Source organism: Sylvia atricapilla, chromosome 11 (genome assembly GCF_009819655.1).
Source record: "Sylvia atricapilla isolate bSylAtr1 chromosome 11, bSylAtr1.pri, whole genome shotgun sequence".
Taxonomy (NCBI): Eukaryota; Metazoa; Chordata; class Aves; order Passeriformes; family Sylviidae; genus Sylvia; species Sylvia atricapilla.
Genome location: NC_089150.1, coordinates 7,478,930 through 7,722,722, shown reverse-complemented (window position 1 = coordinate 7,722,722; position 243,793 = coordinate 7,478,930). Strand labels below are relative to the sequence as shown.

General features: G+C 44.4%; 1 protein-coding gene across 1 annotated transcript; it reads right to left on the bottom strand.

Annotated features, from left to right (window-relative positions):
- Positions 1 to 883: 883 nt before the first annotated feature.
- On the bottom strand, positions 884 to 208,376 carry CADPS (calcium dependent secretion activator). Its single transcript, XM_066327272.1, has 29 exons — positions 207,996 to 208,376; positions 167,572 to 167,685; positions 163,133 to 163,465; positions 136,671 to 136,751; positions 131,554 to 131,790; positions 129,177 to 129,298; positions 113,139 to 113,250; positions 109,083 to 109,222; positions 107,032 to 107,098; positions 98,902 to 99,010; positions 97,644 to 97,856; positions 86,560 to 86,696; positions 81,272 to 81,459; positions 71,194 to 71,295; positions 70,300 to 70,363; positions 69,431 to 69,554; positions 66,078 to 66,095; positions 56,847 to 56,962; positions 51,137 to 51,293; positions 50,023 to 50,164; positions 43,295 to 43,441; positions 40,060 to 40,215; positions 37,126 to 37,273; positions 31,428 to 31,502; positions 30,280 to 30,363; positions 25,154 to 25,186; positions 22,448 to 22,555; positions 3,943 to 4,047; positions 884 to 2,211 (listed from the first exon to the last, which is right to left on the bottom strand). Exons 1-29 carry the CDS (start codon positions 208,374 to 208,376, stop codon positions 2,032 to 2,034), a joined length of 3,993 nt encoding a protein of 1,330 aa, XP_066183369.1. The 3' UTR covers positions 884 to 2,031.
- Between the last annotated feature and the right edge of the window lie 35,417 nt (positions 208,377 to 243,793).

Genomic DNA, 243,793 nt, shown 5'->3' with positions numbered 1-243,793 from the left:
GCCTAGTCTGGGACTCAACACCTCCTCCACAGGCAGTTCCAGAAGTCCCAGTCTCCTCCCGTATGTCCAGGGAGGGTCTCATGTCTTTTGGGCTCTGGAAGATGGTTTAATCGTTCATGATGTCAGGAAGGCTCATCCAGGTAGGATGTTTTTCCATTTGCCCATCTTTTATTTGTGAGGGATGAACATTTGTCCTGGTTCCCCAGGCTGGCAACAGGGTTTGTGTTTGGGGCTCAAATGACTGAGACCTGGGCTAGCAGGAACCAGTTCTGATGTGAACTGGCTGATGGGAGGGCGGGACTGCAAACCTCTCAGAAAACTCTCAGCCTAAAAGAGAATCACAGAATGGACTGGGTTAGAAAGATTATCTAGTTCCAGCCCCCTGCCATGGGCAGGGACACTTTCCACTAAGACCAGGTTGCTCAGAGCCCCTGACCTTGAACATTTTCAGGGATGAGGTATCCATGACCTCTCTGGGCAGCCAGTTCAAGTGGGCTTCCATTAAACATATTTCCCATCAAACCAGATTTCTATTTAATTTCAACTCAGGTTTGTCTCTGCCCCGTGTGTGTAAGTGCTGCTGCAGTTGGCTGCTTTGGGAGAAGTTAAAATACGAAGTTAAAATACAAGCTGAGGCCTTTTGAAGGAAGGTAAGTGTTGGGTAAGGGTGATGGCCATATAATAATGGGCTGAACCTGAGCAGACATCAATTATGTCAAGGGACAAATCATAGGACATGGAGTGCAAATAGTGGTGGAAACAGCTGTGGTGGTCATAGCAGAAATGCCCTTGTGCTTGGGGAACAGACAGTGTGCTCCCAATCCTGACCTTGGGGAGCAAATCAGGAAACCATCTTCTTAATTAATAAACTAAAGAACACCCATGAGAAAAGAAAATGCCTTTATTCTGTGAGGTTGGGGCTCTTACATCTCAGCTTGGTTTGGTTTTTTTCTAAGGCAGACATAAAAAGACTCCATAATTTATTATTAGGACATCTGAATAGTTATTTATTGAGAAGCCACAGTTCTCACACTTTTACAACTGTCGGCTTGTATAAGGCAAAAAAAGCAAGATGGATCACTATTTTACACAGAAAGTAAAAGCTCTGGAGAAGGAACTGATGGACATGCAGTTACTGGTCAAAATGCAATGTACATGACATATATAAAAACCATTGTGAAACAGAGGAATTGTAAATTATGGTTACAATCTACCGAAATAAATATTCAGTATATTATTATAAACACATTTGTAGAGTCTAAGATTGTAATTAAAGTTGTCTTTGTACATACACGGTTATTTGAAATTTAAACAAAAATGTAACATTTAGAGGAGCAAACGTCAACATAAAACAACTGCTTTGGACTTGTAATGTGGCATGATATATCCATAATGATAGGATTAATCTGGTGTGGCAATTAGAATGACTAATCCTTTGGGATGTAGTCTCTATGGAGTTAACTGCATATTGAAGGGAAGAGCCTGGTACATTAACAAGGATGCAGAATGATTCAAACGGCTGTCTGGGTTTGTTTGTTTTCTGGTTTTTAAATGAACAGAGAGAACAAAAAAATCATTTGTAATTGCCTGGTTTTTCTTTTAAAAACAAAGCTGGTTTTTTTTAATTAATTTTAAGCAGTTGGCATCCACAGAAGAGAAAAAAATGAAAGGACTCAAGTCACTCATCTTCACAACAATTTACCATCAATGTATATACAGTACATTAATGAAGCATTGTTTAAACTTTAATAACAGGGACACACCTAGGATGTTTTCTATGTAGTTTTTCCATTAACAGTATTAAACAATGGTGCTCCATATTGCTTATGAACATATAGATATGAAATTAGGAAACTGATGAATCAAAGAGAGGTGCTAATCTTATTACCACACAGCTAACATGGCATTTGTATTGGTAAACTTCTCATGGGCATTTAGAGCTGACATAAAAACTCCTAATGTGGCTAACTGAGTTAAAGACGAGGTACATGCACGGACACCAGGCGACCCCCAGCCGGTGCTGCAGCTTCCCTAGTCATCCTCTTCATCCTCCTCATCGCTGTCCTTCATGGTGATGCCCTGGAGCCCCCCGCCCTCGCTGACCGACGCCGTGGCCTCCTCCACCGTCAGCCGGTTCCGGATGGTCTCGTAGGTTTTGCTGTTCAGAGTGGAGTCCAGCACGCCTTGCAATCGGAAATCTCGGTACGTTTTCTAAAGCAGAGACGGGCAGAGGTCAGGCCAACGCCAGCTGCCCTGCTTTACTGCAGGAGTCAACCTGTGCCCCTGGGCTGGGGGTTTGGGCCCACTAATGGGAGAGGATGGGACACCAGGGAACAGCCCTGGGGACATTTTGCATCAGCTGGGAAGTGCAGAGGCCACCGGAGCATCTCTGCTGGCCACCCCACTCTGGCATGGCAGAGGTCCCTTTAGGGTGCCTTGGGCAACAAATTAAAGCCCTGTGAGTCCAGCCCTGCCTTTGTGGGCCAGCTGCATGGGCAGCTTCAAAGCAGCTCAGGGGAGCTTTGCATAGGGTGGGCTGGTGTCTAAAAAGACATCAAAGCAATATAAGGGCTGTGCTCCAACTAACTTCCCTTGCTCCTGGATGTGTTCATCCTGCCTCTAATGTCAGTTATTTCTTTTCAAGCAGCAGGATGCTTATCCCCTGTATCCACAGACATGATTACACATTCCTAGAATGCTCCATATTAAACAATCCTACCTACAGTACAGGGATTAAACAAACTAAGTCCAGGATACTGGACAAAATTATTGACGTATAAATATAAGCACGGGCCTTGTGTTTCTTCAATCTCCCTTTCTTTACCTCAATCTGGAATTGTATTTCCATGATTCCCACATTTCCCTTGTTATTACAATTAACATCTCTTATTTGAATTTATGTTTAAAAACTTCTCAACTCTGTGAGATAAAACTCTGGTCTCGTTGTTCATTTAATTCTGCTCTGTGCTCTGCATAGAAACTATTTACTGTTCTGCTATTTCAGAAAGTCCTTGGGTTTGTTATAGCTGCTTCTGAATGTAATATTGGTATAAATAAAGCACAAGGAAAAAAGCTTTCCTCAGCTAGCTGACAAGTAGGAATAATCTGTCTGTGCCTGTTGTTTTCAGTTATGAAAAGCACATTTAATACATTTCAGTTTTAATTTATTCATGCTTTCAATGTGTTCACTGCACACAAGACCATAAACATTATGAAATACTAGACCAAAAAGCATTAGATAGAACCTAAAATGATCAAAAATATATTTACCCCCTTCTGTGATCTTATTATTTCATGTAAACCACTGTGATTTCACACTGAAATAATTATCATTAGTCCAAGGCATGCACACACACACATATACACATACACGTGCACTTAAGGAAAAAAAAGCCACTTTCAGGGTATGTTATCTCACCTTTGTGATCTCTTAGAGTTGATTATATACACCCATTGTAAAAGAAACAACTTCAATTAACTATGAGAACAATCTCATTTGTATTCTGACAATAATCACAAGCCATAGCTGGGCTTAAACGTTTCTAGCAAAACAGCGTTAAAAACTTTTGGGTTGATTTAACCCATTTTAACACCAGAGCTCACTGGTGTGATCAGTGAATTTGTCCACAAAAAGACTAATTTTGGTGCACTTACTGTACAGGTAAGGTCACATAGCAAGAGAATTTCGTTTTTGTTTTTAATGCAAGGAGTTACTTTGTTCTTACTCGCACACCTGTATTTTACATCTCTCTGCATTTAAAGTTCCTGTTTATCCAGTGCTACCTTTAGACATAGCAATCTTAATTCTTTTAAAGAATTTTAACGAATCTTTAATTTACCTGCCAGTGACAGTTTGCCTAAGAGCACGTGCCACACACATGCAGGCACACACACAGGCTCCTCAGGACAGGAGGGGTACTGGGAACACCTTGGGGTGCTTACCTTGACTATCCTAATGAGAGTTTTCAGTTGGTAGATGTGGAGCTGCAGGTCCATGCGGTCTGTCAGCCAAGTGCACACGACACTCATGGAGCTGGTGTACCATTGCTGCAAGAGAGACACGACTTCTCCAGCACCCGGGGCTGTGTGCCATGCCCTGGCTGACACCTGTGCCCCCAGCATCCCCTCACACCCACCTTTGCCACCTGCCAGCCTGCTCAGAGACTGAGAGGGGAGACAGGCATCTGCTCAGCTGCTCTTACACAGAATTTCCATGCATGAGCTTTTAAATTTTAATAACAACAACAACGATAAACTTATTAGGAAGGTAACGGCCACCAGTAGTGCCACAAGGTTTTGTAATGTGATTTTGCCATGGATGGCACTTGCCAGCAGTGATGTGTGTTTGGCTCGAGCCATGTTTTAACCTGTTTCCCCCACAGTTTGAGCACAGTCCTGCCTTTAAGGGCATCGGTTACTTACCATCTTCAAATTCAATGATAGACAGCCACAGGATGAGTCTGGGTCCCCGAGGGTGAGCAGAGGGGAGGCTCATGGGGGGCAACCTTTGGCTGGGGGGAAGGATGCCGGCGTAAGCACCTACGGGTGCCTGCCCAGCTGTGAGGGAAATGCTCTGGTTTCACCCTCACAGTTATAGAAGATGGAAAAGCAGCAAAGAAATCAGCTTGTTTCAAGCTGCTGAACTCACAGGGCCCCTCCAGGGGCTGAAATTGTGCTGTTGTCTGTGAAAAAGGCTCACAGCAGTTGGCAGCAGCCTGCCGTTCCCGCGGTGCAGGAAGGCTCTGGTGGGCTGTGGATCAGAGCCCTGCTCATGCAGGGCTGACACGGTACCTCTGATGCCACACAGATGAGCAGTGAGCCCTCCAGAGGAGGAAAACCAGGGGCTGGGGGGCGGATGGGGAACCACAAAACCTCCCCATGATGCTCAGAACAAGGAGTGGTTACAAAGCAGGTAAAAACCCACCACACCTCTGTACACACACTCTCACCCTTCTCGTGATCTCTCTTACATGCAGAGATCAAATCCCAAACTGCAGACCAGATGCAAATGACCTAGAACCAGTTAAAATACTAAAGAAACCCCACCAGACCAGTTGATGGAAATCCTGATAGAGCACCAAGTTGGTCTGGGGTGCAGCTGCCTCCCAACAAGCAGTGTCAGGTCTTGCTGCCCCCCTCAATGCCCCCTCAGCTGGGGGGTCTCTGCCCTTTTCCTGCTGGCTGCGGAAATTGCTGGAGCTGCAAGGGAATGGGGAAAACTGAACATTCTGTAATTGCTGAACTGAGTGATTTGTTACTCTCCATCCTTTGACACTGGCACCCACAAGGTGGCATGAGGCTCACCAAAGTAAACAAGTCTAAGCTAAACCAGCCCTGCACCACAAAAATGTGTGCTCAACACACATCTCTGAACTGTGTGGCAGCACACCCAGGAGCTGCACGGGAAAGTTTTCCCCCCAAATGCAATGATGTTCCTCTACTTTAATTTCTACACCACCTCTTTAAAAAATGGAGGAAATAAGGAGATGAAAGAGTCACCGAAGAAATGGCATGTGGTGACCTCATGCACAGTGCTTACACCTTGTGCAACTTGTGGCAGAGATTCTGCTGACCCTTCATCTCCAGGACAGAAAGCTGGCAAGAGCTTGGATGAGACTAATTGAGACTGGCAAGCAGGAGCTCTCAGCTGTCACCTGAGGTCCTGGCATGAGGCTGGGGCTGAACAGCGAGTGAAGCAACCTGGGTAGCTGCTGTGGACCTGATGAGCACAGGAGATGTGAAGCTCTGGTGGGGCTTCATATCCTCCAATCCCTCAGACTAGTGTGAGAGGTCAGAGTGTCCCTGGATATCCCCTGAGGATCCCAGGTGCGTTGACCCAGGGCAGCCAGCAGCCAGCTGGTGCTTGGGTGGCACAGAGCGACTGCTGTCACTGGGGGATCTGCCTGGGTTCCCATGAAATGCTGCACACCCACATGGGCCAAACAGAGAAATCGTTAATGTTCATAAAGCTGCCTTTCTGCAATCAGTGCTTAACTGAGTCATGCTCTTGGGTGACATTAGCTGTGATCCAGGGCCGCGCTGGCACATGGATGCCCAGGTCAGCCAAACACCTCCTTCCCCTTCTGCCACCTCTTTAAGTGGGAACCCCCAGAGGAAGGGCACAGCTGTGTTACCCACACACGCCCTCTCCTTTCCCCTGCCACCTCCCATCTTCCACAGAATGAACTGCTGGGTGTTTGTGTCAACTCTACATGAGATGAGAAGTCCTTGGCAGGGGCAGGTCCTGCCCTTTCTGCCTGTCCCACGTCACAGTGCCCACACAGCTAAGTGATCCCGAACAGAAATTATAACCTATGCCTGGAGGTTATTGGCAAGGTGACTTCACTGCTGTGAGAACCATCAGAGTAAGCAAAATGAAATGTTTTTCTGTGTTTCTGGAGGGCACTTCAACACTCTGGGCTCTGGGGAGATGCAAACTCCCTGGAACCAAATGTGAATTGCACCCCTCTCCTCTGGAGCACTGGCTGACAAGGGCTCAGCCAGGCGTAGCGCTCGGCTGCATGAAAGGAGCTCTCTTTCTCAAAGCCAACTTACTCCTAAGACTTTCTGCTTTACGAGAAAAAGACAAAGTCTAATTCATTGATCTTGATACACAAAACCGTCACGTCACTTCATAGAGCACACACCAACTGCTGAATTTAAGCCCTGCATATTCATAAAAATAAGTTAGCCCATAAATTAAATGTTCCCTTTAGCTATCGCTAGTGTTGATGTGCTATAAGACGCATAAGCCCTCTGATTCATGACTAACCTACCAAAGAAGATAACATTTGCATATGACTATATTATTAAAAAAAAACAACAAAAAAGCCAAATGCTCCTAAACAGAAACGTATTCACCTCAGACAAAAGAGCACAGAGTGGTCCTGTGGGGACATGGGCCACCTTGCTTTCCCCAAGGGGGTCTGCCATTCCCTCAGGGGCAGTGGGGTTCATGTTGGGGACACAGAGTCCCCCTGGGGATCCAGTTCAAGCCTTGTGGCTCATCCCCAAAGACAAGGTGTGGAGGCCACAGCCCAAACTGAACTCTGGGGCCCTGCCAAAGGGGTTTGCAACACATTTCAGGCACATTCTGGAGGGACAGTACAGCCGTGGCATGGGCACACCAAAGTAAATACCACAAATATATTTCTTGCAAAAGACTCTTTATGCCTGGTTGTAAAGAACAAATAGACCTCACTGATGGTCCAGGCCCATGGAAAAACCCCACAAGTAACTCACTGTAGCACACACACATTACTGGTACTGCTAGCATCCCTGCCCCTCACCTAGGGGCCAATTTACACTCACTCTGGGGGCACAGGGTGAGGACAGGCTGTGGAACCTGCATCTCATAGATGCATGGTGGGTACAACTCCTTCAGCAAGATGTCAGCAGGGAAGGGAGCAGGGCTCTGGCAGAGGCACACCACAGCCCCATGGCTGCACACCACGACCCAGCCTCGGCAGAGGAAATGCAGATACTATCAGAGCCCAGAGCCTGTCACTGCAAGCAGGTACTGTATTTGTACAGACAGGAATTCCTGTTTCAGGTTTGTTTTCGTGCTCTCCTGTCTTTCACAGCAACCCTCATTGCTGGGTGCTAGGCTGGGCAGATGAGGTGGGCCATGGGCTAGCTGGGATGTGCCAGGATGGGCACTGCAGGAGCTGGAGCATTACATGAGGTGCACTTCTATGGCTGCCCATCCAACACCCCAACCAGCCTGAGCAATAAACTTCCTTGTTCCCCAGACCTCTGCTTTCCTTTTCTTTTTTCTTTTTTTTTTTTTTTTTTTTCCTGAATGCAAAAACATGATCAATAAGTTCCTGAAATAGCATTTTTCTCTCTGAATACATAAATCGTAGAAATTGGTATGAATAAATCTGCAAGTAGCACACTGAATGTGGCACATTTTATCAAAACCCAGCCCTGTGCTGGGTTCCTGTGCTTTCTGGGAGGTGGTGTCATTACACACACCCAGGAACATCTGCAAACCCCCGTTCTCTTTGGTGTGAGCTGAATGGAAGCATGACCTCCTGTTCCTTGCCATGAACCTTGAGTTCACACTCATATTTTACATGTTACAGGAAGCCACAGCTCACCCCAGGAGTGCTGCAAACAGAATCTCGTAAGCCAGATGCAACACTGCTTCTTAAGGCACCTGAAGGAGCTGTATTCTTCATTCAAAAGCTTACATACTAGTAGCTTAAGGTCACTTCAGCTTTTGTAAAGAGTGGGACAAAACCAGGAATGCTTATAGGGCTGGGTTGTCAGCAGGGTAGCAGAGGGATTACAAGGAACCTGTGACTCTGCCTCTTTCTGCCTTTACTGGTAGTTTTTTTGTGTGTGAACAAGTGCCATACAACAGATTGAGGCTGGTATAAAGGCCTGGGACTGTGCAAGAGCACCCTGCTGAGCCTCAGCTGTGCTTGCAATTAGCAATAGGCATGAAATGATTATTGTTGTGGTGGCTGATGGCAATCTGAAGTGACAAGTTTTATGGGGGAAGTTGTAGTAGGGATGTTCAGCAAGTTTCTGCAAACCATTAATCGAAGGCTGCAGCACAGTTTAGTCAAAGCTATTTTATGTCATTCCAAAGGTCTCACAAGGATGCTGAAAGAATATTTTTCAGCTCTCAGTGCCTTGGAACAGAGTTTTTCTAGGTCAGGGATTCTTTACTGCCCTATTTAGTGTCAAAAATACCCATTTGCCTCAAATTAGCAGAAAGCTTGTAGTTAAGGGCTAGAGATTAGGCATACAAAATTACTCAGCAGGTGACTGCTGGGTGGATTTGGGGTTGAGAAGTCTTTAAAACTGACTACAAGACATTATATACTTCTGACAAAAGAACATAGTAATCCTACCTGCTTGCTTTAACCACTGTTGTTTGTCTATTATTATGTGCTTTAATGCTCATAAGAGCAAAACTACTGGTGATACTACTCAATTACCATAGTAACTCTCCCCTATGACCTCTCATTTCAGTACTCGCTTTCCAACCAGAACCAATCCAAGCAGGGCAAATCTATTTAAAACTGTGACACACATTGCACAAAGAGGCTCCGAATGCTGGCTGGCTCCCTCTCTTTGTCCGGGACATAGGCTTGTTTTGAAATGCTGAAAGGCAGCTTTGAAATGAACCCTTGAATTCAAGGTGTTTCAAAGATGAGGAACTGGATGCTGGGCGGACGTCACCACAGCATCCCCGAGCTGGCCAGCACGAAGTGAGGGGACCACAGAGGTGGGAAGGCAGAGAGGAAGGGGCTGACCATGAGTCTTATTTCCCAGGAATAAGAAAGGAAAACTGAACCTGCTCTCAGGCAACAGCTCAAAATGATTTGATCAGCCAGGAAGAAAAAAAAAATAAAATTACCAACTCTTTGTTTCTGGCGTTTGCATCCCTGTCCCATGGGCCAGAAGCTCAGCTGGTGGAGGGCTGTGGGGCTGCGATGATTTACAGCTGCTGACAGTAGGTGACAGCTGACAGAGCCATGCCCACCCCAGTCCTGGGTGGCCCTGAGATCAAATTGGGCATTAGGCGTTGTCACATGTATTCATGGCAGCCACCTCCCCTGAGCAGGTGTCATCTCCACAGGGAAGGTAGGGATGCAGCCACAGCAGCACAGAACATGCTGTCTGGGGATCAGCCCCGTGCACACAGCTGCCAGTGTTGGAGGAGGACTTGTGTGGAAAGTGGGAGCAGGAACTCTTTAGGAGCAGCCTGCCAGCCCCAGGCACCACGTTCCTTCCTTCACTCTCAGTGTGCCCAGTAGCACAGGTTTGTACACCAAAACTGTCTCCAGCCCTCAACTCAAATCCCAGACTGCCCTATGGCGGCCATGGAAGGATCATTCTTGTCCATTCAATCTTCCGTGGCCACCAAATTGTTCCTCTCTACCCTCCCTCAATGTTTCATTCACTGTTGATTCCAGGCAGTCATTGCTGCTCCAAAAACTTGGTAAAGGTGGCAAGCCCAAGGGCCTCACAGCCAGTGCAGTTCCTACTCTTGTCTAGCACAAATAGAGATGTTTCCAGCACGAACATACCCAGCACCTTAAGCAATCCCTTTTCCAAAGGCCAGCTCTGCTGGGATACTGGATGTGGATGAGGGCAGAGATGGGATGGAGTGTGACTCTTGCCCTGCTCCCAAGCACTGCTAGCAAGGTCTTGGCCAGGCTGGCAGAGCTGAGGCCAGCTGTTGTTCAGGCTGCTCTGGAAACCTGAGTTTTGTGTTGCTGCAGAAGATGTGCTGTGCCCCAGGCTGGGAGAGTGGGGACAGAACAGGGACAAAGCCTTGGTGACACAAGTGTGTCTGAAATGCTTGAGTTCAGTTCTATGGCAGTGGCCCTGGAGGAGGAGGTGGCAGAGCTGAGGGGGGTGAAGAGCCACAGGCACTCAACCTCAAACATCATTCTGGTCCCCAGTGTCCATGAGACTGAGATGGACCTTCTGCCACACAATGAAGGAAGAGGCACATCTCTCCCCTGCAAGCACATGTTTTCTGGATGGCAAGCGGAGACCTGTCCATGCAGCAAACCCCATCCCATCTGTTCATCAGCTTTCTTTGCCACTACTCAACAAAATCCATACTGTGCTCTGGGTATTACTCCACAGAGCCCTGATGATGGGCTCCCCTGCCCTGCCCTTCACTGGGGACCAAAGAACCACCCAAAGGCAGCTCAGCATTTGGAGCTATAAAGCCTCCTCCAGCACCGAGGGCCAAACCTGCAGTGGGCTCAGGGCTGAACCCCCAGGCAAAGAGCATCTGGCTCAGTCACATCCTGGCCACAGCCATGGGTGGCACCAATAATGACCCGGTGACTCTTTGGATTTACACCTGCCAAGGATTTGGACCATTCCCCCAAGCTGGGCAGGGCACAAGGCTCAGGGCACTGAGCACAACACTGTTGTGAGTGCCTGGCTTTTCCAGAGGCACAGAAATTGGTGTGACATTGCCCACGTAACAGAAATAAGTTTAGTGGCTGCGACTCTCGGAGCACACAGCTAACCATAAAATAAGCAATGAGTTAATATTGCAGGCATTGATCAGCTAGTCTTACAATTAATGCTTCCAATAAAAAAAAAAAAAAAAAAAGCTCCCCTTTTATTCAACAGAATAAGAAATTAAACACTTGAGGGCTCATTCTAAAGAATGAATGAAATTGAATAAGCTACCTAGCACTTGAGATTCCCAGCGAGTGCTTGAATAGAGCAAACCTCCTGAGTTGAATGGATTGCCTTTTGGGACCAATTTGTCTCTTTTCACTCTTTATTCCTCCTTTTTTGCTGACAGATGTACAAAGGCGGAACTGCGCTGTGCAGCTTAGCTACATGCACCCACAGCAGCTGTCACTTTTGTCGAGCAAGTTAATCAAGCAAATGCCACCATATCCCACTTTCTATAAGGAACAACATGTTATAGACAGTAGTCTTGGGAGACGGGGAGGGAGGGAGAGAGACTTTATTTTAACTTTGAGTAGCTGGTATTTTTTTTTTCCCCTCTGTGTGTAAAAAAAAAAAAAAAAAAAAAAAAAAAAAAAATGGAAAAAGGAGAAAAAAAGAAACAGCCAAACCTGGTAGCACAAGCTGACACTTTTGTTTTCCCGTGGAACAAATATTTAATATGATTTTAACTCTAATTTGTACTAGAAGGAGAGCTGTCTGGTTTTAATTAAATTTAAGGGACTTAGGGGAACACAGTTAAAAAAAGAAATAGAAGCTTTTTGTTTGCATTAACGCTTGTTGATAATAATATATTGATTGTCAATTGCTAAGCCCAAAAGATTAGTGTAGTAAATACTATTATCTGAATGCCACAAGTGAAGTGCTAGCTTCCCGTCCCTGCTTTTTCCTTTGTGAGGCACTTTGAATCACTGGTTGTTATTTATACATTTTCTTTGATAAAACCAACTTGTGTGGCTGATTTTTTTTTAAACCCTGCCTCATTAAGTGTATAATAGCATTTACGTGTGGGGCTTTCTGCTTTTTAGCCTTTCAAGCTTAAGCTTATATTCCTCTCTCACAAGCATGTTTCAAAACTTGGGATGTTCACAAACAATTGGATACACACCAATATTGTATATATCAGATGCTCTCTTGCTATTGCCAAAGACTAGAAAATAACAGAATATTATCCACAAAGAGTAAATAAATAGTTATCATCGTGCTATGCTGCTGCATGCCAGATAACAATGCTGTCCGGTCATTAGGCAGCTTTTTGTGGCACATAATTCTTTAAGTTAGGTATGAAAAGCCAACATCAAAAGTAGGTCTGTCGGTGTAGCTCCACGGAGTACACAGCAGAGGACTGGGAGGGCTTCAGGCAGCCCTTGGGGTGCTGGTAGAAAGGTTGGGGGTTGCTGATTCACCCCCAAATTCAGACCCTTTGGAAAGTATCTTTCAGAAAATAAATCCAAGCTTTGGTGACAGTTTGCACCGTGCTAATTTAACCTCTCTGCAGGGTCTTTGCCATGGTATGTTCAGGCACCGTGCACACAAACCGTCAGTGTTTGGGACTCATGACCCCCTTGCCAAACTGGGGACCCCACATCTGCACCTCTCCCCTGTGAGGAAAGCCTCTGTTAGCCGTGCTCAGCAGGGCTCTGGGTGAGTGGTCCTTACAGCAAGCAATGTGACCCTCATTTTCAGAGCTAAACCTCTCTATAAAATTCTGCATTAAATTCTAGAGATCTGGCAAAGTGCTAGCAGTTTGCTAAAAATCCCCTGAAACCCCAGGGTCTTTTTTTCTTCTTAAATAAAATTTTGACCTTGTTCTACCAAAGCCATGTGAATAAGTCTGGAGTCTCCCAGGTCACACTCACACTGAGCTATTACTGAAGTAAAAGTACTTTTTTTCCTGGTATTTTATGTACCGCTATAATGCTATCACTGCAAGTACACACAGCGTGTTCCTCAACATCCACCCCAGAGCTGTGAATTCTGGATGCCTTTTACTCTATTTTATATTCCTTAACTAAGAAATTTCATTCTTGTTGACAACGTACCAATATGAGGAAGTTACAAAGTCAAAGGGTCTTGATATGAAAATAATTTGTATTATTATTTAATAAAGTCACAGTCCTTAACGTTGCCTAATAGGGTTAAGCTGCTAGCCAGAGCAACTCATCATCTGTCTAGGATGCAAATGGCATCACCGAATTACATTATTTTTTTCTCCCCCCTTTCCCAAAAATAAACCACAAAACAACTTTGAATCGCGCAAGAGCTCTGCCTCCCGACAGGGAAGAGCATTCAGAAGGAACACAGAGCGCAGAGCCCAGCGCGTGGAAGTGCCGCACGCTCTTTGCAGTACATATGGCACCTGAGAGCACCCACTGCTCGGGGATGTCGGCTCCTCACCCTTAATTGGCTGCAGGCTGGAGCCGGGCAGTGCCACAGGTGTTAATGGGACAGAGCCCGGGGCTCCCGGGGCTGCTGCCTGTGCTGGTGCCATCGCACAAACTCCCTGCTCTCCAAAGGGGCACGGCCCCACCTGCATGCTCCTTGCATTTCTCCCTGCTCTTAACCCCAAATTTTATTCCTTTTCAGAGAGGACAGGGAGAGTCGGTATCTTTTGTGTTGGTGGGGCCAAAGTCCCCAACAAACAGATGTGCCCAAGAAGCTCACCCCTGATCTCGGTGCTGCCCAAACCAGTAACATCTACACGTGTCCTGTGCAGCTGTGACTCCACAGGCCACGGTGGGTACAGGTTTGTTTGTGCCGACCCTCAGTGGCTTTGCAGACCATCTCTGCACTCTCAGCACACAGGCAAAGGCTTCCCACAGCAGGGACACAGCCAGAAAGGGATCTGCAGCACTCCTGCTCCTTCAGTGGGGAGGAACAACTCTGATGCTGAGGATAAGATGCCTTGTACTCATTCAGGTGGTCCCGAGCTATATGTCAGGGTGGTCAGCTCTGCCAGCCAAACACCAAAGTCACTGCCTAGCAAAGAGCCATATACTCACATCCCCGACAGAAAAATGTGCCAGCGACTCCCTTTCTGCCCTGGGGACAATCTTGTGGAAAAAACAACTGCGGTGCTGTCTCCTCTTTTCCTACAGCCAGGGATATCCTGGTCCCAATCTGCTGGGGTTTGCTGTGAGCAAATACCAATGCCAGCCCAGGAATAGATCATCTCTGAATCCATCCCAGCCACGTGCTACTGCACTGGCTCTGAGGACATGTGCTGGTCAGGGCTGGATGGAGGGCAGCAGGCAGAGAAAACTGCAGGGGAGACCCCTGTGCAAACAACTACTGGTCCATGACAGGGGGTGCAGGAGTTTATGCTCATGGTGATCTGGGAAGGAAGCAGGCTGTCACCCCAAACTCCTCTCCCATCCACAATGTCCTCAAACCAGGGACACCTCATGCTTAATGGTTTGCAGGCTGAGCGCCTCAGCAGGTGCCTCATTTCCTCTCTGAGACCGGACTGTCCTAATCCTGTTTGTACACTGAATTACACCCTGCAGAAAATGCTTCCTTTAGGTAACAGGGAAAGCCTGTCCTGGCTACAGAACCCCTGAACTGGAAGACCCTGCCTTTCCAGGCTGTGCTGGCATGGAGCATCTCATATCCCTGCACACAGAGTGGGGGCCTGGGCACACCACCAGGTGGGCTCTGGGTGCTGAGCTCTCTCTCCTTCACTGCAGATACAGCTCTGCAAAGTGCACAGCATTCACTAGGAACTGCCAAATTAAATCCCCAAAAACCTGCTGCTTTGCAGGAATTTGCAGACCTCCCTTTTCCAAAATGAAAAAGCTTCTGCAGAAAAATCTATAAAGGCGCACAAACAGAAAACCACTTCTGTATGGATGCTTGTTCTCAAATACATTTTTAACCTATAAAATATTCTCTGCTTATTTCCATTTTTCAAAAAAGAAATGAAGTTGACATGTTAAAATCTGAGTTTCTATATAAAGCAGCCTAGTAAAACACAATATCCACACAACTGCTATTTTTCTGTCCTGATTCCAGAGCCCTGTTAGTGTGAGGCAGCGATGATAAAACTGGCTGCACACTTGCTCAGTAAGACACACAGCAGTGCATGCTTTAGAATGCTTTCATTATACTTGTTATCAGTTTAAATTGGAAGCTGTCATGAAGTGGGACTTGATAAACTTTATCTGCTTCTTTTATAGCCTTCAGATTCCAAAAAAGTAGCTAGAGGCTGCCTGGACATCTCGGGCCCGATGGCAGCAGCTCCTCTGGTCTCCTTCCTGGGGTTAAACACTGGACGCAGCGTGCTCCCTGGCCGAGTCCCACCGGGCATTTTTGAATGCTGATATCATACATCCAGGGCCAGGCTTAAGGGAGCACCGGGAAAGGAAAGAGCCGCAGATGAAGAGAAACAAAATGACCTGGGACGGCTAATCTGGCACGCACCGCTGGCTGGCGCGGGCTGAGCAGCGATTGTGTAAGGCTGGGATGCAGGAGGAGAAAAGGAAAAGATGGATTGAAGGCGCTGCTGGAAATCAGACAACTCGTCATTGTCAGCGCAGGGGCTCTCCCCTGCGTGCACCGGGAGTTCCTTTGGGCAAAGGCTCTTTGCACCTGCGGGCACCGGCCCTTCCCACGCCCCTCGCTCCCTGGACGCAGCCGGGACCCGCAGGACCCGCAGGCTCACCAGCCACCTCCAGCCTCTCCTCCCTGATGGCCCACAGGACTGGAGCTTCAATTAGCTACAGCCTCTGAAACTTAGCTGGAAGGCAGAGTGCACCGCGTAACTCATCCGCAGTCAGAAATGTGCAGAGAGCTCCCGGTCAGAGGCTGCTCAGAAAAAGGCTCTGGATGGAGATTTCCAGGCTCCTGCTTCCCCAAAACCGTGGCTACCAAGAAATAAATGATCTTTCACTCAGTGTCAGCCCCAAAACACAAATCTCTGACGCTCAAAAGCACGGTGCAGATGATGTTAGCAAGCCTATGCTGACCTTAACGTAACGGAGCAATCAGTCTGCCTTCTTAGAATGATTAATGGAAAATCTCCTCTGGAAAAGAAATCAAATTAACTGTCTTCAACCAAATGTCTACTGGAACACGAAAAGCTGTTCTGATAAAGACATTTAGGAGGGGAAAAAACCCCTTTCAAGCATGTAAAATCCAGTGACAGATCTAGGATTTATTTTATTAAGACTCTCCCTAAAATAAATTAAATGGAGCCTACTTAAATGAGCACTTCAGGAAAGAAGCCTTGCTGAGGCCATGTGCCCAGTGCATGCCTGGGCCGTGTGAAGCTAACAGAGGGGAATATCAGAGGACAAGGGCTGGCTCTGAGGAGTGGTGTCAGTGCTAAGCTCCTCTCCCCACTTGTGTCACTCCAAGAGGGCACACAGGGAGAAAAAAGAGGCTGCAGAAGGACAGTGCACTCTATGCCCACTCTGGACAAAGAGAATTTGTCCCCTAGAAGATATACTGACAACTGCCACCACAATTTTATGGGTTTTTTTCAGCAGAAGTCCTGCAGTGAGATCAACTCCAGGTCCAGGTCTGAGCCTTGCCAGGCCAGCAAAGGCTCTGGCTCCTCCAAAGATATACAGAGAGGGAAAAGTAAGCTGAGCTCCTTTGAGATCAATGTGCCTAATTGTCTTCATTTCACAACTCACTCTGGAAGGGGAGAGAGGGGGGAAAAAAAAAAAGCAAAAAACAAGGCAGAAGAAATAGCTCCGTGGAGGCCATATCAGGATGGGAGTGGGAGAGAGTTAGTGCCCTAATGAGCAGTCTAGCTGCGTGGGAGGGAAACAGGTTGTTGTCTGTCTAAGAGAAAGCGGTGAGTGTGGCTACAAGCAGATACGAGATGGGAGCCCAGCGCGCAGCCTGATATCCGTTCTTCCCCTGATCCTGCAACCCGGCCTCCTGTGAGTAATTCTAACTCACAGTGCAGCTCCACTGACTCACAACCAGGCTCTTGAGATCGAAGAGGGGAAGGAGAAGGGAGGATGGGAAGGGCTCTGTTTTGGCATTTGATCGTGCCATGCAAGGCTTACGGTCTAGCAAGAAATGCCATGATCCTGCAAGCACGCCTTGAAGGAGCTGCCAAAATTCAAGTGAGTAACCCTGCTGAGGGCAAAAGCTTTGATTTTAAGAATAAGCTAATGCCTCAGTGTTTGCAGAGGACTTGCTGAATTAACTGATCTAGCCGTGTTTGTATCTTTTCAATAGACTCAGGTGTGCTATCAGGCTCTAATGTGTAGATACCGAAACATATGCTGAGCTGCCTGTGGATCCTCCAGTGATAAATGCTTACGCAGGCTCCTGGAAATGTGTATAAGGATTTTGCTGGTCTTGAGACTCACATAGCATCTTGAATTCTTATTATTTCTGATATTTAGACATGAGATACCAGCAAGGGCAGCCTGCTTTGGAAACATGAGGACAGTCCTGCACCATGTCCCCAGCACTCCTGCTGGGCTCCTGGCTGAGGGAAGAAATGCCAAATCCATCAAAATCTACCAGATTCACCAGTCAACATCTGCCTTGAGATATCACTGGGGCTTCCTAAAAGGACAACTCAGCTGAGCCTGAGGGACAGGATTTGATGCTGGAGCCTCAGCCAGGGGCTTTTGCCTCCCTGAAGGTGATGGGACAGAGATGCTGGCTCCCCTAGCTGGTCAGAGGACCTGGAGTGACTGATCCTCTGCACTGAGGACGGCGGAGGGCAGAGCAAACTCTGATCTCCCCAGTGCCCTCTCTGCTACACCTGCCAGACCCTGCTAATCCCACCCTGCCATCAAGACTAAGAGCCGTTTCTGCCTTGCAGAGAAGAATGGGCTCATTTCTCATTTCCGAAGTAAACTCTCCGTCTGCTATCCCGGCTGTGACACAGACCGAGGGAGCTGAGCACTCACAGTGACAGTGAAGTGGTAAAACTGCCTTCTGCAAAAAGCACGGTGGCTGCTGCTGCCACCTCGGCGGGCGGTATCACTGCGTGATTAAGTTCTTACCAGACTTTCTGGTAAAGGCAACCTTCCTGATCTGATAACTGCCAAGGACAAGCCAAATACACAGGGTCAATCCATGCACACTTAATCTCCAGAAGGCAGATTAAGTGTATAATTGACCCATATAATCCATGTATCATCTCCAGTGAAATGTTTTCTATGTCCGGTTTAGGCAGACATGAGGCCCGTAAGACAGCGATCAGAGACACAGAATTACCATTGCAGTGGATTTCATCAAAGTTAGAGATGGCTTTTTAATCATTGATCTCAGAGACTGCTAGATTTAAGCAGATGAACTAGCACTAAGCACATCTGTTTTAATCCTTATCTTCTACTCAGGCTGGTGTCTTCAAGAAGTACAAGGAGGAAAAAAATAAATTAATTTTTTTTTTAGGTCCTCGCAATCTTAGGAGCTTCTCTTGGTGTTTTGATCCCTCATATCAAAAGCATGTTTTTGTTTTTTTCGGTAAGATATTGAATTAATCATCAGAGAGAAAAATGCCATCTGCGCTATTCAGGGACTGCATCAGGATGCTGGAATTCGCAGGATCTCGGGGAGCTCACCCGACGTTCAGTAGCCTTTTGTGTACGTGCTACTCACTTTGGCTGGGGAGAAATAGTCACCCTATGTTTTACATTAGTGTTTACCAATCTATGTGGAAGAAAGGTTGGCATTCACACTATCTACTAGTCAATCATAGACTTTCTGGATCACATATGTTGTGACGGGTTGAAACCTATACTGTGAGTATCTAAGGGTGTTTGTAAAGATATACACACATACATGGATCTAGAAATAACTTCTGCCAAAGGGCACAACCCTCACAAGTAAAACTCCCACTGCCTTCAGACAAAGTGATGGATGTATAAACTCTGATCCTATGAAATTCTGAGTGACCTAAGACAAAGAGGACCTGATTTTTGCAGGATTGGTCTGAAGACTCAAGATCACTCTAAAGATAATTTCCCATGTTTAAGATACACCCACCTGCTTCTGCCTCATTGTTCCTATAAAAAGTTCCATTCTGCATGTCAACTCTGCTCCCCTCTCTGGGCAAAAAGTGATAAAATTTTACTTCCTGTCAGGCACTACACAGAGTTTGTGATCCTTCTGCATTGTGTACAAAGTACCATAGGGTTTAAATCCCAAAGCATCCAGCCAGGCACAGGAGCGCAGGGAGCGGATGCTACGATGCTATTCTGAAACTCCTCTGTTACCACTGCTCTCTACCAATGGGCCTTATTACAGTGTTTTAGCTTTAAATGTTATCAAATTAGTGAGCCAGGCCAAGTAAATAAGTCATGTTACTCTGCAGTAAACAGCACTGCCAAAAAGCTAGTTAGGTTTTGATTACCAGCAGAACTCCACGATCAATCTGTTCATTCAATGATCCCAAGAATACAGATTTTTAAAATTAAGATGACTCTATTTCAGGGAGGGGGGAAAACCCATCCTGACTAATTTGCAGAATTAAGAGGATTAACACAGAGACCACACAGAAATATAACAATAATCTTCCGCAAACACCAATCTCTCCCAAAGAGCAAAGCCCTGTTCTGCAGGCATGAGCAAGTCAGGCGATGCAGGGGAAGAGAGAGGGTTTCTGAGCTAGGAAATCATGGCAAATGGCAAGAAAAGACATATTAACCCAAATTCTATGGGGACATGGCCTAACACACTCTGCAGCCTCTGTTTCTAAGCGGAAACAAATGGGGAATAAATGGAAACACAGGGCAGAATCGCAGAGAAGTGCTGGGATTAAGGATATCCCAGCAGTTCAAACTCCACAGAACATGTGACAGACAAGCTTGCACTGTGCACCTCTGATCCTGCACTGCTCAGTGCAGAAAAGGGATGCAGCCCCACACTGTGAGTGTTTTTACTGGGATCCCACTGGGTGCACAGGAACTGCCTGCAGGCAGGTTTAAGCTGTTTGCTGCCATTGCTGCCCCTATGGTCATACAACAGCCTGAACTGGACTGAGACTTGGCCGGGGCAAGCCAGCACTGCTGCACTAAACCAGCTGAGGACCTGGCTGTGAAAGTGTTAATAATCTCATTGCCTGGGGAAACTGCAGCTAAGAGGATTGCTCCCCTGCCATGCTGGGGGAAGAGGGAACAAAATCAGGTCCAACTCTAACTCAGCATCATAAATACCATGTTTGATTATTCCTCTTCTCTTTCTTATTAAAGAGGTAGTACCTAAAATGTCCTTGGCAGATAAGACCAAAGGAGCTTAAAGACCCCATGACCATGCTGCTTTGCTGGGTTAGGTGAGAGGGGCAAAAGGCTGCAGGGCTCTGTCTGAGCTCAATAATGGAGTTAAGCACTTGCTCCTGCCTTTACCCAAACATGGGTGAACACAGCACCAACTTAAATGGGTCTGGTGACCCCCATGTAAACCCTGTGCTGGTACTGATCCACCAGGAGCACCTGAGACATGATGGGAGCTGACCATAGGAGGCAGCTCCTTCAGCTGCAGCCTGACAAAGACAATACATGACTGCTCAAAACATAATTCCAAGTTTTGGGTGACAAGGGCTTGGCACAATCCATTCCCTCCTTGCAAAGCAACTGCCCCACAGCTCTCCCTGCTCAAGGGCACACACTCACGTACATGAGGCACATGCAAACATGCCAGTAGCATTAGATCCCAACTCTGTCCCACCAGGATGGGAACAGAATGGGAACATGAATGGGAACAGCTCCCACATGCTGCAATTCCTGCCTGCAGCCAGTGTAGGTCAAAACAGGCAGAGCAATGTAAAAAACCCCATCATTATTTAATTCCACATGGATCAGGGAGGCTTGAGAAAGGCAGGGAGGGAAAGAAGGGTTTTGCATTTTTTGCTTCCCACCAAGGTAGCTGCTCTTTCATTTTTCTGTTCATGTAAACTGTTAATTTGTTTAAAATACGGCTTGGTAAAACCAAGTATGAATGGATCAAGCTGAAATCAATATTTGTGTTAATTACAGCCTTTTGAAAATTGGAAATAATGGCCCAAATCGGTACAAACACACCAACTGTGAATCATAGGGAAAGGATGAGGGAAAAGGCAGTGTGGGCATTGAAAAGAACAGTCCAGATGAGCTCTGGAAATTTAACTGCTCGTGGAATAAATTTCAACACAAACGAGCAATGCACTCGCAGGCCCGCTGCAGATGGAAGCGACAGTCTTTTGTTTTATGTTTTGTTTTTTCTCCCCATGCCTGCTTGATGGGTGATTTGCGTCTGGTGCTCACGCTGCAAACTCTCCCCGGAGCGAGCACGAGCCGAGCCCGGAGGAGGCACTGCTGTGCTCTGTGCATGAATGAGGCATTCTCAGTGGATATGGGTCATGCTAGTAGATGTACACAGTAAGATTATTTGACTCTTAATTCATGCCACTTGATATAATGTGATAAAACATTTGACATGAGAGATAAGTTCCATTTTAATCTGGTAAGTTATGGGGGAAAGAAAGAGTGGGAATTGTAAAGGAAGAAGAGGTTTCTGAGGGACAGGTAATGTGCAGAAAGAGAAGTATCGAGTGAAGGAAAAGGTTGGTTGGGGAAAAAGCAGCTTTCCCTGCAAACAGGGAAACAAAAGACTGAGTAAAGAAAGCACAGAAGGCTGTTAGAGTTCCAGAGCTAGGAGATTGAGACATGGCACTGCTGAGAGATGGAAGGAAGGAAAGTAGGGAAAGAAGCTGCTTCAAACAGAAATTGAGATATGGACAAATACCCTAGGAGAGACTGAAACACTAATGCTGCAGGCTGGTCATCAACAGAAAACCTTTACTACAGAACAGCTACAAGGACAGAAAGGCTGTAACAAAACAAGAGCAACGGAAACAGAGATACTTTTAACATGCATTCAAACATAAAAAAACCAGGCATCACAGGTCACTGTTCTCTCACAGTCCAAAAAACTGATCTTGTGCAACTGAAAATTAACTGTGAATATCTGGAACAGTTCCTATGGGCCATCTTCATCAAGGACACCATGTCTCAAATTTACCTTTGGTGGCAGACACCACAACATTGTCCTACTTTATACCAATGGCCATTCATAACCAGTTCTGTTTTGATTAGCTTTAAAAATAATAGTCTGTTAAATTTGCTGTCAGATTTGGAGTGCTTGTCAATGAAACAATGCAATATGTACAGAAGATCTGGCCCTTAGCAAACACATCTGCCAAAAACCTGGCTCAAATTTGAACAGTGAGAACAATGACTGAGATGTTCTGATACAGAGAAATTTACACAAGCTTAAACATATTGAAGAATTCTCTTAGAAGATACTGTTTCTTTAAAATTCACACAAGACCAGGACACAGTAGACTAGAGTAGAGATTCAAAGCAGCCAGAGAGCAGATACGAGCCTTAGTCAGAAAGAAAGGAAAGATTTATTTTTTTTTTTTTAAGCTATAACCAATAAATTTTCTCAAAATGTGACTTATCCTCCTGTCTTATTTTGTCACATTTTGGGTCTCTCCTGCTTGGTATCCAAGGAGGAGAGGGCATTTACTTACATCAAATAACCTTTCTATATACATCTCCTCATTGACCTTATCACGCAGGACATCCTGAGAGTGGCGGACAAATGTCACATAGGCATCAGCAACATCCATTCCTGGCTTCTGCATGGAGGAGAGAAGAGAGAGAGAGAGAAAAACATGAATAGTGACGCAGGGGGCAGCTTCTCTGTGCAGCCTCATCACTGCTTTTCCTTCTCTTCCATCTCCTGCTGTCCTCCTGCAGTTTGCCCTTTCCTTACCTGATGGACACTTACCTGACGTCACATTTCTACAGCTCTCTGCAGAATTTAACTGATTTTTGAAGGGTAACCTACAAGCATGCAAGATTTAGGGATAACAGCATTGCTTTAAAGCACATGGGAACTGAAGCAGCTGGATGGGAAAATACTTTAAAAATAAAAAAATCTTGTTTGAGTTCACATTGTTTGATATATTGGATTCAAACTTACCTCAAAGGAAACCCATTAAAATATGGTAACATGAGTCATTACAAGAGCTGCCACAAAACCTTAAATTTGTGTGGCACATTGTAAGTTTGTTAATAACTAGTGTCATTAGTTTCCATTACTGTGATTTACCTCAGATCACAGAGTATCATTTCTCTGCAAGATACGATTGTCAGCCGCTGTAAATTGAAGTTAGTTAACACATCCGTGTAATTTCCAGGGTGAAAATGAGGACAGTTTGGAAAGCAGTAGGAAGGGAGTTTTTTAATACAAAGCAAACAATTATCAAGCAAAGGGCCAGTGCTTGGCCCTTCGGAAGGCAGTGACATTTCTTAACACCTACTGCAACAATGACAAGGTATTAATTTGAAAAACAATGAGGACAACACAAATGTGGCAGTAGTCAAGTGTTACACTTTCAAGCAATTTTCAGTCTGCTGATCGTGCCCATTCCAAGGCAGGATTAGACAGATTGGTTTGTACCAAGACAATTGCAACAGAATTACAGAACTAGTTTTAACTAACATTTGCAGAATTAAATTTAAGTGGTGGGTGTCTGTTCAACATCAGGATTTCCCCTCTGTCCTCTAGTCAAACAGGTTTTTCTTTCTCCTTCCCCTGGAAAGACTCAAGGACCATGGGGTGGCCTCTGCACAGGTCTGGGAGCTGTGTGAGGCTGCTGGTTGAGTTCATTAAAAATGTTGAGGTTGTCAAGGAAGCCACTGTAATCTGGTTTTGTCTCTAGGGGCAGGTGGGGAAACAACTGAAAACTAACCCAGGTGAATGATTTCTGCTCTGATTTACACAAAGAACTGGAGCATCTGTCTGGCTTTGAGGAGAGGAGCAGACCCTGCTGCAGACCTCCCAAGCGTGTCCAAGGTACAAAGCTTTTGGAAAAGCTTGAAAGGGTTACACAGCATTTTACTAAGACCACTTCCCTGGAGATGCTTTACTTTCCAGGAACACAGAGGCCTCAGAGAAGGCCATGCTTTGCCCTGGAAGTTACTTAAAATAATTGTTCTGTGTTCAAATTTCTGATGACAAAATATTTAAGATGCACAGAAACAACTAGGAATTTCATCTGAAGGATCTCCACAGTTTCAGGGCAAGAAATAAATGCTGAGTTTTTCTTCCCAAGGCTCTCAAAATTCTGCTTTTATTACTCCAAGAGAACAGGATGCCAAGATCTGCACTGGGGTATTTTAAACCAAGCAACACCTCTTACTGTTCAAGAGTTTGTCTTTTCCATGCTAGACTCCAGATATGATAATTTTGTAGGCAACATTTAGGCTGGGCTAAAAAAGGGCTGAAAACACCAAATGCAGATGATGTCGTCCAAGATGTCTAAATTTATCACATTGTCATATGAGAACATGCAGAACAATACACCTGCATTAAACACACACACATTTTACATACACATCATCAAACTCAACAGAGTTACTTGTGATTTCCACCACCCAGTCTAACGGTGCAGGAACTGGTGTGGTATATTAAAGATCGATTTTTCTGCATTTGCAGTTGCTCAGGATCTTTCTGCCTGTAAATGTTACAGTAACCCCTTATTCCAGCCAACATTCATATATTACACTTCAACTTAATTTAAATGTAAATTTCTGGCAAGTTAAGTGCTCTGTCTAAGAATATTAAGGGCTCTTTTCCTTATGAATCAAGGTCTAATTAGAGGAGACGATGTACAGTTTTCCTACAGCAATTACAGAAAAATGGAAAAAATTATTTTCATTAACAATTTCCCAAACACATGTTGGTAGCTCATCACCATTTCCCCAAAGTAATAAAAAAGTCATTTTCCAAAAGAGTAAAATAAACCAACAATTAGAAGAACAAAAATAAAATAGATTAGCTAATGTGTTAGATGTGTGTTGGCTCAGTTCTAACATGTCTGGACCTTTTGTTTGGAAATTATACTGTATGTGTACAAGTCCAAATGAAGAATTAACAGAATGCACTGCTCCCTATTTTTTTAAAAAATGTGATTCAAGCCAATTGCATAAATATGGTACCTTTTTGACACCATCTGCAAATTGTTGCCTAAACAGCCTCATAGGTCTCCTTAAGAGGGTAACTGCTCATTATTAACATAATGGAGATATCCTTTCCAGTTCAAATGTTAGAAGTATGAAGGCCCATGGTTCAATCTTGGCTGTTAATGCATAATGTGGGTTGCTACACATGCCATAAACCCAAGCACAATGCAAATTACTGTGACAGAAGTTGTTTAAATTGTGCTTACGGGTACATCCACGTATTTGGAAGCAGCCTTCACCTGTAAAAGGAACAAGAAAAGAGTTAACACAATCAGTACCTTTTCAGGTCTTTGTTTTTTCTTTAAACTCTGCAAGACCATCTTCAGCCAAGACTTGGGACAACATAATGCTGAGTAGGTTGAAAAGGGTGATGAAACTCACTTTCCTGTCTAAAAGGGTGGTATTTTTGTTGTTGTTGTTTTTTTTTCTTCGAGAGGTAACTTTACTGCTGCTAAAGCTCTAATAGCAGCAGATGATAGTGTGGGAGTTGTGCTTCTACTTCAGCGAGCGGGGGAAGACGGGGTTCGTAAGAAGACATCGTTATTTTCTTTGGAGGCCTCGCTCTCCACCTGATGCCACGTGTCTCCCAAGGCACTGCATGTCTCTCCTGCTGGGAGCTGTATCCCAGGAGCAATGGCAACTCCCCTGGGAGCGAGGGCACGATGGCGTGGTGAGCCTGGCAGGGGCCTGCACCAAGCTAGACACAAGAAAGCACCTGAAAGAGCCTAATATTGCTCCCTTCCCATTGTCCTGCCCACAGTGTGCTTCCCCCAGTTGTGCAGGCTGCAGCCTGGGACATTGTCAAGCCCAGGCTGGATGAGGCTTTGAGTAACCTGGATAGTGGAAGGGGTCCTTGCCTGTGTCAGGAGGGTTGGGATGAGATGATTTTTAAGGTCCCTTCCAACTCAAACCATTCTGTGATGCTTTGCTAAGCTAAGGGTCTTCTGAGAAGTGCTGCACGTGAATGCCTGTGGCTGGGCTGGTTGGAAAGTTGTGCTCAAGTTTCACAACCCAGCCCTGTTGCCTTCACATGCAGCCTCTCCTGCACTCACTTGTTCCTCTCTCACATCAGTGAATTCAAACCAAAAATTATTATTTCCCCCCTTTTTTGCTGGTCCTGATGCTGGCAAGAGCTTGCAGACCACATCGGGGCAGTGTGCTCATGTCATACCACGCAGAAGTGCCCTGAAGCTTTTCTGCTTCCCAGACTGAACAGCTACCTCGATTTCCGCTGATTTTCTTCCCTTTTTAGAAGATGCTATTGGAGGGAGAGTATCAGAGATGGACACTGTGCTCTGTGGTGTCATCACAAGCTGGTGTGATCTTGTGATCACCCAAATTGACTTTGTCTGTGGTTTTCCATGCAGCAGGGTGCACATTGCCTTGCGCAGGAGGCGGGGTGGCCCCTGACGTCAGGGCCAACTCTTCCAACTGAGCAGTGCCCAGCTGGCCATAGAGACCTTTTTCCCACTGTAGCATAAGGCACAGTGTCTAGAAAGAGTATGGCTGGGATTTTCCACAACGCTTCTGCTTTTAATTAGGGTAAGCGTTGCCGGCCATCTTTGTTTGGGTGTAAAAGCTCACCTGCTTTTAAATATTTCTAAAGCTACCATTAAAACAGCCTAAATATAACACGCACACAGTTGCATCTTGGGATGAATAAATTATGTGTCCCGAATGAGAGAATGAATGTATGTGTGAGACAGAATGTGAGAGTGGGTGGAAGCACTCATATGGTGTGTGTGGGGGGTGCATAATTAAGCACAATGAGGCGATACAAAAGACCAGACTGGTGGTAATTGCCGAGGTGAACGCGGCGAGTATTGGCAGCGCCCAGGCTGCCGAGCCGGGGGGCAGGAACAGAGGGAAGGGCAGGAGGAGGGCACCGAGCGCCTGCTGCTGCCATGCGACCCCGGCTCTGGCTGCCAGAGAGGCTGCAGGGGGACGGGGCACGTCCCAGAACATCAGTTCATGAAGGAGGCAGCAAAATCATCACCGGAGCAAACACTCGTCTCCAGGTATTCCTGTTTCCAGCCAGCTGTCTGGACACCTTGCCCTGTCTCTGCATTTATCCTCACAACTTTCTTGGGAGGTGGTGAAGTGCTATCTCTTGTTCCTGCAGAATGGGAGCGAAGGAGCCTCAGCCTCCGTGCGTGAAGGCAGCTGGAGCCCATCCAGCGGATGCAGCTCCAGGAGAGCAGGCAGTCATGGCACACCCACACAGGCAGGGTGCCCATGCGAGCACCAAACCAGCAGTTCTTCTGAGCAGCAAAGCCCAACAACCAGGAGGAAAGCCTGGAAAACAATGCGGCTCAACAGCGTGCAGAACTCAAGCTGGGGTCCTTGCTCAGGGCTACACCTGTACCTTCAAATATCACATGGAATATGAAGCCAGGCAGAGGCAAACCTGCCAGCTGAGTGTGGATTTAGAGCTCTTGGGTCCAGCTTAGCGCCACTTTCAAACTACCTTCTCCAAAGCCAAGAGGCGACAAGAATAACTCAGCTTCCTGCGATCTCCTCCCTCCACCCACAAAAAAACTGAGCTGCTTCTCCTGCCCACTCTCCTTTAATCAGAATAATTACTTGTTTTTCTTTAAAGTCAGATTTGGCTACATTTAGTGAAATTTCCAAACTGCCGGATGTTGTGTGATTTTTGCTAGGCTGCCGTTTTTCACAAAGTATGTGACTTTGCCATGAAACATCTCAGTTTACCATACAAATTTTGCACAGAACAAAAATAAGATCTTTTACTTCTGTCTCCCTTGGGTAACATGGAATCGTTGGTTATAATTACCACAGGTGTAATGCTCTGCCTACAGAGGCCATCCAGATTACAGGGAATTTTAGTGGCTGGCAATCCTGTGAGTTAGTGGATCTGCACATGCAGACATCCAGCCAGGGCCTGGGCTGCTGCCGCCAAGATGCACTCAAATGTAGCAACAAACAGAAAAAAAAAAAAAAAGTCTGGCCAAATTTAGAAGGGTGTTTTCCTCTCAAAGTGCTCTGCAAGGAGAAGTGGCTAGTGAGAATTTATTAGGACAACAGATGCATTAATTTTATCTTGAATTTCGAGGCAAGAATTGGAAATGAGGATATCCTACTAGGTGATAAAACTGTCTGTCACAAGACCCCCGAGTACATGTCACTTGCAGAGCGCCTGGAAAACACGCGATGAAAGAAGTTGGTGGAAGGGGGTGGGAGACTAATGCTTTCTGGAGCTTGGACCATCACACTTTGTTGTATTTGTTCAGACAGGGAAAACGTGGGAGGTGGTGCAAGCATGCTGTAACAAGAGAGAGAGATTCTGTATTTATCACTGCAAAGACTAAACACAGCAAGTCACATTACTACTGCAGGGAGAGGAGACTTGCTAAGCCCAGTGCCAAAGGGGTCAGGGCTGCTCCTCAGCCTCCCCTCCCAGTGGCTCCCAGCAAACATGGGGGCCAAAGCGAGAGACGTCCCTTTGTCAGGAAGGAGCAATCCTGCTCCTCTGTCGTGTGCCCAGCCCACTTGCTGTGGGCGAGGGACCAACACTTCCCTGGAGACATGCACACACCACGCACAGCAGCTATTTGGATACACATCCCTTCATGACTGAAATCTCATGAAATCCAGGCTTTGGGACCATCTTTGAAGGCTGTGGGGCTGTTGGAGCGGGACAGAGTGTTTTGCTGCTGCTGCTGAGGCAGTTAACTGTCAGTAAATGTCTGAGGAGCAGCAGAGAGGCTGCCTAAACCCCATGCACCCATGTGCTGGTCCTAACAGGTACCCAGAGTCCAGGTGCAGCCAGGGCTTTGCTCAGCAATCAAAGGGAGCAGCACTCGGCAGTGTAAACAGTAGGATGTGGTGGGAGCAGCGCAGCATCAACCGAGGAACAGCTTGGATTCATGGAGAAGGAAGGGCTGCACATTACAGTCTACACGGGCTGATGCTGGTACTTCCGATGCCTGGAAAGCTGCCGCCTCCACATCCTCTGCTGCTGGCACACAAGCATTTCCTAACCCTCCACCGGGTGGAGGGAAGGTATCCAGGTATCCATTCCCAAGCCATACCCTGCATCCCCTTGAGTATGGGTGAGCACAGCCCAGGGGCTGTAACCACACAGGGTTTATCCTGGGAGAAGAGCTGCGCTGCAGGGAAGTGAATAGAACACCCTCCCTCCTCTATTCTCCAAAGAACAAAGTGCCTCCAGCACACCTGAAAAGGCAGAATGCTTAATTTGAACCCCATGGTGGTTCAGATAAGCTGCCAGACTGTGTGCACAAAGCTGCCAAGAGCAGTTTCTTGCCTCTGCTGTTAAGCCTTCCTAAATCCATCTCCATTTCCAGATGGATCCTACAAACTGCCTCAAACTCAGCAAAAGGGCCCAAGAGTAGCAAACAGCAGACATTTGCAAGTAACTAAGACAACTCCAAAATGAGATTTTGGAAAGCCTTCCCAGTTTGCAGAGCAGTGCCTTCTGCCTCTTGCCCAGTCTCTGTGAACAAGTCAGTGCAGGAGAGGCTGCACATGAAGGCAACAGGGCCAGGGTGTGAAATGTGAACACAACTTTCCAAGCAGCCCAGTCACAGGCCTTCATGTGCACAACTGTCTATGAGCTGAGAGAAGTGAAGTCCTGCTTGCACAGAGACACTCTTGTAAACTTTCTGGCACATGCATTTTCAGAAGACCTTTGGAAATCAGCTGCCATGTGTTCATCTTAAGAAGCTGTCACAATAATTTTCTGGAATACAGCTCTGATTGTTAAACCATTGCTGGATACTGAGGCCAGTTTTGCACAGATATTGGTGTGGTCCTATACCTTGCTAGGAAATATGTGGTGAGCAGTAGATTGGTTCCTCAGTGTTAGGGAGAAATATGGCATTAGAGGCACCTTGTGCTTCATGACCTCATGGCATTTCCCCTATCTTGCTCTCTTTTAGAAACACAGAGTCACTCCCTAGACCTCTCTTATATTGCTGTTTACTATTTAAGGTGGTCACTGTTACAGCCAGAAGAGTGAGAGGAACACACCTGTCATGTGAAGCAACAATGAAGCTAATTGCATGTACACTGCAATGTTTTTTTTCATCTTCATATGTATCCTCTGAAGAATAAACTTCACCAAGCTGAACAACGGATGGAGATGGCTTTTCTCTGTGCATCCTGGATGTTTATGTACCATGTATCTGCATATAGGTTGTCTGTGTATTCATGTGGGGGTTACAGTGATCAAACGTCACAGAATGGAAGAATTATTAGGTAGCTGATCTAGTCCCAGGAGAGCAGGAGGTTACAACTCAGAAAAAACAAAAACAAGAAAAAGAAGAAGGAAATTATAGTCTGTACTTACAGTAAATGACAGGAATGAAGAAAACAAAGTTCCTTCGTCATATCTAGACAGTTTGGCCAAGACTCCTTCCAAAATGGTGACAAACTACAAAGACAAAAAGTACTGCAATTATTTTTAATAGTTGGACAAGGGTGTAAATACCTGCATTACCTTCAAAGGAGCCAGAGGACTTCTCAGCCTTGCCTAAGGAATGGCCCACCTGTCCCTGAGCACAGTGGGCGGGGAGTGGGGAGAAAGGAGTGCTTCCTTTTGGGCGCTGTGGCGCACCTCTTGCTGACTGGGGATCACCCCTCAGTGTCCTGGGTGGTGAGGGGACAGGAGGTGGGGGCAGTGTGCGGGGAATCCAGCAGAGCCTCTCTGGGTGGGGAAGGCTGTGCATACTGCTCCCAGTATGCAGTGGCAAGCACGCAGCTAGCTGGGTATTCTCGCAGAAGAGTTGAACTGGCATATGTTGGCGGATTATGTTTAAAGGTCTCCGCTGTATAATAGGGATGACTTGTTCTCAGAAAGTTTGAAACTAGAGGAAAACACACCCCACCATCTTTCTCCTTACATACCATTTCCCCTCCACGTTTGCACAGCACACCAGACCTACACAACCACCCAAGGGGAATGCTGGCAGCTGAGCTACAGAAGCTGACTCTGATGAAAAACAATTTCCAAACAATTAAACCTGACATTTTGGAGTGTATTTCCCACTACTGTCATCTCTAAATTAATTTCTTAGAAGAGCATATGGTGATCTCGCACAAGATGAGCTATTTTGTCCACACAACCTCATGCGTGGGAGTGGTGACCACCTCTGCATGCCACCCCAATGACTCTGCAGCAGCATTTAGCAGTGCCACCCCCTGACTGCAGCTACCCCAGTGCTGTGAGGTGATGCTGACCATGGGGTGTTACCCCATTAACAAACATTCCTTAAAGCCACTTCTGGCCCAGTATGGCAATCCTGCTAGCAGAGTATTAGGTCTCACGCAGTTCCTTATCAACAAAGAGTCACCATGAAAGGACTGGAAGATGCATGATCTTGTCTGTGAGAAACAAGAAGCCAATTCAACATCCTAATGTGTCACATTTTAATGGAAACGCACATAATAAAGATGCAACGTTAACAGTGAATCACTTCACCTGAAGCCGAGGGTTACCTTTGCCACTAGGAGTGTTATCATTTCTTTGACGGTTTCCTCAATTAGTTCATCTATTTTTGAATGGTACTGGTGCTAAAGAAAAATAAAAGGAGAGGGGGAGGAAAATATTAGCATTGATCACAGCCAACAGCTCTGCACTTGTCAGTCTCTTCTCTTGGTAAGCCACAATACATAGTATTAAACCAAAGAATTATGCAGCTTATTACCCTGGGCCCCACTGCAGTGGCCAGTGACTACTTACACTTGTAGCAGAGACCTTGAAGTCAGGAGAATCCTGCATCAGTTTTGAAGCATGGGCAAACCCTGCCCTGCTCTATGTGTCCACAGCTCATGTGTGGATGTCGGAGGGGAGGCTCTACTACCCCTGTGAGAACCAGCACCCAGTGCTCCTAGAGATTCTGAAGTCCCTTTGCTCCCCTTCCGTGGGCATTATCCTGTCCTGGCACATGGATTGCAGCAGACAGTGGGATACACCTGCTGCTGGAGGGGAACAGGCAGCCCTTTCCAAGGGCACCACAAACCAGCCAGCCCTTGGCATGGGAATGGGGAAGATGTGTTGCTCCAGGGGAGCTTGCAGTGGGCTCAACCACTAGGAATGGTTGTAATGGTTGCCACCTTTCCCCACCTACTGCAGCAAAGCAGCTGAGCCTGTGTTACCCTGGGTTCAGCAGGCACTTGGCTCAAGTTAAGCACTCATTCAAATGCTTTGCTGTTTTGTACTGTGAGATTTAAAGATCACCCCACTCAACAAACCACGAGGAGCCTCTTTGTCCCACTCAAAAGCCAGCAGGCAGTGCAGCCCTGAGCCCTGGGCAATGGCAGATCCCGTGGCAGTAGCTCTGCACAGGCTGACCAAGGCCTGTGCCTGCAGCACCAGCATTTCTGAGTCTTCAACCCAATTTCTGCACATGCCAAACCTTGCTTAGCTTGGGAGCTCTGATGCAATCAGCTGCAATATGGCTAGAATAGGTACTAAAATACAGTCTTCTACTAATTTAGAAAAGACCTGTTTCCAATACAAGATTTAATTAGTGAAAACATACAGTATATTCTTATTTTCAATGGACTGAGAAAATACTGATTATGACTGCTTTCCAACACAAAACATTTGATTTTTCAGTCAAACATTTCAAGCACTGGTGCTAGTCACTATATTCATTACCACTTGGCATTAATATTGTTTTAAAATGTTAACATCAAATCACATTGAAAGAGACAAATCTGCTTTAAATACTAATCAGACTTTGGGAAGGAAGACTGTGAGGGCTTTACAAATGCTAGCTGCTGGTCTCAGTGTCTGACTGGTACTCTGAACTGCTCTACAGTTTGGGGATTTTTTTTTCTACGGCAGTAACATTAATATAGGAATTTGGGAAAAAGAAAATAAAAGTAGGACACACTTACCCACTCTTTTGCAAACTTTTCAGATGATTGGGGACAGAAATAAAGAGGAAAGTGCAAAAGACAGGAAAAAGAACATATGAAGATAAACAATAAATAAACCAAAATCTTTTAAAAAAAGAGACGTATGAGAACAGCAGCATCATGCACAGAAACAATAAGCGATGGAAAATGAAATGGGGTCAAAACCTCCTTTCGCTGAAATACCAGAGATCGCTACCTGTAGGATTTGGTGGCAGTAAAACAGTGGGAAGGGACCGGATTGTAGCTGACACCTGGCACTCTCTTATGGTTTTATTTGGCTCCGAAGAGGAAGGGAACCGGCTGTCGACAGGCAGGGTTCAGCCTCAGGGCAGCCACACAGCCCTCACCGGGCGGCAGGGCCAGGGCAGGGGACGTGGCACAGCACATCCCAGCCCACGGCCTGGCTGGGGACACTCGGAGCCTCACCTGGACACGGGGACAAACCGGCACGGCCACGCCACAGGCTGCGATCTGCTGGGCCCACGCGGGGGAAAAACATACACGAACAAGCGGGTGATACTTGCATTGGCAGCTCCCATTCCATGTCCTGCTTTGCAGGTCAAGACATATACACAAATCCCTCATGGGATCATAGTTATGATTAATTGTTAATGCAGAGCTAGGCCTTATCAGCTCCCAGGATTGACCTGGCCTTTCCTAGCATAGCTGGAATGCAGCTGTGGGGCAACAGGGACCTGTAACAGCTTGGTACAGGTAGAAGCTGCTGATGTGCTTGGCAGACACAGCCAGGACTTCCTAAGGGAAATGGAGAAGGGGTTGTGCATATATTGGGGTGTCTCTCCCATCATGTTTTCCTTCTGCAACTGCATTTTCTGTGTGTGTAAAACTTTGCAAACAAGTATTCAGCTAACTGCTTTCATCAAGTCATGAGTTTGAATTCAAACATGACTAGCTATGTGCAAAGCAATTCATTGTGAAATGCACTGACTGATGCATGTTCAATTACAAGCTTGTTTCAAAAGCAAATAAGAGCCCCAATGGAATAAAACCACAGCTCTGAGAGCAGGAGAGGAGCCTGTGCATGCACCAAGGTGGTGTAGCAGTACCCTGAGCGCTCATTCCCATCGCAGCCGCAATCCCCAGGGCAGAGTGAGCCCGGGTGCCCCGGCAGTGACCATGCAGGACAGGGCCTGCCCCAGGCAGCCACAGCCATGTGCACCCTGTGCCACCAGCGCCACAGCCCCAGCTCCACCTCAGGAAGGGGAGCCTTGGCCAGGACAGGCTCAGAGACAGCGGCGGTTTGGAACGCAAGCGCCTGGTGCTGCTACAGATGCCTGGCTTGCAAAACCAGCAATTCCAACAGCTCCTTCCACATTCCTCATGGAAACACTCAAGGTTAAAGATCACAGAGTTGGTTTGCTTTACCCAGCACAGCCCCCACTCTCGATCAAGTTCAGCATAGCTTTCTATTAGCTCAATTATTACAATCCATAATCAGTGCACTACAATGATTCAACTTGACTTTATGTGATGAGTATCTTGCCTTGTCATGTAACAGATTGTGTGTATGTTGTATTTCTCTAAGGACCATCTGACCTTAGATATTAAATAGAAACATACTAGACCAACTGAGAAACATTTAATACATACATTTATCCCCTTAGATGTATTAAAAATTCAGAGGAAAAATAAATATTTAAGATGGTAAAGTATGTTTACCAAATGTTTTAACAGCTGCCTTTAGAGACAAGGAAATGGAATGAAATGATGGGTGTTTGTTTCACAAGGGTAATGCTCGCAAAACGCATTCAAGTATCTGCTGAAGTGAGTGTGGCTGAAGGTAGTGGGAAAGGGAAGGCCTTTGGGGTGGGAGGGAACCCACAGAGCAAGGTCAGGGAAGGTGTCGAGAGAGTCTCTGCCCACATACAGATTGAACTGTCAGAAAAATCAGTGGTTTGTTTCTAACAAAAACATCATCTCTGGTCAGGTCTGGGCCAAAGGCCCTGCCTGAACTCTGTGGTGGGCAGTGTGAGCCTTTTTTGCTGCCGTTGAACTCCCTGCACAGGGACACGGGCTGGAGCAGCCATGTGCTGGCTGTGGCACTGACGGGTGGTCCCATCAGCGAGCTTCTGTCCCTCCCTGTCTGTTCATTCCTCCCCTTGCTGACCTGTGCTGCTGCTACACACCAGAGATGGGGGACAGAGGGGCTCAGTGAGGCACAGACCCAACTCCCCATACTACTGAGAAGGACCCAGGCTGGAAACCCAGGTTCCCATGCCTCTGCTGTGTATCTGACTCATCATTTCCAGTGGGACTGGAAGAGATGGGGTAGCATTTTGTCCTCCCCTCCCAGGTTGTGATGACAGATCTATATGGGAACTTTTACTCCCCTCAGCCTGACCACCTTGGCACACATGTTTAGACAGCTTCAAGAAGAGGAGATGGAGACAGCTGAAACACAGAGTGGCACGAGTGAATGGAGGAGGAGGTAGTAACACTAATTAAAAGAAAAAAAAAAAAAAAAAAAGGAAAAAGGGAGGGTGTATAAAATACTCAGCCCTAGATGGTAACCTATGCACCAATAATTAATGTCTGCTTTACAGATCTATTAGCTTAGCTACCTGTTAAAAACTTCATGTCCCAGCAACTGCTGCTTGCCACAGGGGTTCAGCTGTCTCTGAGCTGCTGCACCAAACACTCCTGGAAGTGGCCCAGGCAGATTTGCAGCTGATCCCAACTGCAGCCCAGGAGCAACCATGCAGCTGCCTGCTCCCCTGTCTCCTGCAGTCTGAGTCAGGCCAAACCCACAGTGGGACTGATGCTCAGAATTTGGAGGAAACTGTGGCAATCACAAGTCAGCATGGAAAGATGCAGCGAGTGCCTGGTTACATGATACATTGGCACAGCACTGATGTCAGACTTGGGCCACCTGAATAAATAACCTGACAGTTTAATGAATGCAATGAGCCTCCTCTGTCTTCATGATCTCCAAAATCTGCCTGTCCCCAGGGACTGTGCCAGTATAAGGGTTTGATCCTGGTTTGCAGTGGGGAGCATTGCAAACATGGACCTTCGCAGCTGACGGGGCACGTCCAAGGTAGATGCTGCAGCAGCTGCAGACTGAGGGATTTGGGAAGACAAATGGTATGAATATGGAACAGAAAATGGTAGAGAAGTTCATATCCAGGACAACAAAAGCCCACTCAAGATCTGCTCCAGCTGACCTGGAGGACAAGGGAAGACCTGATGATGGGTAATATGAAATCTCTTACAAGGTGAGTGTCACAAATAAAACGTCAGAACTGAAATATGTATAAGAAAAATAAAAAGAACAGCTGAATCTGATCCAAACACCAATGACATCAGGGCAGAGAGCCCTGCTACACCCAATGGCCTTTGGAGCAAGTTCTTTCAGAGGAACAAATTGAAGTGAACAAGTGAAAAAACACAGGAACAACTAGCAATGATTCACTGCAAAATCTGACCATGGAAAGCTATAGTGAAAAGGCTTATCTAGGAAATGCTGACAAGCAGCAGACTAGGTGAGCCAAACAGTATTTGTGAATTTATTCTAGACTGGTATATGAATATTTAATTTGGCTTGAAGTCACTGGAGCAAAATGAGCATTCTGATGCATTTAATTCATTCCAATTTGCCATGTCTTTCTAATTCACAGATCAATTCACAGAAACTTCAACCTGCAACTACGGCTTCAGGAGAAAATAAAAATCAGCAATTAATTAAAACAGGTTTGTTTTTTGGGAACTTGAGTCATTATGAACCTGGAAATCCAGAATGATCAAGTGTGCTGATTATAGCCAGTACTCGAGGAAGGCAAAGCAGCCGGAATTTCAATCTACTTTTGGAAGTTATTTATTTTATGTGTTTTTTTTTTTTTTTTTTTTTTTTTTTTTTTTTTTCTTACATGCATCACAGCAACAACTTGGCAGTCCTGTTTTCCTTATGTTTGTCTACAGAAAATAGCCATACACAGAAAGTGTGTTGCTGACACCTGGCTCCAAGGTGCAGGTAATGACTCAATTTATATGGTCATCATGCAACAACCAAGCTTGAGAGATACCGTATGCATACCACAGTCCTTGCAAAAAGCCACTCCTAAGTGACAGGGATTCCGAATGTTTCTATTCATTAGATTTGAGAGCAACCCCCTGTACATTCATCTGCACACTCTCTATGGAAGGCTAAATCCACAAACGATACAACGTCTCTGAAACAAGCACAACAGGAGACAGGAAATTTCATGACATTGCCTTTAAAAGCTGTGAAAGGAAGAACCTGCATTTTTACCTCTTGGCCCATTTCCATACTGCAAAGCTTTGTAGACTGAGCTTTGGCATCCACCATGACATTAAACATGGTGCATATTGATTGAGGGACTCGGAAATCTGTTGATCGGCTGGTTTTCTGCAGTTTTACTTCAAACGCAATCCTTGTTCTGTGAAGGAAAGTAGAAAAAGATGTTTCAGTTGCTTTTAAATATACTGAAGCAAATAATAATAATTTGAAACAATATTGAGAGGAGTTTGAGAAACCAGAAAGCTGAATGCTGCTGGGAGTGTCGTAGTGCAATTGTTACAAACGTATTTTTTCTAAAAATGATTTTCCAGTTTAAAAAGAAACCCCCTTTTCCAGAATACACACTCTTTATAAAGTGTTCAACAGTTTCAGGGAAACTGTGACTCTCTTATGCTTGATAAACAGTGTGATGATGTTACAAACAGCAGTGTCAAAGCACACCTTTAATTTGGTTGCATTTGCTGATTGATAACCACAGCCTGCTGCACTAAAGCTAGCTCCCATTGCTCTCTGATAGCATCAACAAATAACAGAAACTCCTTCATTGCTTGACTGAAAGACCACTGCCAGATCATTGCATTTATAGTGATATTATAGTATTTGCTCGCTGGGAAGTTCTTAATTGTCTTGTAAAGTCACAGTACTGGTTTCCCTGCACCACACAAATTCACCAGAATGTATCTGCAAAATGTGCACGGCACAGTCATGTGCATATGAACACACTCACATCACACACCTCCCCGCTCTCCTGAGATCAAATCTAACATCCCTGGCAGTAATAAAGCATGATACACCAAAAGCTTTGCTAGGCTAAAATCTTCAAAATCTGATCCTGTGTCATATTTTAAATACCAAAGCATTTTTGAGTCTAACACAGGAATGCTTTCCAGTGTGGTGGGCATTGCCTTGCCTTTCTTCAGAGCCCCTCTTCATATTCCAGAGGTACTTCACTAATGTAACCTAACACAGAACAATTATCACATCACGCAGAATCTGCCAATAAATTAACATAGGAGCTTATATTTAGAAATAACAAATAATATCAGCTGCAGCTCAGGAATAATCCTGAACTTGAACGATCCCCCCAAGGGTTATGCAAATGAAAACTCATTTAGGAATGTGAAGCTCCTGTTCTGGGGATCAGATCTGAGCGGGTATATAGGTCCTTCTGCCTGGATTTATTAGTTAACAGGCCTTCCTTGCAAGGGCTGCTTTCCTGACAGCCCTGAAATACAACCCAGTGCGGAAGGCGGGGTGGCTCCTCCAGGGATTCAACAGTTCAGAGACAGACGCGAAGAAAAATGTTGTGTCAAACTGAAATTGCTAAAGAAACCTTAGCCAGGCCCTGTTTGCAGGTGATATAAATAGGGAAGGCAGCATATTGGTTTACATCAGCAGTGGCATTTGAACTGATTTAATTACCAGTGCCAGATTTAGCCTGGACTCGGGGACTAGAATCTTGATAATTACTGAAAGGACCCAAGGAGACTGGGATTTTCCATCTCCTCATGGAAAGGAGCATGTTCCTACTTACTTATGCTCACAACCATTATATATAGTTGTACCAATACAAGCTGGGCCAGGTTTTTACAGAGGGGCAACACATTTGTAGAAAGGTTGAGGCAAATCAAGGAAAAAAACCCACCTGGCTTCCAGGCACACAAGCCCTTCTTTAGATGTACCTGGAAATTTGCTTATTTTTTCCAGTTATCTCAGCTGAGATAACTTGGTCTGATTTTAACAGATCATTGCAGCTATAACTGTGCTGTAGGGACAGCAAAGGGGCCTTAGTTCCAAGTGAAAAAAAGAAAAAAGAGAAAATAAGTTTTGCTGGTGGTGCTGGGGCAGAGCAGAGAGCAGAGCTCCAGCACTGAGTTTTCTCCTAAAGGACATCCTGACAACTGGAGGACAACTAAAGCTCATTGTTTGTGCCAGACACAGGACCAAAGATGGGCTGCTGCAATATATTGCTTGACATCAAAGACATTAATTGCAATACATCTCATTGCACTTAAAATGCACTGGGGTTTATTCCAGAATGGTGAGAGAACAAGCCTTGAGCTGTCTGCCTTCCTGCCTGCATCTCAGGGACTGAATGTGCCCTCCCCTGTGCTGACACTGTACATCCAGGCTAGTGGGGATTGTACTGAAAAGAAATGCCACACTCACATTTGCAGAGTGGCCAGGAAATTGTGGTACAGAACAGCCACATCACACACTGCAGTTAATATTAGCATGTATCAGTTATATTTGGCATCCATTTCTTTTTTTCTGGTTCATCTCTTTATGAATTTTTGCACAAAGAAATACAAAGTTCATTTTTTCTTTTTGCCTCACTACCTCTGATGCAAATGGACACAAATTGCAGTGGAAAAGTTGGAAACTTAACTTCAATATTTTGTTTTCAAAATGACAGCTGCCAGTATGTCTAAAAGTTGCTTAAAGATATCTCTGTTTTGGAAGATCTGCAGGTAACTATGCTATAATGTGGCTGATGATACAACAGCTTTTCCCAATCAACGGCAGACGTGAAACCTGTGTGCCAAGCAACACACTATCTCACTTTTTAAGTAATTTTTTCTTGCTTTTTTTTTTTCTCATGTATCTGTGCTTTTTAGGTGGGTGCTGAGATCTTTCTTATGGCTATGCCTTCAGCAGTCAGCATCATCACACCAACCTGCATTTACAAAGGTCTGACCTCACGTGTGGCACTGAAAAGAGGTAATTACCTACAAAGCCCAAAAGAACAGGTGATTTATTGTCTTATTGTGAATAAGCACTCTCCTGAGTCTCAACAAAGAAGTGTCTGCTTGGGAGAGTCCACAGGTCTCAGCAATGGGGTGAATTCCAGTTTTATGGTGGAACAGGCTTCGTATCCTGTGAGCTCTTGTGAGAAATACGCCTTGCTCACTCGTGGGCACCTACCTTTTCACACAGGACTCGATCATGTCACTCGCCATGAGCTTCAAGCGCTGCTCTAAGTGTTTCCCAAACTCCTCCTCAGGCCAGTGCAAATCCCGAATGAAGGTCTGTAGGGCATCAAGTTTCCAGAACATATCTTCTGAGGTGCCTGATCCATTGCTGGCAGGGCAAAATGAGAACAAAAGTCAGAAGTGGCATCAGGGTCTTTGCAACCTGATGTGGAGACCATTCCTGCAACAAGTGTAAGGCAGACAGCAGTTTCATACACAGGACAACGCTGGCCATCTCCACCATCAGGATTTTGAGTTTTACCATACAGTTGCCTAATCTACCTTGCTGTCATCACCCACAAAACTTTCCAGACCAGATGAGGAAGACAACATCATGAGTTACACATATTAACGGGAAGAACGTGTGTATGGTAAAAATCAGCCTTAGTTAATAACCACATTAACGTATGTGATTATTAAGAATTAAGGCCAGAAATTGTGGGAGAAAATCCCTGATCAATAATAACTGCCATACTAGGCTGTATGCAGTTATTAAGATATAGGGTTTCATGCAATTCTCCACCCTCCAAATTATATCCTGAGTTTGCCTTGTCCCCCCAGTGTGGCCCCGTTTCCAGCTAAGGGACAGTGCTAACAAGTGGTGAGCGAGGACACACTTTATCTCTTGAACAGCTGAAAAAAAATTGGGGTAAGTCAATTGAGCTAAGGGTACATCTCATATCCAGGAGTTTCGGCAGGATTTACCGCTGCACCTTTTTCTTTGCAAAGGCAATTACAGGACAACAAATTTACATGTTTAAAAATTTATTTTGCAACAACTTTGGTCTGCCACAAAATTCTCAATTTCTTTCCCAAGCATATATTCTTGTACCCACACCCCTGCCCAGATGGAAGTCTTTAGTCCTGCAGTGTGTAGCTACACCAGCTCTTTTCACAGTATAATTATATCTCAAACCTCCACTTACAGAATAAAAATACAGGACTGGATTGCACTCTGTTTGTGCAGAGAAATTTATGCATCCATAACCCTTTTCTCTCCCTCTCTTCTTCTCCCTCACTTTTTTTTTTTCAGAACAATTACCAAGGGAGCTTCGAGAGTTTCAACCCCCTCCTCGCATACCACTAATGCTAACACAGTAATTGATAAGATATTTAACACACCATGCATTACCACTTGTGCTGACATCATCTATAGAAACAGATGAGGGAGGGTGTTTCTATTGTGACAGATGCCAGCTGCATTGAGTTAATGCTAGAGGAGCTCAGAACTAATGCAAACAGGGCTACTCCCAGGTGAGAACTGTAGTCCCAACATGCCAGAGGGGTCCTGCAGGATCCTGGGCTAGCAGAGTCAACAAGATAAAGAATGAATACTCTTGGTTGTAGGAGGAACGTATCTGACACTAAGCAACAGGTAACATGTCCTTGATGGAGGGGAAGGGTGAGTAAAAGGGAACCAGGGAGATGAAAAGATAAAGAATCAGGCATTTTCTTTAGCCAGGGGATCAGCTTGGACAACAGTCTCACATGTTCATCTACCAGCAGTTTTTAGTTCAAACCTGTGCTTGGGTGTAAGCAAGCTTTAACAGTCTAAACCCAGTTTTGGAGCTGCATGAATTTACATTTTAAGTGATTTAATGTGTACAAATACAATAATTGCTATTTACTACAGCAATATTATGACACCCATTTGGTTTCAAAATTTTTGAAGAATTACTCTCAGTCTTTTTTTCACTTTTGATTAGGGCTCCATCCAAGTAAACAATAAAGTACATTCATTTCCAAAACACACTGTTTGTGTTTTGCTTGTGAGCACCACAATTACTCTAATCACGCCGGCAGCTTGCAATATACCATTGATGCTCAAGCATTTTCAGAGGGATTATCCAATTTTCTGTCATTACATGATTCTTATCTTTTCCAGGGCAATACCACAAAGCATGCACAGAGCAAGATTAAAACTTTCAAGTACTCTTTACAGACAACTGCCTAAGCTAGCCTTTAAAATAACTATCTTAGCATGAATATGAGTTGTATGGCTTTGAAACATAAACAACCATGCTAGTATTTTAAAAGGTTTTAAAATCTATTTTAGAAGATCTCACATCAGTGTTTTCTTTACTTTCATTCATTACCAGTGCTCTGCAATCCTGCCTGTGCCAGACTAATGGCAGAGGCATTCTGGTGGACTCCAGGTGTAGATGTAATTGGGAGTGTTTCAGTAAAAGTGAACAGAGAATTCTTGGGTGAATTCTTCAGTTTTATATATTAAGTGAGAGGAGAGGAAAAGCATCACAGTGCTGACCAAGACCACCCTATGCCAACCCAAAATAAGTCTCCAGGATTTCAGAAGGAGAATGGACAAATAACAGTTCCCACGACAGGACATCTTGGGAGATGAGCTACCTCAAATGATGAGATTTGGGTTGAGCCCACTGTGTACCACCCTCCACACTGCTCACTGGGAAATCTCCTGTATGAGAACTTGCCTGATCTGTGCTGAGGATTTGTGGTATGTTCCTCCTGAGCTTCACACATGCACCCTGAGACAGACAGGAAGCTGGGAGCACAGAGTGCAAGGTTCCTACAGAGCGACTGCTTTGACACTATTTTCCCAGCCAGGATCTAAAACTCACATTGAAAATATCATTCTTTACTTGGACATGGCATTACTTGGGCAGTAATGAAGGCTATGGAGCTTTAATTGCTCTCTGGGGCATCCCCCAACACGAATAAAAACTGTTACAGAGTGCTCCTCTTTCTTAGATTGCTTCATCAAAGTCAAGACAAAAATTACCTGGGAAATGCAGAGCTTGCATTCAATAAAATTCATTTTTAGATCTACATCTGGTCCACAGAAATTGGTTGACTGGCATTGAAATTGGTTCATCTTCTCTTTTGGACAAAACTCTTTGCTGAGACACATAATGTCACGTTGTAAGTTCTGTCATTTGTATGTTATTCAGACCATGTCCCATTGTTGACAGCTATTTTGTAAAGCAAGATACTTGCTCAAACTGTCCGTGGGAGTTGAGACAAATTTTCAAGGTTTATACAAAAAAACTCAAAATACTCATGCCAGAAATTCACTAGTGTCTCATTCAGAAAACATCTAATTAACTGTATCACTCTTTAAAGTTTTATGTAATGCACAGAAACAAACAATACATATCCATGCCAAGATTACTTTAAATTTAAATGAGATCTAATTTGAACTGAATACACACTCAGAATCATAAATAGCAGCCATCCATGACGGTGCAGAAAAGCTAGGCATTTGTGGGATGCCTAGTGGGATGTTAACTGGTAGATTTGGTACTTTAGGGAGATTCACATTTGGTAGATTCACATTGGGCAGATTACTTGTTAAACTCCTGTGGAAGAAACAGACAGAAAGAAAAAATACCATAACAGTGACAATGCCGATGTAGCAGAAGCACATGACACTCAGAAACAAATCTGCAAAGTTCACAGCATGAGGACAGTTAAAAAACTAAAGCAAAACATTTCAGAAAGAAGCATGAGTATGGAAGCTTAAATGTACTGTGTTTGCAGTCTGCTATAAAATTCAAATTCCTTAAGGGATAGGAAAAAAAAAAGGCAAACCAGAATGAAAAGAAGAATCACAAAGTACAAATTAACAGAGAACTTAAACACCTGTGAAAATAATTGCACCTTCGAGTCCTGATACCATTTCATTCAAAGTGCAGAGAGCAGCTTTTCTTCCAAAAAATCTCCCTTTTGAGGAAGAGTCTCAGTTCTTACACACAGAGGCTTGATGAAAGTACTAAACTAAGAGATCTGCTAAGGGACTGGAATTTGAAATAATAAAGAGAGAGTCTGAAATTCCAGCTGTAAGAGTTTTTCTTGCCACCAAGCTCAAGGGAGTTGCAATTTTGCTACAAAACCTCTGTCTTAGACCCTCCACATTAAAGATGGGCTAATCTGGAGTGATGAAACAGTGAACTACAAGCTTCTTCCTTTGTGAAGAATGTGCCCTGATCCTCCCTTACATTCCTGGGTGGAAAAAAAAAAAAAAAAAAAAAAAAAAAGGATTGTCCAGCTCCACTATTTGTGCACTGTGAATGAACTGCTCAAAGATTAATATGAAACATGTCTACTTGGGCATTATTACTTCAATCAGTGTTTTCAGATGTGCAACTGTTATGAAACTAGAGATCTTTAAAAAGTGGACAGCTGTATTGTTTTAATGCAACATTCTCTCCTGGAACAGGGTGCGTGTAACAGCACTACATGCCCAAAGTTTGGAATCCACCCTGACATGTTTCACTGTACTAGGTCTCTAGATGTAACTGGTCTAATTCTGTTTAAATGAGTATCTCATCACAGTTATATTCTACATGCAAAATAAAAAACATTCAGGAGATCTGGTAATCAGCAAAATACAATTTGATTGCCCAACTCACATGTTACCTGGCTCTCAGAAGAGAGGCCAGGTTCAGAAAAATGCCTCATTTCTGCCCTCTCCCAGGAACACTGTCTGAGCCACTGGTACACAACCCACAGGTGGTTTTACAGTCCCATGGGAGGAACAAACCCAGATGCTTTGACACCATTTTCACCAGATTGTGACTTGGACTCAGTGAAAAAGAATCAGAAATTCAGGATTTCAGCTTCACTCTGCACTGTTGAAGATACTGAAAGCTTTTCTGTTGATGCACAGGGGCACTGCTTCAGCATCTGAACTTGCCTGCTCTCAGTGACTGCATCAAGATATGCCACCGTTGCAGATCTCTCCCATTTCCCTGGATTAAATGAGTTACTTTACAGACACTATTATCTGTGGTGATTCATAGATTCCTGTGAAACTATCAAACTATGCCTTTCAAGGTATATTAAAATCTTAGTAACTTCCCTGAGATGTATTTGGCACTTCATTTCTTACTGCAAGTTTTATGTATCAGCCCCCAAAGTAATGGAATTGAGCTGCCTGAATAAATGCTTCCTAATGCAACAGACGATGTGAACCACATCACTGCAAAAGCTCAGCTTGTTATTGGTGGTGGATGTCAGGGAATAGACATCATTCTTTGTGAATAAAATCCTTTGCTGGGGAGGAAATTCACAAATCCAAGTTTTTTCTAGTGAAAAAAACCCCACGTCTATGTTCTGATTTTTAATTATTTCTATGATTCTTAGTAGATTTAACTTCCTGCTGTGTGTTCTTTTTCAGGCAAATGGGAGAATTCACTACTGTCACAAAGCTATCCATTGTTTTCATTCATACTGTATCTGCTGCTAAGATGATATGACTGTTGAATGAGACATAGACTACATAGTGATTGAGAGAGTGTTAAATCTTCAGAAATGGCAGTGCATGTGGTTAGATACTGATATGGAATAAATAAAGAAATAGCAAGAGGTGGACAACATATAAATGTATAAGGAAAAGCAACTTAAATAACTTAGCCAGATGGTAAATACATAAATCAGAGGACCTTTGGTTTTAATATTAAAATTCAAGAAGTGACAGTGTTATATTAATAAAAACACTGTATTAATAAAATATGACTTCTAGAGTAAACAGTATACTATATTCACACGGAAACATATTTCTTTTATACAACACACTATTTTGCTGATGCAAGAATATGTTGCAAGAATAAGTTAGTACTCTTAAAACAAAACAGCAAAATAATGGAGTATATTATATTAACATACAGTAACTAATGAAAAAAAATATCCTCCTGAATTGACATGCACAGTTTTTCAGGTTCAACTGATCTAATTATCTGACTAACAGCTGCAGTGAGACCTCTAAAAAATGATTAATATTACCAACAAATGTTCCATGAAGCCTGCAATTGTTTAGACCAAAAATCTACAGGTCTAAGATGAGAAACTGTTTCTAGAAGCCAGCCATGCCCATTTAATATAGATGGCTAAATATAACCTCAGCCATCAGGCAGGGAATGTGGGCATTCGCATCAACAAGATGAGGGCTGTCTGATTGAAGACGACTCAGCTTCAGGACTGGATCCTGATACATTTGATGAGAGACACGCGCTCTGGAGCTGCACTGCTTGTCCTCCTGGCTTCTGCTTCAGCCCTGTGTGTGTGTGTGAGCTGTGGAAATGGCTTTCACCTGGACTGTCTCCTGGGAAATTCTCAGTGCAAACAGACTGGCAATGTACCCCTGCACGACCTCCCAGTGCTCACGCTGTACCGCAGCACCAGTCACATGGAACGTGTCCAGTTGCACCACGGCTGCTCCTTAGAGCTGCTCAAGCAGTGAAAGGAGGGCAGAAAAATCACAGCATTTTTACTGAGGTGTCTGCCGGGTTCAGAATAGAGCTGAACGAGACCCTTGGCCACACCTAAATGCTCAATTCCTACAGGATGCCTGAAATGATTTAGTGATGGAAGACGCAAATGCCTGTCTCTTCCATCACTATAAACACTTGCAACCTCACTGTCGAGGCTCAGCAAATGCTCAAGAGCAAATCTTTTCACAAAAGCCTTGATGTGAAGCAAAGAGCTTGATAGTGAAGTAGGCAGTCAAATCTGTGCTCTTCCTGTGACTGACACCCAGAATAGTAACAAAAATACTCACTTTCACTACAGCGGTGCTTCTTCTAAGGGGAAACATTTTTCACTATCATTCCGCAGTTGTACAACCTTATAAAATGATTAGTATAATCATATTGTTCAAGTTTTGACATTTATATTAATGATACATTTATGAATAGTTTGCAAAGGGTTAGTGAGTAACTAATAGATGCTAAAGCCAGGACTACAGAGCAGTAGAGAGAGCCCTGGGTCAATGAGTAATGCCCTAGTCAAGCCATTGAAACTGGCTGTCATTGCATGAGCTTTAGCATTTGCTCAAAAAGATCTTTCAACACAGACACACACATAGAGACACACACACATACGTGTCAGCTGGCTGCGAGATAAATCAGCACTCTCCGAGAAGCTAGCATGAAAAAAACCCATTGCAAACCCTACTTTTCCAAGACCTCTCAACTCACCAGAGAACAGACCTACTCTGTATCCTGCATACTTGGATGACTGTGCGAAGGACAAGTGTTCCACATTTCTCTGCGTGGATTCATACAAGCACACCAGCTGCTCTAGCTATAGGGCACGGACCCCCTGCAAATTCAGCAGCTCTGCAGAGGCACATTACAGAGCCCTCATGAGCACATAACATCCATGCTTTTTTCCCCCATTTTTTTTTTAATACTTAACAGTATCTCTCTCACTATGATTTCTATACCTAACTCCTCAGAGCATAAGGTGCAGCAATGAAAATAGAAGAAATACATGCTTGCAAACTGCCATCTGGTCAGGTTACGGAGGGCTACATATTTCAGCCTTGACTGCAAACACAAGTAGAGAGAAACCCTTTCAAAAGACTGTGTTGTGGAATAATTTCTTGGTTAACAGAAGATAATGAAATTTCCTTTTCATAATGCACTGTAGAGATCCAGGACAAGAACAAGCCTGGTGGAACGGTCAGCTTTGATGATCTGTCTTTGCTGGCCAATTTGAAGATCCATCTCCAAAGCAGAGGAAAGCTGTGGGAGAACATTCTGCAGTGTTCCTGATTTCCAAAAAAGCTTTGCTGGAGAAGTGTCAATAGAAGGTCACAATTTGGTTGGGAATTGGCTGCTCCAAACTATTTGAGAATCCATGGCCAAAAATTCAACTGCGCTACATGGTATGTGGGGTGGACATGTGGGGTGAGAAGTGAGTAGATACAGGACGGCAAATCAAACAAAGTAAGTCTCTAACCTGAATTTTTCTGCAAGTTCCCTGTCGATCAGACAAAGAGGAGCAGGTGGTCTGCCCAGGAGGCAAAGATGAAGATGCCTTAACATTTAGTTCTGAACAGCACATGAAAAATGTCATAAGATCCTAGGAATGACACTCCTCTTTTCCTTTGCACTGTATGTGCCACCCTCTGGCACTCACTGGTGCCTCCCTTCACTGGGCCACATCACGTTGAGCCAGCGTTTGCAACTCACAATTTTGTGTGCGAGACATAAGAACAAAATATCAACACGTGAAAAAAAACCTATGGTGCATCTTTTCACCAGATGGACAGAAGCTTCTTGTAGAAAGCACCCACTTTCCTGCTGGAAGAAATCTTTTAAATACCCAAGTCTGTAAGAGAAAGAGTCCATCCTGGGCTTTTGCTTAGAGATGCAATGTTCAAAGCACGCTGTAACTGGAACTCCAGAAGGGAATAACCATCACAGGAGAACTAAGAAAAGATCTTTTATAACTATCAGAGATAACTTGGAAGTGATAGATGCTGGCATACCCAGGGACAAAGCATTTTGACAGGCAAGTAGCACATCCAAGTACTTATGGACATCTATAGTTAACTCCCTGAAGTCATTAAAAAGCAAAAAGATGACAGCTTCTGATAAAAGAAAAAAAAAGCAGAATGACTTGTTTATTGAGTGCTTGACCCAGGTGGACAGGTACGCAGAGTTAACTGCCTCTGTTTCATAACAGACAAGGAAATACATATTTTTTACTAAAGCAAAGCTCTGAAACTGAAGTTAATGCTAACTTCGAAGTGCAATTCTGCTTGAAGGAGTGGCTGTAAAAATGGCATTCTCCTACTCGAAAGATCTATTTCTTGTATGTTTTCTGGGTCACATCTGCTTATTTGAAACAAGATTTTTTAGGATCTTTAATCCTGTTAGCCTGCAGACCAAAGACAGCAAATGGAAAGTGAGAGAGGCTCCTGAATGCCAGCCACTTAACCCCACTCAAAACAGAGGGGATGATCAGGTGTCAAGAAAAAGCCCGAGATTTGGCAGGCAGAATCCTTATGGATGCTGAGGATGCACAAGAAAGAAAGGAAAAAACCTGGGTACTCAGACTCCAGGTTGCATATGGGAGGCTGGCTGCTGAACAAAATCTCTTTTCCTTGTAAACGGAACATATTTGGTGTGAAAAGCCCTGAAAGACCACACGTTCTTTTATACAGCAACCCCTGAGAGTGCGGTGCCATTTCATTTTGCCTAGAGAATGACAAAAAAAAGCAAGGAAAAGAGTCTCTCTGGAGGTCACCTGGTCCCAGTTCCTGGTATGAGGCATTGCCAGACTCATGTTGCTTGCAAAGGGTCCATCTCTCTCTTTTAATATCTTTATTAGAAGGAAAAGCCAGCTATATCCCTTTGCAGGATCTGACTTGGCTTTATAGAGCAAGCATGAAAGGGTTCAGCAATGCTTCAAAACCTGTGAAATAACAACAGTAATCCAAAGCACATGTCACATTTTTATCATTCACCACCTCTAGAGTTCAATTTGGGTTTTTCTCAGGCTCCCAATTTCTTGCTGATAAACTCGTAGCTTTCTAAATGTAAGAAATGATTATGCTTGAATCATCTTGCCCGTGTTTCACTTCGGTTTCTGCACGTCTAATCCTACAGGCAGGGGAGCTGGGACTGGCAGAGCTGCCCTGGACACGGGGACATGTGCAGCCACCAGCCATGGGGCTGATGCCAGAGGCACACACTGCACTATTCCCCCCACAGGGTGGGTGGAAAAAATAAGTATTGAGAATAAATACAGCAATGACTCACAGGGGTTATAGGGCTGGAACTGAACACCGTGAAGCGAGATTTTTTTTGTTCTGAAAAGGAGCTATGCGAGTTCAAAAGCAGCATTGGAAAAGGCTTTTAGAACGGGTTCCAAAAAGCCATGGCAGTTAAGAAGGTTTTCCCATTTTCATGCTTCCCTGTTCAAAGGCACACGGTTCAAACTGAGGCAGCAATGCATTTCAAAAAGCCAATACCATTTCCCTCATTAACCTGAAAACCCTGAAGAGATCAGGCCTCCTAATTTATAGCATTAAACTAGAACGTTTAAAGCATTTTCTGCATGTCCAGTCTAATGTTAGCTAATTCACCTCTATATGAATCTCCATCCATTTGCACCCAAATTCCGATTGTATCAAAGGAGGTTTCCTTACTTTACTGGCTCCCATGACTCCCGCTCAAAGCCCCTGTGAATTGACTGTGCAATTGAGGACTCCATCAGATCGACATATCTAACAACAAGTGGAGCAAACAGGTCTTGGAGGTGTTTGTGGAATTTTCCATTGCACAAATTATCTAGAATAGATAAATAAAAGTATAGTAAGACACTACTGTTACTACAGCCTCTGTAACAAACCACAGCGTGGCACTTCATCAAACAATGAATTTGTCAGTGAACAGGAAAACTTCAAGAACATAACAGGAGCTGGAGCTCATGACACAGACAGCAGGAATGACTTTTTACTCCAAACAAATAAACAGACAATAAACTTCTTTTCCATTAATGTCAAACTTACAAATACATTATCACCTCCTGTGAATAAAACCAGTGTAAGAAACACAGCATGGCAAACATCATGGCTTCAGCAGGTGGGAGAGTAATTTCTTCTTTGGTTGTTTAGTACAATGATGCTGGAACTTGCTTTCTGAAGATGAGTCCCTGGCTTTTTTCACGTAGTCCTAGAAAGCTATCTGGGGTCCTGGTCTAGGATGTAGTTAAGGCAATGCCAATTTTGCCACCAGCTCCCCAGAGAGGATTGGACTACCCAGGAAAGTGCCAAATCCTCATACGAGTTTTGAAAGCATGGGCCCAAGTGCTTCAGAGAATTGTCTTGTTTCACAAAGCACTATTCTTCTGAACTACTCCTGCTTCCATTTACTTTCATATTTTCCTCCCTTCAATAAAATCTTAAAGCAGGGACTAGTTTACTCCATGTTAAATAAATGCAGTACATACATATAGAAGGATACACACATTTAATGACAGTAAGATATAGAGTACCTAATTCTCTGCTTATCAGGCAGCTATTATCAAGACACTTGAGAAGATGAAGCAAAATAAAAGTTCAACTTCCCACCTTTGACTGCGGTGATTTAAGGGGTGTGCTTTTTACTGGTAGCAACAGAACAAAATCAAGCTGATGCTAACAAAGTTTGTAAATCTGTAAATCTCTGCCCATCTCAGTTCTCTGTGTGTTCTCTGTGCAGTAAGGAGAGGCTGAAAGCATTATCACTGGAAAGGAAATGATCAGAATACAAAATACATACAGTCACTACGGAGGGAATCGTTTATGAGCTGAAAGAGCGGGAAGCTGTCCCAGGTGTCTGGGGGCTGCACCTCTAATGCTGCATCCATATCCACTGCAAACAGGGACAGGAAGGTCTCCGCGTGCTCAACCATTAGGTCTGACCACCAAGCAAAGGCCTTCAGAGTTGGTAGAAAAAGATAATAAAGACGTGTATTAGTTCTAATAAAGCACAGGAAAAGATGTTAGGCCACGTTTCATTAAAAAAAAAAAAAGTGCATTTCATTGAAATTATCTTTATTGTAAAGAGAACAGTGCTTTGGAGTGCTAGCCTGCATGGGCAGTGCTAATCACAGAATTAGGCACTGCTGTTCTAACACACAGGTTTCTTGCAGAGGATCTCTTCAGAGCTCCACTGTAAAGGCATGCAGCTGTAACATGGCAGAGGTTTCATCTGTTCAATTTACAATAAATGACTTCATTCATCATTAATGATAATAATTAGCAGGAAAAAAAATCTACTATTTCTTATTTCTAAAGTACAGAAATTTGGGAGTTTCTTCACTGTGCTTGTGGGTTTTCTGATAGGTTTTTTAACAGCCTAAATTCTACTTGAATTCAGTACTTGCATTTGTCTTGAGAAACTAGAAGCCTGACACATTAAAATCTGTCCTAAATCATTCACACTCAGTTTTAAAGATATTTCAAACATCACCAGTAGAAATTATTACAGCACTGTTCATTTTACATGGTTAGCTAACACACTACTACCTTCATGATGCTACTGAGTAGGAATCCATTACAAAGCTCTACTATCAACATGCCAAGGTAAAAAAAAAAAAAAAAAAAAAAAAAAAAAAAAAAAAAAAAAAGTCTATGGCAAGCCTGTATTTTCACAGAGGCAGGAAAAAACATATGTCTAAACTTGAAAACCAAAAAAATACCAGTGAGGTAACTCATTCTCATGCACATGGGTCCTTAAAATTTGCTGTGCGGGCTCTCTGAGGTGACATTCACATCGTACATGGCTCAGATGTGAATGCTGCAAATGCATGCATGCGTGTTCAGTAGTCGCTTCTGGCTGGGAACATGCAAGATGAGAAGAGCTGTCCATAGGACCATGTGCTGTCATTTTGAAGGGATAGGAAATTACTCAGTGACTTAAAGGAGCTAAGGAACAGCTTTGCGGCACTTGGCAAGAAAAAGAAACCTTTAGCTTAGGCACAAGAGTGGAGATGAAACGGAAGAGATTGGGAATGGAGGAATCAGTTTGAAGAAGAATTGCCAGCCAGGGAGGGGCATTTTTTGCAGGTTTTAGCAGACATGAATGAGCAGAATGGGCTTTCACTCTCTCAGGGTTCAGTTTTGATTTATTGATGAAGAACTGCAGAGATGTGCACAACTCCAGCTACTGGTTCACTTGGTCATGGAGAGGGAACAGCATCCCCAAAAGAAGTTACTGCCAGGACTTCTCAGCTGCCAGTGATACTGGCAGGGTGTCTTTGGAACTATTTCTACTCCTTAAATCCTTAAAAATACAAAGCAAGACTGACACTGCCCTGCTATTATTCCATGAGTTGACATAAAATTGATATGAAGGCATGGATAGATTGGGCATTGCACTTGGCATCCTCTTCCCAGAGCACATCCAAGATGTAAGACAGCCAAAATAACCACATGACCCCCAAACTAATCTTAGTATTGGGCCTGTCCTGTAATAGGGGTGAAGATGTGGACGAGGTGAGCTGTGCCATAAAGGCACAGCTTCAGTGTCTGCCCATGCCTGAAGCGGCAACACCAGCAGGTGAGTGTCCCAGTGGTCATGGCATGGGGACATGGCTGCAGCAGAGTCCTTTGTTTGCAAACTGTCCTCAGCTTCAGGCCCATGGAGGAAGCTGCCCAGCTCTGCTGCAGCATCTCCTGCTTAGGGCTGCTCAGGAGCACAGTGATAGTGGTGACAGTGGCCCTGAGTGTCCAGAGAGTCGTCACTCTGGAAAAGCCAAAACCAAGACGAGGGAGCCTGTGTGGGGCTCAGATGCAGGATAGTGCTCTTCAGCTCCTTTCCACATTTGGTGCTGGTGTCCAGCCAGGCACAGGGCTGAATGCTGGTGAGTACCACACTGGGAGGCACCAAACTGCTGAGAGACCACAGAGGAACCAAAACCACCAAGACACAGGTGTGCTCCTGAAGCCTGCTCCAACCTTGGGGTGGGTGGGGAAGCAGCACTGAGCAGCGGGGCTGTGCAGGTTCTCTTATGGCAGCAACTCCTGGCTGTGGTTTTCAGGGAGGCTGAGGGGTCTGCCCTTGCTCTGATGTGGTTTCTCTGGCTGTGCCTCTGCCTGCCCAGAGCCTGCCAGGCTGGCACCCACCCGACACTGCCCACAGGGCTGCGGGCATGGAGTGACCACTACAAATGACCGATGGCAACCGGCATTTGAGAGGAAGGGAAACCAGGGGAGGCCAAAGAATGTCTTCTGTAACAAACCCCAACATAAACACTTCAGAGTCCCGCAATAAGAACCTGCTTCCATGAAAAAGGAAAAAAAGAGCGATTTTAAATAAAGAAAAGCATGTGATCAATGGTGGGAAAAATATGCCCAAACCAGTAACAGTTTTCCTTTTGCTTGCAAAGTCAAATTTTACCTCTGTAATTCTCTAACTTACATCAGGATCCTCAACCTGCTCCCTAATTTCTGTAAGCAGGGTTGGTAACACCATACTTAGAAAACCTCCTTCAAGATGGTAACATTTCATTTATTTACCATCTACTTACCTGCTTTGCTTAAATAATAATGTAAAGGGGGAAAAAATGTGTACTTTCTAGCCAAACACACCTATTATTGTATATTTTACACATGGATACACATGTATATATGTATGATCTCAAGGAGTTAAGATACATATATACATATACACATATGTATACATAGAGAGAGAAAACACACATTTAAAAACAGGTGAATGGCATTGTCTCTGGCATTTGTCATCAGTCATCCCGAGGAAGGGAAGGGGAGCTGGGAGACATCTGATGGGAGAGCTGATACAATGACAGAGACCTCCTGCTCCCAGATTACAGACATAGGCACACAGATTCTGCTGTTTCTGCCTGTGCTGGGTTGTTTCTTATGGATAAGACAAACCTAACTGACTAGACACGATTCTCCTCCTGTAATGATTTTTTAAGATGATCTGAGTGTTATTTTCTACATTTTCATTAGGGAATCCGCCTGGATGTTAACAGGGGGGAAAAGGGGCATGTGTTAATTGCAAAAACTATTATTTTACAGTAAAGTAAGGCATTTATTCAGTAAGCAGTGCAACTTAATTTTCAGCTGAATAAGTGAAGTAGACCAAAGAGTCATACCTCACAGGACAAGTCTTCTCCAGGTGAGTGACAACATATAAAAAAAAGTCACCTGGAATTATATGTGGGGAGGGGGGGAAAGGGGAAAGAAAGTGTAATACCGCAGCACTGCTCACTGCACTGTAACAGCATTATGTGGCTACAACACAGAACAAAAATCAGTGATAAACAACCTTGCCTCTTCTCTCTTTTCCCTGAGTGCAATTCAAAGAGTGCAGAGAGCTGGCCAACTGCCTGTGCACTGCTGAAATGCCACAGCCACCCTCAGGACAGGGATTCAAAACTGCACCGACAGTGTGCTGGGCTTCTGGAGAGAGATGGATTTCATCCTTCCAAGCCACTGTTCAGAACAGGGGATGGGGATGCCTCCTATCTGTGTTGGCATTAACCTTCTGTCTCTAATCAAAACCTTGTGACACAAAAGATGCTGGAGAACAGTTCTGAGCCTTCCTCCTCATGTGAGGATCTTGGCAGTGTGGCTGGCTGAGTGTGACTGGTCCTGCAACTGCTTCCTCTTCTCAAAATAAGCTGTGTTTTAAAAAACAGCTCCTTCCCAGCTGGTTGTACATCCAGCCTGTGCTGGTGAGGAGTGGAATAAAACAGTTTTTGCACAAGCACAGTGCTCTCAAGCACCCCTTGCTTTAGCAAAAAATGAGGTTTATTTCACTCTTCACCCCATATATTCTCTCTCTACATATAAATACTGTATATCCAGTACAAGGCACATACAGACAAAACCAGAGGAAGACCACTACCATTCTAGGCACTCCTGTAGTACTTAGCCCATCTCCACCACAGTGTACTAGAGGTTGGGTGAATGCAAACGACAGGTAACAACAGGCTGAGGAGCGAGTCCAGGCAGGTAGGGTTGTGTTGGGATGTAACTGCAGCGCTCGTAAAATATACCCATTGCTGCATGCATGGACTGGACTGCTATGCCACATTTACCCTCCTGTGTCAGGCTACCAGCTCTGCAAGCAGCCGACCCAAAGTTGCTGTTACATTCCTCGGTCAAAGTTACAGAAGCGAGGGCAACCAGGGTAAAATCCCAGTAGGAAACATGGCACTGAGAGGGCATGCACGGAATATGACAGGAGTGACTCGTGTCATTCGGTTTAGTCACATACCTCTTTCCCCTGCCAGGATCATCCAAGATTGAATGAACAGTAGAAAAACAGGGAGGAAATTTAAATATGTAATCAGGCATTAGTTGGGTTTTGTGGATTGCTGTGTATTATCAATAAGTAAAACTGTACTGCATATTTAATACACACTGGAATGATTTTTAGGTGACTGTGAAATTATTTATCAAATGCTCTTAATGCAAAATATTGTGAGTATATCTATATATATATCAGCGGGAAGGAAAAGAGAAAATAGTGAAAGAGTGCAACAATACCTACAGTCATAAACAACAACTGTTCTCTCCAAATTTTAAAATTATTGATCTTCTCAATACGCATTCAAGAGCACCAGATTTACAGAGAACTCAGGGCTCAATCCTGCAAATACTTACATGGGTATGTAACATCACCTGCTCAGGCAGAAATGTCCTGATGTGCTGAGAGCAGGACTACAGCCAGCCATGCCAGCTGCCTGTGGGGATCAAGTGTTTCCAGGATCAAGCCTCACGATTTTCTGGTGTATATTTGACTATGACATGGTTTCAGTTGTTTTGAAACATGAATCTTTCTGTTAAGGTGCTTCAAAGAGTTAAGAGTGGTTGTATTAGGCCCTTAGATAACCCAGACAATGAGTAACAGAACATAGTCCATCCTAACCTCTGTGACTAGTAATAGAAGTATTCCCAATAAGCCAAGGCAGAAGAGACCAACAGGAAACCAAGTGAGTTAATCACGGTTAATATGGGGGCTCAGAGAGACCCCTGGAAACAACCTGAATTCTCAGAAAGGGGAAGGAAGGAGAAATGTTGTGTTTTGTTGCAGTTTTCCTTGCTCCCCTCTGGACAGCAGGAGCGGCAGCTGCGGCAGGGACCCCGCTCATGCTGGCTGGAGCACACACACACAGGTCATGATTTGGAAATATGACCTTTCTTGAAAGTGGACAGGCTTGCTCTTGCAGGTTGTTGGTGGTGAATATTTTGGCCAGATTCAGCTCCTGCTGGCACTGTCAGAAAGGCTGCAAACTGACATCGAGGAGAGCACAGCTCAATTAATTCATCTTTAGCCCTCCCTCCTCTCTGAAAACACATTCCTCCTGAAGTGTACTTTGCTTTCGTTGTACTTGAGCGTACTTTCAGCTTTTAAAAAAGATAACCCAGCACCAGCTGGCAAGACATCAAATAAATACACAAAGCTCCCACCGGATCCTGTGGAAGGCCTGGGGGGACATGACCTCGCCGGGGACGCTGCTCACCTCTGCATGGTGCTCTTCATTTTGCTGTAGGACTTCAATTACCAACTCTGCCAGACGTATTGTATCTTCTAACTTTTTAGCTGGTGTGACTAACCGGCCTACATTCTCTGTAGTACAAGAACTCAAGTTAAAAGGAAGGCAGGGTGAAAAGCTAGACGAAGAGTAAGTTATTTTAGAGGTTAAAAAAAAGAACCATAATATTCTGCAGCTTTAAAGATCTTTTCATGCATATGTTAAATGCTTATATAATTAGTACTGAGCAAACCAGAAAGCCACATTCGTTATTATACTATGGAAATACAGTGCTCCAGCTCCAAATTTCACAATACTGTCAGAGTTGGTTTGCTTTATGGTGGCACTTTATTAGCTCAAATAAGAACATCACATTCCCTAAAGACAGCATCTGGCCACTAATGTATGAACAATATGTATCATTCGATGTAGATGATGCTATTATAGGAATCATGTCTATATTATTTAAAAATTCTTTTAAGAAGATCAATTCAAACAAATCTGTCTGCACTTGTAATAAATTGTCAGACTCGAGCAATTTAAATGTCACCTGCTACTAAAAGCAAAGCTCGCAGGTCTGTCTTGCTCCAGGATTTAACTCCACAAGGGTCAGGAGTTATGCATGCTGGAGGGAGTGAAAAGTGGTAAATCCTACGCTCATAGGTAAGATTTGTATGGGAAAAGAGATGCAACTTTACAACAAAAACCCCGCAAAACAAACCAAAGAGTTTAAATCCTGGAGCTTGGAGTTTACCTGTGTTATTTTGCAGAGTTTTCTGAAGACTCTAAAAAATAGTTAAATTATATTCTTCCAGGTAATTTATATTATTAATAACACATTAAAAATATGAGGTGCTAACAATATAAAATATTTAGAGCATTTCACTAGAAATAATGTAGAGGAAAAGAAAATAATCACAATTTCCCTGAAAGACAGCTTCTGCAGAGCTGACCAGAGACATGTCTCTCTGGTTCACACCCAGGTCCCAGTCCCAGCTCTCCTGAGCAGCAAGGGCAAAGAGGGGCATTTCACTACACAGCCAGATCATACCTCAGCATCCATAGGTATTTTGGCCTCTCCATGGTATTTGCTCACTGTCCTGGGGTGTGCAAACTCTCCCTGTGATTGTTGTCTGGAGCAGGAGTGGAGTGGAAGACCTCTCCCCTTGGGATCCATATGCCAACAGGCCAGGTATGACTGGGCATCTCACTCCAGCCTTCCACACATCCTGTTTTTTTCCCTAGTGTTTTGGTCTTGTTTACTGGTGGGGACAGAAACTTGAGGTTGCACAAGGTGGCCTGTTCTGCCGGACTGGGTCACCCAGGGAGAAATCCCTGCCCTGCTGAAGGCTCAGGGAGCATCCAGGACTACATTCTCCCCCTCAAAGTCTTGCCAACCCCTAGCTCTCCCTGAATACCTGTTGGCAGCTTACACAATTCCCATGAAAAGGAAAGCTGTATGTTTCAGGACAGTCCCAAATGTGGCTGGTTTTTGGAGGAGCTCAGCAAGCTGGAGTCTGGCACTGTAGGGGCTCAGCTTGGCTGAGGGATGGTAAAGCACCATGCAAGTGAACTCTACAGTTTTATTGATTTATGGCACAGATAAGGGCCTTGGGTGTTTCTTCTCTGTTTTTTGCTGCTGTTTCTTATATCACTGGAAAAAAAATCAAGGTTCCCCTTAATATAATTTACTGAGAAAATACTGAAATTAGAGGGCTCCTGGTTAACTCCTCAATCTTTGTTCTATACTATCCAGCACCTCAATGGCTACAAGAAGCAGAAACCATTTCCTTTTGCAAAAGGAGCCCGAAGACGGGTCTCTCAGTAAGATCTGGTAGTTTCTGCACCTCCGAAGCCAAGGGGAAGCTTTTCCATTGATCAGTGCAGCATCAGGCCCATTCTCATTTGCAACATTGATCTGCTCTCAAATATAACTAAAAGACAAAAGTGTTAATAAGAACAACTGCTCAAAGATGCTGTCTTTAAAGAAAATATTGATGCTTATATAACTTTGGCAGCCAGCAGATGTCAATCTTAATTTTTTTCCTTCTTATTTTAAATATTTCCCTGGTTAAGTTACTATACATCAGAATATTCTGCTAAGATAGCTGGAGCACTGACAGTTACATGAAACGTATACGATATACTTATCAAACATTTCATCCAACATCATGTAAAGCTCATACATATTTATAGTTTCCATGCAAAATGTTATGCAACAACAATGTTATTTTGTGCTGACGTTGATATTTGAAAATGTTGCATATGTCAGACATTGCTAGACAAAAAAATGTGGACATTTTGAAATAAATGCTACCTCTAAATCTCTAAAAACCTACCACATCGCGCTAGGTGCTTTGTATAAAGCTGCATATGAGGACTAGCTTTCTACTGCTACATGAGCGGCTGCTAGACTAGAAAACCACTGAATAAAAGAAAGGAAGACTATTACAGTACTTGGCGGCTGTTTGGCCATGCCTTTGAGCATATGATCTATCATGTTAGTCTGCGTTTGAGGAGATGATGGTGGCCCAGCCGGCGGCTTAGGCTTGGGCGGACGGGCTGGTTGTGCATGACGGGAGAGAGAGAGACGCCAAAAGTAAAGAGACAAATGACTTCGTAAACAGTGACAAAAAAGATGGAAATTTCGAAAGGAACATAAGCAGAAATGATCAGATACGAATGGAATAAGCTGCTGGGTTTTTGCTTATTGGTATTTGGGGTATTACACGGTAATGACACCATTTGACAACACATATTCTAGAAGTCAGCAGATTCAAACATCCTACAGTACCGTGCAACCAGAAAGCTAAAAATTCAGTGCAAGCATGAAACCTCACTTTGCACAGTCACACGAGGAGACTGAGATGGGTTAATTCAGTTAAAACTCCGAAATTCAGAAAAGGTGAACTACAAACACGACTTGAAGTCAGCTCCCCAATGCTTAGGCACGTTTAGCAATAGAATAATGAGCCATAAGAATTAATTGCTTTGCAAATATCAATTACACATTTTAGAATTAAACGTCACTGTTGGTTAAAGGGAGCTATAAAATATTCTTGTGCAATTTAAACATGTAAAAAAATCTGTCACTTAAAAATGTGTGGTTCCTGATCGTTTCCAGCTCATTTAATTATTTTCAACTTGGAATTCTAGTGGCTTTTATATTCTGGGTTGAATCATATATAAAAACTTGCCAGCTCTATCAAATATGTTACTTGCTATTCCAAATGTTAGAATACTGCAATCAGGACTTGACCCATCTGTCATATAGTTTACAATATCAGCATAGGAAAAATTCAAAGAAAATAGCCTTTCCTTTTACATACACCCAGAGAATAAATTATATACTGTGAATATATTAACACAATAGTTTCAATTCCTTTTAATAACAGTTTTTAGCAGCATTGTGACTATTTTTAATCATGCCATTTGCAAGGAATCTGGCATATTTATCTGGACATTCTATTGCCAAAAGTCCTTGCCATTTCGCTTGCATTTTCCAGTGGGGGAAAAAAAAATCAGTTGGCTTGTGCAAAGGAGATTTCTGATTGCTTTTATTTCTCACAGAACTATAACACTTATCAAAGTATAATAAAGAATATTCAAGTAAACCATTAAGGAACGTGAGTTAGGTTGGTGCCCCTCTCCATACACAGGGATAGATATAGATATACATACATACATAAAAACACACACAGTGCACACGTGTGTGGACATGCACACACACATTTTTAGTCTTTTAAGCTGTGTAATGATTAATTCAGACCCTCAGATTCAAGCTACTGGCTTTCTTTCTTTTCCTTGTTTACTTACAACAGGAAAAGCAAATCTATTCATTCATCTCTGGAGCAATCCTGATCTTTGTTCAACACTTGCTAAGGGTGACTTTGTCCCCAGAAACAAACCTCTCAGCCTCAAGTGACATAAATAATGCATTTTGGGCATTGGCCTAATGACTTTCACTCTACTTTAAAACATAAGCAAGAATTCAATTTGGCTACTCACTGATTGCTCCTGAGCTTGACATGCAGATGTAGGAAGAATATTTTACTGCCCATCACTATGGAGAGCAGTTTGTGCCAAGGTCTCTGAATGGGAAGGGATGGCAGGGAGCAGGAATTGTACATCTCCTGCCACCCATGTCTGACAACCACAGGCTGGGAATCCCTTGCCACCCAGGGGAGCCTGTTGGGTGTCAAATTGGGGGTATCAAAGATAGAGCTTTTCCTAAGAGTGCCAAAGCCAAGGTGAAAGGAATCAGAGTTACACCCCATTGCACACCTCACTGCAGCCCTCAAGCATCCTTAAATGTGGAGTCTAGCTCCTGCACCCCTAACAGCTACCCATCCAAAAATAGCTCTTAGGCTTCACAGACATCCAGACCCCAGAGTGTTGAACGGGCCTGATTAGCACAAGTGTTTCCTGTCCTAGGGAAAAGTCATTAATAGAGAAGGAGGAGGAGGAGGAAAAGGCAAGAGATGCAGCAGCATCTTCACGAGTCGCTAGTGCAGCGCGTACAGAACAGCTTGGAGGAGGCTCCCGCTGTGCAGTTGTCAGCACAGTGCCCCGGGGTGGCTCTCACTTCTCTGGGGGGCCTGTGAGAGACCCCTCCAGCACCTTACCCTGCTCCTGGCATCCCCCCATCACCACTCGCTCTTGGAAACAAGCTCCCACAAGGCACTGGAGCAGGCTAAGCAACAAACTCTTGATATAATTCTGATCTGGCCCAATCTGCACAAATATTCAGCTCCTTTCTCACATTTCAGTTTTTCAGACCCAAATTCAAGGCTCTGGCATGATAGCTGTGGAACCACCTGGAGCTGAAGGAGGAGAAGAGTTCTCTCTGTTCCTGGGGGCACTGAACACCCATGAGCCCCAACTCATGCTTTTCTTTGTCATCTCTTTATGCAAGAAAATTGAAAAGATTAAGCTCTTGCTAAGGAAATGGATTCATTTCCTCTGTAAATTTAAATAGAAATGGGGTTGTGACAGCCATGCACTATGAGGCACTACAGTACACATAATTCTCTAGGTCCAGGTCTCAGAGATGACCCATGAAGTCCCTTTCAGGGCAGGCTCAGCTCCCACTCAGAGTGAGGGAGATGTGTGAGGCTGGATGGGTTTTATGGCACTTGCTAGTGATCAGCTGCAGCGTGTGGCAAGTTTTGTTTCACTTCGGCTTTTCTTTTTTCCCGGTCCTTTTCCTCTCTGGTCCCTCACTACAGCCAGTAGCTACTACACTTTAAGTATCACAAATGCTCTTGTACTTGCTGCTCATGTGTGTCAGATGAGTAAGATTTAAACACCTCCATCACTGAAATCAGAGCCAGGAGCAGCTTCTTACTGTCTGACAAAATGCGTTTCCTGGACAAACTTCTTCTAAAGGTTTTTATGCTTCTGCATGATACTGGCACATAAAATACTTGCAGAAGCTCAAATTACTTGGAAAATTCTGGGTTTGTGCTTGCAGTGAGCTTCAGCCTGCAATAAAAGGTATATTGATAAATCTGTGCTACTTTGAGTATAGATACTGCACACAATTCATTGTGTGTGACTTTACCGACTGGAAGATTTTTAAACCACGTATTTCTCCCTCGGCACTATGATTTCTGCTACATGGGTTACTAAGACATCAGCAACATTAAGAATTATACTTGCAATAGGAGAAGAATATTATTGACTTTTCCTATTTTTTAGAAGTGTAGCCACTGATTCAATGATTTCCTCGTAATAATTAAAATATATGACCCTTGCCAAAGGCTTTAGCATCCAAGTGTTATGTGTGCATTCATTTGTGAGCCAATCATCAAAACTATACAAAAAGCTGCTGTTCTCAAGACAACTATAAAGCATAATGGGCTTAGCTCAAGGACAAGGAAGGGCAGCCTTTTATTATACTCATGAAATTAATTTGCGTGGATCTGATAGCGATGTCAGTGATGGTATTATTTCTCCCAAAATAAAATGTTTTATTTTAAAGGAAGGAAAAAAATCATAGAATTTTTTTTTTAAATTCAGAAAGATACGCCAATTTACCTCAAAACCTCAACATACAGAAGAGAGAACTGCTCTCCTGATTTTCTGGTGGTTATTGAGCCTAGTGAAGAATTTGTGCCTATCTGAATTGTGTCTCATGCCCCAGGCAGCAAGTTGCTCCCGCAGTTGGTGGGAGACTTGTAGAAAGACAACATCAGAATGCAGATCTCTGGATTTCTGAAGCTCTTGCAATAACTTTGTACTGCTTCAGACACTGCCTTCGAAAGGGCAAGAGGAAATCTTGAAAGCTGCGTAACAATTCTTTGTTAAACACAGCCAAATGCCACTTCAAGGAATGAAACAAATAAAGCAGCATTTCAGCACGCATGGATACAGGTTATAGTCATGCCTGAGTGAAAGTACAGGATTTATTCATGACTTCAGCCTCCACTCCTGCACACAAAGATGGGTATTTTCATATATTTTACATTTTTATTTACTCAAAGAATGCAATTTTTTTTTAAAGCTTGGTGGTTTATCACAAATGCTGGAGAGATTGCTCAGCTGGGGCTGGGCTGATGGATCACACAGGACCTCTCCTTGCCTTAGACCTGGTCAGCTTACAAACAGTTCAGCTCCTCAGCTGAGTTATGGATACATGCACAGAGCTTCCCAGGCTGAGATCCAGAAATAGGGAGGGCGAGTGACGTAAAGTGAGCATGGGACTGTGACAAGGGCCAGTACGAATGCCTTGGAAAATGCCACTGCTTCTTAACAACCTGCTGTGCTGCTCTAGTCTAAAACCAACCTCTCCTGCACCCGTCTCCTCGGTGGAGGACGCCTTCCACGCCTGCTGGGGCGAGCGTACGATCAAGATGCTCCATGGCTGGTGCCAGCTCGGGCTGACGCAGCCCAAGCTGCCGTGCTCAGTCCCTCTCCTGTGGGTGCACCCGGGTCCCCAGCCTGACACAGGCACCTGAGAGATCTCTGCCTCTGTACAGGCACTGCAGCTGCCCCTGGCTGCTCTGTGGGCAGCACTGACCCCTGAGCTGACCGGCTTCACACCCACATGGCATCACCAGTGGGCATGTTTTCAAGTGAGGTAAAGCTTCCCCAGGAGTCTATCCAGGGATGACAATGTGTGCCAGCCATGCAGCAAGGTGAGATGTGGTGCGCTGGGAGGCTCCTTCCCTACACAGGGGATGGAGTGGCTGCTGGACAAGCAAAAACCTGGTATTTTTGGATAGCCCAAGAGCAGGTGATTTGCCGCGGGGACAGAGCAACAGGACTTCAGTGGGTCCTTCTGCTCTCCAGCTACTTTCTGCTGCTCTGCCACACACACCCTGGCACTAAACACTGAGGTGAGACCTCTTTCCATCCCCATGTCTCCTTCACTGCTCATCTCTGTGCACCAACTCAGCACTACCACAAGAAACGTCTCCTTACAGAGACCAAACCCACATTGCAATATGAGAATTACTCAGTCTGAAAACTGAACCCCCCTCCAGTCTTACATCAAACACAATCAGTTGTCAAACTGACAACTTCTGCCTTGGCTGGCATCACCTCTGAAGCTGCCAGTACCCAACTCCAGCAGTGCAAGGTGGCATTTGTGTTATGGGATCCTCGTCCATAAGAGATGGAGAAGTTACTCTTTTCTAAAATAATTATGTATCCCTGACTTACGTAAATAAACATTTATTAAAAGGTCACAATTATTTATCTGAGTGTTAGTAGCTTTGTCTGATTAATAATGAAAATAAGTAATTTATTTTAAATTATTTTAGCACACTTCCCTGTTTAATGTTCTATTTCAATATTTTAATGCAAGGCAAGAGACTACACACTTCTCAGGAGAAAGGAGAACCTTTCTCCTTAAACACACAAGGTAACACTTGTGTGTTTAAGAAGTTGTTTTCAGCATCTAATTTTTATTCTTGCTTCTGGCAAAATAAAAAAGTCAGGCCAAACCCCAGTCACTTTTGACTTCACTTAAGCTGAGGAACCAGTTTCAAGTGAGTCCTGCTGACCTTGCCTGAAAATTTTTTATTTAAAACAAAGGGAGATTTGTGGGCACAAAGCAGTGGAGTCACAACTCCCTGTGCCCTTTCACTTGCTCCAAGCATTGGGAAGAAGCAGGTTATTTTTACACAAGCTGGGCCATAGGAATGTTCTTCTGAATTTTTAAACTGCAGGCACGTGACAGGTTGTTGCAGCAAGCATGATGCTCCATGCAGTTATTGTGCTTAATGCACAACAGCCTGTGCTCACCCTAATTGTTACAGTTAATGGCAATAATTGGGGCTGTCCTATTTACTTTTATTTGCACCTTTCATAGATGTAAGGAAAAAGTATTCTCCATTTTCTAAATATTGATTGTTATTTACAATTCATTTTACTACAACGCAAAAGATTTTGGGCCAGATTTGAGCTGAGGAGGTCTGGTGAAGCCAAAACCTGGCCCAACCTCTTGTACTGCTCTTCTAGAGCAATTTCCCTGTGCAAACAGAGCTGAAATCAACTGGACCCTTTCTTTTCCCCCACAAAACAGAACAATCTACTCACAAAAAGAAATGAACAGTTCAGGTTTCAAGGACTTTGGAACTAGGACTCTGGGATACAACAGAAACAAGAAGAGGGGCTGCAGGGCTCCACCATCCCTTCTGCAGGGATGTGCACTTGAGCTGAGCCTTTGCCTTGTTACATGTCACCACAGGTTATAAACAAGAGACAAACACGACTTCTGTCCCACCAAATTGTTTGTTACACATTAACAAGTAAATAGAAATAAAGAAATAAAGAAAAACCCAGTCCTCCCATCAGGGCAGAAAACAGAAGGTATGAAAATCAAAGATGAAAGTTAGTTTACTTATAAATGTACTTGTTAGGTGTGGAAAATTAATGGCCAAATCACCAACATTTTTTTCACCCAAAATGAGCTGCAGTTCTTTTGAAAAACAAGAAACCTTCTCTTTACAAAGACTAGATTCTCCTCTGCAACTGTCTCCTAAGAAGGCACTACATCTCTACAGGGTATTTCTAATCTACGCTCTATTCTATGAAAGGAGGAAAAGGAGATTATGCAGACAGCACAAATTAACTCCTTAAGTATCAATGCATCTCCATTTTCAGCCTCAAGGAGTACATATCTTAAGGAGCTATGAAAATAGAAAACAAAATAAATATAACTCAACAGTCCTAACAATTTATAATGCATATACAATTGTTCACCTGCGTCCTTTTGATTCTCTATATGAAAGAGAGAAAGCAACAAGGAGAGAAAAGAGAGAAACAAGAACAGATATGCAGGATTAATGAGCAAGTGGACCGCACAGCCCCCCAGTTATGCATGATATATGACATTTGAAAAAAAGAAAAGTCGCCCCGTCTCGCCCCCCGCCCCCCCGAGCGTGGGGTTACCAAAGGAAGCTCCTTTCACGGAGGTGAGAGAAAACGCTGCACAAATAGAAAACCAGAGAGGGAGAGCTCTGAGGACACAGAGGGGGTCTCCGAGTGACAGCAGGGTCGGGGTGTCCCCTCCAGAGCTCGGTGCAAAGGAGTAAGTAAAAAAACTGAGGAGGAGAGCAAGTAGAGTGCATCCTTTCGCTGAGAGCTAACAGACAGGAGACATTAAGATCTGATGTACAGAGAAAGGACAGCCTCATACGATCTTATACACAGGATTGGGTAAAGATTTTATACGCAGGCAAAGGGATGGCTTTTTCCAAGTGTCCTTTATCTGACCTCTAGCTCACTTCTCCACAATGTAGCTGCTACCTTTTGATTGTGTACCAGTGACAAGCACTTTACAAACTGGGGTTACACAGAAGCAAAGTAAAAATGCATTCAGGTCACGGACATAAAGAAGAACTGAAAAAACTTACAGACAGTCTGAGTTTGTCACAAACAGATGGGTTAATTGTCTAACCTGGTTTAGGCTGATAGAAAGTGACTGGACTTCTCACACTGGGTTTCACAGACAGAAGCAACAGACAAGCCAATGCTAAAAGACTTGAAGCAAGGAGAGTGAGTTGGTTTGGATCTGGACTTTCTTGAGGTAATGAGAACAGAGAAAGTGAGGACAGCATGGAGAGGAGGGTGGTAGGTACTCACGAATGGTTAAATCCATCACTTGAGAGGCCAAGCAGAAGACAGGATGCTCATACATTTCTCTCTTTTTCCCTATAAAAGAGGATTTGGGCATGCAAGAGGCTTAGGTCAGAGGTAAAGAGGTTACAGGCTATAGGTCAGAGGAAAACTTCATATCAGGTTAAAAGGAAAGCCACAGAGTATTTTGGGATACACACAGGATAAAAAGAAGAAGAAGAAAAAAAAAGAACAAAAAGAAAAAGGAGGGTTAAAATTTGAGATCTACTGGATTAACCATTCAGCATGCCCATGAGTCACAAGAGAGGCTGTGACCATGACTCCAGAGGTTTGCTCTGAACTGTTTGCAAGAATATAATGATCAAAACATCATGAATAGGGGGAAATAGAATTTCATTGGTTTAAGGCTCCGAGATACTAAGGATTTCAGCCTTCAGTATCTAAGGCTTTCACAGGTATTTCTTCATAAGCATAGCCTCAAGCACTGCTGCCACTGATTTGGTTCTGCATTTCTGAGAAAAGTGCCTTAAACATGTGGCATTCAAATGTCATTCAAAAGTAAGATTTCAAAGCCATGTCCAGCGAACAGGAATGCATCTCACCAAGGTAAACTTGTCATTTGCTCTTCTAAGGAAGTATTTGAATAGACAGTGGACTATGCTCATGAGAGAAAACCTGATGCATGCAGCTGGCGGATGTTGGGTTGTTCAAATTAACAATCCCAGCATGCTTGGAAATTGGTGTTACAACCACTTTTGTAGAAATAGCATCAAAAAGTGGCTGTGGCCAATCACAGATAAAGGAGGAGAAAAGCAGAAGAGAGCAGATAGTGTGGAATGAACTATTTCCCTGAAAAGGCAGCTGGAAAAAAAAATAAGTTTGTTGCTTCAAAGTATTCCCAGACCTAAAAGTCGCAGTGCAAAAAGAGGGCAGATAATTAACACAACCAAGAAGAATTGAGGCACAAAAGGAAAAGTACACACTAACTGTTCTACTTTGGAAATGAATGCATTTTTACTTACAGATCATAAAGTTTGTTTTTGCATAGATTTATCTGAAAGAAGAGAGCAAATCTTACCAACGAGTTAGTGATATTTATACAGAGAACCTAAGGGAACCAGCCCTGGGTAGAAGCATCCATCAACAGAAAAGCTGTTTTTGATTCTCAGTCCTTCTCCATCCTTGTCAAGTATATTTAAATATTGCATTTTACAGAATACACCAATTAAAGTATCCTCTGAAGTTGAGTACTTCGATAAATTGCTTGATAATACTGTGCTTATGAAACCTTCGTTCCTCCTCTATTTTTGTCACTCATTACCAAGTCAAGAGTTGATAAACATCCTTTTAGTGCCCAATTCTTAAGTGTTTCTCACTGGATGCATAACAATGAATTCATTACCACTGGTACACAATTTGCATCATTAGACAGAAAAAAAATGGAAAAAGAGAGGACATGTCATGTACAGAACCTGGACAATTTGCCATATAATAACAACCCAATTTTTCATGTAAACAAGAACTAAGCACAAATCAGAGGGAGTTTTAGTTTGGGGTGTTTTTTTTTCTCCTCTCAATATTGTCCTATAGGCATACAACAATAATCTTGGCTGTGGGAAAGCTTCACATCACACATGACAGAAACCCAGAGTCTAGAGCAGAACATACCATTCATCTGGAACACACAGGTTTAAGTAACTGGGGAACTTGGAAAAAGTTGGGTGGGAGTTTCAAGTTGGGAAATAGCAGCCAACAAGGTACCAACATAAACTGATAACATATAAAGAACGACGAATCATAGAGCTTCAGTAACACACATCCTCCAGCAAACTTTAAAATGTCTTTTTGATGGCTACATGTGTCTCTGGTCACTGGTTATTACTCTCCCATAACTTAAAAAGGTCAAAAATATCAGCTTTGCCAGATTCAGAGTGACAAGAAAGAAATCCGATGCAAGTATGGGATCATTGATCAATGACTGCAATGCAAACTGCAAAGACAATGAAACACACCCAGAAAAAAAGACATTTTAAATTGGCTACAAATGATTAAACATAGATTAAACAGTTTTTCAGCTTTTTATTTGTCATTTTTCTCCTGAAGTGTCACAAGCAATTAGCTGCACTATACCTTCAGCTGTAAAGATGACATCTCAAGTATTTCTCAATTTGTTTTTTAAAACCACGACGTGAGTCTCAATACTACACCACTGGCCAAATGCACTAACGATCAAAGGAAAAAAAAGCTACAGTTCTTTTTAACTGTTTCCTCTCTCTTTTCCAGAAAAGGAAATGATTTGCATAGTTTCCATTCTTAACTGCTTCTGAAGCCAACACCACAAAAATTATTCTGAATCACAACAGTTTTATCGATAAGAGAGTAATTAGCAAATTAGCTTTTTAAAAGAGCTCCCAGCCACCTAAGTTGCCACCTAGAAACGTAAAAAAAATTGTAATTTCAGAAAGAAAGAGCCTTACCTTCAATTTTGGCATACTCTGATAGTCGAGTATAATTGACTAGAGCTGCTTGCTCCAAGCATTTACGGATGACTGTTTTTACCTCCTCTTGAGGGACCGGAGTAACTATGTCTTTCATCAGAACCTTGACACAAGAAAATCTGATTTGTTGTGGCACACAGAACTGCATTTCTCCAAGCCCAGCACAAACATCCATTCCTCTGCTAGTGCTGTGTGTCTCTCAGGGCATGTGTACAATAAACTACAAGGTCACCTTGGCCAGCCTAAGATGTAGGACCTACCCCTGCTGCATTATTCCCCATCTTTTTCTACACTGTATGGCGTGCCCTGAAGTCTGTGATGATTTTTTAGGGTATGACATTAAGATGTATCACAACTTGCCCAGCGCCAGGCAATGTTTTGCCCTTCCCAGGCTCTACTGACTGACTTGGGTTTGAGTCTGGACTTGGCCAAACTGCAGGTTAGCAGAGGTGAGAAGGATGTCGGAGCAGCAGGAATGCTGGAATGGGGATGGGGGGGGTCATGGTGAGAAGGTTTTATATATCCAGAGGGACACAAGTCTGCCTCAAGATGGGAATTTCGCCAGGCAGCAGCCAGGCATTGCTGACAAGGGTTTGTGATCTTTACCAGGCAGACCCTTCACCCTTACCTGACAACACAGACACAGGCCATGCTGCCTTTAGTGGTCAGGCTACACACGTGCTTCTCACCTGAGGCAGGAGACACCAACCTCACCTAAGCCCCACACTTCAGCACAAGATATCATTAACTACACCCTGTGCAAAGCCAGCAGCTCTTCAAGCTTTTTGAGATGGAAGGATACATGAAAGCAGGTAATTTTAATTACTCTCTGCTATTTCTGTGCTTACCCTTTCCAGCAGCGACAGAGTGGCTTTCAGTGCACCCTCTGGACGGCCAAATGGAAAGCAGTACCTAGAGAAAGCACATCATCTTAGCATTAGAACAAGTGCACATGAACAAGCCTTTCCTGAGCTATATGGATGCTTTCCTAAATATGCCCAAGCAATTCTCTAGTCTCTCTGCCTGCAATGAGCAGTCTTTCTATTGAGTAGCTCTCTGAAAGTGTTTTTTGGCGCAGAGTAGGGCAGCAAAAGAGAATATGGGTTAGTAATATATAGCAATATATGGGATAGTTTTAGCAGTTTCTTAAACCTGGGTGTTTCTAAATCTCATTGAAGAGATAATAGCATCTTCTCCTAAAAATGGGGGAAAAAGCTACTCTGGAAAGGGCATTTACTTCCAGCTGGAGACCTGGCAATGCACCAGGGTGTAGGTAATGCACATCACCTGCCTGTGTGTGAATGTGCACAGCCTGCCCAACCTCACCAGTGTGCTAGGGATCAGTCATGTCTTTTTTTGGGGGGTATCAAACCTTTTCATACTGTGACATCCCAGCAGAATGCCCTGCCTGCCAATACTAGGGAGAAGGTAAATGGGTAGTAACTGAGCAGAGAGGAACAGAGAAATAAGAGGATAAGGGATTTTTTTGTTGTTATATTTTAGAAAAAATCCACAGCTTTGCCATGCCTATGGGAGCAAGATGGTTTGAAATATCCTTTAAAGGATATATATTTAAAATCACACGCCAGCTATAAACATGCTTCACTGCCCTGTGTAGGTCTGTGTCACTTATGCAAAATTCCTCTGTGCATTCAAAACCTGCCTTTTGGCTTTGCTGCTTATAGGAGGGAGCTGTGAGGAAATCATTCCTGCCGCAGTCAGCCTGGGCTCTGTGCCTTTACCTGAAATGTGTGATCTGATTCTCCAGCAGCACACGAAGCCGCTCCTTGATCTCTTCAAAACGCTCTTTCTCATCCACGGTCACAGTCCCTATCCCGTCAGGCCTGCAGGAGAAATGCCACAATGACTCAGACCTCAGCCCATGGCACACTGCCCTCTTCCAAAGGACCCTCACCAACTGTGAGACCCAGGACAGAGGATGTGCCATGCTGAGACAGGGGTGGCTGCAGCAGCACCGCTGCCAAAGTATCAAAAATAAACAAATAAACAAATCTAGATTTTCTCACAGTGAAAATCTAGATGTGGACCCCCCCCCCCCCACCCCACCTCCTTATTTTCATTATTAAAGAAGTTGGGAAAAGCAGATTTCCCTCTAAATATAGGTATATGCAAGGAGTGCAATCTCACGTGAGGGTTGAGCTGGTTGCTGACAAAATAGGGACTGAATTTCTCCAGAAAAATTCAGCTACTAATCTAACACAATTCACAGTATTAAAGAATATCAACGACATATATATATAAACAGAATATAAAATTCTGCACTCCTTCCTAGCTGCTGAATCACTCCATTGTAGAGATTTCTTGAAGTGAACCATCTTCAATATATTCTGCCGAAATGTGCATAAAGAGTGACACACATTTTGCACTGAAAATGCAAGCCTCTTTGGTCCTTTAATTTTAATTTATAAAAATTAACACAGTCTGCAATTTATTGCAAATTTTCTCAGACTACATGATGATCCTCTATTTGAGGAGTGCACAGGAGTGTGTTGTGAGACACCGAGGTCCTGCTGCCTTGGGGTATTTCTCATCTTTCACAGAGCACAGAAAATCCCTGCTGAGGCTCTTCCTGGGGGCTGGATAATGCCATGATCCCTGTGCTCTTCCATCCCATACCTCTGCTGATGCCAACCCACCCAGGAGCTGAGAGCAGCAATCCTCTCCTTCTCCCCCACACCCACACGGCAAAATCCGCCGCGCAGAGAGGAGAGAGTGAGCCTCATCCATCCATCCACCAAAGGCAATCATTGGCACTCCTTCCATTGCTGGAGAGCAAACTCTGAAGATTTGTGTACTCCTGGGCAACTCTGCTGGCACAGGCAATCTTTAGGTAATGTAAGACATCTTAAAATTGAACAAATGTTCTTACTTAAAGGCCTCCCTCAGTGTTCAGCTTAAGCTGCATAAATCCGCAGTACTAGACTGGTTTGGCTTCACAAAAGACTTGGCAAGGGATTACAAAGCTTCTAATGAACCTCCTGTCAGGGGTTAATTGGTTGGCTTTATTTTCCTCTTAAAGAATCAAAGGCCCTAAACTTAAAAAAGAAAAAAAAAAAAAAAAATTTAAAATCGATAAAATCTGTGCAATCACTTCTCCTCGACCCTACATTTAGTATGCTCTTAATATCATAAATATGAACTCTGATATTCCAACACAGGTGAATAAACCATTAAAACATTTGGGAAGAGGAACTTGCAAACCGTACATGATATTTACTGCAAAATTTTAAAGCTAAATATACATTAAATAAAACTTGCAACACGGACACAGAAAAAGACTTGAATACCAGGGCATGTATTTAAAGTTAAACAGCATTTAATCAGAATCTTTATTTGATTATTTGCCAAATTCACTTGTGTATTAAGGAAAAAAACAGGAAAAAAAGATTTAGGCTGAAACTTGGATAAAATGTCTCAGCTGGGGAACACATTTCATAAACAATTTTGGAAGTATGGATCTGGTCTCATTAGTAACTAATTAGTACTAGTTATTTTGAAAAAATGAGCAAGCCACAAAAAAACCCAAATTAGATATTGAGCAAAAATTAATGTCTTAACATGCTTAATATAATTTATTCCAAAGTTCCATAAAATATTTAATATTCAGATAGAGATGTCCATGCCTTTTGTGATGCTGTGCACCTCACAGTGCCTTGTTTGCTCCCAGGCAGAGAGAGATAATTCAAGGCAGACCACAATAAATGCCATATATTAAGGTGTAGGGTTGAAACCCTCATTTGACTTTTGGTACTTGGTCCTTGCCCTGTACTCACAACAGCTCAGAGTGTCATTGGGTTAATTTTATCAGCACTGACAAACGAGAGAGTAAAAGCTGCCTGCCCTGGCAGTGATTTGCTGTGTGACTGGAAATGGTCAGAAAATTGTGTTACCCTTTACTGGGTCAATAACCTCAACTGGTGAGATTTAATGGCAGGATCTGACAGCTTGGGCTGGGTCACAGCCCTCGCACATGAATCTCAGCTTCTCACTGTACTCAAAGCACTCACCACGTAACGACTCATGGTGGACACCCAGTCCAGGCTGACCTGACAGCATCAGCTGTGTCCTGGCCAGGCAGCAGCAGCTCCGGAAGCATCACTAACCCACACAAAGACAAAGGGTGGGCTCTGGACAGAAAACCTCTGGCCAATATGGCTTTAGCCCAAGTCACAACACCTGAAGGGATGCCAACCAAATGTGTAAGTCACACACACACAGTGAAAGCTTAATCCTTTGGTGTTCCCTTTTCTGGGACCCGTGTGAGGCAGGACACAAACCCAGTGGCTCCGGCCTCCGGTCCCTCCATGCTGGGTGTAAGCAGAAGCCATCCTCATGTCTCATGCAAACTTGAGACAATCCACAGGTCAGCTGTAGCCATTTTTGGAGCAGTGTGGATGTCTGGAAGGGCCTGCCAAGCGAGAGCCATCACCACGGCAAGGACTCCCTTTCTCACCCAGCTGTGGACTATATTGCATCTGACATGATGAGCATCTCTTGAATCTACCTTTCAGATTTTCGGCAAACCATTTTCTCACTGTCCTTCACAAAGTTGACATTTTCGGCAGCATGATAGGAAAGATGTCATGTCGGCTGCTTTTCAAGTTGTTGTCACAGTGGTTAGCACCAGTTCTGTCATCTTTGCTTTCCTCACAATCCCCCATCTTGAGCCATGTCACAAATAATAATACTTCCAATGTTTTTGTCAAATTTCAAATACTATAACCCAGTTGCACATCTTTAGAATTACTAGTTATGTTAATCTTTGTTGCTCATCTTCCCAGAAGCTGAAGCATTAGAAACTCATTAATTAGTGACAAATGCAGGATATAGATAGAACTGGAAAAACACTACCCAAAGCCTTCCACTTAATTTATTAGCTCGATAATTTTGAAACCTAATTAAATATTCAAGTCAAATATACTTTGAAAATATAATCGTTCTGAGGGAACATATTTATTTTATCTTTTGCAAGAACACAAAGGATATATAGCTTAGCATCACTGTAATTTAAGATTCACTTCTGTGCTCTAGACAATTTCAGTACACGGCTGATGGGGCTGAAAAAAATCCCCAGGAGAAGCTCAAGCTGCACAGCTCAGTCTGATGCTTATTGACAATTTTGTTTTCAGCAAAAGTCTCCAGCTCAACTTTGATACTAGCTATTTGATCTCATGGACAGAAGCATCAATTTCTGCAGTGAGCAGCATCTCTCAGAGCTGCAGGAACTGATGTTCTCACATACAATCCACAACCACATCACTATCGCACTGACACAGTGATGAGAAGTGAGAGGAGAGCAAAAGGGTGGAACAGAAGTTTTAGATGTACATTATATATACAAATGCACAAGGGACAAAATGGGTTTGAGTCTATGAATTCAGTTGGACAAACAACATTGATGTCTCCATCTGTGTGGGGAGACAATTCCATCCAATTCTCCATAGCTCCTGCTCACGGGTACTTGAGGTGTACGGCAGAAGCTGTGGGCAGAGAGGAAAGCAGAAGGGCAAAAAAGGCAAGAAAAATAACTAACGAGATTTTTAATTATAAGTAAACAAGTTTCAGATCACTCCTTCTGCTGCAGATTCACTGTGTTGGCTCTAAACTAGTAAATTCCCACTGTAAATATTTCATATGAAAAGTTTTAAATGCCACTTTCCTAATCCCCCCATGTTTTTAAGTTTTAAGCCACAAAAACAACAACATCAACAAAGCAGGTGGTGAAATTAAAAAAAAGGGTTGCAATTTAAACAGCAAAAATGATAGTCCTTGTTTAGCTTAGATGGTTTGTGCAAAATCTGGGGTTAATTATAAATTATAATTAGGACCTGTGATCCTAAGGCCACTGCTTTATTCTACAAGTCCCGCCTCCCCCCATGCCCTTTTCTAATTATACCCGGTGCCCCCAGGGCTAGTTATGCTGCTAAAACAAATATATCAAAATGATTTTTTAACAAAGACTAATATATGAAGCAATAGCATGCATTTGTATGCAATTATAAATACACAGTATAGCTGCAGCGCGTTAATCTCTTTGACATAAGCCTCCATGAAATACCACGTCGGCTTCTAAATGAAAAGACATATCATCTTTTACACCTTTTATGTTTAACTTGTCTACACTTTTTTTTTTTACTGGGGAAAATATTGCTTACACGTAGCAAACAGATCTTTGCACGCACTGTGAGCCCTGGCATGCAGAGCCAAGGGAAAAAAAACAATGTCAAAAACTGATGCAAATAATTTGATTTTTTAAGTAACAACTCAAATATAAAACACGTGCTGCCTTCAGCTCCCTTGCTGGTTGCCAGGTGCAGCACATATGAGCTATACAGTAAACATCGATGATTAGTGCCTTGGACGGCATGTGTCAGGAGAGGCTTTCGCAGGATCCCTCGCAGGAGGAGTTGCCTGCGCAGTCCCACCGGTTGCACCAGGACGGGCTCTGGGGATGTGGGCAGGATCGTGGCTGCCTCTCACATCTCCCCCAGCAGACCAGACCTGAAAGAGTCCACCTGCCTACCCCCCTAGGAAAAAAGCGTATTCAGCAAACGTTGATTTTCCCCAACTCTCCTTTCTTCTGGGGACTCACACCGTGCGGGAAACATCAGTGAGAAGCCCTTTGTTCGCCTCAGCGCTCCTGGTGCTGCCCCGGCTGCCCGTGAGGTGCTGCTGAGCATGGGAACCATTTAATCTCCCAACTCCTGTCTTCCTTTGGTGCTGCTGAGCATGGGAACCATTTAATCTCCCAGCTCCTGCCTTCCCTTCGCTCGGGCTCTCCTCCACGCTGCAGCGCTGAGCCAAGTCACGGCTCATTGATTCCCGTGTGCGATCCGCACCCCTGATGGCACCGGATGGTTTCTGAGCCCTGCCATCCCACACCCATTGTGACGAATCCTGTCACAGCCTCTTGCACTGAGCAGGTGACCTGCTGGTGGCTGGCAACCCAGCCCTTCAGCACGGGCAGCGCATCCCATCCGACAGACAGCGGGAGCACCTGCTGTGTCACCGCGGGCTGATGGCGGGGCTGGATGGGACACGGAGCTGGCACCTCATGGCAGGGGACAGCATCACACCCTGCCAGATTGAACCTGCCCTACTGCAGCCAGGGCAGGGCGTCTGAATGACACCTGGAAACTCAACACAAAGCTCTAGGGGAGCACATGAAGATATCACGATAAAAGTGCATTTATTTTGCTTGAGGGACAAAAATAATTCTGTACTTCTTTTGTTTCAACTAGCTGTGTGGAAATCTTTATGTGAAACAGACCAAATCTGCAATTACAATACAACGGAAAAAATTGCAGGTATCTCATGAAGAGTTTTCAATTCCTGAAGGTGTATGACAATAGCATATTTCTGCTGGGTTTACAGTTGTAAAAACAGTAATGAAAGGTAATGGAAACATTAGCTAATGAAATAGCTTCTTCTTGAAAACAAGTTTGACACCATAAAATACAGTTTACAGAAGAAAGGGAACTCACTAATATACCAAAATAATAAACAGAGAGCCTTGTAGCTGCTTCGTCCCTGGGTAAATCATCATTGAACAACTTACAGAAAATGCTTTGTTGTTATTACACTGGAGGGAATGCAAGCTCAGTCTGCTAATATTTAGCATGCAAACGTATTTAAGTCTGATTTTTAAAAGTTTGGGATGAACAACCACAAAAAGAATTTTTCACGGTGCTAACTTCAAAATCTAAATATAATACTATTCTACACCTAAATAAAAATGGAAAAAAAAAAAGCACAAGTGAAACCAAGGCCATTCCTGACAGTCACTTCTTTGCAAGGGCCTGGAGCCACTGCTCAAGATTTAGGCACTAACTTTGGACCTAGAAAAACTGACCTCAACTTTCTGCTCCACAACGATTCTCGCATGTGCAGACAGGGAAGCAGTGAGGCTCCTCTAACACATCACATCACCTCTCTGTGTGTCAAACAACACTGGCAGTACTGTTACAGCCCTTCTACATGAAGACAGCTAAAACAAGGAGAGAGAAGGCAGGAAAAGATCTTAGTGACCCTGCCTTTCACAATTTTATCCCAAATCACATTGTCTTTTCAAAACTGTTCCTGCTCCTGCCTTTGCTAGTTCTCTGGAGGACTACTGATACAGAAAATACCTAATGGTGGCATCACAAGCAAAGAGACATGAATAAACATATGACATGTGTTGTCAGATGTCTGGCCTTTACTACCTGTCCCCTGTGTAAATACATCAGAAATCCCATTTTTTTCATAATGATAGGTCTTTACAAAAGGCAATTTGTGATATCAAATGGACAAAACTCCACTACTAACTGATGAGTGACCACAACAATTAAGACGCACTGAGTTCCTCAGTCTCAGTGAAGAGCAAGTATCTGAGGGCAGTAAACCGTGTGGATATTGCTCTTGCTGGTCCCTGTTTTCCTCACATCCTGAACTTGCATAGTCAAGTGTCTCAGGAGGTGAAACTTAGGGCAAGTAATTTACATTTAACTCCATGTCTACTTGTGAAAAAGATTAAATTAAAAGAAAAATTATGTGAACTGTCATGCACACAGCAGTGATTTAAAGCCTTGGTATGGAGAGATCATGTCAGGGGTCTGAATGAGCCCAAAGGATGGGGGAGACCAAACTCTGACATGTAAGGCAACGATCTGTCCACAAAATCCCATTTTGACCACTTCACCTGCTGCAGCCACGGGGCCAGCCCCAAGCTAGAGCTGCATTTCCACCAGCAGCCTTCCTGCTCCTGTCCTGGCTGCGGCGTGGCAGCACTGCCAAGGCGGGAGCTGGACGGGTGAGGAGTCATCATCCCCACACTGACACCTGTCATCCTGTCAGCCTTGACCTTCAGGCTGTCCTCAGCATCCACAGCCTGCCTGCACTTCCCGCTGACTGCGAGCGACTGTTGTCTCGCTGCCTGACCTTATGCAAACACGATACAAACAGACAGCCCACCTCAGCTCCATCACTGTCTGCTGCTAATACAGGAGATTGATAGCCACATGAAATTATCCCCCTGCTCGACCTTCATTACTGGGTGGCATATTCTGTCTGACAGCCAACTTCATCCTGGGGAAAGTTAAACCACCCATTCCGGGGTTTTTACTGTCTAAAAGTGAACGAACTCCTTTTTATGAAGAAAATCAACACTTTTTCAGATTTGTTGGAAAAAGAAGCCTTTGTTAAACATAAAAATGTCTTGCAATTCAGTCTTTCCCAGACCACTGTGCATCCCAACAACTATGCTATGCATGGCCGTTCCAAAATGTTCTGTTGGGTGCTGCCTGGGTCCTGGGGCAGGTGTGCCACCTTGACAACTTTTACATGGGAAGTTTTAGCTCTGCCACGAGCTGTAAGTTTCCTAGAGAGAGCAAGGCCAGTCATAAGGCAATGAGCAATGCATGGACACAGCAGGTGGGAGGGAGAGACAGAGCTAAAGTGAGTGTGGCTTTACACACATCACAATTGCCAGTGAGGACTGCATGGGTAAATACTGGTTTTCCATTGCTCTCTGCCAGCCAGCTCGCAAATGCACGATGCACGTGGCCTCAACAGCTCTCTGAAAAGAAATCGTGACTCTTCCACTCAGACATTCAGATTGCTTAGAGTAGATACGAAAGAAACGGAGTCGCGTTTTTCTCTGAGACCTCCTGTGGTCCCTTTCTGTGACCTTCTGGTAGCAAAAGCCAGACGCTGCACCCCGCAAACTCCATAGCAAACTGTTGGGTGTTAAGCAGAGCCTGCCCTTGGTGGGAATGCGCAATGCTGCAGCCTTGCAGCTCCCACACAGAGCCTCCCGCAGTCCCCAGGCAACAGAGAGACGGCACAGACCAAGAAGGAACATGAACCTTCAGCTTTCGGATGTGAAGTCAACTGTCAGCTAAAGACAGCTAAGTCACAGCAAGACACCTCATTCGTTTCTTGGAATATTTTAAGTGAGTGACTGGAATAGCCCATCCGTGGCCAAATTGCCCCTCTAGCAGTGCCTAGCATGTCCCCATACAGCACAGCAGCCACACACAGCCCTAGACAGCTGTACAGCATGGGACTGGTTAGAAAAAATGACATTGTCCAGAGCCCACAACTCTCCAGCCCCATAGAGAGGGAATGGAAGATTGTCACCTTGGCCCACACCATCAGATACCTCCTGCCACCAACCCTGATAAAAAGGAAGCTTCAGCCCTGACTGTGCTGGACCCTGTGGAGAGGTACTGGAGTAGCTGTGATGAGCATCCCATCTCCTTTGCGTTAAGGGCCAGATGGGCTTTGAGCCAAGTCCTGTTCCTACACCAGCTGTCTGCTGAGATGAGTCCGGCCTAGGACAAAGGGCAATGGGGCAGCCACTTCCACTGCCCAGTCCCATCCCCTAAACACCATCTTCTAAACACACACCTAAGAACCCAAGTCTCTGATCTCCTATGGGACTTGGGTGCCCAAATGCTATCCAGCCCCCAGGAGAGCATGTGACCTGAATGCTGGAGTCAGGTCTCCCTGAGCCATGGGGAACTGCCCAGTGTGCTCAGCGACTGAGGAGCCCTCTGCAACACACTCCTGTGCACTGCACACTTCTGCTTACCTTTTCGGCTCTGGATTCGGCTGGGTTTTGGCCTCCTTCTTTTTTTTGGACTCCTTTTTGGAATCCTTTTTTGTCTCCGTTTCAGCGGCAGAGGCTTTGCCCCCCTCACCGTCTGCACTTGGCTGTGACCCACCAAGTAATTCTGCCATGAGTTGGCTTGGGGGAGTGATTGAAATGCGGGGGGCAAGGCCGGCAGCAAAAGCGAAAGAAACAAGAAGAAAGCATGAAAAACCTCAAAATAAAACAAAAGGAAATTAAGCTGAAAGGAAACAACTGAAATCATTTAACAATTGGCAAAGAAAGAACGAATGAGCAACGGAAAGTCAGAACTAAAAAAGAAACTAAGGAAGCAAAACTTGGTTTCCATGACAAGATGTATGAAAGTAACTGCAAAAGCAAGCGACAGCCTTGCAATGTGAAACCTGGGCAATGTGTGTCGTAATTCAAGGTGGTATTTACCAGAGGGTATATGAAAACATCTAATTATTTTATAACATTCCGTTCTTCAGCAACACGTGTAGGATACAAAGTGATATCTCAAAGTATACAATATAAATTAACAGAAAAAAAAAAAACCCAGAAAAAGAAGCTGCAGTAGATGCTACAGCTGTCAACAAAATAAACAGAGAGGGGGGGAAAAGCACGGCTCCAGTTCCTCCCATCAAAGGTTTGTCACATTTGAGAGAAAGGAAAGTCTTCTTCTGAAACTGAAATTGCTTTGTAACAGAGCACGATAAAAGTTTCAGTTATGTCTAAGCAATTGCTGAACTAATGTCACGTGGGTTTTAAATGAGACATGGGTGCCCAAGGGCTTAAAGCCCTTCTGAGCACTGAAGTTCGATACTGCTGAAAATTTCACTGCTAGAACTTGTCAGGTCCTCTTGCACGGCAATTAAATCAGCACAGCGTATCATTTACCTCTATTTATTCAACCCGTAACAGTCACAGGGACTGCAACCCTACCTTGTTCAGAACTGCATCTTAGCAAGTGCCTGGGCAAGTAAGTTAAAAACCTTCATTTCTGGATCGTCTATGTGCATTTTTACTGCTTACATTAAACAAGCAATGAAACAAACAAACAAACCGACTATGCCACTAGAAGTGCTGCTGCCAAACATCCACTGTGAAAACAAATTGGGGACTGTTGTGCATTATCCAAGGAAACCTGTATTTGACAAAGTCATCCCTTGTTGGCAGGGCACTGCTAGCCACGAAGAATTCCTTACCTGTTGCCATGAACATGTGATGCACAAAAGGCAAAGCTGTAGTGAAGTAAGGTGGGGTCAATCATAGCTCCGTTTTCTGCGCGCTCTAGCAAATCTCTGAGGTAGCAGAGATGTCTGTGACAGCCTCTCACTCCATTACGTGCACAATACTCATCTAGCACAAAGACCTGGCCAGGACTAAACCAGCCCTGTTTAGAAATAAAGAGACTTGATTTTAAATATAAGTTATTAAATACAAAGGCTATCAGATTTGGAGGTGTAGTGGTCAACTGTTCTAATAAAAGACATACAAACCTAAGGCTACATTAAAGAAAAAGGAGAGAGGTCACTCAAACAATACAGTCTGTACATCATCACCCAAACACAGAATATACTCAGTGCAACCATTAACAAAAACATATTATGCTACCATTAAAGGGAAATGTCATTTAAAATGCTGAAAAGTTAGGCCAGTTCATGTCAGTGCCTAGCAGAAAAATACATAGGAAAAAAAAGACACCTTTATGAGATGACACGGTCTGGTTATTTAAACAGTGTGAAACAGTAGTCTCATTCTGGGGATGGGATTGTATATTTGGCTGGGAGCAGGAAGACTGATCTGGGGGAAGAGGACAGACAATTACACTGAAAAATGATTTCTCTTGCATCTGGCAGGTAGGAACGTCCTGCAGATGGAGAAAGGCAATTCTGCAGTATCAGAAAGGGACGTTTCCTACTGTCCTTACTGTGTGCTGCTGGCGACACGCTCTGACATCGCCCAGCTCCTTGGCACCGAAACAAGGGGAGCTCTGCTCAAGAGCAGGGCTCTTTTACACATCCAGGAACTTCAGATCATTTCTTTGTGTCAGTCCTGAGGGGCTGGTGACACACGGCTTGTGGTGCAACGTCCAGACTCCCAAGGAGGATGCCCTTCCCTGCAGGGGGATGGCTCCGGTGAAGGTCCTGGGATAGCCAAAGGGGAGTGAGCCTCTGCCTTCAGGAAAGGGGCTAACGAGAACAAGAATAATCTCGTAGATTGCTTTTCAAAACGCTGCAAAATCGTCAATATTTACATGGAAATTTGGATGCTAAACAATTGCTAAGACGCAGCTCTGGAATGCATCAAGCTGCAAAATCTTTCATCATTTAATTGAAAAGTTCCTGCAGCGGGCGGGAGAGTAGTTGAGGCAGAGCACTGCCCCTATAGGCAACTTCTTTGCCACCCCATCTGTTACCCCAAATGCTACATCTTAGAAACAACACTGCTGTGAAAGATTAAAATATATTTTCTACCACTCAGATGACACCAAATCTTTTCTAGATGCCAAAATAGCTGCTTTGAAAAGAGTTGAAGAAATATCAATTAAGAGCTCAAAGACATAGAGAAGGATTTGCTCATCCTTATTGGGCCAACTCCAAAACAGATTGAGAAAAGAATTAAAATAATGAGGGGAAAATGATAGATATAGGGAGTAGCTACAGTGCTGGGATCACTAGAAGTGCACATTTCAAAATGAAGCCACAGAACAATGCAGATGGGACGGCCCTCTGGAAGGCTATTTTTTGGGAGGGGTATATTCATCTTCACCACTTTTAACGGTATTTTTGCCTGCTTTTTGGTTGGTGGTATTACGCTTGATTCTGGAGTTCTTTATGTTGCCTGTTTGTTACATCCTTAGACCATCTCTTGTCTCTCTTCACGTACGTCTTTGGTGATCGGGCACGGTAAAAATATGGAAATGCTGTGATTGCTCTGCTTTTGGATAGAGGGGTAGCAGCGCAGCTGAAATTGTGATATCCACCTAGTACAAAGAAAGAACTCATTTCTCCCTATGGGGTGAAATCTTGGCTCTACTGACAGTGATGGGAAGGCTGGCACTGATTTCACTGGAGTCAAGTATCAGTCTGAGGCAAAGGAAGCAGAGGCTGAACCCAGCGATCTGGAGCATGCCACATTGCTCCCCTGAATTGGGGTCTGCGATGTGCTGCTTCTCAGGAGAACAGAAGGGATGATGGTAAACACCCAAAATCGCTGCCATGGTGCAATGAGGGGAAGAGTGAGCAGAGATCAGAGGTTCAGTGATGAGCCCCAGACCTCATGAGAGCAAAGGCAGCAGATCCAGAGCCCAGAAGGACCAGGAGGTCTTCCTTTGCATGGCAGAGATAGGAAATAGAACATTTGCTGCTGAATGGGGATCCAATGGTGCAGTAAACAATGCTGCTCCCCACAGCCCCAGAAAAAACCCCAAGGTTTGATGAAAAGCTGTATCCAGACAGATCCCCAATATCATCAGGGAGATCTTGCCTCTTGATGAAGATTTGCCTGGCCCAACAAGCTGACACCCGCCAGCCTGGCAAATGCAGCTGACAGCGATGACACATGGGGTGTCTGTCCCCAGTTCAGAAAGGCACAGCTCAGCGTGGCCTCACAGATTGTCTCCAATGACACGAGGAAACCTGGAGGGGCAATGGAGGAAGGGCATAGAGCACAAGGAGCTCCAGCGACAGCTTTGATAAAGAGACACATCCCAGGCACCAGCAGGGAATGCCAGGGAGCTGGGAAAAGCAAGGCTTGGTCAGGGCTGGTGACATATAGGCCAGCTGTCTAAAGGCAAATGCAGCTTTTGAGAAAACCAGAATTTTTGAGGGAAATTACACATTTCAGTAGCTGAATTTTCCCATTTATCATAGGAAATCTATGAAAATTTAATCTTGGTGGCCTGCTTCATGGATCTCTTAACCTGACTCTCTCACATCATCTCGGTTAGGCTGGGTACACTGAAGACCTTCCCCTGGTACATGCTGTGCTGTATAACACAAATTCTATGAATGCTGACACATCACAGGCAATACAGCTCCAGCAGAGAGATGCCTGTGTGAGCCAGATGCTGGCAGTGGGTGGGGAAGTCTTGAGAAGAGTTGGAGGGCAGTTTCAGAAACAACACACATGTCCAAGTGAAAAGAATGAAGACCCACGCATGTGTGGGGTCCATAGTAAGCTGGAACAGCTGAACAATCTTCTCAGAAGTCCAGGAAATACTCTGAGTGTGACAGTTATCAATTTGTGAATGATGGGCAAGACCCCTCTGTAAGGCTCTGCAGAAAGTGTTCTTCCCCCTCCCCAGCACTGAGCTCTCTGCCAGTAAACATCACTTCTGCCGGGGCTGGGATGAGTCAGCCAGGCTGTTTGTTTTCCTAGGGATGCCTGGCTCAGCCCATGACTGGGCTCACAATAGTGTTGTTTAACCTGGTTCCACAGAAAGGAAGCAATGCTGAGTTATCCTCTGTGCCAGGGTAAGTCTTCCACGTCCACATTTGCAAACAATAAGAGGTGTGACAAGGCAAAACTCTGTGGAACCTTGTATGGAATGTCCTGTAGGGAATAAGAATTGCCCAGTGGCACACAGTGGACAGAGCAGGTTTACCACGGGCTCACAGCTCCTCCAGCCAACCCAGCACAGTGCTATCACCAACATTCCAAAGACACAGCAAGAATAGTGGGAGCTCTTTGCAGTTTTTGAGGGCAATCTGTTTTTTGTTTTTACACCATAATCAGGACAAAAACATGGCAAAGTAAGTCAGGAAGCATGTGAAACCAAGTACAGGTGAACACAGGCCATTATTCTGTTCCTTACAACACTGCAATGGCTGATTTGAAAGAAGATGGTTAATTGGTGATGCTCCACTCTGAAGAGGATGAGTCTCGGTGTTGAGGGGAGCTCCACCGCTCTGGTAGCTTCTAGCAAGAGCCTAAACATCTCCATAACAAGCAGAAGTGCAGCTGGTGGGTTTCTTGAAGAAAAACATTGTTAATCATTTTCAGTGATGGCCTCTCACCTCTCCATGAGTTTAATTCAACGGTCACAGCTCTCTCACCAGGCCCAAGACTGCACAGAGACAAACCAGCAGCAAGCCAACCTCTCACACATGCATGGATGGGGATGGTCTTCCTAGGGTCAGCCATGCGTGGGGAGCAGAAGCTGCATGCCAAAGTCACTGCCTGCCAGAGCAAGGACCTTGATGGAACCAGTGAGGAACCTGCTGCAGGTCTGACAATGCTCCCACCAAGCCTACTTACACCATTTAGGTATCTGCAGGTAAAGTGCAGCCTTCCCCCACCCCATCCTTACCTGAGGGGATGTCCACAACTGTTCCTCCTAGCCCTGCCTCTCCTCAGGAGGGTGAAAACTCACTACTGCTAGTGGCATTTACTGGATCTCAGTCCTTCAGAAGAGATTGGCTCTTGTGTGTGGTACAAGGAGAGGGCAGTGAGAGGAGCACCATGGTGGAGGGGGACATAGAGGGCAGGATTTGAGACTGACAGCCTCCTTGCCAACTGCTCAGCTGTGTTCCCATGCTGCTGCTTTTAACAGCAAGGCACTCAAGAGCTCCAGGGACTGCATAGCTGGCAAAGGCTCTTGGCACAGTGTGGTCTTTCTGCTGAAGGAGCCCACCATGACACCCCAGTGTGCCACCCCCTGTGCAACAGTAGGAGGGCAGCAGGTCAGAATCTGTCCCATATCATGTTCAGGACATATCCTCTACTTCAGGATGCTCTAGAAAGGATTCATCCTGTCATTTTCTCAAAAACTAAGAGCCTCCTTATCCTCCTCACTGAAACTGCTAAAAATTAGTTGCTCAGGTTGCATTGTTATTGGTTATTTGTGATTTAAGCCCATATAGCACAAAAGAGCCCCCAAGCACTGCACCCCAGCCAAAGGGTAGAAGCTGTCCTGGAACATCTCAGTGCTACCATCCTACAGTGGGAGAAGAGCTACAACTGCTGCTCATGGGAGTACTCCGGATGGGCATGCAACTATGCAAGCATGGACAGACTGCAGCAGCACTGCAGTTATCCACACAGTCCCATCTGTTACCTGCTTGGGACCCCTGCTCATAAAGAGACACAAAGCTGGGCCACAGTTATTCCTGGTGGGACTCCATTGACATGGGAGGTGGTACCAGACAGTCATCTTTTCCCTGTTCTTTCATCCAGAAGACTCTGGAAGGCAGTGCAGGAGGCTGCAAAACACTGCTCTCTACTTCACATTCCCACACTGGAGTTTTTCTTTGCAGGAAGAAACATTTTAAACATTGCAAACAGAAATGATAAAGACAGTGCGACTGGAGAAGAACAGCAGTCAGTTCACTGCAGGCAGCCTCTCAAAAGAAAATACCTCTGGGCCAAATTCAAACCTGGTGTAAACAGAAGTCAATCTTCCAGCAACAGGGGGATTAGCCCCCAGTCGCACTAGCTTTGACTTTCCTGCTTGATGTTTATATCACTAGAGACCAAAGAATATACTTGCCAGACAAGAATAGGAATCATTAAGTCTGTGGTCCAAAGTGAGGCGCTGAACCATCTCAAAGAGTGAAGCGTGGTCAAAGTTACAGGGATTGGAAGAGATAAATTCATCCATGCCATGCTTTTGAGCTCTATCTGCATCTGTTCATTTATACATATAGAGAAAGACACCATTTAGAGAGATATAAGACATTTTAGTTGACAAATATAACAAAAAAAAAAATATACAGTATGAAGCATGAAAGCCAAGTATTTCCTCTTCCCTTCATTGCCATTAAATTTTCTCTTTGCAGGCTATACAGTACACTTCACCTCCCATTGTCAACTTGCATCAGTTATGGACTATATTATTGCATCTAGGCAAAAGATTTTAGAATTAACATCTTGTCAACTGCTCATTATAGTGCATTTATTCTGTACTTAAAACCAGAACAAAAACGAACAAATTCACTCTGCATCTTACAATAGGCTACAAGTTAACAGAATTTTGGCTCACATAAGTAAATTAGCTCCTATTTAGATAGTTGTGGTTAATTGTAATAGATTCTGCCATTCTAATGAAATTACAGCTTTTTTTTCTTTACTTGCACTAGGTTTTCTAGGTATCACACCAGTTACGTTGTTCTTTCCCCAAATGCCAATGTTTGTCTTCCCCACGGCAATTTTTTTTCCTAACGGCAACTTTAAATGCTACCTCACTGAAATAAAAAGATGCTCTTTTAAGCATTGCTAAGAAGTTAAATTGATATGTAGTTTGTTGTCACAGAGGCAGTAACCCGACAGTGCGTCGGAGCTGCCAGTCATCCCGACGGAGAGACTGAATTTCCTCTGCCTAGATTACAAGCTGCCATTTTTGGGTGAATTAACAGCCTCAACGTATTCACACTTCTCTGCTTTGGGTGACGTTTATGGGCACTAACTCCTAGGGGCTAATTAATTAATCTCAAAGTGGTTAACTAAACTACACCAAATTCAGCAGTTGAAATGAAGCCTCCAAGCCAGCCTGGGTGCGGCCAGCCAGGACCCCGCTGGGAGCAGGTTTTGTTCTAGCAGTGGCTGGGGAATTAAAGGACACCTTTCACTTGGTTTTGTCTGTGCTCAGCTTCCTACTATATGGGTTCTTGCCAAATCCTCGACAAAGAAAATAGGATTTAAATCCTTCCCCTGTTTATAACCTCCTAGGGGAACTGGGTGGCCTTGAAACAATGTGGCTGAAAGGACACAAAAAATGCAGTTTTCCGCAGCAGGAGTATATGGTAACTGTATTTGTTTTAAAACAAAATCCCTCTTTACCAGAAAAAAACCAAAAATCTTTAATTAAAAAGAAAAAAAAGTTTTAAATGAGAGTAAGAATGTTATCTTATATATGTTTTTCTATTCAATATTTAGCTGAGAAGGATGGCATGTCTTTCCAAATACCTCATTTGTGTCAGTGCTCTCACAGAGTAATGATCATTGGTAGCAATCTTTACATTTTCTGTATAGTCTGTCGTTATCTATATACAAACTGTATAAATAACATCACTCACTGGAAAGGAATCAGACAAATTGAAACATGTAACATTTCAATTAGCTGCTAGCAATACTTAATTCAGCTGTAGCTGGCAATTTTCCTCACTATAGCCCTGCTGAATAAACACTGATGTTTTTCCTACAGAGGATTAATTTTTGAGGGTCTGTTCCCCTGTTTCGCTGTATGTGCTGGGTCCTGCTGCCCCCCTACCCCTGCCTCCCTTCTGGGACCCAAATCCTACCCCTCCCCACCACGCATTCAGCACCAGGACAGAAGCAGCTGCCAGTGGTGCTGAGTGAGGTGGCAGCACAAGGGCTGGCTCAGGGGAGGGGAACAACCTCCCTGGGGAGCACATCACCTCCGTGGCACCTCTCCAGCATCCCTGGGCATGGGATGTGAAGCCCACCCAGCCCTGTGGCCTGCAGCATAGACTGGCTCCTGTCTGTTTTGACAGCTTTCTGCCCCATTGTCTCTGTCCCTTTGGGCCAAGATGGATTTGATTGCACTCACTCCCAAAGAGTTCGGCTGTGCTGTTTTCATTCCATCCCCAGTGCCCGGAAAATGTTTTAACAGCTATTATCAGACTATTTTTAATGGCTTGCTGCTCTGCCCGGCTCCTCAGAGTTGACTGCAAGCTGACAAATTGGCTGGAGGCCTTCATTTGCCAGCTTTGCTCAGAGATTTTATTACTTTTCAATTAGGAGCCCTGATACACTGTCAATCCTCCTGCTCAGCCAACGAGGCTCTGAGAGCCGAGTAAATCAGCTGGAAACTGGAAGAGTCCTCTAGCCCTTTAGCTGGTGAACCTTTTTGAGCATATGTGCTAGAAAGCATGTTTGAAATAAGTATTTTTTATTCCAGACTAATAAGCTTTTTCAAATATTCCATTCTCTGAGCAAGGTGGGCAAAGAGCAGACCTTCTGCTGGTAGGAACCGACAGAAGTGCCGCTGGATTCCACAGAACTGAGGGTCTGGCTGGGTTTTTTACAATCTCCCTGCCCAGGGCAGGGGCACAGAGAGTTCCCTGACAAGCGTGAGAACAGACACAGTGATTAAATGTCCTTCACAACTGTACATAATCAGGGGCAATTTTATTTCATTAAACACTTTAAAGCCACATCTTCCGTTGGGTGTCTGCTCGAAAGCCCATCTGCCCTAAATCTCTCCTCATCGGAACAACCACATGAAGAGAGAGACATCAGACATGGCACTGTGTGAGCTCAAGTGACCAGAAAAGCATTATGCACATGACTTCTGCTCAGTCAGTGATTTAAAACGTGGATTTCTGCCATGGGAAGGAGGATGAGCAGCTGCAGCTCTCCCTGCACAGCCCAGTGCTGCAGCTCTTCATGGCCAAACCCTTTTGCACCAGCAGAGCTGCAGGGCTGGGTGGGTGCACATCATCCACCTGGGGGATACAGCTGTCGTGATGTGAACTGGAGATGTTTGTGGAGAATGGTAAAACAAATGTATATTTCTTTTAAATGGAATATCAGGTCTGGGCCAGGTGCTTCATTGGGCCAAAATTCTTAAAAATAATAAGAAGCAGGCTAAAGAAATCAATCCTATACTCAACTCACTTTTCCTTAATTATTCTAAATAAACACCCCATGCACCCTGAAATTTATTTTTGCATTTTGATTTTTCCAATAGACTCACTTCTAAAAATGAAATTCATGAATCAAATTATACCAAAACTGTTAAACTTTGTAGGCAACACAAAAAGAAAAGAACAGATCTAAACATATTATTAATCTGTTTGAGAAAAATATCTGCAGTGTAAAATAATGCCAACATTTGCATATGTCATAAGTTTTATTTATAGTCCACCTTCTTTCAAAATGGCCTATACAGTTTGAATGTGATTTTAAACAAAGTACAAAACGAGAATGGGCAATATTCACAACCAAACTGTACAGCCAATTTTAAAGTGCTTTAAATTAATTGTTTCAGTCAAATACAGCTGCTTTTTTGACCCTGCTCTGTTATTCTAGCTAAGAAGGAAGGAGAAACCAAAGAAAGAAAGTTATATGATGCTCCAGTAATTTGCAATCCCTTCCCAAGATGCTGTGCCAAGCTTGCTGGTGTTTCTTTGTTCGGGGCCCCAGCCAAAATGCTGCTGCAGGCCCACAGAAGTTATCTTACATATTTAGACAAGCTGCACACAACTGCAGCTGAAAGGTGTTCGATGGTGGTCTCAGGAGGGAGGCTGCCAGTGGAGGGGCATGGCCAGCACAGGCTCCACAAACCTTTCTTCTGCAAAACTGCAGACTCTGGCCTTTTATATAACATTTGGTCCCCTACTTTACTGCCTTTTTAAAATACTGCTGGGTTTATTTTTTCCATTTTTATCCAGTTTGCATTTTGTGCTGACTCCATTAACTGGATCCCTGTCATACACACCCTCCCTACATGTGTTTGAAATCAGAGTCTTCAAAATCGTCCAGTGTCAGGAACACAAAGATTTCAACAGTAACAAGAATCATGAAAATCAAAGGACTGTCCCACTGTTTGGTTCTCTGAGGGCTGTATTTCTCTTTATCTATCTGTTATTTAAAAAGGAAGAGACAAAGCAGTCAAATCTCTCATTCTTTTTTTTTCTTAAATGTATTTCCCTGCTCTCTGCATTTCTTTTGCTCCAGCAATAATTTTGGCAGATTTTGCTTTGAGAGCAGTGAAGTTAATAGCGGGGGACAAGCTCCATAAAAGAATTCTTGTTATAAAAGGCTTTAGGTAGCCATTTTATCGTAAGAATTTCTTACTCCAGATTTGTTTCTTTTCATTAATGAGTGACTTTGTTTAAGTACCAAAGGCAACTGAAAATCTAGTAAATTTTACAACATATTTCCCTGTTGCAAGAACAATAAAAAACCACCAAACAAACAAAAACCCAAACAACTGTAAATTAAAAGGTGACTTTGTATCTTACTCATCTGGAAAATGTGTGCTTGTCATATCTGCTTGACATTACAAGAATGAAGATGTGGTTTGGACAGTAACAAACAATGACACTAGTCAACCTCATCAGGAGACATGAAATAAAGGAATGACAATGATTGATGGCAGCTATTCATTTACAGATATTTCTAGAAAAGTCTTTGCTGGCCTGGCCGGGCAAAGCAGGAGAACTTTTCCAGCCTGGTCAGCAATGCACCACAGTGGGCAGCTCATGGAGTGCCCACTGCAACCCACTGCCTGCCCTGGGGGGCAGTGGGGTCCCCTCCTGCTCATGGACACATTTGGGCTGTGACTTGTTAAAGAAATACCCAAGGAAGTGCCTGAAAACCCCATTTTGTTTGTTCTGTGTGGAGCAAGAGACTTCACCAGCAAATACCAGTGTTCTGGAGGGGGAAACATTAAATCCCTGTATCTGGATTAAAATGCCAGGTGGGTTGTGAGTGAGCTGCTGGCACTGCGAGCTGGTGACTTACCACATCCCCCCCTCACTGTGCACTGTGGCATTGCCACCTCTGAGAAGTGATGTGTGTGTGCTCAGGGCTCTGCAAACCTCCTCCCCAGACCTGCTCCCTGTGCAGAGCTGTGGCTGCTGCAGGAGCCTCAAGTCGCCTATCTGCTGCAAAGCCAAGAGCTCTTTCTTCTCCCCTTCATATTGTTGCATGTTAGAAGATAATTTTAAATATAATAGGCTGTTTATTCCTGTGGCTTACAGCTTTTCCCCTGCTGCAAACAAATTCTTTTCTGCTTCAGTTAGAATTTTAATAAATTGTTATAAATGCTCCTGTAAATCACCAGACACACCAGGCACTGAATTGCAATCTAAGTTGTCTAAGGATTGGTAGTTAGTGAATAAGAATCTGTAGTATGCACTTACATAATTCCTTGTGTGGCAAGTTAAAAACACAGTTTTAGAACGTCTATTTATAAGATAAAACATTGTTTCACAGCATTTTTATAACTATGTAAAAATATTTTGAATTGGATGGCTTCAGTAACCTGTGAACTTGTATTTCATAAATCAGAGTTCCAGGCTTCTTAAAGCATGTAGAAGAGATTTACAGGCTAGTTTTAAATTCATGCAAGTTACGTGAGATTGATTTAACATTTTAATTCTGCATTCCTGCAATGAAGCATCTGCAAGTTGACAATACAGAAGACACAGCAGCGTTCTCATGATATCTTTAACTATCTAAAAAAGTAAAGCAATAAAAGCACAAAACTAATAATCTAATAAGATAGCAATGCATTGTAGTGCAAATACATGTAATGTTGCCAAACTCAGGTTCATTCATTCGTTCATTCATTCACTCTTTCTTTCTTTCTTTCAAAGAGGCAAAATCTGTATTTCATTGAAATTAAACTTTTGTGGGTTTTTGTTTTTTGTTTTTTTTGCAGCAAAGTCTGATGAGAATTCTCTTCGGAAATCCAAACATTTAGAAAACAAAATAAAGAAAGAAAAAAGAAAGTGTCTGCTGAGAAGGAATTCTGCCTGCTACCCAGGGGGATATTTGTACACACACGCACATACTCACACATAGGAAAAAAGAAGAAAAAAGAAATAAAAGGAGGAAGGAAAAAAAAGGAGTCTTGTTTGATGGCCAAGAGGGATGACACCGCCTGTTCCTTCTCATAATTGCATTCAGATACTCTGGATACATATTTGCCAGCTCTCATGACCCACTGATGCTATTCTCTCCTAAGGAAAGTAGGCACTCAGTAGATATTACAGAAGATTTTAACACCAATAAAGGATTTGTACTGTATGTGTTTAGGACTGAACAAACTGAGCAGCAAAGGTCTGGGCTTTTATCTTTTGCAAAGTATGTATACCAGTGGGAAAAAGTAAAATAGCAATTCCCCTGGCTTATTTTTTGACTAGCACAGATTTGACTGGTGACTGAGACCCATGCTAAAACAATAATTTATGATAATTTTGGGCAATAGCAGCACCCCTCCACGAAAAATGCATTTATGTCAAAGCAGGCCAGCATCTCCAAATGCAGGGCGACCAAGAGAGCTGCCACTTGCTGCTGAAATCATTCCCTACGGAGTTAATGGGAGAGGGAACTAATCAAACCTCGATGATTCAGGGCTCTTTCCACAGGGCATGTGTGGAGGGGTTTCTGGGGGTCTCCTCTGGAGTCCTGCACCTTCTCTGGGACTCTTGGGGTCTCCTGCCCTACCTTTCTATGCTTTGAGGTGTCCATGGTTAGCCCCGCACTCTGGTGCGCTGCACCAAGCTAATCATCGGCACGGAGAGAAAGGATATTGTCAGAGTGCAAAATGATCTGTTTTCAGGCAGGAAGCAGTCAACTAGATGTAATTTCCATGAAACAAAAGAAGGTATTATTTACAGTTTTATTGTGATGTTAATTAATATTTACATCTTGGAATGAAAAATAGAAATGTTAATGATTGGCTTTACTAAGAGGATCACTTGATGCCAATGTGAAAGCCAGGGAGAGAAGGCAATTATGCAAACATCACATGCATCCCAATTTCAGTATGGAAACTTACATTTCAAATCTCAATTCAGGAAAATAACATGGAAAGTTTGTACTACAAAATCTAAACATGAGAAAGATTTAAGAGAAAAAAAAAAGCACATTGCATATGTCAGATAATCTAGTCTGATTATCTGAGCTGTGCTAGCTACAGGGAAGCACTTACCCTTGAGTCCAGCTAGAAGTTAGCAGGGTAAGAAGGAACAAACCAGAATAACATAAAGACTAGCAACAAGGCTCAGGAAAGCAGACAGGAGCCCTAACCTAGCAGCTAAATATTTGGGTTCAAGCAAAGAATGAAAAAGAAACTTAAAGAAAATCAAACCAACCAAAAATAAAACCACTTACAGCTGAAAATTTCTCAAGCAGCTCAATAAACCTCGCTACTTATTATGGGGGAACAAATCATCACAAATTCTCAAAACAACCAACTCATTGTATATGGTGTGATTAACAGTTATTAGATATAAACAGACATTAAAAACCAAATACAACCACAAATGATACGTAAAACAGGTACACACCAATCTTTCATGTTAAAAGAAAGGGCTTCAAGAAAAAAAAGGAAGAATGTTGAGCACGTTTGGGAATTTTCTTTGATACATCACTAACATAGAACAAGCAAAGATTGGTGCTTTCAGACAAGTGACCACTTTTATGAAGCTTAAATATTGCCAAAAGGTGTAAAATGCATTGGCAGCATTATTGACTATAATACTGTGAATGATTTCAACAGTAAACAAGAACAGTTTGGGGTTTTTCTTTTATAATGCGAACACTGGAGAAAAGCACAGCTTTGTGTAAATGGAATTTTTCTTTGAAATTGTAGCAAAACAAAAAAAAGCAAAACTTTTCACTCTAACAGGTATTGTTCACCCACGTAAAAGGAACTGTAAGTCATACAAAAATTAATGAATAGCAGGATCTATTTTTTTCCAGTACTTAAATTGCAAATAAAATAAACTCCACCCTGGTTCAGAGCTGTCTGTTTACTTCTAAGTCAAGTGCTGCCATCGAACTGCGGATGAGAATTGGAGTGCTGCTCAAGCTTTATATTTACTGTGTCAAAAGAAGTGGGAACCAAACGGAATTCACTATTTCTCCCAAGTTTCCCAAACAGCAAGATACGTGCTTCCCAAGTTTCTGTGCAACAGACAGCTCCATGCCAGGCACGGAGGGCTGGATTTTCTGTGCGTGTGCATGCATGCGCATGAGCCGCCTCGGACTGCCACGACATGGAAGCTGTAACAACAGTTACTCGTCAAATGGCTTAACATTTACTTCTTTGCACATCCTCATTCACCATAGCCTCTAATAAGCACAAAAAAAAAAAAATAAATAAAATGACAGGTATAAAGATAAACATACAAGAATAAAGTATCTCACAGAAGTCCTTACCTTTCCGCAGGAAAAAAACAAAAAAAAACAAAACAAAAAACGAACCCCAAACCACCAAACCAAAACACCCAAGCCAAATAAACCAGTAACAAACCTAAACCCTTTTAAAAATGCAATACTTGGTATGTTTGGATTTCAAGACTGAAGGAGCTGAGATAGGTATTTGTGCATTTAAGACTCCCTGTATGTGGCATGCATGACTCACTGTTGCTTCAGATCATTTAACTGCTGCGCCCCATGACTTTTGCAATGAGCACTGCCATGTATAGATGTTAAAATATGAAAAATGAGCAGCCTTTCCTGTTGAGATGAAGGTGTATTATGGCATGCTGCCCTCCTCCTCTTGTAGGATGTGCACCAAGACCTGTCAGAGGGATCTAGATCCAAAGGGGGAGGAGAAAGGAAAACCAAGGACAAAACACACTAGCCCAGAAGATGCTCAAATAGTAAGCCATCACACCGACGGACTGATGAGCCAACTAGTTTCTCTCTCCCAGGCTTTGGCACAACACATCCAAGAAGGCTTCCCAGTTCTTGCAGCAAAAAGGGGAGACTGACACTGTGCAACTTACAGAAAAATACATTGTGGATGGAAAGAGGGTGGTGGTGTTATAAAAAGAAAAATGATCCAGATTTGGACCTGGTATTGGCATGAGAACAAGTGAGAGAAACTGAGGTCAGATCCTGACTCCCTCGAATGCCCTGGAGGGCCCAGGGGGTGAAATCTTGGCTGTCTTCACCAGAAGCAAGGATGAGGGAGCCCTGCCTCCTGGCAAGTGAGTGAGATGCAAAAAACAGGTCAAGCCTGTGGCATCTCTATAGCTCTGAGCACAGTCAGGCTGAGAGTCTGGAGGACCACAAGCAGCACAAGGCTCTGATGGTCATACTGGGCTGTGTAGATGCAGAGTTGACTCCTGTGCTCAGTCCAAAATCCTGGCAAATTTTGCTTACAGCTGCTATGATGGATCTTGGAAAGCAACACTTCACCTGCCCCTTCATACTGGTCTGGCGAACTGAAAACTCTGCAAATATTGGGAATTTACCCAGCAGAAAAATTCCCCAAGCCTGATGTCTGCAGGGATGGGAGAAGACTGGAGGGAAAGGTGTTTCCTCAGTTTGATGATCTCTGCTCTCATCCCACTCTGCAGGGATCATGCTGGGATGAACAGGAGTGCATCCTCTGTGCACCAACCCCACAATAAGAGCACCCTTCAGCATCACTTGTAAGGAGAGGGAGCCACAAGCAGAATCCCTCTATTGCTCCCCCTTGCTATGCTTTGAAGGCTTTTAGCATGTGAAAAAGCTAAAGGATCTGTGCCTGCTGTTTCCAAGAACTCTCCGATTAAACATTCTGGGCAGAGGGACATAAATCCCTGGGAATGCTCTCAGGTCTGCACGACTCAGCCAGGCCTGGAGGCTCATCACAGCCAGTAAATGTCCCACTTCCAGGAGGCCAATTCCCACCTCCCATTTTGGCTTTCTGAGAAGTGTCCTTCCTTCCCAACCCTAGTTCTTTACACCTTGCACTCCCAAAGTCAGTGACTGTAATGAAGAAGATGAAGACACTGAAACGAAAACACTGACTATAGGTTACCACACTGCATCCCACTACATTCCCCTTGGAGCAGCAGCAATGAAGGCAGAAGGGAGGGCAAAACACGCAGGCGTGTGGAAGATACAAAAAAATAAAAAAAGCAGCAAGCAGAGGTTTTCTGTTGTAGGACTGGTCTACAGCTGTATGTCTTGTACTGATACTTTCTATAAATACTGACATGAAGAAGTTAAACAAATAAAAAAGATGATCAAGTGCTATTGATAAGGAAATCTCAGATTTTCTGAGTTCCTTACAACAATATACTCCATAACTGCTTTACAGAGACCATTTTAAAAAGCTGAAATCTATTTCAATCAGAATAATTTTTTAGTTATTTACCACTTTTCCTTATTTTACTTATATTTAATGATAGTAATTCTTAAATTTTGCTGAAACTAGCAAGAACTACTGTATGTTACATAACAAAGGGGCTGCAGACAATTGAGACCTTCAAGAAAACTGAGCAAAGAGGCAATCGTGTGGTTTATAATCAAATTACATTTGCAAGAGGAAAGAAATTGCTCTAAATTTCAGATGAAGGAAAGTGTGTGTAACTGCACAGGACATGCAGCATAGCTACGACTTAAAAGATGATTGCTTTAAATTCACATCTAACTGGCCTGCAAAGCAACCTGTTAAAAATACCATATGTTTTCCTACAGTTGAATATTCAACAGGAGACCTCTTTTTGTGTGTGCATTTCATACTTGCAAGATTTGCACCTGTAGTTTTGACCACGTGATGCATTTGACAGACAGCTAATGGTGCTAATGAATTGCTCTGATCTGGGTGTGCAATTTATCGTGTGTGGGTAAAACACGTGTCTGCGGAAAGCAAGGTGGGTCTCAAGCTCTCAGATCCCAGTCTCTCTCCTCCATCAAGTATTGCACTTTAAAATACCCATTGACAACTTCCCCCAAGGAATTTTGTTTCTTGGGTTTGGTTCTGTCAAACACACAGGTTAACTGCTTCTGGATCTACTGATGTAAAAAGAAGCTTTATGATAATGAAAAAACATTTTGTTTTGAAATCAGAAACATGTGTGTGAACATTGATTTACATCAGTGCAGAAAATCTTTCCATCAAAGACTTTGTCTGTCTAGGAGAACTTATTTACTTACAAAATTGAGAGATTGGAGCATCTATCTGGGGTACATTTCCTCCTTTAGCATTTAGCTTTTGCACTTGGGTAGGTGGCACAGGTTTGTGAGACTGGCCAGTAGCTCGGTACATGGCTTGGACCCACAGGATACGGTCCTGCTCATCATCACTCGCAAAAATCACCGTGTCTCCTTCCTTCACAGCATTGAAGAATGTTCTGCCACCATCCAAACCTGGCAGGAAAGAAAGTGACAATGCAGTTTCACAGACTTTGAGGCCAGCCAGGAGATCTCCCCTGATTTCCCAGCCCACCACTGCTCGGGTGTCTCTTCACCCAGTCCCATGCTGCTCCCGGCTCAGTCCCCTCCCCTGCACCAAACTCACCTGCAACAGAGCCCACAGGTCTCCAGGTAACCCAGTTACTAAAACATGCCCCAATACACTCAGATTAATTGCTTCTCTCACCTACAGCTCCATCTGTGCAAGTCCCATGTGGGCACCACTGGAGCCCAGTTAAAAATGGGGTTTGAGTGGGAGGTTCCCCATTAGACTGAAAGCATCAATGCTCACACTGCAGGAAAAGGTCCTTGGGTGATATCTTTATTTTTATCATAGCCCTGATTTGGCACCTATCTTCCCATCTCCCTGATATGAGAGTTAAATAGGAGCAAAGGTCCTGTGAACCAACCTACTGTATCTTTTCTTATCTCCTCTGGGGATACCATTACCCAGGGCATGGTGAGGATCACCATGTTCAGCATGTTGCCGCACTGAAATAAAAGAAAAATGGTGCTCGTCCACTTGAAAAAGGGTCTCAACGACCAATAGGTACCTCCAGGCACCAGGGGCTTTCTGTCCCTGCCCCTTCCATACACTGACATCCACCCTAGAGAGAATGGGGCCGGTAAGAAAGGTGGTTTGGTCCCATAAATATTTTATACAATAAAGACAAGCATAGCTGCTCGGCTTTTATACAAGAAATATAATCTGAAGGCATAGGTTAGAATCATTACTCAATTTGAGCATTCAGCTCACAATCAAATTTCATTGGCATTTAAGGGTCTAATTCACTTAGGCTCCCCAGAAGAGATGAGTCTTTCCCTCCTCTGGTGCAACTCCTAGCTCAGTCCCTTAGCTCTATTTATAGTAAAGTCATGCATAGCTAATGATCAGTACAAACACGAGCATGTTTAGAATAGAGCTGATCACAGTTCAGCTGCAGGCAGGGAGGGAAGAGAGAGGAGTCCCTCTGGGAGCGGTGAGCCGCCAGCCCCGTACCTGGCTGCGGGTCGGTGTAGTCCACAGTGTATCCGTCCAGCTGCAGCAGCTCTTGAGGTTCTGCCTTCTTCTCCCGGTAGCTGCACATAGCAAATGTATATTGACTAACCTGAGGAAAATCACAAAGCTAAGATGGCACCGGGTGACCAGCACAAGGCAATCCAAAGTGCTATAAATGCCACACGCTGACAGCGTGTTTGCAGGGACTGGGGGCGCTGGGGTAATTCGGATGATCAATTCGGATCATTGCCTATTAGAGACAGAATAAACTTTTTACCAGACTTTCACCAAGCCCTCTCTTAGCACACCCTGCCACAGCACATATCTAATTCTCCACATCAGTACATACAGCGGTTTAATTTCCTCCAAGAGAGGAAACTCCACGGCTTAAAACCCTCTATCATTCATCCCCAGACAAGTGCAAGAGTGACACCCTGTCACAAACAATGTGAGCTAAATTGCTAGGTGCCAGTCATATTAAAGCAATCTTAAGATCCCACTGATCTCGGCAGTTGTTGTCATCAGTGCTGTAAATGGCAGCTCTCACTCCTCTGAGGTACCATCTGCATGACACGATACATTCAATGTCAAGCTCTTGACGAAGCCGACTCAGCTGCGGGGGCTCTGCCAGCCCCCGAATCGCCTTCAGGAGCCCATCAGGCCACATCAAGGCCCCGCGTGTGCTCGGCGTGCTGCGATCTGGATGGTCGGCGAGGAGCTCAGCCACGGAGGAGAGCACAGGAATTCTCCGTGCCCCAGGCTAGGAACTCACAGGGAAATTTACTGTCAAATGATTTCAAATGACTTTGTTAAGGTTGTGTCACATCCCGGACGCCTGACGTAATTTTATTCGTCTGGACGTTTTCTTGACCTCTGGAGGAAACTTTAAAACTCTGGTGGGTGGCAATGAATTGTGCTTGTCATGGTTTAGAAGCTGGGAGAGGTCCACGAAGATGGGAGCGTGGCTGGGCATGGGAGGTTTTGCCTTCAAACTGCAGCCAAATTGCTCAGCCACAAAGACACGGCAGCACTCATTTTGGTGGCATCTCTCACTAATAAAATGTAATTTAATGAAGTCGGGGGACCCATCTATTGGCACAGCGTCTCCCAGTCACCACTTGGTTTATTGCTGCCCTCTATGGGCTTCTGCTCGCTGCCAGCCTGCTCCAGCAGCCCTGCCTGCACTGAGCCTTCCTCCAGGAACAGCTCCAAAAGCCACCTAAGAATAAACTCTATCATTAACACATTTGTGGGAGTAAGACTAAAAGCGATGCTTTAAGCATCTTGCATCCTCCTTAAAACTACCAGCACTGACAAAAGATTGACAAGTAGCAGACCAATAGCAGGAGCACACCAGTGCATATTCCCTGTTCTGAACTTTGCATTGCCTACCATCGTATGGGCAACACAAAAATTAAAAAGATTAACACGAAGGAATCTAAAAATAACCCAGTGCCCCACAGCACAACATTCAGACTCCTGCGGTGTTCATTCAGTCGTACTTGCAGTATGTTGCTGCCATCTCCTGGAGAAACTCTGGAATGAGCTTTATTTATGGGAAAATCCTAGAGATCTCAGCTGAGCAGTAAGGATTTGATTTCTCTGTGTTAGACAGCCTGAACTTCAGGGACTGCATGACAAATGCAATTCCTGAAATGAGTCAAGGCTAACCTATGCTGACATTTATTGAGAACCTTAATACCACAAATGCTTTTTGCTTTTCCTGTATGGTCTATAGCAACAGGTAAATTTATTCAGTAATTCAGCTGTTGTTCTCTGACCCTGAACATAAGGTCTGAATTTTGGGCTCTTCTTCATATACAAGTAATTCCACTCCTCTTTGGACCCAGAAAATATTCTTCTGCCCTAGCAATAAGACAACCAAAGCAACAGAATGGCAACATAGGGGGAAAAAGGCATTTCAGAGCTTGTGTTTCTCATGTTAAAGGCTAAAACTGACAGGTGCAGACACAGGCAAAGAAAACTGGTCTCTCCTATTAGGATGCACAGGACTTCCTTGAAAGAACATTGTTATCAGAAGAGACCTTCAAGAGAAACCTGCAGGTGGGTCTATAACATGCAGTGAGCAAGGGCTCACCCAAGTTCACATCCTACTTCTCTACTCACACATCTCACAAGCCCAAGCTCAGGAATGCTACAAAGCTTGCTGGCAGCAGCAAGCAAGGATCAGGTTGGAGAGAGGACAAAGCTAATGATGGCCTCTGGACGAGATGCCAGTTGTGCCATGGAGAGTGCCTGCACCTAAACAACTCAAGCTACTGACTTCAAGGACTGGCAGACTAGGCTGTGTGCCCTTTCCTGCTGCCTAGAGCATTTAGTGCTTGGGGTCAGAGAGAAGTTGGTGCCATGGCTACCAGTGCAATGTGGCTCCTTCCATTTACAAGCAGTGCTAAAGCCAAGACCAAGAAAATGAGATTCTAGAAAGCTCAGTATGTCAGGGTTGTGCTTTGCTGCTGAACAGCATTGTAGGGTCAAGAGGAGATTGCACTTGCCTTTCATCAGTCCTCCAAAATATTGTGCTTTACAGAGCCTGCTTTCTGTAAAGCTTAGAAGTGGCCAGACAAGTGAAACAGTTAATAGCAGAAATTAATCTTACAGCCTGCTGAGTTCACTCTGAACCATAGCTGAGTATGAGAGCGAGCGAGCAGATGGGATGGGCAAGATGAATGGTTTGAGTAATTGGAAAAAACACAGATACAGAGAGGAAACTGAAGGAAGACAGAGGAGAAATCTCTGCCCAGTGATGGACAAAATCTCAAAGCAGCTGGGATTTCATCCAGGGACTCGATGACAGCCAGAAAAGGAGCATCTAAGGAAGCTGAACTGAGGGAAAGTAAAAGAAGGGAACTAATCCAAGGCACCCTTGGTTGCTTCATTACAAAAAAGGGAAAACACTTTGAGAAATAACTTGAGACAAAAGAACATAAGGGGAGGAAAAAAAGTGGGGAAAAAGACAAAGAAATTCAGGAAAGGGGAAGCAGACAGCGGGAGACAAACGCCAAAGTTCACTATTCCCAGGCTGCTAAATTAAATCTGACTTTCTTGGCACTTGACCATATTCTGTCACCAGCTATATAATCCAAGTGATTAATAAATGCAGCAGATATGCATTAACCAGTCCTGACTTTGTCCTGGTTTTTCCACCAGAGACTCCTGCTCTAGTGAGCACTGCTTTCCCCAGGATCCTGCTCAAACCTGTTAATTGTCATGCCTCACACTCTGAGCTCAGTCATTTGCTCCCCCTTTTTTACTGTTGACACAACACCACCCTACTTGGGTTAAATTCTTAAATGGACCTTTTCTAAATTAACAGCATGCATTTTGTCCCAAGGGAGAGAAACCGTGCAAAGATACTGCCAGCTGTAATACAGCTTTCTACTTTGATGGGAGACTCTTGTCCTCTGGTTGCAGCTGTATGTTGCCTCTCAAGCCCTTTCCTGACACAAATGAGCAGAGGAAATGATCTTGCTTAAAAAAAAAAAAAAAAAAAAAAAAAAAAAAAAAAGAGAGAAAAAAAAAAGAAAAAAGCAAACCCAACAGTTTTCACATCTCAGCATATCCAGTAAGCCCTAAAAAACTACGCAAAACAATTGTCCCAGCTTCCCTGCTTGAAGCAGCAGATGTGTGTGCTCTCCTGGGCAGGGCTGTGTGTTGGGAATTCATCCTGTGTGAGTATGAACAGAACATGCAGGACCTACTGCAGCCAGCCGTAACAAGCTGTGGCATCAGTTTAACCAGCAGTTTCCAGATATTTTGTATGTAACATACACTCCAGATTTCACAAGAATCACCATCTATGCCTAGTTCTCAGCAAGTGTCTAAGAGAAAACATTATTATTATTTAATGATTATGGGGACAAGCTATGGGCCATTCACCTCGCCTTGAAGACCACAGTCTAGGACTGCTGGTGTATCACAATATAATTCTGCTGAATTATTTTCAATTTCTGGGTGATATTCAGAGTTACTGAACACTTACTTCGTTTCACTTTATCCCGAGTCAGATGAGTTTTGCTAAAAGCAAGAACTGTCACTGTTAGTCTAAATTATACTGAGTTTAGGGAGTCTGTCACTAGAACAATAGATCCAGGCGTAGACACTGCAACTGGTTTTAATCTGCAGAGAGTTGATCTGGTTCCAACAACATTCTGCAAACACCATCAGACACAATCAGCTGAAAACTGCTTCAAGCTACTCAGCAGACATGTCATCCAGGTACCATGGAGTGTTACTTCCCATATGCTGCCAGAGCACAGAAATGGGGTTATGATAAGAGATGAACAGATTCAGTCTGAAACCTCAGTGTAATTAATTCACTTGCCCTTCAAAATCATTATAAGAAATTTCCTACTGCAAAGCCAGCAAACCTACCAGAACCAACCATAGTGTTATTGCCAGTACAGCACATCAGACCTTGCAAAGAATTAATATAAGCTCTGTCAGCTATCAAAAATCCCAGCTTTTGCATCAGGGTCTAACTGGCAAACTGGCTGAAATTTGTGTGCTGTGCTCAAGCAGCTAATACAGCAACTTAGGAAACACTTAGTTACAACATCTGCAATGGATGTACATTTTCTTTCCTAACCAGTCACAGAGAACTTTGCCCTAAAAAGCTTAATTGCTTTTGCTTACCACTGCCACTGGCATTACTGCTGCCTTTACGAAGCATTTTCCTCGCTTGTGATGCTGCGGACCATTTCCATCCAAGCTCAGGGCCATATTCTGCCATCATTTTCACACTGCATATCTCAGGATTTAAAATTAGGCAAGTAACGAGTCTCTGCCATGTAATTTACATCTAATCAGTATTCTGCTCTTCTGCTGCTCATCTCAAAGGGTGTCTATGAGAAGGGTGGGCAGTGTACAGAGAGGACTGCGATTCATTCGGAAGGGAAAACTAACCCCTCTCAAAGCACAGATCAGTGCTGGAGGAGCACACACACTTGCTCTGCCAGCCATGCCATGCCATAACCCTTCCCCGAGGGGTTGAGCCAACTCCACGCAGCAAGGCAGGTGCTGGAGAGTCGAGGCTCAGGTCTAGAAATGACACAAAGGAACTGCTCGCACCCACTACACCCAAACAAATCTCTCCTGCATAACCCTTGCAGTTACACAGACACAGAAGGTGCGAGGGATTATTCCACCCAAATTACAAGGCAGTTACTGCTCCTTTCCCCTTCTCTCCAGGGCTTACACAAGCCAAGTAGCAGTGGAAGCGCTCCCAGCAGAGCTGCCTTTTCTCCATACGCACGCAAAGCCTCCGTTCATGGCGGCAAGGCATCACTGACACAAAAGAGACAAACTGCCATCAACACCTTCCTCCTTGGTGCCACCCATGCAGTTTGGCACTTTGGTGCATTGTTTAAATAGTTATGAAGAGTTTGAGTATTTATTACCACGAATTTCTTAACCACTGGTACCGGAAGACAGAGTGGTACCATCCAATTGCACTGAAGGAACCAAGGCTGTGTCCATCTGAAATGGGGAAGGAGGGAGAGCACAAGACCATGAGGGTGAAGGTTATTCTGCAAGCAACAGGAGAGGAGACAGAGGTGCAATAGAGGATGCTATGGGTAAGGGACAGAGACAAGGGATCAGAAAGGAATTGTTTAGTTACTCCTCTAAACAGCCTAGCCCTCCTGGCAGTGTCAGGGACTGACCAGACCACTATATGCCAAGTGGATTTTATGTTTTGGGCTCTATCTCTCAGCTCTGGTGCAGGCAGGAGCCTGGTGTGGATGAAGCTCCTGAAAGAGGGGCTGCTCCTTGTGCATTTTCTGTAACAAGAGCCAGCTCACCTTCCTGCAGGGGTTATTTTCTGCCTGTGGTTTAGCAGAGTTCAGAGCATCCTGGACATCAACACCTTTACTGCCAATCCCTGTTCGTATCAGCACCCATCCTTTGCATTGCATGAAAAGCAAATGACAAACATACGGACAGCAAAGTATTTTTATTCCATCTTTATTGCCTGCTGACATGTTCAATATGCTCAAACTACATCTGAGGGACTGCATAGAGAGTGTTTCTTGTTTATATTTGATGTACGGCAGAACACTTTACATTGCACCAAATGTTGAGCAAACGGTAACATAACAGAGAAGCTGCAGTGGCAGCTGGAATTTCTGAGGTGGGCTACAGAGACTCTCTGGGGGCAAAAGTCTGCTCATCTTATTCAAATGAATTGCTTTTCTGGCCAAATTCTGCTCTGATATGCCAACTGACGAATACAGACCTAGTAACATGAGAAAACATGGAATAACTCTGAGAGCTTCAATTCCACAGCAAGCTGAAGAATATATAGCAGTTAAAAACCAGAGAAGCAACTGCAACCACCCTGAATGGCCAGAAGGTTCTGAGAGAGATAAGGGAATCCATGTCCAAACCTGCAAACCCTTGCACAGAAGAGTATCAAAACAATTATTTAAGGGAGAAATGAGGTTAGGAGAAATGACTCTGCTTTGGGGCATCCCTGTTCACAGGGAAAAAAGAACCGAGAACTTGGTCTAATAGGACTGAATTTCCTCTCAGGGAAAAGCAATACCAGTTGCACTACAGGTGATCATGGACTACCATAGCACTTCTAACTTCATTTCAGAACATAATAAAGGAAACATAGAGACAAAAGCAATCCTTCAATCTCTGCCCAAGAACAGGGTCAGTATATAATGTTCCCAAAAGGGAAAGGCAGATAGAGGCATGCCATTTGGCTGCTTTACACTACCTCCCCCCTCTCTGTGGCCATTTTGAACCCATGTGGAGTACAAAATGAGTACTTAAACTGTCTCTGCTGATCATACTTGATTATGGGATTAGGTACTCTATGGGTCTCTCCAAATAGCCTCCTACTAACATGGGTCCCACACATCTAAATCCCCATTATTCCCAGCGATGGATTTCCTTATCTCCCCCATAGTTTAATGCTATGGAAGCCAGCAATGATGGCTAAGAGGGGAATGAACACAATTAAGCTTCCTGCTGAGACAGCTGAACTTGGACCAATAATTAACACAAAACAAAGGAACCAGCTTATACCAGGTGATTTAGGACCAGAGAAACCAGGTGTTTAAGGTGGAAAAGGGACTGCTTGGACTCCTGTCCTCACCAGCACAGAACAGACAGCACACAAGCATGCCCCAAATATGGAGTCTGGTGTACCTGGTTTATACCATCTCTGTTCTTACATTTTGACCCTCTACAACAAACCTGCTATCTGCTTCATCAGCAGCAGGGTGTTACCCTCTGACCTGATCAGTTTGGATCCATGCTGGATCTCAGTTGGATCCCTTGTTATTCCATCAGAGCATCTCTGTGCTTCTTCCACAGAAAACCCTGAACAAAGGTTTTATTCCTCACACTTGGGAGACAGCACACCATGAGAGTCCAGAGAGGAGGGAGAGAGAGATGGGGCCAAGAGGACTTTGTGACTTCCTCAGGTTGGTGTGAAGATGGATCACTCACACTGTGGCTGATGCAGTGATTTCACCTGCTCTAACACATGAAGAACTGACCAGACCCCTTTAGGTTACAGAGGACATCCTGCCAGTTTCTTTTAAATTCTTAACGGTAGTCAAATATACAGGTCTACTGAAACTGGGAGGACAAAGAGTGAAAAAAAAGGAAAAAGGGAAAAAGGAAGACACTGTAAAATGATCACTGCAAAAAGATCAGTGAGAGCTGTAGACAATGAGAAGCAGTAATAAATGTGAAGGCAAGATAAATGTCAAGAATGATTTGATGCTGACTCTGACATAGCCAGTGATAAAACTTCTGTAGATTCAAACGGGCTCCAAATTTAATCTGGAGGTTCAAAAGAGAGCCCAAGAACCTCCAATCAAGACAGACTGAGCTTCCTCCTCACCTCGTTAATTCCTCATAAAAATTGATTCTCCATTTATCAAGCATTCAAGTGCATCTGGAAACTCATGGCAAGAAGTTTGCAACTGGGATATCCTTGAGAACACCCACACATTTAGAAAAGAATCCATGATTAACAGACACCCTGCACAGAACCACAGCTCAGCATCAATCACATGGCACTGAAAACAGCCACAGGGCAGACTCAAGCATTTCATGTTGTGATTTAAGATCACTTCTAGTTACATCTGTTACCTGGACCAGGACAAAGAATCGTTTCTTCCATCTCTTCCAAACATTTTTACCAATGGCCCATAAATACCTAGGTGAAAAGAACAGGTGAATTCAGTACACAAATGTTCATCTATTGTTCTCTCACTTTTCAGTATATTTTGTTTACACTTAGAAACTGAAGCTAATGCACAAAAGACAGTAATTACTCTCAAGCTCAGCAGCATTCATGAATGGGTTTATTTCTAGCCTGAACAAATTACCTGCAAAGAAGGCAACATAAAAATTTTACAGAGTCTTAATGTTACACAGTATTAATTCTCTCTTCGTCTTTGTCTTCCACAATTTGCTCAGAATCTGAAGCCCTTTAGTGCCAGTGAATAGCTACAACATGGTTGGATGAGTGAATAATGCATTTGCAACAGAAGAATCAAGGGAGAGAAACCTCAAATCTGCTTTAGCCTTCATAAAACCATTTTGCTGAAGGGAGCTGTCAAACACAGGGATACTTCCTACATCAAACCCAGTAAGCGGGATCTCAATATCCACTGGACTGACTAAACCAGGACACTTCAATGAGCTCTAAGATGAAATCCAAGAAATTGCTTGGCTACAGATAATTCAAGCAAACTGAATAATTTCTGAGGAGCAGTGAATTTACTGTTTTCTACAAAGGAAGAATTAACTTTTAAAATTAATGTCAAAATAAGCATTTAATCTCTATGATGTATTGGGCACTGTGACACTGTAACACAAACACTTGCAAAACTAGTGGCAGCACCAGGCTAATAATAAACATAAGGATATTTTTCAGCATTAATATGTTTTATGTATCATAATTACTTTAGTTCTGGTTCAATAAATAGGAAAAAAAAACCAACTTCATTTTTGGTTGTGCAAGGGGTTCCTTATGCCAGAAGAGATCTAGCATACTCTTGGTGAATGCTTAAACCACAGAACTTCAAGTCATGCTGATGTGGGCTTTGAGTCCTTGGCTAATCCAAGAAGAGGGTAGTAAGTGTCCTTTTGGCTATTGCTGCTAACATCAACAGAAAGATAACCTCAGCTCTGGTAACAAGAGTTATAAACCTCAGAGTTTTAAGTAGCATTATGTAAATCAAATATTAGTTAAGAAAGCTAGAGAACAGCCCTACTATCAGCTGAGGTCAAATAAACAGGACAGGGGATCTGTCCCATCTGGCTTTGGTGCCTGTGATCGTGGAGAAAAAATTAAACTTCACACAAGACTGGCTCTGATTTCATCAGCAGAGAAGACAGGAGGAAGAGGAATTAGAAAAGATGAGTGATCTAACTCACCTAATAATGGATGGAATTTAACAAAACACTACGAAAATAAAAGTGAAACGAAGTTACTTTTACAGCACCAGAAACAGACTGGAGAGAGAGTTATTTCCAACAGTGAGTCTTCTGGACAGTTTCCATTTTCTGTCACATCCTCAGCTCTAAAGAGCAATCAGAGCCCTGCCAATGGCCTTGGCCAGATCTTCCCAAGGATGATCTAATTAGTAACTATATGAAGGCAGAAGAGGTCTACTGCCAGATCTTCTGACACTCCCTCCTGGATGGGAAAGGTGTCTCTTTTAACCTTCCCAATTATTAGTCCTGCTCCAGGTAACTGCTATTTAATTGTGGTGTCTATCTCAGTATAAACAGTGCTGGTCACACTGGGGTTTGTTTCGAGTGGAAAGTGCACTGTGATTTTGGTTTTGAGAAATCAGTACAGGGAGACACAGAATGACTTAAAAAACTGTATTATTCTCAGTAAGAGAGTTGGGCAGTTCACCTATTATTTCTCACAGGAAAAAAACATAATTTCCTGTGAGGAAAACTGTTCAAAATTTAAACCGTTTGGCTCATATGCATTAAAAAACACTATGCTAAGAATATGGAAAGTGCACTATAAATGACTGAACTAATGCCATTTTTATATTTATCTTTCTGCTTCACCTCCTGTGAACTTGAGAAAAGGAGTTTCTCTTTGAGAATCTTAAAAAAGCGAGGTTTCCTAATGCACATTCAAAACAAAATGACTTTAGATTGAGACAAGTGTTTACCCAGAGTGCTTCATGTTTTGAGGCTTATCCATTCGCACAGCAAGCTTGATCTTCAGGTCTTGATCAGGGCAGTTTTTGGAAACAGTCATTTTGTGCCACTCTGACTGCTTTGGGCTATTAGGAGTAGGATGGAGAACAACCTGTAAGAATTTAAACCAACAATGTTAAAGGGAAAAATTATTCAGAAAATGGGGTTTAATGTGGAACAGAAGTAGGTCACATGACTTAGTTTTGTCCTAGAAGTCAGTCTGGATATGTCTATTCACATCAATGAGGATGGCTTTTTATTGCTTTTTTAAAGTATAGCTTATTATTTTGAGATTAGGTCATATATTCTTTGGCTCCTCAATCAGCTCAGGGGGCTGTACAGACAGAACTGCATGATCAGTTCCTATCATTTCAGGATGGTACATCTGACTGAGCTACGACAGCAGATAAAATCTGCATCCCATGTCATGACACGAGTGGCTGCAGGACTCTGCTTCCATTTCATGCAGCAGGAAATGCTGGGAGGGTCTCCAGCTGGAGCACATCCATGCAACACCAGTGACTGCAGATGAACACCAATGCAAGCACTTGGCTCGAAGAAACTGGAAGCTCCAAGAGGTGAATAGTCTTTCCTGATCACAGCTGTGCTTTCCCCACTCATCTACAACCGCTACAAAATAGAGCAGCTCCCTGGAGAGTAAGAAGGTACAGAGTATTCCTCTAGGACTACACCACATCCACCATCTTCTCCTGGTATTTTCACATGTTTCCTCTGAGGTGGCCTAACCCCCTTCCTCCTACACCTGCTCCCCTTCTGATGCTTTCACTCTCAGAGGTGACTTTGCCTGGTACAAATTCATTCAAGTTTCCACTGTGCTGCAGTGAGATTAATCTTCTTTAAACCATTAACCTTTATGCAAGCAAATTGTTTCACAATTCTTACAAATGGAAGCATTCACCCTCATTAACTGATGTGCTGCCATCACTCATTTCTTGCTCATGCCTAGTCTGTGCTCATGCCAAACTCCAGCCCAGACTATGATCTTGTATTCCTCTGCTCTTCAACTTTGCTGCTGAGTCAACAATCTAGGGGCTGTTTTCCACCAAAATTTCATTGATGCTATTACTCTCTGATGAATTACTCTAAAATGTATTTTATTGTCTCCTCTAAAGCCTGAGGTAAACATCAATAGATTCTCAACTTTACCCTTATCCATTAATGTTATTTATCTCTTCTTTTATTGAATTGCTCTGTCAGGAATCTGAAGCTGATATTAGTCACACAGATAACTGAGCAACACCAGTCTGTACTGCATCAGTCTTGGATGAAAACACATTTAAGCAAATCCTGAAGATGAGAAATGAGTTCTCCACATAAGGCAGGAGGTGTTAGAAGCACGATGGACCCAAGCTCTTGGATGAGCAGCATCCAAGGAACCCCAGTGCCAGGCAGGTCACGCAAGAACACACCTGTGCTAAGCTGCATCTCTCAGTGAGGCAGCAGCCACTCAGTGTGTTTGGGATGCTCTCTACTTTGATCTCTAACTATTTTTTCAACAAAAGACACAAACTTTTCTCAGTGGTGCTGCAATTCACAGCTCTTCCCCTCCTTGCCCTCAGTAGATGAAGTATTGGCACGGCTGAAATCCATGGGAGCCCTGCCACTGGCTTCAATAGGGTCAGGATGTATTCCCATGCCTTCAGCTGCCCATTCAGCAGTGTAGGGCTTGGGAGCATTTTCCAGTTCTCCCTTGGATAAAAGTGGCGAGCTGAGGAGTGGCGGCCGGTTGCCAGCTTACCACTGGCAATAGAAAGTGGGCTTTGTACCCGCCTGGCAGAGCACAAAGCCACTGCTCAAAGGGCGGCTGAGCAGGGGTGTTTTGTGTATAAAACCTGCTTTCCTCCTCTCTCCACGCAGGCAGGTTCCTGCCCACTCCAACAGCTAAACCAGGGGCTTAACACACTCCCGGTTCCATTATTAGTTTAAAGAAGAAATCTTGATGCAGCCTGAGCAGACACGCGTCATCTTTGGGCCGCTCCGGGCACACTGAGTGTCCCTTTGAAGTCTGGCCGACTGAAAGCACTGGTGGCCACGGGCCAGGGGGAATCACTGCCAGCTCCCCACACTTGCCACTGCTGGCCTATGTCCTTCAGCCTGCAGAAACTCAGGGCTGAGGGATGGTTTCCCGCTGGACCGGGAACTAAAGCATATTGGTAGGGCTGGCTCATCAGCCTTTCAGGGCAAGAGGGGTTGCTTTGGGTGCTGACATCTTTCTCAGAACAACATGCACAGCTAATTGCTTCCCAAGACCAGCAAAGTCAGCACTGCTCATGGCTGCCAGTGGAAACAAGACTTACAAAGCAAGAGGGGCTGCACTGAGTGTAACCACTCGGGAAAATCCCTGAATGGCAGCACGGCTGGCTGGGTGAAAAGCTCTGCTCAGCATGCCACAGCGGATAAAGGCAGGGTGCCAGGCTGTTTGAAGTAGGAGGTTTTGAAAATAATCCTGAAAATATTATGATGCTGTGCAGCAAAACAATTGTAGGTCTTCAGCTGTAGTACTGCAGCCTAGAGGGGTCATCCGTTTTCTCAAAAAAGGAGGACAGAGAGAAAAGAAGGATCGAGGTGTGGACGAGGAAAGTCTGAAGGGGCTGTAACTCTTTGAAGAGAAGATTGAGAGGAGAAAAGAAGGGGTAGCTTTCCTTTTCTCTCTCTCAAGTGCAAGAACAAAGGATACTTCATGAATATGAAAACACAAATGATTAAAATGAACATGAATTACATGAGACAAAATTGCACGCAGCATTCTCCACCATAAAGCTATAAATTTAAATCAACAGCTCACTAAGACCTGGAAGAATGTTTGGCACTTTTATAAACAGGATTAACACAAACCCACATTAATCAGAAAAAATCTTGAATGGACACAGACCCTTCCTTGTCAAGGCACAAACAGCCATGGAGTTAGCAAGAAACATCCCAACATCCAGGTTAGTCCATAACTGGAAATACCATTCTTGGGCTTGCAACAGGATCAGTGGCTTTCCTGACCATGGATCTCTTAGCCACAGCCACACAGACAGGATAGGGAGTAATGAGTGCTGCAGGGCTGGGCAGAGCCCAGGCTGACCCTGGACATCACCTGGGTCATGCTGAGGTGCCTCCATGACAGGAGGTGCCAAATCTTCCTACCCAAAACTGATTTTCATGAAGTCATCATCATACTGATCTCGGCCTGAGAAGCTGAGGAAGGCATAGCAAGGAGAGTTTGCTGCCAATCCTGTCTGGGGCCAACCCAAATAAAACAGCTCCACAAAATCCTTGGAGACAAGTGAACGTGTCCCAAAGCCATAGGAAAGTGCCATCCACAGATATTCTGGAGCTGTGGGCTGCAGTGATCAAGGACCACCAGTGCCAGGGCACTGGTTTAGGGACCACAGGCAAGGGGCAGAGATGGGGTGGGAAGATTTGCTCTGTGGCCAATATCCCAGGAATCTGAGCTCTTTGCTATTAACACCATTGATAGGAGCAATGAACCCTCATGTTTCACTCCCCAGTTCAGCCCCACTAAAGCCACCAGTTCAGCCATCATCCATCCCCAGGGAAGCCGGGGTCCAAGCTTTTTGCAGGGAGTACTGCAGTCAGTATTTTCAGAAGCTGAAACCATGCACTGGCTGCTCAGCAGATATGAGAGAAACTTAACAGTCCCTTGCCAAAGGTAAATCCCCTCTTTTTGCTTCAGCATAATCCCCTTTTCTGCCTCAGGAATGTCCATTTCCGCAAGCAACTTTTAAGGCTTTCCGGACTGCCAATACTGCACACAAGATCCTCTGCCTTTGCTCAGAGCAGGCACAGCCAGTTGAAATGCTGCCATTAAAAACTCACAACAAAGACAGCATGCGAGATGCACTCCTTTCCAGCAGTGCAGAGCTTGCTTTCTTTCTCCCTCCTGAAGCCTGGCAAAAAAGCCAGAGCATGTTGTGCTCCAAAGATATTTCTGTACAGGAGAGATTTCTTGAGAAAAGCAGGGCCAGAAGGAAACATTATTAAACTCCAAATCTCCTTACCCTCCCAAGTTCTTTGTCCTCCAGAGCCAGCACTCCTGTGCTCTCCGTGAACAGCTTCACCTTCACTGCAGGAAGTGCATGGGTTGTCGTGAAGTCTCCTTGGGTGCCCCAGCTGTGAAAAGAAGGACAGAGGGGTGTTCAGCTCAGCTGGCAGGTCAGCAGCAACACTGCTCAGGCACAAAATAGTTAACCCAAAAATGTGTCTGATACAAGCCAAAGTGGTTGGGTTGTGTGAGTGACAAGGGCATTAATTATCTTCTTTGGGAAATGTAGGACAGATGTTTGGAAAATTCATTATGGTCCTTGGGGGGAGAAAAGAGAGCATCTTGGAGCAGCATGAAACCAAGTTTAAGAGAATTTTCTTATTTAGAAAGAACAATGTCTCCTGCAGTGCCAGCCTGTGTAGTCACAAGAGAAGTAGAGGACTGAAGACATCTGCACCCAGGATGTCTATAATTACTTATGCCTGTGCTCCTCTCTTAGCAAATTAACCTCTCCTTTCCAGGCTGAGAGTGAGGTTTGCTTTTTCTGAAGAAACTGCAACTTAACCTGGGTTGCTTTCCAAGTCTCAGCCCAACCCAAGTTTAAGTTCAAGCCATTATGTCTGGAGCAATCCTAGTTTGCTAGGACTACAGAGCAGGACACCAGCTCCTTGTGGGTGGGATTGCAGTGGCCAGGAATACACCGCCTCTGCAACTACACCATAATCCACTGTCTACTATTTGTACTCTGTGAGTCATTCCCTGGCTTGGAAAGGAGTGCTATGGAGGCTGAATTATCCACAGCCTTTAGACATGCATATCTCTAGAGGCCATCTACATCTGCAAGTTTCAGCAATCCCAAGTTGCCCAAATGCACAGAAAACATGAACTCATTCCATGTGGGACCCTGCCAAGAGCGTGCCATGAGGAACACCTCTGAGTGATGTGGTGGAACATACACTGCAACCCAGAATGCTGCAAGTCAGCACTTCAATTCACCCTCACTCTGTTAATGATACTTTCTCACTTTAGGCTGTCCTCAAACTAGATCCTCTGCTGAAGAAAGGGAGTTCTCTTGAAAAGGCTCAGAAGATAAGGTCCAGTGATTAGGTGTTCCTCAAAGATGAACACCAAGCAGTAGGTTTAACATTTGGAAAATTATCAGTAAAAATAAGTCACTTCTCCTTGTGCTCTAGGAGTATAGGTTTATGCTTTGTTCCCCACCGAGCAAATGTTGTCCAACTGAGCTCAGCAGATGAGTGTGTTCAGCACAGAGCTGATTAACAAACTTGGGTACTTCTCCAGCTTTGCTCTGAAGCTTCCTCTCCTGGTGTCACTGTTTCACATGTTTTGTTTCTTATGATGATGCATCAAACTGCCACCAGTGCCAGAGAGCAGAACTTTGGCTTAAATTACCTACAGCACTATAGGTCCAGTCAGGTTATTTATCATATAGTATCTTTTTCCATGTGTGAGCCATCAGCTACCTAATAAATGTTTTAAGGGTAAGAAGCAGAAAACAATTTTCTAATCACAGTTTCAGGTCACAGGTTATGTTTTCTCTCAAAAAACTGCATTGTCACCAGGAGGGAAAGTAGGAAGATTATCTTGCTTTGGGTAAGAGGCAAAAGTAAGAAAATATCCAACCTTACACTGTGTATTTTGACAGCATCTGCTTTATAGAACTCGTATCTCTGTTTACTATTAAAAAGCTCTTATTTGCTGAAGCATTCCCAGACCATATGTTATCAACAAATGTTACTAACCAAATACAAACAGTAATTTTCATTAGGTTTCCTTCATGGGAACAACATTAACCACAAAGAGAATAAATGTTTCAAATGACAGCAAACATACATAGCAAACCCTTGACAACACTGGTGCTTACATATTCATACCCCCAAAAGCCCTGAAAAGATCTGTGCCAACAAATGAGACCATCAAAAGTTGAGTTTTGTGCTGGTTGGAGCCTGTGGTGATGTCATTAGTTGCCATAGTGATTCTCAGCATAAGGCCATGATTCATGCCACTGAAACATCATTTATATTCAATCTCAGTATCCAGTTTATCTGGGCTGTTTGTTAAATTATTGTTCAGAAAATTAGCTCTGAACAGTAGCTAGGTATTAGGATCTTCTGAGGGACTAACAGTGTAATGGTTTCATTTCCATATTAAATCATAAAGCAGGTTATCACTGCAGGAGTTCATTTGTTGGGAAAGTGTACTAGGTGCATTTGGTGCACCCACTGGTATGGTGTGGACAAATGCCATGAAGTACCAATGCTATTTTGTCCCCTCATCACAGAACTCATGCTGACATTTCAAAGCAATAAAGCATCTGCAAATGCAGACAAACAAATGGCAAATTCTGGCCAAAAGGATACACATATGGATGTACAAACACCACAAAACAGGTGCACAAGCAGAACAATCCTGACAGTACTTCCTCAATCAGAGAGCCACATCTGAATACTGCCTGAACCCCTCAGCTCAGCATTCCTTCTTGCCCAGTGCATCCCAAGGTTTGGAACTGATAAAGAAATGCTGCTGTGCATAGAGAATTTACTAGAATCATTGCCCTGTTTATGGCATCTGTGCTGTTCCACTGCTATCACCAAGATCTACTTTTGTCTCCTGGGTTTCTATTTAGGCATCAAACTTAGGATAAACAGCTAAACTCTTCTGTTTGCAAAGTGCCAGAGGTTGAGATATGCCCCAGGTGCTAACTTGACAGATGTTGGCCCTTGTTTTACCTTTTACAAGCATAATAAGGAGACCATCACTGTAGACCTTGTGTCTACAGATTCACCTAGAGGTGCCATCACAGTTACTGACGAAACAGCCTAAAGTGCTAGGATTTTATCCTGAATGGAACATAAAATGACACATGTCCAGAGGGCGTGAGTGGCCAACAAGTAACAAAGGTCAGCTCTTGCCTCCCATTACCTCCACAGCCTCATGGAGCACTTGGAGGATGGGCTCACCTGTCTGATTTCAGCAGCATTTGGGAGCTGTCACAGAGACTGCCCTTACTCACACTTGAGGGGCAGTAATGCCATTGCCAATGCAGGTGCCAGGCTGCTCAGATCTATCTGCTCTCAGCTGTCTCACACTGCTGATCTGAAAAACCTTCAGGCTGATGCTATTCAGCCCTTCCCAATTTATGGCCAAAATATGTAAGACCACTCTCCTCCTGTTGATGCTGTAGCAAGCTCTTACCCTTTCCTGCTATAAGGTCACTGCAGAAACAACTGTCTTCATCCTATGGAAGTGCAGTGCTTTACTGATCTTTGGCTGTAGGGCTGAGGGCTTCTAAAATGCAGATATAGCAATTAAAAAGTTAATTGCCACATAGCTAAAAAGACAAAAAACATTAAAACACCATGGCACTGCAATGTTAAAATTCATGATTGAAATACTATTTGGGATATAAATAAGGCTTAAGTAAAATCCTGTAAAGATCCCTGTCCTGACTGCACTCATGTATCAAATTAAACCAGGCAGGAGGGTCTCTGACTTCAGCTGCTTTTCTTCACAATATCCCACTTATGTGACCTACAATTTTCTCAGCTGCCCTTGAGAGACACTGTTTTAGTAATTTCTGTTCAACTCTAGTATGTAAGTTCTTCTAAAGAAAACTTTAGCACCCATGGCCTTTCTAATAGTGTACATACACATTTAATACCCAGGAAAATTCATTAAATTCTTTCATTCATATACTGTGCTCTCCAGCAAGTCTGCTCAGCACCTGCCTAATTTACAACAGTCACCCTGTTTTAAATTCCATCATTCCATCAATGCTCTTGTAACTTGATGTAGCCAGAACACTGATGCCTGTGATTTATATAAATAAAGAACAAGTGCAAGTGGGTTCTATTGCTGGGCCTTGAATCAGCCCTGCTAGCCAGGCTAACAGGGGAGCAGCTGCAGAGCCATGTGCTTTCCACAGAGGAGACATTTAAACATCATCTACGACTGCTTCTCATGGGCTTCAAAATTATCAGAAGATATCTTTTATCCCTCTCCAGCTTGCATGGACTAAACATTAAAAAATCAGAAAGGAAAGTCAAAATGTGTACTGAAGGAGAGCTATGCTGTCCCCTCAGTGAGGTCACTCCAGGTGTGGATGGCGCTCAATGGACATGGCAGTTTCCTGGGACAGATCTTCTGTGCCAGAGATGCTGCCCTTCTGCATAGTTCCTATAAATTCAGCACTTAAGTAAAAAAAAAAAGTCTTGCAGAATAATATTCCTACGTGCTGGCCAGATTTGCAGGAATTTACTGAGTCACATGCTCAGTATAGTTTTCCCAGAGTAACCAACTCAGCAGCAGTGCCTGTCTCCTCCCAAGACAGGAACATGTCCTTGGGAAGGTAGGACATGGCAGGCAGCTGCTTCCATCCCTGCAGGGTCACCAAAACCAGCAGCACTATCCCCTACCCTCCTGCACAGCCAGCTGGCTGTGTACAAGGGCACAGAGGTCCAGCTGAAAGGTGTCAAATATATGTGACCATGTCTGGAACAACAGTTGCAAAGGCAGCTTAGCCTCCCTTGCTGTCCTCTACTGTCAGACTGGGCTCTGGTGAGGATGTAAGGACTGACCAGTCTGGCTGCCTCCCTCCTTTATGCAGTGCTGGTGGAGAGGGTTGTGCTTCATGCATTTCTCTTCATTTACAACCCACATCTCTTCTCTTCTGCCATGTCTGTGTCCCTCCTGGTGTACTTGTAGCTAGGTCTCCAAAGTGAGATGGCTGGTGAAGGAAGTTCATCGAGAGGGCAGCACAGGCAGTAGCCTGACAGACACAGCCTGGGCTTGGTGACTGCTTCACCTTGTGTGGTGTGATGCTTTTAATCCAGCCTTGGTTTCTCAGCTTACTGTGGTGCCCAGCCATGGTCCCTGCTGGATCTGGATCCTGCTCTGAGGATGGAGAGCTCAGATCTCGCTTCATTGCTGGAGACCAAAATGCTACATACAGTCTCAATTTAGTTCTCCCAGAAATCCTGTCTAACAAATGATGGGTTTATTACTTTAGCAGACTTCTCCGCTCCCAGAAGAGACCTTTAAAACTTGGGCCATAAATCATGTATGCCCTTGCTTGAGCACTGGGAAAAACAGAGTTAGAGCAGAAGCACACCAGGCACTGAGCTAACCTACCTTCATGCAGCTGATGGAGTAGTGCACCTTTTCCTCTAATGTAATGCTAAGCTGTGTTTCTTTTCTACATATTCCTAGAGACACAAGTGAGGAGGAAAATAAACAGGTTTAAAGTATCTTTAACAGTTAACTACATATGAAGAAGCACACAGGATAGCTTTTTGCTATATTCTCTAACGCTTTATCTATACCAGTCATTCAAAAACATGAACTAGAAGTGATGACCACAATTACCAGTGACCTATCTGAACTTCCCTTGCCCACACACGGAGGCAATAGTTCATTATAACTGAGCACACACAGACTTACTCAGGTCAACAGTAAAACCTCATGCAGGAATGGCATTAATCCCTTCAGGATGAAAACACCCATTTTTTAAAACGAAAAGAGTGCTTGGGAACTTCTAGGAGCACCATAAACTAGACAATGGTGAGCCCTTCACAAGCAGAGGCTGGAAGAGCTGACAGCTCCTTGCAGGGAGCAGTGCAGGTGAGGCACTGAACTGGCAGGGATGTGGCAGAACAGATGTGTCCATGACACATGGCAGAGGCAGGTGCTCACCCCTGCACCAGCTGGGTCACAAAGCCATAATAAACAGAAGCAGGACATCCCAAAGCCTTTGAGAAAATATGTACTCTTTGCAGCTTTTGTGGGTAACGGCAATGGATAAAAAGTTTTGCATTTGTATCTTTGGGACTTGAAAAAACCCAAAGGCACAGAAGAATTCCAGCTTTTTTAGGCACTCCAAGAAAACCCACAGACTGAGTCACACACCTGGAAACCTGTGGGATGCACACACAATTCTACACACACGAAACTCTGTTTCAGCAGGAGAATGCCATAAACAACTGCCTAACAAAATTTGCCATAAACAAATTTAGGGGACTGTACTACTGTGTATATGTCACCTGCTCAGTCCCCTGCTTTGGGCTCCGGCTGTTTCAATAAGGAGAGATCTAATTCAGTCAGTAGAGTTAGGCCTTAGTTTGTCTCATCCCAATTTACTGGAAGCAAGCAGATTAAATGATGCCTGACAGAAAGGGTCCCTGTCTGTCCACTGTTAGAAACGTGTGCTGGAAGTGACTGCTGCAGATTCACAAAGAAGTTTTGAAATGAAAATCTTAAAGAACACATACAGATGCACATACATTGCTCATGCAAAAACATCCTGGGCTAGGAAATACCACTCGGGTGCTAAGAAAGGCACCTTTCCATTCTGCCTGTAGAAATGCACTGAGAATGGTTTGCATCCATAATACATCTTGATATTCAGGGGCTGCTGAGCCTCCGCTGGGATAACTCCCATGGTAAAACTTTGAGGTGTTTACTCACCTTCATAACAGGATAACCAAAGACATCAGACACAGATTGACAATGCAGCCTATTTCTGTTTACATTTGTTTCCTCCCCTCCCTTTCAGCTGCCAGAACAGCCTTTCAGTCCCATCCCCTCGGAACAAGCTGAGCTGAAGTGGGAGTGACAGTACAAACAGATTTGATTCCTCCTAGACTTTCCCGCACAGACTTTGCAGTGATTTAAAACACACTTTCACTGATGCAGCTCCTGTGCAGGTGCTGACAAATCAGTATTCCTGAAGGCACTGGCTGGCAGAAGTGGTGGTACCTGCCTTCCCTGGAGCCATGGAACACTGAGCAAGGCCATGTCTCTACATGGAGCACTGATGTCTGCTCTGATGGGATAACCCAAGGATCCTCTGAGTGAATCCATCATTTTCCTTGGGACCCTAATTCCTGCCAAGCATATAATACTCCCTCTGCTAAATAGAACACCACTGGTAAATATTTTGCTTACAAAAAGGGTGTTTATTTTCCCAAGAACACCACTGCAGAAAGCACTGTGGCATTATGCAAAAGGTGAGCAGAGACAATGCATCGCTAAGGACAGGGCTCCTTCTACAGCAGTTCAGGAGGTGTTGCTACCTCCAGCATTTCATTGTCTGTCCCTTTTCTGTTTCCACAGCTCTGAGACACAATGTATGTGTCACAAACGCAGGCACCATCTTGCTTAACATCATGCAGACAGCAGTACCAGAACCATCTCTCCCTCCAGGAGCTGCAACTCCCACATCCTCAAACTGGCTACGACAGCGCTACACTGCCGGCTGAGAGAGAAATATGTCTTGGAGAGCATCACATCTGTGCCTGAGTGTGCAAGGCACAGAAGGAATAGGGTAAAGCTGACAGAGACTGCAGCAAAGCAAAGCCTGCAAAGGTCTGCTCTTGATCTGCTTGTGGCTCACACACAATCCCCATGGATCCCGTTCCAGTGCCAGCACAGGGCACTGCAGCCAAGAGGAGCTGCTGAGGCCGACAGCACAGCTTTAGGAACCCAAAAAGGGATGATCTTTGCCATGCAGAAAATACAGCTTGATTTGTGTTTCCTGAGAATGACTGATACACTGGGGAAGTGCCATGAGGAAGGAAGAAGGGATGGGAGGTGGAAATAAAATCACATAATAGCTATTTATGGCCACGAGATGGCATTCCTGCCACAGAGATGTCCTTCTGCCACGCCTGCACCCAGCCCAGGACCATACACCCCTCCCAGACTGCTGCACCCCAGACAGGACTCTGCAGAAATTCCTCACCTGGTTCGGATGCAAAATTGTGGCAGTGCTATTCACTGCAATCTTTTGGGTATTAACAGAAAAAAAAAAAAAAAGTAGTTGCATGATTACTTTCCATGATTTAAATGATGACTGCTTTTCAAATGCCCTGTGCTCTTGTTTAATACTATCACAACTAGAGGAGAAAAACTCAGCAGGGGAAAATGGAAATGAAAGCCCAGCACTGTCTTACTGAGAGGTCTGAACTGAAAGAAAAATTGCTTTTACAAGGGCTGCCTACTGTATGTGCTTCACCAGTGTATCTGCTTTGGATACAGGATGAGTTTACAGCTTTATTAATTAAATGCCTGTGTGCATTTACTGTCTGTGGCTGTGACCGCTTCCTGAATAGGGTGACTTCAATGCCACACACATTCAAATCAAAGTTTCCTTTGGCCAAAGATGCTCCACTGAACCAGCCACAGAGCTGCTCACTTCACAGAATGACCAAATACAATTAATCACTTCTATCAGATCTTGTCACCCTGGAAGAAAATAGAACTGCAGAAGACTGCCATTCATTAAGGCCTGGTCATGATTTTGGACTTAGTAAGGCCATACCATGCCAGATTTACATAAACTACGTATCACACAAACAGAGACCATGGAAAAGAAGACAGAAATCCTCTGCTTGAAAATACAAGTTACTGGTTTATGCCAACATAGTCTAGACTCTGCTTTATAAAACTTAGTAGAGAGCAGTGAAATATTTTCTAAGTGCAAACAGCAGAAAACAACACAATGTACTGAGATGGACCGATCTGATTTTAATTTATGCCTCAACATACGTTAAATTCTTATAGGGACTTCCTGACTCCCTCTTTTACAGTGGAATGGGACAGGTACCCTTCCAAAGCCAGCTAAAAGGAGGAACAAGAAGAGTGAGACCATCTCTTGTTGTGCCACCACTCATATTTTGTTGTCCTATATTTTTCTAAGTCAGAATTCAGAACAGGAAGCTCAAATCCAGCCAGACACCAGGATTTGCCTTGCCTTATTTCTGACCCCTAGAAACAAAGTTCACACTAGCATCTCCTGGGTCAGGGGATGAGTGGACAATTCCAGCAGGTGATGTTCACACAGCCAATCTGCAAGCTCCTCTCTCCATGAGCATGTCATGTCCACATAGTGACAACAGTACATTGCTCTCTTTAAGTGCTTTTACACTTAGTTCTGTGGTTTTTGGGAGGCACAGCACATTCACAAAGCCAATACACTCTACCTTCATTTTGCAGAAAGGACACCTAAAATGTTGAAAAATCACTATCAAGGTTGGTTTTCTCATTTCACCATTCCAGAACTTTGTCCAGACAGGAGCAGGCCAATTCTTTAAAGTGTGCCCTCTATCTCCCTACAGTCATTTGCAGCAATAGCAGCACCCCTCATCAAATAATAATGTGCACTACTTGTACACAGCACCTGATAAATAAACCAACAGCTGGGCCCTTTCACATGTCCCATCCCCTGCCTTTCCCTTGGCAAATGATGTGCTGAACTTACACTAAGGCGTGGCTTAATTTATTTGTTTTTTTAGAACACGAACTATGAGCAATAAACGTCATGACTGAATGCATCCCAGAACCTGCATTTTGCAGCTCTCCTCTCAATTAAGCACTATTTCAGATCACTGAGTCTCAGTCTCATTTCAATGTCCTTTTGGTTTTTCCTATCCCCATCTTAAGGCTGCAAGCACAGGAGTGATGAAGCAGACGGGTGTCGATGAAAATCGCCTTGGGCATCATCACACCTTCTGGAATACTTAAATTTGAATGTATGTGCTATCACAGGAATACATAATTCCCAAGTGCATAGGAACACGCAAGAAATTAGACAGCTGGCGAGAAAACCATGACATTCATCTGTGAAAGAGAAGGTGCATGAGCTCAACCCTTACTAGACACCAGAGAATCCATGTGAAAGCAATGCTATGTGTGCTCTAAAAGTCAGGGAAAACACGGTCAGAGCTTGCACTTACTTGATACTGAAAGAAACCAAGTACAAGGGGTAAGTGTAGAGAAACAAGCCTTCATTATTCTTCAACACAGCTTCTAGTGTGGTACAGGAGAGCAGGGACTGAACATGAGACCTTTGGGAACAAGGCCCCACCTGGGACCACCATCCACAGTCCCAGCAGAGTATTCCATGCTGTCCAGGAGGCTCCTCTGCAGCACTGGGGCTGTCTGGGTGACACTCAGGGTAAAGGAATCCCTACAGGATCTTGCCTTCATTTTGCAGAAAAACTCAGCTGCTTAATCTAAAGCAGAATTTTTGTCCCATGGTGGCTGAGCTGGGTAAGAACCAATCCCACAGAACAGCTACAAGGGAGCATCAAAAAACGTTCTGAATTCCTAATTAAAAAGGGTAGTAAATCACTTACACCAAGATCTCCCATAATAGATCACATACTTGCACTCGGGTAATAACTTTTTAGTGCAGTTTTTGCTGTGCTTAATGACTTGTCCACAGCCTCCACTTTCAGAAATGGGAACATCACAGCATAAATCTCAGGAGCATTATGGAAATACTGTCACACAGAAGGGGACTTGAAGAGCAGGTGAAACCAAGCTAACAGCAGAACCCTTCAGGTGCAAAGTCATGCACAGTTACATCAGAAAACTGTCTGCTACGCATGCTAAATAGCTGTAAGGGAAGAGAACTTGTGTCAGGGATTTGGACACCACTTTGTACCCTTCAGCCTTAGACACAAGGGCTAAAAACAGCTGCCTGAAGTTCCTGTCCCTGTCATTTTCACCTCTTAGCTCAGGCTCAGGGCATCTGCACCATGCTCATAAAGGCCAAAGCTGAAGACCTCTCCTGGAAAACATTTCCCCAACAGATGCCTTGGGGCAGCCCTATCCTCTGCTCAGAGCCTCACCCCAGGAACAAGGACTGTACCTCACAAACAATGGTGTCTGATGTTTGCTGTACCCAGTCACCTGCTTTAACACATTCCTAAGGCTCCTAGAGATTTCCTAAGGAGAAGGAGCTGCAAACATCTGCACAGCTGTGAAATGAAGTAATGTGACTGGAAAAGCAATCCAATCAGTGTGGGTAATTAAGACAGCTTATATTTAATGCTGAAGCCAATTACAAGAGTGAGGAGGAGGAAAAAAAAGCAAGAAAAAGCAGCTATTTCCTAAAATTTCCTTTTACTTTGTTTTTCAGCCAGCATCATGAATTTTGCTTACACAGGGCCTAGCTCAGCATGCAAACCTATGAAAAATATGAATGTCTACTTAAAACTTTAGCCACACAGGACCTGTGCCTGAGCTTTGCCATGTCAGGAAGAGACCTACCAGGCCTGGCAACAACAGCTGTACTGAGGGATGCACACCAAGATTTAAACTCTACTCTCACTCACATCAACATAAAACCCCGTAGTTTAGCAGAGTCAAATGAGTTACATGGAATATTCATTTGGAATTTATGCATCCCTGAAGGACTTTTATCATTTCACCACGGGGGAGCGTTCATGGCATCTCCCAACAAACCACGGCAGCAAAACACTGACTGCAACAGAACACTCGTATCACAGTCCTCTCTGTGCAAAGCCACCAGGCATCACTTCAAACTCCAGGGCCTGAGGCAGGGGATTCCTGAATGAAAAGACCAGATTTTCCCCTTCTGCAGACAGAGAAACCATCTCTGCTTGCCAGCCTCCCCTCCCGCAGGGCTTCTCCCTTTGCTGCTCAGTGCCCACCTTCCAGAAGGAGAAGGTGACTAAACAGCACTGAAGAAGGATGATGTGCAGGTTCTGCCCCTCTTCATGGTCAGGCAGAGGGCTCTGATGGATCTGGCACACCAATTTGAAACAAAACCTCTGGCTGAGTGATAAGCTTGGAGGTTTGGTGCAGGGACATGAACAAGGGCAGCCTGTCACAGCAGAGATAAGCAGCAGAGCTGTCAGAGCACCTTGAAACAAATCAGGGAGCAGCATCAGTGCAAGCACAAAGATAAAACCAGACATCCCCACCTCCTAGGGAGGTGGCTAAGGGAAAGGAGATGGGAGAGGTTAAGAAGTTTACCAAAGACATTACTTTATAAAGAGTAAATTTCTGGAAAGGGCACAAGGCTCAAGCCCTTGCTCATGACAAACCTAAGACGTGGCACGGAGTCAGATGAGAGCCACTGAGTGTCCTCTCTCCAGCACTACCCTACAGCACAAGCTGAAGAAAACCACATGGAAAAAAATCAAAAGCAATGAAGAGTGGTCTTTCCTCCTTCAGAAAACAACAAGCTCCATCCTCATGTCTCATTCCCTGAGCTACTGCACAACCCTTGCACTAGGACTGAAGAGACTGCACGGGGGATATATAACCTCAAAATGAAAACACTTACAGAGGAGCAGCCCACACCCCTGTCCCTTCCTGGCATGTCAAACACACAGACAGGTTGGCCAGATTCTTCCCCCAACAGGATTTACTGCTTTCACCCCAAATGGTTCAGCTCAGTTCAATGCAGGGACACACAGTTTTCACTAGTGTGACAGAAGGGAGGATGAGACTTATCTGGGTGCCAGAATAAGTCCAGAATCTATAGCATTTATTCACAAGGCACATAGGTCCTTGCTGTTGTTTGGGTCTTTTTTCTTTTGTTCTGCTCACATCAGAGAAAGGTGATGTAAGATGCTGACCATGAGCACTGCCACAAGCACAGGTCACTGTTTAAATATATCCTGCAGCTTCTCTAGAGACTTTAGGACAGAGGGGTTGTGGCTGGATCTTTTGTGCTGTTCCCAAGCCCCTTGAAAACCCTCTTCCCAAGCTGCACAAACAGCAGCACTACTAACACTGCTCCTGGAAGGGCATTTTGGGGACATGCAGAGGACAGACCACAGGCCAGTATGCAGAGAAGGGGGGGAGAGGTATAAACCCCACAACCATCTGCAAGAGTAGAGTTCCAGCACAAAAAGCAGTAAAATCCTTCTCACATTGGGATTTGACATTTCTTTTAGAGGCATCTGCGTGTTAGGGCATAATACACAAAAGCTTTTTCTTACACAACTTATTAAAAACACTACTAATAAAACACTGCAAGCCTGATCTGAAATGAACCTTGCTATTTCAGGTCTGGCTTTTTCTAGAACTGTGCCATCCCCTGCATCTGCACTAAGGCTGAAAATCCTCACACGAACGGATTTGGCTTAAAATGTCAGGAATCCAATATGAAGCCTGAGAAGAAATAGAAAGGCAGTATTTACCCAAAAACCACACTCCTTGCACACAACTCATCTGACTGCTGGGTATGTGTAGCTGCTAACCCTGCTGCTGCCCTGCCTTTCTCAAGATGTGCAAACGGGATTCAAGCTTCAAAGTCACTACAAAAACTGCTGGTTTTGCACCAGAAAGATGAAAGAAGGATCTTGCACAGATCTAGACCAGTGCTTTTGGAAATCCTTCCCTGGCTGGTGAACTGCCCTTTGCCATGAGAGATGTGGAAGCTAGGCTGGAACCCCTGGCATGGCACTGAGCTGAAGAGCAGCCCCCATCACCAGTGTGCTGTGACTTGGGTGTTCTGGCTGAGATCTGGCATTTCAAGGACACATGAGAATATACTGAACAACTCCCTGAGTTAGGTGAAAAGATGTCCTACAAGGTTGAGTGGCCCCTAACACTCTCCACCCCAGGACACGGGGCTGTCATAGAAAAGTGAAGTCTTCCAATGAACCTTACTATTCAAATGTAATTTTTGTCCCCTGATGCTCATGAGAAATTTAGCCTTTTGTAGCCTGTAGAGCCTCCAGACAAAGGCAAAGCTGAATTTCAAACAGTTTCAAGGCTGGCAGTTTAAAAATGCTGCCCATTTCCAGAACAATATCCACTGCATATTCTGAGCACGGGTGCTTAACCCACACTTTTTGAGCCTCTGAGTAATAAAACTTCTGGAATGTACAGAGGTAACTTGCTTCAGTGTTAAAGTTTCATACTGCTGAGGCTCGAAATCTCCAAGCGTTCTTCACCCTGAGGACAGGCAGCAGCCCCTGCCAAGGCACACAAATCCTGGGATACTGGGCAGTGAGCAGTCCCTCATGCCTTCACTGAGCTGCTTCCCTTCTTTAGGAGTGGTTTGCTTATTACAAAACGTACAGAGGCAAACATGGTGGGAATGACCTCAGTGAGACCCACATCAGCATCTAAACTAATACCGCAGAAGGGTATTTTGCCTAGCCATAAATCCTCTGTTTCTAAGGCAGCACTGCTCAAAAATGCACCAAAACCTTCTCTGAGCTGCTTCTATCACTGCCCTCATCACCTGAGGGCCTTCAAGTCTTGTATTAAGCAAGATGACAAACATGTCACATCTGATTCATTCTCTCTTCCCTTCTCAAGAGGAGAACTTAGGTAGAGTGAATTGCTTTCACACAGCTTTGGTTTCCTGTATCTCTGCAGCTGTGCCTCGGAGGGGAAGCAAGGTGAAAGAAACACCTCTAATGCAGAGAGGAAAGAAGGACAAGTTTTTTTGTGATGGCCTCTGGTTTCTGTGAAGGTTATTCTAGAGCCTCAGCTTGGCTGGTCTTTGGTTCTGGAAGAAACAGGTCATAGAACCCTCGAGGAATACAACTGCCAAACCTACTCCCTATTTCCATAGGTATTAACCCAAGTGCTGGAGCAATCCAGAAGACTCAAAGCCTGGCTCACACCTCTTCAGGAAGCCAGTGCAGAGAGAGGATGAGTGTGATGGACTTGCATAACTTTTATCACACAGCAGCATTCAGTGTTGGCTGCATTTTCTTGAGGGCTGATGGCTTCATGCCCAGACACTGTACATTTAATTATAATAAAAAGACCCACTCAATTAAAGAGTTCACTCCTGCAGGTCTTATTTTCAAAGCAATTCTCACAGAAATGGTCCTATGTCTTGCAGTAAAGAAGACTGTTCCTGGAAGGGAAGACCCTGTGTGAAAAAGTGGGATGAACAGACCAATCTAAACAAGTACACATAACCTAGGAAAAGTGTGCTTTTTCAGTATGAATACTAGCAATTTCCCCTAAATAGAGCCCAACTTTCTCCACTGAAGCAATAAGAATACCTAAAATAGTGACAATTGTAAGTTCTCATGGAAATTTTGCTCTGAGCACAGCTCTCTTCCTTCCTTCTCTAAAGCAGATTTCAAAGCATTTTGAAAAGTCAGCCAGGCTGCAGCACTTCCCCTGATTGGGAATATTGTTTTTGAACTGCTTGCTGCAGATTCCTGCTGCTCTGGTGCAGCGCAGGACACGAGGCACCAGCAATTTCTGTGCCTCTGTGAGAGGACAGTGACAGAGGGAAGGCAGTCCATCCTTGTCTTTGCTCTGTCCTGCCTGCATCCACTGCTCCTGAGCTGCTGCAGTGCTTGTGCACTGACATGTCCTGCAGCCAGCTGGTTCTGGATTTCCTTCCACGAGCTTGGGAAGCTCCTGGCAAAACACCTCTGAGGACTGGCCACTGGGAATGGGATATAAGCACAATAGCACTTCTCCCTACTCCTGAAGGAAGCTTCATACCACCTTAGGAATTCTCCAGTGTGAGGAAGCACATTGAGAATTTGTGAAATCTCTGCAGTTATCCAGAGAAAAACTGCCTCACATCCATAGTGTTTCAAGTTAACTAGTCCTACAAATTGGAAAGGAAATAAGCCATTCATCATTTTATCCTTCCAAATAACAAAGGTCAGTCACTACTGGTAGGTGCTTAACAACAGCCAGGTAAGTCAAAAGAAGGCCAAGTATGGGTCAAAAGTGGGGGTCTGGGGACGAGGTCAAAGAGGACAGAACAAGACTCTGCCCTTGAATGGGACTGGGCCAGAGAGGCCTCAGATAAAGCTTTAACTGAGTCATTTGAAGCTTTTCCCAGATCCTCTCTTCCACCTCTGGCTTTGGCTGCTAGACTGTGTCCCTGCCAGCTGTTCTCTTTCTCATAGTACTGCCAAAACCCTGACAGTGAGGACAAGATAATGTACCTATACCTGATGGCACCAGTTCAGATGGACTCTCAGACAAGTACTTATCCATGCACATGCTTAACTCCATCCCTATTTAGTAAAGCACTTACATACAGGCACAAATTTATCTCTCTATGGCTACATGAGACATAAGCCTCTCATTAACACTTCATTCCCCTTCTCAGAGCTTATGTGCCATTCTTAGCTGCAGCACAACACACACTGGATGTGTGGAAGGCCATGTTTCTGCTCCGTTTCTGGGAGTCCTGCCCTCAGCATGCAGGAGCCAGAGCTATCTGCAGAGATGGGGCAGAGAGGAGCGTGGTGGAGAGACCAAAAAGCAAAGCAAGGCTTACGTTGGCTTTGAGGCCTCAGCCTGGTCTGTCTGCAGTTTCTCCCCACCTTCCACTTCCATGGTGCAGTACACGATGCGGTTGGGGGCCAGCGACTTCAGCCCCTGCACCTCCATGATGACAACCTGCAGGCAGAGAAGGAGAAATGTAAGAGGAGCAGCCTCCTTCAGACCTTGCTGGGGTTGCTGAACCCACGGGGTCAGCCAGGGCTGGGGTCCTTCACATGCTGCTGGATGTTCACTGTGGCAGGAGGGCAGGGACAGTGGCACTGCCCAAGTGGAGTGGGGGCTGTGGCAGCCAGGCAGGTCTGTTTGCAGGATTCTCCCTGACTGCACGTGGGCTCAATGAAACCCTTGGGTGTCCAGGGCTGTACCAAGCTTCAGGAGATGGGCTTCATAGACATGGTCCTGCCCCGTCTAGAAGCACCTTAATATGTAAAAAAAAAAAAGCACACAACCACTCAGCTTGTGCCAAAAGCGTGTTTTTCATATTTATCACAGAATGCAGAATGGTCTGGGGTTGATATTTGAAGATCTGGTCCAATTCCCATGTTGAGGCAGGAATATCTTTCAGTATATCAGGTTCTCAGAGCCCAATCCAACCTGATCTTCAGGAATTCCAAGGATGAAACACCTATGCCCCAGTTGTTCCCTGTTCCAGTGTCCTACCACCCTCATAAAAAACATTTTCTTTCTTATACTCCATCTAGATCTTCCCTCTTCCTTTAAAACTGCTGCCCCTTTTCCACTCTACATCTCTGATTTAAAAAAACAAAAAAAACTTTCTTCATCTCGCTTATAGAAAATCTTTCTAATTAAGAAATCACCACCTAAGTTTCTTGCAGGTAATTAATATTTTTTTCTTTTTTTTAAAGGTGATTAATCTCATTAACCACATACCTTAAACATTTCTACAAGAATCACTGTGGGAGTTCCTGTTCATGTTTTATTACAGCTATTTATGTAGTAAATACACAAGGGTTTAGAATTCCTCTCCTCAAGTCTTCTGATCTGTCTGGAGCTGAGGATCCTCTCCCTGGCACACAGAGCTCCACAAACCCTCCGAGTGCACATTTTTGGTAAAAGCTTTCTAGCAGCAGGAGTTTTGTGCACTGAGCAGTGCCCAGACCTGCCAGCTCCTGAAATCAGTGCTTCACTGGGCTTTGACTTCCCACCAGATGGGGTTTGGCTGGAGCAGAGCATTTGTGACACCCTGTTGTAAGGGTACCCCTTCACACACAGCTGTACACACTGCACAGCTTCTGCACTGGGAGGGAGGGCCACTGCTTTGTGATAGTTCCCTGCTCCTCCACATGGGAATGCCTGGAAGTCAGCCTTATTTGATGCTGCTCTTGAAGACACCATCTCTGGGTTCACAGCCCTAGTTTTATATAGGACTGATCTGAATACTACAAAGATGGTTTCAGACACTTAATGAGTTAAAATTCTGTGACTGGACAACCAGGGTTGTTAAGTTTTACATTAGCATGGTAAGTATAACAAGAGACCCTCTAGGAAGAGAAATAAACAGGAAACTATACAAAGATAGAATTTTCTGATTTTTCTGCATCCTACACTTTTGACTCCATCCTGGTACTTGTTTTGACAATGTAATATAATCAATGTAATAATTGACAGACAACAGCAATTCTGTACGGGTGAGCTGATGACTCCCTGAAGTAAATATGCCCACAAATAGACCACAAATGTGTTTGCCCAAAACAACTGAGTTGGCTGAAAAACAGCTACTGAGCAGCCCTGTTCCAGGACTGAGGCAGTGTCAGAGGCAGCAGCAGCACCCTGCCTTCCCCGGGGCTGCACAGACAAACTGCTCAACACAGTGCTGAGCAGAAAGTCAGCAAGCTACAGAGAGCAAAGAGCAACCCAGCACAGCATAGTATTTCCACACAAACTGCAAACCAGTCTGCTGGGTGAATTCAAACCCCAGCATTTTTTCATAATTCTTCAGAGAAGAAGGAATTCTCACAGGGAAATACAACAACCCTTCTATTTGGCAATAGTTAAACATGCTGATATTTACAGTGTTGCCTTATTATAATGGTTTTGGGGACAATACAGGCTCAGGGTTATGGGGCTACACTCAGTAACAAATTGCATGAAGAGATCAGTTAATGATGCAGATTTCTGAGCCATTTGATACACACCACCACAAAATGCCAGACAGTGCACAAAACACAGACTGTTCCAACAAGGTGGTGAGACACCAGAAAGGACACAGTGTTTAATCACAGGCCAAAGCTTCCAGTGAACAGAGAGTGATTTCTACTCACCTCTCTCCACCTAACCTAAATTTGAACTGAGCAGAAGTTGGCTGCTGTGCTTTTTACTCCCAAGAACTCTGTTGTGTGCATGTAGCTTACCTCCAGGGAGAATGACAACACGACGTCTGACTTGGAAAGCTGGTTCTCATTTTCCTCTCCCATGTCAATTATTGAGGTGTTGTGGCTACGTTTCAGCTTCTGCAGCTTGAACTCGGAGCCTCCCTTGGACACAGGCATGCTCTCCAAGTTTGCCATCAGGAGATTGACAGATGACTTCAGCTCCTCAATGTACATGTTCTCCATCTCTTTGGACACAAACTTGGGAAACTTGCGCTCCTTGGATTTGGAAACAAACACAACAGAATGAATGTTTGTGGACACTCAGCAACCACTTGTTGCAGCGGGAGAATCCCCCAAGAGCATTGTCCTGGTTTAGGGAAAATCTGGGAGAAAACTTCCAGAGGGGTCCATCTAGAAAGCAGATTCAAGTGGCTCCCTCCCCCAACTGGCTCAGGAAAATATTTCCTTGGAGAAAAGTGGAAAAAAACTGTCTTATTTAACAAGAAAAGTATTCACAAGCATAAAAAACCCTGTAATATTAAACAATAAAACCTCTTGTTGGCCTGAAGAGATGCCAAATCAGACAGTCCTAGTCGTGGGGTGTAGCTCAGCTCACTTAGTCTCTTATCAGTCCCACCTGTGCTGGGAAATCCCACATCCCTGGCCAGTGGGCCACAGGCGTGAGCTCATGGTGGTTTTTTGGGTTTTCAGTCCAGAGCTGGGCTGATCAGCTCTAAGAACAAGAAAAGCCACACTCCAGGAAACTACCCTGCCTCAGCTAGCTAAAAACTAACTAAAAGCAAAGGAGAGCTCTCTCCCACTGTCCATGCTGCAGACAACACAATCCAGGAGAAGGAATGCAGGGGAGCAAGTGCAGTTTCTGAAAATAAATTCCCCCCTTCGCTCTCAGAACCAATCTTAAAGGTGCAGAACTTAATATCCAGCATAAACAGAACAGATGACTGGGGATACAAGCATCATAAAGTAACCCTAGGACGAGCATCTGCAGAAGTTTGTGAGCAGGGAACTCCTACAAACCAGATGACAAATTACAGTTTCCCCCTGAGTAATGTAGAAACATTATTGCTAGTTTCTCATAGAATTACTATTTGGTGCTTGTCCAACTTTCCTGTACCTTGCATGCACTTGCATTTCACTGACTTTTCTATCTGCAAATAGGCTTTTTTCCTATGGATGTATTCTCAATTACAAACACTCCAGGCCAGATCTCAACTGAACTTTGTGACCAACAGCAACTTACTGAGGATTCAGAGGAAGTGAGAAATTTGTTTTCCAGTCTCCCAATTGTGCCAGCTCTTTTTAAAACACTTCTGAACGGTTGCTTCATCAGGTTTCTAGGTGTGAAAGGAGCCCAAAGAGGGAAAACCAGCCATGTGTGGGCAGGAATGTTTGGTCCTAACTGGAAGGGGTGAAACATCCTTTCCATTACTTGTCCAATGCTTGAGCCTCCTCACAAGAAGACAACCTTCTACTGTGAGACCCCCCAGTGCTGCTTGCTGTCAACAGGAAATTTAAACTCCAAAACCTAGAGTGACAGTGCGAGCAAAATACGATGTTCTTCAATGCATGTTCTCAGCTTTGAACTTCTGCCCATCACCAGCCTGAGCCCTACATCTTCTGACAACTCTTTCCATGGCCTGGATCTGCTCAGGATTTGAGTGTCTCTCAGTGGGTTACGAGACACTGTGTAAGGTGTAAGACAGTGAGGCAGCATCTGCAGCCAGGGAACACAAGGCTGACGTGCAAACAATCTTGGTGGCAATTCACAACATTGTAAAAAAGCCATTTGTAAAATGTATGCTAGAAAAGAAAACAAGGTCATGTTTCTTCTAGAAGACTGTCATCAGGCTGCTGAAAGAGTTCCCCTCTGCACTAGTTTTTGCATCAGTCCTCAAGATCTTGCCCACTACAAGCAGAGCTCATAGCAGCACTCACACAAAGCAGTTGAAGTATAGTCATCTGTTTCCACCTTCAACCTTGGGAAGCAGTTCCCTCATGTAAATTAGACCAAAAGTGAAATAAACTACCTTATCAGCCTCCTGCATTGTCTGTGCATTATGTAAGTTGCAAGACACCTCTGGGGGAAAAAAAAAATAAAGTGCAACTGTTTTGTATATTTTGAGAACTACTGCTGCAGCAATGATGTTCAGACATTATTGCTTTTTTACCCTGCTTGTCCTCCATCTCTCCAGGGACTGCAATTTTGGCACTGGCCTCACAAACCTCTTCAGCAGTGCAGCAAGGACTGACACATTTCACTGTGTGCCACCAGCAACTTCTCGTATTAAGGCTAAAAATGTAGTTTGAAGTGACGTATAACCGTTTAACTGGGACTGTTTAACAAATGTTGGAAATGCAGAGATGCGGATGTGGTGTCAAGTCATCCATCAGATTGGAGATAAAACTGGGGGAAGTCTGGAGTAAGACACTATCAAGAGCTGCAGACAACAGCAAGAAAGGGCATTAGTCACCTCTCCATGTACTGGGAGCAGAGAGAGGATCAGGAACAGACAGAGAGGCACAAGCATGGAGAGAAGCAGAGTCAAGATACTGAGAAATGACCTGTCCAGCAGGCTGGAGAAGAGTGGGTCCAGCCCCAGACAGACACACCACTCTAGTGTCACCACAAGGTCTCATTTAGTTGTCCCTACACATGCTCCTTCCTTAAGGCCAGGTGACAGGGAGGGGGAAAAGGCACCACAGGACAGCAGAGCATTGCTACTGCAGAGAAAAAATACACGTCTGCCTTGGCATCACTAAGCTCTCAGCTGTAATGCCGCTCTATTTAGCTGCTGGAAAAGTACAACATGCAGACTGAAAAGCCTGTCCAGACTCAGGTTTAAAACATCTGCTGGCCACAGAGCGTGATCCTGAAGCTGCCTGGCTCCGAGGCTGGGCTGATGTGCTTTGATGGAGTCAGGCTCAGTGGGGGACCTTGCCTAGAACTGCCCTAGTGCTGCACTGAGCTGCATCTCCTGGGCACATGGGAAGGCAAAAAGACCCAGAGCTGTGTCCTGGTATCCAGAGGAAGGAAAGCTGGCACCAACAGTGACTTGTTCAAGGTCACACAACAGCTCAGACAAAGCCTTGCAGAGCCACTGGTCCCGTAAGACTCCACAGCCTTTGCTGCCTCTGAAGTGCAAATGTCCTAGTGTGAATTTCTTAATTTATCAACGAGGCATTAATTTGCCTTGAGCATGGAATCTCCAAGACAGACACCTCAGTGCTGGTTTCACAAGCACTGTAAGCCTCCCTGTGCAGCAAATCTGTATTAAAAGCTGCAAATTGGAGATAAAAATGGAAACGCTATCCTTTCACTGAGCTGAAGCATGAACCTGTCTTCTGTTACAGGGAAAGCAGCCTTGCCCTGAAAGGAGGCTACAGAAAAGGATTCAAAAAGTCATTTGGATGCCTCCAAAATATGCTATTCTGAAAGAACAAGGTTTCTTGCAGGCAGATGCTGGTGAGATCTGACATTTTGAAGAGAAAGTCTGCTGCAGCACCATGACGGAGATTAAATATCCCTAGCTGCCAACTGGAACACAGGTAAGTCCCTTTTACTCTAAACCAGCCTCCAACCTGCACTGTTGTATTTTGAAGGTTGAATTCTGCACAGAGGTATGTCAGGTTCTGTTGAGGAGTTTCCCCCTGACTCTCTCTCAGACAGCCAGCAGTGTCATGGTTTGTTTTCAGCATCCTTGGGGGAAGAATGGAAAAGGCAAATTCTCATTTGCAAAAAAATAATTCATGAAGCTGCAGCTTCTGCTGGCTGCTACTGAATCATGCATACTGTTGTTCTACATGCCATAAAGAGAAAATGAAATAACAAAACCAGGCAATCTTTTTCTGGCACTCAGGGCCTAGCTACCCATCTCAGAACCAGAGCAGCTGTGCCCAGTGCAGAGGCTTACATTTCACTGCAAATAAGTACTGTAGGTTTTCTTGACAAGAATGAAGTGGCAAAGGGCCAAATGCTGAACAAAACAGTCAGTTTGCTGTTTTGCTGCACCATTGACTGGCCATGTGGTCCTTGGCCATCTCACTAATTTTATCAGTGAAGTAGGGAAAACCACAGCCTATGTCCCCAAAGATGAAAGAGCAGCAGATGTTTAACAGAGGTGTTAGTGAGAAGGAGCTGTGCAGGCTTCACCAGCACCATTGCTAATGCCTGACTATAAATCAGTATGCTCTGCTTTTCACATCCAGGCACATCAGTATGGTTGCAAACAGCTCTGATACTACCTTTCTTATAAAAAAATCTTAATTTGAGCCCAGCTCAGTGCTGGGAGGACTGCTGCTGAAAGGCAAGCCCCTAGACTGAGCTTGTCTCTCTGATCAGATCTTTTTTTTTTTGCCTTGTAGTAATGGTTTCTTGATTATCAGGAACAGCCGGATAGATCATTCCCAATTACTTCAGCCCCATTAGGGCTTTATCAGTGACTCAGAGCATCTGATTAGAGGCAAGGATAGCACTTAGCCATACTGATGTCAACAGGATTCTCTCCATCATCTATGGTCCATTGGAGACCATGTGAATGTGCCCTGTGTCAGGGTGTGATTTGCTCCTAGGGCGATGGCTCCTTACAGAAGGGTCTCTAGGGAGATCAGCTGAGTGCTTAGTTATCAAAACTGTTTGGAGGTCCCCTGCCTACTGCTTCAAACAGCAGCAATGTCTGCAGGGGGCAACGACGGCCTGACTGCTCTTATGTGCAGTGTGAACTTCTTTGGGACAATACATCTGAAGGACCTTCATCGAGGCAGCATTTACCCACAGGCAGGAAATTGTAGCTCCCATCAGCCCAGCGAACACAAATTCCATTAGGATTATTCCTGGCTCCTTTTTTACACACAATCATCCACCTTATTGTCTAACATAGAAATGTGACACCTCTGAGGATTCACAAGGGATTTTTCAGGAACCTAACTGTCCCACTCTTCAGGACATTCCAGGAAAGGAACATCACAAGAGCTTCATCTTGTTTGTCTGCAGCTAAAAACCTGATAATTTTTAACTGGTAATTGTTGTGAGAAGAAACTCGTAAGAGAATGACAAGACCTGGGGGCTGCATCAAACTCCTTGTATACTCCTAAATGAAGAGGATGTTAATAACAGTAGACTTTTTTTTTTTTTTTACCTTGGCAATTTGTTCTGCCATTTGGAGACGTCCATCTAACTCGCGTCTGATCTGCGCTGCTTGCTCATCAGGGTTGTCCAGCTGTATAAAAACAAAAGGCAAATCAAGGTGAAAAATCAACCAACACCTTTAGGAGCAGTTCAATTCTTCAGGCTGACCACCTGTTCTACATTGCTGATAGACAGAGCGAGTGGTGAAGGGCCACATTCTGGAACAGAGGCCCCCACAAAGGACAAACACAATGTTCAACAAGACAGACAGTTTTTGATGCCTGCCCTGATGCCTCCTGGGACCAAGCACCCTCAGCCTGAGGCAGTCTGGTGCAGTGTAGCCTGGAAAGTTACACCTACAGTGATGACAAAAGGTCTGATTCTCAGCCTGATGAATGATGAGCTCATCTCTTGGTGCTCACTGGATCAGCTGAAACACCACAATGCCCCTTACCCATCACTTTCCATGGCATCTCCTCATCTATCTGCCTGCACATCCCTTGGCTCTCCCACACATGTCTGTGCAGACCTGCACAGGTGCAGGTGTTGTTTCTGCATGTTGCTTCACCACTGATTTTCCAGAGAGCCAATACTGACTATGGCTGAGATTGATGGAAAGTGCATTTTTGATCAGTGTTTGAAAGCCTTTGTTCTGGATTTAATTCAGGAAAACTACAAAGTGTCCTGACTGTGATCCAAATCCACTGAAGCTTCAATGGCTTCATTCACACCAGCTGTGTGACGTAACCTGCTGGTGTGGTTCATCTTTATATTCCTGATCCCAGCACCAGTATAGACCCATGGATTACCAGCACCTTTCAGGATCAGCTGCCCCTGTTAGTTTCTTCATGAACAAATGTACCTCACAACTATCCTGCACCAGTGTGGAAGCACCTCTCGGAGCTGCTTCATTAAGAGTAGGAAAAGTACAGACCCAGATTTCCATTTCTTTGCAATTCTGAAAGAGGGGGCATTATTTGAATTCTATCTGAGCTACAGTAATTGAGGTTAATCACACACTACCCAAAATAACTCAGGAGCTAAATTTAGAAATTGAGCATGCTGCTGTGGAGGAGGGTTGATTTTCCAGTATGGTAATGAGCCAAAAACTGCTTCACGCTTTCTACACTATCTTAATTGTGCAGATGTTTTCCCAGTAATGCTACAGGTGTCAAGGAAAGATATGACTGTGGAAGATTATTTTTCTTAGGGGCCAACAAGCAGCCTAAGCAGTCTCTGTGACTGTGGTTGAGCAGGTAAGGTACTGCTTTCCAGGGCTGTGCTTCCCAAGATTAAGTAGTGATGCCAAGTCAAGTAACCTGGTATTTAAAAGAAACAAAAAATCTTTTCCAGGCTGTATTTTCAATGATTCTGCATGATAGCTCCATGACAAAAACTGATCTTCGGGAAAGCAATCCTAGTCTGTAGTAGCCAAAATAACATTTTCTTCTTCTTGTCTACAGAATGGTACTAATGAGACAGCCCCTGCCTGTCCTCCTGGCACCTTTCAGCAGATCTCTTGTGATTAAGAGCAGCAGCCCAACAGCTCAGCCACTGTCTCCTCCTATGCCTGGGAAAGGCTCCTGCAGCCATCAGAGCAAGCAGAGTACATTTTACACAGCCATAACACTATACAAGGCCATAAAGAGAGTAATGCTGGTACCCATAAAACATACTTTGCTTGTGAAATAAGGCAAGGTGCAAATGTGAGGCATGCCATCTAAGCAAGACCAAGTAAGGCAACACGGACCTTAATATCATTAAAACTCAATTTCTTAACCAGAGAATCAGCTATTTATTATCTGCCACATGCATGCCCACTTTATAGTCAAGTACTTGACAGCCAAATACATAAATGATTTAAGAAGTCAAAGAGAAAATGAATTAGTTTTGTTCTGCATTATGACTATGTTATGGGTGTGCTGTGAATAAAGCAAAGATATAAATCATAAGGTTGCCCCAGTCAATTAAATGTGAAAAGTATTACAGATTTCAGTATATACATGATTTGTCATATGCACTGGGCTTTTCTTCAGCAGCATGCCACAAATACATGATTTACATAATTTGTAATTCTCAACTGATCATTACCCAACCGCCTGCTGGTAAATTAGATGTTTTCATACGTCTACCCGCAACCACATTAGTTCTCTCTGCCTGCCCTGCAGAGATTATCTACATTCATGTAAAGTTGCTAAAGCAAAAGAACAAAAATTAAAAACTATATGTAGATTAGGTTTTAAGTGGAAGCCAAAACTGACCAGCACTGCAGCCAGCCTATCACTGCAGGCATTGCAGGGCAGGTGTCTACTCCAACCCCTTGTGAGGGTCCAATTGCAAGAAAAAGGCTTGCAAGAAGACAGGTTTTTTACATATAAACTGTTAATAAGGAATAATTTTTAGTGAGCACTACTAAATAAGAGAAATTTATTTACTCTTATTTACTAGTGAGTTTACTTATTTATTATGAGTTTAGAATGTTCCTCATGAGAATCTGACAGTTTTGATTGCCAGTAAGAACCAACTGCTGGCCTACAGAAGCAATCCTTTGCTTCCATCCTTCTAAACAAACTCACTGGGAGCATTTTCTTCCTGTCATCACAAAAGGATCGGAGATAATCCCTCTACATCTTTGAAAGGCAGAAGCAGACGCAAACCAACCAGCCTAATTAGTCTGTAAGATCTTCAATAAGATGCACAGGCACCTACCAAACCCACATCTAAAGTGTTTGCTGCATCAGGGATCACCCACACGTCACCTAGCCTAAGCCTTAGAGTTTTTAAAGCCAAGAGCCCAGGTTCACTTCTACTTATACCAGGAAATGCCAAAGGCAATGCAAGGACATGAACGGTATTAGGGGATTTTAAATCCCCACACTTTTTGAGTCCAAGTGTTTTATTTGAAATGTTTATAATGAAAACTCCAGTTTCAGTTTATCACAGCATAAAGCCAAACCATTTACAATTGCTGCCATGGCTCTGAAAGAGCCCCTGGAGCAGCCCAGGCTGCCCTCTTCTTTCTTTCCTTGTTGTGCACAAAAGCGCTTTGGTTTGGATTCACACCTTAGATCCACCCACCTGCCTGGGGACTGAGCAGGGCACAGCTCTCTTGCCATCGACCACAGCCAGAGGGCTGCAGATGGGACAAGCCCTCCCACTCTGGGGACAGTGCTGGTGGCACAAGTGACAAGCTGTACACAGCCCTTGGCTGGTTGGCAGGAGCACAGTGGATCTGGCTGTTCCACCAAACGTGGGCCACAGTCCCAACAGACACAGGAGCTAAACCCACGCTCTGAGCTCAGCTCTGCTGGGAATAACATCGTTGTAAACTACAAGGGTTTGCAATGAAATAACATCGTTGTAAACTGTAAGGGTTTATAATGAAATAACATCGTTGCAAGATAAGAGGGTTTGTAATGACAGGATGCAACGTACAAACACAACCTTCAGTGAATGCCTGGCATTTATGCCACAGACATGACAGGTATTGTTGGTGTGACTGCTGTCAGCACCAGCCAGAAACCACTGGGACCATTTAACGGTTTAATTCCTCCCTGCCAGCCACTGCTGATGCTGATTCCTGTTCCCAGCAAAGGCAGCAGATGTCACAACATCCCCATTCCTGAGGCATAACTAGGGCCTGCCCCAGGGCATCTCTCCTTCCCTGTGAAAGGTTACAGTGTGGTGGTGGATCCAGTGGCCCTCCTGCAGAGGACCAGCCATTTGCAACTGGGTTCTGGAAAAATACATTTTAAATGCTGAGCTGCAGCAATCTGCTTTATGCTGCACTGGGAGTGGAAATACATCTGGCTTTTACTCCTCTGGAAAGGAAAGCATTTAGTGCAGGTCTCTATGAAATCCCCAGCTATTGTCTGTGTTGGTTTTCCTCCCTGGCAGTATTGCACTCAGGAATAGGTGATCAGGTGGGCTGCTGCCGAGCAGGGACTGTCCTGGATGGGGGCACTCTCAGCAATCTCAAACATTATTTTTTTCCATCCCTGGATCCAGCACACCACCATGCAGCTGGGGGGTCTGAAAATGCCACTTTGTGAAGTATTTTCTGTGGCTGGAGGACTAAGACAAAAGCCACGACCCGCTCATGCTCTTCCTAAGCCTGGCTTAACTCCTCCCAAAATGATTAGCGCAGGCAAATGCATGTGCTGTGCATGGTTATAGGTGCCAAATGTCTCAAAGAGAAAGTTTCAAGGTACTCATCCCTTTGACATTCCAGGAGCTCTGTAGCTCAGCAAACAGTCGATTAAGTATTTCAAAGCAAACATGCTCATGGTGAAGGCTGAACAAGATCACAATATGGATGACAATTTTGCAGCTTTGATGTAGGGCTTTAGGAGAGATCTTTGTCTCGTAAAAGGTGGTTTCACTTTGTGATGCACAGTGTGAGAAAACACTGAAAAATTCATAAGCCATATCAGTTAATAATTAATCTGTCAGTCCAGGAGTACTCACAACATGTGGCATCAGCATCATGGAGTGCTCCAGCTAAAAGAAACATGGCCCCAAAAGTGACTCATTGCAGGGATGCCCCTGCTTTCTTACCACAAAGCTGCTGTTTTAGGAGATAAAGTGCAATGAGACACACAGTGGCACCATGTGGCACACATATGCTCCACGTCAATGTCACAGACTGCTCTGCAGCATCCTTTTCCCACCAATGGTGAATATTCCTCCCTACAAGCAGCCTAGGGCAGTGGGATGGCAGCAGTCTGGTGCTCAAGGCCCAACATCTTCCCACAAGTCTGAAGCAGAAAGCTGAGGAGGATCTGAACATTCCCGCTTCAGCCACAGGTGGGATTCTGACTTCCCTTCAAATTGGGAACATGAAGGATGCTGAGCTGCCTCAGAAAGGTAAGTCACTAATGTCCTGGGCAACATGCTCACCTTCTGAGCAGCAAACTGCAACCCACAGACGGCTGGCTGCCTTGGGATCTGAAACAGGAGCAAGGAAGAGGAAGCAAGGACAGCTTCCCCATGTCAGGCACTTCCCTGCATCAGCAACCACAGCAGCATCTGCACAGCCCAGCTGTGGATTCAACAACTCTCACTCCTGCAGTTCGAGAGAGGATTTTGAAAGACCTGGAGGGACCTGCAGAACATGTCTTCACCAGCCCTTAGGACTGCAGTGACATATGATCCCCCCTGACATTCCAGGGGACTGATAACCCGCTGCCACTGCACAGCAGGGATGCTTAATGCCACTTTTGATTGCCCAAATCAGTCTTTTAGGTTCAGTCATGCAGAATTGTCCTAGTATGACTTAAAGTTCCCCTTAATTCAAGGAACCTGTGCCTATTACCTCACCAAAATTTTCTTTTTCCCTCCCATCAGCCCTAGCTCCTCACTCAACCCCAGGGTTCCAGCACCCTAAAATGTGACAAACCCCTTTCCTGGGGAGCAGATCACCTTATTTTGCTCATGTGTCAGCAAAACAGGCTACACTGCAGGGATTCAGTCATTTCCATAATAATTCAGTAAGGGCTGCACAGTTGCTGTTTGCTGTGGATAGGTGCTGGCTCCTACTATCCCAGCAAACTCCTAGGTTATCTAATGAATGCCTTCTGCATGAGAGCACTCAGGAGGTCCCGAGAGGGCAATTTAAAACAATAGAAAGGACTTGGATAATTCAGTAAGAGCTGATGATTCTCTCTTAAAGAGAAATTTTATTTCATGCTTCACAAACTTTAGGGTTGTACTAGATTCATCGGGGAAAACATTCCCCAGGATGTAGAGCAGAGCAACCTCTCCCTGCCTCATTGTGAATCTCAGAGTGCTGCAATACATCTCTGTGCCTCAGCAGCCACTGGGGCTGCACAGGCTCTCACCCATTACATCTGCCTGTGGATGCTGGGACCTTGCCTGCTTCACCAGGTGAGGTCAAGAGGTCCACCCTTGGCCTGAGTGCTGTCTTAGATAGCTGTTCATCCTGTGAACTGAGATGATTTTCCACCAGAGCAGCTCTGGGCAGAGGTTTCTCATGTCCCCTTTGCAGCTGGCAGCAGCACTCATGGGTACTGCTCATCTGCAGAGTGCTGATGGGTCACCCAGCACAAGGTGGTTCCATGGCAAGGGCAGGCAGGTGCCAGGCATGGATCCTGTGCAGGAAAAGATCATATCTCTTCATTCCCTCTCAGTTCCCAACCTGCCTACCACCACACCCCTCCATGGCTTTGCAAGGCTGCACCATGGGGCTGAGGAAAGCTGAGACAAGCAAACTCAGCATGCATCTTTCCAGCAGGTTGTGCAAAGATACCTCCAGATTTATGTGCAATGATAAATCAAAGTAAACGAGAAACCAGATTCAGCAAAACAGGAAGGGGAAGAAAAAAGTGCTGCCTGCTTTTGCAAATATTTTGCAAGCTGTTAAGAAAAGAGATGGCAGAGCACATCCACTCTGAAGGCACGTCCTTTCCATCTGTGGCCAGAGAACTTTTGAACCCTGCAAATCCTTCTGCAAGATCATCTGTGCAAGGTGTATGACACTGAAAGGGATTGAAAACTAAAGCTGTCCAGAGGCTCTGACCTCTGAGCATGCCTTAATACCATCTTCTTATGGCATTGCATAAGGATGCTTGGAGGCGTGCGGGCAGCATACGCCGTGCTATGGCACCATGAAAGAAACTGGAGCACTGGCTGCTTGATGCTGAGGCACATCACCACATTCAGCTTGCCTATGTTTCCTTACCATAGGCTGCATTTCACATCAGTTAATGCAAAGACAATCACCTGAATTTCCTAAATATGGCAATAAACTACTATTGAGTTTTACAAGCTAGAATCAGCTATAATTAATTAGTCCCAATCCATCATGGAAGGAGGATCTACATATCCTCAAATCCTTATCTTTGATTAAAAGCTTAATGGTAGACACATTCATCACTTAATTAAAAATGGGCTTTGGCTTTTGGAACTAAAGCAAGTTGCATGAGGACCTAGTCCAGCAAAGCTGCATTACCCTGACACTCAGCAGGATTAAATGTGATGGAATAAGATGTGGGAAGATCTCCAATGGCATCCACACAATAATTGTTTTTCTGCAGAAAGCTCTGAGCAAAAAACTGGCAAAGCAGAAACTGGCCATGAAACAGCAATGTTTTGGTTCTATTATCTGCTAAATCAGCAGAAAACAAGGGAGAGTGAATGTAAAGAGAAGTTTATGGCTCCTAACTTTTTCAAGGACTAGGATAGCAAAGACTGCAGTCCTGCACATCACAGTTCATTTTTGTATTTGTGAAGTTTAGATTTATCACAGCCAGAGATCTAAAGAGACTGACCTCCTGATGTGTTTCACACTGGTTTGATGCAGCAAACTTTCCCATGAGGCTTTAATTCTTTTCAAAAGAATTAAACCTCTAGGCAGCAAATTTCCAGCACATAGAGAGGTTGCTACATGCTCTCAGTGGATGGCATCCTACAGTGGAGGTGAGAGCTGAAGCTGCTGGTCTCACCTGTGAGTAAGGATCACATTTCTCCAGGAGTTTCTGTATAGGTCATCATCAGATAGATCCCTCTTCCTTACAGCAACAGAGAACTAGAAAGGAACTGCCTTCCACTGCAGATGCAGCTATTTTAGTCCCTCTGACTTGCACCTAATATGCTGCTTACTAATTGGTATCAACTTATCAAAATACAGAGCAAAAACATCACATCTCTGAGTCCCTTTGATCAATACATAACAACTCTAAATGATTAATAAACAATCAGTATTGCTACGCTAAATTACTATATTATGCTAATTAAAAGGTCAAATCTTTGCTTTTCTTAGAGCAGTGTCCAAACATCTGTGCTCTGAGTCGAAGGTTTCAGGGAAGTTTACCTCAGAATCTCCTGCTTTCGAACAGAAGGAATATCAATCCTTACCCATATCAATCCAATCTAATCTGTGATTGCATTTCAGAAAAGCTACCTCTTTTAAAATAATTAGCATTCAACAATATGAAAAAAAGTCACAAATATGGATTGGAACTCTAGCTTCAGTAAGAGAGAACATCCGCCACCTCTCTTACTGCCTGATCCCCTCAAACGGGACCTACCCTGCCTCTGCAGAACCAGTGGCACAAAATGGATGTCTGGCATCTCTGAGAAGGGCCTTGTGGAGCTGAGAGCTGTCATGTGGGATCTAACCTCACATAATACCCTTGCGAGATGCTCTGGCGCCTGCATTAAGGATCAAGGGTGTGAGAAGAATTGAAGGAGACACAGAAAAGCAGCAAGAGACATAGGTATGAAGAAACAAACACAGGGAGCAAAAAATGTGATGCTTTTGAGAGCAGTGAGTCTGTAAGGAGGAGGAGGGATACAGCACAAGGTACCATGTGTGGGGAGAGCTTAGCAGGTGGGGCAAGTCCCTCCATGGGGTGGAACATCCTCATGGCCTTACTGGTGGGGACAGTCCAGCCCAGAAAACCATCTACACAATACAGAAAATGCTGTTATTTGTCCATATTAAATGTATGATAAATAATTTCTGTGTCCAGACATTATAACAATTACAGAATAGGATGTTTCAGCCTGGCAGCAGCAGCAGCTCCTGCCACATGAATGGACACTGCACCTCCCTCTGCACAGAGCATGGCACTGCTGCTCCCAAGCCTGCACTGGCTTTACTCTGATCAGCTCAAGCCATGGCTCTGTATGCAGCCCTGCCTGGGTAGAGGAGGATGGGCAAACAGAGGTGAGCTTTTGAGGCCCTGGGGTTTGAAGACCCTGAAAATTCCTCCTAGTCTTAGACCCACTGCCTTCCAGATCTCACAGTGATGTTCAGAGCAGGCTCTGGGACCATGGCAATAATATATACACGTAGTGTCATAAGCCTCCAATCTTCACCATGTTACCACACTGCATGGTGTGGCAACATCACATTTCCTTTTCTTCCTGTCAGGGAGCCAAATGAATCCTAAATGGCTTTCCTGACCATAACACACAGAGCACCAGCTACAGACCTCAATTTCTGACACATCAGCTGTGAAGGCAAGAAACTGCAGATAAGAGAGCATCAAGGCTTTGAGGACACTGCCAGACCCTGTGCACAGCACTAAGAACAATTAGTTTTTTCCAGACTATGCATTGCATGTAACAGAAAATATTAACTCACGTTCCAAATATTTATTAAAAGTTCAGGCATAATTAAACAATTTGCAACTGAAAATTAACAATCTAAAAATTCAGCCATGTAGACAGAGAGCAGTAAATATAACTGCAGTTAATGTAAGCTGATTTAAGTACCGCTAATACAGCAGCAACAGAAACAGGCAGTCAATCACATCCCCTGTCATTAACAGCCTTTTCCATGTGAAATATTATTATCTGAAGCTTTCAAGCTGCTCTATTTGTCCCAGTGTGTGCAGGAGAGCTGTTTGCCTACAACCTGCTCCACCTGGAGCAGAAGGACGAGGTGACAGTCTGTCCTCCAACCCCAGATGACAGTCTGCCTGCCCTATTCCCCCAGCCAAGGCTGTCCCTGCCCCTCCCACACCTGAGCCTCGGGCACCACGAGATGGGAAATGCAGCCAGGCTGCTGTGGAGCATTTTGGAGCAGTGCCTGCATCCCCAGGCTCTCCACAGGGGCTGTGTGTGAGGAGGATCCCAGCACCCTGCAGATGGGACACCAGGGCAGGAAACACACCAGTGTTGTCCTGATGGTCGTGCACTGTGCCCATGACAGTACCAACACCAGCTTTGCTCCAGTCCCACTCTGGGCTTCACCCACTGCCTCAGTGATCTTTCCCTACAGTGAGGGATAGAACTTTCAGTAGGGATAGAACCTCCACACAGAGCTTTTCCATCCCCAGTGGGCGCAGAGCTCTTTTTCACACTGCTTCACTAATTATTCTCTGTATTTAAAGCAAAGTAAAACACTAATTGCCCAACACATTCATCCTAGCCCAGGCTGGACTACCTCAGCCTTGGCACATGGCAGGATACTGAGAGGGAGCAGCACCCACCAGCCTTGAATCCTGTGGGCAGCCTGAAGGAGACGGCTGGGATGCCAGCAGAGATGGCACAGTCCTCTGCAGCAGACTTCCATGGACAACAGATTATGGATTTAAGGATGGGATGTGTGCGGGGTGGTGGGTCAGGCCCCAGTGTAGCTGCATGGGGACTCTTCCAGACAGCTCCTCTGCCAGAAACAGTGTCATTTCCTGCTTTCTGAGGAAATGTGGTTTATTTCAAACTACATTCAGCAAGGCGTGACCTTTTTCCTTTGAAATTGTTAGCAGGGCAGGAGGCTTTTGCTAAGAGAGTTAGCGAGAATACACTGGACACTCAGAGAGTATGGTATTACAGTCTCTGCTATTGTTGAAGTCCCTCGGTGCTTTCTGCATGGCAGTATTCTGAAAAAATAAGGTGATAACCTGCTCTCTGATCCCATTTCATCTGAGTCTACCCTCAGCCTTCCCTTTAGGCTTCAGAGAAGACAATGCCTTTGATATGCAAAAAAGACATGCAAGAGAATAGTGCAAAATATACATCTGGAATCCAGATGTGAGACAGAGTACAACCATGACTGCAGGTCTGCAGCAACTGTTCATTTCAGCCAACTGCTGCAGTTCTTTTTAGACACTAGGAAAAACATCAGTGAAGAGATTAAAGAGAAAAGCCATACTTGACACATTTTCATGGAATTCAGCTGCTTTTTTTTTTATTTTTTTTCCCCTTCTTCATTCTGCTCTGTAACCTGGTCAAAATTGCACTGCTAGAACCACAGTCTCACTTCAAATGAAGGTACCACCAGATGTTACCAGCAATAAACCCATGGGGATAGACACATACAGAACCTACAGCTAAAACTCTTCCCCTCTCTTTTGTATTATTAAGAAACTATTATGGAAATCAAGGGCAGGAGAGCAGTGCTCAGGGCACTAGAAAAAAAAAATAATGCATGTGTGCAACCCATAGGGTCAGATTGCTGTCCTTGCTACATACCCTCTGCATCCCCCTCTCTTTCAGTGGAGTTATAGGGAAAAACAACACAGAAAAGCAGGCTCTGACAGGACTGATGGCTCAAATGCTGAGCAGGCTGTGAAGACAGGTGAATGGAAACAAGGGAGCTCTTGCTGGGAACCAGCAAAGCTGGGAAATGCTCTGGTACCTGCCTGTGCTGCTTCGCAGGTGCAAAGGAATCATGGTTTATACTGTGACCTTGCATGAGAGCTGAAGTTTATGCTGTGACTTTGCATGAGAGCTGAGGGAATAACAAAATCATTTGGCTCACAGGCTGAGCAAAATCCACAACAGATCCCACCCTGTCAAAAAGCATTCATCTTTAGATAGTTTTCCTCCCTACATTTTTATGCAACCTTAAAAACCTAAGCTGTCCTGCTTCTAAAAGTCTCAGATCCATCTTAAAACCATTCTCCCCCTCTTTTTTAGTGGAAGTTAGAGTGGAGGGTAAAACATTGCTGAAACAATTTAACCAGTTCCTTAAAAACCTGTAAAAATGCTTCATTCAGCCCAAACGTGCCTACGTTATAAACCATGTGCAGGCTCACTCCACAGCGTGCATTTGCTGAAAATTAAGAGATGTAAGATTGCCTCTTCCATATTCCACTGGGAGAAAAAGCAGCAATCCTGTCCCATTTTTTCCAGAGCCATTTTCACACCCAGCTGAGCACCTCCCAGCTGTGCTAGATGTGCTTTCCATCACAGGTAAAATGAATGGAGTGGGTGACAAAGCAGCTGGCCCTGCAAGATACTAGCTCACGTGAGCAGGAGCCCAGCTGACAGAACGAGTACCCAAGCGTGGGGAGGAGAAAATGGGCAAGGCAGAAAATCCCATCTCAGCCTGATCACCACGCTGAGTTATTCTGGTTTATGCTGCTGGCAGCCTTCTTAACTGCACAATGACACACGCTAAAAATATTTGCCGTTTGGACTAGATTTCATGTTTAAAAATGTATAACAAATAATTACTTGTACAAGCACAAACCTTATAGCTTCTGCTTCTGAGCAGATGGGAATTTGTAACAAACTTCATCTGGCAAAGTAGTGTCCCCTCATCTGCCATCACCTCAATCTCACTGCCGTGCAGCACCAAGTGCTCCATGCATGCCAGCCCTGCTTGCTAACACGGGCAGCTCCACAGCAAAGGCTTTTGGCTGCAGGTGGCCAGGGAACAGCTCCAATCTGCCTGGCTGGAAGACTCTTTTTCAGAGCCCACCACAACTTCCATTGCAGACTAAAATGAAATACCCAGCCTAGACAAAGTTCAGTTAAATAACTGATTCTATATTCAGCAATAACACTTTCATGGTGTTCAAAACCTGCCCAGCCATGAGATGGATTCCCAGCCCAAAATTAACCACTTGCCCCTTCCTGTGCAATCTCTTGTACATTCCTAGTAAAAATTCAGCATACAATTGCTATGTTAAGGCCCAACCTTCCATTTAAACATAAGCATATCTGATAGAAAAAGATCCAGTGTATCCTTCAGGTGAGAGAAAGGCTGTCACAACCTTTGCCCAGCTCTCCCAACCCTGACTATCAGTGGCAGCCAAGAGTGGCTGCTTTGATCACAGGTTTACTGCTCCCGTACACAGACAGTTAAACATTGCTCCAATACATCTGCAAACAAATTACTTGGACCATTTCCCCAGGTGAGTCAAACTTTCAGTTCTTCCTTATCCATTCACATAACTCTCAAGACCTTTCCAACGTATTTTTATGGTACATATTCCAGAGTGGGGTATAGGAGAGGTTTTTTTGCAGCCCTATAGAAAAACAACAGGTTCTCAATGTTTCCTGGGGTACCTTCACACATGCCAAAGGCTTGGCACCATGGCTGGACACCTCAGAACACCCACTGAGGCTGTGGCTGCATCCTGTTCTCCTTGCCCATCAATGTCCTGAGAATCCTCAGCTGATGCCCACAAGCCATCAATCAGACACAAGATTTGAAAACCTTTCGCAACTCTGTCACCATCTTCTCAGGTACCTTGTTACTTTACTGCAAGTCTGACTCTTGTTTCAACACTATTTATGACAGCTTGTACTTCCTCATTGTTTTACCTTTAAGTCCTCTCCAGGGCCTCTTTTGAAGCAGGAAAAAAAATAAAAAAGAAAATAAAAAAAGAGAAAAGGGGGAGGACAGATAAAAATAAGAGCTGATTTTCCTCTAAATTTTGCTAGAGATTCTCTTGAAGGTTACACACTTGCATCCTGAGAAAACCAAGGGTAGAAAACCAAGGTGGTTTCAGATGCTGGAAAATAGGGGAGCAAACTGCTGTAGCAAGGTGGGACTGGCCCTATGTCCAGTTCAGCTGTGTCCACACATTCTCCCCAGGGTCTTCTAGAGCATCCCAGAGCAGCTGGAAAAACTCTCCACACAGATCACTGCCATCAGACTAGAGGGATCAGTTTTGCTTCTTAAGGCAGGAATCATTGCAGCCTGCAGCAGACAGCTAATTAGACTTTTGAAAGCAAATGTTCCTGTTCCTGGTTTGCTTGGTGAATTTTTCTGGGACCTTGCTGTTACTTGCTGTCAGCTGCCCTTCCCTTCTCTAGGGATCACATTGGCATAGGCCAGTTCATGTCCAGCAGAGTTTACAGCTACATCTGATTTCAAGCTATCAGTGAGCATTTACTACTTTTTCAGCAGAACTTTATTTGACTCATTTTTCTTTTCCTCTGCTCCCCAGCACCCTGGCACACCCTTTGCCAGCAGCCTCTGCACAGGGAGAGTTTTGTTATTAAAGATTCTTATGAATTCTTTGTCTTTGAACAGGAGAGATTTACTTTTGACTGATATCTGGCATCAAGTAAATTCAGGCAACAATGAAGAGAGAGAGAGACTCTCTTCTGCTGTGGCATGCTGGTATGGCAGGATGCCTAAGGGAGACAGATGTGCCTCCTGTCCTGCCCTTGCACACTGCATTGCCCTTCCCTCCATCATCCCCTGCTCTATTCCTACCCTGACTGCAGACAAGACAAAATATAAGATAGAGATACCAGGGGGAGTTCCTGGCTTGCAGTGCTTCACATGGTGCTTCACTTGATGGTGATAATCACTGATCTGGTTAAACAAAATGTATTTTGATTGTCATCATGCAGAAAATCACTCCTGTTTTGAAACACATCAGGTTTTCTCAAGATCACTGATGACAAAGCTCAGAACAGGCTCACACTCTGGTGTTACAATGCTGGCGTTTCTACTTATATGTTTAGGATACAAATAGATTTTTTTTTCATTGATGCTGCTTGTGTTTTTATCCATACAATGGATGAAATTGCAACTTCCATTATAATGGGAAAGTGCAATGATCCAAATTATCTCACTAAACGTATATTTGGCAATTTTAATTGACAGAAATAAGACTTCTACTGCCTGCCAGACATCCTCAGCTGTTTTGCACTTGCCATACATAAAGCCAGAACAAACTGGCCAATCAGTGACCCTGAATAATTGCCTGTGTTGACTGTTAATAAAGGGGATCAGGAGTTACACAGCTGGGCAAAGGACTGCACAAGAAAGGAGCAGAGTCATCTCCCAGCACTGAGCAGGGCTGCAGCTGGTACCCGTGGGGAGAACAGCAGCTCATCAATGAGCCAAACCAGTAGCAAAACCCATGTCCAGTTTTCTCCTCTTGCTTTGCTAAAGAACCATGCTGTCAGCAGGGACTTCCCAGAGGAAAGTTGTTGTAGCAGTCTCAAAGAAACTTGTGCTTCTCATTCAAATACTGCAGATGTTCATGGGAAACAGACCCTTTCCCAAACACTGCTGCTGCTGCACACTCACAAAGGGCCACTGTAACATGAAGGATCTCTGACAGCATATAAGTCAGTATTTAAGAGGGCATTGCTCTTCTATTAATTTAACTGGCATTATCCCCTCTAATTCCATTCCCCTCAAGCAGACCCAAACCACGCTTCTCTTGTCTGACCTGACCATCACTCTCCCACACAAAGTTATTTTGGAATCATTTTGACAGTGGCAGCCACAGATCCTTCAGCTAATTTACACCCAACTGATACCTAACCATCTGAGCACAACTATTCCCACCCAAAATCCACTGTTACAGAGAAAAAGGGAAAATAAAGAGAAAATCGACAAGCAGAAAGGTCAATGAAGAGCAGAGTTAGAAGGCGAATGAAAATGACTACTTAATATTTTACATTTTTCATAGAAATACAGAACCATAGAATGATTTGGATTGAAAGGAAACATAAAGATCACCTTTTTCCAACCCCTTCTGCCATGAGCAGGATCACCTTCCATTAGACCAGACTGCCCTAAGCCCCATTCAACATGGTCTTGAAAACTTTAGCAATGGGGCATCCACAGCTTCTCTGAGCAACTTGTGCCAGTGTGTGTCACCACCCTCACAGTGAAGAGTTTATTCCTGATACCTAACCTGATGCTCCCCTCTTTTACTTTAAAGTTTTCCCCCCTTGTCTTATCACTCTCTGCCTGTGTTGACAGTAATGATTTGGATATGCATGGGAAGGGAATAAGACTCAAGCTATGAGGAGATGGCGGGCACTGCCATGATGCTACACTTGGCAAATGGCATTCTCATCAGACCTAACAGGCATCATGGGACCTAATAAAATTATTGTGTCAATAATTTCTCCATGAGCAAGATCTCTGTTTTGCAGTTATTTTGTCAGTCCTGGTCTTAGTTCTGCATGCAAGTGCACGAGACTCCTGGCAATGGCAGCCAAGCACATGCCTGCAGCTCATTCCACCAGTGATGCACAACATGAGCTCTCCAACAAACTGGCACGAATATCAGCACGATAAATTACTGGTGTTGAGAAGAAATATGAGACCATTTAATTACTCCACAATTAGAATTTTATAATTTAAAACACCCAAAAGGCTTTCTCCCTGTCAAGTTTGGACTTAAGTAGGTCACAAAAGAAGATAGTTATATTTAGAAAAACTCTTCACAGAAGACAACAACTCATGGTCCTCATCCTGGGGAAAAGAGAACTCATCATTGCTGCTCCTTCTGATAAGGAACAGCCAAGGAGTAAAGCCTTACACTCCCTCCAGCATTCCACTGCAATTTGTGCTGTCTTCCAAGATCTCACACTTCTGTTGGTGACTTAATATTTTGATTTCTGGGCCCTACATTTTACATTTTTATGTCGATATCTGGAGCAAAATACCATCAACGCAGCCTTTCTCAGTTTCTCTTCCTGAGGGCTGATGATGATTGGAGATGGGCAGTTTTGCTGCCAGTACAGCTGCACACACAGGCAGCAGTCAGGCAAGATGCAGAAACAAACTGCACCCATGAGAATGAGCAGGTACTTAACCAAAATTCTGTCGGACAAAGTCTGGGTGCCTGACCTGTGGTCACTGTCTGTCACTGTGCCTGTTTCCTCCCCAGCATCTTTTTTAACTGCCAACATCATCCCCCATGCAGCACTTTCAGAAGAGGACAGCAAAATTATGCATTTGTTCTTTGTTCTCATCTATTGTGGGAAATGCCTGTAATTTTAGCTGTCTCCTCCTCTGCACATCTGAGGGATGCTTAAGGCTCAAGCCTGAGCACACAAGCAGGCAGCCTGGTTCCACCAATGCCCAGGAGCCCACAGAGTGCTGGAACCTGGCAGTGGTTGGGGCACAGTAGGGTTCAGACTCCAACCTCCAACACACACCATGCTCTCCTGAGACACCAGCACTCAGGGCTGGCATACAGAACTCTTGGGAAATGCCACTCCTGTCACAGCTATCAATGTTTCCACAAAGACTTCATGACAAATATATGACAAATAATGTGCCATCACCTCCACATTTTCTTACTGTTCTCTGTCAGAGACAAAAGAACTGGACCAAAGGCTGGCTATAACACTTGAAAAACACATGCATAGATCACTGCTGATAGGAAACATCACTACTTCCCCTGCATTAAACAATAAAATCTGTGTTACGGAGGCCAACACAGTTTTTACATGATTTTAGGCTACTATAGGGTTTTTTAAATACATGAGAAGCTGTATTAGAAGTTGTGTTGCATCCAATTCTGTATTGAACTCGCACTCTAATTTCTCAGAAACATGAGTAGAATCAGATGTTCCAGAAAAAATGTAGTGTATTGAATATGAAAACTCAGCACTGAAATTGAGGTAAGGAGCAGCTTACATAAGTTAGGGATATTGAGGCTGAGCCTTTGAAATGCATGAAATCTACTTTGTTGATTATTTCCCCATTTATAGTCAGTTCAGTGGGAACAAATATGTGCCTACTTTGATATACTTTTGAAGAAAATTCTTGGCATCTCATTTCTGCTAAGAAATATACCTATTCTCTTTTTAATTTGGTACCTTTTAGATGAAAATTGGAAGATTAACCCAGCTGTATTTTATATTCATGAAGTACTTTCTATGGCCTGATCCATTCGACTCCCAAAGTTTCTTCTGTATTAAAATTGCACTGTCTATCACATCTCAAGCTGTGACATGAAGCATTTTTCAAGTCGCATGGAACACTGGTGGCCTGAAGAATGAAACGTAAGGAGTGGAGGAAAGGATTAGTGAATAATTATTTTTTTTAATAATTCCCTTTTCTTGAAATCTGAACACAATATGGACTGCAAAGAAGCAGCCTTGAGGAAACCACATCTTACAGAAATAAGATTAGAGAAAATCGAGTAAAATATTAATGTAGAACTTTCAAAATATTCCCTTAGTGGATGATGTATGTCAGAAGAATGATCTCTCTATATAACATGATAAAAAGAAAACCAAAAGAATAGCATGTAACCTTAGGCTAGCAGAGCTCAGTGGGAACCAGTCCAAGCTCTCTGACAAGACATTGCGTGCTGAAATGAAGGCCCTGAAGCTCTAGCACAAGCCAGCATGACCATGTATAACCCCCACTATGTGCAAGTATGACTGTATCTTTCTATTTTGCTCCTAAGATAGGCATCAAAAGTTCCCCAGGAAGGTAATCACTGATAAAATACATGAGCCAGGATTGAAGTGCTGCAAAGCATTGAGATTTTCACGTGGAATTCAAATTAGATTTAAAGACCTACGTGCAAAATTAAATTCTAGTGGCTCCATTGTATTTCCAGCTAAAAGGAAGAGGAAGAGAAAGAGAGGCATTAACATAGTGCAGGGTCATGCACCAGTTATGTCTTATTAAGTATTCCAGCCTTCCTTAAGATAAGCATCACATATGGGTTCTTTTGCAGCTAGCAGTTCCTTGCTTAAAGAGAGAGAGGTCTGGATAACACCCCTTCTGTCTCCCAAGGCCTCCTGGGCTGATTGACAGGAACATGTACTGCAGGGAACAAATGCTGCTCAAAGAAAAAATAAGATTATGTTCTCCAAAAGGGGCCAGTGGGGGCATTTCTTTGTCATGTCTTCTGCTCATCATCTCTGGTTGAGGGAAAGACAAACAGGAGGAGTGACATTTTCCTTTCCTAATAAGACACAGTCCACAATGTCTCTCCACATTGAGAAACTGGTTTTTATGTACAGTGGCTTGCACTGAATTCAAAGTTAGGGAAGCAAGAGAGATTGCTCAAAATAAAGACAGTATTTTGAGAGTCAAGTCCCATCTCTGGAGACCTTGGAACCAGACTCCATGGAAGCCAACTCAGAAACTGTACTAAACTGTACTCTAGCCTATCTCAGTTGCATTTTATGTTGGCTTGTTGTTTTTTTTTTTTTTTTTTTTTTTTGGTTTTTTTTTTTTTTCAGGGAGAGATTAGCAATGAACATTTAATTTTTATGTAGCACACTTAGATATCACTCCTTCTCCCCAACATTTGGCTTGGCTCCTCCTTGGGCAGATCCACCAGGTGTTTTGAGGCTGGACTACCCTGCACAGTGGCAACGGACTCCATGGGATCACTGGGGTTTTCAGTCTAAAGTGCTTTTTTTTAAATCAGCAACTTCCTGTCCACTTGCTCCCTCATTTTCCAGTCTCCCCTCTGCCAACACCACTGGAATCTGTACTTTGTGCCATCCCCAATCTCCTCTCCACTGAAATGGTTTCAAGCTGTAACTCCCCAATATTGTCACACTTAGTGATGCTCAAGGACTCTCCTACTTCTCAAGCTTTTGCAAAACCTTCCCCACCACTTCAGCATCTCCTTGCACAACTGTGTCAGAAAGCGTCCATCTTCCCAACCCCCACTCTGCTCAGAAGTGGAAGCCAGGCACTTGCAGTCAAAGTCATGCCAACAACTATATTTTCAATGAAAGAACAGAAAGAGCAGTCATTAAATAAAGGGGCTAAGGTAGATTGGAAATGTCAAATCATCAATATGATGTTTTATAAGGTAACCATGGTTATTTTTTATGCAGTCCCTTGCAGCATGAACACAGATGATGAAAAGTATTCATGGGTCAACTGAAATAAAAATGAATGAAAGATATCTTGATGATAATTCAAGCCTTAAACTGCAAAAAATTAATCAGTCCACACAGACAACAAAAAGCGTTCAGCTGATGCTGCACCACAAAAACACCTCATTAATTAGATGAGGGTAAAAAAGGGGTTTTATCATTTCACATATGATGAACATCTTGAAAATCACCCTGATTTTTGCTCTAATATATCTGCAGGGATCCACATTGCTGAAGCAGGAGTTGTCCACATGCCTCTGGATGAAGTACAACTGTTTCTAACTCAATGTGTACAAGCCGGTGGAAGGCAGAGGAAGGGGGTCCCAGAGTGCTGCAGCCCTTTATGCAGCCCAGGGGTCACTCATGGGCTGTATGTATACGTGATTCTGCTCTACTGCTGCTTCCTGAGAACGTTTGGCATGATCTTCCCTGAGCTCTCTTGGTGGCTCTTACCTTGCTGGCAGGTGATGTCACCCCTTACAGAAAAAGCAAGGGAGCAGATAGGAAGTGGGGGACAGGAAATGGTGAGGGTGCCCAGTTGTGACAAATCACAGAATCTTAAAAGAAGGCTTCAGCTCAGGAGTCCTCACAGACATCTGCAGGAAATAATGAATTAAACCCTTTCCCAGAGCCCCTAGAAGAGGGGCTCCAGCAGCCAAGATGTTTCGCATGGCAGCAGAGAGCTGAAGTAAGAGTCTGCTCCTCTACTCCAGAATCTGTCTGGATGCTGAAACCATTTTCTGTCCCCTAAATAATACACCATGACAGGCCACTGCTTGTTTTGGTGGAACAAGTGACATTTGTCTAGGCTGTGAACAGGCAGCCACACCCCTAAACCCAGAGGGAAGGCTGGCAGGAGGTAGGGTGGGAAGGATTTATTGCAGAAGAGTTCTTCAGGCTAATAAACATCTCTGGTTAGTGTTAGAAGAAAACTGAATTCTCCTCTGCAAGTCTTCACTACTGTTGCATGACATAATTTCTCTGCTAGATACATGCTCTTTGGATGCACATTTTGGCCTGGTTTCTGTAAAGGGACTGAAAACCAGAAGTCCATAGAAGGGCCAGAACTGGAAGTTCCAAGTACACGAAAACACATCCCCAACTGGCAGCTAACAGGGTTAAAACACCCTCTGATTAAATGAAAGCATCTTTAATTAGTTTAATTGACCATGCTTCAGCCAAGACCATCTGCTCAGCAGTATTTGCCTGCTCTTTGCAGGAGCGATTGATCAGCCATAGCTGGAGAATACAGCATTAGGCTACATCAGATTTATTTTGTTTAATAGAAGAACTAATTTGCTTTAAATTTAATTACAGGGGCCAAGATTGCTCTCTAAGTCCGTAACAGCACATAACATAAGCTGATCCTACAGCTAATGGGTGTACATGTAGGTCCACACATGTCTGTGCAAATCAGATGCTGGATGATGACAGCTTGGGTCCCACCCTTGCAGGGAGTGATCTCTGCATTGTCCTCCCCAAAAGGCACTGTGGCACACTGGTGGGCTGGCAGGCCCACCCTGCTCTCTGCCCTGCCATGTCCCTCCAACTGGCTGAGGTTTTCCCTGCAGCTGTCATTGGATGGTGGAGCTAACAGATGTCCCATCTCAATCACCTCTCTTGCTCCAAATTATAGGTATCAAACAATGCATCACACAGAGAGTCACTGTTTCTGCACCACCTGGAACCAACAGGGACAATCGTGGCACCTCTCTGTACCTCCTGGGTAACCTCCATCAGCAAACCCCTGCCAAAGGATGTGTCTGACAACCGAGGCAGACACCACCCTCTCCCCTTCCCTGACATTGCACTGTCCCTCTCAGTTTCTCTGCCTTCTCATGCCAAAATCATACCTCAAAACATTGCATGCTGAGCTGATGGAGAAGGGCAATCGCCCCTCCTCCCAAAAGGACCATGTGTGTATCTACATTGTGCTGTTATGACAGGAAGATTTCATTCACTTCCCAGCGCTTTTTCCTTTTTCAATTTCCCACTGGGCACTAAATCACGGCAGGCTCAGGGAGATGCTCGGGCCCTGACAGGAAGCTGCAGCTGCTGCTGGCTGCTGCAGGAGTAATTACAACTCTGCAGAAGGCTCCAGGCTGCCATTTCTGTTTCCATGGAAATAAATACAGAATTACTGAAAACAGACCATGATGCTTTATCCATTTGGAGGCTTTTGATCATCTCTAAACCACTTTAACCCATTTTTATTGGTCGTGGCTTTGTTTTAAGTGGGGGGGAGAAGGCAGGGAAGGGATGATGCTTACAGTGTGAAAATAGGTGGAGCGACCAAAAGGAGTTTCAAAGAGTGAAAGAGGGAGGAATAAAACCCATTAGGTAAGGCTGATGCCCTGGGGATTTGCAAGGGGGAGAGCAATGCTGGCCACAGCTTCTGGTTGTCTGTGGCATACGCATCCAGCCTTGGGGAGAGGAGCCCACGAAGGCTCATTGGTTCTTGCCTGCAGCCCCACAGCAGTCCCAGCTCACCATCACCATCCTCAGGACAGGGGGATTGTTTTTGTAGGGGGCTGTCTGTTTGTAGGGGGCTCTGGGGTCCAAGTAAACCTCCCACCCTTTCAGAGGGGTCATTAGAACCAGAGCTAATAGTTAAATGCTCAGAACTGCAGATAGATATTTCACAGACATCGAGCTTCAAGATAAAGCTAGAATAAAAGGGAATTGCTTGGTGTTCTTTAAGCGGGGAGGGGAGCAGAAGGGAGTAATCTGAGCCTAAACCCCTGAGGCCCTGAACTGAGGGGACAGAGATATGCACAGACAGGTAACTCCACGCTTTGCACGACAATCCTGGATTCAATGCTCATTGCAAGGCATGGCTGGGAATTCTTCATCACAACAAACTAAATAAAATACTTGGTCTGGCGAGAATACACACAAATCAAACGTTTATTCTGAGGTGACCTCAGCCTTCATCTCACTGTCTGAGCTGTCACAGTGCCTCACATGAGTTTCTCCCCCTACTTGGGCTGCAGCATCCAAGTACCACTACAGCTTCTCTGCAAACAAAGATTGAAGAAATATTTTTAAGGAGATGTCTCCAACTTTCAGCTAAGTCAGCAAAGTCAGCCCATGCCACGTGCTTGGCACACACTGGGTACATGATGGCTGTGTGACCATGTGCCAGGCACATGATTGACACACGTTGGGCGTGTGACGGGCACATGAGGGGCTCAACACACTAGAGCAAGTGAAGAAACCAAGTTTCCTGGTAGAACCACAGGAAGTGCAGAGATGAGAGAGGGGCAGAAGGCAAAACATCACCTCAGCGAATCATTTCTAATACTGACTTGAGCTAAAATCAAACACTTGAGTCAGTTTTTTTTTGGCAGGGGAACTTTCTGCTATGTGAGAAATGTCAGCCTTTGGACATAGTGTCCTAATTCAGCTGCGAAAATAAATGTCAAAACAGTGAATTCTAGTTTTAAGCCAACTCCGTTTGAGAAAATTTGGGTTGAAATGTTACCTAGTTAAAATCACAGGGCCCCAAAACTTATGAAACAATTCCAGTTGCACTGGTGAGAAGTCTTCATGGCTTTACAAGAAATAGCCACCAGACAGCAATGAGGCCTGGTGTGTGTTGCAGCCCACCCACACATGCATACTTCTCTGATGTTTTGCCTTCTACACGGATGGACAGAAATAGATGCTGAAAAACCACGACCATGTATTATCATCACTCAGCAGGTTGGACATGCCTATATTTAGTTATTTGCTTTCATATCTTACATCTAAGGGAATTATGCTTAGCACAGGTTATTTTACCACAGTATATGGGACAGGCCTGGGAAAGAAGAGGAAGTCTGGCTGTGAATCCTGAGAGTTCAGGCAGCTCTGCAGGGAGAGCCTGCTCTTTCTCTGAAGCAGGAGGATGGACTTGCACAGCTCATCACAGACATGATCTGAACATCTGCTCCTGCTGCAGGATTAACTGAACAGCACTGTGCCAGCTCGGGCTCATCTCACTGTAGCTAAAAAAGACTTCCAAACACAGCTTGAGACAGAAAAGTAAATCACTGCCCTATGGCTGGGAAAGAACAAGACAGGGAGAACGCCACAGCCTGGTTTTCAGAGATGCTCTGAATTCAGCCTTCATGAAGGTCAGCAGGAAATAGAGTACCCTAGGAAATGCCAACTGCAGCAAGAACCCAAGTTTGGAATTGCCCAGCATGTACAGAAAACAGCTCCTCTAGTACTCTTCCACAGCCACAGGTTAATTACAAAGCAGAAGAGCTAAATTTAAGTCTTGCCAACAGGTTCTGGACCAGAAAGCCCAGACTGAAACACATTTGTCCCTCCACCACATCTCTCACACAGCAGAGGAGCTTGCTTCTGGAGCCAGAGATGCTCAATTCCCATGCTGACTCCAGTGGAGCAGAAACATCAAGCCACGTGGCATGTGTTATGCAAAAAGCGCAAGATTCTGTATTATTTAAAATGTTCTAGTCAGAGCTTGTGCTTAACAACACTGTAATCTTCACAACTATGCTGCTACAACACCACTTCCCATCTTTGTTTCCTAAAAGCCTTTCCTACTGCATTAATACCTTGCTATCAATAACTGCTATCTCAGATCCTGCTAAATCACTGCTGTCACATTAAGAATACACTTATCTCATGCCACCTGGGGATACTGTATTTAAAAAATCTCTTTAGAAATCATCCTCCTGCACAAACAAAATATTATCTCAGAAGTGAATGGAAATGCAGTCCCAGTGATGCAATCATTATGCAATTAGTGTGATGTAACAGGAGGCTGCATAGAGAAAGCTTCTACTTTCAGACCACAGAAGTACCAGCAGTGTTTGGGGCCCTCAGCACCATTCCTGCTCATGCTTTCAGAGGTCAACTAGGCAAAGCGTTGTCACCCTTTGCCTCTTTGCACAGCCTCTGGGCAATTTCACCCTGCACACCAAGGCAAGGGAGAGCACAGACCAGCGAGGCCCTTCACAGAAGACAATGGGCTTTGCTTTTCTAATTACAGGTGACTGACTGATAAACGGCTTGAACAGCACAGTGCTGCCACTCTGGAGAGTGATGGCATTCAGACAGCCTGCCAGGGAAAAGGCTGCTTTTCCCCATTCCTCTCATGCATGGCAGACAAGCACAGGTCAAAAAAAGTGTAGCTCATACCATACCAAATTACCACTGCTACCCCAAACAGACTGGCTGCAAGCAATGGCTGAGTCCCTGGGGAAAGAGTAAAGGTCAACAGCAATTTCAGTGCTTCATGGCAAGAGAGAAGTACAAAGTGTCTGGCCAGAGAGCTCTAGAGACCCTGCTGGTATGGCCTAGATGACATGAGCACAGGTAGCATCAAAAAAAGGGTCCCCAGAGCAAAGCCTGTGGTTTCCCTGGGTGCTCACTGCTGCCTTCCCTCTGCAGAGGGAGAAGGAGCAGCAGTGACCTGTTCCCCATGGGACAAGGTCCCACCCCACAGCACTTTAACCACTCCTACTGCATCCCTGGAAAACACCCAGCTGCTCAACGACTTGTAGCTTTTTGAGGTGTGCATTGCACAAAGGGCTTTCCTGTCTGAACAGCTAATCCTCACTATCCAGGTATTAAAACCCGAGTAACTTCCATGCTAATTCTTGCTTTCATCAGAAATTATGTCTTCCTGTAAAAGCTTAAATAACAGGTTTACTGCCTCCAAGCATTAGAAAAGACCCAGAATTAAATCCTCCACTTTCAGATTAAAACCAGCATACATGTAGGAAAAAGATTGCTTGATGCAACAGGGCAATTTTCAGGAAGCAGCCTCTGGGTTCATGGTGTCAGAACCAGAAAGGTTCTAACAAGCAGAGATCACAAAACAGGGCAGCTGTGATCAAACACTGTTTTCTGCATTAGTGGGAAGCACAAACCAGGAGGGAAGGATCACACACACACTCACAAAAGCCACCCTGGTCCTTAGCAAAGCACAGGTCAAGGGAGAATGAGAGACACAGGGCTGGAGTTGGTTTAAGTTAAAAAGAAACTAAAACATGGCAGAACTGACTCAGTTCTTGACACATCACTGAAAACATTATGGTTTTGATTTTAAAGAATTCTTCCAACAGAGTATGGAGGCACAAAATCTGAGTAAACACAATTTATGAGGGCCACTGCAGGTTTTGCTGTGAAGACTCATTACTCAGGGACATTTATTATCCTCTCCCCACGCTGCCATTAAGGTCTGAGATGAAGAAGAACAAATGCAAGATAACCAAGTTCTTTACAGGGGTAAAAACAGATCAAACATAATTCCCTGTGTCTTAAAAAGAATTGGAAATGTCTAGACAGAAGACAGACAAAATTGGTCTCAAATGTATTCACTTCAATAAGAAGCTGAAGCCCTGAATTACAGGGAAAAGACTGAGGTCTGCTCCTCCTCCAAAAACTTTCCACACCTTACTCTCTCCATGACTCTGGCATCCTTTATCCCGCCTGTGATATTTATATCCAATAGCAGGGGACTGTAATCTGGGTCACCAGCAGTCTGGATAGCCACTGACAGCCCTCAGCAAGAGCTGCTGGAAACACAAACAGCACTGCAGAGTCCCAGCTACGCAACTCCGGAGAACTGGCCCTTCTGGGTAGAAACAGATGAATGGGAAAGGTTTTCAAGTGCAAGCAGAGGTACCCTGAAGTCATGGGGGTTTGGGATGCCCTTTCCTTCCACCACAGGCATGCAAGTATCACAGAGCTCTCTCTACTTAAGGAGAACCTGTATAACCTCACTGGGCAGGTCTGCATAAGCCACCCACCCCAGGGTCTCCTGGGATCTGATTACTGATATCTCAGGATGTAAGAACCTCTGTCATCTACAGGAAGGGCAAATAAGCCACAGGCAAACAGCCCATTTAACCACCTCAAAGACTGGCTCACTCAGATAGCAGAGGTGAGGAATAAAATTTTCCCATCTCAGTAATCCCATGGAATTGCACAAAAAAAATGAGCATGAGAAGGAGACTCACTTGGATAGCCAGAACAACACCGGCAGTGCAGAAGTTCCACCATAAACCAACCCCCACCTTCTTGGCAGAAGTTCTCTCCAAGAGTCTGGTCAGACACAACATTTCCAAATCATAACAGCAGTTATTTCCCAGTGGCAAGCCTTCCCCCAAAAACCCTGTTCCATTCCCACCTTACCTGACACGCATTGTACAGAAGCTGATGCTCAAATTTCTTAATCCCCAGAATGTTCTGGAACATCTCATAGAGCTGCTCCTTGCTGAGAATGAGCTCCGAGGCAGCACTCGCTGTCATCCTGGCCTGTTGCTTCCGGGGATCCTCCTCCCCACGGTAAATAGCATCAAACTTTGCCATCCAGGAGCTCAGCACTGTCTCCTTGCTGAGGCCATCGATCTCTGGCAGGCTGCGCACTCTCTTCTCAATGTGCTTCTTGAAGACCTCCCGGGAGTCATTGGCTGAGCACCCTCCGCTCTGCACCATCCTGGCAACACGGTCGCTTTTCAGGAACACCTGCAAAGAAAAGGATGATCTCAAATGGTGCCAGTTAAAAAAAAAAATAAAAAAAACCCTCAAGTATCACAAAAGGTGGTTTCGCTGCTGGGAAGCTGCTGATTGACTGCCAGGACGTTCTCCGACTCCTCACTCGACCACCACATGTTGCCAGAGGTTTCAGCTGTACTTTGGGAAGAGTAATGGAATCAGGTGAAGCTTCTGCTTTGCCTCCACTAAAATGAAATATTTTGATGTAATCAGGACTTGATGTGATGTTATGGTCACACCTCACTAGATACATAAATGCTGATTGGGAATGCAGGATTTTATTTTGTTTCATCTCATGCTTTAATAAGGAGTTTTTGTAGTTAGGTGAACTACATTCACCTAACCAAGTTCTGCCCTAGTAGAGGGAGTGGACTTATCTTACTGAAGCCAACAGCACTGCACAGGATTTATTCTGGTAGCCAGACCCCTGGGAAACCTCTGCAAGGACCAGGTTTACATTCTAATTCTACTACACCAGAGGAGATCCTTGCTGTCTGCCCTGCTGTCACAGGAGTGAGAAGTGCAAGATGGTTCTGCTTGGCTTGAGCCTTTGCAGATATGCAGGGCACTGACAGCAGGAAAAAGGGAGGCAGAAGACATTTCATAAAAATGTTCTTCCCACTGCAAGAGCAGCAAAAGGGTCAAAACATGACAGACTCCTACAGGCCACAGATGTCTTGGGAGCAGCACAGAGCTGAAGGGCTAGAGAGACAGAGGGATATTGTGTTGGCTCTCCTCTTCCAAGCCCTGAACAGAGAAGAACAGACAATATCCAATAAGAAAAGTACTGTTTTATTAATAATGCTGAGAACTGATGAATACAGCAGCTTGTGAAGAAGCTGTGCCCTCACAGGGGTGTATCTGTCGGCTCTCAATAATTAAAGAGCTTGAGGGTGACCAAAGGACATGATAGATTTTTTTTTTTAATATACCATTCAGCAACACAGTACTCCATGTTCCTAGATGCTTGATGGCACAGGCATCTGTTGGCAGTAATAGTGGGTTTTGTCCAGGGACCAACCAAAAATGATGCTGAGGAAGAGCTGGGCTGTTTTCTTCCAATATCAGCATGAGAGCACTTGCTCCCTGCAGACAAGGCAGGCAGAAAGCCACCAGCAGCCTTTTCAGACCATGCTGAAATAACAGCAGTGTGTGTTTCATTTCCTCGTGGAGATTAAATATGAGTGATAAAGCCCCAGGTGTGTGGAGGTGTGTTCAAGTAATGGGTGAGAGCTATCAAGAGCCAAGCTCCTGATGCAGCCAAGGAAATTACTGACTGCAGGAAATGGTGGGAGGTCACAGTGACCAGCCCCACTGCAACATCCTGGGCTCCCATGTCCCCTCATCCATGCCAGGTGCCCAGGCCTGAACCAGTGTGATGGTGCTAATGACTTCCAGTACCTGCCAGCACTAGTGGCTGTTGTTTTCCTGGGTCCTCACCCCCAGCATCACGAGCAGTGGGATGTGGCCCATGTGGGAATTTTTCCTCCCTGGGTGTGGAGCAGCAGCCAGCAGAGGAAAGGAAGGCTGCAGCTGACAGGGAGAGGCAGGCATGGGGGAGCACCAGTCAAGACACAAAGCAGCAGAAACCATGAATAAGGAAGATTAAAAAAAAAAGATTTAAAAAGGTGTTCTGTCCTGTTTTCTCTGGAAAATACCAGGTGAATTGCCTAGCTGTAGGACTGCTTAGTAGGGTTGCCAGGAGTCAAGAATTGCCTAGAACAAAATCCTAGCACAGGTGCACACTGAATCTTGCAGGAGAGAACTGACCTCCAGGAGCTGGGTCAGGCATCTCCTGCCACACCCACAGACGAGCTCACCACGCCACTGTCCCTGTCTGGCCACAGCAGAGTGGAAATGGGTCTAATGGAGCCCTTCCATCATATGCACTGAAGTGACTGCTGCAAAAAGTGCTGGTGACAGACAAAGCTTTACTCATTAGAAGTCAAAGGACCTGAGAAAAGCTCCCCTGCAGTGTGTTGGAGTATGCTGGGCCTGTCTGCACACACGGGTCTGCAGCATTCCTGCAGGCACAGCAGTGCTTTGCAGAGCAGCAGCAGATCCCTCAATTTTTTAATTTGATAGCAGCCTGTGAGCTAGCCTAAGACTGACAACCACATGCTTACCCTGACAGCCAGAATTAACAGCAAAATGTGGCCATGCAAACTCATTCAGGGCAACAGCAAATGCATTTCTGACCTACAATGTCACCCTTACCTTTTTTATTCTGCAAAAATCAGTCATTCCCAGTTATGGGAATGCACCATTAATAAGTGGACCTTTTAGAAACATCAGCTATGTCCTGTACAGAGGTTACCAATTTCAGCTGTGTTTTCCAATCCATCTTGCAGATTTATAAATCGATAAATGCTGATTTCTAGATAGCACCCAGAAGAATGACAGTTAATTGAATAAAACTGAGATTTGCAGGAGCTGAGATAAGGATGTGCACAATGTGCATGATTTGCACAATGGATCAGCCAAGGGGGACATGTCTCTGCAGAGCAGGAAGGGAGAACATTCTCAGCAGGGAAAACTGCTCAGGCACTGAGGGGCAGAGGCTTTCTGTGGCAAGGCTTTGCCTTGTGCCACTGCAGCTGGTGCCAAGGAAGAGCCACAGAGGCAAGCTTCAGCTGCATAGAAGCTGAAAGCACGCAGCCATCAATTCAAGACCAACAGCTAAAAAGAAAGTTGTGCTAAAGGACACAGAGTGATGCATTACACTTTACGTGGCCTGTTTTAAGCAGGACAGAGGCAGTGGAGGATCCACTTGAAGACATGGGCTTGTGTACATTCTAGTGCTAATCTACTGCTCTTTTTCAGTTTGATAACATGGGGCATTTATACAGCATAGGACTTCTGGAGCTGACAACACTCAGCCAGACCCAGCAGTGAAACGGGTATGTATTTCTCCTGGTTTTAAGCAGTTTCCTTTTCCTGCCCAATAATCTTATCTGAACAGATTATGCTGCTTTGGCATCTGAAACACAGCTCACTCCATCTTGAAAACTTGCTTTGAGAGCACCTCTTCAGTGAAGCTGTGATGACCCCTTGGTAATTTCTTTTCTGATAAAATAGGTAAATGACTCTAAGTTTCCTTCCTGTACAGAGAACTATTGAACAGGAACTACTAGACTGGTTTAACAGAGTTAATCCAGAGATAATTTGTGCTTTCCTTACACAGAAGCAGCTGTTGTCATATCCTATAGAGTTAAATTTCTCTTCAGTTTTAGTATCTGATTTCGGTACCTACTTAGATTGCACTTCTAGAGAAATATTTTATGTAGGCAATTCAAAATCTTTACCTTCTATGACAGAATAGCTCTAGGGAGAAAGAGAAGTGGTTTTCAGAAAGGGTAGCAAAAAAATAAACAACACTCCTCATAGAAATGACAAGCACTGATTTCTTTCAAAACCAGAAACTCTTTCCTTCTAAGCAGAGATATAAAAGGCTGCATTATGGGCTGCATACAAAGAGGTGCAAGAAGACGGATATACATAATTATTCTTTTGCACAATTATGAATGATGTTTCATCTTCTCTGGTATCATCTAGTTTTGTAGATAGACATCCTCCTCACTCTCCCTCTTTGCTTTGCAGCACTTGTCAGGCCAAAGAGAAAAGACAAGACTCTTGCTGAAAATCCCAAAGTCAATTGGACACAATGCAAAAGCTTCAGCAAGAACTGAATGTGCTGCCCAGATTTCTCTTGGTATTTTCACAGGGAGCACATGTGTTGATTTTACTGATTTTACTACCCTCCCTGTTTTAGAATACATTGTTTAAAAGTATCAGGAAATTATTTTTCAGCCCAAAGGAAGGGCAGTTTTCTCCATAAACAAGCTATAAGGAAACAACCACGGCATAGGGTTTGCTATGGTTGTTCCATAGTTTACATTCAAACCCTGAACCTCCAAAACACTGTGATGCACCAGACATCAGACAGAAGCCACTTTGCACTTGCCTTTGCTTCATACTGTGTGATAATGGACAAACCATTAGTTCAGAATTCAACGCCATCTGTGAATAGGGGATAGGACAGGGATTCATAAGAGCATTGCATTGTCTCTCCTTACCTCATAGTAGCTCTGGACAGCATTTATAAATGCTTCATCTGCCACAATCTGGGTTTCTCCATTGAGAAAGGCCTGGAAACGATCTTTGATTGTCTGGAGCTGCTGCTTGCTTATCTGTAAAACATGCCAAAAGAAAAAGACTCATCAAAAAAGGTTTATGTATGAGGAAAAAGCCCAGTAATTGATCTGCAATATGGTATTGGGGTGCTTATGGCATGCATTTCTGCTCTCCTTTGGGGACAGCAGCAATAGCTGAGGAACCAGCCACACATAGGTACATACACACATGTACTCTGCAGCCTGGCGAGTTCATTCATGCACCTGAAGTCACCCTGAACATAATTTCTAAACAATTCTGCCACCACAAAATGCACACAAGACTTTTACTACTTCAGGTATACTCAATTCAAAAGCAAGCTGCTACGTGGGTGCTTGGAAGAATCTATTTTGTGCAACCCCTTCTCCACTCAGCTTCTCCTCCCCTTCAGAAGCTGAGGTTTCATACCAAATGGAAAGCCTTGCATACTAGCTGTTGGGTTTGGGGTTGGTTGTTTTTTTTGTTTTTGGTTTTTTTTTTTGTTTTGGTTTGGGTTTTTTTGTTTCTTTTTTTTTTTTGTCCTTGCTCATTTCTTTTGGCTTTTCACATACAAAACATCAGTCAAAACCAGTGGTGAAAGAATTTAATGTTGAAATCCTATGACAGCGAGTCTGTTCTTATCCGAGCAAGGACATTCTCTGCTGTATCTTTGTTGCTCAAAACACTTTCTGTCCAGCATACAGCTGGTATAACTTACAAGACGATTCTAATTCTGTCACAATGACATCAATAGAAAGTTTACAAGGGTTTATTCCAGCCTTGTAAGATAACATACCATTATTTTTCCAATTTATCTGTCAGTTTAAAACCAGACATAGCTAAAAACCCACCTCTTCAGCTTACAATGCTGACAAAGTCACAGCAGGCATACAAGTCATGTATCAGCAATGCCAACCGAATATCTTAAAATGTAGACAACATTCATGCTGAAAAGCTGCAGGGATTGAAATGTAGCTGGGGCTGGTTTACCATTGGGTTACTTCACATTGGAGGATAAGAATTAATTTTGACAGAAGGAAGCAAACAATATGTATATGTTGCAACTTCAAACTTAAAAGGAAAGGAGAGCTGTAAGAATTAGGATGGGTATTTACTAGTGACCAAAAAGTCTAGAGAAGTCGTTTTTTCTCATTTGTATGCCAATGGAAGAAACCAGCCCATTAGAATGGAAGAGAATGATAAAAGTAATGGCTCTAAGTATCTAAATGGCTTTGAATAAAGTATAAAAAACTGCAGAGATTCAAACAACTAGAGCATAATGACTCCTGGTAAATACCACTAGCAATAAAAAGCAGGAGAGGGACCACTTGGAAAATGCAGTGATAAATATTGCTGGAGCTACAATCACGATGTGCTACGTGGGGTGTTTAGGGACTGCGGTAGCGAACATCATGAGCATCATGGTAATTAATTCCTCAACACCACACTGAGGGGGGTTAGTGAGCAATAGCAATTTGATGTGATAATCTGGGATTATCCTACTGCTAATGGAGAAGTGTTCATCAAAGTGACAAAGTGAGACTCACTATGCTCTGCTTTAGAAAATATGGAACAGCCCTCACCACCTTGTGGGGACTGCAAAGGTGGGTCATTCCCACCCCCAAAACACCAGCCCAGACTTCACAGGGTCTGACACATGAAACAAAGCTCAGCATCACAGGGCTGGAGTAAGGACCATCCCTTAACCTGAACCACCTCAGCCGTGGGCCATGAGCCCAGAGGAAAACCACTGCCAAAAGCTTGTAGCTTTTAGGATGGCAGACACTCAGGACCAAAAATTAGATCCTATCTGCCATGTCAGGCACCTAAACCCCTTTGAGGTGTTTGCCAACAGCACCCTAGACATCAGGAGTCCTTGGGCAACATGCACAGCATCAGATGTAAAACAGGCTCCAAACCTATCTGAGCTGATGGAAGTGAAAACTAGCTCAATGGTAAGAGGAGCCAGAGAAAATGCAGTGATCGAGTGGGAGACACCTGTGGGAAGGTGCTAGATCTGTTTTTATTAATCATTTAATTATCTTGAAGAAGCAAAAGGCACAATGTTAATTAAATGTATTGACAATTTGTATTAGCAAGCATCGTGAATGTCAGAAAAAAATGACAGGGCAACAGATGCTATAAAATACCAAGGAAAGAAATAGAAAAAACTACAGGTAACCTTGAAATCAGGGTGCTGAGGCACAAGGAAAGACATATTAAGAGCAGAGATACTCTCAGCCAAGAGGCTTTTCATTTAGGATTTTAACAACATGCATGGCATATTTATGACATTTTTGTGTCCAGGTTATTTCTTAGGACAACCTCCAAAAGTTCTTGCTTGTTCAATTCCTATAATGCCATCTAGCAGTGGTATTTTATCCTCCTTCCTTAGCACTGAATGGGCTACCTTCAGAACAAATGATGCTCCTTGAAATTCCTAGAAATTCCCAATACGCAGCTGACACGCAAGCTCCTGGGGGCTGTGGAAATGAATCATCAGATTTGTCTCTACTAGAGTGTCAGTTGCCTCCTCCTCGGCCAAGCTGTACGCCAGCATTTTCCCCATCCAGGGAAAAGGAGATCCTCTCTGATCACACCAGGCTGCAGCACAGCCCAGCCCTCAGCTAACAGGACCCTCAGTATGACACCCCCACCAGACCACGAGACAGCACCAGGTATTGATCCATGTCTGTGCCACTGTTAGGGATCTTATCAAGGAAACAGTTTGATCTGAGACACAATTTAAGTGTTTTCATATTAAACTTTGCTTCTGCAGCACAGCAGCAAACACCTGGTGCAGAAAGCCAGCACCACAAGGGAGCAGAGGAGACTAGACCTGCACTCAACCAAATGTGCCCAACACGCTTCACCTCCTATTTTATGCCTGTTTCCTTCCCCATCAGGCCCCACAGGCACTGCTGCCAAATCCCAGAAGCACTTCTGGGGCAGCTGGAAGGCTGCACCTCCCAGCAAAGGCTGGAGCAAGGCAGGGGGACAGTCTCAGCACCAGCATCATGCTCCAGAGCCTTGAAGTAGTGCCAAGTGATGCCACCAACTCAGCCACAGGCTTAAAAGAGCACGTGCCCTGAACACTCAACTGGAAGCTTAAGCGCTTTAAAGGCAGGGGTGTTATTTTATCTCTTGTAATTAGAGGCACCAGTGATAAGCTAGAAATCCATACAAAGCAAGCCAACAGCTTCTGCAGATCCAGTAAGGCCACTAAGGGGCCAGTACAAACCACTTCTCAGTTACCTTCTATAGGGTGCTCACAAATAGCAGAAAACAGCAGAATTACTTCCACTTGGAAGGACATCAGTAAAACACCACAGCCCCCACACCAGCTGTGGCAGGAGGTGAAACCCTGTTAGGCTGCAAGCCCAGCAGGTGTGTGGATGTTGGGGTCACAGCCTCGCTGCCTCCCATGCAAACACAAATCCAAGTGCCATCACACAGGAGAGCTGGGGGTAAGCAGGAAAACTGGTGGATTGAAGAGGTTTATTCTGTTTACCTTTCCTGACTTTTCCAAACCTCTCTGATGTTCCCTACAACTGTTTCCCACATGTGAGCCACTAAAAACCAGTTACTTCTGCATTCCAGAGGGATCACAGAACACAGAACCCTGGACCCAAGAGAACTCCCCCAATACTGTGGTGTGCTTATGCAGCAGAGCATTTCCCAGACCTTTACCTCTCTAAAGCATGGGAGTATTTAAATTGTCAGCTACACAAATGCTTATTAAAAACTGTAGTCAACTGAGGCAGTGAACTCCTGGCACAGGTACCAGGCATGACACCCATGGAGTTTTTGGGCTGGCACCCCTTGTGGATTGCATGGCTTTTTATAAGAAGCTTGGCAGATGTCTTTCCCATAACAGACCACATCATGGGGAAGAACCCACCAGTGACTAGACACGGGCCCCAAATGATTCCTACCTTCTTGGTCTAACTTTGTTAAGAAAAACCACAGTTGCAGCACAATCTAGTGACCTCACAACCTGACTGAGGTCCCACTGGCCACAAACAAATCACAGAGGCAACCAAATGAATTTGCTTGATGCAGATCCCAACAAAGAGCACAGCAGCATCTTTGGGACAAACATTCACCAGCAGCCTTCTTGCTCTGCGTTATTTTTGCACATACTCAGTCTGACCCAGAGCCAAATGCAAACCTGAATGCAGGGAGCCAGGGCACCTTCTCCAAATTGTTCCAGCCAGTGAACAGCTGGCACCATCTCTGTGCATTGTCTCCAGCCTCCTTCGCCCACACCAGGGAAGCACAAGCACTGCAAAGAGGAGCTGTTTGCCACAGAAAACTTCCCTGTAAAAACTTATACACAGCAATGTGCCTCACTAAGCCATCCTGTCTCCAGAATGCTTTGCTGAGTCTGAGCATGCAGGAGTAAGTACAGCACCAGAATGGGCCCAGAGAGGCTGTAGCATCTCCAGCCTTGCAAATTTCCACAGCCTGACTGTGTGAAAATTATCTGGTCTGGGAGGGAGCCCTGCTTTGAACAGGGAAATTGGGCCAGAGACCTCTAGAACTCCCCTGCTACAGCAGTACCATAACCAACAGAAAATTTGGAAGGAAGGGCCATCCTAGATTGTAGATGGCTACAATCTAGGATGAATGTGTCAGTAAGTAGTAAGCTGCAGCATAACACATCCACACCTGTACAGATACTGAAACCTGCTAATAAAGCCCTGTCCATCAGTGTGACGGCTGCTGAAATCAATCAGATTTGGGTTCTGTAGAAGGATGTTTCCATGTGAAAGGCACCCTGTGGTTGAGAAGTGACCCCCTTCATTGCCTCACTTGAACACCTCTGATCAGAGACTGAATGTTTCAGTGCACTCATGCCTCCCAGAGCCCTTGCACACTGCACATCCCACTGTGGAAGGGTCTTTCCTACACGCAGAACATGAGAATGCACTGCGGCACTGCACACTGGTCCCTAATGGCTCAGCCCATCAGCATCACCCCTGTCACAAAGGAATCATTTCAGCTGAGGACTGCAGGTAATTCCCAGGGGAAGCACCTCTGTCTTTTGTCCAGAAAGCTACAGTCAACCATGAGCAGCACTGAGCTCTTCTTATGGCACCTGCTGCGCAGGGACCACTGCAGGGAGGAAAGGAGGAACTGCTCACTGTGCTGTTGCTCTGGGTTTGGTTTTGTAACACCTAATAAATATTTCATTACTCCTCAGCACCAGGTGATTTAGGAAAATCTAAACCAACCAAATGAGCATCTCGCATCATTGCTGCTTTCACAGCCAGAAAACCAGTCACAACATGAACAATGTGAGAGGGAAGGTGTGGGGAGGGGGCCAGAGCAGCCGAGCACTGGTCTTGGGAGAGAGGCCAGAGGCCCCAGCAATGGGCATGAGACTAGAAAAAACCAAAACCAGTCAGGTTATTTTGCACTGGGAAAACGTATCAGGTTGTCCCTCTGCTGATGCTGACTTCCCTGCTACAAGAGAGGGCCACAGGTGGGGTGACTCACAGCCCCAGCATTTTGGGTTTTAATTGTAAACTCTCCTGGGCAGATGTTTCTGCTCTGCAAACAGCTGAACACTGCTGGCTTTTCACTGCTCACACACACAACCAGTATAATTGCCAGTCGCAGGAAACTGTTCCCAGCCACCTAACAGTGCCTTTTCTGGTCTTTTCAGAGAAATTTAATACTTGTTACCAGAAAGCATTGTGCACACACCCACTGTTTTGCTGCTGCCTGTACAATTCCCTTTGTGGGTGCTTGATTTGTTGCCTCTCCCTTGGTCCATGCTTTACAGGCCCTGATGAATCCACACTGGCCACCCACTCTCCAGCCACACACATCCTTTGTGAGTGGCAAACAAGAAAAAGACATGGTCCTGGCAAAGCCACCTCTGTGTCACCTACTCCTCTCTCAGAAGTGTCCAGCTGATTTGCTGCAGAGAAAATGACTGCACCATGACCATGCCTGGGTTTACACAAGTGGGCAGTGAAGAGCACGTACAACCCTTTCTGTCTGCAGTAGCTCATGCCCTGTCTGCTCAGCCCACCTGTGATGTTGGGGAAGGGTCAGAGCAACAGGGATCCTCTGGGAGAAACACTCCTACATGCCCACCTGCCCTGTGCTCAGAGTTCAGGCTGGGTTTGAGCACAAACAATGCAAACAACTCCTGGGTCCTTACACACCAGCACAGCATCCATTTGGAGGTCAAATCCTCCAGCCTCTCTCTCAAGCAGCCCAAGAACACAAGAATAGTATTTTCTGACCCAAGGGTAAATATTTGCTTCAGTAATGTGGCCAAAGGGAAGAGAAAACCCACTAGAGCAGCCTACAAAGGAAGAAACCACCTTCCTCTGCCCAGCCACAGAGCTACCACAGCCATGCCTGCCCACAGCACCAGCTCCAGTCCATGCCAGGACCTCTCACTACCTCTGTTATTATGAGCAAACTCCAGCAGCTTTGCAGCACAAGTAGCAAGTGTTAAATGATTTTGGGACTTGCTGGAACATTTCTCCTGTAAAGAGGCTCAAGTATTGCTGCTTAAGTATGGGAAGGCAAAACATCAATCCCTTTGGTTAAGCCAGCAGACACAGAGGCACTAGATCAAGCAGTGCAGATTTCCTCTTTCCACTGTCCCAGACTACATCCAGTAGCAGATTTATTGGAGAGACAAAGCACAGGCTCTGAGTTTCTGTCAGAAATACATGGATGTCCTTTTTTTATCCTCTCAAGCCCTGAGTATATTTATTTTCTATGATTCACTCTGCCAGCTAGGCACACTTCTTTGACAGACATGAAAGACCTAAAATGCTATTATGGCTGCTCCTACTTTCTGAAAACCTGCGGTGCACAATGCTAAAAAAGGAAAGCAAACCCAGGATTTGGGACTGGGCCTTGCCATGATGACTTTCCCCTTGTGCCTTCCAAGCTACACCTTCCTTTTTCAACCTGCCACCACAGAGCAAGCCTAGATGCAGGTACATCAAAAGATACCTTGCCATAGCCTGCTTCACTTTCTATCTTTGTCTGTACCAGGGGTATCCATTCCACACTCACATACCACTCTTGCCTCTCTTTCCTGCAAAGGGTCCCCTTTTCCATTAACATCACAGAAATCACAGAATTATTTGGGTTGGAAGGGACCTCAAAGATCATTCAGTTCCACCCCCTCTGTCATGGGCAGGCACACCTTCTACTAGACCAGGTGGCTCAGCTGTGGTTTCAATCAGGAAATTCTGCTCCTGCCTGCAAGTTTCTTTCTCCTGTGTGTCTCCTCCTTGCCAGTCCCTCCTCTGCAGCTGATGTGCTGGCAAGTAACCCCAAGATGGAGCCACCTGACAAGAGCACAGAAAAATTGGAACTTTTTCCACCTTTGATCTTATTTCACCTAAGCAAGACATTAGCAGAGTGAGTTTGTGACAGATCCAACAGACTAAGCTAGCCCTGCTGGGTATCTTTCTGTGTATGATCAAACAGATACAGGCCTCTATTTTTTTTTTTACTGCTAATAAAAATTCGACTTTGATCTTAGAAGAATAGAGAAGCCAGCACAAAACAGAAGCAAGAAATAGCAATGATGAAATACTAGGCCAGTGACTGAGGATGGGCTGAGGGGCGATTGCTGCTCTGAGAAACCTCCCTGGTGACTTCTGCTGTGCTGGGAACCTTGCCTGGTGAGGTCTGCTGGGTAAAACACATCATCGTGATGTGGCAGCTTTCAGCAGAAAGCCCAGCGTCATCCTGCCTGTGGTAAAAGTGCAGCTGCTCTGTTAATAAAACAGAAAAAACAAACCCATAAAAATACTAGCAGAAATACAGCTAGGAAATAAATCCAGGAGACAGATAGAATGGAGGCTGTCTAGAATGGGCAGAGTGACAAGCAAAGCCCCTCTACACTGGATGCCCCTTTGGGTGCCCAAAAATCCCTTTACTCCCAGACTGGACTCTGCAGCTGGATTATCTCCTCCTCCTCTCTCTGGCTCAAATACCTTCCTTATTCCCTCCCAGTCCCAGTCCCTGTCTGATTAACCTCAAGTCCTGAGGGCCACTAACACAACCTGCTGCTTACACAGCCTGCTCCAGCAAACCCCACTAGCAAGGGCCTGGCCAGAGGGGCACTTTGAGACATGTTTGCTCTGACTGCTGTAGGAACTCTCTGTAAACGCAACAGACATGGCTTGGCCTTGCCCTTTTACTCCACCAGTGCAGTACATGTGGTACAAACAGTGCATTGCTGCTCTGAGACCTCAAAAAATGCTTAACCCAGGTAAAAGGATTGAGGGAAGATCTTCTTTCTCCTCTGGAGCATCATAGGAAGTCTTGGAAAGTAACACTTTCACTCCTTTTTTCTGCTGGATGGAAAACAACAGATAGTCTATGGAAGCCTGTGATTGTCAACGTGACACAGCTCCTGAGACATTACCTCCCATCCTTTCATCCCTCAAGACCTTGGTGTCCTGCAGTGCAGGAGGGAGGTGGGGAGCTAGAGAACATCACAGGTCCTTCTCCAGGAGACATCCAAGTCAAGACCCTTGGAAAAGTCAGAAACAGGCTGGGCTATGATCCTACTAGAATTTATATTTATTTCAGAATATTCTGAGGGCAACTTCCAGAACTTCGATGTTCAGAGCTTCACTGAAAGGAAGTAAAAAAGACAGTTTGGGATATGGATATTACATATCTATTACCCAATGGCTGCAAAGCCCTAAGCCTCCTGCTCTGTCCCCATCATAGATATGCAAAACCTCTCATTCAATCATCTGCAATAGATAGCTGATACTAGATTTGATAATAAAAAAATGTGCAAAATCTCATACAAGTGCTACAACGGAGCATTCACAAACAATTTCCAGGTGCCTCAAAGAAAGAATTGTATAGAAGTGATGGTTTTACACTGCTGATCAAAGTGGCCAGACACCTTTTGATCAGAAACATTCTGCCAGCTCCTTCTGAGAGGTAACTAATAGCACAGAACCTCTTTCCCCCACCTGGGACAGTGTTATTTGGACAATTCAGCACTCTGAAGATCAGTAACTCATATTGCTGCTGAAACTACCCAAGTTAGGGGCTAGGAACGGCCCAGCATATAGTGGGTTTGGAAATCCCAGGCACAACCTAAGGACAGTTAAATATCCATAAACTAATTGATCCACAAATGGGAGTGAGGAACGACATGGGAACAAAAGGTGGTCTATGTTGGGGGCTTCTGGGATTCAGGCAAGTCCTTGCTGTCCAACAGCCCATCTGTCTGCTCCCTCTGTGCTGCATTTCCCATTTGTGAAGGAGAGTAACAGCACTTTATTTCTGTCCAGAAGTGGCTACCTGCATGAAAAGACTGAGAGCCTCTCACAGACTAGGATGGTGCACATTCAAGAAGAAAAGCAAGCTAGTTTTAGAGACACTTTTAAATCACTATTTGAACTATTTCCATCCCTGTATTCCTATTTCAGGCAGACCTTACAGATTGCAGAAGCCAATCATCCTTCCTGGTTAATGTATACAGCGGCTCACGCTGACTTAAAAATATTAAACAATCAGAGCTTAAAGATCTCCTACCGACACTTCAGATGTCCAAACAAGAAACCCAGGCTTCTCTATTCCTTTTTAAGGCAAAGAAAAAGCACATCTACCATCACTGGTGTTATTTTTGCATCATTTTCATCATTAAACTCTGCCTCTCCTCCATGTCACCAGCTATTTTAAAAACAGTTCTCACTGAGCAGAAGTGGCAGACAAATGAATGGAGACTTAAGGACTCCTGGTGTGTCCCAGCCTCTGTGAAAATGCTGGTTTCAGCCTGGCAGAGTTAGCAGGGGAGGGAATGTCTTTGATGGGAATGAACAAGATGGCAAGAAATGAAGAGGAGCTCCCAGGCAGACAAGGCTGAAATGGTGAGCCCTGCTGTGGGCACCCCATATGTCCACGCTGCCCCTGCCAGGAGCTGTGAAGCTCCCAAACCAGAGGGCTGCTGTCTGAATCAACATGAAATTGGGCTGCTGGAGCAGAAGAGGAAGCAGATGCAGATCTGAGCAATATTTTTTTTTCCAAAGAAAGCACATTTTCAAAGCAGTCCACTAGGAGACATGACCTACTACACACCATGGCTCTGGCAAAGTACAACTTGTTGTGTTTGAAATTTTCCCTTATTCTGTGCATCTGCCATGAGTTCCAAGAAACAAACAAGAAGAAAGAAAACACTCCAGATTTTAAGAAAATCTGTGTAAGAGCCAAATGCATCTCTGATCCAGTTAAAGAGAAGCTGTCTCCTTCAGACAGCACTTGAAAAAGGTTCAATCAATCAGTCAAGCCAGAACAGAATTTACTTCTAGATAGAAAAACAAGAGAAAAGGTGTGAAACTGTAGTGCACGTCCTCCTCCACCTCACATTTCCTGCTAAAGTGAGTAATATCAGATTTTACAAGGGCATGTTGTTTGGAGCTGGAGGAGAAAGTTTCGCAAAAGGTAGTTTGTTTTGAGGCAACTGCAAGAAAACAGCATTTCAACTCTCCATGCCCACTACCAGGCAGAGACATAGGAATACACCTTCACAGGATGGCTGGTATGTACCTGGAATAGCTGAGAATGTCTGTCTGCTCCTTCAGAGACATTAGGGAAAGTCATCTGCAATAACATCATTCCACTGGGGAAATCTACTATTATTTAAAGAAAGGCACTGTTAAAATTACCCAGTTAGTTTCCCACAGCCCTAGTCTTTGGACCCAGTTTCTGTCAGGAGGCTGAAAACAAGGGGGCAAATCTTGCAAATTATCTGAGGCATCACAAAGATGGGATGAAAGCCCCAAGGGGACATAGCCCCAAGGGTGGCTTTGTGCAAGCAAGTGCTCAGATTTCCAGGCTTGGAGCACATTCACTTGACAGTGAAAGCTGGAGGAAGCAGTGACCTTTTCTCAGCTTTAGCCTGTAAGCATAAATGAAACCCAGTTAGGGCAGTCATGGTACACACAGCCTGTGTGGGGACAGGACAGGACCCACACTGGCATCTGCAAAGAGACAATTAGCTGCTTGCATGAAATTAGGCATGAAGTTCAACCATGGTTTTCAAGATAAGGGAAAGGCCATTTGCTGGCTGACAGGCTCTGCAGTCTGCAGTGATCAGCCTTGCAACCCAGGGAGATCTCCTGAGGAACCAGTGGAAGGACAGGGGTGAGGCACCCGAGCTGAGCACAGCTTGGCACTGGGACCTTCCCCACACAGACCCCACCGGTGGAATGAAAGAAGCAATTCTACAACCAACATTTGATTGAATCATCCCCGGGGGCATCTGGCCAGGGCAAGAGGGACATCCTGGCTCCCTGAGCGAGTAGCCCTCTGCCCTTGGTGCCTCTGGCCAGCATGCTGGCTGTCTTTTGCCTTTCACCTCCTGCCAAGTTTAATTAGAGCTAAGGAACATCCCCCCAAAGCTGCTTGCTGTGACCCAGCACCAGCCACCCAGTCCCAGCAGTAAACTGGATGTAAAAAAAACAAAAACAACCAAACCACCTTAAAAAAAGGTGCCTCTGATAGCCTGTGGGGCTTTTTTTAACCAAAGGTTAGAGATTGTAGTTTGAAACATTCAGCTTTCCTAACAAACCCAAAAGAGTAATTATACATTATGCATTAACTCTCTAAAGTCTGGCAATTTTCAACACAGCAGTTGTATATGGCCCTACAATAAAATCCTCTCCAAAAACACATGCCTACACATTAAAAACTCTCTCATTTAAGCCAGGAAAGCTGTTTTAAGGATTCCTGTAAAATGTAGTATATTGCAGGCTGTCTCCAAAAGAAGAAGGATTCATTTTTCTGCTTTGGGCTTGAGGCAGAATAATTTTAAAGGCTTTGAGTGAGTGATGAGCTCTGTGCATTTCTGCTGGGAGGGTCAGAGCCCCCTGCTATCCTCTTCCCATCAGATGGGCTTGTCTCTGCTCCTCATTTGCTGTGGGTTGCACAGAAGAATTGCAAGCTAATGCTACAAGAACAGTGACCTGCAGCAGAAGGGGATGTAGCAGATGGAGTAAATATCCTCTTCAACACACCCCCAGAATATGTTGTCCAAGCTCAAAATCCAGATTTCCTATGTGTCTTACACTACCTTATGGTGGCTGAAAAAAACCAGGAGGAGGGAGGAGAGCAGGCTGTGCATAGAGGGAGCAGAACACAGTCCCAAAGGGCAGGAGGAAAGAATTACCTGTTGCTACATCTGGTAATGAGTTTGTCTACACATTAAGAGTTCAAGTTGAAACCCCCACAGAAAGCAGCAAAGCTACTGCAGAACTGAAGCATATAATTTCAGAGGAGTGTAAGTAGGAGCAGAAAAACACGTGGGCATAGAGAAAGAGGAAAAGACAAAATGAAATTATTCATAAAAGGCAGCTGTGCTAGCATTTGCCTACAGCATTCTCTATCCTGGAGCTTCCCTTCTGCTTCTAGGAGCCCTGCAAGAAATCACTGAAACCATAACAGTCAAAATCACAAAAAAAGGAAAAATAAGCTTCCCAGATGAGCACAGTGCATTGAATTACTACTCTCATTTCCTCCTCCCAGTAAGTGTGAGGAGTGAGCTACATCCTGAAAACAGGTCTGTGCAGGTGGCAGATCCCAGAGCTTGGTGGCAGCTGGACCACTGTACACCATGTTACTTTGATCCCATAAAACAGATCCCACATTATGCTGTACATGCACAGACAATCCCAGCGACTCCAGCTCACCTCAGCCTACAACATGCATTGCCTTTTTCTTTTAACTCAAACATTCCTATTAGAAGCCTCAGCCTACGCTGAAGAATTAGAGATAACTGGTACCTGCAGAAATTGGAAGGAAAAACACTAATCTTAAATATTACTTAAAAGCTGCAGAATTGAGGATGTGGGAATCCAGTCGCTTACCTGAAAACGCCCCAAAATATTTGAATGAAAGGAGCTTGGAGTTTCACTCCTGGTGCTGATTGCTGGGCCAGCACCAGCACAGCCACTGATGGCTTCTCCCTTGGCATGACACACACTGCAGAGGGGGCCCACACAGCCTGCTTCAGAACAGGCAGCCCTGACTGACAGTTGTCTCAGAGACAAATGCTTTCCCAGCCCTCTGGAATATCAGCAGCAAGCTTCCCTGGCAGCTGGATGAGGAAGATGGGCAGGGAGCCCACGGGGTGTGCAGGTGAGGCCAGGTACCAGCTGCACTGGCTCATGCAGCTCCTTTGGCCTCAAAACCTCATGAAGAAGAGGGAACCAGGCTGAACTGTGACCAGGCAGCTTTTGTCCAGAAAGCTGGGCCAGGCTGGGGTGTGCACAAAGGAGAAATGTCAGAAAACAGCACAAACAAGCCCATTCCCCTTGGTTCCACACTGGCAGGGCTTTCACCAGCAATGCCAACATTATTCTGCGATTCAGCCCCTCCTTGTCTGCAGTTTCCAAACTTCAGAGTTTTACACACAATGGTTTCTTGAGTGGGCAAGTATCCTGCCCACACTGACAAGAGAAAGCCAAACTGGTGGGAAGCTTTGTTCCACCTCCAACTCATTTCCAGCCAGGTTTCAGCACTTGGCTTGACCCATGCAGCAGAGAAAGCTGCCAGGTTCCAGCTGAATCCCTGGCTGTGGGCTCAGAAAGTCAGACATTATGCACGCTGTAGCAAACAAAATTAGCAATAAAATCTTGCCCTACCCCCAGGAAATATTGTAAAAAAAAAAAAAATTCCAGGGAAACTGGCAACAAAAATCACTTGAGAACTTCAGCATCTCTGTGCATCAGCTCCAGTCCTGGAGAAGATACTTCTGCCCTCACTGACTAAAAGCCCAAGTGTTTATTGGGAGCAAAGTTTCCCAAACCTGAATGCAGAACTGCTGGGCTCAAGTCACTACTTCTGGTTGATGTCTGTCTTTGCAACCTCAGTTTTCTCTCTGATGCTATCTCCCAGGATACACTAAAGCTCCCCTTAAATTCAGGTGGCAAAAATAAATTTTTATTTCCTTTAATCCTTTGAACTGTGACTATTTCCTTACAAACCATGCACTATTTTTGAGCTTTGTGATTAATTCCTTAGACATTTTTTACAGAAATGCAAAACAAATCCCAATTCTTCCGGGTACAATAGAGAAGCAAAGAAACTGAAGATAGCATCAGAAAAAAAAAAAAAAAAAAAAAAACAAACCCAAAAAAAAACCAAACCCACAAAAACAACAAAGAAAGACAGAAGCCTTTGCCACATTGCAGGCTGACAGCAAAAACATGATAGAATAAAGACGCTTATCTTGAGCAACCGAGAGAGCCTGCACAGCATGAGTCAGTAAGAGTAAGGCACCCATCAGCCTGTTTGAGAGACCAAGGAGATTTCTGAATGGGGCTGGTCGCTGAGCCCTCTGCTAAGCTGTGCACAAATCCTCTGCCTACAGGCTGACATTTGGGTGGGTGAGAAGATGCCGCATTTCCTGCTCAGGGTCTGCTGCTGAAGAGACAGCAACGTACCCTGCAGTTACAGAGGGCCACAGGGAAAGCCACTGAAGCACTGTGTCAAAGGCTGGAATTCAAAAGAAGACTTTTCTTCCCTTATTCTTGGTGCCTGGGAACTAGCATTAACTCCCACCACACTCCTCAGCTTTACAGGCTCTTCCCAAGAAAGAAAATAACAGAACATTAAGCTGGCACAGTACTTATGACATGACAGCAAGACCCCTTGCAGTAAAATCTCTGTGTGATGCAGAAGGAATTGCCTCCACAATTCCACTCCTGTCAGACAGCAGAGCACAGTACAGGGGGTGCTGTGCTGCTGATGCCAGAGTGTGATTTCCATTAGTGTTAATAGGAGCTACTGACAGAAGCAACAGCCAAGCCAGAAAGCCTCCGGTCTTGATGAGTGCCTTTGATGAGTACAGAACTGCATTAAGTCAGTCCCAGCAGCTGCACCAGGCAAATGATCATGGCTGTGAGCATGAGAAAAGAGCCAGAGCTCAAGCTCCAAAGGGCTGGATCCCAGCCAGGATGGGGCACTGGAGCAGGAGCAGCACAAATGGCCACTGAAGCGCCAGCAATGGCACAAGCCAAACCCCACTCCAGTGTCCACGTGGCAGTCAGTCACAGTCCTCAGCAGGAAGCTTGAAGGAACCAGGTGGCTACTGCAGCATTTCTTGCAGCTACTCCATGAACAGCTACTGCCAACAACCACCAAGCTCCTTGAGACGGGGCACAGAAAAGTATTTCTATCCACAGTAGAAACATAAGATAGTTCACAAGAAAGTATAGGTTTGGAAAAACAAGGACTTGGGATCATAGGATGATGTAACAAAAAACAGAAGGTAGGCCATGAGAAAACTGTATGTATGGAAGAACAGGGGCTTGAAATTGAATGATGTTGTTTTGGTCCCTGTAAAGGTCCAACAGTTCAGACCAAGAGAAAAGGCCGTCATTACAACCATCACTTCAAGTCATTGAAGATTTTTTGGATAAGCCAAGACCTCAAGAAAATTCATCCCCAAGATATAAAAATAGATTTTTCTTAATTGGAGAAATCACAGTCCCCCAAGAATGGATAAACCAGATGCCAAGGTTATTTTCTTCAAAACGGTTTAATAAACAGGTGCTGAGCCTGCACTGGCCACCTCCGAGTGTGCCACTGTGGGAAATGGATTTGTAGAGAATTCTCAAAGCCTGACAGAAGGCTCACATAATGTGCATCTGTGCACAAACCTTGAGATAAGAAATGCTGACTTAGAAATGCCATGGAATTGGACAGACATTGTTGAGAGAGAAACGGAACCAGAAACAAGTTTCAAATGATGGCCTTGTAAATAAGACTAGATACTCCGGAGAAATAGAACTATGAAAGGTGCACTGTAGTAGGACCCACGAGTGATTTTAGATGATTGGCTTTAAGGCATTAACAGCATTGTGTGGAAAAAGCTGATAGGCCAAGAAACGCTTATAATGTACTGTAACTAGGAAAGAGTTGACTTCTGATTGTAATGGCGTGAATTGTATCATCTATATTGTCTCACCCTTCATATGAGACTGAAAATGGAATAAAAGTTTTTAAAACACTTCTCAGCTGCCCCATCTCTGGGTCAAAAAAGGGTATAATCCAACATGCCACATGAGGTGAGCCGCTGGCACAGCCTTGGCCCTTACAGTTTGCAGCAAAACCATCAAGTCTCACAGCAGATCCCCTGCCAGGTCTAAGTGTCTACCCACTACCTCCATCACTCATTTCTCATCAGCTCTCCATAGACAGCAACAGATCATTTCATCCTCTTACACGTCACAGAAATTTAGACTTGAGGAAAAATAGGCATAACAACATTACATCATTTAAGCAACCAGCTTAGCTGACTACATCAAAATTCTGCAAGAGCAACAGACCTTTAATTAATCTAACTAGCCCTGGGCCAGAGAAAGACCTCTTCCCTGCTGATTCATTTGACAGGAGGTGATGGTGCCGCAATCACTGTCACAATTCAAAGCACTTCTGAGTTCTTGCCCATAGCTCACTCAAATCCCTTTGGCTGCAAATTCCTCTCCAGAAGCCTATGCTACTCAGGCACTTGCCTTGTCCCATTCACACCCAGGTCAGCTCCAGGGCCTGGTTTTGTGCTGATAACCTGAATCTCATGGCCTCCCTGTACCATTTGGCACAAAATGAATATAACACAAAACTATACCAGGGCTAGCCCCAAGGCAGTCATAACTCAAATAATTTCACATGGTAAGCCGTGAGAGCCAGGAGCAGTCCCCTTCACAGGGCTGTGCCAAGGACACAAGTCTGTGTCCCCTTGGGCAGGGACTGATGCTGAGCTCTGGAAGGGGAGCCCAAGTTTCTGCCAAGCTGGGCAAATAGGAAAGAAACGGTAACCCCTCCACTGTACCTGCACTTGCCCCCCTCAGGTTTGCCAAATGCTTTAGGAAAAGCCAAATTCTTCACACTGCTGCAGGGAAGAGACACAGCTCTGTACAACCCAGAATGACGCTCCGTCATGTGGCACTGCTCCAGCCCACACAAGGCTTCATCTTCTACTACACACTGAAGTGAACTGTATTTTTTGATGCTTTTTTCTCTTCTTCTGGAAAGAAGCTAATTTGAGTGGAAAAGGATCTCTATGACTCTCACATATACGACTCCTGTATTTCAGACTTTAATTTGTGTTATGCAACTTCCACACACACACAGTGTACTTGAAATTATATAGCATGCAACCTAATCAAACACCACTAACTGCATCAGGTAGTTAAATCATGCTGTGATAAAGAAGGAAAATGATTTTGTGTAAGCATAGCGAATTCTCCCTTGCACTTTGGTCAAAGTGGCACCTACTACCAATTAGCAGGCTGGTAAAATGCATCTGTTATTTAGGGTAATGGCTTAACTTAACGTGTAAAGTGCACGGCTGAGGCTGCACTAAGTACTCACATAGTGCAGGGAAAGGGCACCTTGGTGGCACTGACCACCCAGGGAGACCCTGAGAAGGGGAGCAGGAGCAAGGCAACAAATGTGAGCCCAGGGCAGGGTTGTAAGAAACAAAGAGCTCCCTCTGGAAGACTTTGAGGACAAGAGTCCTCAAAGTATGGAAAAATCTACTAAAAAAAAACCAAACAACAAACTCATATCCACTCACATCCATGACAAGGAATTAAAAGTATGTGTTACAGCAAGGAAGCCAGGCTGAATACTGGAGAAAAAGCCCTGTCCCAGTAAGGGCACAGATGCACAGGAGGAGCTGACCCAGGAACTCATGTCCCCACATCCCCAGTGGGACCAGCTGGACGAGTGCCACCAGGAACAACCTAGGCATGCTCAATCCAGCTTTAAGAGAGGAAGAAGTTCAGATAGCCTGAGGTCCTTCCAGCCCTATTTTTACAGGATTTCTCTCCTTCACTCCAGCTGCCCTGCCATACCTCGCGAGAGGCATCCTGCAGCCAATGCTGCTCTGCAGCAGCCCCCGCAAGAGGCACAGGCTATATTTATTCTGGTACATTGCAGTGGGAAGCTTTAATCTGTGTAATCGCCTCAGAGAAGATTTCATTCAGTGAGGGGAAAGCAATTACTGTTTCATTTGCAACCAGTTGCCTTCCCAGGGTCTTAATCTATCAGAGCTGGAGGGTCCTGTCAGCCCCTGCACCTGCCTGGACAGTTTTTGTGAGATCGCTTTATGCCTCTGATAAAAAGCACCTGCTGATATTCAAGGTTTTCAGCCCCTCTTTGAAGAAATTTTTCTCCTCCCAGATGCTATTGCTTTTATCTGACAGCATACACCCTGCATGAAGAAAACAACTGGATATAATCCTAGATTAAAGGGATTGTAATGCAGAATTAAATACAAGCCATACCCTTCATAGGGTTTGCTGTCGTCATTCGCCAAGCACAGAGCTCGGCCGTTTGGGAGGTGATCAGATGGTGGTGGCATTTCAGATAGTCTCTGCAGCTCTTGACTTCTCTAGACAGGCATTTACATCTCCCCACAGCAGTAGGAGGAAAAAAAAAACAAACCACCTACAATAAAGAAAACCAAAGCTAACCCAGCAACAAAGCAAACAGTCCTTGGTGTTTCCATATGATGCTACATTAAAATCCCTAGAAGATTTCACTTCAAAAACTAGCAACTAAAATCCAAATTCTCAGCAGGACTCAGCACATGTTGGAGCTGCTGCACCTCAGTGCTAGGAAGGTTTGTGGTCCCACAACAACCACTCCAGGAAACAGAGAAAGGTAACTGAGGCTCAAATCAGACAAGAAAAAAGTCCCAAGGAAGGGACATTCACTTTCTACTGCAGCAAAGACCACAACAGCAGAGCAATGCAAAAGCCTACCAGGAAATCTTTATGACTTTATCTTACATCAGGAAAAACACCATACACTTATATGCACAGCTGCAAGCTTGGGAAAAAAAAAAAAAAGGCACTTTCATCTTCTGCTTTTTCCAGCCTGGCAGCCAAAGCAGTTTGACATGATAAAGAGACTTGAGAGTTGTGAAAACTACATATTAAAAGGAGAAAATTTCTAACTGTCTTTTTCTTGTAAATTGTGGCAGCCAAAAAATCCAACCTAAAATAAAGACGTGCCTGAAGGTAGCAATTTTACAATCAGCAACATAATGATTTATATCACTGCTGTCATCTTTGTTGGGGAAAAGGAAGCCAGGTATTGTGATCATTAGCTTTTTGATACAGATGATATTTTTAAATGAGGAAAAACACATGCATTTTAATCAGGAACTGAAGGAAATTGCCCCAAAATACTAACAGAAGAATCTGCAGCTCACACCAATATTTGTAAACACAGGAGATGAATATTAAGGTGACAAACATCATCAGTGACATCTCAAGCTGGTGCATATCCCTGGGTGCATGTGTGGGAGCTCACTCACCCTGGAACATGGGATCCCACACCCTCCCAAAATATACATCCTCATGTCACAGGCCCCAGGCAGGCACAGCCTGGAAACTGGCCCCACTCCCACTGAAGCCTGTGGGTTTCCAGGTGCTGGTCTCACAGCAAGGTGCCATCACTCCCACCCAGAATCCAGCTGCACACAGCACTGGGGCTCCCCACTGATGGCAGGCACAAAGCAGCAGCCCTGGGTACCACTGAGAGACAGCAGCACCGGGCTCTTCTCTTAAAAAAATAACTGAGAGCCAAGATGTTACTGCCTTTTTTCCCCAGAAAAGTTCCAGAAGCAAAGCCTGGCTCAATCTCTAAGCTCCTGCCTATGCTTTGGAAGACACACATGAAGTCAAAAGTGTAAAAGAGAGGAGGCTGCTGCTGTCCAAGGATTAAAAATCAACTGAACTTGACCTTTAATGCAACAATATAGCTTTTCGCGCGTCTATTCCCCAGTGTAACCATAATCACATTTGGTGCTGAGAACCAGGAAACTGTTTTCAGAGACCAGTTAACATGCAGGCTTCCTCAAGCCTGGGTGATGTGACAGCAAGGGCACCAACACAGTCTTTCTTAAGCCCAGTGCAGCAGGTTTGAAATTGGGATGCATTTAAACACCACAGAACAGAACATCCTGCAGATGACATCAACAGCACATCAAACTTCACTGAATGTCTGCGGAGAAGAACAGCAGAGAAAGCACTCAGAGTGCTCAGCTGAGACAGAAAGTCCTTGTACAGGAACTCCAAGCCAAATAACAAATCTCTGGTCACAAACACCCTCAGAGCTCAACACAGATGAAAACAGAAATTAGCCTAAAAAGCTAATTTTTGCCTCCTGTCCCCCCATATTTTAATAGAATACAGGAAAGGTTCAGCCTGTATTGGAGTAAATTTTGTTTATAAATCCCACACAATACGCAAAAGAACTGTCCTCCAGAGAAAAAGCTGTGTCACCTCCCAGTTCACAGCTTGCACTGACAGCCATGTAATCTCAGCCTGCATACAGCAGTTTCAGACCTTCAACAAGGATTCCTCAGCCTGACAAGGATGCAGTGAGCATGTCCAGCAGTCCAGCATTGTGCCATGCCTGTGGGAGTAGCCAGCAGTCATTCTGCACTATTCAGCTCATGGATCAGCACTCCTGCCTCTCAGTCTGAGTATTTCTGGCCCTGTGGGTCTGCAATACCTCCATGCTGCTTGCCCTCCCATGTTTGCCAATGAAAAGCGCTGATAGCACCAGAAGTTGCACTGTTTTCTGAAAGCGACTCTAATTAAGTATAAAAGCAAGTCTAATTAAGTATGGTCTGCTCTGTGAATCCCCTGGGAAGACAGAAGAATACCATCAACCCTTGCATCCAGCCATCCACTTTTTGCCTGCTGTAACCAGCTGACAGCAGATGAAGCCCTGATCTGAGCTCCTGTGCACCTGCAGCTGTGCTGAGCAACACAGAGCCATGTGCCAAGCAGAAGGTGCCACGTAGAAAAGGGCTAAAACACTTCTCATCCTCCACACCCCACTGGGAACAGGACCCTACCATCCATCCTTCTGTCAACAAATCCTTCCCATCTCTGTTAAAATCACACCAGCACCCTCAGGCACACCCATATCTCATTTTTGAGGCTTCTGTGTGAAGTTGTAGGTACAGAAAGCAGCCAGGATCAGGTGTGGACCATCTTGGTGCCAGGGCCTTTCCCACAGCCAGGCAGAGAGCTCTTCCCTGCTCTCCTGTTTCATCTCTGCACGACAGATAGCACAGATCACAGGTGCTCACCTGGGAATTCATCCTGCTCTGTGCAATGCCACTAACGATTAAAAGCTAACAGAAAAACCTCCAGTGAGGCAATGAGAACCAGAGTACAGCCCCATAACATTAGTCACTAGAAATACATCTGAAGCTCAACACACGTGAGGCACATTTAAATTTACTTTTCTTTCATTATGAATGAATGTGGGTTTATTTGGTGCTTACTCCAGGGCAATAATAAAAACACATTCAGAATTATAAATTCCCCTGCAAAGAGCCACCACCAATTGCTACCCACCTTGACCACCTGATTCAGTGCAAGTATGTGGAGACACAACTGAATGCCAAGAGCTGATAGTTTTCATGCCTGAAAGTCAGAATTTTCCTTATGTTCTATCCTTACACAATACTGTGTGCACTCTCAGGAGATGCCCACCTAAAACCCCTGCTTAAGTTACTTATTCTTTTGCACCTATTTATTAAACCAGAGATTGAAAAGCAAGAAGAAGAAACCCCACCCAGGAAGGGAATGATGTAAGGAAGCATTGCCTGGATTCATCAGGACAATTGATAATCACCTCTGATCTTGGGTTGCAATTGATTAGTTATAAATACACAGCACCAAATGGCAGGGAAAGAGCTTTTTTGGAAAGACACAGGAACAGACCCCAAAAGCATAGCGCTCGTGGCTCTCCAATAGATAGCCCTAAGTGCCCACTGAAAATGGGAGATACTTTCCTGCTTACAGTGGACAGAAGGGAGAATGATATCATTAAATCCCACATTGCATCTCAAAGTCCTTGGAGGAAAGGGGAAGAGGTACTTCATATTTCTATAAAACAATTAGTATTGACAGAATGGACTATAATACAGCACTCAGACCAGAGCAGTAATTAACTATCCGGCAGCTTGCTTACTGGATGCAGATAGGAAGCACCCAGGCAGCAATTAGAGAGCAGAGAGGCAATGCAGGCACATGGCTTTGCTCTAACAAGGTATTGACCTCCAAGCTGTCGCTCAGGTGTCTGATGAGACATCCCATACCCCACAATGAGCACCAGAGCACCGCTGGCACAGTCACTGGCATCCCCGTGGGCACAGTGAAGAAAGAGCTGGGCAGCCAGCACTGATGTGGGAGCACCTTCTCTGCACAGGTTGTGCTCAGCCTCTCTTCCCCTTGCCTCGGTTTCTCTATGTCTTAAAGAGTGTGGCTATAAGCCAAGCAGAGAGCTCTGGCCACAGACAGCATCAGTGATGGAAAAGTACCACCGACAGGGGATGGTGCCTGGGAAGTAATCTGCAAGATGCCACATACCATCAAATGCTTCTCCACTGAAGCTCAAGGTAACTGGTTTCAGCACCTTTATAATTTGCAAATCTCTGAAGAATCCTGAAAATTGAAGCCTCAGGGCAAGCTGGGGCTGCTTGCACACCATTTCAGCCTCATGAGGTTTAGCTTTAAACATCTTTGGAGAAAAAATATTTGCACTCCAGTTTGAGGTCCAGAAAAAAAGGACATTAAGCACCCAAAAATCTTCAGCCTTTTTTCCCCCCAAAACCAAAAGGTACCATGGATATGTTGTAAACAGCTATTCTTGGGTAGCCCTTCATCCACCTTATTCCCACCTAGTGCAAGGGGAAGCATCCTTGCACAGTCCAAAGGCCATCCTTGTCTCTTTGTAGGGATGTGAAGGAGAAGCAAATGGTGTTTCTGCTTCAAGATGAGCACCTTCCTCCCACCTCTCCTCTTCCCTTTCTTCCCTCTTTTGCCACAGGAGTTTTCCAGCACTGGCTGGTGATGCTCCTCAACAGGGCAGCCACAAACACGCAGAAAACGGGTGCATGTAAAGCAAATGCATTTACACCTGCACACGTGTTTCTGGCAAACAGCTCACAAAGTTGGGCTGACATAAATGATGGAGTATGAGAAATAAAGCTCTTTCCTGCTGTGACATTTTAAAACTATTCAGCAGGCTTTTCACAGCAGGAAAAGCTGGGGCTGTGTGTGCTGTGAGGAGTGAATGTGCTGCAGCTCTGTGCATGGCTCTAGAGGCAGAAAATTACTCTGCAGTGATGCAAGTGACTGCTTCATTCCTGATATCCCTGAAACAAGGACAGAAACTGGACCAGCAAGGGTTTCACAAGGACACCATACTCTCCTGGGTGCAGCTGCCAAGGCTCTGTAATGACAAAGGGCAGCAAAGGACCCAAAAGACATCAGGCATCACTAGTCCAGAGTGAGTACCAGAATCACTAAGTCATCCTTGCTGGCCAGAGCAAACTCTCACAGCACAGTAAATAGCTATTTAAGAAATGGATCTGAATTTGGAGGCAACATTAATTTCTGGATATTGAAATGCTGAATAAGCTAGCTAAGGAAAGCAAGGCTGCCACAGGGTCTGCTGCAAGTGGTTTAAGACATGAGACCTGCTGGGAGATGATGGTTTAACATCCAGACTTTCCAGAAACCAAAGCTACAGAGACCTTCAGGTCAAAGGCACAGTCCCCACCTAGCCAATGGAAACTTCACCCAGTATTCAAGAGCGGTAGCTACTCCCCTGCTACCTGCTCTTGAGAGCAAATCAAAGAGGGCAGTTGGAGAAACTTCATTGATTCCAAGTACAGCATTAAGGTTTGGACACAGGATTTTAAGGCAGAATCCTGAGAAGCCTTTTGTCCCACTTCCTACATGGCACACAGTATTCGGGCCAGTTTGCTGTCACTGTATGCACAACTTTACTCATTTTAGCAGCAGCAGCACTCACCCCTAGGCTTTCTGGTGGCAGGGACCAGCACCCCATGCACCAGGAGAATACCAGGGAGAGAATAATGTATTTTCTAAAGAATATCACTGAGTCAAATAATTTCATCAGCTCTGGGAAATCTCAGCTTCTGAAGTCACACTAGCTGAGGACAGACAGTGTCATGAAACTGCTGCTGCACGAATGACAGAGTCATTTAAAAGCAGAGCACTTTTTTATTTCTTGCCTTCCCAAAATGCCACTGCCAATCCCAATGCACTAGAGTGAGAAAGCTATGTTTTCACTGGAATGTTCCACCAGCAACCACTGGCTTCCTGCAGCATTAACAAAATAAGCCAGATCTTGTCTCCAGTGAAAACAGTCATATTTTGCTACTGACGAGTCACTGCTTTGCCTCACCTCAATGTCCTAACTGATACAGCTCATATCTACAATTCATATCTAAATTACCTCAAAAGTGGTGCCCGTTTTCACAGCACAATTAATGCAGCAGCAGGTAACAGCCAACACACAACTCCTGCCAACACAAATGTGCTGGTTTCATCTTGGGACTTTTTCCTCTGCTGATAGAGCTCAATATTGCTCCACTAGCATCAACAAGGGCAAAATGAATCACAGATTCAAAACTGACAGCAACAAAACAAAACACTGTGGTCCTGCTGCAATAGTTGATAAAACCTATTTAGGTATCAAATAAACTCTAAAGGACAGGGTAAAGGAAGCCAGTAGGGTATGGAATAAAAATTTGCAGCTGCAATTCTGCTGCCAGAAAGACAGTGGGGCAGGACCATGTCTGGATGGCATCAATTGCAGCGGTAGCTCCAAGACACTTGGGGCATCCTGTACTACTACAGAGAGCAAGCAGCTCTTCCCCACTCTCTCCTTGTGCAGATGATTTTAGGAAGGGAACAAATTGGGAATCATTACTGTGTCACAGCTCTGAAATTCTTTCCCTGTGTAGGTAAGAAACTGCTCCCATCACAGAAAGTGTAATTTCAGCGTGCATGTGCATGAATGCACAAGGTAAGAACTAAAAATAGAGGTAACCCTATTTCCATGCATCAAGTCAGCAGGTACGGAAACAGCATAAACAGTGATTCAGCAGTAGTCCACATGATGCAGGAGGCTGTTTCTTTGCCTCTGCCTCTCTGTTTGTAGCCCTTCCCACCTCTGCTGAGTTACCAACTCCCAAGAGCAATGCCCAGATCTGCATAAAGAGCCCCAGCCCCATGGGGCCCAGGGAGATCGACCAGACATGGGGAACTCAGTGGCTGCTTGGCTCCCTTGGGACAGGGGGTGATGTGAGGTGGCTGCAAATCTCTTCACACAAGGTCTAGCTCTCAAGAACACGGAGTTTAGAGAGTTTTTCTGTCTACAGAAGTTTTTCTAGTGCAGAGTCTACATGCTAACACTATTGGTTTTTTAAACAAGATAGATGTATAATTTGCATTTTTGCTATTTTTTCATCAAGTTTCTGTGTCATATCTACAAAGTGTAATCATTCAAAGTGGGTATGAAGAGATGAACAGCGTACAATTGCAATGTATGGCTACAATTTTTGGTGCAAAGTAATGCTGTGACTCCATAAACACGTCTGAAAAACTGCACAAGATGACACCAAGGACATTTTTTGAATCCTGTGAGATTTGTTACATAAACAGCTACGACCTTGTACCCATGGTTTCAACAGGGACAAGTTGGCTTTTTTGCTGGTTCTCACCCCAAATTTTTTCAATCATGTTTGCTTGAGAAGTCAGAAGGAGATACAAAAATAAGAAAATGAAGAGTAGGAATTTCATTTACATTTCATAAAACTGTAGCTAATACCTTCAAGCAGAAATTTAAAAAATACTTCAGTCTTCCCACTGCCCAGGCTGTCACTCACCCTTTCAAATGCAGCTAAATCTCCCAAGCATCCAGGTGAGCAAATCCCTCCTCTAGCCCCTGAAGTCCTGGGACTAAAACTATCTTTCAAGTGCTTCCCTGCACAACTGTCACTTACCCCCACACCATTCCTAGACAGCGTAACTAACCAAGAACAATAAAGTGCTCAAGGATTTCAACTTAATCTCAGAATGTATTAAAGTCCTTTCTACTCTCACCTTGACATACTTTGAAGTCTGGATGATTTGCATTTTGATGTCTAATTGAAATGAGGATTGCTGCCTGACAAGCCTTAATCTTCTCAAAAACATAGTTGCTCCTCTCTCCCCAAAGCAAGTATTTATCACAAGTTTCACCTTGAATATAGGTCACAGCATTGCAGAGCTGTAAAAAAAACCAAAACCAACTACCACAAAGATTCTGTCTAGGTAAAAAAAAAAAAAAAAAAAAAAAAAAAAAAAAAAAAAAAAAAAAATTCAAAAGGCACATCTGTTCCCCTGAGTCATTGCAAAGAAAGATTATTACCATTACCACGAGGGTTATACAGCAAATGAAACAACTGGCCAAAGAAAAAAAGAAAATAAATCACTTATAAGTGTCATCTTTCACCATTAAATTTTAATAGGAAAACTACTGTGATTTGCTCAGTCTGACTATATATGCAATGTAAAGAGACCCTTTGACATCACTGAGGCATAACACCACAACATAAATAGAGATGATTTGCCACACTACTGGAGCAGCTGCACCTCCCTCCCAAACCTGCAGCAACCAAACAGCAAGGCAGCTGCTTCTGCTGGCCACTGGCTCTTATGCCTTTGGCTGAGAGGAAAGAATCAGGTGTCTTACTCTTCTCCTGACTGTGTGGGCTTTAACAGAGGGCAGCTGAGCTGCTATGCTAGTTAAAATGCCCATCTCCTGTTAGTCACAGTTGGTTGTCCCTGAAGCCTGAGCCATCACCAGAGCACAAACATCTGAAGGCCGCGTTTTGCACCGAGAGTGCCCCAAGCAAGGGCAGCCAGAGCACATCCATATGCATCCCGAGAGAGCCCATCTGGAGCAAAGCCTCGCTCCACAGACTCCCAGCAATGCAAAACTAGGCTCAGGACTCCAGACTGCCTTCCTTTCATACAGCAGTTGGGTTTTGAGAGCAATAAAGATGAAGATTTTCCTGTCCGGCTTCTGTATTACAGCGCAATTCTCCCTCCTGAAGGAGGGCAGCACCCTGACAAGCTCAGGAAATGTCAGAGGAGCAGGCTGCAGGCAAGCCAGGCACTGCCCTGCCTATGGAGACAGCAGGCAGCCTGCTGCCCACCTGCCCAAAAGCAAACAGCAGGAAAAGGTGCACGGCTGTTGTGCACAGAGCTGTTAAGATCTATATGAAGCCCCATGTGTGTAAATGAAACATCGGCTGCTGCTATCATCAAATGTGTACAACTTGTAAGCATGAATTATGCAAGACTATTAACTGTCTTATTTTAAGAGGGAGCAGCTGTAGAAGCTGCTTGGAGGACACAGCAAGTCACGGAAGGGGCAGTCCCTGGTGCTCAGTGTGTGAGTGTGTCTGAGCCACAGCACAGCCGCTCTCCAGGTCCAGCCCCAGTGCTCACCCAGACCTGCAGCCTGCACTAAACACTTCACTCAGCGTCTCACGAGCTCTCACTGTCTTCCAGTGCTCTACAGAGGAAGGAGTAATATTTTCACCACTTCTTATTGATGACAACTTGAGAAAGGTCTGGATAATTGTGTAAGCCTGTGAAGAAGTAAGCAGAGAGCTGAGCCTGTAACCTGGCCCAAACTCAAGTCCCCAGTCAGTGCCCAAACTGCCAAGCTCTGCCTTTGCTTTCACCTTTCACAAAGGAACCTGAAACAGCAAACTCCCACTGAGACCAAGGAGCTCCAGGCTGTTTCAGTTCAGTAATTTTCTTGTTGACTAATGAACCCTCACACTCAGGCAGAGCCCACAGATGAGGATGCCAGCCCAGAGTAACGGTGCACAGCCCATGTCACAAGTGTCACCATGCATGGGGCTGAGCCCAGGCACAGGCAGGGACACTGGATGCTGGCTGGCAGCATGGAGCACTCACCTGTCCTCAGCCCCAACCCACAGAGCACTGCAGGCTGCTGAGCTCAGCCCTCCCTGAGCAGACACCGTGCTCAGCAGACATGCTGAAGTTGCTGATAGCAAGCTCTGGCCATAAGTTACCTAAAGATTGAGGTGGCTTTTGATACAATTTTACGCAAAACATTAATTTCTCTGGTCAATACAAATGCTGGTAGGACTGAATAGCAGGGCTGTATGCAGCAAATAAATATGTTGGAACATAAGAAGTGTTGAAAGGGGAGGCACAGATGAGTATTAAGGTCAGTTTCATTCACTGTATATATCATGGACTTGCAAGAACAAACATCAAATACCGTGATTACATTTACTGATGATTCAGATTTGTGTGGGCTTCTCAATACACAAGAGGAGGGCAATAAAGTCCTGGACAACTGTGAGCAAGCAAGCACCTCAGGGGATAATTAAATTAATCTGAGTTATGGAAATGCCACACAACAAGGCTGAAACATAAAGCAAACAACATTGTAAAGGACTTTGCACTCAAGAAACTACACAAGACAAACACAGGTTACTGCTAATCCCCAGTGACCCACCGGGATGTCAGGTGAAAACTGATACAGGATACACATGAAGCCCTAAAATAAGCAATATCAGTGATACCAGTTTTATGTGCTCCCAGCCCAAGAGACTGTGGCTTTAGAGAAGGGCCTTGTCACAAGGGGACCACTAGTGACACAGCAGCTCTGGGGCCACCCTGGCAAAACAAATCTATGCTGGGGACCCGAGGCTACCTGCCTCACCAGCTCCCAGCCCCTATTACCAGCTGCTCCCAAGACTTTTGACCATTGCTCCCCATTTGGAAATTGCAGGTTTGCCCCAAACTGCCTGAGCAGCCTCATCACACTGAACAGCCTTGTCTGATGCAAGACAGCTGCCTTAGACACACTGAGGCACCTTCCCTGAGCCACCCTGCCCAGCCAAAGGATCACTGGCAGGGTATCACAGCAGGCACAGAGCCCCTTCCAGGAGACAGGTCCCAAGAGCATGTCAGACCAAGACTGGGGAACACAAAGCATCTGGAGCAGCAACACAAGCGAGGACATGGGAGAAATCAGAAGTGGCAGAGCTGCCCAAGGCCCTGGAGGCATGAAGATGCTAAATTTGATGAGGTTGAGGAAGGGAGCCAAAGGAGGAATAAATAGAGCTAATGAGAACACAAGGCATGAGCATTCAAAAACCTTTAACACACTACAAACAGCAATAAAAAGGCAATTAGAATTCTGAGATGCATGGAGGGTAATTGCATGCACTATAAATAGGTGGTGGGAAGACTGTCCTGCTCAGCAGGATCTGATTCACTTTTGGGGTGACTTCTGTGCAGAAAGGAATATTTTGGCACGCAACAGAAGCTGAGAGAAGGGAGTTTACAGAGAGATGAAATTACAGGAAGAATTTCTATCACGCACATCCTGCTGCATGAAATATGTACCAAGGAGGAGCTTTGCCACAGAGGCTTCAGAGGTCATAGTTTGAGGAACTCCAAATGAGAGTTCAGCAGCAGGGATGCAATGCAGCCTTAGAAGAAAACATCCATTTGATATCAGCCAGCAATGTGTATGGCACAGGAGTCCAGGCACTTCAGTGGCTTTCACTATTGATGGAGGAATCTAACTGCCCATGGAGACCCCGTCCTGCTCAGTTCATAACCTCTGCCCATGCACTCTTAACAGCACTTAAAAACAAGCAAAATCAGAAGTTTAAAAGTGTAGTTCAAGCATCAAATTCCATTCCCCCATCCTTCATCATGCCACTGGCATGTTGTTTCTGTTCCCTACCCGTGCCTCAGGCACGCTCCACCACTCTGCTCTGCTCATAACCCCCTCCCCGGGCTGCTGTAGCCCTTGAGGGGATGCCCATGGCTCAGCCATGCAGGCTCACGGTAGCTGGCACAAACAGCCAGCTCGCTGTTTGAAAAACAGGCTCTCTGATGCCATTCCCTGCACAGCCTTCCCTCCCTACATCAGTTAGGCTGGAACAAGTGCACCAACTGCCGCTCTCCCTGCTGGGCATGTGGCTCAGGCCGTGCAGGAATGTGTCATGAGAGATTCTGGGAAAGAAGTAGCCCTTTGGAGTAGATAAAATCCACAAGACCACAGCTGAAGGCAGGGGTAGGGTCTTTGCAGAATTACCACCAACATCTTTCAGAGTAGAAGGTACCACTGAAGCCCAGGACCGCATAAACAAGCAGAAATCATACAGAGCCTTGGCCAACATAATCCACCACTGCGTGAACAACTCAAGTCTTTTGAGGACACCAGCTCTCTCTTGAGATAGCTAGAGGCTAGAAGAGTATTATTCCCCACCATCTCTGCATAGCCCTGGGCATACCTGATGCAGAGCAAATGGGAGATGCAAAAGGCAAACACAGGCATACTTGAGAACTGCCAGCAACCCCTCCTCCCTGCCCCAGCTCCTTCACAGGTACCCTTCCTGAGGAGGAAAGTACAGACTAAAGCACCAAACACCTGATAAAGGGAGGGGGCAAAGCTAAAACTTCCCAATTCCAAACTCCCTCAGCCAGACCTTGTGCCCTTCCCAGCTCCCTGTTATTTCCCATTGCAGAGCATCGGCATCGATTCATGTTTGGGAGCTGCTCTGCCCTCACAAACGACTGAGCACACACAAAGTCTCTGCCGTCCTAACTCCAGCTAGCTCTTTGCTATGCACCAAAACCCAACCCCAGGCAGCTCAGAACTCCCCAGATAACAGCAGCAGATGGCTGCTGCCTAGAGGTCTCACTGGCAGAGGGTGGCCTGCAGAGTCAGGGTGGGAGGCACAGTGCTGGTGTTTGCAGAGCGCACCACTCTCAGGTCACATAGCCTCGCCCGTGGCTGACAAAGTGCTGGCTGTGGCCTCCCCTCCTCCTTGCACTGTCACCATGCAGGTAGCAAGGCAGCTGGCTCCTGCTGTGCGAGCCCATAGCTTCCTCCCAAGGCAGAGACAAGTCTGTCATCTCTGGTTGCAAGAAGAACAGGAGCAGTGTGCTAGGAAGGAAGGAAGTCTAGTGGTGGAGGCAATAAAAGCAAACTCGTCACATGCAACATGCAAAGCATCTGTACCCTCTTGCTGAATAGGAAAAAGTATTTGGCATGTTAGAAGAAAACTGCATTTTGCTTGATGTTCTGCTTATGTGGTACCCATATCACCTTCCAGCTGCCTAAATCCTCTGCTGCTGAGGCGTGGGAGGAGCTGACCCCCTGCAACAGCACATAAGGCAAAGTGAAACCACCTCCTTGCAGAAACTACAGTCCCTGGCAGCCTCAGCAGCCGTCCAACAGAACACCTGGATGGCTGCAACTTATTGTTCCCAAATCATCTAGCATTTTCTGTGCCTAAAACACAACATCTGAGTGCTCCTTCCTTCCCAGCCCACACCCATCTGACAGGGACACCTGAGGGTAGCTGAGTGGAACACAGGTTGCACCTGGCTGGCTGTTCATGGAGCAGCTTCTCCCACAACCACATATCAAGGCTGGCCAGAAGAAGCCCAGAAATTTCTTCCCAAAGTGTCTTTGCAGTATTTAGGTTCACTTGGCCAACTGGCTGGATAGGGCTCCCCCAAATCCTTGGGATAAGAGTTCATTTCCAAGCAAAGCACCAGCTGGAAATCAGATGGGTGGGTGCCTTCTTGTAAAACCATCATCAGTGAGCACAGAGCTGTATTTAGGAGTTATCAGTGTATTTTTCCTCCAACAGCCAAGTCCCTTTACCTCACCAGGATGCCACCAGCCAGGCACCTTGTTGTGACAACCAGTGACAACCAGTCTGTATGTTGGCTGCCACACTCCGGGCTCTGATATGACCCTCATGCACACACCCACATCCTTATCAACAAAGGCAAATCACTGTCCCTCTCTGAGGGGCTCTGAGGAAAGCCCCTCAGCAGTCCCAGGGGCTGCTCCCCTGTGATGTGGAGGTGGGAAAAAACTTGTGGGTTGTGGTCCCATGTTGGAGTGCTTAAAGCATTAAAATCCTTCAATGGGATTGAAGCCTTCTGCACCTCAGAGGAACTCCAATTTAGCATCATGTGCCTCAGTAATTTAACAAATTGCCCAAGAAAGGGAGAATGGCTTCCTACAGGAGTCAGCTAGCCCCGCAAACTTCAGGGATTGAAAGCACACACAGCAACTAACAGACATCAGTGACTGCTACAAACTTACAGAATCTGCAAACTCCCACTGCCATCCTCTCCAACTCAATGGGTTCTCAGGACCAAATGCAAATGCTAGGAATCAAATTCAAATGCTAGAGCAAGTACTGCTCTTTACAATGTAACCTGTGAGACCTTTTCAGCAAGCCAATTATTAACAAATAGCTTCTTCTATCAGTAGCTGCTCAACGAGTGTGCCTGGAAAACAGCCTTTCCTCCTTATTACTAGACAATCCCAGGCAATTGGGAGCCAAACCACTCTCTCTTATCCCTGCTCCAAGAGACTGAACTGAGCCTGTGCACACCACGGTGCTGCAGCTGCTCTGGATACAAGGGCTCTTTCTCCTGCAGAAGTGCATCAGGCAACAACACCCTAAACAAGTACTTCTGTACTGCCAAACAGTTACTGATTTTATTTTTCCCCTTAAATTCTTCACCTGGCTGAAGACATACAGTGAATGATAGACTTGCAGCAAGAGGGTCACTCTGCTCCATGTTTGTACAGGATCAGATCCAGTTCATAAATTCAGGCAACAACACCCTAAACAAGTACTTCTGTACTGCCAAACAGTTACTGATTTTATTTTTCCCCCTAAATTCTTCACCTGGCTGAAGACATACAGTGAATGATAGACTTGCAGCAAGAGGGTCACTCTGCTCCATGTTTGTACAGGATCAGATACAGTTCATAAATGTTAATCCTAAATCATCAAGTGTGGGTCTTAATTCCACTGCAAAAAGGAGCAGAAGGTGTTCTGCAGAGGGTCTACACACAAAGCTAGATCTAAAGACTATTCATTTTAGAAAGTCTAAAAGCATCCTGTCCTTATGTGAATGTCACCCTAACTGAGCACACGAGATCACAAAAGGCCAGTGCTGGACCATCAGCCCTGTTTGTCAGGGTATTACACAAATACATTGTGGCATCAGCCCAAAGTCCTACCAAAGTCAGTGGGTTCTTTCAAGATCTGCACATTGCATTGCCAATCCCCAAAGATAAACACCACAGCACCATCACTAAAAAATCCCACCCTTCTGGCCTGGAAAAAATGACTAAATGTAGATTTCATTAAGTTTCTTCATCAAATATTAACATTTAGGTATGAGGAGATGCCCATGAGGGTCACTATATACTTGACACTACTAAAAGTCCAAGCTCCCAACCTTACTGTGAAGTAGACAGACAGGTTTTGAACTACAACAATTATAAACACAGCATCACTTACCCCAAGCTGAATAAATATTTGCATGACACTTTGATTCAGGTGTTTAAATTCTAGAAAATGCCGGACTTTATCAGCCTGAATCACAGACAAACAATACCAAATATTATCACTAAAAGCACCTTCTCAAACAACAATTTCAAAAGGTTAACATCAAACACTCAGCGACTGCACTTGATGTCCTTTTATAAAGAATGAAGCCCACACAATTCAGAGGAAAACCTGGTTGAAGCAACCCAAATATCCTGTACTGATAAATAACATCTTCCTAAGCAAGTACCAGGCTAGGATGCTCTGTGTATTTTTGTCAGAACCTACAAGATAACATGTACGGGAACCCCCCAGGAACTTTCCATCTCATGCATCCCTCCTCTCCCATCCTCATGAAGAGGCAGCTGGACCTTGGCGCATGCTCTTCAAGAAAGGTGGCCCAATTCTGACCCACAGGGAGCTGGTGGTGCCACTTGCATAAGGAGCATCCAAGATGAGGAGACAATTCTGATTGTCCTGCCATGCCTGCACCACGCTCTAAAAGATCTGGGTAGGAGGTGACCTCCCCTTGGACCTCATCCTGTTCTGTTTCCAGGAAGGGAAGACCTTTGAGGGGCCATGCGTCAAATCCCACCACCCTCCTGGGTGGCAAATGGAGAAGAGCAGCTCACCATCAGGGAAAGTCCCTTTTGTCTGCGGTTTTAAGGGAATTCTACTGTTTTAATTAGTCTTAATTCTCAAAGACACACTAAAATATTTCTAGAGATCATTTTGTGGGTGAAACCCTGGTGCTGCTGAAGCCACTAGCTGGATTCACATCAACACACTCCAAACAACAGCTTTATTGATCATACTGTATTGATTGGTCTTAACATACTGATCAAGTTTACATAATGAAATACAAATAGGATTTTTACCTTGTACCACTCTGGACTACAGCACTGGCAGTAGCTCTAGGGTTTGTATAGATATACTTGTGATGGCTCAGCTGCTACTGCTAAACAAGCTAAAACCAAATTACATATTTCTCCAGCTAACAAAAAATTGCATAGGGAAATGATTTGCCAACCACTTTCCACATAGGTAAATGGAGAACAAGTGACTCACCATTCAGCAGAAGGAATTACAAGTTGTGCAAGAGGCAAAGTGCTTCAGGGAGAGTGTCTAGACTATGCAAAGCAAGGCCATAAATTACACCTTTTGAAATGATGTACTGTAGCAGGGCTTGGAGCTGCATGATCTGATAAGTCTTCTCCACTCCTAGTTCGTAACATCTCTGGCGCAAGAGATGCCACCCACAATAATTGAAATGTCAGGCTATGGATCAGGAATTGCAAAGTTTTACAACAGCCAAAGACCAAGCTCACAGCCTATTTAATTACCCACTTCACAATCCAATAAACTGTGAGTATATAAATAGCCAAAGTATGACAAATATTTAATATCTCCTAGAATTAAATTAAGATAAGGCACTGGCAAAATAAATGATAAGTGTTTTAACTGAAAACAACCATTTTCTGCAGATTCCAGACAATCTGAGCATAGTAATCACATTCTGCACTCCACACTGCTAAGCAGAACAGCATCTCAGACATGCCAGACCTTCCTTGCTGTGGTGATGTTCTGCAAGCAGGCTCACCTTCACTTCAGGGTTGGCACAGAGCTGGGGACAGCCCCAGCCAAGAGCCCAGCCACACATACAGCTCTCATTTGATGGTGGCAGTGGCCTGTGCCCACATTAAGCCATCTAAGTGATGAAGCCAGACCCAAACTACTCTTCCAGGTTCGTATAGGCATAGCACTAACAGTTATCCTGCAAGCTTTGCTGCAATTACAGAGCTGTGCATGAGGTTCAACTCGTATTCCAGAACTGCATCTACTTCTTAAATAGCACTAGACAGCAACTGAGGGACAGACAGAAAACAAGCACAGCATTGTCTTTACCTCTCCTGCCCTGCAGAGCTGAGAAAACCAAAACTCTCCAAGGGTTTTTAGGGACCAGCAGAGCAGAATCTGACCACAAAAACAAACTCCTCCAGCACAAAGCTGCTAAAACAGGTCCAAACACCACTTGAGTTCAGGGTCTGTCCCAGAAGAATAATGTGTTGGTGGTTTTACGAGAGAATCTGCAGAAGTATGGCATGAGAGTAGCAATCCAACTCATGATAAGGAAGAAGTATGTGGTTATTTGGAAGGCTGCACTAGCTTTACTGTGTCCTAAATGCTGTAGCATCTGTGTGCCTGCTGAAATGGCAGAAATTCATTATTTTAAGATGCACTGTAACCAGTTTAACAGTTTCTGACCCCTCACACCTGTTCTGCATTAAGCACTGTGCTTAAATCAATCACCATTCAGCAAAGCACAAGCTTAAGCGCTTTGCTGAATTTGACTGAGAATTTTGCTAATGCACCTGACGTCATCCCACAGGCTTACACAGGGACCAAATCATGAGCCGCTTCTCCCAGGAGTAGCCCTCGTAATCTGCAATGTATCTGGAACTTTTTTCATCCCACTGGGAACTGATTTACTCTCCTGCCTGCCTACTCCCTTGCTCTGCAGGAAGGAAAACAGGCAACGGCAGCCACGACTGCAACAATGTCTGACCTAATGTGCTCTCCATATTTTATCTCCTAAAAGGTTTTTCTGCCCCTTTCCCAACAAGTGTTTTCTGTTTACGCTATTTTGACGGAACAACCACCGATTCCAGGGCTGTCCTGTGCCTTTTGACTGCCGTGCTGCAGAGATATTTAGCAAGAGGTACAAGCCACATCCAAGGATGCTTGGTTTGCACCACTACAGACACACGCCTTGTCCAACATCCCTAGGCTGCCAGCTGAGCTCTCTTCCCAAAGGCTTCAGACACATGGGAACAAGTGGGAAGAGGCACCAAGCACAGCTGGTTGTCTCAACTCTACGTCCAACAAATCAGCATGAGCTAGAGAAAAGACCACACACATCCTGGGCAAGCAATTATCAAGCTCAGTGCCATCTGCAGTAATAAAACACATTGTTCTGATAGCCACGGAGCTGGCAAAGCCACTTTCCTCCTGAGCTGCGGCATGAGGCTGGAGCCTTCCATGTCCAGCAACATTGTAAGCTCTGATGGGAGTTTTTCCTCCACATTCAGTAGGTCTCTTGCTCAGATTTCCCAGTGTCTAGTAAGGGCTGCCCACACACTGCACCTTCCTCCCATCTGGGGTAGAAGATAAAAATGAAATCTCCCTATTTTCACCAAGCTTTACAGGGATGAGTATCTTGCAGACCACTGTCTGCATCACAAATGTGCTTGGAATTCAGCGGTGGCTTAAAAAAGAAATCCAAGTGGGAAGTAAGACAGCACAGGCAGGTATCTAATAAGACTTTTTCTTTTCCCTTAGGAAATACTGCTAGTGAGATGTAAATAAAAGAACCTACAGGTAGACATCACAGATGTGTAGTACTCAAGTGGAGCCTTACCTCATAAACATCAAAATAAACCCAAAGCAGAGGTGTGGACCTGAACACACTGATCTTAAAAAACAGTTTTTCCTCTGTTGCTGAAATTTCTGGGGTGTCAGGATAAGAAAAATACCAGTTCTGAGTAGCATCTGCTTAAATTCACCTGGAAATCCAGAACACAGAGTTTGCTGCCAGTGTAAACAAGCAGTGCTGTCATGCCCACAAGCAGTAAATACCCAGCTACACCACCCATTCACACTTTTCCACTGCTCTCTTCGCTCTCATATACATTCCAATTTATCAAACAGCAGGTAATTACCTTTGTGGTGCAACAGCACCTTAACTAGAGAGTTCCCTTTATTCCAGGGTGGTTCATGGGTGCTGCAGAACTCCAGGCTGCATTTTCCAGCTTCAAAGCACTACACCTGTGTGTGCGGCTACACGACTGGTGCCTGCTGTGCATTCACAGCACCGGAACACACGGCCCCCGGGGCACCAGCCAGCTCTGACACAGCAGCACTGCAGGATCAAGGAGGGAGGATTACACACCTCAGGGATCTACAGCACAGGCAACAACTTCAGTACTGGGACCACAACAAAATCAACACTTTCGTATCTGAGAAAATTGTAAAGTGAAGATATTAGAAGCTGCCTGGGCTCTAGGAGCCTGGCAGGGGGTGACTGCAACACAGCCCATCTCAGCTGCGGTGGGGATGGGTTGGCTGTTATCAGGTAACCCAGCCAGGAATCCACTCTCCAGGGCAACAGCTTCACTGCCTCACCTGCAAATCCATGGTCACCTGCCTGGGCTGTGCAAGGGGTCGCAGCAGCTCACTGCAGGGAGAGCAGTGAGCCAGGTGAAGCCAAACCTCATCCCTCTCCTTCAGCACTGGGCAGAACCTGCTGAGCAGGGATGGGGACAGGTCCCCAGCGCTCACTGCTGCACAGTTCTACCCAGACCCCTCTGTGGTGGCACCTCCCTGCCATGGGTGTGGGGCCTGAGCAGCCTGGCATGAAGCCAGGTCCCCTCACCCGGGCAGGGCCCCAGTGGCTCCCAGACACCCTGTCCATGGGCACTGACTGCAGCGGGCAGGATGGGCAGGGTCAGGCCCTGGCATCTGCAGGGGTCCACAAGTGCACTGGATCAAGCAGTCTCTCTGTCCAGCACCACTGGAAAGGAGGGAGCGTGGTCCTGCACCCCAGCCTGGAGACTGCAAATGGCAATGCTTGGGGACCTTCTGCTCCCTGTTTCCTCAGGGATGAAACAATTCCCTGACAAACTGCAGACTGTGAGGGTGGAGAGGCAAATGGCACATGGGAAAGGAAGCAGTTTATCCCTCCTCTGCTGATGAGCAAACTGACCCAGCAGCCCCTCTTAGAGCAGAACCAAAATCCAGTTTTCTCTCACCTTTCCCCTAAGAAGTAAAATGCCTTTGTTCCACTCTGGTGAGTCTTGAGCGCCTGATACTTTCATCATTACTGAAGACCCAACCAATACACTGCAACTGAAGCTTGGTGCTCAAGAGGGATCAAGTCCTGCACCTTCACCCTCTGGTCGCCCTCCAGCCAGAGAAGGAAGGGTGCAGCCCAGAGGGATGTGTGAGGAAAGCAAAGCAGAGGAGCACATGAAGCTCATCAACAAACTCAAGGCTCTGGTAGTCCTTTAATTGACTTCAACTGGAGTCATGGCTAAGAAAAAATAGCAAGTATCTACTCCCAGCATGACAACTGAATATAAGGATATAGAGAAGACAAAACCCCAGAATTAATTCACCTTTTAAAGGGTGAACTCGATTTCACATGTGTTTTCACGGTAAATTTAGCTTTCCCAACTCCATTTCACTGCTAAGTTGAGGGGAGATGGTCAGCCCTCAAGACATACCTATTTTAGCTATGTTAATAAGCCAGAAATTCATCCTTATGTTCGTCATTTCACAGAGAACAGATTATTTCCTCCCAAGATCATGTGTAACTTCCACATACCCTTGAGTATTGCTGCCATTTTGTAATTCTTCTCATTACTCCTCATTTCTTTGTTTCACCTGCACTTTATTCCTCAGCTTTTCCTTTCCCTTCTCTTGTCCCTTCGCAATGGACTATTTTGATTTCAGGGACTATAAACTGTCCTTCCCAGCCACTCTTCTCCGAACTGCTAAAATGCTGCATGCTTCTTTGGATAAACTACTTGTCAATCTCACTTCACTTTTATGTGAGAAACAGTTGCAAGACTTACTTGATTTTATTTCTGTGACATTAACAATCACGTAAGTTTCATTCTCTTTCTCTAAGGCAAAGAAGTTCCACGGGGAAACAAAAGCCAAAACAACTCTGGAAATTCACAATCTGTTTCAAAGCATTGTAGGCAAAAAAGAACAGATAAGAGAAACTCCAAACCTGGCTATAATTTCAGCTATGTACTTTGCTCAGCAAACAAAAGCAGATCATTCAACCTTCCAGCAACAGATTGTCCTATATTGCCTTTAAACTACATGATACAGTACGGATACACTTTCCTACCTCCGTATGTTGCAATGACTAATAATAGTCCCGTGGTGTAGCAGAACTGAATGTCGTTTGCATCACTACATCCAGGAGTCTGCCTGAACTGTAAAGGTCATTTGTGAACACAGAACAGTATCAAGGCTGAAACTACAGTCTAAGAAACTGAACTGAAAATGGTGACAAAAAGTCAGCCAGCTGTTTCAGAGAGCTACATTGTACCACAGACCTAACTCTGCCTGCCACAGGAAAAAGTTGGCTGCGTTTGACTGAAAGATGCCTGTGTGCAGATGCAGAAAAAACTTTATTTCTACCCTGGCCCACGAGCTTGTGCCTCAGAGGAGAAACAAGCTCCAAGACAGGTCCTGGAGATGGGGAGCCCAGGTGAAGCACTCCTGCCCAGCCTCTGCCTGGAGCAGCACGCGGCCCTGCTATGGTGACACACTTGGGGAGGACGAGTCAGGACTGTGGCAGAGACTTCATCACAAACCTCTGCTGCTGCGTTTTGCCGGGAAGCTGGTCTTGGGGAGATCACCACACATAAACACTTGGAAGAAGTTGAAATGAGACTCAGCAACTCCCCAAGTCAGTGCCAGCACTCCCAGTTAAGCAAACTTTGCAGTAAGCATGGAGTTGTGGAGTCTGTTGCAGGAGGCAACAGCATGTGCCTGGTGATTACATTATAACCCATTTCTCTCGACAACCTTCAAATGGCCAACATCCCAAACTTCCCGAATCCCGATGTTGCGTAACTAGAAGCAACGATGTATGTCACCGCGCCGGCTCTGTGTGGGAGACCATGTCGGGGAGCAGCACGGAGGGTGACAAAGGGTCAGGGGGCTTCCCCGAGCCCCGGGACAGGGCTGCTGCCAGCAAACCGCAGCACGTGGGCCCAAGGTGCCCTGTGCCGGGAGTGCCCTTGGGGTGCCCGGGAAGCTGCAGGCCTGGGGAGCAGCAGGAGAGGCGAGGAATGGGCAGGGATGCACACCGAGGGGTGTGTAGAGGAGCGTGCAGAGGGTTAAATCAACAGCGGGTAGGTAAGAAGGGGTCAGGCAGGTGGGTGGATGTCAGGGGCAGGCAGCGAGCAGCCAAAGGTGGGTGATGGAGAGGACAAGGCAGGGCCCGGCCGGCAGGGCAGAGCCGGGCAGGGCAGGGCAGTGCACGGCCGGTACCTTCTGCTGCCGGCGGGCCATGTCGGTGGGCTGCTTGGCGTTGAAGGGGTAGGCGATGCAGCGCATGACGAAGACGTAGAGCTGCAGCTTCTTCTTCCTCTCCTCCTCCTCCCGCTGCAGCCGCTCCAGCTCGTCCTTCTCTTTCTCGCTGGCCACCGAGGGGCTGGGGCTGGCGGGCCGCGCCGCGCTGCTGCCGCGCCCGCCGGGCTGCAGCCCCCCGGCGCTCCCACCGCCACCGGCACCGCCGCCGCCGCCGCCGCCCGGGCCCTCGCCGGGGCGGCTGGGCGACAGCCGCGCCGCGGCGGGTGCCAGCGGCTCCTTGCCGCTCTCCTCCTCCACCAGCTCCTCCGACTCCTCCTCGCTGGACGACGGGTCCAACATCGCGGCGGCGAAGGCTGCTCTCGGCCGGGCGAGCTCCGGGCTGCGCTGGGCTGCGCTCCGCTCGGCGCAGCCGTGACCGTGCCCGGCTCCGGCTCCGCGCGCCGCCGCGCTCGCGCGCGCCCCGGCCCCGCCCCGGCCCGGCCCCGCCCCGTGCGCGCGGGCGCTGGCCGCGGTGCTGCACGCGCGGGCCGAGGGGAGCGAGCGGGCCCCGCGCATGCCCGGTGGGGCGCGCCGCCGCCATGGCCGCGGGTGGCGGGGAGGTGCGGGCTGATGGCCCGGGGGACGCGTGTGCCCGCGGTGTCCCCACAGCCGCGCTAAGGCATCGCGGTGCCCTCGATGTCCTCACCCAGGCACCTCTCTGCCCGCGGTGTCCCCACAGCCCCGCTAAGGCATCGCGGCGTCCCCGATGTCCCCACAGCCGCACACAGGCACCGCTGTGCCCTCGGTGTCCCCACAGCCCCCCTCACACAGCACGGTGTCCCCACAGCCCCACACAGGCACTGCTGTGCCCACAGTGTCCCCACAGCCCCGCTAAGGCATCGCGGTTTCCTCAATGTCCCCACAGCCGCACACGGGCACCGCTGTGCCCTCGGTGTCCCCACAGCCCCCCTCACACAACACAGGTGTCCCCACACAGGCACTGCTGTACCCGCGGTGTCCCCACAGAACCCACTGTCCCTCCGAACCTCCTGAACCACACACTGCTGTGTCCTCAATGTCCCCATGGACACCAATGTCCCTGCTGTGTCCCCGCTGCCCCCGCAGCCCCACACAGTCATTACTGTGTGCCCCAGCCCCACACAGTCATTACTGTGTGCCCCCCTCAGAAGCCTGAGGCACGCGAATCCCCCGCAGACCTGAGGCTCGCAGAGTTCATTTTCCACCAAGCAGCTCTTCTTGCGCCTCAGTGCAACTAAAAGTCTTAATCGAAAAGTGATATTGCTGATAAATGTTTCATCTAAGTCACTAATGATTACATGTGTAATGATACCGTGGTGTTCTGCTTTGAAGATTACCTGGGGCAAACTGGGGACTTCAGGAGCCGCTCTGAGGGATGAGTCAGTGAAGACATCGTGTGCTCAGTGGTTTAATTTTTGGTGATTTCCAGATCTGACTGAGACTTCATTTACATGCATTTGTGGTCGGTGGGTGTTTTCAAGGTTTGTTTTTTCTACTCAATTAGCAGTGCTTCTTTTCTAAATGTCAAAATACCTGTCACCTGTTAATTTATGTTAATAAACATTTAGGAAGAATAGATAAACATTGGCTCATGGTGATGGGGCTGTGAGAATAGCTTGCGGGAAAGGAGATAGGCACTGCTTCTCACAACGTGTTCCAGCGTTTTCACAACTGGGTTTCTGAGCTTCTTGCCTACTTCTAATTAAAAGCTCAGTGTAGCAGATGAGTCTGGGAAAACTTCTGGGCCCTACATTTCCAAAAGCCATGAGAAGTAGCTGAAAAATTGGTGTAGAGAGTGAAAATCTGCTTTCCCCATTTCCATCAGCCTTGTCTGCTAGAGCTGTGGCATTCTGCACATCACCTTGCCATGGTGTCTGTCCTGCCAGCAACGTGGGAAGACCTGGGGATGACAAACTCTCTGTGCGGAGGAGCAAAATTGTAAAGTTTCCACAAAGTTTTCTGTTGAAAGGAGCTGGTCCGAGCTGAAGTGAGGAAAAGATATTTTAGCCCCTCTCAGACTTTCTCAGTGTCACTTCATTTCATGTCTCCCTATATATTTTTCCCAAACAACCAGAAGTACCATGACATCATTGCTGTGATGCAAATAACCCTGCTTGCCCAAGGTGTGCAGTTCTGCTGCCAGTCCCTTGCTAGGGGATCAGCTCATACAGCACCTGTGAGTGCCATTTGGCCCCTAACATTGCTAATGCAAGGATAACCACTAGAAGGGTGATGGGATGTCTCAAAAGTCTCTTCCTCAGCAAAGTTCTCTAATTTTTTTAGTTCTCTAATTTTTTTCACTGATGCCATTTTTATAGTATCTATCAGAAGAAGAAAAAAAAAAAACACCTAGTCCTGAGTCCAGTTGTGCCAACTATGAACACAGAAAAGATTGAATAAATTACATCCATGCCTATGATGATATTATCTATGGGTGATCACACAACAGAGGAGAAAGCAGAAGTCTTTGGGATTTTCAAGAAAGAAATGTCATTTATGGTATAGGAGAATGGGAAAAAAAAACTTGTGACATGAGGCTGCAAGTGCTCTCCCTCATAGTTGAGGAAGCAGATATTCAGAAGCTGCAGCTCTCTGTCTTCCCTCTCCTGGACAGCACAGAAACAAAACTCTCTCCGATGATCAGAGGAAAATTAGACCATTTTTTATGAAAGGTTTTCTTTCTGTGGTGATTGCTCTGATTGTTGAGGTAACTCTGCAGAGGTGGATTCATTAGATGAAAGCAGCTGGGTATGACAGAAATAACTTTTGCTGGTAGGAACATCACAGACATTGAGTATCTGACTATAAAGACAGATTGACTTTTCTGACAGACTGTCAGAAAAGATTCCTTAAATTAATTGATGTAAAATAGATACATACAACCACAAAAAACATGCATGTTCTTTTTTAAGAGCCTTCAGAAATATATTTATCCTTTAGTGGGTGAGATTTGGCTCACTAGAGAACTTTGAACTTGGTTATGTTTTGAAAGGCCCGACTGAACATTGAGGTGTGGTTCATCTGGAAGTTTTGCTGGTCCAGAGAAGCAGGGACACATCACAGTCAATGTGGTCGACACTTTATTTCCTTAATTCACACAGCTGTGTTTTCATAATGACTGTGTTTGAATGTATAGTTACAACATGCATGCTTTTTACTGAGTAAAGGAAAGAATCGGGTCAAAAATTCTCAGGCCTCTTGCTTTTTCTTTGCCAGTTGCTGTATTTGTCCAGAAAGATGTATGCAGCTTCCCCTAAAACATCTCTCACTTGCAGTTGTTTGCATCTTATTGCAAGGCAGTCTGTCTGGCATCGTGCAGGAAGGGAAGCAGTGGAGTGATTATGAAAATTATGTGTGCCTAACTTCCAGTGGTATTATTTCATGGTAGGTACTTGTGTAATTACCCATCACAAGTGGGTAAATGTAGATAAATAAGAGCATTAGCTAAGTAATTTTTGATTTATATTTGTTTTTATTGCTGTTTTCTCTGGATGCTTAAAACAAAGGCTCTTTGGGTTAAAAGGATGGCTAATGTTGGGTTCATTTTCAAGATGAAACACAGCTGCAAAACCCATGGTCCTTTCTAGCTTATCACTTTGGAACAGGCTTCAGGAGGTTTTAAAAATCTACCCCTACATATTTGTTCCCAGCATCATGCATTAATTGCATTTGCTAAAACACTTTCCAGAATAATTACTAAATGAGCTCCAAAGCACCTGCATTACCAGCTCTCTTGCAAGTTCCAGTAAGAGGCAATGCTCACCATGTGGGAATACCCCACCTCTGTGCCTGCGCCTGTTTCCACTACAAACAAGAAGCAGCAAATACACACACACCAATCCTTGCTGAGGGCAAAATGCTTCCCACCTCTCATGGTTGGAGCCACTGCAGCTGGGTAAAGGAGATTCCAGATGACCTCAGGTATTGAAAACAAAGTTGGATGAAGAATAGTAAAAATATTTTGTGAAATGTTTCAGATTTGTTTCCATTTTGTACAGCGTCAGAGGGAGGAACCTGCTGATATTGGAAAAATCGCTACTGTAGTGATTGTATCTCTCTCCAGGTTTTTCCATTAGACAGGGGAAATCAGTGTAGATAATGATTTGTGGAAATTACTATAAAGAAAAGCAGAACTGAAGCAGAGGCCTTGGCTTTGAGAAGAGACTTCCTGTGTACGTGGCACTGGGTGCTGTGGCGCTGCCTGTGCAAGCAAGCAGGCAGGACCCAAGGCTTGGGAGAAAGCCTCAGAAAGATTGAACTCCACTTAAAACATTTGGGAGAGCTTAACAGAATATCTCCCTCAGGGAGGCTTGCATTTGCATGAAAACCAAACAAACCCACACTCTTTTTATTAATCCTGGTTAAAGGCCTAAACCAGAATATTTATCAAAGCTGGAGGCAATTAGTGCCTTTGTAAAATCTATGTGCACTGATGGCAGAGTTGCAGGGACTGTCTAGAAGAGGAAAGAGAGAGTAAGGCCCATCTCTTGTGCTGTTTTAGCCTCCTCTGAGATCCCTTGTGGTCATGGAATGTGATAGAATCGTATTAACCCAACACTGCCATGTTCACTACCGAATCATGTCCCCAAGGGCTTGAACACTTCCAGGGATAGTGATTCCACCACTTCCTTGGGCAGTCTGTTCAAGTGCCTGACCACACTTTCAGTGAAGAATTTTTTTCTTAATATCCACTCTAAACCTCCCCTGGTGGAACATGAGGTCATTTGCAAATCACTTGCACTGAACATGAGATTTGGAAGCAAGGTGAGAGTGCAGACTGGTGCTGGGGCACTTACTGCTTCTCCCTGCCAGTCACCCACTGCATCCACTAGCTCCTATCCCTGTTCCAGCTCAGATGGTGCTGTTTTAATGAGCCTGAGATGATTTGCCTTATATATGCAGTATGCTGGGTGTGGATCAGAAAACACCTCTGGAGGGGTGTGCAGAGACCCCAGCTGCGATATACTTCACTTTGAGACTGACTGCAGAGCAGCTCACGGTTTTTGACAGGGCTGCCCAGCACCAGCTCCCCAGCAGTCACACAGTGCCTGCTGGGTGCTACTCTTGGTGTTTATAGGAGTCCAGCATTGGAGATCATTTGTTCTTCTGGCTGTTACCTACTGCAACTGCAAATTTGGCCCTTTGGCAACTTGCCATCAAAGCATGAAAAACATTTTTCTGGCTGTACTTCTTGCTTTAGAAAAGCAATTTTGCAATATAATTCTGAGTTCTGTATAGTATCAGGTGAAAATGAAAGGGAAAAAATAGGAAAAGTAGGTGGCAAAGACTACTTAGAAATATCTTACAGCTCTTAAAGATGAGAAATTTCAGTAACAACTGAAGGAAGAAGCAGAGGAGCTGCTGAGGGCCAGCCTGTCTTAGTCTGTGCAACAAGTAAATTGTACCTTCTCATGAGGACTTGCTGCCATGTCCTTGGGCACATGCTGTGAGGGGCTAGACAGTTTGCACCTTGCAACAGGGCACTTTAAAGAGCAGGATAATAGGAGTGTGTGAGTGGGCAGGTTCAACCAGCACATCCTTTGATTTAGGCATGAATAGAGTCTGGCTACAGGGTGCTGCTGGAAAACACTGCCTCTTGGTAATAACACTCACTTTTAGAGTGGAAATAGAACTCCTGGTGTGTCCTAAGCTCCATTTGTTTCACTGTTTCCTAAAATAGCAGAGGAAGCAATCTTTGTTTCTTGGTAACAGAGTTATATAGATTTCTGTGTCTACCAAACAGAGTGGCTTAAACTGGTGCTCTTTTCACCTGTTCACGCACACTCAGCTAATATTTACTCTGGGATCCTGGCTGCACCAGGGTTGTGGCAGGAGCAAAGCAGGGGCCAGCCAGAGCAGCTGGCCTTAATCCTTGACATCAGGCAAGTGTGTGATGGGGAAGGGAGGCACCGTGGGGCACCAAGCCACTGCAGCTGGTGGAAGAGCTGAGGTTTCACTGCTTCAGTTCAGCATTTCTCTTATCAATGCTCAGCCTGCTCCTTGCCCAGAGGAGACATTTACATAACAGAAGTATCAAGGATAAGCAAGTTCCCTTTCTTCAGCAAACTTCCACCTGAAAGGGAAACTTCCAGCCAGCTGAGGGTCAGTCTCTCGCAGTGGGACCAGTCGTCTGTGTCCTGTGCAGTGGTAGCTGCCCACTGGGGACTGGTGACCACTGAAGAGAGGAAGTTCCCCTCTCTACCTGCGCTGCTGGAAAACTGCAGTTTGCACAAAGATAACCTCCCAGTCTATTTCTGGATAGTGTATTTGAAGGTGCTTTGGAAAGGCTTTTCAATCCCTTGAAAAAAATCTGTTGAGCCATCATTTTCTCTCTCTTCTCCCTCCTTTGCAGATGCCAAGTTCTGCTCTCCAGACCTGATGAGCATCTGCAGGAAAATGAGACCTCCTACAACATCCAGGTTCTGGAGTCAGAAATAGCCCTGTGCGCTGAGGTAGGAGTGTTTATTCCACCCTGTAACTGGATTTAGATATGCCACAGCTGCAGCTGTGTGGGGAGTGCTGTTGGCTGGGTTTGAAGCAGCCCTGGCCTCCACATGCAATGTTGCTGCCTCTCAAGCCTCTGCCTCCGGCAGTCCTTCTTCAGGAAGGAGACAGCAGGCACATTGGCTTTGGTGTCTCCTGTGCCTGGAGGCTGATACTCATCATGATCTACCTGATATGTTTCTTCCAGGCACCTATTACTGCTCAGAGGCACTGCGAGAGCAAATACTGCAGGGAGAGAAGGGGGGATGTACTGTAAGAGGCATGTCAAGGCAGGGACAGAGGGGGGAGGTTGAATCGCCTTCTTGGATAACACAAAGCAGGGGATGAGGAAATTTAATAGTGATAGGAAACACACTACTTGCCCTGTGCCCCCTGCTCACCTCCATGGGCCTGGGCATCACCTCCTGCTTGCCATTGAGGATACACTTGGTCCTGGCACTGGCTCCAGTCTCTTCATCCTCCTCCTGGGTTTTATTATTCCAGGTGTGAAAATAAATAACAACAAATTAGCCTGACCCAGCAGGCCCTGAAAGAGACCAGGCTCTCTCCTGTCTGCAGCTACTCAGCAAAATCCACAAGTGAGCTGTTTATCTGCACTTTCTGGCCAGACTGGCAGCATCACATCCATGTCCGGTTCAGCACTGAAATCCTTTTCCAAACCCTATTGAGAGGATTGTAGCAATATTTTGCTGCCCAATCAGCACTAGCTCCCAGCTTTCGAGGCGTCTATAATTAAAAATGAGTGAGTCTTATTGCAGATGGGAGGACCATGGGCAATTTATCAACTGCACCCTATTCTGCTCGCCCAGAGCCTGGAAATAATTGCAGCTGATCTATTCCAGCATGCACAGGGCTCCTACAAAACCTGGGCTGGATTACTGTTGCCAGTCAGTGCCTGATTGCCATCCCTGGGGTCACTGCAACTCAAGGTGCATCTATTTACTTATTTTTAAGGTTTTTTGTGGTAGTTTTTCAACCAGTCCTCACCTTTCAGGAAAGTACCCAGAGAACAGAGCAATTGATCTGTAGCAATTATACTCTAGATCTGTGGTTGCTTCTCTGAATGTACAGTACTCTCACTGCTAGGGAAATAATTCCAAATTTCTACTAGGCTTTGAAGTATCTTTGTTCTGGAAGAACTGATTTTACTGGTCTTCAACACATCACTAAAAACTTACAGCTAGTGCTTTTTTCTTGGTAATTATGATCCCTTGAATTTCCTTTCACATGAGCTACTTCAAGAGGTTTACAGAAATGACTAGATGGGCTTCCTCTGGGGCTATGAATCTCTCTTTTTATTAAACAGCCCAATCATGACAAATGCCTCAGAGTCACCATTTTAAAATAAATGCGTTATCAGTACTGCAAAATCTATGTGAATTAATATGTAATATCAGTAAGTAGGACGCTTGAGCAGTATTTTAGGCACAGAATAAATATTTAATGATTTCTGTTCCATATTTAGTGTGAAAGTGATTTAAATGCACAGTACACTCCCTGCTTACATATCAACAATTTGACACAAATACCAGCCGGCTGTTCATTGCTTCCTGGTGATGCTGCTCGGGTGTGGCCAAGTGTCCTTACCACTGGCATGGCTATGGCTCACAATGCTTAGAAAGTCCTCTGCTGTTGATTCAGCAAAGGACTGGCTCAGACCTGGTAAACTGACTTGATGCTGTTCATAAGGGCTTTGCTGCTAACATCCAGATAGGATGAAATAACATCCAGCTTGTTGCATGTCCCATCTGGACACCTGGCCAGAACTGGCAGGAGCAAATGAGTTTTCAGAGGTGGGGACTGGGGAATTTATTCAAACTGAAAACCCGCAGACCTAGAAAGGGGCTGTTTCTTCTATGATTATTTTGGAAATGATGGTGATCATCTTGACATTTAAAGATCCATTGGGAAGAGAACTTGTGTCCCCTTCTGAACTGTTCAGGAGTTGCTGGGTTTGGTTGACTTTTGTCCAAGAAATTTCTCTGGCCACTCCAAAGGATCATTTTAAAAATATTGGCATGGACAATGCCACCAACAGGTTCCCTTGGAAATTCTTGATGGGTTCCCCTGGGAAAGTTTTAAGCTCCCACAAACTCAGAAAGGTTGAAAGCTACTTTAAACCAATCCATTGCCAATTTGGAGCGGGGGGGGGAAACTATCTGGACGCAACAAATAAAAATAAAGAAACTCAATTCCATGCCTTTTGCTTGGAATCCCCTGCTCTTGCAATATCTCCACTACACAAACATTATTATAAATGAGTTAGAAGCACAGCACCAGAGCACTACAATGTAAACCTGAAGAGGCCTGTTCTTGTGGTTTTATCATGAAGGCTGCTGCACTCAGGAGATCTGAGGTGATTTTGCAAAGTCAGTGAAGAGCAGTGCTTGACTTTTTCCTCTTCTGCTATAAGCAACCAGCTTGGGTGAGAGCCTGTTTCAGGGGTCTGACTGATACCCCAGGCACAGCTCTGCTGCCAACCTGACCCTTGCTGCTACAGGTTCTGCCTTCTCAAGCAAGGTAAACCACAAAGCTCTGTCTTGTAAAATCCCCCGTTGTAACTACCTGCCCTGATTTGGGATGTTTTCACCCAAATGAGACACAGATGGCTCAGTCTTGTGGAGAAATACAGCTCAGATACAGCCCAGGTAAACTTACAGACTGATAAAGCTCCTGAAGTTTGCACAGAGAAAGTGATTTTCCTCAGCAGTGAGAGATCTGGGGCTGTGCTCACATTACACATTTTACAAGCTGGTAAAGTAACTGCAGCTTGAATTTGCCCCTTAAAAGCATATTAATGCCTCTTTACACCATGAATACTTCCTCTAATAGTTTAATTCCACTTTGATTCTCTAATTTACTGATGGGAAGGGTGCTGAGTTGCACAGATTTCAGCCTTCTAAGTAATTTGACATCTCTGTACACGGTACCACACAGCAGCAGCATCAGAAGAGGAAGGTTTGATGTAGGTTTTAAAAGCATTGGTTTGGATCCCTTCCAAGCATCTGTGCAGCATTTGCATTTCGCATTACTCTCCAAGTATTTTTGTGGCTAGCAGTATCTTTGATGCAAAATTTTCTCCTTCTCTAAGAAACTTGATCCTGGAGTGATATCAAGCACTGTATAAATACATACACACAAACAAATTAATGTCTCTAAATGTAAGTGATGGTTAAGTAGCTAATAATGACAGTAAAATCGCTACAGGACTGCCTTAGTGCCTATTACTAAAAGAATATTATGTTCTTTGTAATGATCCTAGGACACTATTACTTTTAAATAAATTATAAAAATGGTCAGATCACTTATTAAAAATATTTCTCCTGTATCATGGTTTCTGTGATTCACAGAACCATCTTACTAGTTTGATCTTGAGTGGTGCTCTGAAATGAACATTGCTTGCTGAGATATTGCACAGAACAGAAAAGATCCTATTGAACAGCAAATCAACCTGCAACAGGTAGTCAGTGTCAGAAGATGCAATTTTTTAGGTTGCAAACTTGCTGAGCTGCTTCCACCAACACCTTCAGCCAGAGCATGGCTTGTCCTGCAGAAAAACTGTGTTTCAGCAGGTGGTTTGCAGCAGCTGGTCTGTGATACTGGCAAAGCCCTGGTGTGGAAGAGAAGCTGCTTTACCCTCCCAGGTCTAATGCAGGTCTCCCCATCTGGCATTGCCTTGAGGGCTGCACGTACTCTGGGTACAAGGACGTCCCAGCTTACAGCCACACAGATGCTGAGTCTCCAGGACACCCACCAGCTCCTCATCAGCCTTGGTGTGGGCTTGTCTGCCTGGACCCTCTTTATCCTGTGTGTATCAATCAATCAATCAATCAGTCAATCACATGCCTTTAGGACAAGTCCTAAACTTGCAGTTTCACAGACCTAGGCTTTATTTCTCTGACCACGACTGTGTGATGAAAAGAGAGCTTCCTTCTAAACAGGAAATTTTGAAGTGCAGCACTGAAACTCTGAACACTCATTGCTTTGTTGGCCTTGCTGGTATAATCTCTAGGAAGTTGATTTACTGTAAGCCATTTTCCTGTCTGTAGAGCAGAGGGACCAAGTCTGTGTCCCTCTCTAGCAACTTTTTGGATTGAAGAAAACTGCTCCAGTCAGCCTCATCCCACTAGGGTGAGATAGCAGAGTAAGGATGAACAAGGTAATGTGGTCCTTGGATGGGCTGGGACAGAGGTGGAGAGGCTACATGGGGCAGCCTGACTCTGTCAGAGCCAGCAGGACTGAATCTGCTGGGGAGTTCAGTCCTCTGGAGCCTTTCAGGTGACTTCCAACCAAGCTCTAAAGGGATCTGATTGGGACCTGATACAGGTTTGTGATTTTGTGCTGTACGCACACCAAGCTGACCATGCTTGGTGCTGTCTGTGCACCATGCTGAACATGCACCATAATTTATGTGTACCATGAAGGCATGTACACTGTACTGGCTGCACTGTGTGTGGAGTGTGTGTGCCTGCACACTGCTGCATGTACTCTGAGGTGTACATCCCCAGTGCTGCAAGTTTACCATGTCATACAACCCCTGTGTTGTACATGTGCTGTGCTAGCCATGCACTGTGCTGCCTGTGCCATGTCTGCTACATGCGTGGCAGCCTCTGCTTGGTGCCCAGGCAGCATGTGGAGGGGCAGCAAACCTCTGTGAATACTTGTGCAACCATTGCTAGCAAATACACCATGTGAAACCCAACCAGCTCATGTTATGGAGGACCAGCCACAGGACAGTTAGAATCACTGCTAAGGGCAGGTTGGTGTTCTACAATGATTACGTGGAGATGGAAATAACTGTGAAGCCAAATAACTCTAGTGGTGTTTGCAGTGAGAATGAAAGAGACAATTCACTCCCTGCACTCATCCAAATTTCCAAACACATCTTCACATGGGAAGACAGCCAAAATATTCCCCTCAGGGAGCCAAGCAGTGGCAGAGGGGAGAAGAAAAGCAACACTGCTCACTAGATTTCCAACAGCTGTAAAAGGGCTAATATCAGTTAAACCCTGTAGCTTGAAGCGCAGTGGGAGGTAAAGAACTCTTCACTGGGGATAACTATAACTACAAAAACCTGCCTGCTGGCTCCCCAGTCATCACAGGAACCAGCAGTTGTATCACCCAGACAAGCTGTTCCTGAGCACGCTTTTTGCTGTGCCTTTTCTTTAGAGGATTCCACTGCCATTCCAAGAGGTCCTGTCAGTGCACAAAGGTGTCTGAGGCCACAGATAGTAAGGGAAAACCCCAGAGTCTCCTCCACCACTAAACAGAAGCTTTAACAAGCTCCTGTGGTGTCAGAAATCCAGGGCCAGGGATGCCTCCCTGCAGAGAGGGAGGAAGATGCCCAACCTGCTCTGCCCTGCAGTGACACTACCCAAGCTGAAATCAAAGGACACAATCAAGTCATTTTTCACCCACAAGTGATGAGAATGGATTTTTGAGGCTGACTGCAGCCTCCAAAGCAGAATCTCACCCAGTAATTCCTAACTGAACATGCCTGTACTTCAGCAGTGCCTTAGCTCAGGAGCCCCAGTCCTTTCAAAAAACCCTGCAGAATGGGGGAAGCTGGTTTATCTACACAGCTTGCTAAATACTGTCTTTACTAAAATTTTTGTGCTCTCTTTTTAGCCTTTGGCTCCCATTTAATTGTGCCGTTTTCTGCTGGATGACAGCATCATATCCTTCCCCTGCACTGACTTGTGTGGAGTCTGGTCAGGCCACTTCTTAAGTGGTAATAAATTATACTGAAGTACCAAAAATGCCAAGCTCAGAGTTGTTAATCAAATTATTGACTGACTTCCATGTACTGTTTCATGCAAAGCTCTACAGCAGTGCAAAGACACCTTTCTTTTCTATAATATTTTCTAGATATTAAATAGCATGTTTCTCCTACTAAAATTATCCAAATCAATTAAGGTGTCGTGTTTATTTCTTGCCTTCTTACTGTCGTTCATCTATTAAAAGTGTTACAGTTCTAGACAAGACAGAGAGATAAATCTCTCAGAAGGCCACTTTCCTTAATGTTTGCTGCCCTTTTGCCCTCTGAAACACAAAGTGAAGGACTAGGTAAATACTGCTGCAGTTGATGAAGCCCTCTGAGGGCATATGTCACAGCATCCATAATTGGATTGTCTCTTACTGCCTAATTTCCCATGGTAATTCCTGGCTGAGGAGCTGCTGCTCCTGGTGCCATCAACAGAGCATTTCTCTGCACTGGGGAGGACAGGGAGTAGCAGGCTTCCTGGGAAACCCATCTCAGAAATACTGCCATATGGAGGGTGTTTTGGGGAGGAAGGGGTTTTTCAAATGTCCTCTGCTTGCCTGTAAAACCCCCCACATGCAGCCAGCTCAGGTGCACAGGACTGGACACAGGACAAAGTTTGAAATGTTAATGTGGCACTTGGCTGGTCATGAAAACAGATGAGACCACAAACATTCCTGCGACCCAAAGGCACAAAAAAACCCCACAGTTGCTGCTGCCTGTGATTTACAGGTAACATGGAGACTTCAGCAAGTCTCTTTGAACAGGCACATTCACTCCATCTCTAAGAGTAAGCAAGGGACATGATAATCAAAGTATGAGCCAATTTCTGAAAATGCAAATACAATACATATTCTTCAAAGACATGCCATTACTCTTAATTTGTTTTTCTTTAAGAATAAATCCAAACCTTTTCAATTTTAACAAAAAATTGCTAGATTGCAGCCCTTTAGAGATTTCATTAGTGCTCTTGGTGCCGAAAAGCTTTGGGTAATTAACTTAGGAAAAAATGGTACTAAAAAGGGCATAAGATACAAGTTTAATAATGCCACACAGATAACGAATCTTCCCTTAATGATAAAGGTCATTTGTCCAATATTTTCCAAGAATTTTGAAATCTAATTTAATCTGACAAGGATGAATATGAGTAAATAAAACATGAAATTTACCGAGTGGTTCCCAGTCATACAAACATTCCTCTGCTTGCAGCATTGTGTCTTGGTCATTTTACTGGCTTCAGCAGATACTTAAGATTTTTAATGGGTGGCACAGACTCAGTGTCCCACTGCCTGTGTGATGGTGGGGCAGAAGAGGACAGGACTGCTGAAACATTGACCTTTCCTTTCGCTTTAATTTCCACCTTGTTCTATAACACTCTGATATTTGAAGTTACACAACCAAATGTGTGGTGCATTGTTAACATACAGCATTGCAAACTTTAAAAACTGGAGGTTTGGGAATTTGCAGGCAGTATGGGAGGCAAGGCTGTAGGCTGTTTTGGGGGAATAAAGCAGAGCAGAAGATCCTCAAGCTCTGCTGCTTCCAAGTCTCCAGCCCATGTGGCCACTGTGGTAAAGCTGCAGTGACACCCATCATGGCATACGGGCTGTTTCAGGACAGGGAAGTGGTGGAGGAAGAAGGGGATGGGAGTTTGCCAAAAGAGAAGGAGTGAAAAGGCTGATGGGCCATGGCATTCCTGTGAGATCTGCTGCAAGCACTCTTCAAGCCATCTATCACGGAAACTGCAGGTTCCTTACAAACAAGAACCATCTTTTGCAGAGATGACAGCACAATGGGCTTTTTCAGGCTATGGTCAATCCCCTTTTATGGCAGGTACCTTCAATGTGTCTGATAGTTCCCATCTTAGCAGTCTGGATTTGTCTCCTCAGCCCTGAAAGGAGGCCATGTGACAAGTGGAGATGTTCATAATAACATCTCCGAGGTCAGGAGAGGTGTAATGCCCCCCAAAGAGCTGAATTTTACTTGCTTCTGTGTTGTTCTAAAATAATGTGTCCTAAACTTTCTCTCAGCTATACAGCATCTTCTGTATTGCATCCGTAGCTTGAGGCACCTAGGGAGAAATATCAATTGAAGAAACTTTGTCAAACTGCAAGGTAAGATCCACTTATGTTTGACTTCACCAGTGAATCTTTAAATTTTTGGACTGCAGCCATGCTGACATTTATTTCCACAAGAATTCTCCAATAAAACAGAGTATCTGATATTAATGTGATTGACCTGCTGGCCTTGCTGAAACTGCAGGGAAGTAAGTGTGCATTTAATCAATTTTGCTGTGCATGTAGAGGTCATCATTGCAAGTGGTACTCTGGAGATGCTGTTCAGTTACTTGCTCTCTGTAGAAAAGGAGACTTTGGATCCTGGTATCATCTAAAGAATGCAAATATCCAACAAATGCCTTCCTGTAAGAGCCTGTTGGGAACAACCTTAGTGCTGCAGATGCACAGAGTGCCATGTTCTTTGGAAATTTGTTTTTTTTTCCTGCTCCCTGAATACTGTGAGCATCCTGTCACCTGGTAATCGGTCACTGCAGAAAGCATGCTCAAAACTGCTGAGTGCACACCATGGGCTTCCATATGAAAGGTTTTGGAGTAAAAAGAGAAAAGCAGAATTCCTGAGAAGCTCAGTGGTTGGGAAATGCATGGACTGGTATACAAGAGGAGGGAGATGCAAGCAAGGCTTTGCTCTAATAGATTTTATTTTTTAAATTTAAATTAAACTTAATCCAGATTCTGGTTTTGAGTTGTTTTTTCCTAAACGAGTAAGTGACTTTCTATAATATTTTGATGTGAGCAGTCAGAGTTGACTCTTGTAATTTAGTTGTATTTTGTCTGACAGCAACCTGATCTGATGGCTAACTGTGTAAATTAAGCCCACCATGAAGGTCCTATGTTTGTTTAAGTGGCACTAATTTCTGTGTTATTTGAACTGTAAATTCCTAGCACACGGGCTATTTTTCTATTTTGTATTTATACAAAGCTGCACACAAGAGTATTACCAGAAAATAATTACGACCTGGTGACATAAATAAGTGGAGAACTAATTATTTGAGTTCCCTGTGGAATAAGCAGTTATCTAAGTGGGTAGTCATATGCTGGTAGTCATAAAGTTTCTCAGAAATATAACATGTTATTCTCCATTCATTCACAACCCAGTGTGCTGTTTTTAAGATTCAGACTCTACAGTGTAAAGGAAACTGATGCAATTTGTTTGAAATGATCTGAGCAAAATGCAAAGAAAGATATCTTCATCAGAGAGGAGATTGCTGCCTTCGTGGCTTGCTGGCTTTTGTCTTCTGCTTAAGTCCCCACAAGAGTGTACGACCAAGTCACATGCTGTCCAGATGAGCAGAATTTTGCATTGGGAGCTCTTTGTTTGAGAAATGCACATAAAAATAGAGTGCCTGTATTTGAGAAGGTGGTTAAAAAGAGCGTTTTCTCAAGTCTGGCTCTGTGTGATTAGTCTCCAGAGTCTGGCTGAGAAGTGAGAGAGGTTCCATCCCAGAGAGGAGATGTTAAGGACCACAGATGCCAGCCATTGCACACATACACTGTCCCAGACCTGCAACCCAGGTGACCTGGGAAAGGCAGCAGCCCCAGGATAGCCATCCAACACACTGTATGTCCTGTCAGCTTTCCTCACTCATCTCACCAATTTCTTGGTAGAGTCACCATGGAGGTAAACACTTCCTGAAGGAAAACAACACACCATTATCACTTCTATCAAGAGTTTCCTGTCAATATTTTTTTCTCTTTAAAAATTCTGCCACTGGGAATATCACATGGCTTTGACTGCAGAAGCTGGGCCAGACTCATATCTTTAAAGATGGCCACAGGATGGCTTCTGATTATCTAGGTTTGTTACCTGAAGGCATAAACAGAAATAATCAAGAAAATGTGCTCCCTATCCAGCAGAAAATGTTCGTCAACTGATAAATTAACCCCATGTAGAGAAGTCAAAATCAGAAATCCCTGAACCAATTATCCCAGCAGTGGGAAAATGTTTGCAGTTTGAAGACATCCTCTTCTGAGAAATAAGCTGCTGCTGCTCACATGAGTGCTCATATTCTCCCAGCCCAGCTAATGGTGTGCAGTGCAGATCAGGGTACTCCTCTGGTGGAAGTGAGAAAGCACCTAGGGAGAGCTGCCTGAACTCAGGTATTTCTGTGCATCTATAAGCACCTCAAAACTATAGAGTTTATTTCAGCTAGTGCAAAAACAAATGGCATCCAACAAGATACTATTTGCTCTCAGTAGAGAGGAATTAACTGCAGAGCAGAGGTGTAGCCATTCCTCCAGGGGCCCAAGTAAATAGTTGATCATTACTCATGGAAAGTGGGGAAAAAAATTCTGTCACACATCCATTTGGTACTTTGAAAAAGTCAGATTCACAATGCAAAATTTTACACCAAGGCAAACTTTGAAACAGAACTCAGAAGACACACAAATACATTTGTAGACTACTGCAGGCAAAGCCTTGGAGAGCCCTGGTCCCTTTGCTGGCAAAGAATACCTGAGATGGTTACTGAAATGGAACATCTCAGAGAAACAATGAAGAGAGCAGTGTTTGCATCCAAATGGAAAACAAACAGAAAAAGGGAATGTTGCAATTACTGTAATTTGAATATTAGAAACTGGAAAAATTAGATAAGCAAAGGAAAAGAATGCAAGAAACAGGCTACAGTTACAGAGAGAAGAGCAGTAAGGAAGTCTTTAAAATGTATTGGGGGTGAAGATTAACCAAATGATGTCTTTGGACTACTACCATATTGAAATTATAGAAATTACAACAATTATGCTGAAAGGCAAATATTTTTAATGAACAAATACTCCTGTTCTGAATCTAGGAGACAAACAACCACAAATTATGCATTCCCATCAGATGATGATACACAATTTGCATAACAGCAGTTCAGGGGATAGCAAGCAACAGTTACAATAGCTCAGCTTCTTCGAATGAGACGTGTAAATAATTTGCAAAGAAGTGTTTTGAGGAGAACTTACATTTTTTTTCTTGGTCTGCTAATGCTGGTATTGCAGTGATCATAGAGTACTGGCAGAATTACAACAGGGGAAGAAAAGATGCTATTTAAAGGAAAGTTGAATGGTTCAGATGCCTGCTGAGTTTTGATCTCGTAGAGAAAATGGATCTCAGACAATGAGGAAACAACTGCAGAAATTTAAAAATAGGAAGGAATAATATCATTAATGCCCATCAACAGGAATAGATCTTCTAAAACTGACTAGATTTTTTTTATATAATGAGATTACAATTTTGCTTAATAAAGGAAATAGTGTTGATTTAAGTTTCTGTAAAATATTTGACTTGATATTCCACAATGTAATGTTCAAGAAGCCAGTTCAATACAAAATCAACACAGCACACAGTGAATCAAAATGAGCTAAACTATTACCTCTCTAAGACCAATTGACGTGGGTATGTTTCAAGTGGAATCTCCACAGAAATCACCACTTGGTCTCAAGGCAGGCAGTTTTACTGGTACCTGGAAAAAACTACATGAAAGCCCATCAGGCTGGCCACTGACCTGTGGTGGGACAAGAAGTGAGCAGTGAAAAGGAGAGGTCCCTGATGTGGAGGCAGGGGTTCTATTTAGCCAAACATGATGAAACCACACACATTTTCTTTTAGTTCCATTCAGTAATGAAGGCTTTTTGATTATTAGTAGATGATGATGGCTAAAGTGTTTTAGGATGCTTTTTCCTCCAAGCAGCTCTCATGCAGCACAGAGCCAGGCAGTGAGGGAATAAGACCCATGCAGAGGTGACGCCCTCATTGTCTTGGAATATACACATGGTGATCAGCAAAACAAGTCTAAGGTGGTGCATCTGCCAGGGGGAGGATGGAGGAGGAAAAGGGCAATGGGCACTGATGGCACATCCTTTCCTAGTGGCAGCCATGGGGACACTGCAGGACACACAGGCTCAAAGTCATGTATTCATGTAATTAAGGCTGTGCCAAAGGCAACTAAGGATACTGAGCTCCCAAAGTGAAAATCTCCCCAGAGAGATAAAAAATGGTCTTTAGAATTTTAATTCTCTGCTCCCAGCTGATCATAACAGAGAGATCAGACCTTCTAAGCAGCAGACTTACCTGTGACAGGAAGAGTTGCAGTAGTATTATGGTTATTTTGACTTGAGATGAAAGTGTTGCATTGCTCAGCCATATGAGAAGCCACAAACTTGTGATGGAAACAGTTACTTTAGACAGAAGAAAAACCTATAAATTCAATACAGTTTCTTGGAAGTAATGATCAGACATTTTATTTATATTTTTTAAAGATGCTGAATTATTTATTTTGTGACTGAACTATCTTTTTATTTAAAAAATTCTGGGAAAACAAATGTAAAACAAATGACTTAACAGAGATCCCCAAAAGCTTTCCAGTACAGTTATTATTTCACATCCTATTTCCAAGGAAAAGTCTGTTTAAAGTTTCTATTTATTCAGACAGCACTATCTGAGCATGTGATGCATCTCTTAGTTTCATCTGTCAGTTGCCACCACTGAAATCAACGGCTTTACCAGGGGGGCCAAACCTGTTGTGTTGCTTTACTACATATTAGTCATCCCCAACTCTCCTCCAGCAGCTGAAGATCACAGTGATTTGTCCCCAGTGGAGGCAGCACTGTGCTGCTCCTCCCACACCTTGCCAAAAGGCTGTTTCCTTTTGATGAGATAGTAGCTGAAAGCAGCTTATCTGCAGGCTCCTCTGAACACTGCCCTTGCTGGGTTAAGGAAGCAGGAGTTTATGGGGGAGCACACAACTCCTCAGGGACAGGGGAGAGAACCAGGCTCTTCACTGTCAGACCAGCCCAGGAGCCTGATATGCACAGTGGGAAGTCCAGCTCCCACAGAGGGGGTGTCTGGTACATGTGTAATAAGAAATATATAGAGCTCCCAGCCAGACCAGCAGCCAGCTCAGTGCATTGGCCAGTCCCTTGAGATGCTCATCTCAAACTAACTTCTGCTTTACATGCCTGCATTTAAGTCTAAGTGTGGATAGGAGTGTGTGAAGACACACATTTTCTCACAATCCTTGTGCATTTATTAAGTTTTCTTAATAAATTATTAAGTTATTAAGTTTTATAAAAGTTGGTCCATTTTTATTTTAATAATTTGGATGAAAAATTGTTCTCAGAATGATGTGGGGGTTTTTTCCTAGTGGGTTGAAGAATTTATGTCTCCGCTGTGTTTGTTGCACTGCAAGGGAAAATACGAACATTAAAAAAAAAATAAACACACAAAATGGATTTTGAACCCACATTTTTGGAGTGATTCAAAGTAATTGCAGCACTACAGATTTTCAAGAGTGCTTTGGGTTTCTGGGCTTGCAGAGTTTAAAGCAATTTAAAATTAATGGAGTACTTAAAGTTTTTAAGAGCACTTCAATTTGAAAGTGATCAGAGTTCAGGGATGCAGAGAAAAAGTAAATTAAAATAACTGGAAGTGTTTTTCAGAGCATTTATCGTAACTCTGGCATAAATGGCACCATGTTCAAGGGCTGCCAGCACTTTCATTGTGTCCTGTGTGCCATGGAGCTTTATGACAGTCAGCTCTTCAGCAAAATCAGCTGGCTAATCATGGCCTCTTAATAGGAAATTTATACTTCTAAACAGCAAAAAATCTGCATACTCTCTGGGCTAATTTTTTAAAATTTTTTTTCTGGTCAAAAAGTTGTTTCAACATATTTTAAAGGACTTAGACCTAGGTAAAAAGTTAGGGAAATCCACAAGGCTAAACTGAAAGATGCCACGACATGTGCTACTGGTTGGATGCGATGTGCAACAGCCCTTTTGGGCTCACAACAGTCTTCTGGCACCATTACAACTCTAGGCTTAATTTCCAGTTCTCTGGTTTCCCCTGAATGCCTCACTGCAGGAAGACAGCAGGAATGACATCCCTTTCTCTGCACAGGAGTGTCTGTAGTCATATCTAAAGGCATATATGTACACAGGGACTAAAAATTATGTTTTGAACACATTAGTTTACCTTAAAGAAGAGAAACTATCAGATCTTACAAAACCAAAACCAAATAAAATAACCCTCTGAGATTTCCTAGAAAATACACTCATGAAGGTATCTTTTCATGCTAGGATGAAGGCAGGTACACTGCTATGAAAGCACTTGCACAAATTAATGTCTAATGTAGATCCTTGATGGACTATCAGGGCATTTCCTTGTGTATCTATTGGAACATGTGAGTAAGAAATTACTACTGAGTTGTTCCATTCATCTGCAATAAATCTCATCACTGTAGAGGGAAAGATGCCATCCTAAAATTACAGCTTCCCCATCAATGTGCTTGAACAGGTTACCCAGGGATTGTCATTTTTCATCTGAAAGCAGACATCAGAGTTCTTTTTTCAAAGTGTTATTTGAAGTAGTAGATGATGTGGAGAAAAGAGCTGACAGCAGAAAGGAAAATAACATTTGCACATCTTGCACAGCAATTGGAGAGAAGGCAGGTGCCAGAGGAAGAGTTGTTCCAAAGTGCAGGAGAAGGGTAGGGAGATTCAGTCTGCAGTAGGGGAGTTACCTGAGCTTGAACCCCAATTTGACTTCTCTCTAAAGGTTCAAAGCTTTTGCTCTTTGTTTTCTTTCAGCATGCACCCAACAAATCCTGTCAAAAAGAGCTGATAAGATAACTAGTTTCAGAAATAACTCAGACCACAGAAAATGCCCACGAACCACAGTGCAATGAGTCCTGCCCACGACTGTGGTTTCTGAACGTTACAAAGAAAGAGGAGGAGGATGTGAGGAGGAGGATTTTCCTGCTTAGTTAGCACTGTGGATACAGAAGGGATCAGCTGGAAGAAGCAAATGTTCAGCAAACCTACACATTCTTGGAAATGAGGAGGGGGAAAGGTGAAACAGAAAGAATTTGAATGAGAAATTTTCAAAACTTTTTCATCTTTAAACTATGTATTCTTACAAGAAGAAAAGAGAAGCAAAAAGCCTAATAGATGGAACCTCCAATGGTAATAGATAATACTATAGCTCTTTCACTCCCCTAGATCAATGCCGTGGTTTACCATTGTGCTCTTGGAGATGGAGGTTTGTTTGTGAGAAAGCAATCACTTGAGTTTGCCTGCACCACCTAATTCAAGAGGGCAAAGGTGGGGCTTCCCTTCCCTGGGAGGGTGTTCCAAAGCCCACCAAACAAAGACATTAAAAGAGCTGGATTAAAGCAAATGAACTCTCTGTTAAGTAGTGCAAACAACCCAACTGTATGTGAATTCCCATGTGGCAACTGGGTTGGCAAGAGCCTCCCACTGAATGGCTTTGTTGTCAGATCCTGGATGGTCCCAGGTCCTGCTGGGGCACACACCTGACAGCTGCCGGTCTTTGGGAGCAAACCAAATCCAGCTCTGAAGAGATGAGGGGATGAGTTTTGTGGCAGCTTGGCAAAGGAGCCCCCATTTATGTGAGCCATGACAGATGTGCAGCTTCTGCAGCCTGGCATGGGGACATGGGGGATGTAGGGACTTGGAGAACACCAAATGAGAAGCCAGAAGAGGTAGGGACAGTTCCCCCATACCTCTATGAGTGCTGTCTCCTTACCCTGCTCCTGCACACACCTTTCTGTGAGCACAGTGTGGTCACAAGAGAAAACCATTGGGCCACCTATAACTAGGAAAAGGGCTGAGAAGAGAGGCCACCTGACCCAACATCACAAACCCACTCCCTCCTAATCTGCTCTTGATTATAAAGCTATTTAAAGTTAATCACTTGTCACAAAACTCTGTGCAATATCAGGTAGCAGAAGTATGTGCCCTGTAAATTAGTAGTCTTCATTGATGGATGCTGTGTGTATGCTCCCAGGGAATATTGCTGTCCTCTTAATGGGGATAAATCAGGCCTGTTTATTTCCTGAGGCATTGGAAAATAGCCTAAAATTCAGTAGTGATTTTTTAAACTGCTTTTAAATAGCTATGGGTAGCTGTGATCTAACTTATTTGACCTACGCCCTGAATTATGAAGACATTGCAGCCAAGATACAACACCTAAAATTGTGAGATACAAAAGGTGTTTGTGATGGAATATCATACATAAGTCTACATACCTGATTTTTAAGACATTTATAGCTAGGGTTTAAAAAAAAAAAACAAAAAAACCCAACAAAACTGAGGTGCAAATAGCCACTTTAAGGGATTTTTTTAATTGCCTACAGATTGGGAAGTTATGAGCAAGAAAGAACAACACAAATGCCTGCTTGGTGCATTGGTTGTTACTACAATTAATAAATGCCTTCAGCTTTACAGAACTCCTTGGAAAGCCTCTATAGGATAGACAATGCAATTAGATCTTGAGAAGACAATCACATCTCCTGCTGAATAATTTACAAGAACATTAAATCAATAGGCAAATCATAATTAATTAAGAAGCTTAATGTGTTGATTTTTTAATGTCTAATTATACCTCTATTTATATCAGTTACAGGTAAGAGTCAAAGAAGTGGAGGCAGAATGGTTTTTAAAGAGTTTTCCCTGTTAAAAAAAACCCCCAACAATACAACATTTCCCAGAGGAGTATGAGCTGAGAGCTTGAATTACAAAAGAGGTAAAAGAGATGATGAGATAGTGAAGGAAGAGCTTCATAAGTAAAAATTTAATCATATTGTATAATAAAATATTTTTATCATTGAAATACCTGAATGTAAACTTACCTTCCCTATTGAAATAAAGTACTTCGTGCTCTGCCTCTCCAAACACAAACATGAAATAATTTGACTTTGTGAATTTAAAGCAGTTCTTTCCTTATAGACTTGGGCTTTCTGCTCATCAGGAATGTGCAAGAAGCCATGTTGATCATCCAGAAATGCTGCCATCATCTTCTCCCACAAGCTGGACTATGGCAATGAGCATTCTTCTTCTTAAAAAAATTGAAAAATGTTTTCCAATCTCCAGTGAATGTGGCTTTTCAGGTTTTCCCAGCCTTGCCAGGGCAGAGGAGCTTCGATGGAGTTAGGATAGCAGTGATGCATTACAGAATTTACCAGGAACTGTAAAAAAGCTGCAGACATCTTCCCTGTCCCTTGCATCCTCTCACCTGCTGCCACTGGGCAGGTACCTGATGCCCACCACAGAACACCCATTCTCATGGTGTCTGAAGGTGCTCTGTATCTTGCTGAAGTGGGGACCAGCAAGCTGTGCTACTCCTGTCTGAGGGGCCAGGCCTCAGTGGGTGATGAACCATCCACAAGGTGCACGGAATGTTGAGCCCAGCTGGGAATTCAGACCACCTTCCCCCAGCTCCTGATGAAGCCAAACCTCTCTGCACAGCTGAGTTGGGGCAAAGCACCTGTTCCTCACCCCATGGCACCACTGTTGGGAGCATCCAGCACATCCAGCACACCTGAGGGGTGTCCTGTGGGTCCCACCGTGTGCTGGAGCTCAGCAGGACTGGCCCCTGCTCCCCAGTTAACACCCAAGACAAACACATCCCTGCTGTGTCACAGGGATCCTGATAACTCACCTGCTTTGCAGGAAAAGCACAAACCATGACACTAATTTACTAATCTCCCATCAAACAACAATCTTTCCACCAGGTGTAATTTCCTGAGTGTACTCTGGTTTGATTTCAGTTTTACTCTGTGGCACAGAGATTCATCAAGCCAGCTTGGCATTCTAAAGCACCACAAAGCATGGAATATGAACTTGCCACCCCCAGGGTTGAAAAAAATGTTACAAATTGTATGAAGAGGTGTTAAAGTTTTTATGAAGGCAAGATTTTATATGGAGTTAATAAGGAACAAATTTAAGAATGGAAAAAGTAAGAAGTGCAGGGAGAAAGGCGGCAAAATGTAAAGAATTAAATAAAATCTTCTAAAAAACTATGACTTGCAGAAGAGAATAATGGAACTACTTCTAGCCTGTTTCTTTTCCCCACCATGGACTGGTGTAACAGCTCTAGTCCTGAATGCAGACTAATTTTCCAGGCTACCCATGGCAAGAAAAAAGGAATGAAGACTCACTTGCCACATCTCAGCTGTTGGTGGTATTCCTGTAGTTTGATGATCTGAAGGTCATGAACTTCTGATTTGCAGACCCTGCTAGATTTAGCTGTGACTGCTAGTGTCTGACCTTCTTCCCTTCAAGTCTCTTCCTCTGGATCTGCAGCCCTGTCCATTGATTTATGTCACCATGGGTTAAATCTGTACAGTTTCTCTGGATATTATTAATTCTCCACTTCTGCCACGGATAGAATTGTTCACTATAAATCAGAGGTCTTCTTCATAAATTCTCTTTGTCATCTGTGGTAAGCATGGATTGAAGTCAATTTTCGCAGCCCCAATGTGATGCCTCTTATTGCTCATATTTTCTGTGTACTCAGTGTGGTAAAAATAACACTGATACAAATAATTCCCAAAAAAACATAAACCACAGAGAACCTTTACATATTCAGCTAAAATATTTGCCTGCAGGAGCCATACTGGTTTTCCTGACCCCTGTTTGGAGGTGATTCACAGCTACACCAATAATGCTAAGCACAAAAAGGGTTTAGTTTTATAACTTTTATAAAAGGGCTTAGTGTGAATAGTTTTATCACCACTACCACCTAGATATTTTTCAGAGAATTAGTAGCTCTTCCTCTATTAAACTGTGTGTGTTTTATCAATTCTAATAAATGTATTAGGCTGAAAAAGATCTCACAGGTATTTTTCTTTTTGTTTGATGCCCAGGCTGCTGTTGCAGTGAGAGCTCCAGAGACAGGCAGGCGAGAAACAACTGTGCTTCATCTGCTTAGGAAATTAAGTGATGGATGCAGGGTGAATTCCAATGAGGAGTCCCACAGTAGGTCTGGAGACTGCAGGAGAAGATTAACAATTGCTCAGACTCATTTCAAACCCCTCTTCAGCCAGCAAGAAATTGAAAAATTTTGCATCATTGAAGGATGGACTCTGACAGTGGCAACAGGTAATATCTGTTCAGATACTGAGGCCTCTTAATTGTATGAAGTTTGTTGATAAAGTTTCATTTTCAGATGAAGGCAGATAAGTTCATGATCACTGAGCTCTGGAGGGGATATCAGCTCCACAGACATAAGGCGGCACAGACTAAAGATCTCTTGGAGAAGGAAAGGCTGAGCAAAATGAAGGATGAGAAAAATCGGGATGTTCTGGAAAGGGTAGTTTTTCTCTCTGAAAAAGATGAAGGTATAACAATAATGTTAGTGAGCTCTAGTAAATTAACATAAATAATACATCAGTTAAAATGAAGGCCTGGGTAGAGGGGTTTTTTCACTGTTTTAACAGTTTTTACTTAGTTGATGACTCCTAAAGGGTATCTTCAAGTCAATCAAAACCTGTATTTTTCATTACTGGCAATGTAGACAAAGCACTCAGTATCTGCCTTTCCTCACTTCTGGGAACTGTCCTTCATGCATATCAATTCTCTGTTTGAAGAAAGATGGTTAAAATAAAATGTCTTAATTATCATGCAGAACAAACGAACAAAGATGTTTAATTAAATAAACGGAGAAACCTTGAGGAAAAAGAGAAATCTATAAAACAAGTGAAGGCAGTCAGATTTGTCAGCAGTGGTGCAACGGTTTGAAAGTCCTTAATGATAGTAGAGGGAGGAGGAGAGCAGCATTTTTGCTCAGCCAAGACTGGAAGCAACAGAATTACTGAACTAGAAAGGCAACCTGTCCTGCTTCACAGGGCCATTGCAGAAAGAAACATTCAGCAGCCTCTGCCTGTATTTTGCAGTGAGCAGATAGTTAATGAAGATCTCCTGTAAGACAGATACTAATACTGGATGAAAGCTGGCTCGCTTGGGCATGGTGCTCATCCTGTAGCTCGAAGCTAAATCCTGTAGCTGAAAGCAGAGCCAGGCAGCAAATGTCTTGTATTGATGGTTACTAAAGCCCATCAATAGGCTGCAATATAGGTAACTATTAACTATGATGTTAAAACAAGCTTTTGAGTTGTTAAACTCTAATGTAAAATTAATTGATTAATCATTCTTAAACAATTGGTTCTTTATAATCTATAAATTCACCTTCACTATTAAATGAAATGAAAACTTGTGTTTGCCATGGGATCAACACCACCACTGTGTACAAAAGTACAGCACTCAGCTTGCTCTACCCAGCCATTCCATGATCATCCTCCTCCTCTGCCTGGGTTGATCTCTCACGAAGGAGAAAAGAGATTTGCACCTTTACAATCCTGCCACACTGCATGATGTAAAGTATGTCCCTCCATTCTCCAGCCAGGAGCAGATATCTCACTGTCCTGAGGGGTATTTTATCCCATTGACTGGAGATACATCACAGAATTTAACATATTTTCCAAAAGCAATTCCACTAATTATTCACACAGAGTGAAAACCAAAGGCTTTTAAAAATGTTTACTTCCCCTTTATAGCTGGCAAATTGGTTACTGGTTCAGCTCCATTGAAATCACCAGCAAAGGACAGTCAAATTACTTTTACAGCTTGAAATGCTGTTTTGAAAACAAAAACTCCCTGTTAATTTTGTTGGGTCCTTACAAGTGCTTCAGAGTTTTTGTTAGCAGAGGTGCTAACATTATCATCTTGTGCTACTTAAAACCCAACACACTTCTCACTATGTTTTCAAACATAACACTTGATTTTATTTTTAACTATTGATGTGGCCTGTGAAAATTTCTTGGAAATCTTCTTTGGAAAGGGCAATACTGGGCAACTCTGATTTTATCTTTAAGGGACCTTTCAAGCACTGTGTGTTTTTCTCTTCTGGGAGAAAGGTTTAACTTGCTTTAGAGAAAAAGCAGGTTCTATTAAGAAGAGTGATTAGCAAATGCTTATATAACTTGCCAAAATATAAAATTAGACTCTATTTTCAAGCTGCTGACCTACTAGATTTCTTTGTGTCGTGTGGAGTTCTAACACAATAGTAACTGTGAAAGTACTGCTAAAATTGGAGCTGCAAAACTTGACTGCTTTTTTTTTCACTTTCCAATGTAACACAACAGAACTGGAGGGTCTAGCAATGCCGACGGTGAGGGGAAAGCTGGAGTGGGATGTATCAAACATGGAGCAGGAGAGGCTTGGCCTTCTCTAAAAAGACTGAAATCTGTCTCTGTTGCCACAAGGAGTTGTTTTGTATCGGACTGTCTGGGCGGAGGACAAAACCGCTTTGATTTTCAGCAGAGCTGAGCATCTGCTACTTTTAACTTCCAAAAGCACTGAGAGCATGTTGATACACAAGATACTATTTTGGAGACGTTATTCAGCCAAAAGCTAACCACACCCAGTGTCTGCATAAACCTGTGAGGCAGGAATATTCCCTTTGCAGGTGCTCATACCTGCAGGGCCCTGAACTACCAAATGCTTTAGGTTGCTGACATACGGCCCAGAAGACCTAAACCTGGGTCTCTGGGCAGCTCTCCAAACCCTGAGTCACCTCCATGAAAACACTGGGGTTTGCAAGAGGCTAAACTAAGTGCAATTCAAACTTTCCTGTGAATAATTTGCTGCCTTGTTAAGTATGTGACTAGTCACATCAATTTAATATTCCAGTCATAGAAATCAAATTAAATAAACCAAATCCATGTATTGCAATCCCATTTGGAACATGGTATTATTTTAATTTGTCTTGTAACCTCACACACTGAACAAAAATAATATACCTATTCTAATATCCTTAAGGAAGGAAAGGTGCTGGATCAAAATGTTTTCCACTCTGAAACTAACTGACAGATCTATTTATTCTTCCATGTATTGATGATGGAGAAGATACAAATAGAGTACAAAGGGCACACTTGTCTGATCATCAGCCATGGGTACCCAGTCTGGCTGAACCTGCAGTAGGCTGAATGTGGCAGCCCAGGACCAGGGGTGTGAATATTCTTTGGAAGGGGCAGTGATGTTGCCAAAGCCCAGCGGTGTGCTCATCAGCCCTGTCTTTATTTTGCCTCTAGAAAAATACTAAAAAGAAATTGTGTTGTGAACACCTGTGTCATCTAACAGTGATCCTCTGCAGTGTCACTCTCTGGGCATGCTGTCAGGGGTAGGGGTGCAGGCTCTTGGACTCATAATTACATGTGCTACTCATTTGTTCTTCAAATTTTTATTTTTGTAGTAGTTTTGAACATCTGAAATCTGTTAAGTAGAATGTGAAACCTCTTGTGAAACTTCCAGCTCATGGAAATCCAAAAACTCTCTAAAGAGGACGTGAGATAGGCCAGTATCTGAATTCTAGAGGGATTTCTTGTTTTACTTGTTAAGCCAAGGACAGAACATTTTTACTGCGCTGGAAAGATGAGGACTCCTGCCTAATGTTCTGACCTGAAGTTCTTCAAGCATTGTTTACCTCAGGTATCATTACAGGAAAAAGTACAAAGGAAAGCACACCAAGAGGTTCACTGGCTGCTTCCCCTGTGTGACAGACCATTGCCATCCAAAGAATCCAGCTAAGAGCACAAAACTGAGTTCTGTCCATCTGGTAAGGAAAAGGGGGAAAGGAGAACAAATAGCAGAGCTCAACTTGTCAGTGGCCTCCTAAAGAAATTACATTTGCTGGTTAATATGTTTTGCTTGACCTGGCTACTGATGAGTTTGAGGGACACTGTCAAGATGATTCATGGCAGTGAAGGCTGGAAAATCAAGGACATTTTTAGTAATTTCAGACCAAGGAGTGGTTTCATTCTTTCCTCTTGAAAGCAGGGCTTTCATTGGTATTGATGGCTTGTAATGAACATTCAGTATTTATCAAAATGGCTCCCTGTCAAATTTCCTGTAAGACAATTAAGAATAGAGATTGTTCTGAATTTTTATAAGATGTACACACATGAGTTAATAAGGAATAGTATTTAGGGTGTTGTATTTATATTTGACATCAGGGTATATCAAATGGAGAAGTGTTAATGTGGAAAGTTGCTGGTATGGACTTACTATGTCCTTGATGAATTGACTTCCTCTCTTTTTTTTCCTGCAGTTTCCCTATTTATGATATTTTTTTGTATTACATAAAGAAACTCTCAAGCCAGCCAAAGCAAGCCTCAGGCAGAACTAACAAAAGAGGTGTTTAAGTGAAATATTGGCCTGATGGGCTCATGGTTTAGTTTGCTGTTATTTAAGTCACACCAAGAGCCATTGAAATTAACCTAAGATCCACAGTGGAGGATTCCTAGGTTATGATGTTGCTTTTTATAAGGAAAACAAGGCAACCCCCTGAAATAAGATGCCATATCAAATTGTCAAGCTCAGAACAAGATCCCATAATTTAACTAATACTAAATAAGAAAAAATCTCACACAAGTGAGGGACTTTGTAGCCTAAGATACAAATGACCATGCGGAACACTTCAATCTGTTTCCAAGGGTGATCTTCATCACCCTTGCTGGGCACCCTGTGAGTTTTTCCAGACCAAGGATATACCCTGGGTGAGTAACCCATGACTGCTCACCCCCATCAAAAATTGGTCTCTTGTCCCTGGTTCTGTCTCATGCTCTGAGCCTGCTTGAGCTGGAAGTCATTGTCAGCTGGAATGCTCAGAAGTTTCTCTGAGCTGTGGCTGCAGACAGAGAGGAATGCACAGACAAGCTGAGACTGATAACCATTCCTCTTGCTGAATAAGTAAAAGATAAAAAAAAAAAAAAAAAAAAAAAAAGCCTGTTCCCAGCTGTGGTGGCCAAGTTGCTGCTTGATGCCACGTCAGCAGCCAGACTTCATTTTGTTCAGAATCTTGGTCTCTGCTGCAGGTTTGGCTGAAACAGCATTCAGGGGAAGAGCCAAGAATCAATTTTTGAGAGTTAATTGATCAGAAATCTGGGTGCAACATCCTGCTGTTGGGTTGTCAAAGGGCACGTGGGACTAGCTGCCAAAGGCCAGGCATGGATGGTCATCTCCACACAGCATTTTGGCTGCTGAACTGGCTAAATGCTACAGAAATCTTTCAGCCTGAAGATGCCCTTCAGTCATCCTGCTGGTCAGCATCTGTGCAAATTGGGATGCTTTTTTCTCTTGGGCAGAGAATGCACGATCCCTTCTGGTGCCTGTCTTGGCTGCCACAAAGTGACCTTAGGGCAGGACTTTCTCAGCCCTCAAAGACCCTCAAAAAGCACAGCAAAGGTTGGGTAGCATTTGAAAAACATGCAGTTTACAGTCATTTCATGATAGACCTTGCCTAGTCCGACCCCAGAAACTAATGCACTGAAATTCGTCATACACAAAATAAGCACAGCAAGATCAATAACTACTAGAATACGCAGCAGTAATGATAAATCTTAATCTAGAGAAGTGCCCAATAGATGACAATTGCAGAGAAAGCGGGTTACCTAATGCACAACTAACAACTGCTTGCAGTAACAAAATTACAAATAAATAATAAACTATCAGAACCTAATCTATGCTGTCTCTAGAACAGGGAAATTTTGGGGTCGTTCTCCTTGGGGGCTGTGAGGCCACCAAAGCAACTGCCTGATCTACCTCAGCCACAGGTCTGTCCCAAATCTTGCCTGCTGTTGGAGTATCAGCACCTGTATCCAAGTTCTGACATTTTGCCACACAAGATACTTTCAGAAACTCATGGTAGTAGGCAGCTTCTGACCCATTTTTTGGTGTATTTGACACAAAATTTTATTGAACTGAAAGAATATTCAGGGTGGTATAGACCTGAGCTTTGCTTCATATCTAGAACAAAACACCCCTTGAAGTAATCAGATATTACAGACAATGAAATAACAACAACCTGATTCATAGCTACCAGTTTGTAAATGTTTACACTGTAAATAAATAGCTGAAATACACTGTTTGTCCCAAAAAAAACAATGCTTCATGAGGTAAAATCAAATGTGTCTTATGCATTATAATTCTGACATTTCTCATTCTATCAGCATCAGTTTTCATTTCCAAATTTCAATCTGGTGAGAGTACTTGGGAATCTTGTTGCATTTATGGGTTGCTTGGGATGGCTTTACTGATGTAATGTTAAAACAAAAACAAACCCCCTCCCCCATAAGGGCTACTCAGGCAGTGATATATTTGAATGTACTTTGGCTGATTTTTCTATAACAATCTGGTTGCACATAAATGAACAGTTTTAAACCTACATAATGAACTCTTTGTTCTTTAACAGCTTTACATTACTTAAAGCTTTTCACCCAGCTTAGGTCTGCAAGTTCTTTCAAAGCATTTTCTGTTGGATACAATGGTATGTGAAGAGGGGTGTAAAGGTTAAAATGCAAAATAATAATCTGCCGAGCAGCTGGAAACTGCACGGATCGAAGGTGCCCAAGCTAAAACAATTCCTCCTTTGAATTATGAACCACTCTCCACTTTTCCTATAGAAATAATTGCAAGTAAATTGTGCTGGTGTCAAGACATGGCATTAGCGTGGCAGGACAAATAAACCAGCTACTGAACTTTGGATGTGTCTGCAGATCCTTCACAGCCCCAGTGCGTAGCAGCTCTGGCCAGCCAAGCTCCTCTCCTCTCCATAGATAAAGGAGAATTTAATGTAAAACCTGGGCATAGTCATGAGATTGTTCCCAGAGCCCTTCAGTGCCAGCAGTCCTTCAGTGCGATGTGGACAAGACTGCCACAAGACAACCACAGCTCCCGAGATAAAATGGGAATGAAGGATGCAAAACCCCCATGAAATCCATACAGACACAAAGGGCTGAAGCTGCACAAGTAGGGATTAAATGGATGCATTAGCCAATATCTCACTGAATGGCCTGGGCTCTTTGCTCAGTTTCTGCTGGACAAATGTTTTAGTTTAACACTCCTGTGACCTGAATGCCAATATGCAAAATCAAAGAGACTTCACTGAGTTGAGAATTGACTCAGGTTTGTCAAATGACGCTGCTGTCTCTCTTCACTCATATAGCTTTGTGTTAAGACCAGAATTAAGGAGATATTTAGTCCTAGCCCTTCCTTACTTTCCCTACTAATACAGCTTTCCTTATAGGGATTGTGCAGTCACTGGTGGATACATTGTAAACCTGTACTTTGTAAAATTATGGTGAAGTGATAACTGAGTGTAAGATTCTTCTCTTGCCAGCAAGCGATGTTCAAATAGTTCTCTTCTGATAAAAAGGAAAAAACCCCCCAAAAACCAAAAACAACCCCCCCAAAACCCCAAACAAACAAACAAATAACCAAACAAAAAGCATGGGAGGAAATATTAATAGCTGTATTTCCATCCCAAGGCTGTAGAAGTCATTGATTAAATTTTTGGAAAGTCTTATTAATACATCAGTTTTCCCTGAATTCTCCAGTGACATGCATGATAGAATGCATTTTTCTAGCTTTTTGAGGGCTAAAAAGTGTGCCCTTTAGAACTGATGGTGCAGAGTGAAGGGGATACCACTGAACTGTTGCCAGGGAGTGTCAGACAATGTTTCACAATCATATTTAGCTGATTTTCTGATTCCTGGAGTTCTTGGACTGAGTCCTAGACATGGTGCAGTGCCTGGAGAGTCCCTTCCTGACAAGCATCCTGCCATAGTGATGACTTATCTCTCCCAGTTTTGGTCCTGCTGAGACAGCCAGTGCCAGCCTGCTGCTGCCAGAGGTGGATTGGTTCACACAGACCCCTTCAGCCCTCTGAAAATGAGAAACAAATGACCCCAGATAAAGCCTGTGTGTAGGGAAGGCTGGCATGTTATATTGTAGAGATCCTGGTCAGAGCCTGAGCCTGTCCGTCCACTATCACATCCTACTGAAAGACAAGGAAGGTCAAAGTGTGTCTTTCCTGTAGCTAAATAAAGCGCCAAGCTCCATGTAAAAAGCCAAACTCTTTGTGTAACACCTCTCCATCCTGGCTGAGGGAGCCAAGTGAATGACTCAGGTCTGTCAAGAGAGAGTAGAACTCATCCTCCTCTGCGTTTTATCATCCTCATCCTGAAATTAAGGCAAAACTCTGAAGAGGCTTGTCTGCCTGTGGGTCACGTCAGCCATGACGTGTCCTAATGTGTGCCAGAAGTGCATAATTCGAAGATAATTCGAGCCAATTTATTCACAAATTCTTCTAGGAACATATATGTCACTGAGAGGCACATTTCATACACTTACCTTTCCTTTCTGTTACTGGAGCAACCAAGCACCAAATCAGAGGCTGAAATACTCGAAGGAAAGTTATCTCCTGTCCACAGTATTTTTTAAAATCACAACCATTTAAGGTTGCCCTGGTATCCCATACACTTGTAGAAATCCAGTTCTCATCCATTTTCGTTATGTGCTGTGTGTCCCCTGGTCCTGAGATCAAAGTGAAGCAGAAGCATTTCATAATGGACTGCAGGATGTCAGACCAAAACTACTGGCATCATCTGTGTGTCACCTTTGTGCCTGGTGACTTCAGAGCTTTTCTCTCTGCCTGTCAGCTATAGTCTCCTTGCCTTGATCCTTAGGAAATGTAAGGAGCAATAAGACTGGGAATTAAATTGTGCAAGGGAATAAATTGGAGGGCATGACTAAAGATCTTCTGCATGCCGGAGGCTTGAGAGGCTCAAGGAATTTTTTATGTTTGAGAAACTGAATGGAATTGAAAGTGGTTTTGTGCGTGCAAATTCACAGTGACACCACTGATTATGACATCAGGAAATAAGAAGCTGAAAGAATATATTTGCTGATATTATAATTCCATGAAAGTATATAACTGTCAGTCATTCTTATCCAGAATGCCACCAGCAAAGGGATCTGAACATGACCAGAATTAAAGTACCATGTGTGGTCATTTAAACCTGGAATTTTTGTTGCACATACAGAGAGTCCCCTATCACATAATAAAGATGAAATTTTTTTAAAAAAATTATTTATTTTTAAAGAGATGTGCCCTAAGAGGATGATCTGCCTCTTGTAATCCCATGCTAACAGGATCAGAAGTCATTATCTAAGGTGAGAAACAACTCACAGTGACATGCAGAGCTGAGGTTGTGATGACGTATTTTCCATAGAAGTAATTTGTAATTTCATGTCAAATACTTAATAAACATCAGAAATACTTGTTTACATTGCAGAGTGGCATGGAAGAGTTAATAATGGGAAAATATTTTGAAGCTGGATTTATTTTTCTCCTAATGTTCTCATTAGGAAACCTATTTCTGACATCAGCAACAGAGGCTCACTCACAGTTCGATTGAAAGCCTATTCACTATATCGATGAGAGGACTCACTTATTTCAAGGAAGTTTTGGCCTGAATGTAATTTTATTTGCCTTATGTAGCAAAGTATTCTGATATTTCTTTTGCTTTTATATTACACTTCTGGGATTTTTTTATCCTGGATTATTTATAGCACCATATATATAATGCCTGAATTTCCAAGTGCCTTGGGATACACACGTCAGAATGACTGGTATTTCTAGTATTTCAGTATTTCTAGTTTGGTTAGGACATGGGAGTGGGTTGCCATACACAGTGGCATAATTAGAGCTCTCTTGTATGAGAAAACATGGATCAAGCCCTACAAATGTTTTGACAGGGGCTTTGACCAAAATCAGTTTAGATTGATGACCAAGCAATTTATATCTGATCAAGTCTTAATGACTGGCGTTGGGGTTTGGTGTGGGATGCAGCGATGCATCAATCTTCCAGGTGCTGTAGTATTCAAATTTCTTCCTAATTACCCAAAACTTGCTAGAAAAGGAACCCTAAAACAGCAACAAGAATCCTTTTCATGCAGCAGCTCAGAGACCTGTGCAGGGATTACTCTGAGCTCTACTATTAGGATGAAGCTGGGAAGGTTGATTTTTTATTTTTTTTTCTTTTAGATGTAGGCAGAAGCATTTCTTGAGTGTCATAAGCCCAACTTCTCCTTTCATGTGACACATCTGGGTTACGGTGAGCCGCCCCGAGGCAGACGGCTGGCGGTGGTTGTGTAACATTACAATCCAGCAGCCAGCCCTGCACAAAGGAGCACAGGAATGAAAATATAGAGCAAGAAAAAGAAATCACTTAGGAATTAAAAAACTAATGATGCAGGGGATAGGGAGGATGGAAGGGTGTTTTTCATCCTGCAGTGGGTAGAGGAAATGTCACCCGTTGCTACTTTTTCTCAGCTAAAATGTTATTTCTGGCAGGGCTGAGGCAGCCAAGCAGGGGATGATGTGGGGGAGTCCTTGGCCTGAGCCTCCCAGCCCTGAAGAGGGAACCACACGGTGCTGCTGGCGAGCTGGCAGGGGCTTGCTCAGGGCCACAGCATCAGCCTGGTGCCCATGGCATTTGTGAAGGAAGCAGAAAGCAAATGCTGAACCTTCCATCTGAGGTTTTCCATACTCAGACCAGAGAGAGGAGAGAAATAACTGCTGTTGTCTTTGCCTTGCCCCTGGCAGCCTCAGGAACACTGTTGCACTGTGACACACCCGTGCCCTGGAAAAACATTCTGCTCTTTTCAGATTACATGAGCATTTACATTCATTCCACACTGGCAATTCCCTGTTATCCAGACCTTCTCTCTCGGCTCAGAGTACCTGCGCACATCACTGTACAAAACTGCTGTAGGAA

Excerpts from the sequence above, each read along its gene's own strand:
- CADPS (XM_066327272.1), bottom strand. The coding sequence starts at position 208,376 with ATGTTGGACCCGTCGTCCAGCGAGGAGGAGTCGGAGGAGCTGGTGGAG. Across the intron at positions 40,216-43,294 it reads GCTGCTATTTATGATTCTGA|CAATGGATCAGGCACCTCAG; the intron begins GTGTGTATTCAG and ends TTGCCCTGCCAG. Across the intron at positions 31,503-37,125 it reads GTATGGAAATGGGCCAAGAG|CACCAGTACCATTCAAAAAT; the intron begins GTAAAAATGCAG and ends ATTTTTCTTTAG.